The following is a 288,358-nucleotide window of genomic DNA, read 5'->3' as shown; positions in this document are numbered from 1 at the left end:
AGCTGATGGAATGAATTGTACTGTGGCAGCAAGAATAAAATGAAATCTTTTCTTATAAAGAATACCCCTAAGAAGGATGATAAAAGCAGAATTACAGACTTTTCAGAGCTGGAGTTGGATCTAGCTAATAATGAGAGAAATACATACAAAGAAATGGTGGAGATGGGGGCGGGAGAGAGAGAGAGAGAGAGGAAATGTCAGCTTCTCAAATACATGCTGGAGGGATAAAATACCCCACCAAAAAACCCCAAACCACACAAAATACCAAACATGGTAAGACCCAGACATGTGGGATATTATATTTAGCAAAAATTTTGACAAATAGTCAGTGAAACAGTGATAGTACTTTAGATTTGGATTACATGAGCAGCAAAAAACATAGAGTAAATAGTCATAGAAAATAATCCTGGATTGGATAGATGTGACAGATTTTGACTTTTTTAAAGTGAGAGATTGAAACATTAGGATAAAACACTGTATGACTTTCTAGGTATAAATGAAAAGAAACAGAGAAAGTTAGTTTGCAAAGCTAATGGGAATTAAACTCAGAGTTCTCATTAGGTATCGGTAGAACTGCTTTGGATCTGCAGTGCAATACTCTGGGTTTTTATTAAGAAGGATGAAATAGTAAAGAAGAAATACAGTTCCCCTGGAAAAATATAAAAGAGAAGTGGATTAGCAAGGAAATTGTATTTTTGTAGTAAAAAGTTTCTGTACATTTATGTACAGAAAAGAAAACATAAATGAAATTGAGGTGGGACTTAAAAAGAAAATTAAAATAAATTGCTATGAGTAAGAGAATATGGAACAAATTTCAGGCATTCACTTTTGCATTAAGCATCTTCTGTAAAGCAACTTTGGAGGCCAAGACTCTGAGCCAGATGGTCCCTTCAAACTCTCCCTCTCCTTTCCATTCAATTTCTACACTTTCTGTCTGGCAACATGAGGAGGAAAATAGTGGAAAATTAATTCTAACATTAGCTAGCTTTTGTCTCTGTGTCTGGCCCCATTAAGTCAGCCTGCAGACATGAATGTACCAACCTAGAATAATGTTGCTAGCAGCGTTTCCAGGAAATACTCTCACATTTAGGGCCATAGGGTTCATTCTGATGCTAATGCATCCACTCAGTATTCAGCAGAATTGTCTGCATGATACCAACAGCTCAGGTGTAGAGCCAAGCAGATGCATGATTGTTACCATCCCTTTCCTTATGACAGACTGAAAAAACCCATCCATGATGGGCCAAAGGCACATTTGAGGTGCTTCTGAGTGCACAAAAGTTTCACAAAGCTCAGCTCTATGTCTTTTCTTCTTCAGGATGCATAGTATCTCTGTCAGTGAAATGCACAATCCCTGCTTGTGTGTCCACCAAGTAGTGTCCATCCTCATGTCATCAAGTGACTGAGGGTCTTGCCCACCTGCTGCCATTCTAAAAAGAAATACTTTCTAACCAACACACAATTCAGCCCAGTGTATACCAAGATTTTCTCTGTAACAACTAACAGAGAGACTTTTAAAAGTTAGCAGTTTTGAGGGCTCCCACAGAATATTGAAACCAGGCGTAATTCTCTTTGATTTGTGATTGAGAATTAGCAAGTGGCCAGAAACATCCTGATTTCACTTTTGATTGACAAAAGGACTGTGCATGTTCCCCTTACTGAAATAAGCACATTTTAGCTCTTACTCATCTGCTGGGAAACCGTTCCCTACAGCTACTGTAAATTTATGCATGTATATATTATTTTTTCTTACAGTTACTGTGATCAGGAGCATAACATTGATTTTCTGGAATTAATACTGTTTCCACATACAATCTAGATGTACCATATGGTCATAATCCTCTTCATTAGTGGACAAAACCGTAGCTACTAGAATGGATTTATTTCAAGCACCCTTCTGTATTTCACCAAAGATACGGTGATCAGTAAGATGGGTACTTTTCAGAGAACTTTCAGTGGAATTAGTTTTAGGTGAGATAGGATTTTTTGAGTGGACGCAGGCCTCACACAGTCCCAAAACACACTAGGAGAAGTTCAATGAACAATATAGGTGGTAATTGAGGAAATGTGTCATTCTGCCTTGGAGAGTTTAAGGAAACACATTCTAATTGAACACACCCCCCTCCCCCAGCTTCTATTTTTGTAGCCTCAGCAAGTTTCCTGACTGTAATGGTGAATCCATTACTTTAATTATTGTGTCCATTTAAACATATGCTAGATAAAAACCTCTTGTAAAACTGTAATTCAAAAGCTGATGTTCTGTTGTGCTATTTATCCTCAACACAAAGTCTAAAACTAATACTGCATTTTGAGCTGTAATGTAACCAGACAGCGCAGATCAGCAAGATCATCTTCATTAGCGACTGTATCCTAGATTAGTCTCATCTGTGAAAAAATTGGTCATGACTGACATTTACAAGTGAATAAAGGCACTAGCTGGATAACAGAATAAATAAAAATAAAAACATTCTACTCTCCTTGTGCCTAGACAGACAACAAACAAATTTGGGATAAAAAGTCACTAACATTTTAAAAAATTGATTGACTTGCTTTAGGGAATAGCTGCAGTGACAATTGCTCCAGACAAAGAATATCACCTCAGCTGAAATCTGCCTCCTCCATACAAATTGGATAAGAAGTGAGACTATATACGGCAGAAAACACTCCCAATAAGTGGAAGTGTTTAAATTGCCCTTTGACCTTTATATGTGCCTTGGAGAAACTGAACTGAAGAACTCTGAGCAAGTGCACTCACTGCAAACTATTTTCCACTGTTTTACATAGCTTGGCCAGTTTATTTTAATGCATGAGCATTATAATAACGTTCATTTCTGGGCTGTCTCAGAGGCAATGGATAATGATGTACTGTGATGCCAAAAGTCATGCCTTAATGTTGACAGCTGATTTTTCCAATATCTTGCTTCCCAGAATACTTATCCAGTTATTCAAATCTCCTGGGTCAAGGTTTGCTCTGTTAGCATATGTGTCTCACTCATTTTCGGATTCTTTCCTCCACTAGGAAATTGAATTTTATTAATAATATTTTACAGGATTTCTGTGAGCTTCTATTTTAATTCACGGTTGAAAATGCTTAGAGTAGAAATGCTTGGAAAAAAAAATACTCCACCCTTAATAATTCCCCTCCATGTTTTGTCAACAGTTGAATGCAACTGAAATCTTTCTATGTTTGAAAATTTGGGATTAATTCTAATAATATTCTCTGGTGTAGTACTCTAGCAATCCTTTTGGTTTTTATTCTTTACAAGATATGAAGAAAAGTTTTCAGGAGAAAAATTTAGCATATTTCATTTATCCCCACACTTGTACATGTCTCACAATGTCAGGAAGAAAATGTTTTCTCTTCTCTCATACTATTGAGCAGGGTGACTTTTCTGATTTATTTTTCTCCTACCATTGAATAGTGCCCTTTGAAACCAAAACACAACATGGAATTTTGAATGTATGAATTCTGACATGTTAATTGTTTGCCATCAAATCCAGGCTTGCTGACAAAGGTTTGGTATTATTCATGTCTGGGATTCTGCACTAGAATAGTTATTTCATATTAAGTGGAAATTTCTGAATGGCTCTTCCCTGTAAACCTCTTGCTGCTGTGTTGCCAACGCTCACTAGAAGCCAGCTGAATTAATCTCAAGCACAGCAGAACCTTCTGTAAGCCACATGAAGAATTTGCCGCAGTGACATTCCTGATTCTTTCCGACAGTTGAATGACACACAGCATTGCTACTTCACAAAGTAATGCTGGGCACTTTTATGCAATGTGACTTTTCATCTTCCCCACAACTGCTTGCTCACATATTTTTTTCCATATTAAATTACTCATATGCATATCTGATATAATCTCTTTTCTGCATTCACATGTGTCTACAAGAATTAGTTATTATCCTGTCTGGAATTAAATCTGGACTCCTCTCTTACAATTAAATAATTATTCTTGCATTTTATATCTCCTTACATTAGCTGCAAAGGAACACATTATCAAAATTGCTCTAGCCTAAGTTAAGGCAGCTTTCCTAATTTCCATTCCACTACCCTTATATACTGGATGAAAGATGGATGTCTTGGTCTGCATCCAAGTGAAACTGTGGTGGCAATTACTGGCAGGTGCATATATATGACAGAATCAATATACTTTATCAAAGTTACCCTTAACTTGATTTTATGAAGGTAAAGTTTTAGCCATTTTTAGCATATGATGCAAGATCCATTTTGGTCCTTCTTTACTAAGCCTAGGGTCTGAGACCTCCCTGGTGACTAATCTTTAAATACTCACTCACTCACAACCCTAGTGGTGCAGCTTACTGGACAGCAGGGCAGGTGCATGACCCATGTGATATGGAGAGAAGGCTTACAGCCACATCTGAGTGGAAATTTGTGACACTTGAGATTTCACACTTCCCGTGAAGGTTTGCTTAGCTTTCAAGGCAGGTCCACTTCCATTATATTTGTAGGATGTGTTTGCATGCCTCTCAGCTATGACAGTGTCTAAGATTAATGACAGAAGTCAGTCCAGAACCATCATGTTGTAAGTGAATCTTGTAGACTAATAAAGGAAAAAGGCCTATATATGAAAAAATTCTGGTGCAGGCAAAGTGTTTGAAAGAGCCCTGCTTAACCAACCAAGGGTCAGAAGATATCAACCCATCGGTAGACCTAAATATGAAATAAAAAGGGGCTGGATTTAGACTGTTCCTTATGAACTTGTAAATCAGACACAGAGTGCTCACACAGATTGCCTCGCTGCTTTTCAGTGGCAGTGTACTGAGAAAAATCATAGTGTGTGCTTTCAGCAGCCTACAGCCTGCAGGGGAAGTATTTTCCAGGTACTTTCACAGCAAACATTTGAGACAAATGATGTGTCCATTTAAAATCCCTTGCTCATTGGGACAGTCAGGCACATGGAAAATTGTAGTTTTGATTGCAGAGCAGCAGGCTTGGTGCTGTGGGAGAGGGTCTTGTGTATAGACTGGAGGGTCTCTGCTGTAGTGGAATATAGGCTTGATTATGGCTATCAACATACTCTGGGACCAAGAAGCATTTTCCATCTCTCTTTCCATTTCTACCATGAAAAAAGAATCCTGGTGACCTGTCAGGAAAAACTCTTCATGTGTGCTATTTCTCCACCTACAACCTCTCTCCACACACCTACCACTCCTTTAGAGGGGGATATTTTAAAATGAACATTTCTATCAACTTCTTAATCAATTCCTGCCCCACAGTGAGTGAAGCAGTGCATAAGTTTTGTCTAATCAAGGTTTAAATTGAAGTTTTACAATGTACATTACTGTAATGTCTCCCTAATGCATTCATAGTGATGGTTTCTTTTAGTTAATAATTCTAATCCATCCCTCCTCTTGGAGAAAAAAGGCCAACAGAATCTAATACAAGACCTAAAATATCTGGTCACAGTGGAGAAGCAAAGGACGCTGATGCTGCCTGATAAATTCTTTAATAACTGGGCATTAGGAGTCCCAGCAAAGCGTGCTCCAGCTGCACCATATTACCCTCTGATGCAAGCCCCAGAGCTGCTGCCTGGTCTGTCCTGGCTGCCTCAGCGTTTGTACTTGACAGGGATTTCTGACTGACTGAAAATCAGCTATTGCAAAACACATGGGTCCCACAGATGGGTCTGTAAAGGCAAAGTATTTTCTTCCTTTTAGAGTTTCCATCAGTCCCACCAAGGCTGTGTGTGACATCTGCAGTTGCAGATGAGATACTTTTTAGTGGTTACTATATTTTCACTGTCAGCACCAGTCCCTACTGTGCTGCCACATGTAACTTTTCAGTGGCTCCCTTTGTGCAGTGTGGGGTTTATCAAAGGCAAAGCCATGTTGTCATGAATGAATGATGTCCTCATGGCACATGGTACTCTGTAATTTGTTTTGGTTCTCTATGAGTAACTCCTGTAAAGGGATTTTTGTAATGTTCTCTACTTGTACAATAGGTTTCTCATGGCAGTTTTGAACACATGTAGTCAATTTAATTGATTATGCCTCTATTAAAAATAGTCATACAGCAGTGACAGTCTTGACAGCCCATCTGTAAACAACAGAAGCTATTTAAACCCAGCACTGTAATGTTAATTAGTAAAACACTATTTGTGGCTGCATATAATCTCTTGAGTGAAAGCCTCATACTTTCACTATGGGATGTACTGGGGAATGGGCATGAGGTTCCCCTTTAGAGATCCTCCAGGCATAAGGAGCACCTTTGCAAGGCAGGAGCCTCTGGCAGAGGAGCTGTGATTTTGTTTTGTTGGCTGGAAGCCTTATGCTTATGGAAGCACAGGCTGGTGATTTCTGCAGCATATGCCCCATCCAAGCATTGGCCTCTCCCTTTGGCCATTTCCTACCCCAAATGCCAGTAGAGAGCAGAAGGGCAGGAATACAGGCACTTCCAATTCTGTTGAAATGCCACATTTCCCCTTTATATTATGGTGACATTTCTGGGCCAAATAAACTGATTTATATCGGAGATTTGACTGGGATGTAGCACAAAGTAGGTATGTAGTAACAGTAAAACACAACCATTATCCCTGCAGCTCTTTCAGATGCAGTATCATTCTTTTGAAGGAGAAAAGATGCTACAAAAAGAAAGGGTAGGACTGTGAACAGTCTTAATTTGACAGCTCCCTTGTCACTGGAACAACAATGATTTATGCTGGTTGAGAGTGTAGGCCACTGAATTCTTTCTTGCATAACTAACAAAAGATTTCCCTCTTAATCTAATTGCTTCTTCCCTCTTAACTCTCCCTTTGCTCTAGAGCTTCTGCTTTGAGTGGGTTTTAAGGCTTATTGCAGATAAAATGCAAGTGCACAGAGAGCATGTTAAAAAGAAAAGCTGATGTCAAGTACTGAGCACAAGAAAGCACTCCTGGAAAGCTCCTGCTTTGTTTCCTGAGCATAAGCTAAGGGACCAACCACACTTTTGGGCCCAAGCCTCAGAGGTGCTAATTATCTAGTGAAACCCACTGAAAAATGATAAGTCAACAGTAACTTTCAGGATCCAGACTCTATATCCAAAATAGCTGTTTGAGGGAATGCCTTCTTTTTTCTCCAAGATACTTTTCAGTGTTGAAGAAAGTCATAGTTCAGTGACATTCTCTAAATTACTAATTTTCTATTTAATTTTGGTTCTTTGAAAATATTTTTGACAGAATTCCTGTGCATGATTCATCTGAACTAGACGATGGGGGACATACCTCATATCTAAAGGAAATTTCCCTCAACCCTGCTGTGATGTACTGATTGATACTATAATATGGATAATACTTCTATTACCAGTACAGTATGAAGTGATCAGCAATTTTCTTACTATTTTTAGCATTTATCTTCCTTTTGAGTACTATGAAGCTGTCATATTACTATTAAAGTCACCAGTTATGATATATATTTGTGTAGATGCATTCTTGGGTATTTTGGTCACATACACAAGCCAGGATAATCCAGCAAAACCTTAATTTTTTTTCTTTTGTGTTTTTTTTTTTTTTTAATTGGAGCCTATCTTACTTCTTTTGACTTATTCATTTAAAAGCATCAGAAAATTTATCACAGATCACCTCTATGACATGCCATAACACTTAAATCCACTTTAGCCATCCCAGGGATTATTTGTCCATTAATGGCTGACAGCAATGAGTGTGCATCCGGCACTTACAGTTTCTGCTTGCTTCTCACTTTCAGCGATGACTTCATTCTGAACATTTTGACAGTGTAGAATTATTCAGTGTTAAAAACACTTTGCAGTACTTGTCCAGCAGTTGCTGCAGTCTATCATCACAGCATATGTGAACTATTGCATTTTAAAATGTTTATAGACACAAGTGTTCTAAATTTGTGCTTCCCAAGAGGTGCCTAAACAACAGTGAAACTTTGTGCCCTAAAATCCTTGTGGTTGCAACAAATTTCCAAAATGCAGTGTACATTTGGTATTATACCTATTGGTTTAACCATTTTGCTGAGACATGCCAAGAACTCTAATGCTTCTTCTTATTTTTTTTACTTCTTAGAAGCAAAACTAAGCAAAACTATTCTCTGTAACATTAGACTTTTACCACGTTTAACTGAATAACTGGCAGAATATTTTTTTGTTGATTGGTTGTTTTTTGTTTTGCCAATGGGCTCTCACTGCTATAATGCATTAGGTACACACTGACAGTGCAAAGAGTATTTTTACTTCATCCATCTAGAAGCCTTACTCAACACAACATTTGTTTAAACTTATATGTTACCCACATTTTGCCATTTAGATTTCAATTTATTTTTGGCACTTTGCTCCCACCCTTCCACTTTAGGCCCCTGTCACTTTTAATTACCCAGCTCATCTGTCAAAGGGCTGCAGTTTCTACTTTTTTAGTCAAAGGCTTTTTAACAACTTTTCTTGAGATCATGTGTATTTCAAACTAAGCCAGTATTTTATACAAACAGCTGTGGCAGAGGTGTTCCTTGAAGGTTGCTGCCCAAGAAGTGGAGCACCTGATCAGGCAGCTGGCCAGGGCTGGCTGCACTGTGGTGAAGGTTTTCAAAAGTACCCTAGAGCTGGACACTCAGATCCCAGTTAAAAGCAATGTTTGGGGCGTATATTTACTTTTTTTTCTCTTTTGAAACTCCAGTCTACCTCATGTATTAAGCCAAAATTAATTTTGAAGGCTTCTGTACACATAATATCAGCATATTTAAATCAATTTGTAAGGATGATAACTGGATGATATTTTTGTATATCCAGCCCCATCAACAGAGAGGGTTGTTCCTTATTACTCCTGTGTGCCAGTCAGGAAAGCTGTGTCTGTCCTGGCTGGTATTCCATGTTCCTATGTCAGAAGGATTCCTCTCCTCTCCTCTCCTCTCCTCTCCTCTCCTCTCCTCTCCTCTCCTCTCCTCTCCTCTCCTCTCCTCTCCTCTCCTCTCCTCTCCTCTCCTCTCCTCTCCTCTCCTCTCCTCTCCTCTCCTCTCCTCTCCTCTCCTCTCCTCTCCTCTCCTCTCCTCTCCTCTCCTCTCCTCTCCTCTCCTCTCCTCTCCTCTCCTCTCCTCTCCTCTCCTCTCCTCTCCTCTCCTCTCCTCTCCTCTCCTCTCCTCTCCTCTCCTCTCCTCTCCTCTCCTCTCCTCTCCTCTCCTCTCCTCTCCTCTCCTCTCCTCTCCTCTCCTCTCCTCTCCTCCCAAAAACACTTGAAGTGCCACCAGGCTTGTGTGATGCTGGGAAGACTTACAATGCAGAGGGTAGTTTTTTACAATATAAAAAAGCCTATTGTGGGCTCCAACAGACAATGGGCCACCGGGACAGCTGAGGCTGAGATGACAATTGGGGTCATCTCCCTGCAGGTTCCTGTCCTCTATTGAGGCATTAAAGTCAGAGCTACTAGTCACTGTCTCTATGCTCTAAGCTTGAGGTTTTCAAAAGCTGACTGACAAGCAGAGAAAGTGGGACAGGTAACTAGGTGTTGGTAACCTCAACAACTGAGAAACTGGCTACAATAGAGGGGCTGGAGCCAAAGCAAGCCAGCAGCAGTTAAACAGGGCAAACAAGCTCATTTCTGACTTGCCTCTCTGTTTAGTTGAGTCAAAGGCTGCATTCACCTCTAGCAAAGCAACAGCCCATTCCACAGCACACAGGAAGATCTCCTTGGGTTTCTGTGTGCTCCGTGGCAGGTGGGCAGGCGGTGCGAGAGGCTTTGCTGAATTGCCCTGAGAAGGGGGAAGAGAGCAGGAAGAGATAGGGGAGCTGTGAATAATCTCATCCATAGCTGCCCATGCCCAGGGGCACAGCTTTGTGTGCTTCTGCCCATATGCACAGGTTTTGCAATGCTAAGCTGCTTGTTTGGTGTGTCAGGCTTAGCAGAAAGCTGATTTGGATCCCAGAATCACTGTATAGGTCTCTTGGCTGAGGAGAAGCTGGGAAGGGAAAAACTGGAAGGGGTGATTTAGTCCAGATTAAGCTGCAGGCAGTGTGAGCAATGTATTTCTCCCTTTCACATTCAAAATCTTACTTCTTTGGCTAGCAAGTCTTCACTTCTCTATCTCCTGAATGGAGTAAAACTTCATTTGTTACCTGTCTCTGAAAAAGTGTGGTCTGTATGGGAAATTGATTCATGCAGGACATTGTTCCTGTGGGGACAGCTAATCCGTGCAGCAGGCAGGGTGGTCCAGGAGGGGTCTGTCATCCTGCCTGGATTGCAGGTTTGAGGCTTACACTCAGCATTTGCCATTGCATCATGGTATTATTCATACAAGGCAGTAATCCTCCTTAGAGTATAATTATGCACAGTCTGCTGAGCTCCCAAAACATAATTACCTCTCTATGGGGCTGGGTTATGTTCACAGGCTAAGCCAGGGCATAACTCTGCCTTTCAGGGCCTGGGTGCCACACACTCTCCCAATAATGTTTTTTCTGTTCTTTCTTGACAGGTAAATGGGAGGAGTGAAAAATAAGCATTTTCTTGACACAGGTGTCAGCTGTACCAGGATGACTGTGGTGTGGAGCTGAATAATGTGATCTTCTGCCCCTTACAGGCTCAATAAACTGCAAAAAATGTGTCATGGTCTAAAACACAGAAAAAAGATGCCTACATAAATTTCACTGGCCTCGTCAAGTTGAGAAATGGGGCTTGAACTGTTCCAGAGACCTGAGACAACTTTCCCTTTCCAAGGTATGGTGTGTAAAGAACTGTCTGCAGGGCCTAAGAAAAGCATTTTGGTAAATCTCATGGGGGCAATCTAGAAAGTGTCTGAAAAATAATAGGGATGCTCATCACTTGTTTTGTGACAAGTTTTTTTTCCTCCTGCTGCTTATCTGTGCCCCTGAACTCTGCCCATTATATTTAGCTAATAAAGAAAGCATATCTGTCAAGTTTCCAAAAGGACAGAGGTCATTGTGAGGGGGTTTTGCCAATATGTTCTAATAACTTGTCCCTCTGTGCATACACCATTCTTGACTATGGGCCAGGAAAACCCAGTGTGTTTCCAGGGAGATTTCAGCTCTGCTGAGTGCCACATATTACAGTAAGCTCACAAAGAGTGAATTACTATGGAACAGTTTAGATACGGGAACAGGCAAATTGCCACACTAACACATTCTATGTCTCTGAAGGGAGGCAAGAGAAATATTCCTACAGCCTTTCATGAGCTTCCTATTCTGCATCATTGTATAAACCTTTCAGTCAAAAAATCTTCATGGTACTGGATCTTAGCTGCCCACCTCTTTTGCTCCCCAGCAGGGAAGAGCAGACTCTGCTGGATGCATCCAGGGCTGTTTTAAGGCCATTTCCCTGAGCAGATTAGCCAAATGTCTTATCAGTTGCTTGACTGCTTTGGAGATGCAGCTTTGTGATACCATTATCCCTTGAGATGAGTGAACACCCTGGGCAGCGCTGAGCTGAGGAAGGCAGCTACCTCTTGTTACTCAGATTGATTGCTTCAGATGATGCAGAGGGCCTCACTTGCTTTAGGGGGAGATGACTGTTTTGGCAATAATTAGAGCATGAATTTTTGCCCCTCCACAAGACTGCTATAGATCAACATCTCATTAACACAAAGTTGGACTTTTGCATTTCACCTATGCTGGGAGAAACAGGATGCCTGTAGAAGAAAACTCCCACTTTTTTGTTCTATGTGATTTTGTTCCTTTTTTTCACCTCATATTGCAATCTCTATGGTGAAAGATCTGTTTTGGTAGTCAAAGTGTGACTTACCCAGCTAATGAGCACTCCACAGAAATGCAGCGGCTGCTGGCTCTCCTGGTGAAGCATTTCTGCTGTGTTACGCACCTGCATGCTCCCCAGTGCACAGCAGACACAACTGGTCTTCAAGGCCCCTTCCCAAAAGTCAACATGGACATGGTATACCAGCCTTGCACATTTCTCCTCCTTCAACCACCATTTCTACAACTTGTCTTGATGCCTTAAGGTTTAGCTTTTATATTTTCCAGATTCTGTATTGCGTTAATATATAACTCTGAACTTCATATAAAGTGTTAGCAAGTTCTCCTCACAGTTCAGTTAGACAAAACAATCTTTTTCCATCCCGAGAACCAGAGACATGTTGAAGCTTCAGGCCCAATAAGTATAAACAACAGCAAATTGAGGAGAGCAATCTGGGAGGATGGGGCTTCATAACCTGAAGCTGTAATTGGACAATTAACCCCAATATGTAATTGGACCAAAACTTATAGAAGTGTGAAAACTCGTGACTCATTGTCCATCTTGGGTGTCCATCTTAGCCTCTGCCAGGCTCTTGTACTGCCCAGGGTGTATCCTTTGAAGGCCTTTTTAATAAATACTTACTTTATTCCTTTAACAAGGTCTAACACAGTTCTAGGTGGCCTCTCAAGGCATCGCTCTTCCTCCAGGCAGCTGAGGCCAGACTGAGAACAGGGCAATTTTCTGCTGCTATGTTCCGTATAAGATTGTGTAAAAAAACTGTGGTTAAAATGAAATAATACTTGAAATGGAAAATTTTCAGGTCCTGTGTTTTAAAAGTTTGCAAAGCTCCAACTTTGAAGCTCAACCAAAATGCGGGGTTTTTTTTTAAGTCTTTGCTCCAGAAACATCTTTTGAGCAGTCCTGACAGCTTTCAGAAACAAAAGAGCCTTCCAAGAGAATTTTAAAGATTTTTTCAAAAACACTTTTGCCTTTGTATTTGAGAGAGGCTTTGGCAGCACAGTAAAACAGCATTACTTCTCTTCACTCCCTCTTCTCTTTGTCAATCATCTGAATTTACACTGCATTTAGAGTTTAGAATCACATAAAATACTGCAGACCTTAAAACCATTCCTTCTAAACTAGTAATTTTTTAATGGAAAATCTTGCAAGGCTATGTGAAATGGACTCAAACAAATGAATAATTAAAATAATGATGAAATTCCAAATGTAAATATGTTAAAGAGCAACCACTTTCCCTATTCTTCCTACAACAGACTTTTTGTTCTTTTACTAGGAGGAATACAATTGGTAGGCGTTCTGAAAGGAACTGCTGCTGGGCAACTCCACATGGTTTTTTTCAAAAATGGATTTTGCTGTAAAGGATCTGATTGAAACACCCACGTGAAAGCAAGAACAGAATTCCCGAATGATTTTTGTTTGTAACTGCACAAAGTAATTTGGAATGCACAAGAGTCAACATTATGTATGTATGAGAAGGTCAAAAGAAGCAATGCAATCTTAATGTGAGTGATGTATTAGTAATTTGTAATATATTAGTTAGAAAGCCTATTTTAAAGCCCAGTAATGAAAACACACCTCTTCCAGCAACAAATCAGTCCTTCCTTGTTTGCTTTCCTTCCTGCAAGTATGGAATATTTCTGTACCAACTCTGTAGAAAACAGAAGTGTGGTTCAGCTAGCCAAGCACAAGTCTACTGTGACTTCATATTTATTATGAAGCAAAGATTACCTTTCTGTCTTTATTCATCTTTACAGTTTTTATCCAGTATACATTTAGCAGAACTTTACAGTCCTTTACAACATAAAATGATTCATGAAGAAAGTACAGTTAACTAGGTCTATGAAACAGACATTCAAGATATGGCATGGAAAATGGAATAACTATGAATACACACCCTCAAATCAGCAATATGTTAATATTTCTAGTTTAGTGTTTACAGATATTCCCACAACTTTGAACAGTTCTGTGTTACTGTATTTGTTTGTTGAATGCACACTGTATGACCATATAATTATTGAACACAATTATGTATGCAGAGTTAGTAAAACACATGAAAAATTTTCCACGTTCTTTTAGTGATTAGCAAGATAAAATAAGAATATTGCGCCAAAAGATATGTATATGCCAAATAAAAAATATAAATTAGTTTGACCAGAATTTCCTTAACTGCATACTCACAGTAAGAACAAGGAAATGTATTGAGACAAGCACTCTGGGACTGGATTCATCTGGTTGCATGTAGATGTTAGGAATTTATATTCTTTTGATTGTAAGTGTGAAGAAATTGAAAAAAAAATCTGGGATATGATTAATCCTTTTTAAAGATAGTCATCTAAAAAATAGACATCTAAAATAGATCATATTGATTTCACCCTCAAAATGCTTACTTTTAAGAGTAGATGGAATTTTTCTCAAACATAAATATTGGTTAGGTAAGAAGATTCTCACCCTTTTAAAGCCTATGTGTTGCTGAAGAATAGAAAGGATGAAGTACTGCCTTCCTTGAAGTCAAAGGCAAAAATCCTTTCATTTTATGAAAGCAAATATTTCATCCAAAATTAATAAAGCTGCATCAATAAACCCTTACTCACGACTATTTTTCCCCTACTCTTCATACTTTCTTTAAAAGCGTTTTAGGATCAATACATGTATTTTCATTTTCTCTCTTTCTCTCTCTCCCAGGAATCTGTATCTTGTTGTTTTTTCAGAACTCAGTTCTTGAAGCCTGCTGACTTTTTGCTACCATGTTTAAAGACTCACTATAATGGGGCCAGCATGTTCACATTAGCTGGCTTCTGGAAGGGGAGAAGGGTAGGCAGAATAAGATTTGTAAAACCAACAAATTAATTCTGGCATCTTCACTGAAGCCCATACTCTTGCACTGGTTACTGTTTGATTTATTAGGTATCTGAAGAAAGTATTGCAGCGCAGGACTAAATGCAAGTTTTCTGGGATATTTCTTTTGAACCCCAGATTGGGATGTGCAGGAAGGCCTGGGTCCTCGTTTCTCTAGAGCTGGCTGGCCTCAGTCAACCACCTCACTGCATAATATTCAACCCTGCATCTCCTTCCATACTTTTATTTGCCATCAAAAAATAAATATATTACTCTTTCAGCCGGTAATGTGAGGAATGCATTGCAACATAACAGACAAGTAGGTTTTGGCATGAACCTGCTTTGCACGCTCAGATGTGACTGAGATAATGAAACACAGTTGATCAACGCCTGTCCTTTGGTGTGCACATGGTGAACTTTTCAAGTAGCCTTTAGTGTTGTCTGGGACAGCTTTGCTGTGCTGGAAAATACTACATTGGTTACTGGTGACCAGCTAGACTATCACAGAACAAAGGGAAGCTCAGCCCAGGTGTTCTGTGTTTCTGCAGTTTGTTCTTTCTCTTGTAGACTCCAGCTAAGCAAAAAGTGATGAAGGATTTGCAGGCGGGAGGGCTCCATTTTATTAAATGGCTTTATGTATATATCTTAGTTTTGTCTGTTTTTAAGTAACAGCATTAAAGGCTGTAAATGCCAAATTTCAGTATCATCTTTATTGCAGGAGATGCAATTTCTTTTCTTATTAAAATAATCTATTTTCCCAACAAACACCATATTCTTATGGTGTTAAGTGACAAATCAGAAACAGTACTTGTAAGGAACCCTTGAGTACTGGGAACAGGCAGGAGCGAGCTGGTTACTGATCCTTCTGTTTCTACTGCAGAGAGTGAAATCAGTTCTTAGAGAAGCAAACTGAGTGACTTGCCAGGAGAGTGAGACACAAAAGGCATCACCAAGACCAAGTAATTAGAGAGTGTTCCAATATGCAGAATTACTGCCACCATTAATCAGTACCCATTGCTTTTAATTATCACTGGGCTTAAACAGCATCCCCAAACAATGTCCCATTAAATGATTTTTCTGATTAAGCACATCCCAATTAAGTAGAGTGCACTGTTTGGCACTTGAAAAATGGCACCATTTACGTACAGATCGAATACAGATAGAGTGCTTATCAGATCACCATTAAGGAATCATTTGCTGACATCAGAATATTCTCCTACTGGCACTCGGCAGTGATATATATATAAAAGAAGAGAATGATCTGACTGAGATATTAAAGATGAGACAAAGCAGACTGTGTTTTTATTTCTCTTGTCACCTGCTATGGAACAGGATAATTTGCAAGGAGCTGGTATTCAGGGAGCCCTTTATGGCTCTTTCAGTTGATGAAACAGAGATTGAAAACACTAGATAATCACTCAGAGAGATGAGCTTGTGCAGAACACTAAAACTTTTACTTTTGATTGTTTAGTTTTAGGTATTTAGTAACACTTTATCAGAAACTTTCAAGTAAGTTGAAGATGCTTCTTAAAATGTTTGTCATATTTTCTTCTGCCTTTCTCACAGGTACTTTTAAAATGGCTGTACCAGCTAACCTGTTATTATTTTCATATTACATTAATAATGGCTGTAATAGGAGGTAGTGAGTTTTCTCCTAAAAGAGGTGCATTGATGCATAGTATCAGACTCTGCCTGTGAAGACTGTTCAAGTTCCACATTATTTCCTAAAAAAATTCTTGGAAACATGATTCAGATTTTGCACAAAACTATTTACAGAAATTTACTTACCTTTGTAAATGTAAATAAGGTGCAACTGGTGCAATACCACATGATTTCTTTACTAAAAAAAGTCCCAAGTGTATCTATATATGTGTATGTATGTATATATATATATATATATATGTATATATATATATATATATGTATGTATATTTTTTTTTTTTCCTGTGGCTAATTATATCAATGAAGAAATAATTAAAATGAAAGTTGACCCGCTTCCTAGATTTCTACATATATCCTATTCCATTCACCATTCAAAGTACTATTTCATTCTTGGAGCTTTTGAATTGCTGCACAACCTATAATGTTAATGTTTTGTTGTGTTGTGTTTTTTTTTCTTTGGGAAACTCTCTAACAGATGTGTTTTCAGTTAATTTTGGCTGTGGTCAATAGATTTGGAAAGACAGTAATGCCACAGTTCTGTGCAGATGTATCAGAGAGAGCCTTTGGCACAGAGTGCATTTGGCGTTTTCTAAGGGGAAAATATTTGTACATATGCAAAATCTGGAGTTTTAGCAAATCCTCTGAATGCTGCTGGTACGTGTGTTTTCAAAAGTAGGAAACTGAGGCCATGACTAAATTGGGGATCTCAGAGTGATATTTATATGAGAAACAAAGAGAAGAGCTCTCACTTTTTACTTTTTTTCCTTTTTTTTTTTGTCCTGAGTTACATTCTTCTTTGGCTTCTTCCAGTCAAAAGATGTGGATAAATACAGTGATATTTTTAAATCCTCCATTCAGCCATTTGTTTAGCTGCCCCATCACGGTGCTAACCACTGCTGTCTAATCACTCTGTGCTTTAGAGGAGAAAAGCCTTGCACTGCCTAGAACATAGTCCATCAGAAACTTTTAAAATGTCAAGTAAAAAAATTTGACCATTTCTTCTTGGAATTTGCAAATGCAGACCAAGTCTGTGTCTCTAAATCACTCCATTCCAGTGATTTTGGGAAGATATGAAATGGCTGAGGAAATCTGAGCAGAATGTAAAAGAAGAGGAAGAAATTAGGCAAATTTTACAAATCACATTGTTCCCTGAAAACTTTCCAGTCTGGTTTCCCAGACTTGAAAGATTAAGATGGTTTAAAAACAATTGGGATTTTTATCTGAATTTCCTAGTCTATCAAAACTTCTGAGTTGTAGCCATCATATCTTGAAGACACCATAATTGGAACTTAAGATCACAGGCCTGACTCTGCCCTTGCAGCATGAAATATGCAGTGCAGACAGTGAGTCTGTCACTGTGTAAAACTAGAGAAATTTAAGATATTGACAGAGCACTAACATAATGCAAAGTCATATGCAGAATATCTGCTCTTTGATTTATGGTTGCTATGGTAATGTACAGTATATTCTTGGCCAGAGTCAAGTGGCATGGCATGCAATGCAGTGTGGTGGTGTACCAGAAACTTAGAAATATTTCTAAATCTAGAAATAATATGATTGAGCCACAGTAATATCTATCACAGAATCACAGAATTAACCAGATTGGAAAAGACCTCTGAGATCATTGAGTCCAACCTATGACCTAACACCACTTTGTCAACTGGCCATGGCGCTGAGTGTCACATCCAGTCTGTTCTTAAACACCTCCAGGGGTGGCTCCACCACCTCTCTGGGCAGCTCTGTGAAGAATTTCTTCCTGATGTCCAGCCTAATCCTCCCCTAGCACAGCCCAAGACTACATCCTCTTGTCCTGTCACTTGTTGCCTGGGAGGAGAGGCTGACTCCCACCTGGCCACAGCCTCTTTTCAGGTGTTTGTAGGGAGTGAGAAGGTCCCCTCTGAGCCGCCTCCTCTCCAGGCTGAACAACCCCAGCTCCCTCAGCCACTCCCTATAGGAATTGTGCTCCCTTCACCAGCCTTGTTGCCCTTATCTGGGCACATTAGAGCTTGTGCAGAACCTTCTTGAACTGTCCGTAACACCTCAGTGCTCATAAGAATTGCTGCAAATTAATCTGTCTATATGAAAACATTTTACTGCTGTTGGGTTTTATTGCCACAGTTCTTATATTGAGAAATTAAAATGCATTCACACCTTTCTGCCCATTCTTTGACCTTGAACAGCCTATCAAAAATTCTAGATTTTCAATAGGAACTGTAAAATCTCAGATATCGCTCAGATCCGTGCTCGACCTGTGAAAGACCCACTCAATATTAGTTATTACAATGTTTGAATGGTGTGAAACAGAGTTAATAGCCATTATCCGGGTTTGATTTAAATATCCTTGAAATTTGCTCTGAATTCTAAAAAGAACAATTTAATACCAGCTAAAATACCCTAGGAGAGCTCCAAAAGAGAGGAAAACCATTCTGACAAAGCAATTATATCAGCCTTATTCTAACACACTATGATTCAAAAACTAGCAATGAACCAAATCTAATCTTTTCCCCAAGAAGGTATCATTATTTATCAGGCATGTTTTGTGAACCATTTCAAAGATCAGACCAGTAAACAATAAAAGATGTTTCATTCTTCAGTAGCAGAGAGTAGAACAACAGATGTCCTACAATTCAGCTTTTTGGCAGAAAAAATTCTAGCAAACCAATATTTCTTCCAAGACTAAGTTTTGATTAACTATTTATTCAAGAAAGTTGGGGGGTTTTTTTCCTTTTCTGCAGAGAAAAAGAAAAATCCACTGAGAAAGAAAGAGGATAGGAAATTGTAAAACTCTAATACTGATATATTGCCAAAAATATGTGTTCGGAGTCTTCTATTAATTATTTTACAAAATCAACCTATTATGTATGATCTCTCTCTCTCTCTCTTGTGCTTGTTTCTCCTCTAAGAAACAAAACCCTCTCTCTTTTATCGATGTGGTAAAAGACATTGTTTCTGTTAGAGAAGGTTATTTATTGATATATACTGGTGTCACAGAAAAATATGGAGAATATCAATAAAGGAAAATGCATGAAGTTCAATATATAAGGTGGGAAGTGCCACTTAGTTATAAAAAATAAAAATAGATCTCACAGAAAGGGGGGGTTTATTAACACTACATTTATAACAATGCACATCTCAGCCTTCCTGTCAAGGCTGCAAAGCACCCATGATCTTGTTTAATTCCCACTCACATCAGCAAAAAGAAATCCTGGTACTTTGTAGGCTAGTGTCTAGTGGTATGTCTTCTTATGTATCTGCTTTGATGTCACAATCACATGATGTTTTTACAAATACATTAATGGTAGAAGGAAAGGTAAGACCAGCCTTTGTTCTTTATTGGACAAAGGAGGGAACTTAGTATCTGAAGATGAGGAAAAGGCAGAAGTGCTTAATGCCTATTTTGCCTCAGTTTTTAGTGGGAAGATGACTTGCCCTCGAGACACCTGCCTGCCTGGGCTGGTTGATGGTGACAGGGAGCAGAATGGTCCCCCCATTATCCAAGAGGAGGCAGTAATAGAACTACTGAAATGCTTGGATATTCATAAATCTATGGGACCAGATGGGATCCACCCCAGGGTAATGAGAGAGCTGGCAAACGAGCTTGCAAAGCCACTCTCCATCATTTACCAACAGTCATGGCTCACTGGTGAGGTTCCGGATGACTGGAAGCTGGCCAATGTGATACCCATTCACAAAAAAGGTGCAAAGGAGGATCCTGGCAATTACCAGTCAGCCTGACCTCTGTACCTGGCAAAATAATGGAACAGTTTATATTATGCGCCATCATGCAAAATTTACAAGATGGCCAGGGTATCAGACCCAGCCAGCACGGATTTAGGAGGGGTAGGTCATGTTTGACCAACCTGGTCACCTTTTATGACCAGGTAACCCGCCTAGTAGATGCAGGGAAGGCTGTAGATGTTGTTTACTTGGATTTCAGCAACGCCTTTGACACTGTCTCCCACAGCATACTCCTAGACAAGCTGGCAGCCCATGGCTTGGACAGGAGCACTCTTTGCTGGGTTCAGAACTGGCTGCATGGCCGGGCCCAGAGAGTGGTGGTGAATGGTGCTGCATCCAGCTGGCGACCAGTCACCAGTGGTGTCCCTCAGGGGTCTGTGCTGGGGCCAGTTCTGTTTAATATTTTTATTGACAACATGGATGAGGGTTTAGAGTCTTTTATTAGCAAATTTGCAGATGACACTAAGCTGGGAACGTGTGTTGATCTGTTAGAGGGACAGAGGGCTTTGCAGAGGGACTTGGAACGGTTGGATGGATGGGCAGAATCCAATGGGATGAATTTTAATAAGTCCAAGTGCTGAGTCCTGCACTTTGGCCACAATAACCCCCTGCAACGATATAAGCTAGGGACGGTGTGGCTGGACAGTGCTCAGGTGGAAAGGGACCTGGGGGTGCTGGTTGACAGTCGGCTGAACACGAGCCAGCAGTGTGCCCAGGTGGCCAAGAAGGCCAATGGCATCCTGGCCAGTATCAGGAATGGTGTGGCCAGCAGGAGCAGGGAGGTCATTCTTCCCCTGTACTTGGCACTGGTGAGGCCTCACCTGGAGTATTGCATCTGGTTCTGGGCCCCTCACTTTAGGAGGGACGTTGAGATGCTTGAGCATGTCCAAAGGAGGGCAACGAGGCTGGTGGTGAGGGGCTTGGAACACAAGCCATATGAAGAATGACTGAGGGAGCTGGGGGTGTTCAGCCTGGAGAAAAGGAGACTCAGGGGTGACCTTATCACTCTCTACAACTTCCTGAAGGGTGGCTGTGGTGAGCTGGGGGTCGATCTCTTTCTCTGGGCAGCAACAGACAGAACAAGAGGACACAGTCTCAAGCTGTGCCAAGGGAGATACAGGCTAGAATTAAGGAGGAAGTATTTTACAGAAAGAGTGGTCAAATACTGGAATCATCTACCCAGGGAGGTGGTAGAGTCACCATCCCTCGAAGAGTTTAAAAAAAGACTGGATGTGGCACTTGGTGCCATGATCTAGTTGAGGTGTTAGAACATGGGTTGGACTCAATGATCTTAAAGGTCTCTTCCAACCTAGAATTTCTGTGATTCTGTGATTCTGTGATTTCTGGGGCTGGAAGACACTTCTGGAGATGTCCTAGTCCAGCCCACTGATGAAGGAACCAGCTAGAGCCAGTTACCCAGGGTTATTTACTGGCAGGATTTGAACATTTCCAGGCATGGCTGCTCCACTGGGCAGCTCCACACTGGGAAATATGCTCCAGTCACTCTTCACAGTAAACCACATTTTTGTTATGTTTAAATCCAGTTTCATCTATTTAGTATCTAACCAAAGCCCATACAAAACTCCTTCTAGTAATTATTGTTAGGTGTAGACGCAAGACAGTAAAACATGATGTAAAAATGCATAATAGAAGAGATTCACTGCTTGACAAAAAGCTATTTTACAGCTAATATAAAGATTAAAAAATAATCTCCTAAATAGCAAATTTAAAGTGTGCTGCATGTTTTTCTCTTTCTGTAAGGTAGAATGTGTTTTTTTTTTTAAATTTCTATTCACTACTCATGAAGAATTGAAAATACCAATAAATGCCATGGAAACAACTGTGCCGTCTCCATGGCGTTATTGGCTGTATCTGCACTGACTGTTCTGCAGCCTTCAGCCTGTGGCAGCTGAGGCTGCACATCTTGGTCCCAGACTGCACTGACCCTGGGGGAATTTGGTATGTGCTGTCTCTGGAAAGGAAAGGAAAGGAAAGGAAAGAAAAAAGAAAAGAAAAGAAAAGAAAAGAAAAGAAAAGAAAAGAAAAGAAAAGAAAAGAAAAGAAAAGAAAAGAAAAGAAAAGAAAAGAAAAGAAAAGAAAAGAAAAGAAAAGAAAAGAAAAGAAAAGAAAAGAAAAGAAAAGAAAAGAAAAGAAAAGAAAAGAAAAGAAAAGAAAGAAAAGAAAAGAAAAAAAAGAAAAGAAAAGAAAAGAAAAGAAAAGAAAAGAAAAGAAAAGAAAAGAAAAGAAAAGAAAAGAAAAGAAAAGAAAAGAAAAGAAAAGAAAAGAAAAGAAAAGAGAAAAAAGAAAAGAAAGGCTTGAAGAACTATGATGTGCTCTATTAACAAGACAAGAGGAAATGGTCTCCACATGCACCAGGAGATATTTGAATTGGCTATTAGGAAAAATTTCTTCACTTAAAGTGTAGTCAAGCATTGGAACAGGCTGCCCAGGGAAGTGGTGGAATTATCACATCTGAAAGTGTTCAAAAGGCATATGAATGTGATCCAGGCATTTGGTTTAAAGGTGAATATGGTGGTGCTGTATTAATGGTTGTGAATCAATGATCTTAGAGGTCTTTTCCAACCTCAATTATTCTGTGAATCTATGGTTAAGTCTCTTTATGAGAGGCTGACTGTGACATTGGGACAGATCTCATTATGCCTGGGCAAAATTTTGTCCCACAGTTTAACCACAGCCATAGAAACCCATATTGCAAGACAAAGCTAAGTAATAAGCTTCTTGCCTAAATTCTGTCAGTAACCATGATAACAAGCAAGTCAAGAGAAAACCTCATGCTGGAAAAGAGGATTGAATGATGATTTCCCTTTCTCTGCATTCACACCAGAACAAGAAGGGTCTTTATTACTCAGACCCTCTTTGCAGAGCTGATGGCACCTGAAGTGTCTATAATGAGTGATGTGCCTCTGCAACATGGGCTGAAAGGCATTTAATAAACCATTCAACAAGTTACAAACCATATCAATGGATCATCAAGAAAGACATAATAGTGCACACAGAGTTATAAGACACTCTGAAATTTCCTTCCCCTTTCCCACTTTGCAACAGGAACTACAAGCACAGAATAAAGGACTCATTATATTTTAGATATTAATGCGGCCACATGTCCTCAAATTTTCAAGGTCCAATTAGGAGAAGCCTAAGCAAGAAATACTCAAAAAGTCATTCAGGAAAATTGTAAAGAGAGATAACTATTGAAAGTGACAGAACTTAGATCTTACTTCTCCCATTGTCTCCTTTTCAGACTTTTTTTAGGACAATAATAAAGCTCTAATAACCTTTAATATAGATTTTTTTTTCAATCCTACATCTTTAGACAAAGAGGGATTCCATCAAAAGCAGTAATAATTCCCTGTCACAAAATTAGATTTGTTAAGAGAAAATGCAACCTACCTCCTGTCTTATTTTAACCTGAGAGTTTTAGACTTAGCATTTGCAATTTTGTACTGAATGTTCTGACCTAAAAGTGCTAAATGAGAAATGTCCTTTTGGGTAGAGACAGCTCCCATCTTAGGGCACTGCTCCTAAGAGCATGGGACGGGAAGGACCCTGTTTAATATCAGCACTGAGTCAGCAGTGGCCATGCAGTAGATAATGCCTCCATGGAGTAGTTATCTGGCTTTGTCCCATGAATTATTTGCCTCATTTACTGCTTTAGCTCTAGCTGGAAGCTTGTTCTAGAACAGCACTGAACTAGTGGTAGGAGACATACTATTTCCAGTCTAAAGTTATTCAGAGCCAGTTATTGTGCTTAGAGCTTTTCTTCTTCCCAAGGGAAAACTTATTCAAAAGTGATCTTTGCTTCCTTATTTACTCAAATATATTCACAAAGGAAATGGTCTCTCCTCAAAGCCTTCCCTGGCTGGCTTTGATGACCAAGATCTTTCTGTTACCTCTTCTTTGCCTTCTTCTATAAATCTCACTAGAAATTACTGAAACTACAGTTAATAAATGCCAACAATCAGCACTTCATTGTTTCTTTAAAGCAAAATTTGGGCACGTCTGGCAGTGGTTAGGAACTATTGAACGAGAGACCAGAGTCTTTGTGATTTCCTCTAATGGATGAAGAGAATTAATGTAAATTTTTAAATATGTCTATACTATTTTTAATGAAAAATTGTTCCTGGAATTCTGCCTGATCCAGATACTTCTTTGTAGGTGTCTTCATTGTGGTCTCAGGGATGCGGACAAGAAAAACTCTCAGAAGATGAAACTACATCCTGTATCAGGTAAAAGTTATAAAGCTGTAGGAAGGAGTCTCAAAAATGCGTCCTCCAGATTTCATTTAAAGGCTGGACCTCTGTGTCCCTGCCTATGGTAAGGGGCCCACCCTGAAGTAGTATCAAGGGGGAAATCCTGTAGGAAGGTAAGTCTGCATGGGAGTTAAGAGGGAACATTTACATTTAAAAAAAACCCAAAAACAAACAAACAAACAAAAAAACCCCTAAAAAAATATTTAAATTTCAGATTCTCACTCCACAGACCACCAGTGAGCGCTCCAGTTGCTCTTGTCTCTACATCACAGATACGAAATTAAACTTTTGCATTTACTTTAGTGAGGAAGAAAAGAGATAATTTTTCCTTGGGAATATAGTTTAAAGTGCATTAAAACACTGCTCAGTTTGTTGGTGTCCAGTTGAAAAAAATGGGATCCCTTCTAGAGACTGTTGCATAGCTCTGTACCCACATATCTTCCATGGGAATTGTGATCATCAACAGGAGAACACAGAAAGGCATTATGCACTTTTCCCTGCTCATGAGTTTCTGGGCTGTTTTAATTTGTTCTGTTCTGCTTTTATATTCTTTTAATAAATCTGAAGGCCTTTCATCACTAATGCAGCACTAGACAAAACAAGTGGGAAGGATTATATGAAATTTGATCAGCAGCAACAAAAAGCCAATTTAACTGGGGGGTTATTGCTCTGCTTGTGGTGTTTTAACTTTTGTGAGAGGCAGAGGCTTAGTTTACACTGGGATTTCCTGCATGATTTGCAAAGCAGGAGTGAAACCCCTCACATCCATTCTGATAGATCTCTCCCTTCATCCATCAGTGCTGACAGTGCTAATCTGTAAAGAATTAGTGAGCTAGAAGTTCAAATCAGCTCTTCCCTTCATCTGGCTATAACCCTATTCATGGAAGCTGCATATAAAAGGTACCAATAAGTGTCAGTGTGCAATGGAAACAGAAATGATTGATTGTACATTTTTGCATGAGAAAGTGTTTTATAACAAAAAGGCTGATTATCAAATCATTGACATAAAAATGGTAATGGAGACAATGGAGTCTTCTGTGAAGGACTTGATTTTTGCTAGATAAATTGTTTCTGTTCTCTTTTCAAAAGGCATAATTTGATCAGAATTAAGTGGCAGCACTGACATTGCACCAGAGTGTCTATCTACAAGTCAACTTCTCGTTTCATGTGGGAGAGCTGATGTCTCAGTGGACTAAAAGCATAGATAGTGTGGAGCTGGGCAGGATCATCTATGTCTAATTCATAAACGAAATGGCTTAGTGGCACAGCACAGAGGAAGTCACACTGACTTTAAAGACCCAAACTGGTTGTGATTGGGTCCTGTCTGACTGAACCTGGGAATATCTGCTGCCTCCAGCTGGGCATTTCCAACAGCTCCTGACTGATGCAGCTATTGAAGCCATGAGCTCAAATTGATGTGCACAGTTCAAAGTCAAGACATATAAATCTTTGGTCTTTCCATGAAGAACAGCAGCATATTTTCTCAGCAGGAAAGCATATGAAATATGGTTACTGTACTGCTACAGAAGAGATCAGAAACACAGGCTTTCCTTCTTCTGCCCTCTATGGTTGCAAAATATGCGGACTGAAGAGAAGAAACTTTTCCGGGGCCAAGAAGGCCAAGAGTTCCACACAATTTTTGTCCTCCTGCAGTCTTATGAAAAAACAGTACAGAGTCATAACAAAATAAGAGTGCTGACTAGACATCACAGTCATCCAACATTTCTCCCAACAAATTAGTTGACTAATACAACTGAAAGATGAGAGTTAAAATAATTGAAGGTAGCAGTAATTAGGGAATCCAGTATGGCAGTTGTCCTTTTCTAATTCTTCAGGTACCCTTTTAGGCTTCTGAGGACCTTTATTACCATTTGCACTCTAGAGCAAATCTCATGACTATCTAAGGCAAGTCAGGCTAATACTAGGCAGGGCAAATAGTGTGCTTGCTCTGGAGTACTGTATTTTACAGGATTTCACTGAAATCTCTTGGCTGCATTTCAGCCAACATCTCCTCCTCTACAGGCTTCTTTTCTGTGAGAAGTGGTACCAAGCAGAATGGGTTTGACTTTTATAGGAGGTCAGTACAGGCCTCTCCAACAGACACCTCTTCAAAAACCTGTCTGGATTAGAGATAAGAGAAATTGCTCCTGAATGCAGCTTAAATGTCAGTTTAAAGAGTTCAGAGCTTGATAAGGGGAAATACTTCACAGAACCATAGAGCTCCTGCAATGTTGGGCAGGTGGTCATGACAATTTCTTGGGGGTGGTTAAAGTACTTAAGCACGTTTCATGCTCAGGTGTGCTTGGGCTTGCAGGGTCTGGCAACCTCTTGTCATAGCACCAAATTTCACAAATATCCCTTGGAGGAAGTGAATTGATGCAGGTTGAAAAAATCACTTGGGACTTCTGCTGTGAACAGCTGCTTTCTTGTTCCCTCCAGTACTGCCTTGAATTACTGTAAGATTTTGGCTGTCTGGAAGATCGTAACACTTGGGTACTCATTTTCACAGCCTCCTTCAAATGCTAAAGCATTATTTCATGATGGAATAGAAAGATTGCAGAAAAATAAATGTCAAAAGAGTGCTGAAAATGAGCTTGAGAACAGCAGATGCATTTCGCATGAAGAAAGGCTGTGTGGGTTTGAGGTTCTTGAAAAACAGGAGAGAGGTTTTAGATGATATTCAATGGGTTTGTCATATTTCCCTTTTGATGCAAGATACATCACAAGACCCAGAAAGTTGTGTTTTAAAGGCAATAGGACAAGCCTTTCCCTTCCCTACAAATCCCAACTTGGAGCAAGGCAGAAGATGGGAAATAATTATCTACTGAGAGAAAATTATGTGACCAGCATATCCCAAAGCAATGCTCACATATCAAAAGAAGTCTTTAATGTGTTCACATATTGACCACCACTGTAAGGAAAAGCTCAAAGTGGACAGTGTCAGAGAGTAGCACTTCTCTGCAATGTGCCTTGAGTGTGTGTCTAGATAGTTTAGGTTGCAGGGAAAACAGGATTTCTGCTTGTCTGGGACAATGAAAGGTAGAAAAAAGGCCTCTTCTTTCTTAGAAATCTATGTACAGTTTGATTTAGACTTTATTCCTGAAATGACTTCAAAAACTGTTTTTAAATATATGGTGGGAATTGGCATGAGATAGCAGAAAGAAATGCAACAGAATTTATTTGTAATGCTTAACTTAAAGTTAGTCCCACAAGAATTATTGTGCTTTTTCAGCTCAGCCTGGAAAGATTATTTGTGAACATGAAGATTCCAAATTTAGCAAGTAGTAGATTTGTGTATATGCAAATGCATACACATACATTGCACTAACACATCGTTCATATTTCACAGGGCAACAGTTTGGCATCTGCAGCAATGATTTTATTTATCATAATTTTGAAACCAGGGCCTGAAAAATGAAATTTACATTCTCTTAATTGGGTCCCATGGGAACAGCAAGTGTTCAAACAATCTTTTAAGCATTTGTCTTTAAAGCTCTAAGCAGTAATTTGGGGTTAGTTTCATTGGATTGTAAAGCAACTTCAAAAAGGTTGATAGAAAGGTTATATAGAAAGCATAAAGACAAATCATGACAGGGAAGATAGTCTGTCATATTTCCTTCAGTCTTAAGAGCTGTGAGAAAATGGGATGAAAAGACATTTTTTTGTTGCAATCAAAACCTTTGGGGAAAAGGGTATTGAAAAATATTACTGTCTTGGAGAAATATATAAACTACAGTTATGCCTTAAAAACCAGCTAATGCCAATTCCCTCATCTCTCTGCAACTTAAATCAAAGTTCCTGAGTGACCAAACTGTATTGTCTGATAAGATGGGCATATTCTTGTCACCGAAGAATAATTTGCAGAATGTCCTTAAAAGCTTTTCTGCTGCAATTTATTTGATTTGGTAGTAATACACAGAATTTTCCTGCATCTACAGAGCATGATCATAACTTTTAGGTGTCTATGTCACCAACAGTATCTCTGGATTGTTTCTAATCAACACCAAAATCAGAATTTATTTATCTAAGAATAATATTATGCACAGAAAAATCATGTTTTTATTAACATTGACCATAAAGCTATTTGAATAGTAAATGAAGGTGGTACAAAGACACAACTGCTGCTCAAAGGGGCTGCCCAGTCCTTAACTGAACATATGTGGGTGAGGGTTTATGGTGAGAAACATATATTACCTAATGTTCTGTATTATTGTTGGAAACAAAAGACTAACACATATCAGCTGTACTTCCTTCTGGGAAGGCGTTCCTAGGATTTTTGTACAACATCTAATTTATTTCTTTCATGCAAATTCTCAAAGGTGGCATTGAAAATCTCAAGAAACACTTTTTACATCACCATAGTTTCAGACCATAATATTATTGGCAATTTCTTATTTCATGTACAGCAATGAAGCTGCCACAATGAAATGTATGTCTTTAAACTTTATCCACTGTCCAGCACCGCTTTCTAATCAGGTTGTTTCTTTTTTTTTTTTTTTTTTTTTTTTTTTTTTGCATATTTTTCTTTGAAACATTGACACAGGTAGCCCCTAAAAGAAAAAAGGAGAAAGCACTGCTATTTACACAGCAAATATTCAAATGTTGTATTTGCTATTTCAGCTTTCAGTCATTGCATTCTCATTTCTCTCCCTCTACATACAACATGCATACACACATGCAATGCACATAAGCATAAGCAGTTTGCTTTGGATTGTCATTCTCTTTCTCTTTATATGTATATATATAAAGACAAAGAGAATGACAATTATATATATATAGGTATAGGTGTATATATATATATATATATATATATATATGTATGTATAGGTATAGGTATAGGCATGAGTATGTATAAAATCATAATTTCATATAAATGTTCAAGATCAGAAGTAGACTTGGTTCTTTGACAGATTCCTTGTGATCTAAGCTTAAACACATTAATTTCTAAAAAGATATTCCAGAGGAGTCACGATGTAATTATATAGGCTTGTAGTAAGAAACACAGCCTGAGATATATATCTCTAATTTACCCTTATACCTTACATGGAAATTTTGAGAGAAAAAATTACTATTTCAAGCCAAGAAACAAACTGTTGGTGTTATTTCTTATGAAGGAAGATACATTTATTGAGTAGCTATACTTAAATGATGACAAGGAACAAGAGGTGGCACAATCTGTCAAGAGAACTTTAAAAATCTGAGTCAATTTAATTAGAATGAGCTATGGTACTGTGCAATAATTTTCTGGTATTTTAGTGTGTCAGCAGATAAGTTTTGCATTGAAGTTCTCTGGTATTTTTTCAGCAGAAATCATCCTGGAATATAGTGTTTATGTCTACACAAGCTTAAGTTAAATTCCCAGGAGAACTATTGAACACTTGCAACTGTGTCATTCATAACAGGACTTGCTTGTTTTCTTTTATTGTACAATAAATTAAGAGCCACTGGAGAGTGGATTCTCTGGCTTGCTCAGTTTGGAGGTTTTCATGACCTCTTGATTAGATGAGTTCCTTTAGATCCCAAGTCAACAGAGGAATCTTATACGACACCCTGGAGCGGTCAACTGCTTTGGACACAAATAAGGAGCAATGTGATGCGTTTGCTGACTGTCCTGTAACAGTTTTTCCAAGAGTCATATTGGAACATTTTGAAATATAGTTGAAGTAAGAACTCTTGTTTGGGACTATATTGCTCTTTCTCCAGGGTACTTATGCTCTTAATTTGGAATGGGAATCCAGAATACAGAGGTCTGGAGACAGTGATTGGTAGGAGATACGTTGCCAGGGAGAAGCCTTGATGCCACTTACATTTACAGAATTAAAATAAAATAAATGGAGCTTTATAGAAAAAACAGGTACTATTTACATGAATAACTTAAAGAATATGAATGCTTTGGTTGCTGTAAGGTTTAAGGTCTTCTGCAACAGTGGTAGACTACAAGGGAAAAATTAGACCTACAAAAATTTCCTTCATGAAAGTGGAACAGACCTTCCCATATTTTTATTTGATTCATTCATCTACAATTTCAGCTTAGACTTGACTCTACAGAGGTTTGTAGGACCTTTAATTTTGATTTCACTGGGCTTTTCCCTGGACAAGAACCACCGAAAGTCATTGCTCTGAAGGAAAAGAGGAAATGGAAATATAAGATCTTTCCAGTCAAGTCTGAGACTTCCAAAATTTGCTTTTGAGGAGTAATTAATATACATTATTACTTTGAAATTAGAAATTCTTGAATTGCAGGCCTGAAAAATACTGACATGACACCCTTTGTACAACCCAGAAAGAATGTGTTCCTTCAGAAAGCTTAGTCCTTCCTCTTGTTAGGTCTACAAAGCTAGGGAGATAGTTACTGTTTATCATTAAGAAATATGCCCAGAAGGTGTAACTTATTTGTCATTCAAACCAAAGAAGTGAGAAAGTCTAGACATCAGTTTTCTTGACAGTTGAAATATTGTACTATTAACAACATCTAAATAAATAATACATGCTGTGGAAATTATATTGGCAAGGGACTATTAAAACCATTTCAAACTGAGGTAGTTGGGGAAGAAATGAAAACATTACAGAAATGATAAAGGAAAAGCAATAACTCAAGGGGAAGTACTGAAAGTAAATATAGAGCATTTAAATATCCAAGGCATATGTATATACATCTGGTATACATGTATATATGTGGACATATCCTTTTTGTGCTCAAAACATATTCATTTATGGAAAGGACCATATATTTGAAAATTTCTTGATTTTACCTGATGGGCAATTGGGGCAAGGAGAAGGTTTTTATGAGCTTCCACTTTAGATGGAATATACATAAATCTGTATACATAAATTCTGTGGCAATGTCAAAATGTAATAATCTGAAATCCATTTTCTGGCAAGTCTATTATCCATAATTAATTGCACTAGTAAGTGGTCAATTCCACTTATAGTCCTGATAAATTTCACTGTTACTCCATATCTACTCCTCTCCTTGTAAATGACATGAAATTTCACTGTGCAACTGTGAATTTTAGGGAGGCTTGTATTCCCATTTTCTTGAACTCTTATTTTCATCTTTAATAGTGCCCTAGGTGAATAATACAGACAGTTGTTCCTTCAGTCCAGCCTGCAGACAAAAGCAAAACAACAATTCACCTGCAGACTGTGCTTAGAGAGAATGAATGAGGATCTCAGTTGGCAAAGAAACCAAATTACACCTCTTCCTGGGAACTAAGGTGGAGGTTGCCAGTGGGGCAAAGTGATTACTGTGACATAATTACAATAGTGAAAGATAAATTGATCTATTTAATTTCAAGTGATGGGAAGACCTTACTCTTTGTATCTACAAACAAATATACACAAAATTCAGTCAGAGGCAGGAGTGGAAAAACAGAATATATTGTTAGAAGGCAATTGCATTGATAAATGTTTCACAGATAGGGTCTAATTAAGTGACTCAGAGAAATTTTTGTCACAGCTTTGCAAATTTGACCAGGAAATGTCCTACTTTGGATATAAGTGTGTATTCAGGCATAACAATGCATTTTCTGTGAAACTAATTGCATTAAAAACCCCAAACCTCTCTGTTTAAGTAGGATGGGATAAATGTCATGAGACCATACTCTCTAAGCCAGTGTTTGGTTATCAATGGAAAAAATTACTCTCACTGAAGTATCTTAAGTCAATCTTGAAAAAGGGGGAAAAGCACACTAATTATGCCTTCACTAATATTTCTGCATCAGTTTGCTTGCTCAAATCAATGCTATCTTAAAAGCTCATGAAGTCATTTGACATGTTTAGAAAAAATCAATCAGGAAAGACCTTAATGTGGCATATTTTTCTTTAATGTTAATGACAGGAGGACAACCTTCAAGTTTAAATAGCCACATTTTTGGCTTATTACACCAGTCATCAGATGACCCAGTGAGGTACGCACTATGAGAAACAGGGTGGCAAAAGAAAATGTATTCTTCAAAACACGCTTCACTCTACAACTAAAAGTGACTGTAATTCATTATTAGTATCCACTGGAAGAACTAGGGTCCATTCCCAGAGAGTACTTTTCTGTACCACTAAATATTGATGCGCTGCACTGGTGGGATGTGTCTCTCTGTTTCTCTGCTCTTCCCAGCTGACAAAAACGTGGTGACCCTGGAGCATCCACGCTTGAGTGTGTGAGAGCCTGAAGAGCAACAGGTCAAGCACCAGTTTCCCCTCATACTGTGACAATTGTAGCCAGACAAAGGCTGTGAAAAGAGAATTTAAGGGGGAAAGGAAATTGGAAAAAGAAGGAGGGAAAGAGAGATATCTAGGAATGAAAACAGAGTTCGGGATTTGGGAACTTGGGCAAGGGCTGTGCAACAAAGAAGGGGAAGAGAACATCAAAACATGGGAAAGAGAGGAAAAAAAGAACTTATAGATGTAAAAAGAATAGTAAGAAAAGAGTGTTAGAGGTGTTATTTGAAAAATTTTGCTGAACTTTTGTTGAAAAATTATTAGGTTTTAGTTTACCTGCCAACAACAAAATCCAGACAAAAGGGTGAAAGTCAGAGGGACCACAAAGAAATGAACACCACCTCACATTACTGCAACCAATGGGAGAAAGAAAGAAAAAGAAAAAATATCTCCAGGACTGGTATCTTGGTTTGGAAATAGGCAAGAGAGATTCCTACAGGCAGGAAAGGCTTCTTTTAGCTTTAGATCCACACTGACCACATACCATAATTCACTATTCCTCATAAATCAAGCTAAGACAAATTCCTCTTTTGTACCTGAAGACAACATTGCCTTCAAGGCTCAACACTGTTTAGTTGCCCATCTGCTCATAAAACAAGCCCTGACACCTTATGCAAAGAGTCCCTTCAATGTCAGTTCCATCTCCAACACCTGTCAGTATTTTTAAAGGGCTGGCTAAGACATAAATCTGCCTACACACAGTTATACCTCATGTTTAGAGCAGTTTTCCTGTTGGCAACTCTGAAAATGAAAAGTAGGGTCTATCATGCACATATGTATGACCAGAACTAGAACTCTTATCCTCACAGTGTTTTGGCTTTTTTTTCCCTTGCCATTCTAGAAAACCTGGTTTTTGCTGTTGCTGGTATCTGTCCTTGTTTCCTTCAATCTGTTTAATCATTCCATTACCATTCTGGATATTTGATACCTGGTGAATGTGTCAGAACAATACACTGGTCCATTAATTTTAAATTGACCATGAGAAGCATGCAGAAGAAAACAATTCACCTGTATTTGAAATAACCAATTATGTTAGTATCACAATCATTTTAATATAGCATTAGTATTGCTCATTGCCTTCACAACTCACCAACCATAGAACCAAACCTAGGTAATCCTCAGACGTCAGAAAATTTTGGGGTTATAATTGGTATTTCCACTCCAATGGGGGCATCAAATCTTTTAAAAAGGTGAAAAGACCCTTCACCACTCACAGAAGTGAACCTGGAACCACATCTGGATGCTGGTCAAAATAGGCTGTTTAACAATTTATTCACAAGTTTTTCAGCTTCTTTAGGAACTGCATTCCAGCTTTCTTATACCAAGTCTTATCTCTATTGTGTAGATTCTACATTTGTGAAATTATCTATTTACTTAGTGAGGTTGTAACAAGGGAAAGTCTTGCTCCAAAGACAAAATATTGTAGAAAGAGCCAAACAGGTCATCAATAATTGTGTGTGTAGCGGTGGACAGGCAGGCATATTAATTAATATAAATATCTGTTGGGACAGAAAGTGTCAAAGTGATTTGGGAATCATGTATTTAGGAGGTTAAATCTTTTATGGATTTAGGTCTAAAACTTCTGTCAATATTAGCAACAGTCTGGATGACTCCTAATTTTGCCATAGACTGTATCTGTGAGATGCTGAGGGCTGCTTATGGTGACTTTTGTAAGGGCTGTGTATTCTGGGCATGTCCCAGGACCAGACCCACAATAATTTGACTCTAACTGCACAATAGATTCCGTACTCACAGCTGTCTGATCTTTCTAATATGTCCATTCCTTTCTCTGTTCCCAGGGAAAGTCTGCAAGAAAATTAGAGATACAGATAATGGCAAAGCAATTTAAGTGAAAAGAGCAAAAGTGTAAGGACCTTTTCCCCAGACGAACAGGGCTCAAGTTAGACAGCTACTGTCTTTCATTGGTTTGTTTGTACACCCAGCCTTCCCATTCTTTACCTCATTCATGTGAGCATATCTCAAAGCACAGCCAGTATGCCATGGCATTTAAAAAAATAGCCTATTTACCCAAAATGTCAGTGCCTGAATGGAATCCTGTGCCCATCCTTAAAGATCCAGCAGACACAGGGGCACCTGCCAGCATGAGGCAACTTAAAGAACTGGCATTTTAACGTTATGTCTTGCAAGAGTTTGCTAAATGCCATCACTCATTGGAATGAGCTCTCTCACCTGAACAATGAGTTAAGTCTGCACGTCTTTTAAGAAAACCCAACAGCCCTTTACTTTGCATACTCTTTTAATCATGTTTTACTGGGAAAGAGTAAAAACTTTCAGAATAACCAGAAATATCTCTACTCTCTCCCCATTCCCATTTTACCTCATTTTTCTTTATAAAGGCAGAGCGTTTCATTCCCTTGAAATTGTTCTCTTTAGAACTGTAGCACATTTCTTGGGAAATAAAAAAAATAAGGTTAGCTAAAGGAATAGCAATTTGTCTGTGGCGTTTCAGCAAATGTGGCAGTTTTCTCCTGTGCCACTGGTTTATTTCAGTTATGGGAATACAACCAACCAATAAGTTTCTGAAACATGAGTGAAAAAAAGCCCACAGAACAAAATCCATCTGTAAGCACAGAATCAATCAGTGTTGCTGTAGTCAAAAAGAAAGATTTTTTCTCATAGTTAAAAAAAGTGTATCAGATTATTACAGACACAGAAGTAAAGTGTGCTAAAGGCAAAATCCAAGATCAATGGAAGTATTTCTATAGGAATTTAACACATCCTATGAAAAAAGCTTTGAAATAAAAGGATTAACACTAGATGAAACTCAGGTACATACATGATGCTCTCATGTTAATGAATGAGACAGATCCTTTCCTTTTATCTGGAGTTGTGCTGAAGGGTGATGATAGCTGTGTGAGCTACCACCTCTTGTGAATGAGAGCAAATCATGAGGTGATTTCATAGGGTCATGTAAACCCTATCTCCTAGATCCTGTCTCAGAACAGAGACATGCCACCTCATGTGCTTAGTTGGTACAAGGCTGAGGATGGGTAGCCACTAAATGTCTTTGCCATTAACCTAGGAAGTGATTTCGTTGTAAAAAGGTATTTGCCTTACTTAAGGTGTTTTTCTTGAGTCTAAAACACTGAAGGTGTGAGACTCAGGTGCCTAAACACAGGTTTCTTCCACCATGTGAGGCACTCTGCTGTGTGCTCTGTGATCTGTGTGATTGATGTATCTTTCTCCTCCCATTTCATCCTTCTTATGTGCAGTGTCCTCTACAGAAGTGGCCCCAAGCTCTCTTTCAAAAAACACAGTACAAGAGACACTTTAGTGAAATTAATAAATACCGATAAAAAAATTGTTGTAGCCACACTAAACATGGTGTAGCTACTAGCCACACTAAACATGGTGTAGCTACTGGTTTTTTCTTTTGTCCTCTCTTCCATCTCTAAGTTGTCTAATTAACTTGCAATCTGTCACAACTGTAAACATGATTATGATGATAATTACTATCAATGGTGTGCTGGCTCTTTATTGAGACACAATGTCTCAGTAACCTGAATTAGTTGAAAATTCTCAAAAATAAAGGTATTTTGATTGCGTAACTTCAGTAGAGCTATTGACGGTGGAAACAACTTCCCTTGGTTTTCCTGACCTTACTCTAACCTCCTTCTGAGGCCCTTAGGAATAAACAAAAAAGGACAAACTACTGACTTCATTGGGAAATGTCACCATTAACATTGAACTACAATTTTTGTAAGTAAGGACTAGACTTTTCTCAAGTCCTGTGCTGAAATGATGATTTGCAAGACTGAGCATCTGGATTAGTGTGTCAAGAGGATGGAGCCAGGCTGTTATTGGCTGTGCTAAACAATAAGGCAAGCAGCAATGGACAGGAACTGATGCACAGGAAGTTTCATCTGAACATGAGGAAAAAATTCTTTACTATTCAAGTGATTGAGCCGTGGGAGAGATTGCCCAGAGAGGCTGTGAAGTCTCCCTCACTGGAGATATTCAAGAACAGTCTGGATGCAATTCCTGTGCAATGTGGTCTAGGATGTGCTTGAGCAGGGAGGCTGGGCCAGATGACAACTGTGGTCCATGCAGACCTTGTCCATTCTGTTTTCTGTAGCCAAACATTTAGAGTGTGCTGTTGGTGGGCCAGCCTTTGCATCTAGACAATAAAGAACAGAATGCCATGAGCCCTACCTCTATTTCATCACAGGCTCTGAACAGGTCTGGATGTCTCTCTAATCAAGCTGTTAATTATCTCATTGTTCAGGAAACCAGATTTTTCCTCTGAAAGAACTCATCTCACACCATTTAAATAAAATATTTCCAAGTAATACCTTGATGGTATTACTTGGAAATATTTTATTAACCAAAAGGTTAAAAAAAAATGGTGATCCCTAAAAGTGAAGCTACCTATTAATACACCACGATGTAACAGCCAGAGCCATATCCTTGATCAGCTTTCTCACTTGGAAATTGGCATTGTGGTCAAGCTGGGTGCAAATTGCCAAACAGAGTGTTGATGCTTATATTGAGTACAAAGTAACAAAGAATCTAGTCTAGTGTGCTTTAGGTAAATGACACATAATAATAAAACTGAAAATGTATCTCTATGTCTTGAAATCAAACAATTTTTGTTATATAATCAACAGTGCACTGAAGACAGAATTGCAATCAATCTTGGTAGCTGATATTCCTAAAGTTTTGTTCAGATGGATAATTCTCCAACGTTTCTACTCTTCTGTTAAAGCTGATGGGATGGTTTAACTGAGCAAAAGCTGGCAGGAACAGGCCTCTGGTTTTCATTTGGATTTTCTTCTGGGATGAAAATACAAGCAAAAAACAACAACACAACAAAAAAACCTCATTAAAAAAACATGAATTCTTTTCAGTTTACACTTAGTGCTGCTTAAAATGCCTTGCATTGGCTTAGTGAACAGCTTGATGCTTCTGTAACAACTGTATAATAACTTAACAAGTAAGTGCATCTAAAACTGATGCATTACATACATAAAGATGAAATAATTAATAGATGTTAGGTCTTGCTTTTCTTGCTCTTCTTTTCTTCCAAACCTCTTTATCTACTTTCTTTTGAAGCGCATTCAATTACTCCATTGGGCAATAAACACTCGAGAAATATAGTCAAGATGCATTCTGTGTTGAGAAAATTACTTTTGTAAATACAGAACCTAGTAAAGTCTTGCTAAATACAAGATAAAATAATTTTATAACGCTGGATTTTGATCTCTTTAAACAGGTGATTAGAGACTAACACGTTGTACCTTCTGAGAAGTAATACTTGATCTACTGACCAAGTTAATGTTTCGACACACCAAGATCTGTTGCAAAGTGGTTACAGCAGTTGTGCCAACAGCTTCTCTCTGACTCCAAAGTATAAAGATTAATCATAGGAAAACCTCATGGTCATTGCTAATAGCTGACTACTCTTTTCCTTGCAGGGAGGAAAGTTTGGTCAGTGTTGGCAGAACCACACATCTCAGTTTAGAGATGTCTTGATACAGCTGTCTTTTGACAGCTGCCTCCCCTTGGGCTGAGTCACCCAACTCTACACTCTTCTTTTCAGCAAGACCTCCACACATTAGCCACTGCTGACACTAGAGCAGCATGCATGTTGCTTGCCTGGGTACCTTTCAAAATTCCCCATCATCGTCAAGACCCATTTTGGCTGATACTGATAGGAAAAACGTGGAAAAGCCACAGGCTTAAGAGGCCAACTTCCCACATGGACACTTTCCATACTACTGCACTAAATCCCAATTTGCTAAGCTTTTAGTTTCTTAGGTTTTCCATAACTTGTTCACTGCTTTTTTACTTCCTATGGCACTTCCTCCCCACTCCTTCCCCACCCCTCTCATTCCTGGGCACAGACTGGCTTTTGGTTACTTCTCCAGCTAAATTAAATTCTGCGGGATGCAAGTTCCCTGCCTTAGGCCTAGCCCTTTTTCATTGCCATCTTCAAGTTCAATGTTACCTTCAACTCGGAGCAAGCTCTGTCCTTTGGGTACATCTTAAGAGGCACTAAAAATCTAGAGTCAATAACACACATGCACACACACAGGCAGTAGCCTGGAAAAAATAATTTGCTGGTAATGCTGTTTAAAGCCAGACAGTCTTCCCAGGCTTCAGACAGTCTGATGGCTTGTCTGGCTCAAATTATGAAGACTACATCTCTTTCTTGCTGATCACACATCCAGCAGAGGAGTCCAACCCCAGCTGCAGTGACCTTCTCAAAGCAACAACTTCAATGTGTCAGCCAGCATTCAGAAATTGCAGTAGTTGGATTACTGCAATGATCATATTTCATGGAAGATGCATATGGATACCAACCTTCCATGTCATGTCTGCTGCAGCAGATTCTGTGCTCCACCACAGGTCTTGGCCAGAGCACCCTTGTGCAGTACAAAAGGCAGTACAGACACATCCATTAGCTGCAGCAGGCAGGCATTTTCCGCTTTCCTATGTGGTTGCTTATCCTGAAGCAAAATCCTGGCCCTGTCTTTCCTCAGTGGGCTCACTGTGAAAAAGGTTAAGCAGAAGACTGAGATTGTGGAGTTTGAATTTGGCTTTCTGAAATCCTTATGTTAAGTCTTCTTGCACTTCTGGAGGTGCTGACCACCCACGAGATCCAGCCATATTCTTTCCTAGTAGCACAGGGTATTATTGCTTCTTCAGAACTGTGGGCTTGTATAGAGAAGGAGGAAAGTCTCAAGCATAAATTATATTTAAAAATTACAACACATTCAATTATGTTTCTGAGGATTTATCATTGCTTTCTAAATGCTCTTATTATTTGTTATTTCTACGCCTTTTGTTCCTCTGTGGACTTGCGTCTGGCGAAAACAACAACCCTACATATGAATTCTTTGAGTTAAAATATAAACTCACAGTTAAGTGCATAGCAACATGGTGAATTTAAACCAAATCTTTGCAAAAATGCCTAGAGCATGCACAGGCAGTGTTGGGGGAATTAACTGAAAATAAAAGGAGCAAACTGATTCAGCGGTATGTTGCTCCTCTGCTACATTTGTCTCAAGTTCCTAGATGCTCTACTGGTGTAAACTGCACTAATTCAGTTTTTAAAGTTTTTAGCTAAAAAGCTATACAAATATTTTGGCTACAGTGTATGGTCTTTTCATATAAGGAGCAACTTTGCACTATTTTACCTAGGACAGAATAAGAAATAAAAGAGGACTTTCCTACAATGCCCTATTTGTGTAGCTAGGATAATCTCAAGTCTTCTCAGGCTTTCAAGGTTTTCAGACACCAAGTAGAATGCATTTAGATTTGTTCATATTCAGAAATCAAAACCCCCTCAAGTACTAATGGCTTAATTTATATTTCATAGAATAAGAAATGTTAGAGTAGGATTTTCTGAGCTGAGTAAACCTTTATCAGCTGTTCTTATGCTTTTGGCATTCTTTGTTCTCATCTCTCTCCCTCAGGGATACAAGAAAAATAGCTAATGTTCATTTTCTTCCCCAGTTTGCATCCACTGCTTCCGTTCAGCTTTTATGTGACAATCCAGCTTCCATGGTAGCCAGCGTAGGATTTCAATTCCTGCTGCCTCTTTTTCTGGAGGTTGCTGATGATACTTTCTCCCTTGCTGTAGGTGTCATCAGATGGCCTTGTGCCACCAGTGGTTGTGTCCTCACTAACAATACAAGTCTTGGTTCAAAGGCAAAGCCTTCTCTTCCATTAGGGACAACTATTTACCAAGGCATGGCAAGGTGCAACTATCACTCCAGTGGTACTGAGACAGAGCCTGAGTCCCTCAGCCACTCCTCACCTCCTTGTCATATCCCCCCTCCAGGCTCCTTGCAGTGTGCCAGGGGGCAGAGGCAGTGCAGCTAAGCAGTTATGGCCCAGAAAAGTCTTTTATGCCTCAGGAGGAAGTGAGGAGTCATGGAAAATTAGCAGACAGCAGCCTGGACTTATGTCCTGCAAGAAAGTTAGCGTGGGATGTCAGATTAATAATAGGAAATTTATTTGTACTTTCCCTAAAAAGAATAGATGTTTTTTGATGTGATCCTGATCTTGTCTGTGTTGTCTCATGTTTTCAACCATCATTTTCTCAGCTGGATGCACATCCTTCTGTGTGTGGGAGCATCACTGTGTTTCTGGGCACAGGGACAAATCCAGGCAACGTCAGGGCAGGGCTCCTCTTCCTCCATGCTCTACTTTCTGCCCAAAGGTGGGATCTGGACAGAAGCTGCAGCATGCCTCAAGGGGGTGATGCCTCTGCCTCCAAACACAACCACTGCATGAACACACTGCATGAACACACACATGCTCTGCTCTCCTAGGTTTAACCACCTCCACCTGGATAGTATGGTGAGCAATGCTCTGTGCATAACCCAGGTTTTTGTGTTGTTTTCATGTCAGTTTAGGCTCAGAACGAAGTGAGGACTTCTGTCCATTTTCCCTTTCCATGTTATCTTTTCCCCTTCTTCATGCTGTTAACCCCACTGTCTTTGAAAAGACCTGGGTTAATCAGTAGCCCTTCACATTAAAGGGTCAACAGTGAAATCCTGTTTTTCCTTTCTCTAGGAAAAAGAGAAAAACAACTAGAAGGTTGTTGATTTTTTCTTTTCTCTCTGATAATCTAAAGGAATAGCCCTGGTCTGTTTCAAATCTGGTTTCTTGTAGAGGTGCTTAATTTTCTGGTGGTGCAGTACATTGTTCCTTGTTGATTAAACCTGCATAGCACAATGTTTAATGTAAAACCAGTCTTAAAGGAATCTGTGACTGCAGAGAGTTGCAATGCAGCACAGTAGCTCAGAGGTATGCTCCTGTATGATTTTGTGATAAGCTGTGCTCCCTATTGCTGAAAAGGAAGTGTGATAACCTCTGCTCCTCCCTTACCTGGTCCTGGGCTGTCGCTCTGTTTTTCTTGGAGTAAACTCATTCTAATCACTACCACAGAGATCCATCACCGGCTTTTATATGCTGGGTGAATTTTCTGCCTTTTAAATGTGTTGAACTTCTTGTTGTGCACTCAGATGAGAGACAGCTCTGGCTCAAAATATGACACAAAAATCACAGCTGGGTTGAGGAGAGGAGCTGGGAGGGGATAACAAGACTCTCCCTTTTGACAGAGGCAAGCTGATAATTAATCTTCTATTGTATCATGAAACCATGCACAATTAGGCACATCCCAGACACTTTAGTGATTGCCCCACAGTTATGGCACTCAGGTCTGGAAGACATCAACACAATGACTCATTTCAGCTCTTTCAAAGCAAATGGTACAATCCCTGTTTGCAGGTTTCTTTTCCTGTCACGCTTATGTGATTCTTCCTCATCAAGCACAGCAGCACACACACACACATGCTTGTTAGCCTCCACCACAGCCATCCAGAGCCAGGAGAAGGAAACAAGCTCCTTTAGATCACTCAGGGGTTACTGGAAGAGCACCTTTATGGTGATGGAGAGGCAGCCTAAACAGACCTGCAGCCAGATCAGTTAACTTGAGTGCTGGTACAAATGCTCTAATGGCCGGGACTGAAATTTTCTGACACGTTCAAAATGCAGAGAGTGATAAAGAAAGCCATGCTCCGTGATGACTTCCTGCTAGATCAAAACATGGGGAATTAAAAATTTGCTGGAAAAACACTGGACTCAGCAGCAACCACTTTTACACCCACCTCACCTGTTTGTGCTGCTGTTTCTCCATGTTTCATAGAGATGTTCTGCTAGCTGTCACCTTCCCAGGGCAAGTCTGCCCCTGGTATTAGTTTCCTAAAGTCCTTCTTTTCTACTTCTCAGGTCTTTCAATATGCCACACAATGGCAATTACTATGCAAACTGCTTTTTTGTTTCCTCAGATTCAATAGGTGGTGATGGTCATCAAAACTCCTCAAATGTAAATAAAAGCACAAAAATGCTGTTTAAAGTTACTTTAAGTTACTGGTGAGCTTTCAGTTGGGTTGCCCTAACTCAGCTTTGTGGCTTTGTAGCAGACACCAGCAGTTTTACATATGCTGAGGGCTTAACCAGTGTTGATATTTCATCTCTTTCAATCAGCAAGGGTAGAAAATGTAGGGATAGAAGCCCTCCACTACAGGATAGTGAGTGAGACTGAGCTTCTGCATGGATCTGCCTAGAACCTTCCTTACTATGAACACTCCATAAAGCCCTCAATAGAACATAACTTCAACTCAACATCTCAGGTTCTATAGAAGTAAATAAAAATTAATTTATTTGTTTTATTTTAAAAAGAGAAAAAACAGTCACAAAAGTTTTATAAACAGTTTTCTCCCCAGCTCATCCTGGATTACAAAACATTATGTAATCCTAATTAGTTAATAAACATTACTGTGAATTACCTTTCTCTTCAGCTGACACAAGCAATGCGTTATTGCTGATACACAATTCCAAAGAATTGTCACTCACTATCAACTACTTCTATTTAAGGAGAAACAGCCTCCTCAGAATAATGAATTCAAAATTTCAGTGGCTTAGAAACCCTGAGGGTTTTACAGCTTGACCTTGAGGTTTGGGTTCTGTAATGAAATTGCAGAAGTTCCTGCTGATTCTATGTAACTTTATAAAAGACACACATCAATATTCACAGGTGCTAAATCTCTATGTCAGAGAGAATCTCTATCTCAGATAGAATTTGCAGGCTTTTAACATGCTATAGTAGATTTAACAACACTACCTTGATTAATATTGTGTTGCAGATCACAGTTAGTATTGATGCAAAACATTGGAATTAGGTTTACCTGGATGTAAATGAGAACAGAATATAGGCTTTATCACAGAAATTTCACTCCTCCCATTCATGAATTTTCCATGAATCAAGGAATTGATTCTTTTAATCAATAGGGCGAAATCTTGCACCTGTGATATTAAGATGTACATGCTTAATTCTGGCAATCTAGCACACATAAAAATCACTGTCTGAAAGGCTGTGTCTGTATCTTTGCCCTGTAAAATGATTAGAATTTTGTGAGGGAGGAATGAAAGGGGATAGTTATGTCTTCAGAAATCAGTTTTATCTCAGCTAGTGTGGTGTCACTCATGAGGCAGAAGCTGCATGCATGCATGATTTATGTGCTTCCATATATCAGATCATCCAGATTTCTTTTCATTGTAAAACTGATATTGATTCTCCTGTATTAGTAGTACTGACACTGGGATAATTCTGACATCATTATAAAGTATGCACTAATACCTCCTTCCTTAGTGAAACCATTCTGCTCAATAAATCATGGAAAGGGTAAGAAGAAGAAGAGACAAAGAAAAAAATGTTATTAGAACTTGCTGGAATCACTCAGTGCCCAGTCCAAACTGACTGACAAAGTCTATTCTTTTCAGACAGTAAGCAGGATACCAGTGTGTAAAACTTGTAGTTGATACTGATGGAGAGCAGAATCCATGCAAGAAATAAAACAAACCCAGGTATCACCCTCATTCTCCAGTATATTAAATGCATATTTTAGTCCAGAGGTGTATTTCAAGCAAAATGTTGCACATCTCGGAGAAAATGAGAGATATTTCTTTAAGAACCTGCTTCTACTGGAGGTCAATGACTTTAGTATTACTCATTAAAAATTAAGGATATTTATTGACAAGCAAACCACAGAAATTGGTTTATGTCAAAGAAGAATGGCAAATAGATACATGTATCAGGGAAAGAGCCCTGAAGGAAACACTCTTTGCACAATACAATTAGATTCACAGGTCACAGAAGATTTGTTAGTTCTTTCCAAGTTGTAGAACTGTAATTTGTGGAAGAGTTCTCCCAGATTCTTGCACTGCAAAAAATAATCTTTTTTCATTAAAGTGTAAGTTGCATGCACTCACTAGTGATAACCCACAGATCTGATTAAATTAATCTAATCCCCTAAGAGCAGAACCCTCCTGTCATGATGGTAAGAGGTGTTTTTTGAACTCTGTTTCCATTCTTCTGTGAACCTTCTCATTAGCAAGCCCGGATGGAAGAATAGCTAAAGGGCTGGACAGTTTGTTTTTAATGCAGAAAGATCTCACATGTCAGCTATTGGGGTTGCCCTCCTAAAGTACGTTGCCACTGCCTGCTTGTAGTTTCTAGAAACAATCTTTTCAAAACCTGCACCTGCAGCTAGCGCAGCTCACAAGGCGGGGAGGCTCTGCCTACAGCAGATACCTGCAGCTCTTGCCCAAGCCACGCTCCATCCTGCTGCTGGAGCACGGACATGCCAGCTGTGGGAGTGCAGTGAGGGTGCCTCAGGCCCCCCAGGTCCTGCAGTAAGGGTGCTTGTGATGGGAGAGAGGATGCTGACAGGGATCAGGGATCCCCAACGGTACTGGGGCAAAACTGCTCTCACCTTGGCAGAAGTCCTCTGACATTTCAAACATGGTAGCTTGCCAATCTCCTGACTAACCTCTCCAGAGGATGAATAGACAGATGAAGAATGTGTTTTGTGAGGCTTTTTTGTGAACTTCCACAGCGAATGAACAACCAGTAGGATGTTGCAATGTATGGTCTATAGGTCACCAATAGTCCCTCCTTTTTATACCAAGAAAAACCAAGTCTTGAAAGTCATGGCTGCCTCTGTCTATGCCACTGATGATCCCACATGCCTTTGTGGCCATCTGCACTGGGGCTCCTTTAGGACCAAGAGGTGGCAGACAGTGTTAGTCTGCAGCTTAAACACAAGGTTGTATTTACCACCTGCTGCCTAATCCACTCTGAGCATCAGGGAGGCAGGAGCAACAAAGAACAGAAATTTCCATCTTTTCATCTTCTTCTACTGAGACAAGTCAAAGCCTTGGAAGAAGCTTCTCTCTGTACACTTCATGTTTTATGATTTCCTAATAAACTTACCAGGCCCGAAAATTATTTGTCTTTGATTAAAAGTAAATATTAAGTACATGTTTTGGAGATTAATAATGAGGCAGCTGTGTTTGAAAACATCCCCTGAAAAATGTTAGCAGGCTGAACAAGGCTTTCATGGAATGTTGCAGAGCACTAACATATTTTGGATAGAACTATCAATAAGGCAAATGTCAGTTGTGACTGATTTTTTTTAAATAGGTTTCTGTCAATTATTTTCTCTTCTTTTCTTCCCATTTCCATCCTTGTTTCAAGGTGCATCTGAATGGTGATACCAACTAATAGTCCTTAAAGTCATTGTCACACGGGGGCTCTGCCAAGCTGGCTCACTGGTGCTCCCTGTGTTGCTCATGGGGACAAAGTCAGATTCATACATCCTACTTATATTTTTTCACCCTTTTCTTCAACTGCTTTACAGATGACTCTGTAGTCATTTGAAATGTACCAAGACCTGGACAAAGCCACTGCTTTCTGGGGAATCAGGCTGCTGGTAGATTGAAGGAAGTGTAGGATTTCAGCTCCCCAGTTGTTACATTTGCTATTGTGTTGTGCATGTGTGTAGGTGAGTGTATGGGTGATCATGTGGGAGAAAGAGAGATGGATTGATGGTGGGAAATATTGAAGAACACTTCTCTCTTTTACTTAGGAAGAGGATATTTTTTATCTCATTTTATCAAAGGTGACATCAGGAGTAATGACAAGATAAATAATTTTAAGGCTTCAAAGAACAAGGATTCTAAAGAATAGGATTCTGAAGAACTTTAAAGAAAGAATCTGTCTTGGAGATTAAGCTTTTTTAAATCTTTCAGATCCCTTTGCCAAATGCAATAATATTCCATTGTAAATCCTTCCATGAATTTACATGTAGCATTGCATTTTTCCTTTAATGGTGTATGCAGGTACAAAAAGGCAAAGATGTGTATTTACTAAACTGTTACCTTTTCAGTTAGTGAATTGCTTAGCCTGGATGCTTTCTTTCATAAATACAGTCATTAAATTCATGAAATTATTGATCTAAACTGCTTTCCTGGGAGATTGTTCCTTATAAAGAGCAAAGTCAGGTCTCTTTTTGACTGCAAGCTAGGCTAGATTTTATAATAAAACTTTCATCATAAAAAAAATAAAAAAATAAAGCTCTGATCAACAATAACCTCTCTATGATACATCAATGACTAAATCTCTGTGAGAGCTGGCTTTAATTTTTCTTACAGTGAAAGAGAGTAGGAAGGATGCAATTTTTTGCAAGGGACTCCTTTTTAAAGAGATCATGCTGAAAAGGCTGCTGAAGGGATCTCTTGCTGCTACAATTTGTAGAAAGGAGCTCTCATCATTATAGTCAGAGTTTATTGTGCCTCTCCCTGTCTCCCCCCCTTCCCACTCCCTCCCCTCCCTACCCCCCCGCCCCGTGTGTGTATGCAGAGAGCTGGAGAAAGCTGGCAGCACTACCTGAATAGCTGCTGAAAGAGTGAGACTTCTCAGCTCCTGCTTCATTACTGGGTAGCAGCTATTCCAGTGTGTGTGAGCTCCAAACTGCTTCCTCCCAGCGGAAAGCCCTTGGTAAGTCCCCTCAGCCGACAGAGCTGCGGATTAACTCAGCAAAAGGCAGGATGGGGGGGGTGGCAGGGAGCTCTGGGGATACTCAGAACCCATGTGCAGCTTAAGATCCATTAGATTTCAAGGATTTTGTGTAATAAATGTGTAAAATCTTCTGTGGATTGCTGGGATGTGAAGGCAATCATGAGGAATGTTTTGCGTGCTCAAAAGCAATGCTAAGTGCATTCAGGAATGCCTGAAAGAGAGCAGAATTTTTCTACATAAGATAAGATTAGTAAATGCTTCTCAGAACTGCCAGAAAAGTGGTTGTGTGTTGCTTTGTTTTGTTTACCCCTACCATCTTTCTCTTGTTGTCCTTTCCCCCATCTCGTCTTTTTGATTGTGTTGAATGTGTTAATAGGCTCAGAAAGAAGAAACTGTATCTTCTTGCAGAGTGATGACATTTGAAATGTAGAACTTTTATCAGAAGAGGGATGAGAGCTGAAGCTAAAGAGGAGATAACGTGTGCTTTTTACTTGCATTTATATTCTTGTGCATGTTTCTGGTGTTGATTGTACAGACTTGCTATGCTCACAAAAAGTTCAAAAAGCTGGGAGATGCACATTTGCTGCTCAAGATGCTGATGTTTGCACTTGCATCACATGTTTTATTAGTAATCCACATGAAAAGTAGCACTCTTCAGGTAGGTCCTTTCAGTAGCAAAAAGCATTCCCCGACACTCTTCTTCTTTGCCTTGATCCTATGAGTCAAGCTCATTGAACTCCACAGAAAATTATAGAGGCCACTGGAGAGGTCAGGTCACAACTCTCCTTGCCCCAGCTGAGCAGTGGCATTTGAAACAAGAGACTGAAATAATGCTGTTATTTGAGAATCCCAGTACCTTGGACCTGGCTGTGTGTTGATTTGAAAAGTAGGAATGAGTTAAGCAGGGACAGGCTGAGGTTTTTGTCAGGCAGCACAGAGCATTAACAGAATGACTGCCTCTGAACTGAACCTCAGCTACTCAGTCCCCTGATGGATAAATCCAATCTACAAGAGATGACAGCCTGACTAGCTGGGCATGAGGCCACTGGCTCATTTGTTACTGTCTGTCCAGTCCACACCTCTGTTGGCTACAGCTGTCTGTCGGATCACACACAGGTGACACAGCTGTACTTGTAACTATGGGGGTAACCTGCTCCTTGTATTTAGAAAACATTTACCCATGATGTGAAACTGCCACTCAGTGTCCCTAGACATTATTTCCTTTGCTACTGAGCAAACATGATAGCTCAAAGGATTAGATTTCAGGTCTGCAGTGATGTCTTTCCAGTCTGTATGAGTAAATTTACATCTTTTCTATAGGTCAAAAGAGTGATACTGACAGATTTTCCCTTTCCAAAAGATTTCAATGTTTATTAAGGGACAACTTTCAAGCAAATATTAAAACTGAGATTAGCCAAGCACAGAATAGATGTTGCTTCCTGAAACTCAGTCATTTTATGTTATGGTGAAGGGGAATCATGGAAAGGGATGCGAAGGACTAGGGGATTGATAAGTGAGTTGATGTAACAAGTAGCAGTGGAAATTGCAAGTAGGAGAATGTCTCATGTTCCAGGTTGTCAGAGTCAACATTAGTTCATCAATAAATTAAAATGTTGTCAAAATTGCATAATCACCTGGGCTGCTTAGTACATTAAGTATGATACTGGAGTTCAATATTGAGAATAATAATTTCCAGGGGGAAGAAAGTGATAAGTGAAGAAGATGTTTGGGGTCTGGCTGTTGTTGGGGTTCTTTTGTGTTTTCATCCATTAACTACATAAATCTCTGCTGGAATACTCTTGAGTACAACTGAGTGTTCTCTTTTCTAAGTTTATTTTGCTTTCAACATCTGCTTGGATGTATGAAGGAGAAGAAACAGCTCAATTAGAAGAATTCCAGTCTGAAGAAGAGCAGGAACAGGTAGCTCTCCAGCTCAATGCCACATCCTTGTGTCAAATTCAGCCTTGATCACACTCATTTTAGTAAGTGAACTGTGCTGTCTGTTTGCTATCAGCATGGCAGGATGTTCTAAAAAACATCTTAATATCAGATCAGGATGGTGGAGAAATACTGGGGACATTTCACCAGGGACCAGATGCCATGACCTTTCTGCCTATTGGAAGTTTGCTCCGTGAGGGTGATGCAACTCAGCACAAGAAAAAAAATGAGGAAAGCATCTTTTCTGATAGGCAAAATCTGTGTTTATCATGGGCAGTGTATGCTCTGCAGACCCTCACTCATGTCACAAGAAATCTGCCTACCCCCTTCTCACAGAAATGTGGGAAGGCAGGAACTATTTGTGTCTTGCTGTAGAAGGGATGACCTGTCTCACAGACAAGGCCACCCTCCTTGTGGCTGTGTGCCCACACATCCATACAGGAGCAGATCCCTGGTCAGGGGTGGGCAGGAGGCCTTGCCTGTGCTCGGGCTGATCTGACTGTCACCCTGCAGCCATCATGTGTCACCTGGCAGAGCCTTACTCCATCCTCCCTAGCAGCCCTAGGGGAGTTGTTCCTGGAGGATCACCAGGAATGGTCTTAAGATCTTGCTGATAAAAAGATCTTCAGACCCTGACAGTATGAGCCAGGGAGATCTAAATGTGCCTTCAAGACAACCTGGGTTTTCATCAGAAATTCTCTCTGTTGCTTCTCTGAGTGAAAATGAGCTCTTCTCCCTGCCCCCCATCACAAAGATTACAATTCATGAAGCAGAAAATGCCAGACACTCAAGCACTGGCAGAGTTCTTTTAAATTATATTTCTGGTTTATCATCCTTTTATATGTCAAAGTTTTATATTTCCCCTATCTATTTTTATATATAGCAAAACTTATCAATCCAGGCATTTCAATATCCATCACTAAAGCATAAAGATCTATATATCATTGTCAACTGAACAAACAGGGATTTTCAAAGAGTATTCCCTGTGCCAGCTGTGACTTTTGTTTGCATTACTTGACTACAATTCTGTTTATAAGAATTGCAAAACCAAACCAAGGAAGCAGAGACTGGTGTCTCTGCTTTTAAGTTTATTACCCTAAAAGCCCTCACTGCTGTACTTAGACATCTTCCATCTTTCCCCTTTCCCTGGGAAATCTCCATGGCTCTGATTTAGACCAATGCTCTTTGAAACAAATATCACATCTCCACTCGTTGCACACATTTATGTCTATCAGGCTACATGGAAATATGAAATATTAAGTACAGCCAGATTATTTAGCATGTGTAAAAGCCTAGTGCAATCTTCTGATCATAACTATTCATTTTTTTGTAACTCCTTGCACTTTGGCAGGGTGAAAAGGAGAGAAAACTATTCAAAAGTTCTGTCACTGCCTTTTAGTTTCTGGGCCCAGAGAAACAACTCAAAATCCAAACAACTGTTATTTTCTTTTACTGCAGGGCAGTGGGAAGGGTGAAAGGACCTTGAAAAGCCATAATCTTGCAGTTATGAGGGGAATTATGTGTGGCCTTCTAGTGATTAGAATGAATCACAAATTGTTTTTGTCATTGCTAGGAAAAGACTGGAAGTGACATTTAGTAGTATATGAATTCCCCAGTAATTGGTACCCTGTAATATAAATTAGATTAGAGGCAGTTTACCAAGTCCCAGTACAGCAAGTTTTCCTTTCACTATTTTCTCAAAGGAAGATAATCTATAATGTATATTTTAGAAGATGACTGCAGCAAAGGAAAGCTACCATCCTAAAGGAAAAAAAAATTATTTGAATAGGACTTTGCAGTCAAAATTCCTTGCTAATTTAAAGAAGAAAAAATTCCTTGCTGGTCTATATCCAGAAATAATACTGAGATTGAGTGTTTCCTTTACTGCATTTCTGTGTTAACTCTGCTAAATATTTATAGAAATGAAGAAGAGCAGAACAGATAACTAGGTAATAGCAGGCATAATCACATCCCATTCCTTTAAACCTGGATCTGAGTTCTTTGACTTGCAATTGGTGTTTTTTACATGGAGAATCTGTGGCAGGATACGTTCCTAGCACTATAACAGATGCTATTAAAGCAGCTTCTTTTCATTATGAAAACAAAGCTGAAGCACTGTAACATATGTTGTGTTGATTCATGTCTCAGAAAACATAATTCCATGGAGATATATTTTATAAATGCAATAAGAAAGCAGCTGACTTCTTGAAAAAATGCATTCGACTGCAGCATTAGCCACTTGCATTTTGTACTTGACAAGTAGTCAAATGCAATGTGTTTTAATACATTGCCACAACACCTAGGAATTTCCATTCACATGCAACACTGTTCCTTTCTCTTCATGAACGTCTTAAACAATGCTACTGGAAAATGGGAAACATTGGGAAACAATTCCTTTTTTGGGACTCTGACCCTCATGTTCACTGGCTAGTGTTCAGACCTCCAGATTGGATGTCTCCTCATCTGCAAAAAAGAGAAAATATTTCTTCCTCTCCTTCTACCTATGCACCCTTTATCTGTCTTCTGTGCTTATGCAGCATACTGGGGAGAGAGGCTGTGCTTTATATGCACAATACCTACACAGGCAGCACCTACACAGGTCCTGCCTGCTGCCTTTAGGTGCTCCTTTGGAAGAATTCTCCCCACATACCACCAGCTGATATTCTTAGCATCAGCCTCAGACAGCTGGATGGTGCCAGTGGTACTGGGGAACATTTCCCTCAGAGTACAGGGCACAGAAGCACCTGCAGACTCCAGACACTTTCCAGGACTGGTGCAGCAGTCTCAGAAAACTTCTGTTCCCCCATCTACAGCTGATCCTCTCAATAAATACTATAATGTCTTCATCCAAGTGTTTGAAGAAAAGACTCAGCATATCATTTCTGGAATCGGTGTCTGGGAATGTATGTGGCAATTATATCAAGAATACTGAGAAATACCAATTTCTTTGACAGTTCTATCAGCTGCCCACAACTGACTGCAGTAAGTGTTTGGTTCTGACAGCTGACTCGATAAGGTGGATCTGTGATGAGCTGACAAGTGCCCTAACAAAGCATATTCTTGAAGAATTCTCTTTCTGTCCAGAAACCCACTCACATCTCTGACAGCTGGCACCTTCAGTGTAGAACAATCAAAACACCACTCCACAATCCTGCTGTGTTTGTGTCCCAAACAAAAGTTGATGCATTTGGCTGTAACAGGCTGTGTGAAACAGGAGCAGATTTTGGTGTACTGCATGCTCTTATCTTCTTATTTAGTATATTTATATTAAAATATATTTCAACAAAATTTAAAGGGTGTACTCTGCCCCCTTTAAAGAGCCAGAAACCATCTCTCAGCTGAAGTAAAAACGGTCAGTGAACTGATCTGTGATTAATTCCATCCACCCCAGAGGCATTAAACCTGGTTGTCGGGGCAGCACAGAGTAAACAAGCGCTGTTTCAGGGGACAGGGAACCTGTACAGAACAGCTGCTCTACATCCTTTCTTCTCTTGTTCTCTACTGGGAGCACAATGAGGGGACAATACAAGTTAAAATAGTCACAACACAGGACAGGGAGAAGAGTAAAAATATTAGTGTGAAAAAACAACACAGAAACTTTACTGGAAATCTTTTTTTATGCTGAGAAAGACAGAATAAAACTGACCACCTCTATAGCTCAACTAAAAGCCTAGTTTATGATGACGGTCCTAAAAAGAAAACTCAGATAGTGTGATGCAAAAGGTCTCCTTCAGTTAGTTCTAACAGAATTATATTTCTAACAGAATTGTTGTAAAATGCCTCAAGATAAATCCAGATCCCTCCATCTCATAACTCTTGTTGTCTTTTAGATGCATCCAATCAGAGGTCAATAAGGTGACTCAAGCCAAGGCTCAGCACAGAACATAACTCCCAAGAGGTTTTTTCCAAGCTGCTGTCTTCTTGCTAGAGATCAAAACAGCTCCCCAGAGCTTACTATCAGAGCAAGCACCCAGATTCTGGCATGTTACAAAGCACTCACGTCTTTTCCCTACATGCAGGAAATCTGGCAGTCCCATTTGCTGAAATTGCTGCTTCAGTCCTCTTTTGGGGGCACGTCTGGTGTCAGGTTGCTTCCTGTTGCAGGGTCCAAGTGTCCCTGTTGAGTGCTTCTAAGATCAGATCCCAGGAGGCATCAGCTCTTACCTCCAAGGTTATCCACAAAGCCACTGGTGAGTCTCCAGGGAAATAATTATAACCTGTCATTCTCCTTTCCCTATGCTTTGAGACAGCAAATTTCCTTTTCTCTTTAGTGTCACAGCATAGTTGACCACTTTCACAGCATTATACAAAGTCATTTGATGGTGAAAATGCTTGACAACAGAAGAGAGCTTATTTATTGATTAAACTCCCCACAGATGTTACCTGATGTTGCTGAAGCTTATAGGATCAGTATTTTTCTGCTAGCATATTGAAGAACATAACTTTAGAAATTATAAGTAGATGCAATGTTAGATTTAAAAATGACAATTTTATTTCTTTATGAGAATGGTGTGCAAAGCAGGCAAACATTTGTTCTGCTATGCTCATTGAGAAGTACCACTAAAATATGCTTTCCAAGGCACTATAGATGCAATGCAGATACAATGCACTGCTTTACTTTCACTAAAGATCCCCTTTGAATTTCCTGAGCATATTTTTCTAGCTCAATATCTCTCAATATCAATATAGACAAGATCCATTAGCCAGATGTGTTTGAGGAAAAAATTAAGGACCATCATATTTCCAGATAATGTATCTTAAAAGCTGATCTCATAATGCAAAGGTCAGATGAAACCAAAATACTGTTTACAGCAGTGCTCTTTCTTTTCAGCTCTGAAGTTATTAAAGGCATTTAGACTGAATTAATTAAAAAAAAAAAAAAGGAAACTGTTCTTGACTAGCTTAAGGAATACCATGTGGCATGTAATTTGGATTGCTGAGTGATTTAGACAAGTAAGCTGCATTACTCATCCATCTCATTTAAGATATGTCGATTTTGTAATCTTCCATCTGGATTTTCAGACAAACTTTGAGTTGCTTCTTGGTGGTTTGAAGAGGGCTGGAGAAGATGGCTCATCTTAGAATGAACAAAGAAGGGTGAAAGCTGTCCAACTGGAAAAAGAGCATATGACAGAAAGCAAAGCTGGTTACAGCAGTACATTTTCAACGTATTTTGAATATATTTTCAAATTATTTTCAGTGACAGAATGACTCTTTAGCTTTGTTTTCCACAGCAAACAATCCCTCTGTATTTAGTACAGACCCATTTAGAATCAGAGTGGTACATTGGTATCCAGCACTCACAAGCTTTGTCTACTCCTGCTGTTCTAGCTACAGCATCATCGTATCAACACATCTGAGGTCATGGACAAGATCCATTAGCAAGTATATCCAAGCCTTCTATTCTTGGGGTGGGGGAAAGGAGGGAAGAGGGAAAGTGTTTTTAAGGGAATTTAAGAGGAAAAACAATACTACCTTTAACCCATCATCCTGCAATGCCAGCACCATTCACTTAAATATGGAATGCAGATAATACAGATGCCCTGTTACTTGCAGAACAAATGGTATTAGTAGTTCAAATTCCTGTGTTTCCACTCATTAACGAGTGCATGGAGGCTGTTTCCAGGCACTCACTATCCATTACATGATGGAGGCCAATCTGTGTAACCAACTAACCAACAAGAAAACATTAGATATGCCTATCTCAGTAGAGGTGAGAAAAAACCTCCTATGGTAAGGCTGCAGATAACAAGGTTTGAACAATGAAATGAAATGAGGGACTGAAAAAAAACAACCCAAGCCCAAATCCCAAACCCAAACAAAATTAAAGAACTCTAATGTTCTTCAAAAAGATATTTACAAACTCAAGGAGCAAATACATCTAAGGCATTTGAGCCATGTTTGTGTGAAATTTATTAGAGGGAAAGGACCAAAATCTAATTTGTTAATTTTGGTTTTGGAAATCAGCTGCAAGAAATCCTTAGCCAAAACAATCTCTGGAAATAGATGCTCCACAGAGATAAAGAGAAGTGCCACAAACACCATTTCTCTCCCCCTGCCTCCTGAAAGAACAGTAAAATAGGAGTGGCAGCTTCTTGAAGCTCATTTTTTTCCCCGTGACAAATATTTCTAGCATCAGAAGCTCAGAAAGGTTCATTGAAGCATCCTGATAGACCTCATGGGAAGGCTAGGAATTCCTGCTACTTCAAGATGGAACTTGGTGTGGGATAATCTAGACAGATTATCATGAAGGGTGCTCAGAAGTAGGTCATTAAAGGCTCCATGGTAGGTACAGTTCCATAAAGCTCCACAATTGCTTTATAATTCAAAGGATCAAGGGACAGGCTTGAGCATTAAAACTAAATAAAAATAATGAGGTTCTTTTTGTTCTAATTGCTTGTTTGGCAGACTGGTTCACAGTGAGGTGAGATGAGCTTTGTTTAGTTGAACCACCAGCCTAATGTCTTGCTAAATCCTGGGTACTGTTTTAAATGTATCAGGCACCTGGAGGCTGCTGAAGCCAGAGAATCTGTGAAGGCTGGGTGTGTGGGACAGCACACCCAAACCAAGAGCCAGGGGCAGTGCCTCACTGAGAGCCCAGTGACTTCACAGGGGAACAGGACTGGCCCAGACAACAAGGATGCTGACACGTGCTGCTTTGGGCCAGAACACCTTGGTTCTGTGTCCCAGTGAGACACTTATCTGAGCCACAGGAAAGCTGAAGGCAGGTCCCACTCATATTCAGACTCCCTTTTGCAGCAGCAGAACCTGGGAGTTCCATGGAGCCAAGAGCAGCCTGTAGTGCAAAGCAAGAGGCAACAGTTCTGTGTCTCCCACCTTCCCCAGTGGGGCTTGGCAGTGTGGGTGAAACAAGGCACTGCTTTCCACAGGCTGGGATTTGCATTAAGCATAAGGTGAGAGCTGTGGGATCAGCTTATGTGGCAGACATGCCTCCAGAGACACAGAAACCATGTTTGATACCAGTGAGAGAACCAGACCTGCTGAAACACACAGAAGTTTGCAGGGGGGGTGGTGTGAAATTAAGATGATGGAGGTGATTTTCTTTGCCATCCCTGCCCTGAGCCATCAGACTGCAATAGATGCAGTGCTTTGGGCCAGGCAGCTAAGGGTAACTCTGAACTAAAGGAAATAGAATTTTTGTAGAAAGCATGAAAACTGTATACATGAAAAGGTGATATGGTGAAGTTAGCACTACTGTTGTTTGACAAAGAAAGAGCTGCCAAGAAGAAAGCATTTTTCTTTGGTGTCTCTGGTGGCATTTTGGTTTGCAGTGCCTAGAGTCCAGACAGCAGCAAGGCAGGGCCAGAAGCAAGAAGAGGGACTTTACTCACAGCACAGATTCTCAAGTCAAGTGGTTCAGAAATTGGTGGCCCAGTACAGGCAATAAACAGCAACATATCAGAATAAATTCAAAGCTCTTATTTCACAGATCCAGAAAAAACAAACAAACAAACAGCAACAAAAAAGGAGTTACCAGTGTGAACACAGGGTAATTTGTGTTTGACTTGGCTCCAAATTCATGCTGTGAGATTCTTAACCTGACAGCATCAGCTGTGATTTTTTATTGAGAACAGTTATAAAAGTGAAGATCTGTCAATTAACAGGAACATGATTGTTGACTGTGTTGCATTGTTCAGACATCGTAGAAAATTATGTACACATCATGTGAAAAAATTATACTGCTAGTGACAAGAGGGCACTCAGAAGATGTCACCATTAAAGTTGCTTCCATGAAATTTTCCGTTTTGGGGCTGATGTTTTCATTCCTAGGAAAGTACAAGCTTTGAATAATCACAGAAGAAGGAGATGCAGAAAGCAGAAGTGTGACGGAGCTCCATGCATAAGAATTTAGACAACATTTAACTTTCACTTTAATTTATTGCAGTTGCCTCGTGTTTTTGTAGAGTACGCCCCCCCTTTTATATAGGATGTAATCTGTTTGAAAACAGTGAGTTGCATGATGCCTTGCATATTTACAGGAGTAAGACTATTTTAACATGTTTAGATAGGATAGTTTGACTAGCATTCAATTTTTGGAGCAAAACCTTGCAGGCAAGGTTTTTAAAAACAGGAATCCAAACATAGGCATCTGAGACATATCTATATGGGTCTATATAAGTAAAAGTACTAAACTCTAAATATGGATTTCTAGGTTTAGCAATAAGGTGCAATACTGAGTTGCTGAAAGCAACATAGCTGCAATAGGAGGGTATGTTCACCTCGATGGAGACTTTCTGAACAGCACCATGCTGCTTCCAGAATCCACACTAGCCTGGATAACCTCACAAAACCCTGTGTTATGCCACACAAATGCATCCAAAAAGAACTCTGCTAGAAAATGTGACATCCAAGTTAGCAGATCATGTTTGGTTTTACCATTTTTGTTTCAGGACAGACACATTTCTTATTATCCTGAATTTGGCTGGGACAGTTTCTTTAATCTGTAGTAGCTGGTACTACTGTGCTGTGTTTTGGATTCAGTATGAGGATAGTGCTGATAACACACAGGTGCTCTGACAGTTGTAAAGTAGTGCTTATCCTTAGTCAAGGATTTTTCAGCATCTCATGCTCTGTCAATGAGGAGCTGCACAAAAAGCCAGGAGAGAGGATAGTTTGTCCTGCTGACCCAAACTGGCCAAAGGAGTATTTCACATCATAGAGCATCATGTCCAGCACCTAAAATGGAGGAATTACCCAGTAGGAGCCACCTCTGCTCAGGGATGGGATGGGTATTAGTCAGTGGAAGGTGAGCAATGGTATTGTGCATTGCTTTTGTCTCTTGTGTCCTGTTATTCTTTCTCCCTCTCCTTATTATTATAATTATTAATATTATTAACATATTTATAATTATAATTATGTTTCAATTATTAAGTTATTTTTATCTCATCCCATGAGGTTTACCTTTCTATTCCAGTTCTTCTCCCCCTGGGGGCAGGGAGGAGGCTGTGTCAGAGGCAGTAATGTGGTGCTTTGCTGCTGGCTGGGATTAAACCACAGCACTTATCGTCACTACAGTGGAAATTTAGGACACACAAATGTTTTGTTCTTCAAGGCTTGGCTCATAAGACTACTTTTTGACAAGCTGTGACACTGTTAATGCCTATGGAAGTGCTTACACTATGAGTAACAGCTAGTAGGAATAGTATGGATAATAGTTAACTGCAGAAGCAGCACTCTCTTTAATTAGTCCCTTGCCTGGGCTATTTTCAAACAACTGCTGTTTATTGTCATTATTGGGTTCAAGAACTGACTCTCTTTGTTCTCTTTCCAAAAAACAGAGTAAATCAGGTCTGACATTCCAAGCAGTGTATTTACAGCAGCACGGAGCATGTGTCTCTGGAGCGTGGCTGTAACAAAAAACAGAGAACAGCAAAAGCTCTGGTTATGTTTGTCACCCAGGGGAACAGGAGAGCAGGATGGCTTCCTCATCATCCTATTTTTCCTGCTTTTTTTTTGCAAAAACATTTTGAAATAGAATATTAAAGCAGGTTGTTCTTCTTTCAGATTTAGGCCTAAGGAATTTCACAAGGAGGTATTAGTAACTGAATTTTGCATCCACATTGGATGTGTTTTGTCCCTGTCTCCCCATGAAGGGAGGATGCACCAGTTGTCACTGCTTCATTAATTGTTCAATTTCTCCCAGTGGTAAAGGGACAAAATTCTGAATTCCAACTGGCAGGGTTTGCAGGGGTGTATAATTTATGAGCCGTGAGAAACTGGAAAGATAACTACAATCAGTATGAGCATAAGAAAAACATCCAGCATGCAATCTCTGCCACACAGCATAGCTGCCCATGCTTAGTTATCACACTGCACATATTTTTTACTTTCCCAAAACCTAATTCTCAAGGTTGTTGTTTTGTTTGTGTTTTGGATTTTTAAAGGACTACATTCCTTTTTATAGACTGGAAGACTTCTCAAGGGAAAGAGAGACAGTCTGGAAAGAACAGGATTTAAAAAGGTATAAAACAAAAATTACATCTTGCCAAAACCATATCAACACTATTGAATGTTGTGGACAGCAAAGGATATGTAAAAGCAGAGGTAGGATTTTCACACTAGACATCTTCTCACTAGAAATGGAAAAGATCTGAAGAAAGACAGGCAAGGCAGACAGTCTTTCACAAACAAGAGAGGAAAGAAAAGTAGAAATGTAGGGATTGTGGGTACACCAATCTATTGCTATTAGTTTTTAACTTTTCTAACCAAGCTTTCTGCATTACTGGCAATATCACCCGAACACAAGCCAGGTGTCTGCAGATTTGCATAGATCTACATATTTTTAGCGATATCTGAACCATTGAGCAAGAACAGATAGGATAATATACAAAGGGCAAATAGAAATACATAAATACTTCAGGATTTAAAATAATTTCTTATCCATATATATCCTCCTTCCTTATGCCTGTCAGTTCTGCTTCCTCCCTCCCAGCAGGAGACTTTCACTCTAGTGTCACATCCCCCTTAAAGGTTTCACTTGATGAACAACCTCACAGCCACATCTCCTCTCCTAAGTTAATTCTAGTCCCCCAACTTCATTTACTATCTGCTTCAGAAAATCAGGAATTTCAGCCCACTCCTAAAGGAAACCAGCCTTGAGTTCTGTACAGCTTGGCTAGATATGAGCACAGATACTATCAGTTTCTTAGTTATGTTATATGTTTCCAATAACTTTCTTAAATAAGAAGCATCTGGCTTAAACAGCACAAAGCACTGGTGCCAGCATTGCCAGGAGGGTTTGGCAGAAACCACGGTCTCTGTTCTTGGAGGTGTCGTGGGCTGCAGACAAGAATTTATATTGTCACGTAAGGAGCTCTAGCCTGGCACACAGACTGCTTGTGCAATTCTCTGTTACATACTTTTATTCATGCAGAACCTTCTTCTGGAGTCGGAGAACTGAGCAAAGGATGAAGCAGACTTCAGCCCAGCATCTCCAGTGTGTGTAGATAACTGAGAGGTGATACCTTAACCTGTGCAGCCCCATGTTCTCCGTGCTAACTTCACCTGAGATGATCCCCTCCCCAAATGAATGTGGGCTGCTCGGGAGAAAATGCTGTTGAAGGGGCCACAGGGCTCGAGTTTAGGGTAGACTTCACCCACCATCATCAGAGTTGAAGCACTCTCACAGACAATGAAGATTTGCTTTCCTCTCCACCACCTCTTGTGGGATAAAATGAAAATTCATTTAGCTTGACTTAGTGCATTTTTTCTGTGTGTCTGAATTTCACCCTTAAGTAAGAATAGTGTTCTTGAGTCTATCCATTTAAAACTATATACATATCTCTAAAACATAAAATATGCACTCAGAAGTGAGTCTGATGCTAGATTTGTTAGACTATCAGTCCTGCTGGAACTGTTTCTAATTGGTGTGGCAGGCTTAGGTTTCTCTATTGTAGTCCATGAATTATTCCTCTGTACTGTGCTGGAGTAGCAGGCAGGGTGGTAGCACACAGAATATTTATCAGGATGAATATAATGAAGTATTGAAGTGGAAAGTGCAAGAAAAGGAAATAAATATCCACTGGAGCAATATGGAATAGTTATTTACTGAAAACATATGAGAATTTACATATGAAAAAGCATGAAAGAAAAAATTATCTTTCCCCAGTGCAAGTAATAGTTTTAGCTGATCTGCTGTCAGAAAATGTTTCCTAAACTAGTTTTGTTTAAAGTACCTCTGAAATGGTAAACTGTCTAGCAATCAAGGAATCAGATTAGTTAATTTACCTTGATTAACATGGTACTTTTCAAGTGCTAATAAATTTTAACTTTTAATAAACTGGAAACAGCACATAAATTGCTAGTACCTAAACTTCTAATCAGTTCTGAAAATCCAAATCAGTGTGCATTTTTATACTATTCTCTTTCAGTCATTGCCTGAATGTCCTTCTTAGCCTTGAATTGTGAGAGAATTTCTGTGTAAAATAGGGGAAAAGATGACACACTTCAGGATTACAATTTTTTAGTTACAATATAAGTATGAAAGAGAAATGAAGAGCAAAAATGCTTTTAGTAAGTAAGGTGCTCATAAATGGCCTTTTTTTTCCATCCAAAGGGCATTCTTAACATGTTAAGATACAATGTTCTTCAAGCATACAGTGCAAACTGCTGGGTTTGCTACTGTAATAGGTTTACTGAAAAGTTGCAGCCAAAAAATTTCTTGCTCTGAAATCCTCATGTTTTGTAAGCTTAGAAATATTCAAAGAACACAATGAAATTATTGATAATACAATCACATATGAGTTTTCTACGTACGTCTTTCATTTTCCATGTTGTCACAAATAAGACAGTCATAGGTCTTTAGGAATATAACTCTGCCTGAAAATGATGAATTTGCAAATGTTAAAGGATAGACACTTTTTAGCAACCAAATCTAGTCATCAGCTATCTGGAGCTTCTTCCATTTAGACATATACTAGAAGAATAGAGAGGCCTGCTGTCTTCTGTAAAGAAGAAAAGTCCCATTCCTAAATTAATTGATGCATTTTGTTGTACTATACCTACACACACTTTTTTTCTCTGTTTGTTTCAAAAAGAAACCTATTAAACAAGCTAGCAGAAGGCAGACCACAGATACTGATTTAGCAAAAAAACAAAAAAAAACAAAAAAAAACAAAAAAAAACCAAAAAACAACCAAATCTTTATGCTGGAAAGAAATGTCACAAGATAGATAAGTTCTGTGAAAAAATGGCAAACAGCCTGGTGCAATGTGCAATAAGCAGCAGAGCAGTGCTGGCTTCCCCCAAAAGACACAGGTGCATGACAATATTTTCTGATTTAAGTAAGTTAAGTAGGGCAACCAGTGGCCGGACAGTTGTGCCCAATCTTCCCCAAATGGCACCCAGTAGGGCACAGACTGTGTTAAAACTGCTGGTAGTTACATAGATGCCTACATTGGTATTTAAGTTTTCCTGTTTTTCCTGGACAGCCCATGGAAAAATTCAGAATGTCCTTTTTAGGCTTTTTTTTTCAGGAGTAGCCCTCATTTGATTGCTTGTAGAGCATGGAAAGTCACCTCATGTAGGAGCTTTTACCTATGTAACATGCAGACTTCTCCCCTGAATGGTCCCGTGTTGTTTGAGCACCATTTGGATCCTGCTGGGATCTGTCTTGGCTTGTGGCCCTGAATGCCAGTGCTGCACATTTGGGGCCTGTGTACTGGGGAGCATTTCCCAGATATTCCCACTGCTCCCAGCTGTGGTGTCCCAGTAAAGCATGTTCAACTCCATTTCCTCAGACACTGGTTCATAGTAACCCACTTGACATGAATTAATCCATGACTTATGGCTGCCTTTCCCTTGGTTCTGCTGTTTCTATATGGACACATGATTTTCCCAATATCCTCACTCAACACAGAAATTCCTATTAATTTCTGTTTGGCTGGCCAGGGAGAGCCTGAGCTGTCTGCCACTGTGCCACTTCTATTTACTGGAGACATACACAGCCCAAGAAAATGCAAAGTGAAAAGCTTTCTTCTGATGCTATTTTTGTGCTCTTTTCCTTCCAGTCATGTGTTATTTTCTTTCCACAATCTGGATCCTTAGGTCAAGCTCCATTGTGGCTTGGACAGGAAAAGGCATAAGAACTTGTGGATCCTTCACATTCATCAAAACACGAAAGAAATTGTGTCCTTCATTTGCTAAAAGCAATGTGATTTTCAACTTCTCAGACTGAGGAGGGCTGGGATAAAGGCTGAGAAAATATAGTTTAGAAAACAATGTGTTTGTGTCCCAGAATAATCATCATTAGGGGAACTCAGTTGCTTGTCAGTAACTGGTATAGTAGATGTGCAAAAGGTATTGGTAATCTGAAATATCAGAATGCTGTTAGTAAACATTTTATGCCTAGAAAGTGAAAGTAAATATGCTAATAAGTTTTTCTGCAAAGGATGATACCCTCCTATCAGACAAATTTCAGGATGCCCTGAAAGCTGATAAACATGGGTTGTGGCAGGAAATGGATGTGTGGGGAAGTGCATGCCTGGGACAAGCATTGATTCCTGAAATGCTCTGCTCTGCTCTGCTCATGGACAGTGATTATGAGACTCAGTGCATTCACTTCTCTCAACAGCATAATGAAAATTACATCCAACAATGTAAAATTAAATACAAGTTAATCATCATTAGGCTATTGGTAATAGCAGCAAAAATATAACGATTGTGTGTATTTGAAAGATGGAATAGAGGAAAAGAAAATAGAAGTGAGAAATTAAACTGAACTGAGAGATTGAAAAAGGAGACAATTCAGAGAAGACTGAATGGGAGGAGACAGGAATTCAAGGAAATGGACAGTAAAGTAGCAAGAAGGCACAACCAATATAAAAATTGTCATACCTGATCTGTGCCACTGCCTTGGACACCTAGCATCCCTTTTCTGCTAGAAACTAGGATTAGGTGTGTCAGAGGATGGCACATGAAATCTGTTGAAAATCGGCAATGCAGTCATCCTATCAAGGAGCTCTCCTCTTAAAAGTGATTATTTGAAGTCTAGAAGCATGAAAGATGGGTAAATGATGAAAGATGGGTAAAGGATGAAAGATGAGGTGCAAATAAAAATATAAGGTGGAGATAATCGAGGGTGTGAAGAAAAAACAAACTGGGATATAAAAGGAGCCCAAAAGGTCATAATTTATTTTCCCCCGGTGTTGTGCTCTAGAGATGATCCAGCTCAAAGTCTTCATGCTCAGCTCCTGTACACTGTGCAGGAAGAGCACATTACCTTTTATGAGAATGTTTAATATAGTTTCATGTGGTGCTTGTCAATGTTATAGGATTTCCAAGTTACTAGGTTTGGTTCTCCTTGTAATTCGATTTTTTTAAACAAATCTAGGTATTTTTGAACCTAAATGACTCTATGATTCACTCCTTAATCCTCAAAAGATTTTTTTTTGAAAAATATCCCTGTCCCTTCCTTATATCTTCTCTGCTTATTAAAACTAATCTGAAACACATTGGCTTGACTATGGTGACGTTTCTCATTGCCCTTTAAAGCTCTTATTTAAAGTCTGTAATTTGCACAATTTATATTACATACTTACTCTAGTGCCTGCTGTCAGGGCAGGAAATTTTCTTGACTGATATGCACTCTGTATAGACAGCAATCAAGCAACCCCATCATGGGCAGCACTTGCCCCAAGGCAGTTCCAGGAGGAGACTTAGCTGGGGTAACCCCAAGCTTCCCTAAGGCTCTTTCCTAGAGAGGGAGCCTGTTCAGGCTACACCTCTCCAGAGAGCCCAGCAGATGCTGCACTTGGTGCTTACTTAGCCAGCTCTGCTTGTGGTACCTGAAATAAGATATATGGAGCTCAGAGAGACGACAGGAACAGCCTTATCCAAATATTTTTACCTTAGCAATTCAAAACAATGCAAAACACAGCAGCCCCTGAAGAGTAATTTCTTCCAGATGAGTTCCTCTCATGATGGCCCTAGCACCAGGATATGAGAAGTGACAACCAGACCAGGCCTTATGCACCTCTGCATGCCAGATATTCCTTGAGGAGGAGGGGGACTGGGGAAGAGAAGCTGCTGCCTAACAGCATCCAGCTTGTGCAGAAAGAAGGGAACATATTTGAATGGTTTTGTACAAATACATCAGCTCCTGGCAGGATATTGAAACTGATCAGTGGGCCCTGTGATCAGCATATCAGAGCTGACTGATGTGCCAGTAGTGTCAGCCTGTTGTCAGGGGTAATTTTTTTTTTTTTTGTTTATGGTTGTCACTTCAGCTGGAGATTAGATAGCATACCTACTAAATTTGCAGCATTGTTATCTTGCTGCGGACATAAGCTTTGAAACATGCCTTGGACAGAAAATGTTATTACACTGGAGGAAATAGTTCCTATATGCACCCTATATGGCCCAGATTTCTTCAGTTTCTACACTGTAATTGGCTTATGCTTTAGTACAAACTTTGCTTCAAGGATGTAACTGGAATAGCATCATAGCAAGGAATCCTATTCAAGAAAGCATGCAATTTCCTTGTATGCAGAGAAACAAAACCCTTTAAAGACAAAGAGAGAGCTAGAAAAGTTTCCCATGTTACCATAGCAGACTGCCCCTTTACATTGTTGATTTAAATGGCATTCCTGTTTTCATATTGTGTTAGTGTTTCAATTTCTGCCCCTCCTTGAGTTTAGCTTCTGGGATTTTGCCATTTATAACTCAGTGTTCTGCTTTTCTGTTCCTAGTCTTGCTTACTTTGCCCAAGCCTGTAAAACCAGATGTCCGTCTTGCCATGACAAGTTTGCTCAGGGTCAGCAGGATAAAAAGTCTGAGAGAGGAATCATAAAAAAAACCAAAAACACAAAGACATGAACATAGTCTCTCCTCAAGCACAGCTAAATCAGATCTAGGATCAGTCTATGTTTAAGCTACCACTGTTTGTGTTTTGGGGAAAGAAATGAAGTAGTACTGGAGGAATTTGAATATGCTGTACAGAAAACGCATTTGTTTGTCATGCACCTGATAGATCACCTCATCACATGAATGTCTGAATGTAACAGATTGCTTTTTCTCTGAAATTTAGATTAGAAATTCTTTGTAAATGAAATAAAGGAATGACTGTTTTCTAGAAATAGTAAATTTGTTTTTTCTGAGATAAACCAAGTTATGTGGACACAAATTAACAGCAATATGTTTCATATTTTCATTTCTTGCTGCTATGTGTATCTCATCAATTCATAGGACACAAAAAATTAAAGTGGAAGAGTAGCATTTTTCAGAGGATGAAAAAAAGAGGATGATGTTTCTAGAAAATAAGTTAGTTCTTTGCACAAAGTGGAGGAGCTGGGGGTCAGAATGAAGGATGCTGTGAACCAACTCTCTTCCTCCTAAAGTGAGTTGTGAACATTTATGTCTGGTTTAAGTCAAACACTAGCCTCTCATGAACTGGAGAAGAAAGGTACTTTTGTGGAACAGGTGATAAACTGGGACAAAATCCCCCCAGTCAGCCCTTGCCAGGTTTCCTGTGCGATACTGAATGTGTTGCTTTGAGACTCATCCCAGCTGCCTCCAGCCTCACAAAGTTAGTCTCCCTTAAACTACTTAAAAGGAGAGATATGGACATGTGCAGTAAGTAATTAATTCTACTGATCTGAGAAGCCTCCTCAAGTCAGGATGATCTGCCCAGCAGACAGTTTGGCAGCTGCAGCCTGGCATCCAGCCACGGCCCCTGTGCTCGGTCTGCTCCGGTGGGCAGCTGTCCAGAACCGTGTCCTGCCCGGGACAGCCTGGTCTGCTCAGCCTGGCAGCTCCTCAGGACAGGCTCTGTCCAGGCAGCCTGCTCACAGAGTGCTGGGTGTGACAGTGCCCTGCGTGTGCTGGGAGACTGCTTAGCAATTGTTATTAACTACAGAGTAATAAGTGAATAATAGCAGCAGAGTGTTGCTTCAGGCTTTGTAAAATTCAAGTTTTATAGCAGGAGGCATTTCAATGCAGAGAACTACAGAGGGTAAACAGCCACTTTAACATCCTCTGTTGTTTTGTGTCTCAGCTTCTGACATTTACAAACCCAGTGATAATAAAATGAAGAAAACTGGCCCCACTGAGTGAAATACGCATTGGCCTCTGTCTTTTTTACATTTCATGGTTGGAAGTTCAGTGTAATTAATCTGACAAGGTAAAGCTTTCCAGATCACTGTTATGCTGGTTTCTCTGGTAATCCTGATAGCATCCATGAAAGTGCACCAGGAGTACCATGTGACAGAGCACATCCAGAGGGCTTTCTTGGTTTGTTCAATCATACTGAAAAGCCCCACGGGGATGGTTTAAATAACCAGAAATGTATCTTTTCACTTAGTCACTTCTGCTCTCCACATGCACTTTACCCCTACTGTTGAACCTTGTGGGCACTCAAGCCAGGAAAAGTTGGTTTGAGACAAGAGGTGTGCTCCCAGGAGTGTGGCTAAGCCACAGCACTTCATCTGAGGGACAATGGTCAGTGCAGGCTGCCATGTGTCCTCTGTACTCTCGTACTTTTAACAACACACACATTCCCAGCTTGTCACAGGAGCTCAGAAAAACCAGCTCACAGTGAACACCATGGTGGTGGCCTCAGCCAGTGCCACTCAGCAGCTGGGGCGAGAGAGGAGCACTGGCATGGGAGTGGGTGGTAAAGGCTCAGCTGGCAAGTGGAGTGGACAGACCACTCCAGCTTGAGAGAACATTTCCAGGGATGTGATGCTCAGAACACAGCCTTAGCCTCTGCTCAGTCTTCCTGTGTGTCCTCAGATAAAGTTCACCCCATATCCCCACCTGCTAATGAGGAGGACATAAATTCCTTTCTTGCCTCTGTTCTCTGTTTGCATCAGTGGCCCACCCTCCTGTCATGGTGCAGTGCAGCACTGGTGGGGCCACTGCTGAAATGGAGAGAATTATGGTTTGTTACAGCCCCTGGGATTTAACCTGACTGGTTCCTGACTTCCAGAGGTCGGAATCGCCAAAACCCTATTCCCATCTCCTCTACAGGCTGATGTGGAGCAAGTGCAGCTCTCTCTATGATCTGACACAGATTACAAACCAGGTGGCTCTGACAGGCTCAGCCTAATCCCTCATGGGATCTGCTCTCAAGAAAGTCACAACACAACACAGTTTGGCTCTATCTGTACTAATAGTACTCGACACTTAGAAAACCCAAGGCATCAGAGCAGTAGCAGGTTTTCACATCAGGCTACTCCAGTGGCATACTGAGGGGAAATCTCTCTGCTTCTCTATGCTCAATTTTTGCTAGCACTGCCCCTTTCCACAGGCAAAAGTGAGGCACACAAATTGGCTGAGAAGTAGTGTTTGCCACTATCACAGAGGAAGATTTCTGATTCAATCATTGTTCTTGAGCTGGCCTTGAAATTTTGAAACCCTTCTCATGTAAGCTGACATTCACCCCATTTATTTCCTGCCTCAATTCTTAAAGAAATTAAATTTTACAGAAATAAAAGAAGCACATTGAGAATGGATGCACGTTTCATTTACTCTAATTATGCACAGTGAAAAGTTTCCATTTCAACAAACCTCATTGATATTCTGCTGTGAACTTGACTGAGGGGAAAAAAAAAGCACTAAAGGAGATTTTACCAGTCAATTAACTTTAACTTAAAAAAAACCCTTTTGTGGATTTAAGAATATTTCACTTTTCACTTTCATTTCCTTCCACTCTTTCTATGACTACTGTAATGATAAAACCTCTCCCTGGATCACCCTGAGATTCTGCAAGGGCTGTAGTACCTAATACTATGATACAGGAGCTGGTGTTATTTTATGGATTAATTCCAAATAGCAGGATATCATGTGTCAATATTGCACTGGGCTTTGTGCTATATGTGAACAGGCCACCTCTCAGGCCTTAGGGAGAAATACTTATTTCTCTCACATATGTGGTTAAATCTTTCAATATTTTGTGACCTCTGTCACTAATGCACTTAGACTCTACACGATCTTTACAAACAGTGTTCACAAAACTTACTTATTTGGGGATTTAATAGATCTGAGAGCAAGCTCAAGAGTCATAATGCGAAACAATGAATAATTTATTAGAAAATGTAGAAAACCTCAATGAGAAAATGAGACAAGAGTATTTTTTACTCACAAACCTTATGAACATTGTTCTCTTAGAGGTAGAAACCTAAAGTCGTCTGAGATTTTCTTTATCACTATCAGTAATACATAAATTGAAAATAATAAAATAATACTTTTTGCAACTGTTAGTATCCTTGCTTCCATCTCAAACAAGGAAGAAAACATTCTGAACTAAGCCTACTGTAGTAATTGTCTGTTCCATGACAAATACAGTGATTTCATTGTATTCTGCTTTCCCAAATATGAAAAATTCTTCATTTTAAGATTTAATTTGTATCAATGGCTTAAAGAATATAAGCACTCATAGTATTTTACTGCTTAAGAGCCTAAACATTAGAAATACAAAACTAACATGACACCAGAAAACATGGTAATCACTGTAAAATAGAGAGAAAAATGCGATGATTTGAGCTTGGTCCCTGTATGTATAATCATCATCCTCTGAAATTTTTTGTCTGCAGTCCTGATTAAGAAACTGAACAGAGTTTCCCTCAAAATATATGACAAAGATATGTCCCTGAATTGTGCAAGTACAAATCTGAGTTGAGTTTGGGAAACTTGTCTTTAATATGAGTAGATGCTCATCTTGGTTCTTTTGAGCTACAGTATGCTGTAAGATTCCCCTTTCTGTTCAGCACAGGCTCAAGGCACCTTCCCCAGTGTGCCAGCAATGAATTCACACCATCCTCACCTGTCCTGCAGCAAGCAGAACTCCATGGTGTGCTCCATGCTGAATTTGAATACTTTCATCTGCATTCCCATGTGTCTATGATGTCACAACCTTAATTTGTCTACAAGTTGCATCGACTAAGAACAGCTTTAGACCTAGGTTGCTTTATGTCTATTCCTTTCTTGCAGGATTGCAAGTTGCCCAAAATCCCCCCAGCTGCTCCTTCACCAGGCCACTGTCTCCAAGGAGGCATCTAGACAGAATTTGCTGCAGATTTCAGAGGTCAATATTGCAATATTAAAAGCACAGGCCTTGCAAACTCTAAAAAGAGACATCTTTCCATGCTTTACATACTTTTCAAAGGGGACACCTCCATCTAGTCTTGCCCTGAGTCAAGAATTGTTTTTCAGCCATCCCCTTTTTCTGATACTGCTAGCAAAATAGAGCCAATAAATTTAAACAGATTTACTAACTTGGAGTTATTGGGAGGGTTTAAGGGAAAATTTGAAATTGTATCGTATTGTTATAGCTTTTGTTTTGGTTTTTTTCAACTTTTTTTTTTTGGTGCTGGAATGCAACAGCACAGTACTGTCAATTGCCACTAATAGTTACTGAAGCAGCTACTAAAATATTCCACACTGAATTCCATATGAATTTGTCATTATGTTTCCCCTCACATCCAACAGAGGATGGAGATAGTCCTTGGCCCTCCTTTTGTTGCTGATGTGTTTGTTAATGAATGAGAAGAAGTGTTAAGAAACAGAAACAAAATAAATACTACAAGATCAACTCATGGAAAACCTTAAGTGAAACAGGGAAAGCCATTATGGCCAAGGGTAGGAAATAAAACATCTTTTAAGAATCTCTGCACTATTGATTTGTGCCAAACAAAGAACCACCCTGCTATTCTGGGTGTTGCATAGAAAAGTGTGGCATTTGAACCAAGAGGAGAAGTTTCATATGGTAAGGCTGTGTGACATCTGTCAGTTAAAACTTTTTGAGGGACAGAAATGCAGATTTATTTTTTCTGAAAGTTTGAATCAATTAATTTCCTTTTTATTGAAATGCTCTTTTCCACTGAAAGAAAATAAGAGAAAAAAAATATGTTCTGTTGTGGCGTTTTCCAAGTGAAATTATTCAATTTTTCCATCAAGATTTTCAATTTGAATTTCCCTTTCTCTTCACTCTTTTTGGGAGGAGGAAGGGAAGTTCATAGATTTCAAAATTATTGCAACTGAAAAGAGATATTTCAAGTTGAATATATTAATAATTGAAAAAGTAAATGAGAAACTGTTATTCAACTTAGCACAATTTTTTTTAAACGCAAATTTGGTTTTGATTTTTTCTGAGTTTATTTTTTATTTCTCTCTGGAACCGCCAACAACACTGTCAAGAAGACTATGTATTATTAATGTACTACAAAATGCTCTTGGAACAGAACTCCAGAGATTGTGTGAACTTTCTGCATATGGTTAGCAAGAGTGAGCAAAAACATTTACAATGACAATGCCCCAAATTATTCTGACTCCACAGTTACTGTAACCTAATAACATGTTTAAGATTAAAGAAAACATCCAGTTTTGCTGTACCTCATGAATAGCAGCACAAACCACTTACTGCCGTGCAACTAAGCATTTTTCCTTGTGTTTCATTCCTGCAAAAGGGACAAATGAGTCCCTGGACTTCATGAGATTTTTTTCTGTCTCAGATGAGAAATATAATGTTACGATGATGACCACGTTGTGTTCACAGTGAAAATCTTGCCAGCTTTGTTACATGAGAACAGTTGTCCAAGCACTATCCCAAGTCCTGAATATGTGCAAAGAATAGTTATAGCATCATTTTGTGTACTGCAACAGTAAGGATGTGTTAGTGCTTCAGTGTAAAATCTGTGAACCAAATCCTCGTGACACCATTGAGGAGCTCAGTGCTTTTTGTCCTCAATGAAATGCTGTCTCTGAATTTTATATCCTTGACTTCCTTCATCAGAAATTAAGGAATGATTGTCAGATTCAGACTTTTGTGCCTATTACTCATCCTGAACTTCAGTCAAGATATTTGAAGTATCTTAAAAAGCAGAGTACATTGGTCTCTAGCCACACATCACTCTCATTGAAGAAAAAATTATTTTGGATTTACACAGGTTTCCTTGGCCTTATTAGATGGGCACTTCCAGGAAAGAAGTGCCAGAAGGTTTATTCTGTAATTTAAAACACTAATTTATTTGTAGCACATGCTGGTAGCTCTAAGGTAAGTGTAAGAATTAAAAACCAAAACAAGTAAACAAATTATGCCACCTGTCAAAAAAAAGAAAGAAACGAACAAAAAAGCATAGACATGATTGAAGGGAAAGGAGAAGAGAGGTGAGAGTACTTGAAGGCAGGGGAGTGGAAAGAATTAGCAATGAACTAACAAAAATAATTGTAAAATATTTTTTAAATACGGAAGATGAAGTTAATTGCACCTCAGTGTCCTGCCTCTGAGTATGTGCAGAGCCCAACACACACAAAGCTTTGCACAAGCACTCCCCAGACTCCCAGACACCTGAGGCTGAAGGACTTTGGAGTGAGTCACACTTTCTGTTTGACCGTATCCCTCAATGGATTTCTGCTCCTGGTGTATTTTCCCCTTGAAACCATGCAAACTTTTGGAATCTGAAAAAAATTCTTTCAAGTCCCAGATTAACCACCCCAAATTAAAGAACTTTTTGCTTCTTTTGAGCTCTTTTCCCATTGACTTCATTGAATGCCCCTAATACAGGAATTCAAAGAGTTGGACATAATAGGTGACAATCCCTCTTTACTTGTGTCGTGTTATTTCATGCCATCAGAGACTGAAACTCAGATTTTAGCTTTCAAGTATGTAGGTGTTTATTTTGAATTTAGTACTTTTCAATACACTGGTGGTTTGCAAAGCTGGTGAGGTCTTGCAGCACCCATGGACTTCTCTGGAGCATGGTTACTCTGCATGTTGGAAAAATTTGGCTTGTGGTAGCATGTGAAGATGCCTGATCCATGATGCCAACAAGTTTTTACAAAACCATTGCAGGGATAGATTCTGGATGAATTCTACAGAACCATGTGAAAATCATGGTATGTCTAAATAGTTTCACCAATAATGTGTCGTAGATCCCAGTTTTAATCATAATCCTATGTAGTAACAATGGGTTTTGTATGCTTGTAAGAACAATAGAGAACCTAAAGGAAGGAGATCTGAAAGATCAAGAAAATAACACACACCAAGGAATTAATAAAGGGTTTTATTTCTATCTACATAAACAGGGAGATTTCAGAGCTAAACCTGCATTTCCTTTCTTAAGTCATCCTTCTTCTCTTCAGAATTTCAAAAGTTTTTCAAAATTCATAGCTTAACTTGCAATTACTGCCTTATACTTCATTCAGCCAGGTAAGGTAATACGGCACCATACAGAGGTTTACTTGTATGTAGAGATGAACTCAGACCCTTGGCAGAACTCTAACACAAGTTTCCAGGGGTTTTTGGCATGCAAGTAATTAGCTTGCGCAGACAGATGACAGTAGAGCCATGTAAATTGGCATTTCCTAGAGAATGGCAGGGTCAAAGGGAAAAGTTATCTTTTGACTTTATATAATTGCTCTCAATATTGATAGATCATTTGAACTGAAGGTTTAAGCCCTATCAAACCCTCATTTCCAAAGGCCAGTTTCAACTGAACATGGCCTTAGTAATCTTAACTAGCACCACTAGATCAGTAATAAGGCATTGGCAAATTCATTCTACTGTGCACAAATGCTTCAGTTTCTAACAGACAACTTTTCTGCACTCTTTATTGGGTTCTGACCTACTTTGGAAAAAAAAATATTCATAAAATGTCAGGGAAAATACAATTACTGGAGGAGGGGACTGCCAGGGAGTGTACCTCTGCTAAGTGCATTCATGCCCAAGAAATGATTAGATGAATCTTACAAGGTGGAGATTTAAATATTTTACAGATAATTCCCTCTGCCTCTCTTTGTTTGTTTGTGTTTTTGTTTGTTTGGCTTCTTTTTTCTCCTCCCATACCCAGAGAGGAGAGACTGCCGATTATTGTCTAAACTCTGGCTTTTCAACTGAAAGCTATTGACCTCTCCTTACAATTTCACCCAAGGTCCTACTGCAGGTTTTAATTTGTGGAGAGCTCTTGTCTGATAGGATTTTTGCTGGCCAGAATTTAAGGAGGACATTCAGCCAGGACATAATTATATTAAAAGAATTTTCACTGAGAAGTATTCCTGGCAAACATACTGACCCAAAAGGACTGTGTTGTGCTTTCAGGCCTTTAAAAGGGCACCTAAATGAGTTCAGTAGAATAAACTGAATTTCCAGAGGTGATGAAAAACCATCCTTTAGATGCTGCTGTGACTGCTCTTGGAGAGGAAGAACGTGTTGGTTTTGGTTGCTTTCGCTGTACGCAAATTCTGTACTCCCAGAGCTCAGTAAAATCAGAGAAGATCAGTACTTCCAGAAGAGAATGTAAAAGAGAAAATACATGATAATAATAAATTGAAAGATGGGGATAGCAAGAGTTCAGAGAAGAAAATAAGAAGTATTTTGTGATAGGGTGAAGAGAAAGAACTATGGAGCTACGTGAGGTATGAGCAGGAAAGAAGGAGGGCAGATGAAACTAGAAATTGTGGATCAGGGAGAAAAAAAGTCATGGAGGAGAGAACAGGAAATGATTCAAAATAGCATGTGGGAAAGTAAAAGTAACAAGAGAAGTCCTTATATAAGGCAAGTTTACTTGAGAAGACCTGATAAACAATAGAAATCTTGTGAGACTTGAGACATGCAATTACCAAGACCTTCAAAAGGCAGGTACATGGTATAAATAAAAAATGCTTTGATGTTGAAACCTCTGACAGAAATTATGCCTTTTTGTTTCACTCCTTTGTTTTTTTAATTTCATTTTGAAAGTACAAGATATTCTCCATTACACCATGTATTTTCTTAACTGTCAGAACAAAATACAAGCACAAGTCTACACAGACCAAGAAATGCAGTACAGAGCAATCCAGTGTTCCACAGTAGTTTTTATGGGTAATTTCTTTTATTTACCTAGGTGAAATTAACTGCCTGTAAAAATGTTTATTTTCATTAAAATGCAGATACATTCACCACTACAGTTGGTATAGAAGTAGCCTATAAACATGTATTCATGCAGCCATGCATAAACTTTAGAAATTCACTGGCAAATATTTACTGGAACTGTCATATTACTGTTCAAACCTGTTACTTTTTCCATTTCCATAACTAAGTTTTGGAACACTCAGGTATCTGCCTGCTTGATGACAACGGATTAATTAGCTCCTCAGAGAGTCAAAACAAACAAACAAACAAATGGCAAGAAAGCAGGAAAAAAGGAAAGGGAGAAAGAGAGAGAGAAAGAAAGAAAGAAAGAAAGAAAGAAAGAAAGAAGAAAGAAAGAAAGAAAGAAAGAAAGAAAGAAAGAAAGAAAGAAAGAAAGAAAGAAAGAAAGAAAGAAAGAAAGAAAGAAAGAAAGAAAGAAAGAAAGAAAGAAAGAAAGAAAGAAAGAAAGAAAGAAAGAAAGAAAGAAAGAAAGAAAGAAAGAAAGAAAGAAAGAAAGAAAGAAAGAAAGAAAGAAAGAAAGAAAGAAAGAAAGAAAGAAAGAAAGAAAGAAAGAAAGAAAGAAAGAAAGAAAGAAAGAAAGAAAGAAAGAAAGAAAGAAAGAAAGAAAGAAAGAAAGAAAGAAAGAAAGAAAGAAAGAAAGAAAGAAAGAAAGAAAGAAAAAGTATTTGATTAAATGTGCTGGGAACAACTAAGCAATTAAAGGAAGACAATGAATTTTCAGTAATTAGCTTACCTGTCTTCTATGTAGTGAATCTATGAGGGAGAAGATATTACATGGCATCCCTGAATAAATATTGTACCCTCCTGATGTGAGGACACCTAATTTTTTATTTTCTTCTAATTTTGCATACTTTTTCACCTCTATATTAGGTGTGACAGTTTTATTTGCTATAAGTCTTAGAAAAACATGATAGATTATTCTTAGTTATCACCAGAATAAACCAATAATGGGTTTTGTTTACCTACAGAAATAAGGATACTCTTGAACTGGATTTGTAATTTGATATATGGACTCCTTAACCACCACTCTCCCTGTCCAAAGACAATGATAACAAGATGCATCTTCTGGGGATTTTTTTATCTGTAGCAGCAATCAGTTAAAGTCTGAGGCAGGGATTTAATTTTGTTTGTGTTTGTGTTGCTATTAAAACAGCAGGATTACTTATGAAATTCTAAAGTACATTAAACTATTGCTATGGAGCACTATTTTAGGAGACTGATAAATTAGGAGGTGACATTTAAAAAAGCATTTCTCAATGCCACTCAATGTCACTCTCAGACAGATGTCAAGAATTAAAAAGGAACTTGCCATTATTTCCTTGATAAGTGACTAGTGACCAGAGTTGCTGAATCTCGTTCTTGTTTACAAACGTGTATTTGCACACAGCAGCTTTGCTAAAAACATTTTGTGATTTGGAATAATTATGGCATTTGAAGCACAAAGGTAGAATCCAGGTCTCCTTCAAAGACTAAATATTACTTGGAGGTTTTCACAAAGATACAGAGACAGCTGATTATTTGAAGTACTGTTCTAAATCTTCATGGTCTATCTACATCATCCCCATTGAGATGAAATTCCCCTCTAGAACTGCAGGGGCTTTTGTCTCTTCTCCCTTTGTCTTGTCTTTAATGTCAGAGTCTGCAATTCTTTTTTATCTTGATATACTTCTAGGTCTCCATTTCATGCCAACACTTAGAATGCTAAGCACTGCTGACATTATAAAGATCAACATCTTTTTCTAGTGATAACTCCACACTTAGAGAAGTGGGAGTTGGAGAATTATTTCAGGTGCTTTATATCTGACTTGAAGCATAATGTTAGCTTCCATTTGGAAGAGTGGCTTTTCCATTTGTTATGCATATTTATGGATGGGTAAATGAATGGACTTCACCCATAAATGAAGATAAATACAGACAACTTATATTCCACCACATGTGCCTATCAGTGTGATCTTAGTAGAAACTTGAGATACTGCAGAAGTTTGGGGTTTTTTTAATTTTCTCCAAAGAATGGGCAAAATTACACTGCATGATCTCTCAAATGGAATTAATTTTAACAACATATTTTACCAAGGTGAGATCAAAAATTGAGAAAAGTATTACTCCCTGAGAAGACAGACCTTTTTCCTGGGAAAGTGTAGTCATTTGTCTAGTATGTTCCCAGAACCTGAGGACCAACCTGAGGACAGATAATATGCCTGCACACTCATATCTCTTCAGCTGGAATTGAGAACAGGGCCTTCTTTGTACTAACACACAAGTACCAAAGCATCATGTGGGATTTTGAACCAAAAAATGCAGCACATGCTGCTTTATGCACAAATCAGCTGTCAAGATCTGAAATTTTGTCTCCAAGTATCCCTTGACACTACAATAAAGAATGATCCCTATGAAGACAGCTTGATGAACAATATGATTCTGCAAAACTTGATAACAAGAAGCAAAAATAAATTATCATTATTGGCACTGAATTAAACGAATTAGTCCTCTTGTGGGTCTTAATACTGCCAATAATGGAAATTATAAGCCTTGATCTCTATTGTGATATAGGTCAGATTGGTTTTGTTGTCATCTTCAAATATATTATCACATAATTTCAAATAAATAAACACAAGAAATAAATGACTGTCTTAACTGCTGATCTAAGCACGAGTCTGATTTTTCTTCCACTTCAAAGCACAGAGATCAGGCACACTCATTACCAGGAGAAAGCATGAGGACTGATAAGCCTGATGCAGTGAAAAGGAAGGATTGATGGGACCTAGACAAACAGCAATATGCAGTCTATGTAGATTTTCTTTAACATGACTAGAGAAGGAAAGCCATTCAGATTTATATATTTAGAGATTCATTAAATTTCAGAACAGGCAGTCCCTTCAGTGTACTTAGAGAGGCAATGTGACCTTTCCATTCCTGATTAATATTCTTCTATTTACACACGGAAGAACAGCATTAATCCTTTCAGCTCTCTTCTTTCTGTGTTTAATGTGTTTTACATCAGGTACTTCCTCAGCAGGGTGTTCAGGGTCATCAAACTACCAAAAATCATATAACCAATCATTTCCATTTTTCAATTCCTCCTAGCTCCTTGTTGGACAGACACTTTCTCCAGCAATGATTCTGTGCTTGTTTCTAGGTTTGTTGGGATGAGTCATACTGCAATCAACCTACACTTGGCTACCTCAGAGCCCTTCTCATCTGTCATTGCACTCAGATGTTAATGAATTCATCTGTTTTAAGCCTCTTACCACAGCCCACACCAAGTTTGTATTTGAGGGGCTGCCTTCAATCCACTCACCAACCAGTTTATCTACATATGCCTTTACTTGTGTCAAGGCCTTTTCCTACTGCCAGACTAATGTGTGGCTGGGAAGATGTTTGAAGCCAAAGACTGGTCATGGTGGGTGAAAGAAACAAAAAGACTGAATGAGCTCGGGCCCACAGTGAGAGTCAGTATCCTGGAGAGAGAAGATGAGAAGCCTGGCTGATGTTGAAGAGCCAAAATAGGTGTCTGGGCCTCAGCAGTAACCTGGTGGTGAGAGGAAAGGCTCCAATAGGTGCTGGGGAAGGATGAAAGGTTATGGGGAGACACCAGAGCATAAAATATCACAGTACAAATAAGAGACATCAGACTGTGATTAAATGGAGGAAGATTTTTTTGAATATGTTAGAGAAATAAAAGAATATTTTGATCATTGTCCTGGTTGGCCCAGGTGCTCGCTAAAGCTGCTTTGTCCCTCCCCTCCTCAGCTGGACAAGGGGAAAAAACACAACAAAAGGCTTTTGGGTCAGGACAAGGGCAAGGAGAGATCACTCAATAGTTACCACAATGGAAAACAGGCTTGATTTTTGGAATCTAGTTTAATTAATTACCAATCATATCAGAGTAGTATAATGAGAAGCAAATCCAGATCTTAAAAACACCCCTCATCCCTCCCTTCTTTCCAGGCTTAATTTTATTCCAAATTCTCTACTTCCTCCTGCCAACAGGTACAGGGGGGCAGGGAATGGGGGTTGCAGTCACTTTATCATGTTATCTCTGCCACTCCTTCCTCCTCAGAGGGAGGACTCTTCACACTTCTGCTCCATTGTGGGGTCTTTTCCATGGGAGACAGTCCTCCAACGTGAGCCCTTCCCAGCAGCTGCAGTTCTTCACAAACTGCTCCAGCGTGGGTTGCTTTCTGAGGGGTGAAGTCTTTCAGGAACAGCCTGCTCCAGTGTGAGTGCCCCACAGGGACTGCAGCGAGGCCTCCTCTCTCCAGGGATCCACAGGTCCTGCCAGAGGCCTGCTGCCATGTGAGCTTCCCACAGGGTCACAGCCTCCTTCAGACAACCACCAGCTGCACTGTGGACCCCCATGGGCTGCAGGGGAATCTCTGCTCCACCATGGACCCCCATGGGCTGCAGGGGAATCTCTGCTCCACCACGGACCCCTGTAGGCTGCAGGGGAATCTCTGCTCCACCATGGACCCCCATGGGCTTCAGGGGAATCTCTGCTCTGGTGCCTGGATCACCTCCTCCCCTTCCTTCATTGCTCACTGACATTGGTGTCTGCAGGGCTGCTGCTTTCACATATTCTCACTCCTCTCCTTGGCTGCTGTTGCTGCTGCACAGCAATTTTCCCACTTGTTAAATTTGTTGTCCCAGAGGTGCCAACACTGTCATTGATGAGCTTGGCCTTGGCCAGTGGTGCATCCATCTGTAAGCCAGCTGGCATTTGCTCTGTCGGACATGAAAGAAGTTTCTGGCAGCTTCTCACAGAAGCCACCCCTACAGTTCCCCCTGTTGCCAAAATGTGGCCATGTAAACCCTGTACAATCATGCAATCTGAGTTAAGTAGTGAGAAAAGCAGCTATCAGCTGTTATGGCTGAATGTTTTTGTTTAAGTAATTTAATATATTGACAACACAAACTTCTGATCATTCATTCAGGTACTAAGACAAGAAAAAAATAAAAGGGAACAGAGACATTTGGAGCACTTCTAATTCCACCTCCTCAAATTCCCCTATTTTCACCATGAGTTGTACTCACTTTGTCTCAGTTCTGCCTGCGAGGCACAGGAGGTTTGTGGTTGTGGGCATGATGATATTTTCTTTTACTCCATGTGCTTTGGGGGTCTTTTGTCTGCAGTTTTCTGCTTCTTGCTGATTTTCCTCTGCTGCTCTTTGTTTTGGGGTATCCCAGCTGCTGCATGGTCACTGTGGCTGCAGCGTCTTTGCTGGTGTCCCTGCTCTGGCATGGTCAGTCCTGGGGTGTCTCCCACAGTGGCACACCTCCAGCTCCCACTGTGCCCAGCCCAGATTCAAGGGTGACCCTGAGCCAGTCCTTGGGCACAGCCTGGAGTGCTGCAGCCTGCAGATCCTGGCTGGCTCCCAGCAGGCTCCGTCGGAGGCGTTGCACTGGACCAGGGCTGCCCCGAGCTGCTCTGCTGCCTCCTTGTCTCTGCACCGCTCTCCTCTGCACCCTGCCAGCATGCCCAGGCTTGTAAAAGCCTGTCAGAATAACCCTCTTAATCCTCAGAGGAAGGATTTAATTAAGTTATTCCACTCTGGCATACATGTTGAATGTTGGACTGTGTGTTGGATGACCTCATCGATGGCTTATGAGTGTCAGTGTTTTACTGAAGCATATTAACATTTCATTGAGAAAACCACATTAAACATAGCAGCAGGCACAAATACAAAATCAGTTTCCTGAATGGCAAAAAGGTTTATCAATGTAATTATAAATAGTTCCTTCTACTGTTGCCAGCTCTGAAGAACTGTATAGATTAGAAGCAGTCATATCTGGAGATGAGCTTGTGGTGAAGTGTTGAGGTGACATCTATTACTGAATAACATGGAATGCTGCCAAGATAAACTGACACACCATTGTTCTTTAAAAAAAAAAAAAAAAGGAAAAGGAAAAAAGAAAGCAAAGGAAAAAGAAAATGTTTTGCTATGCAGCTCAGATATTTGCTGGCCCACAGAATGATCAGACATAGCAATATCCCCAGTAGATCCTTTAAAATCCTTGCATATAATGATTTTTGTTACATGTAGCTAAATATGTTGACTGGATTTATTTACAATTTCATACTGTTTCCCTGACACAGATCTGTATAAAAAAATAAAAGGGCTAAAGGACACTGAGTCATTAACTGGAGCACTGAGGTCATAAAATTTGTGATGGCTTTTCCCTAAACCTCAATTAAAACACTTGAAAACTATAATTATACCTAATCCATGTTCTGGTAACCTACATGGTACACTGGTATTTTTTCCCACACAAGAAAGAAGATAATTTAAAAGTGGTTTTTGAGTGCTACATCCTGAGAATGTGCAGGCTGTGGTCCATTTGATGATGTGGCAATGGCTGGACCCCTCCATGCTTCAACACTGAGACAGAGCAGGGACTCTGCTTTTTGCTTGGTCCATGCCATGTCCTGATAATTTCTTTGCCTCATATAAAGCACAGTGATAACAGGCAGAGTTCTGTAGGTTTTGAAAAGCCTTCATGAGCATGTTTTAGAGGGTAAAACAAACAACCTCCCAATAACACCACTTCTAAATCTTTAATTTTTGCAATCTTTTGTGTGGATGTCAGCCCTAAGCCTACAAAACATGAATAAATGACTCATTTGCAGGAAAGAAAAGCAATGCCTGCATTTTATCAGCTCAGGTGAAAGTAGCACAGCCTTCAGACATATGCTGAATTCCATTACCTGTAAAGAGAGCATTGATTTAAAATTTTCCTGTTTTGAAAACCGTGACATGAGAAATGATAGCTTTCCATTTTATTTTTATTAATTGTATACATACAAGGAAGCTGATAGGGTAAGATTGACTTTAATTGAGCCATAAATTTAGCATTGAGAAATGCCATCCATTTAGCTGGACAGTTCTGTGATGAAATACATTTCTAAAGCAAGGATTGCTGGCAGAGTGACTGAGATAACAAATGACAAATGCTTTATGCCTATAGCTACAAAGAGACAGTCCTCAATAAAAAGTGGAAACTTCTCAAAGGGCTACCATAAGTGATTTTCCCTTGATTTTGCCCCACAAGATTTTTTTTTTTATTAAAATACTGTTGAATAAATTACTCCTTTTATTTGATAAAAACTTGTAGAAGATACATTCTGAAGTCCAAAATACCGGACCTCCTATCATTGCTTGATGCGTCACTAACCCTCTGCTCCGCAGGAAAATCCTTTTACTTTAATCTGATTAAATAAAACTCTTCATATCTGTACACACATGAAAAGGTAACCTCATGGATACTCCCATTCATGTCTCCAGGTGTTGTAGGCTGCTCTACTGCTATCAAAGTCAATAGAGTTTGAACTGTTTACACCAGACAAGGATCTGCTTCAAAGTGTGTATAAACCTATCTGGAAGCAAATTTCACAGAATCACAGAATCACAGAAATTCTAGGCTGGAAGAGATCTGTAAGATCATCAAGTCCAACCCATATTCTAACAGTTCAACTAGATCATGGCAGCAAGTGCCACATCCAGTCTTTTTTTAAACTCTTCGAGGGATGGTGACTCCACCACCTCCCTGGGTAGATGATTCCAGTATCTGACCACTCTTTCTGTAAAATACTTCCTCCTTAATTCTAGCCTGTATCTCCCTTGACACAGCTTGAGACTGTGTCCTCTTGTTCTGTCTGTTGCTGCCCAGAGAAAGAGACCGACCCCCAGCTCACCACAGCCACCCTTCAGGAAGTTGTAGAGAGTGATAAGGTCATCCCTGAGTCTCCTTTTCTCCAGGCTGAACACCCCCAGCTCCCTCAGTTGTTCTTCATATGGCTTGTGTTCCAGCCTCGTTGCCCTCCTTTGGACATGCTCAAGCATCTCAACGTCCCTCCTAAAGTGAGGGGCCCAGAACTGGATGCAATACTCCAGGTGAGGCCTCACCAGTGCTGAGTACAGGGGAAGAATGACCTCCCTGCTCCTGCTGGCCACACCATTCCTGATACTGGCCAGGATGCCATTGGCCTTCTTGGCCACCTGGGCACACTGCTGGCTCATGTTCAGCCGACTGTCAACCAGCACCCCCAGGTCCCTTTCCACCTGAGCACTGTCCAGCCACACCGTCCCTAGCTTATATCGTTGCAGGGGGTTATTGTGGCCAAAGTGCAGGACTCGGCACTTGGACTTATTAAAATTCATCCCATTGGATTCTGCCCATCCATCCAACCGTTCCAAATCTCTCTGCAGAGCCCTGCGTCCCTCTAGCAGATCTACACACGTTCCCAGCTTAGTGTCATCTGCAAATTTGCTAATAAAAGACTCTAAACCCTCATCCATGCCGTCAATAAAAATATTAAACAGAACTGGCCCCAGCACAGACCCCTGAGGGACACCACTGGTGACTGGTCGCCAGCTGGATGCAGCACCATTCACCACCACTCTCTGGGCCCGGCCATCCAGCCAGTTCTGAACCCAGCAAAGAGTGCTCCTGTCCAAGCCATGGGCTGCCAGTTTGTCTAGGAGTATGCTGTGGGAGACAGTGTCAAAGGCCTTGCTGAAATCCAAGTAAACAACATCTACAGCCTTCCCTGCATCTACTAGGCGGGTTACCTGGTCATAAAAGGTGACCAGATTAGTCACAAGTTATAACATATCTTGAAGGTGACTATGAAAAGCATAATTAACCTCCATGTATTTCTGTTATTTTCCCTATACTGAGTTTCATGAGGAAAAAATCCTGCCGTTTTGATTCCAAAGTCTCTTTGAGCAGCTGCAAGAGGATGATTTCTATATCAGAAAGATAAAAGTTGTGCCATGTGGATAAATGTGGATTTTTAATTTTCAGCCATATAATCAAAATCTTGTTCCTGAATTAATCCTTTTTTTCTAACTACTTAAATCAATCTCATCAGTCAGAGGCCTGAATGTCATTTTAAGTCAGATAGTTCTGCGTCCCTTTGGAAATGAGATGATTTGGCTTTGGGATGGAGAAAATGTAAATGGTCTTATGACAAAGAATGTCAGAAAATAAAATGGTCATAATTAAATGTGAAAACAGTGTAATGGCTGGCCTGACTTCAGCTGTCATGGATCTATGAATGCCTTTGCCTTCTACAGACATAATTATTTTTCATATTGATCACTGGTACATTTCTGTTCATACAATAAAATCTTAGAGGGGATGATAGCAAACAAATGTGGTGCTTAACCAGATAAAAAGCTCCTAATCAGTGCTGAGTTTTCTCATGTAGAATGATGCACATAACAAGTATTTTAATGCATGTCCACAAAGCATGACAGAGATATTTAAAGTTCTGTCTTCCTACTTCCTTTGAAGACATCCACTTACCATGTGGGTCAGCAGAGAGAAACAGCAGTGCTGAAACAAGATCACCTGATTCCTCCCTCCAGTTCACATCCATTGTTACAGCCTCAGTATGGAGACATACAGGGCTGCTATTTCTAGTGATTCCTGATACTCCAACTAGCAGGAAAACAACAGATTCTTATATATATATAAAAGTTGTTCTTATATATGAACAACTTGTAAGAGAATATAAACAATAATTTATTTGTAGCATAACCACTCATTATATGTCTGAAAGAAAAAGAATATAGTGTTTTGAGCAGGAGTCAAGTATATGGTTCAATCAGTATTTTAGGTCCTAATGTCTAGATGCTTGAGTCCTTTACAATGATTTACTTTCTTTGATGAACACTTTATTTGAAGCCAATTTAAAAAAAAAAAAAGTTGTATGAAGCAACAGAACAGCTTTATTCCTATGAAAACAGAAAAGAATTATGATCTGGTTTAAGTGATAGAGGGCTAAAATATAACCAAGGAGTTTCAGTGCTAAAGTGATACCACCTCATATGATAATAAGTGATCTTCATTCCAAAAAAAGTGTCCTAAAACTGATCACTGATATTTTTTTTCTTTAGGAAAAATAACTCTTTGAGGCATTAAGAACTGTTGTCATTTTTATGACAACTTTCTTGGAAGATACTTAGGTTTACATTTTAAAAGAAACCAAAAACAGAGCTCCCAAAATAAAAGGTATAGTGTGTTGGAGATGGAAACAAAACAAATTATTTTTTTTTTTATTCTTTAAAACAATGTAACAGAAAAATATTAAGTACATGTCCACTGAAGCTCTCTGTCTCTGGAGTTAAGCTCTCTCTCACTGGAGTTAAAGCCCAAAAAACCAACAAAACCCCCCAACAAATAAACAAGCAAACAAAAAACAACAACAACAACAAACCCTACGAAAAAGCCCCCAACAAACCAGACAAAAATTGCAAAAAAAACCCCTACCCAAACCCATAAAATCTCTGTATCTTTGATTCAACTCAAAGGCAAATAACATTGGAGAATTTCTCTTATCCCTTATCCATCCTGAGCAACATGGTTTAGGAAGTGGATTTGTGCAGATGCAAGGAAGTGCTCACCAGCGCAAACATTCTGCTCACATAAGATGCATACAGATCCAGCATTGTGGTTTACTCCTGACACCTAGAATAATAGCTCACATCTTCTGCCAGAGATGAATGACTGCAAATGAGTGTTTAAGACACTCAACTTCATCATTGATTCCACAGGCTTTTTTTGCCACTCAGTCTCCTCCGCCAAACTCAAACCGCTCACAAATTTCTGCCCCTTTTCATTTTGTTTTGCAACAGAAATACATCACCCAGTGTATGCTTTTGAATTTATAAAATACACAACAGATAGTGCGTTTTCAGCACTAGCATAACTCTGGGGAGCTCTGAAACACTAATATTGCTGCAGTATTACATCATGCTGTGGATTTGGAATTGTTGCCATTTTATTTTCTTTTGTAATCATAATATTAGTCAAAATCAGCAACACATTAATGCAGGCAATTATAACAGTGATTAAATGGAGGAATCTAGGAGATGGATAGCAAGATGTTACCTCCTGGTAACAAGAAGCACATTCTGCTTGTCATTTGGCATTTGTCCATAACTGTTATGTCTTGGACTTCAATGGTGTTTTGGGATAATAGCTGAAAGCTTTCCCCCTTCACCTCAGCAGCATGTCCTTCTGGTTTTTTCACCAGCTGCGTTGGGAGCACATTTAGGGATGTGCGGGTTTGCTTTCCAGGTGACAAAATGGTGTGTGTTACATCTCTCAGCACACAAGTAGTGTCAGCAATCTAAGGAAAAGAGATCTCCTGTCCTCCCATGCTTCCTTTATTGTCTCTCTTTCTGCTGTAGCACTGACAGGCAGGTGTGAATGTGACACATGTCTCTAGTGCAGGTGGGATAGCTTTGACTTTGGCAAGTGGCCAGTAACTCTCCTTCTTCATGTCTTTATGGAAGAGTTTGGTTTTCTTGTCTAATTTATTTCATCTGTTTCTGCCTCTGAGTTGGTGGTGCTGTAAAGTGCAGGAGTTTTGTTATATTCTTTTCCCACTTACTACATGTTTTTTGTGCTTGTGGAACCAACATGGAAACCAGAGGGCTCGTAAATCACATTTCCACACCCTTTTACCTATTGCAAGCTCAGTCATTACTTCAGAGGCCACACAAATAAGTCTAAAAGCCAATTTACAGTACTAAGGTAGGGACATGTCTGTTTTAAAGCATCGTATCTGAAGAATATGAACAGATAAGGTTTATGAAGCCATGTATGGAAAGGGGAACTGTGATGATCAGAGATTTGCAAGCTCTTTTATTACTGTTCAGTTCAATATTCTACCTGGCCATGCTTCTCTTCAGCAACTATTCATTCTTTACTCTTTCTATTTTTGTTTCATAGTTCATAAGTTCATCCTTTTCTTCTTGGGCCTCAGAGCATCCTGTGTCATCCTCTTATTCTGATGTCCTGCAAAAAAGAACTCAGTATGAATGAGAATAAAGCAGGTCTCACTCAGAAAGTGGGGGCAGAGAAGAGTTGAATCTAGAAAAATTAATATAAATAGTCTTAGAAATTATTATTACCAACTGTTTTAATAATCTGTCCTGTTGCTGCCTGCTAAGTAGAATGGAAATGGTGGAAGTTCACAGGTATTTTGACAGAGCAGGACGCTGAGGTTGTAGGAATACACATACTTCTGAAAACTTGCAAAGCATGACATGCTAAATTCTTTCCAAATTTTGTCAATACTTCCCTGACTGCACTAAGGCCAGGCTTCTACCCTAAATATCAGCATTCTGCTTTGAAATTATGTGCACTGGACTATCCCTTATCAATGTCTGTAAATTCTGGGCACAGAGTTCTTAGAGATACCACTTATAATAAATAGGGTGTGCACTTGTTTTCACTCAAGGTGCAATCCTCAAAACAAAGGTTTTTGGTATTGTTATATTCTTTTTCTAGTTTTAAATGAGTGCCAATTTTTACATTTATGTTTACAGCCTCAGAATATTAACAGAATATTTACAGGATGCATTTCCAGTGGTAGAATTTCAGGTTGTTGGACTTGAGTTTGCTCTGACTTATGGGAGGATTTTTTATAATTGCTGCATGTAGAAGATTTGAAACTTGGCATCCAAAGCCTGTCATTTTCTTTATGAATATTAATTCATAATTAGTTCCCAGTCTCTGCTATTTACAAAAGACAGTTTTGGTTCATTTTACTCCTTAAGCCTTTTTCCCCTCCAGCTGGAAAAAACCCAGACTGGCTGGATAACTAATTTTCAACAAGATTTTATTTTCCTTTTTATTATAAGAAGATATATGGTCATCTCTGTTTCTTGGGCATTCTCTGGTCTTACACAAGCTTTGAGTCTACAGATTCTAGAAAAGGCCTGCAATGGAATGATTAAAGGAAATTCCAGATGGTGTCTGTACACATGACAATTATACTTACATGTCTTTATTTCGGCTATTATCCCAACCAGCACAAGGGATAGCAAATCTCTGCACTAATGGGCAACTTTCAAAGCCTCTCACAGCAGGATTGTCTTGGCAGGGGAAAGGTCATGGTAATGGGTTTTGACAAAGAGTTCCTTAGAGTCTCTCTTTTCTTCCAAAAGTTTGGATTTTCCTTTCATCTTGTATCACTGTTCAAATACACTAACGATCATTGCTGTTCTGAAAAAAAAAAAAAAAAATCCTGAATAGGAGATGTGTCCAAATGGAGTAGTTATCATTCATTCAAGTTCATGACACAGCAAGTTCTGCAAACCAGAGTAGCTGATGAATTCATTGTGCACAGCTAGCCAGGAACTGAAAATGCTGTTTCCTTGCAAATGATGACAATTCCATGAGGAAAATGAGATTCATAATAAAAAAAGGCACTAAAAATATGACTTTCGGCTGGACTTGATGATCTTATAGGTCTCTTCCAGCCTTTAACTTCTGTGATTCTGTGATTCTGTGATTCTGCTCTAAAATGAAAATAGTCTGAAAGCATACTTATGGAATCAAAACATTTTAATTTGGAAGAGTTCAGAGGTTTTTATTTGAATTAAATACTTCTAGATTTTTCAATTCTTTATTTCACGAAAGCTTTAAATGTCAACAAAAACATGAACACATGAATGGTATTGAAATTAAAATCTAAACACATAATATACAACACATACAAAATAAATTATATAGACACATAAATACATAGTTATATACACTGTGCCAACCATTGTGCTTTCTGAAATGTTGTCTTCAAACTGCCACCCATGTTACTGTATTTTTAATATTACCATAGAAATGTAGAATCACAGAAGGGTTTTGATTGGAAGGAACCTTAAAGATCATCTGGTTCCAGCTCTGTTGCATAGCCAGACATGTCCCTCTAGACCAGGTTGCTTGTAGGCTCGTCCAATATGTCCTTGAAAAATTCCAGCAACAGGGAAGACACAACTTCCCTGAGCAACCTGTTCGATTGTCTCACCACCCTCAAAATACAGAATTTGTTTCTTCTATTTAATCTAAATCTACTCTCTTTCAATTAAAATTGCTGTCTTCGTAAAAATGTCCTTCCTTTTTTTCCTGCAGGTCCCCTTTACGTACTGGAAAGTGCTCTAAGGTTTCCCCAGAACCTTCTTTTCTCCAGGCAAAACAACCCCAACTTATTCAGCCTGTCTTCATAGGGCAGGTGCTCCATCTCTCTAATAATTTTCATCTTCATGGCCCTCATCTGGACAGGTCCATGTCTTTTTTGTGCTGAGGGCCCCAGATCTGGACATGGCATTCCAGGCAGGGAGAGAGAATCACAGAATCACATAATGGGTAAGACTGGAAGGGACCATGGTGGATCATCTGGTCCAGCCTCCCTGCTCAAGCAGTGTCACCCAGAGCACATTGCACAGAATTGCGTCCAGATGGTTCTTGAGTGTCTCCAGTGAGGGAGACTCTCCAGTCTCTCGGAGTAGTGTCTCTCTTCCAGTTCACAGTTACCTGCACACCAAAGTCCTTCTTCTTATTCAGGTGGAATTTCCTGTGCATCAGTGTCTACCTGTTGCCACTTGTCCAGTTCCTTGTCACCACTGAGAAGAGCCTGGTTCCACCCTCTTGACACCCTTCCTTCAGATATTTATAGACTTTGATGAAGTCCCCTCTCAGTTGTCTCATGTTGTATCTGGACAGTCTTGGTTCCCTGAACCTTTTCTCCTAAGAGAGGTGCTCCCATCCCCTCATCACTTTTGTCCCCCTCTGCTGGATCTTCTCCAGGAGCCCAGAACTGGGCACAGCACTCCAGATGTGACCTCAAAGGGCTGAGCCAAGGGGCTGGATCACCTCCCTCAGCTTGTTGGCAATGCTCTTCCTAATACTCCCCAGGACACCATGGCCTTCTTGGCCCCCAGGGCCCTGCTGGCACTGCTGGCTCATGGACAGTTTTTTGTTCACCAGGTCCTTCTCCTCAGAGCTGCTTCCCAGCAGGTCAGTCCCCAGCCTGTACACGGAGTTGATCCTCTCCAGGTGCAGGACCCTCCTCTTGCCTTTGTTGAATTTCAGGCAGCTCTCTGCCCATCTCTCCAACCTGCTGAGGTCCTTCTGAAGGGCAACACAACACTCTGGTGGACCAGCCACTCCTCCCAGCTTTGTGTTGTCAAATCAATTCCCTTGACCTTCTGACCATGCTTCATTTGATGCAGCCTGGGATAAAGTTGACTTTTTGGACTGTAAGAAAGCATTGCTGGGCCATATTCAGTTTTTTATCCACCAGTATACTTAAATCCTTCTCTCCAGTGGCATGCCAGTGGGTGTGAATAAATAAGCTGGAAACTGTGATGAAAGGATTTCAGACTGAGACTAAATGGTGCAGCACAGCGTGGGAGCATTGCAATCACTGCTCTTTCCCTTCCATGCCTGGGAAACCACATGCAAACAGACAGCCTTTGGCTTCCAACCCTACTTTCTGACCAGCCCAAAACTGTTCCTGCAGCATTGCCAAACATCCGACACCATGGACAGTCAAGGGACAGTACTTTGTCCTATGCTTCCATTCTTTTTAGCTTGCTCATGCAAATGTGGGCATAGATGCTGCTTCAGGAGAGAAAAGTCCAATTCTCCTTCCTGAGGGTTTGATTTCAGAAAGTGCAAACATATCTTGCAGCCGGAAAGCTGAGGAAAAAATAAATGAAATCTCTCTAGAAGAGACGTGTGGAAGGCCAGTGAAACCTCAAGGCCTGATGTGAGGTTATCCATATGACTCAGGAAAAATAATAATGAAATTCTTTGGATTTATTTGACATTAAAGAAGTGTGAGATAGCCACAGACAGCATCCAGATAGGGATACAGAACTAGATTCCCAGCCAAAACACTTGAAGGAAAAAAAATAGCCTTCAGACTACCTGCATATTCATCAATCTTTTAGACTTTAAGTCAACTTCTGTAAAATTTACTCCTTCAGCAATGTTTAATCATGGAGCAGTCTTACTCTTTCCAGACCATAAGGGTATGTATTAAAGCTACACGATTGGGCTTTTAGCTGCATTGTTATAACACATACATCAATTTTTAACATACCCATTATCACACGTATGCAGCACTCAACCAATGGTGATATATGCCTCCACTGTTGTTGTCAATCAGTGGTGACAAGTGTCCTTGCTTCATTCTTCAGGTTTATAGCATAGCAACCTTACTGAAAATTCCTGTTAATGGTGGTAAGGAAGAATGCATCAGCTGTATCCGATGGAAACTCTTATAGCAATGCTGCCCTGACATTATAAAAACCTCTGTAATTTTTTAAAGCAGCAGCCTTTTTTACTTCCTAAACCAGAGCAGAATTGATTCAAGCACAGACACTGCTGAAGTCCCAAATGTATGTAGAGATGTTAGCAGTGTAGATTTTCTTTTAGAAGAATCCTACAGGAGCTCAAATAATCTGAATGTGCTTTTAGGGTTGGTTTAGACAGTAGAGTTCATAAAGTATTCACGACAGATCAGATTTACCCTAACAATAGTTTGTATGGAAATCAACACATCATTAATGATCATTAAGTGCAAAACTTCTGTTCATACAGCATTTTGACTGAAAGAGGGTAGAAATATCACTTTTCATTTCTACATCATGTTTTCTTTCACTTATATTCACAGCTGGGTTTCCTCCTCACTTGCAGCAGCATGTCTCTGGGTTTGGCCTGGCGATGAGACTGTCCAAAATGGATATACAACATACAGACACCCTTGTCACATTTTTTCCCAGGTATTTCATTGCTGACATCAGAATGTTTGTCCATATGTAGAAACTGTTGTGGAAAGCGAAGCCTGTCCAGATGACAAAGAGGGCAGATAAGAGTGGGGGATTTTGACAGAATATGAAAATATTGCTGGTACATGTTTATCTGGTGAAAGATATTTCTTACATAGAACAGAAGGCAGATATGGATCAAGTAGCTGGTATAAATAAAATGATAAAAAAAGGAGAAAAGAGAAAATGAAGAGAACAGAAATTAGAAAGGCTAAGAAATGGGTCTGGGATCATATTTTCTATCTTCTTAAATGAGTCTTATTATGAAATACTAACACTCAAATTCTTTTCTTCTCCCTTCCTCATTTAAGACCTTTCAGATCCAAAGTTGAGAGCATAGTTACTTTCAATTCTCTGTGCAGCCTTAGGTACTTAGCTTAGTACCATTCAACAAGATGATCTTTCCTCTCTCTCACAACTATATGGATTAGTTAGGGCTTAAAGTTACAGGTGGGAGAAACCTGAGCAATGGGTTTAAAACAGACTCCTGTGTATCACTCTGAGGCTGGAGGACATATGCTGTGCAGCATTTAGCTTTTTTATTATGAAGCAGAGGACATTCAGCCCCTTAGGGAAGGAGCTACTTTGAAAACACAGCAGTGGGTCACAAATACTTCATATTCATCCATACAAATGTTGTTTAGAATTTTTCCCTTGCCTTAAGGATTCCCCTGTATGAGTTCAGTAAGGTGTAACTATACTTCTGATAATTATGTTTCTTTGATATTTATTGTCCTTTCAAAAATAGTTTTTAAATAGAGGCTAATAGAGTGGTTTGATGTTTGTGTCAATTATTATTGAAATGTAACTCTGCTGACACAGAAAGCTGCTCCAGTGGAGTCAGAGAATTGAAGGTGATCTGCTGGAAAAGCATTGCTTCCTAGGGTTTAGAGAGGATCCAGGCTGGTGGTTCATGCATAACACCACACAAGTGTCTGCACAGAGCTAATGCACCAGAACAGGGAATTTCTAGCACAGAGCAGTAGCAGAGCAGTAGTAAAGACTCCACATTATGAAATGTGGAGAAATGGAGAACATAGCTGAGAGAGAAAGAGGCCTTCCCAGTGATGTACTACTTGCAATCAGAGACATGTTGAGAACTCTACAGAAGAAACATACCTGCCACAGGTTCATTTTATAACCAACAGCTTAGGGAGAAACTTTGATAGGGTAGAAGAGAGTATTTGCCAGACAGTTGCAACCATCAGGCTTGATCTTGAAGAAAGAATTGTTCAAAGAGTTTATCTGAATCTTCTTCTGGTTTACCCTGAACCTATATTTGTGAGGGTGAGGGAGGGTAGGGAGAAGAGGAAAGAAAAAAAATCTGTCTTGATTTTAGAATCTTGGGTCCTTGTCATGATTGCTCAGTTGTCTCAAAGACTACACATCATCACAATATGAAATGTGCACCGTGCTTGTGTTCTGAGACTGTTGAACTTCAGCTTCCAGCCTTTGGCTCTTTTTATTTCACCTTCTGTTAGGTTGCAATCAAGCCTTCTTAAAGCTTCTTTTTTGAGAAATGGAACAGATTTTTCTCATGTCATGTTTCACTCCACAGGACAATTTCCAATTATTTGATCGTGCTGGCTGTCTTCTCTAACAACTACTGTTTCTGCCTTTGAACTCCAAGTCTTGCAACCACCTGCCATGTGCTACAAGCCATTTCCCCGCTACAGTTCAAAACAGCAGTAATAAAGCCTCTCTGCTTCCACTTCACATCCCTCAGTTTACACAGTCTTCAGTCTAAATCACCTCTGCTTCCTGTGTTGTTCTAAGATCTCAACCTGACTGCCAAGCAAATCTCTTCTAGAGTCCCTATTCCCAGAAGTGAAGCCTGTATTCACTCTTTGAAAGGTATTTAATTTAATGTTTTGTCTTAGATGTACTAGTTCCACTTCTCCTGTGATTAGAGAGATCCTGTTACATTTTCCCATCATAGCTGGAGACATTTGTTCTACTTCAAAAGGCAGCAGTTCTTATGAGCCATGACAAATTAATTTTCTGTGCTCTCTGGGATTTTTTGGGGAAAAAAGAAGGTCATGGAGGCAGCCAGGCCTCCCACAAAAGTCAAGAGTAGAGCACTTTAATCACACAATGATTTAAACTTTTCAAGTATATATGCTAAAGAGGAGCATTCTTCTGAAAAGGTTTGGGAAAGTGACTGCAAATTTCTTATCTCCTTCCTCATCTCCCTCCTCCCCCACCACCCAAATTCAGCAGACTCAGAGCTCTGGTCTGCTCCATGAATGTTGAGACTGCTTAAGCTGTATTCCATAGTCTATCAGTAGCAAAGGACTTCCAGACTTCCTTAGAAGATAAACAAACAAGCAAACAAACAAAAAACCCCACAAAGCTGATTACACTTTGAATATTAATCACTTCCTCCCCCATTCTGTATGATTCTTTCAAAGAAATCTGTGAGTGTATGTGTGTGTGTGTGATGTAAACGTTGCTTATTAAATGCCCTTATCTGGCAGATCAACCCCATCTCTTGTACAGTCATCTGATGTGTTAGCAGCAGCTGTGAGCAATGGGATCATAGGCCACAATCACTCCTTCAGATCTCCAGGGGTTCTGTAAACCCTCTCTCTCTGGAAGCAGATTTTGGCCCTATTGTATTCCTTGACAGAGTATGGACGACGGAAAGAAAATTTGAAAGGGTATATTTAAGTCATGCTGAGAAACACTGACTGAAACATTGAAAGTGTGCTATTTTCACATCCACCATGGGGTTTTTCTCCTTCTCCAGGAAGTCATGTGTTCCTTACTGAAGCAAACACAGGGCTGTATCTCAGTAAGAGAGCACCAAAATTGCATTAACAGCAGTTAACTACCTTGATTTAGCCCATCTGTAGATTTCCTCCATTATGACATGTTTGAGTATTTCCATTTCACTGAGAGTGGGTGTATTTTTGTGTTTGGGCATGTGGGCAACCATTAGGGTGTAAAGATGTGTACAGGTGTGTGTGTCCATGCTAGCATCCCAAAAGTAAAATATGTTAAATGGGTAAAATATGTTACAGTCATAAGTAGATAACTGAACTACCTAAGTAGATTTCCTTCAAGCCTATGTCCCCAAATTATATATGAGCAAAAACCACAAGTACTAAAACTGTCAGCACAAAGGTAATTTAGAGAAGAAAAAGTTATAAGCTACTGCAAATTAGATCATTGAAGGAGAGTAGCTCTTCTGTGAGAGAAGTTCAATTTCACCTGGTTTTGGCATTGAATTTTTCAGGGAGAAATCATCCTTAGAACTGACTTCAAATATTAAGGAAAGAAAAAGTGCACAAATGCTGATAATAATTGAAATGAGAAAGAACATCAATAATTTAGATTCTAATAATTTCAAATGTAGAATCTGTCAAGGAAACATCTGGGAAGAATGTTAACTAGAAGTCACATTTACAAGGATGGCCTTTAATCGCGAATCACACTGAATCAATTAGTGTTATATTTAACTACATATTTGTAAATCCAGAGGCAATTTTGGTTCGTGGATTGCACCCCATGAATAAGATGCCTTCATCTTTATTTTATATTATTGAAACGCAGCAGAACTATCACATGTGTCATGAAATCTGGTGATTTTTCTTAATGTACTAGATTCTGAATGCAATTATTATTTAAAAAACTGCACTGAATATTAAGGCTATGTTTAATTATAATCCCTGAATTGTAAGCAGTACTGATGCTTCTTCATAAAAAATTGCTATAAAGGAAAATTAATTTGTTTGATCATTTTCTGCTTCTCTTATTTATGTTTTGTCAACCCTACTATTGCTAAAACACAGTTTTGTTATTTTTATTTTGACAATGAATGTGTGTTAATAATCCATGATAATAATGCAGCAGACAAGATGGGAAATATTTTGTTGTTTTAGCATTGTATTTAAATAGTGGGATAGCCTAGTGTGTTAAACTGCAGTGCTGGGACACTGTAAAATTGGGGATAGAGCAAATTGCACGTGTATACTTCTTTGATCCAAGGTTTATAGAAATCTGTGCAAACTTTTTCACTGACTTTCACTGAATTTTGATTCATGGTTGCATTGCTAGTAAAGGTCTAATGTCAGATCTTTCAGAACTCATGGGGAATGTGATATATAGAACACAGAAAGAGCAGTCACAATTTAGGGCTTCCTGTCCCGTCATCTGACCTTCCACAGCTAATGATAGAAAAAGACAGAGCAAAGCAGAGCTCTAAACAGTGAGTCCTGGGCATGCAGCTCTTTGTGATCTCTCTTTGCATGGCTTCCTCTCCATGTGAGTCCTATTTATCCACATACAGTAAAACAGCTTTCACAAAACATGTCTTCTAGAACACAAAAAAGAAAACCCCTTTGCATCAGGTTCCAGACATTCTCTCAGCATAATCATCTCCATGATGTACCCACATATCCAAGATGAATGGTAGTTACAGATACCATTATTCAACTGCACATCACTGATCTTTATCAGCAAAGTGCATAATTTACAGCCAAGTCTCTATTGTGTTTATTGGGCTAGTACACAACCTATCACTCAGTCCTGGAGCTTCTACTTTCCCCCTTGCCTTTCCATTTTCCATTTTAAACTTTTAATTACAGAACAATCCAGGCATGGTGACAAACAGAATGAAATCTGAGGATGCTGGAGCAGGCAGAGTGGATAGCAACTGTCAGACACCACTCTTGGAGTTTGGCAATTGTTGGTGGCTGTATCACTGAGGTTTTATGAATATTAAGTTTGAGAAAGCATCAGCAAATACCATACAGGAAAACTAGTTAAGGTTTTGTGCACACTTGAGTTAAGCAGAAATGAAATATCTGAGCCCACAGGGGCACTAATGATTAGAAGAGCTAGGAGGACACAGCATAAAAATTCAAATGCCAAGTACATATTTGCCATAATAAATAAACATTCTGATTTCCCAATGGTTTCGAAAGATGCCTTTTTCAGGTCATTTACCTTTATATTAGCATCCTTCAGATTTGCTATAGTCATTGTTTTTTTTAAGATTTCCCTGAATGTTTTAGGCATGTTGATATCTCAGTTTAAAATGTTAGTCAGTACCTAATGCTAAGCAGAATATAGTATTTCTTACATAAACCCCATTGAAAATAGCTTTTATAAAGCGCTGGAGTTAATAGGCTCTTCTGATTAATATTAAATTACAAGAACAATTAATGAGGGCTTCTCTACAAAGCAAAACCATGGAATGCCAAATTCACAGCCTCTGCCCAAGGCTCTCTCAAATTATACTGGCTTTTCAACCTTCTGTGCCTTTCCTGTTCCCAGTTTCAGGCTGGACTCCTTGGGATATGCTTCCTCATGAATCCCTTTTGAGAGTGGTCTCACAAAATGAAGCTGGAAAAATCACCCAAAGGAGCCACATTTTCTGAGGAAAAATATCTGGTATCTTGGCTTTCCCTCTTCCTACTTCATCCTGCCAAGGACTCCTAAAAAGGTTGAAAGGACATAGTGAGCATTTCTGCAAGGCCCATGAGTTCCCTTTTTTGTGACTAGTTTCTGTCTTGTACTCAGGCAATTGAGAGAACAGATACCTGCTCATTTCCTCCTTTTTTTTTCCTTTTGGTATATCTGTCTGACCACAGCTCTGTGTGTTCTGTAATTGTCCAAAGTCAAGGGAAGAGCAGGTTTCATGAATCAGCTACCTCATAAAGTCTAGAGATAAATTTGTGTTCCAGTGCAGTAAGAAGAGAATATTATGTTTCAGGAATAATAATAAAAATTTCTCTGTTTCTTCTGTTGAGGATGGCAAGACAAATGCAAAGTTGAAATAAAACTGGAACTACCATGTCCCTGTTGAAATGCATTCATTTATGCATTTTATTTCTGCTTTATCTGTTCAACCAGTAAATCATGTGGGGGAGAAATGTCTTCTCAAATGAAGACATTGGCCAGAAGGCTCCCTTCTGTCTGCATGGCATGTTGCTTTCAGACCCCTGGTGTCTACCTTTAACTGCTCTTCGCAGCTGGCCTGGTGTATGAGGGAAATTAAAATGGAGAAAGCAGGGCTTGAGAAGTTTTATATACCAGTTCCAATCCTGAATAGCTTCTCTGACATCATTGAAGGACTGTTTTTCAAGCAGTAGAGACCAGAGTTGCCCTTGATGCTCCGTTGTCTGTGCTTAGCAATGTATAAATGCCCTAGAAATACTTCTCTGTGGCTCATGTATGTCTGTTATGGGAGGAAGATTAGGGGAAGGATGAATGAAGCTTTATACAGACGTTTGTTCTATATTTGTATTTCTATATTTTACTATTTTACTTTCAATAAGGCAGTGCTCTGTATTCGTGGTAGAAAAGATCTCATGCTTTAGAAGGCAAATAGCACTGTTTAGGCTTATTTGTTAAAATAAGTCAATTCCTGTCTGAGACAAGCCCTTTTTCCTGTACTTGAACTTGTTAGCATTTAACAGGGAAGGGAAAATGTCAGCTAGACAATAATAGCCTTCATTAGTAATTAATTATAAGTAATAGTTATGAATCTAAATCAGCATCAGAAACTAATGCATTCATCCATGTCACAAATGAAAATGACTAATGGATATGGTCTGTACATAGCTAAACAGTGTAAAGTAACTATAACTTATCAAGCAAAAAAATGAACACTGTGAGATCCTGGGTCTGACTCTGCTCCCACTGAAGTTAATCAAGAGGTTTCTAATTCCCTTCAGGAAGATGAAGTGTGGCAGTGTCTTTTATCACTGAAGAAACAGACATTTTTTTATAGCTTTGATACAGTTTTTTGTGGCAGATAAAAGACAAAGAGAGGAGTATTTATTGAGGGAATGCTGCCAAAATGCTGAGGTTAGACCATCAGAAATGTCTAAGAGGTTTAGATGCTGGACTCTAGACACTTCACTTTAGATACCATTGAAGGAGCATTACAGAGACAAAGAGTGAAGCATCCACCCAGTCAATAAGCTGTCAATGCTTAGGGTACCAATTAAGGGGTACCTGTAAAAGAATAATGCCCACTAGTTGGGAAAACAAGCACTAGTTTTTTTACATGGGTCTTTCTATAGCTGTATGAATTTCAATTTATTGTTTCCAACTGACAAATTTGTAAAGAGATTGTATAATAATAGCACAGTCAGTTACTGATGCTTTGGCACTGTGTCGCATCTCAGTACACAGATTCAGAAAGAACAAATTTTCTCCTTCTAACATTGTAGCAATTGGCAAACTAGGTATCATCTTACTCCTGAAGGGATTTTGAGGGAAGAGAGGTGGCCTAGGAATTAATATTCTCTTTCTACTTCTGAGGGGGTGAAAATGTCTTTTCTTTCATGTTTCTTTCATTTGCCATTTTATGCTGCGCACGTGCAGTTTGTAGGCATGCAAAGACTAGTGGCAAATCCCAGCTGTGGCTTAGCATCATATGCCTGGTCTGTTGTTGTGAAGATGCCATATGAAAGATCAGTCCTTCCAGGGAACAAATGTACAGCTATCCTCAGTGCTGTCTAACTGCTATGTTTTCACAGGATCAATCTTAGAGACTGCCTTGAACTTTTATCATGGAGCTGGAAGATGACACAGTGGGAGAAGTGACATTTACCGGCATTTTTGAAGTAGGGCTATTCATCTGCCCTCCTCTCATCTAATTGCAAAAGTGCTACCAGAACTCTGCTGTACCTTGCCCCAGGACCAACAAGAGCAAACCAGAATAAGGCAGCTTACATTTACTGATCAATAGTGATTTGCAGTGGCCCCAGAATAGAGCCTAAAGAGCCCATGTTTTTAGATGAAAACACACAAGAAGCACAGCACTAACTACAGGCTGAAATAGAGGCAGGAATGGCAGGTGCTGAGAAAGTCTGGTACTTGTTCAATCCTTTTGATCTGACATAAATAGCTTTTTTTTTGGACATAATCACTTTTGAATGACATTACATTTTCAATTCTATTTCAACTTCAGAAGCATTCACTCTGAGTTGGTGGAATTCTAGTCAGCTTCATTTCCATTCCCACTTTTCCTTTTCTGTTGCAGGAACCCCAGCCTTGGAAGTTTTGTCTTCTGCAGAGGCAAAAGGGGTCTTCCAGGCATACAGACTTCAGGCTAACTCCTTTCCAAGTTCTGCTCCTGGATTTTTGGGGTGCTCCTCCTAGTCTTGATTTTCTTTGGAAATAAAATGGCCCTGAGACGTCCCTATATCAAGGTCAGTCAGGAAACCGAAAGAAAATAATCTGGATTTGGTTTTAAGTAGAAACCCACTGCTGCAAAGAGGCAATAAATGTGGAATTTATTGCAGACAAACTCAGAAAGTTTGTACTGCTGACAAGAATGACATAAAAGAAAGCATGGCAGTGATAGTGCACCCTCTGCTTTAGCTATACAAACACTATACACTTGGACTATGAATAGTGTGAAACTCCTCAGTCTCTTGTAAAAGAGAAACTCATAAACTCACAAAGTTTCAGTCTGGCCCACCTCCAGAAGTGCCTGATCTCCTGTTATGCACCATGATCGAGCATCTCTTGGCTTTTCCAGTACAGGATCTTGAGCTTCTACAGAAAAAGTCTCTGCCTCTTTGTCCAATCTTCCACAACTCTGACAGTTAATGCTTCCTAGGTGGTTTTCTGCCCTCTTCTTCTCACTCCTCCTGGTTTTAGGAGACCTGATCCACATTGCTCTTTCGAAAACAAAAAACCAAAAAAACACCCAAACAAACAAAAAAAATACAAACCAAAACCCAAACAAAAATAAAACCAAACAAGAACATGAACAAGAAATCCTTCAAAATTTCTTCTGAAGTATTCATACTCTTTTCTCTTTTTTTGCTCTGCACCATATTTTGAGTTTATGCATTAAGGGGATTCTATTAACCACAGCTGTTTGTTTTGGTTGGTTGGTTTTTACCAAAATACTTTCATTTCAATTATTTGTTTAGCTGGCATTTTAATAGCCAGCAATTATATCTGAGGGAGTCTTAATGCTGAATTTATTGAAAAATGTGTGGTGGTAACAACGAGACACTTTAGGATTGCAAACATAAATAATTTTCTACATATTTTACATATTTTATATATATTTTCGATATTTTTTCATTCATATCATTAAAATAATTTCATTTTCTATATATTTTACATCAGGTAATGTCTGAAAATCTCCTTGAAAAAAAAAAAAAAGCAACATTTTTTGCATCGAGGACACTTATTCAGAATTTTGAAGCAGAAACATATTTATGAAGGACACAAGACTGTTAAATAGTCAACCCCTTTCCAAGGCAAAGCAGCCTAGTGAAAGTCTAATGCTTACTTTATATCTCAAGATAATCCACTGATCAGTGTGGATTTTAATTCCATTCTGTGTTAGAGATTGTGCATAAATTTCACTCAAATACAGATGAAAAAAACACCTGACATTGAAAAGAGTGTCTGCTCTTAAATCTATATGGGAAGCACAGAGGGATCAGGTTCCTTTAAAGACACTGTAAACTCGCAACAGGCTCAACAAATCCCAGTGCCAGATCCTTTATGTGGGTCACAACCACCCCAGGCAGTGCTCCAGGCTGGGGCTGAGTGCCTGGGAAGCTGCCCAGTGGAAAAGGACCTGGGGTGCTGGTGGCAGCAGCTGAACATGAGCCAGCAGTGCCCAGGTGCCCAAGAAGGCCAATGGCATCCTGGCCTGGATCAGCAATGGTGTGGCAGCAGGAGCAGGGCAGGGATTGTCCCCCTGTACTCAGCACTGGTGAGGCCACACCTCAAATCCTGTGCTCACTTTTGGTCCCTCACTTCAAGAAGGACATTGTGGGACTGAAGCCTTTCCAGAGCTGGGGAAGGGTCAGGAGCACAAATCTCATAAGGAGTGGCTGAGGGAGCTGGGATTGTTCAGCCTGGAGAAAAGGGGGCTCAGGGGGGACGTTACTGCTCTCTACAACTCCCTGAAGGGAGGTTTGTAGCCAAGTGGGGGTTGGCCTCTTCTTACAAATGTCAAGCATTAAGACAAGAGGAGATGGCCTCAAGTTACATCAGAGGAGCTTTAGATTGGATATTAGAAAACATTTATTCACTGAGAGGATTGTCAATCACTGGAACAGGCTGCCCAGGGAAGTGGTGCATTCACCACCCCAGGAGATAGTTAAAGATATGGATGTGGCACATGGGGACATGGTGAAAGGCTAGACCTGACAGTGCTGGCTTAATTTATTGGATTTGATGATCTTGAAGGTCTTTTCCAACCTAAACAATTCTAGGATTCTGTGGTGTTCTTTGTTGCAGTGTGATGTAATAGCCAACAGTTCTTGAAAGACTAAGTTCCTTTTTCCTGGGCATTCCAGCCACAGGGATTCTTTTACATTTCTCTGGGATCAGTAACATTTTAAAATCTTTAATGTGGCTTTTAGTATGCTGGAGGCATATTAATAACTCATAATATTTTCCTACCCGTCTGTAAGTTTTGAATTGAAGAGGCAGACTTAATTTCCTAAATGTACCAAGAATAGAAAGTTTGGATGGTTTCTTTTTGCCTTCACGAGCTCAACACCTTTTTGTTTCATACAAAATATGAGGAACTAATTTCACAGAATTAACTTGAAAATCCTTTTCTGAATAATTCATTCTGGAACATCTGGCTGACTCATAGAGACTTTGTTGCTGCAAGAAACTTCCAAGTAGAGATTGCTCTGATCATATCTGCATTTCTTTTGATTATCAATGTGATGGACAGGTTTCACACTGGCTTGTGCAAACATATAGTAGCTGTGCAAATGAAATTTACTCAGAATGTGCCTAATGTTGTGTGAACTACAAGACTTCTTCTACTGAAAGCTTGATTTTTGCTGTCATTGAACTCAGGGAGGAAGGAATAATTTTGTTCTTATGACTAAGGCTGCAAGCTTGACTTTCTATTATCCATATTAGGCCATTTATAAACCTCTTTTTAACATTTACTTGATTTAAAATATTTGTTTCTAATCTGATACAGCACAAGCATTTTGCAATTCCTGTGCCAAAGCAAAATAAATTTATAGTTCAAGTTAATTAAACAGAGAAAAGTAAAAGATGCTAAAAATACTGTTTGATGCAATTTTATAAGTAAATCAATTTACCATAGGAAGAGATGTCTCCCCAGATCCATGCTCGGAAGTTGTGTTATGTAATCTGTAAAAATGCCTACAGAGAAGAACCCAAATCAGCTTTACTGCTGACTTTTGAAATCTCACTCATTTCTTGATGTCATCTCCCAGCTGCAAATCAGTGCATTCTGCAATCAGTGTTTGCTGCTCTCTGATTGACCCCTCTGCCCCAAATCATACACAACATCCAGCTGTTCATGGCACTGCAGGAGTTACAATTCCAATTAAAGCTCTCTCATGTGACTTATGTGAAGTATGAAGGTGAGACAATATATATTAACATTGGCTTTTTATTTCCCTCATGAATTAATTGTTATTGGCTGCAGGATCAGCTCCTGAGTACCACGTTTGTTAGAGACACCATGGGCTAGAACGTGGTGCACATAGAGACACGACTTGTAAACTGGTTAAAGGGTGCACTGGTAAAAGAGCTTTTGTGTCCAGGCACTGGGCAGCTGATGGATGGACTCAAGTGCCCTGTGCAGTATGGGCTGGGCTGCACAAAGCTGTTGGGAACATGAGGGGTGCCCAGTAGGAGCTTCTGGTTGTCTCCTACCTTAAGCAGTCCACAGGCCAGGCAGCCTGCAGGATCTCACACCAAACCTGGCTGGGTCCCACATTCTCCTCCCTCCTGACCTCCAAGGGCACTGGTAAGCAGAGTGCCCACACTGCCTGCTCACCACCCTGTGCCAGGGCAGAGGCTGGGCCTGGATATCTCTGCTTTTCACAGCAATCCCCATTGTGGGAACTCAGCACATCACTCCTGATGTCCAGAGTTGCTGAGATAACCCTTGGGGGGGGGCTCAGAAATCCTGGAATGTTGCCAGAAGTGCTTGGTGGTTGGATTTTGACCCTGCATGGGATGTGCCACCTATATGAGGACGAGAGGATCACTTGGGGATAAGTGGTGAAGGAATTGATTATTCACAGGGTGAAAATACAGGTTTTGGGATTTTGGTACAGGGGGTTTTTAGGCGACAAGATGGAGGAATTAGGGTGTGCCTTGCCCTTCTCCTCTTCTTCTTGTCATCCATCTTTGGTGGTGATGCTGGCACTTTGGGATTGGTTCACATTAAATGTGCACTTGTTAAAAAGGGTAAAAGGTATTGGAAGGTAAAGGTAAATATCTTATACGTAGTTTTTAGTATAAAAATAGATGACTGCCCAGAGGGAGGTCAGAGTGCCCATGGCTGTCTTGCTGGTCAGACCTCTGTCAGGCTAGGAGACGACTTTGTAGATAAGAAATAATAAACAATATAGAAGACCAAAAAATCTGAAGAGTGCACTCGTCCTTTGGAGCGCGGGCTGTCCCAAGGCCATCCTACGCCTGACCTGGCAGAGACAACAGGCCGAGAACGGAGACCCCATAACCAAGCTAGTGTAAGTAACAGCTGTGTTAGGTCTAGACTATTCAGTCAGGTCTAACCTCTGCAGATGCCTTTCCTGCAGTAAGCTCTGCCTGTCACCCAGTGAACAAAAGGGGATCTCATGAGCAGGCCAGATGACAGGACTAAACTGAGTGCCTGTGGCTGAGTGGGAGTGAATTAAATTGACTACAAGAAAGATTCTGGAGACTTGAAAATAATGACTTTCATTAGAGCTATGACTGTTTCCTTCCTTGTAATTACAAAGTGAAGCAGCTCAATGCTGATCCAAACTAATCAAGGCACTCCCACCTTGAAAAACTGAAACCTTGAGAAGGCTAGACTGCCACAGGGACGCTGGGCAAGGTAAGGAGTGGGAGAAATCTTTAGCAACTGGCCAGGAGGTTAAACAACACATTGGAGGCAGTAGCAGCTGCCTCTTCCCCCTTATTGAGGCAAAAACCCCTCAAATCCAGCCTGTAGCAAACATATCCTGCCCTTCTGAGTGGCTATGTATTCTTCTGAAACACTAGCTGCAGCATAAAAAATAATTCTCATCCTGGAAAATATACACCAGCAAATGTTTTTGTTTGTGAGAAGTTGCATAAATGTTTATAAAGAGAAATAGGTCAGAGGAGATGCAGCCTATAAAACTTCAGAAGCCCTATTAGCGAAGTCATTGCGCAAAGAAGCACTACCTAGACTTCAGAAAATGATAATAAAATTGCAAAAATCCTCATTAAACTGAAATACTGTCCCAGTAAAGAGCTTTTTTTATCAGACATGCTTTTAAGAGTGCTGATAAACACTGAAAGGAAGAAGCTGCAGGAAGAAGGGTTTGAAGCAAATGTGATTCAAGTGCTACCTATTACTGTTATAACATTTGACAAGTTTGAGCAAGAAATGTAAAATGACCCAACTTCACAGCAGCTTGAAAGAATTATCTTAGACTGAGGCTAGCAAGAAATAGCCTCAGCACTATGGATAATACAAAAGGCATTGGGATTATGGAGATGAAATAGTTATGTGTGATAAGATTTTTTACCAGAAAAAAGACTGTCACAATAGGGTATCATAAAAGGTCAGCACTGTGACACAAAGTCCGCATGGGATGTTGAATAGAGCAGAGCTCACATTGTCTGCTGCTGGTCACAGAAAGGAGCCTGAAGAGAAGCTTGTCCTGGCACAAGCAGTAATGCTGGAGACAATGTACCAAAGGGGGAAATCTATAGTACACTCAGGGAAAACATGTCAGAGACCCAGCAGCTCCATGTTTAATTCCTGATTGCCCCAAGGCCATGATGGCACAGTCTGAATTAAAAAGACTTTGCATCTTGAATACTTGAATCCATGGTAAGTTTATCTAACAACATGCTTTACCTATTTTTTCCCCAGTTTCAGAAGTGAGCAGGAAAAGAAAAAAAACTTTTAACTCTTGAGCTAAATAAATTAAAGGTAAGCAGACCTGAAATCATGGCAGAAGAGCCCTATGCCATGCAGAAGGAATAAAGGATATAAATGATGAACACTCACATGCTAGAGGTAGAAGAGTTTTATATAATAGGACTCTTTTTTTTCTTTTTTTAAACACTGTTGCATTGGTATTAAGGCTATTGTATGCCAGTTTCTTTTCCTTTTTCTTTTTCTGATTTTTTGACATGGAAATATTTGCTCTGGTGCAAGACAGTTTCTGTATCATTGTACCTATGCCAATTCTAGGAAAAACCCCTGTTTCTGTTAATGCTGGTGCTCACACACTGTCTGTTACCAACCCAGTCCCTGATCACCACTGCAGATATTCATATTCTTCTTAATTCATTTTGAGGACTCAAAATCCTATTTTTATCCTCCCTTTTAGTTATATTAGGCATTTTAGGTTGGGCAAACTCAAAGAGAATCCCTAATCAACTCCTGTGTGAGGCACCACAGCATTTGTGAATTCTGTTTTGCAGCAAGAGGGGAAGTATAGGAATCCCTAATCACGTTAATAAGGTGCTAGAGACAGAGAAAATATTTCTAAAAACAACGACAAAGTCCCTCCCCCAAAGATACTCATGTAAATGTCAGAAGTTTCAAGCAAGCAGTCACAATGATGGATAACACTGCTCAAGTAATTGGAAGTGCTTTCAGCACTACATAAATAAACAATTTCCAGCACTGATATGTATTGGATTGGCAAAAGTTAAGCAGCTGTGTAAGACAGATCTGACAAAGATCTAGAGTGCAGAGCAGCCTGAATATGCAATCCTCATTATGTTTGATTCCAAGATTTAAGTATGTTATATATTTTGCCTACTGTTTCCATACTGTAGCTCAAAATGTCTTCTCTGCTTCTCCCCAGTCCTAGAAAGAAGGAACATAAAAAAGTAAAACTTCAAATAAATAAATAATTAGCAGTTATATTGTCATTACCACAAATATGAGTATTTATTAGGAAATTACCTGAGTTCATTGAAAATAACTTTTGGCATATCACTGCAGCTGCTCTTGTGGGGCAAGATACACTCCAAGTATAAATCAGTTTTGGAGAAAGCTGCCATGGAGTAGAGAACAAGTCAGGCCATTCATTGCCACTTTATATATTTATTTTATATTAATTTTGTCGCTTTTATTAATTTTTGTCACTTTATTATATTTATTTTATAGTAATATTTGGCACTACTCAGACTATTACATTATTTTGACAGGTGTATTGAAAAACATCCCACTTCATTTCAAACTAATTTCATTAATCACTTTTTTTTCTTTTAGTTTTGAAAATATACAGTAGCTGAACTATTTTAAAGTGCTATAGGACTTCATTACATTTTTCCTGATTACTACCATCTCCTCTACTATTGGGCTGCCATTGGAACCATTGTGACTTTAGTGGATTTCATTAAAGAATAAGGTCCAATTTTGTGTTACTGCTATGAAAAATACTTGAAACAAACAAGTATGAGGAATGGATAGATTTAGATATAAGTCAAATGATTTTATTAATTCTTATTCACTAGATCTGATTCATATTATTCACTTACATGAAATAAACTTCCCTACATTCTTGGCTTTGTTATCCCATTTATTAACATCCTGCCATTCGGCATTCCTTTTTGATAGAGTAAACCTTTTGAGATTTACTAGATTTTCCAAATTGATGTCCACATCTCTCACTCATGTAATTATACCAAGTGTACAACCCAGCAGCCAGTCCCAGTGGCTCAGGTGTCAAGCGGTCACCTCCAGTGCCCCTTACCTGACATTTGAGAACAGCAGCGTGTCATTTGTCATTCCCTCATCTCCTCCCTTCCCAAGGCCCTTCTAAAATTCTTCAAATCTGTTTCCAGTCTTGACTAATTAAAAATACTTTGTGTTCTCTGCAAATGTCATCACCTCAGGGTCCTGGTGCTTGGAAAAGAATCAGCTTATAGCCTATGTTCTTTCTAGGCATCCACTCCTGGCCACTATTGAAACACCAGGCTAAAAATATTTTTTTTCCAACAAGAACAGTTATTCTTACAGTCACCCATTGCCACCAATATCCTTGGTCATAACTTGTTTCACCAGATGAAGTAGGTGAGACCCTGATAGTGTGTGTCTGCAAAAGGCTGCTTGGCAATGTAAACAGGGAAGCTGTGATTCAGCAGAAGCTCCTTGTCTCAGCAAATGCATAGAAAACACAGGACCATCTCACCAAAACTCATAATGACCTTAGGCCATGCTCAGGAAATCATATTTACTGAATTCAAACTCCAAGACAAAACAGAGAATATGCAAAGGAGTATTTGAAAATAGGCAGAATACACCCACCATGAAAAAATGTCAGTCTCACACAGTTCCAGTTTAGGCAATATTTTGGTTGCAATATTACCAAGCAGACTGACTGTTGGAGGAATATATTCTTTGCAGAGTTGTTCAGATTGTTTCTGGAAACAAATTAAAGGGTAAGAAATGATGATTTGATGATTTGATTTTGAGTGGAAAGATTACATCTGATCTATATGCTCTCCATGCAGTCTTGTCTCTGCATTTCTGTATGTGCTATCTGCAGATGATCAGAAAATTGAGGGGATTGCTACATTCTACTAGTTAAAAAAGAGATATTCGGAGACTTTTAAAATTAAACTGTTCCTCACTCATAAGTAACTAATGTAAGTTATGTAGGAAACCTTTACCCTTCATCGATCTATCATATTAATGACTATGAAAATTATTAACATTCCACAAAGAGCTCTCATGCAGTTATTACTCAATTTATTTGTAAAACCTTATGCAATTCTTTGCTTGCAAATGTAATTGTTCTGTTGAGGTTCCAGACCTGAATTATCTGCAGTTTTTACAATAAGGTGATAGAAATACAATATTCCACACACTTGCCTTCCAGGAAGAGCTGAAAACACTTCATGCTAACAATAATCTTGGCTCACATTAATCATGATAGAAATCAAAAAGAGCACTGTGGTAATGGAAAATGAAGAAACACACCGGATAATTCCCTGCTTAGAGGGTTATTTCTCTAAACTAAGAGTGAGCTTTTTTGATGATTTATTAAAAACATGTCTTTGAGTCTTGAAAAATGGATAATCAGATTGTTCTGGTGCTAGGCATAAAATAGTAATTAATACTTTAGCTAAGCTGATGCATTTCTTTTTTAAAACACTATTTGTGTTGTACATTGTTTTATTGCAGTTGTGATAAATGATACAAAGTTATATGAATGGCAGCCTTACCTTGCAAACCAAATCTATTATCTGCAACAGTCACATTTTAATAAATCATGCCCTTTATTTTTTTAAAGCTGCACTACATATTTATAACTGTCATTATTCACCTAAATTAGCAATTCTTTCTGACCTCCTGTGAAATCTATGTTTGTGTTTTCCCAGATTTTTTGTCAGATAGGTGCTTACTTGTACATACAATGTCATATTTGTGTAGAAGCTCTCCATAGCAACAAATGAGCTCTTGAGGGTAAGAAAGCAGTGAAGTTCAACTTTGATTTACAAAAATGAATCAATCTTGTCCACTTTTTTGATAGTAACTTTGATAAGATTTATAGTTCAGCTCTGTTGTCATTCTCTTCTCCTACAATTGTCATAGAAAATTTATCCTTATCCTTCAGAGAAGTACTGCTGTCTGGAACTCCTATGCGTACCCAGGTACACCAGCCTCTGTGCTGGATGTCTTCTTCTTATCATCTGCCTGGGACAAACTTTGAAAATTCAGTGATCGGCCACCGAGGAGTGGCACCTATCAACTGAGCTGTAGTTGGGAGGTCTTTTTCTGCCAGCACTAGAGCTATTTCTCCTCTTCTAATGGGCACCACCTAATTTTCCTTCCATGCTGCTCCATTTGGATGGTGGAAGTTGTCTTGTCAGGTACTCCTCCCCTTGCTCCTCTGAATTCAGAACCTGTCAGAACATAATTCTCATCAGTGTGGAGGAGGAAAGTAACTTTGCCCAGGAAGGTCCCTATCTGAGAACTACTAGAACAACCCCAAATGATGTGCTATTTCACATTTAAAACTTGTCAATTTTAAAGATCTTTGCTGCTGCATTTCAGGATCAATTTTAGTAATTTCTTCATAAGAAAACATAGAGTAGGCATAAAAACTTTTTAATATAGTGAGGCAGAGTGAGTGAAGTTCCTAAATTTCACTGCTATCCATTTTATTCTGCAGACAGGTGCTCCTTTAGGTATGATCATCTTTGTTTTAGTCCCTTCAGGTGTGTCTCTGTGAAATAGCTATATGTCACACTTTCATCTTTCAGCCTGGTTGTAGACTTATTCACTTTCTCTATTTCCTCATCATCATCCCAAGAATTTCCTGGAATTTCCTTTTAGGACAATGGATTGTCCTAAAAGACCAACCCAACTAGTACTAGAGGAAATTATAAGCCTCCAATCTTCTTGGTGGTTAGCTCACTAACCAGTGAGCTTGTGTCCATTTTGGATTTCATTCTGAGACTGAGCCATCCTTTTGCTTCAAGTTAAGAAAAGAATTGTCACACTACAAAAATACTGGGAGCAAAAGAACTTGCTTGCACTAAGTGGTTGCCTCTAACTTTCATCCATACTCTCCCTGACAGATTTGTATTCCTGGTGTCTATTAATGGTGGGATAACTCACTGGAAGTTCAAATGCTCTGTCTCTGGCAATAGTTGGAATTCAATATATTTGATAATTCTACCTCTCTACCATTAAGTTAAAAGTAATCAACACATTCTAAAGTTATATGCCCAGCTCACAGACACAAAAGAGCACAGGCAGCATAGCAGGATAAGTCTTGTTTCCTTAGAAAAACAGGATATAGTTATCCATTCCCCTTTCTCTTGTACAAGATAAATTTCTTTCTCTTATTCCCCCTTGCTATAATATAGAGCAGATAACTTCTTGCTACAGGTCTTTAAACCTTCAGTTGAACATACACCAGAAAACCACAGAGAAATGCTCACTACTTTTAGTGACAAACTTGTTCAGATGTTATAGAAAAAAAAGGCGAGATTAAGCTAGTCAGGCTGTTCTTTTGGGGTTTTTTGAGATGCTTATAGGATAAGCAGTGTTTTTAAATTATTATCCATACCCTGTCTCTCTAAATCCTAAACTCTCTCAGCTGCAAAGAGCTATGACCCTTCATGTGACCTCTCAGAGTTTAACACCTATTGTTTTCTTTATGCAATTTTTTATCCTAGCACACTATTTTTTATAAACATTATTCATCATACCTCTGTTTTCAAGCATATCACGCAATCAAAATCCCCCAGAACATTTTTTCTATATCACAATTCATGAATAACAGTATTTTACCCTTTTGAAGCAAAAACACCTGCAAAAAATGAAAACAATTTTCCAGTATGTGAAAATATTGCAGCATTTTGTATTTCATTAAAATTATAGGCAGACAAGTAGTATTTTTTATAATTTTTGCATGATTTCACATAGTGGTTAAACTCAATTTTTTACCATTTTCCCTCAGGTCAGGTTCCAGTTACCTTTCAAATGGTACAGGGCACCTTGACTTCCCAGGACGCAGAGGAGCAGGGTAAGTGGGTGGCTGTGTAATCCTGCTGTTCTCTAACTAAGAGTGCAGTGTAGGGAATAGGAAACACAGTGGGATTTTTTCAGTGTGAAAAACCTGCTGGTGAAAGTGTTCTGCCAGACAACAGCAGCAGCACACACAGGGCTGAGTCTCTTAGAGGGTGAACTTGGCTTTGTTGTCTCCTCTGGACTTGAAAAATATCACTGGAATGAATGGAGTCTCCCAGGATCGAGACAGCAAAACTAAGGAGTGGGTGCTGGCCTCTGGGTTTTATCAGGGTTTTCAAACCTTCCTGTATTTTCCACAAAGTCCCCTAAACATGGACATTGTTCTTGCCAGTCTTGTTGGCTTTGGCAATGTTTGGCTGTTATGCCAAAGCAATGTCGAAGCATTCCAGAGAGGAACACTAAAACAAGCAAAATGCATGTCATTTCCTGGTAGTAAACCAGAGCTTTTTTGTATCTCTTTAGCTTTAACACTTTGATAATCTTTGATCAATTCTCTTCTTTTTTTCCTTTTGCAAGAGTAACATTCAGCTACTTCATTGTCAGAAAGTTTATGATCAGATAGGAAAAGGCAGTGCTAATGAATTGCTTACAACAAATATAATACTACTGAAACTATCAGCAACAAAAATAGTTTGTGATTTGAGGCACTTCTGCAAAATTACTATTAGATTCTCTTTACTGTAGGCCAAGTGAGAGAATGTCAGACTTCTCATTTCAAATATCTGATGCAGTTACATGCATTTTCTTCTTCCTGAAGCTTCCTCCTTGTGTGAATATTTGTACTGACTGTCTTTCAGAGTGGCTAACACAGAGTTTCTAGTTTTGCAGCTTTACATAAAAGTACGGTTAGGATTTAAGATATGCTATATTTGCCAAAAATCCAATAGTATTTTCCCATAAATACATGAAATCAAGCACTTCCTGAGCTGGATGTCTAGTATGTGTGTGCCATCATGCTATTTATATTACTGTGCTCCTGTTAATGAATACATAAGCATATGTTTTGTTTCAGATAAGAATCAAGCTGATAAATATTTATCTAACTATCCTTCATGCTTAGGCTGTCACTCCAGTAAAGAAAAGCAAAGCAAAGTTAAATATTGTGCATAAGGTGCCACCCTTTGCCTATTCAGCCCCTCCCCTGTTCAGGGCAAGGACTGGAGATGCAGTTATGACAATGCTTTGGAGCTCTGGTTTCTGACTGATATTACTATAGCAAAAATAGAGACACAGATATCAATTCTGCCAAACACAGACATGTAGCTGGTGACCTCATCTGCTGGCCACAACAACAGAAATGTCTGGCCACAGACTACAAAGATGGTAAGAATAAAATGAAGAAAGCACATGAGAAATCAAGTGGAAAATCCTAGAGATCACAGAGTGGGGGAATGGTGAAAAAACCAATAAATGTTTCAAGCATACCAGGAGCAAGAGGTCAGTGAGAGATATAGAAATGTTCTTTGAGAAGGAACAAGTAATTTATTGACACAAAAAAATATTTCCTAGGCAGCACACTATTTCCAAAAATTGGTCCTTTTATCTATGAAGTGGGATGGAGAGAAGTCAGAAACAGTCAATGACATTCTTGCAAGGATGAAAAGGGAGGAAAGTAAAAATTCAAGCTCTGCAAAAGAAGGGATTAAATATACATCTATTCCAAGAAAATCTAGTGTACAATAAAATATTAAGTATGATAGGAAATTAGTCACATCAGTTGGATGTGAAAGGATTTTTTTAGTATGTAAACCATGCATTTAGATTCTGAAGACCAAGAGCATGAAATGAAGAAGTACCACCTTTAGTTTCATCATCCAGTGTATTCATTGTTCTATGACTGTGAGCAAACTCTTCCTTGCTGGCATGGATTTAGGCCAAGGAAGATACTATAGCCTCCATTCTGCATAGTGAACAGCCTGCTTTTTATGAAATCTGATGTTACTGTTCGAATGAAGGATGTTGAGTGATTGACAGATGCCGAATGCTTTTCTTCCACATTTTGTGTCATCTTCAATGACATCAGATCTGTGTGTATGTGCATGTTGCATTCTTATGTGGGTGTGGGTGTGTCTTGGCATTACCATAAGGAACAGGAAAATTTCTCTTTGGAAACAGGAGATGCTCAGCAGTAACCTGATAGTCTAAACCATCAGTGAATATGTAGGACCCCTATTCTGCCTGACCACAAGTTTGGATATAGGCTTCCTATCTCCCACATGAGTGTCCTGGGCTATTAGTTCTGCTGTTGTAGACCTTTTTCATTCCCAGCTGATCGAGGTTGTATCCAACCTTTATTATATCTGAAGAAAAAGAGAAAAAGGTCTCCAAACTTCCCACTGTCAGCATGCACCAATAATGTGCCAAGGGGTCCAGGTTCATTCCTGTGTGTTTTAGTATGTGTGCACAGTGGTTTGTGTTCAATATGTTTAGAGCCATAAACAAACATACAGTGGATCACTGTTTCTAGCAGAGATGTGAAAGACTGGAGCATCCCAGGGAAGCAGTTCATACCTGCATCTCTCAGCTGCCACAGCCATGTTGTCACACAAGATCAAGCTGAAATGCCGCTTGCTTTGCATGGAACCCCTGCTGGAGACCTGAAAGATCCTCTCTAGCAGCAATTTAGCAAAGAAGCTGCACGTTCCAGCCTCTGAACTCAACAGGAACCATAGTCCCAAGCAGTTTGTTATTCATAGTCATATGTAACCAAGGGTTTCTTTGAAATGTGTGCCTACACCCTACAGTTTTTGGCATTTCTGGGACATTTTCACAGAAAGGTAGGCATCTGATGTTACATCTGCTTCCTCTGCACCTGTCTGTGCATCCTTTGATATCTATAACTGTCTGAAAATGAAGATTTTCTCTCCTCTCTTGGCACTGCAACAAATCCTGGTGCTGCAATTACTCCTCTGCGTGTCATGAGAGGTGCTCACTCATGCTCAGTGATAAGTTACCCTTGGTACTCAGTGAAAAGTTACTTGTGGTACTCAGTGCAAGGAACCTGGCAGACAAAGAAGAAAGAGGGTACTGAAAGCACTCTCAGGGGGAGGCAGCTTTGCCAGATCAGGGCAAGGTGGGTGCTAAAAATATTGGAATGGGCAGAACACATACACGTAGATGCGAAAATGCAGGTACCTCTAGACCAAAGGAAGGTATATGTTATAAATTTGACACATCAAATCCTCACCTAGCATGGTGTGCTTGATAATGGAAAGGAAATTTACAGTTAATTGTGAATCACAGCAGTCATGTCCCACTTTTGCTTCAACTATTAAAGATGGATGAGTTAATTACCACCTATTTATCCAGCAGAAATATTCACAATATAAAATACTCTCATGGAAAACAAAGTCAGCATGGTTTCCACCTCCTGTCCTTAATGCAAGAGAATCAGAGAATTGTAGGCTAGACCACGTGATCAATAATTGCCAAAGTGGAATAAAAATACAGCCAGAAAACATGACTATCTGCTTTGAAAGTTTCCATGAAAACATCTCTCACAGAACTGCAAAGAAAAAATATTCAGAGGTTTTTTGAGTGGGAGACAATTTTCCAAAAATACTGTAATTTTACAGTAATTTTGCTTGTGGAATAACAGAAATTTGGCAAAAAAAGTTTTTCACAAATTTCACTCCTTACTTCATCTCCATTGATTGCATAAATATGGTCTTTCAAGTACAAAATAGGCATGCAGCACCATTACCTGGTGGCCAAGTGATCTCACAGAGGCCACCACAACCCGGGGGTCACCAAGCAGTTGAAGGCAGGCACAGACTCAGCATCCCTGAGCCAGCTTTGAGTTCAGGCCTGATGTTGATACCTACATTACACTGCCACTCTTGCTGTTTCCCAGCCCTCAGACTCTATGTACCAAATATCTGGGCAATAAATTAATATTTTCACCTCCATGATTGCTATGATGAGGGAGCTTAAGGTTGGTGCAGATTTGATTCGACCAGACACCTTAGACCTGTGGTATTGTCTGATACCCTTGTCAAAGGGAGGAATGATGAATCTGACTCCATGTTCTTAGAAGACTAATTTATTATTTTATGATACTATATTATATAAAAGAATACTATACTAAGCTATACTAAGGAATACAGAAAGGATAGAGACAAAAGGCTAAAAGATAATAATGGAAACTCGTGACTCCTTCCAGACTCCCAACACAGCCTGACCGTGGTTGGTCATTATTTCAAAACAATTCACATGTTGGATAACCATCTCCAACCACATTCCAAAGCAGCAAAACACAGGAGAAGCAAATCAGATAATTATTGTTTCCTTTTTCTCTGAGGCTTCTCAGCTTCCCAGGGAAGAAATCCTGGGCAAAGAGATTTTTCAGAGAATATGATGGCGACACTGGACCCACCTTGGAGAGGAATTAATTTGTTAGCTCAACTCCTGTGCTGGGATAAATGGTTGAATCTCCAGTGATGCCAGGGGGATTCAGCCACTCACACCAGCTCAGGAGCTGCCTTGCTGGGAGCACACCAGTGTGCTCTAATGAGCTGCTTTGTAACAGCAGCTGCACTGAGATCCAGAGAAGAGCCTTCCATGGCCTGGGCACAGGACTTTCAGCTGAGTTCATCTCAGTGGGAAGTATTCCTCTGCATATCTTCTGGTACACATGAAAGAGCATAGCTACCTGTTGTTTTGTAGACTGAGCATGAAGAGAACTTTATATTGCCAACAGAAGGTGTGAGCATTATTCCCTTTGAAGTTGAAGGCAGAACTCTAGACTGCAGGAGCAGAAGTATCAGGAGCATCATTAGTAACTTTGCTGTTTCTTCAGCACATAGTTGAAAGGCTTCTGTCATGGCAATTTTAAAACATCCCCTTTGAAATTATTTTAGATATCTTTTTTGCACTTAACCTTACAGTTTTTCATCTGCCTTTTTTCCCAGTTCAAACTGTGAAGTATTCCCTTCATTTAAGTTCCTTATATTTATTTCCTAATATTTAATTTTGTAACACTGATCTGGGCTTGGTTTTACAAAGTAAAATCCAAATGTGTGAGAACTATGTGAGTGAGATGACTGGATAGATAGGCAGATAGACATATAGACACTGGGATTTTCTGTCCTTATAGCAAATCAAAACCTGGTTAACTTGTCCTATTTATTTCATACTGTTTGTATCTCCTTGTCAAGGAAGTAACCTTTTTTTCCTATTTGCTTTGAAGGTGATATCACAGAGCAGTCTAAATATCAGAAATAGAGCTGTACCCCAGCAAGTGCCAGCTGAGTAAAATCTTAGGCCATTTTGCACAAAACAAAGTAGAAATGTTGATAGCTTTAAAACACAGTGGAACTGATGAAGACACAGGATTCTAAGTGCAGATAAACCTTCTGGACTTGGGCCTATTTATGTATTAGTAGGAAATGAAGGCAGCCAAGAACCACTCTGACTTGTTCATTGCAAGGAAAAACTTCTGGTTTCAGGTATTCTCATGATAGGAAAAGACAGAGACATGCTTTTGAAACCACCACGTTGTCATCTCAAGTATGGGGGAGGGTTTGTGGGGAACAGGAGACATTTCTTGTAACCAGCGGTGCTTTTATTAAATACATGTTGTACATTCCAAATGGCTTCAATTACCTGTATGTCAGCAGTAATAAAGTATTTCTTTAGCACTTAATACAAGAAGTTCTTTGTAATTTTAAATCAGAACTGATTTCTGGAAAATACTTCATGGATAGGATAGGTCAATGTACAAAAGCATGCATCTCCCTGTGAATTATTTTAGTCCAAGGGTGGGTAGGAACAGAAATTTGCAGGAAAGCTCTGCTGTTCCATACCTGCCTCTCAACAACTCTGGCTTTTTTCTTGGCTTCTCTGCAGTCTGTGAGCAGTGGGTGATGCTGAAGGAGACATGAGAGCGGTCAAAACTCGTTCCACCTTGTTAATGCTGTGGCAGAGCCTATTTCAGACAAGGTAAAATCTGAGCTGACCTGCTGCTGCTCTCAGTTGCACCTGCACAGAGAAGGGAGCTGGTCTCAGCCTCTCTCATACACAGACACACATAAAACTTCATGGAATGGCAGTGGGAAGCACCTAGCTCTCATTAAAAATCCCCCTCCCAGCCAATTTTTCAATGGTCAGCAAAACCCTCCTTCTTCTCCTAAGAAAGAAGTTCACCTTCCAGCAGGAACAGCTTCCATCACAAGAGAATATTTGATTACACCTCTACCCTGGGCCTAACAAGAAAATAAAGAAATAATGACAGAAAGACTAAAAAGTACTAGGTCATGCAGCAAGGGCATGTGTTGACCACATAAATTAGGACTGAATGGCAGACCTTTGCCACTTCAGCAGAACTCTGCCAGAAAAATAAACCAAATTGCCTGTATTTCATAACAGCAACAGTAGTAAAATTCATGGCAGGGATTCTCATCCAGCTGTGCAGAGGCAGACCTAAACTCCCTGAAGCCATGGCAATGCCTCCACCAATACAGCTGGGTTTGAGTCTGCTCTAGGAGAAGCAGGAGAGGAAACAGAGCAGAGGTTGCCTCTGATGATCAGGAAAGGGCATGCAGGGCAAGGGCAGGATTGCTGTACTTCTGCCTAGAGCAACCTCTCCCATGTGTACCAGGACAGGAAAACCAGCATGGAAAATTAGGCACAGTGACATTAGGGGTTCATCACACACTGAATCTCTATCCCAGCTTCAGCCTAAGAAGCTGCTTCCCCATGGCTGTGTGGCCCCATGCAGGAGTCCCCCTCTTCCTGGGCTCAGAATGGACTGCCAAATGCAGGGGTCCAATGTGTTTTTTAATGAGAATTATAAAAGGGCTTTTCTTTAATTTACTACAGCATCTTGTTTTTCTAAATTCACAGTCCTGTAGGTTTCATGTTAGAAGAAATGAGGAAAAAAACCTAAATGAGTAATGCAGCTTTTAATACAAGCATCTGGTCCTGCAGACTTGCTGAGTGGGAGGAGGAGGATTTTTCCATTTTAAATAAAGCAATGATTATAAAAACATGACAGAAGTGTGTCTTCATATGGGAAAGCCTGTCACCTTTATTATTTCTGCTGGCAGCAGTGACTAGATGTATTTTCTGAAACATAAGCCTTTCACTCACAGACATAGCATGGAAGTATTTCTCTCATGAAATGAAAATAGAAAGCCAGAGGTAGATTCAGATTGTATTGGGAGAGGCTGTTAAAATAATCACTCATTTCCACCTTTATTGTTTGTCACAGCAACACACCTTGGGCCAGGCCCCTCTTTTACAGAGGAAGGCTATGATCTTTCAGAGCAAAGAAGATTATTTTTTTTTTATGGATAAGTACTTAGGTAAAGCCTTCAATAAGCCAGGTTTTGTGCCTTTGAAACTGATCTTTTTATTTAATGTTTTTTGCATCCAGAGGTCCTTGCTGATATTTCATTATTGAAGATGTGTGAGAAAAACTCTTCACTTTTTTTCACTCCATTTCCCTTTCAATAAGAATGTCTGAAAGTTCTTACTCTGGTCTACTGAAAAGAAGAAAAGAAGAAGTGAGGATAAACAACATAATACCCAAACAAAAAACCAAACATACAAAACCAGGAAAAAACACATCAAATCCCAGAAATTATTGCTGATAAAATGCAGGGATAGTGAAGGAGGCAGAGAAATTATAATATTCCCAAAAAGAAAACAGCTGGGTAAGGAGGAGAGACATGATTCCACCCAGGCCATAGTCCTACAAGATATCCAGGATGCAGAGAACAGAGTAATGCTACTGTCCAATCTGGAGGTTGGTTGGCTCAATTTGACCAATTAATTTGTGATAACTTCACTCAATAGCCAGAATTAGTTTATGATAGTACAGGTCATCAGGTTTCAGTGCAAAAAACACAGAAGAGGGTTTCCAAGCAGGGCCTGGAAGTCGTTTGCCCTTCTCACCAATGGCCGATCTAACTACAGAATGACAGAAATAATATTCAAGTATGGATGGTCTCAGGTGGAGAAGATAACTGGCCTGATTTTGTCACTGCTGGGCAAACATTCTGACCCAGGGGGATATACAAGATGGAAGAGGTGGAGGCTTCTAATTTTCCTGTTATGTTTAGGGGGAAAGTAGTAGCCATAACCACAGTTTGCACAGAAACTGATAGAATGGTGAATGTGAAAACAAGAGGAGACCCACGTGTTTGATACATCCCAGGAGGTACAGGCCTGAGGAGTGAAGGTGAAGATCAGCAGAGGTTCAGGGGCAGCTGCCTTAATTCCACCTACATTTCTTGGGTGCCCATCTCTATTATCAGGTTTGCCCCTGCCTGGCTTTGCCCACATTCCCACACCTGTGGAGCAGAGGAAAGAGAATGCCAAGGGCAATTCTGATGGTTGGCTCTAGCAGGGAAAGGGATAGGACTTACTGAGCTATAGTGAAAAAAAAAAAAAAAAAAAAAAAAAAAAAAAGAAAGGCATTTAAATGTAAAGATTCTAAGAAATCACTGAAATGAGTCATCAATTCTGAGGCCAACCCACCACTCAGCAGACAAATGCCAACTCACAAGCATGGAGATGGACAGCCAGGCAGACAGAGCCTGTGCACTTCCAATGCAAAATCTAACTCCCAGCCTTCAGAGAAGGGTCTAGCAGCCAGTTACAGCAGTAACTGAGTTTTGTCGTGCTCTGAATCCCACTAGGGTCTGAGGGCTGCTTTGCGCTGGTTATTGCCCAGCAGGTTTGATGGGAGACACAGCATGTCTCAGAACTCTGAGGATGCATACAAGAGGTGAGCAGAAAAAAGCTCCTTTGGTGTGGTAGGAAGAAGCATTGAAAAGAAAGTTTAAAATCAATATTTAAAGCAAAACAGATGCTGGAGGTCCTGAAGGGTAATCCATCCATTTTTCTTGAGGAAATGTGTTTTGAGAAGAATTTAAAAGGAATTAATTATGATCTTGCATGCATCTTGGTGGGAGAAATCCCTAAGCCAAATCACTTGGGTGCAGGCTAAGCTGCAAATTATGTTCATTCAGACCCATGTTTTAAGAAACAAAAGGGAATTTTGGGTGCCATTCTTTGTCCTTCTCTCTTTTTCTGCTGGTCTCAGGCATACATTGAACGTTCACTCTCCAAAACAAAAAAAAAAAAAAAATCAACTGTCTCTTGGTGGATAGTAAAACTCTCTAATCACTTATAGAAACACAGGTACAATGTGGCTGTGAGGGAATGCAGTGAGAAAAAGACTCAGTTTTTACTTCTTTTAGGGTTATTTCTGCATCCATTAGGAATCATCTGGAGTTAGCAAAACTCACTCAGGTCACAGAGAAGACATCATAAAATCACATTTTCTGTGTGTCATCATACTTTACTTTCAAGTTAGCCTGGTTTTGGCCACATTATGATTGGATAAAATATAGTTATTTTAATGATAATAGATAATATGCCTAATTCAGTAACACAGTCTTCCTGTGCAGGGTTTTCTTTAACCTTTGTAATTTGTTCTGTCACCATCACTTCCATTATCCCTACTGAGAATCATACCCTTTTCTAAGAATCTCTGTAACAGTAAGAGGTCTGTGGATATTACCATGAGACAGACAAAAGCAAATATGGAAAGACACTATAATGTCTCAGTATGCTTCCTACAATTCCATATTCTTGCAAGTCTCTGGTACTCAGAATCATACAATCGATCACAGAGCCCAGCCATTAACCCTTGCCAACCCCCATGTCCCTAAATGCTAAATCTACATGCCTTTTAAATACCACCAGGGATGGTGACTCCACCACTCCCCTGGGCAGCTTATTCTAACATTTAAAAACCCTTGCAGTGAAGAATGCTATCACAATTTCCAATCTGAACCTTTCCTGGCACATTCTAGGGCCATTTCCTCTTACCACTTGTTACCTGGGAGAAGAGACTGACCCCCACGCACCTGTCTTTCACTTCCTTTCAGGCAATTGTAGAGAGATATAAGGTCCTTCCTGAGCCTCCTTTTCTCCAGGCTAAACAACCTCAGGTCTCTCAGCTGCTCCTCACAGAACTTGTGCTCCAGACCTTTCCCCAGCTCTGAGGCCCTTCTCTGGACTTGCTCCAGCCCCTCAATGTCTTTCTTATAGTGACAGGCCCAGAACTGATGGATTTGATAGGGAAAAAAAAAAAGCTATATGTTTATCAACATCTTAACTTAATTGATAAGCAAAAGGTATGTTGTTCTGTGGGGTTTTTTAATCCATCCTCATGCAGGAGTGAACAAACTCCTGTACAAAGTACTTTGAACAAAGCACACAGAAGTGGCAGCATCCAGAAGGCCTTACCTCAAATCCAGGTTGTACAGCCATGCAAGCTCAGTCCTCCTGGAATTAATAAGGTGTTAGTGACAGTCTGGAGTGGAATATGAATTTTCAGTGTATTCACTTCCCTGAGCATTCCTGCACTTTACCCACCAAAGATGTCCTTACACTTTCAGCCCAAAGTGTGTCCCACAGCCTTCTGTTAACAGTTTTATAATATAACTGTTCACACATTATTTTCAGCTGCAGAAACAGGTACTTCTTCATGCTGAACTGTCAAGGAATAACCTCAAAGTTAACTTAAAATATAAGGGATGACTTGGAAAGGTTCTCTCCTAAGGCAATATCTCCTTAAATTAAAAATAAATAGGATTGTTAATGCACAGAAATTGCATGGCATTGTCTTCTCAGCAAACACTTTATTCCAAAATAAATCACAATATTTTGAAATGTTCAGCCCATCCTAAAATACTTCCTGGAAAAAAATACTAGAATAAAAGCATCACATTTCGGGATGCAGGCAGAGTAATTTGGGGTTATTCTTGACAATATTAATGTGGTTGCATCAGAAACATCATTTTGAAAGGGCAACAGAGTCTTCTCTCAGAAATTATATCTACAGGTTGCTGTAAATACAGGTTGCTATATATGAGGTAGTTTTGAGCTGGAACATCCTCAGATAAACTAGGAAGCTGGGCAAATATTATTTTGAACTCATTCAGCCCAATCTGCTTCTTGTAGGCTCCCACACCACAATCATCAGTAAGGCACCAAGGGCACACACTCAGATTTGCTCAGAGTTAAGGGACCAGTTTCAGAAGACTGAAATTTAATGTAATAGAGATGAAGACCTCAGAGGATTGCAAGGGCTGACTACCTAGAAACAAAAAACCCCAAAACAATGTGGCCTTAAGGTTTGTTTAAATTGACTTTAACGACTCTTGCTCTCAAACCAATAAGCCTGAATGAGCAGTTGCTAATTAGTGTGTCAGTGTCTTAGCTGATTGTCTTTCCTGGGGCCACAGTTCAAATAACCCTGTGACTTTTCTTGCACCAGGAGAATGGGTTTACAAAGTCTAATTAGGGCACTGAACAGCTGATTGTGACAAAGAGCCCAACATAGCCTGCTTGTTTTATAAATATCATGGGAGGGTTTCTAAAATTCTCCCTATTAGTACTTCTCTTTGGGAAAGTAGTTCCACCAAAAGGAGACAAACACAGAAAGAAGTGGGAAGTGTCAATGTCCAAGCAGTTTATGGTTTGGGAGCAGGCCTCTTCTCCATGTGTTATTTAATGAATGAATCAATTTGCTTTCCTCTTCAGAGAAAAATTAAAAAAGGATTTCATCCCACTTAATCAATATTAGTCAATAGTAGTCTTCCTTGGTGAAGCTAGAAGGCAGTTAACATTCACACACCTCCCACTATAATTTTATCTTCATACAGATAAAATAAATTATTTGTAATGATCAACTTTCCTCCCCCATTTGAACACCATGGTCTACCTTTGGCAGAAATGAGCTAATTCAAGCAACTAAATTGCTATCAGTAAAATAAAATTATGATCTCAACAGCAGAGGATGATGTCTGGTACATGCAGGATGATCTATCTGGTACATGCCCTCTGATGCAGCGGGGTGTGGCCTTAAAGTCAGGTGTCGGGCTGGCAGAAGGGCGGCCAACACCCAGCTGCAAATGTGTGAGCACCCCTCGGTGTCAGAAGGCTGCAGGCTGTGCTCACAGCAGACGGAATCGCTGCTGGCCCACGAGAGTAAAGAGTCCGGACGCTCACTGGGGACTTGTCAGATTTATTGTCAACCAGGGAGTGACAGACAGCCAGATGTTGAATCGAACATGTCTGCCAAAGAGTGACCTCGAAAAAAGGGGTGCAGTAGGATTATAAAGGGGGGAGGAATTCATGGGGGGGGTTTACAAGGAACCAATAGGGGAAGGCAAGGGAGTGGACTTAGGATAATGGGCATGAGAGAAAATCCAATAGAAACAATGTAAAGGAGGGGCCCTGGAGCCACAGCCAATCAAGTCTCCCTAAACACAGAAGATTCTGGCAAACTAGGAGGAGAGGGGAGTGATTGACTGGGCCCAGGGAGGAGAACAAATTCACATATAAGGGAACCCAGGGGAGGGGAAATTATATAACAGAGAGGATTGACATAAACTGAGGCAGGAGTAACCAAGGTAACCAAATGACAGACCATACTATGGCGGGAAGAACTGGTGAGGGCAGAACCATTGCAGAAAATGGGGGAACAATTACAGAAAATAGGGGAGCAACTAAATAACCTAGCAGAACACATTACAACACTCTGAGATTAGAAGGGCCATATATTTTTATGGAGTTTGCTTGGTCAAGTTTTGGTACTGGGAGTGGTGGCATCTGTGAGGTTGTTTGACACTTCTCCCTGTCCAGTGGAGCCAGTGCCAGCCAGCTCCAAGACAGACCCACAGCTGGCCAAGGTCAAGCCCAGCATCAACAGTGACAACAAATGTAAGAGGGAAAGTTACAGCACAACAGCAGCTGCAGGCAGAGACAGGAGTGAGAACACTTGAGAGCACCAGCCCTGCAGACACCAAGGTCAGTGAGGAAGAAGGGGAGGAGGTGCTCCAGGAGCTGGACCAGTGATTCCCCTGCAGCCTGTGGTGCAGATGCTGGTGAAGCAGCAGTGCCCCTGCTGCCCTTGAAAGTCCATGGTGGAGCAGAGATCCATTTGCAGTGCATGGAGGGCCCCCTAACAGAGCAGGGGGATGCCTGAAGGAAGCTGTGACCCTGTGGGAAACCCACACTGAAGCAGGATTCTGGCAGGACCTGTGGAGAGAGGAGACCACACTGGAGCAGTCTTGCTGGCAGGATGTGTCACCCCATGTCACCCCATGGGGGACCTGCACTGGAGCAGTTTCTGGAGGCCTGCACCCTGTGCAAGGGACTCATGATGGAAGAAGAAAGGCAGCCCATGGGAAACCCCTACATTGGCAAAGTTTGTGGAGGACCCTCTCCCATGGGAGAGAGAGGCAGCTAGAGAAATATGAGAGTGAATTTAGTTCTAGAAGAAGGGTGAGAGACAAGTATTTTAAGAATTGGTTTTACTTCTCACTACCCTACACTGATTTCATTGGTAACAAGTTTAATTAATTTGCCCAAGCTGAGACTGTTTTGCCCATGACAGTAACTGGTGAGTGATATCTCCCTGTTCTTGTCTCAATCCACAAGATTTTCATTGTATTTTCTCTCCCTTCTGCAGCTGAAGAGAGGAGTGATAGAGCAGCTTTGGTGGGCACCTGTTTTCCATGAGGGTCTACCTACCAATAAAGTTGTTTAAGGAATTGTATTTCAATAAATACAGGGGTTTTTTTTCTGTAATATCAGCAGAGCTCTTCACAACTGTGGAGCCTAATCCATCTACTTTTGTGCAAAGTGCCAAAAAGAGCATGACAGAAGAGACTGGGGGACAGAATAATTCAGATTCTTTGGCTGTCACACCTGTACTGCAGACCAGAATGAGATGTTTTGATATTTCATTGGTGTGGATAAAGACTGCCTAATCTCCTTTCACAGTGTGCAACTGTTTATACACATTCCGCTGACATTTCAGTGGTACTCTTTTTACTCTGCAGTCCCAAATGTCCAGATCTGTGAAAAGCACATTATCTCATTCTAAAGTGAAGTTTAACTTTGAGAAAAAAGGCATTCTAGAATAAAAACCAATAAATACCTAGAAGAAACACAGGGAAATCCAGCTATTAAGTTTGCTTTTGTATCCTATCGATGCATTTTTCTCTGGTAGGAGTATATTTCTGCTACTCATTTTATCAGTTTCTCTGCTCAGCTTTCAGGTTCTATAAAAATATTTATGACTTCTTTTTCTTCTACAGAATATTTTATTGATCTTATATTAAACATGATATAATTTAGAGCAGAGCTCAAGTTTACTCACATTCTCAGTATGCCACATCCTCATCGCTGTCCTATTTTCCTGCCCCTTCCCTCTCCCATCATAGACACAGCTTGTTAAGAGCTAGGGATTGATGTCACCCTCTGTTGGCATTTGCAGAGTAAAGTACCCAGGAATATAATGTTTTTTCACAGTGCCTTTTTCTCATCCTTATGGATCCAATCCGTGTGGTTTGCTACAATCCAGCTAAGCCTTTGTGCTAATCCCCCTTACAAGCATTAGCAGTGTCCAATATAATGAGATCATTTCACTAAGTGAGGTTTGGGGTCTTCACAGAAAAGCCAGAGATGAAGCTCATGGGCAATCTCTGTACAGATGAGATCTTTCTTTGATGGCACCACCTCTGATCCCAGAGAAACACTGTGGGCCTCCTGATCATTCTTCTTCCCAATCATATCTATATCCAACAGGGCAAGCTCAATTCTTAACATTACATTATAACTTCTCTGCTATAATTAATTTTTTTTGTTGCACTCCTGCCTGAGTGATTTCCTTTCTAACTAGATATTTCAAAAAGAGGAAGAAAAATGATCCTTGAATTGCAGCTACATTGCTGGCTTTATGAAGATACATGGTACAGCCAGAAAAACAATGACTCCCAACTTGAACAGCCTACTCTGAAACCACAGATATCAAGCAGACACTGTTCAAAATAAAATGATAAATTTTTAGCAAGGGGGAAAAAATCCCACCTCTTTTAAATCATAGAAATTAATTATTAATGGTCAACTACATCCTTTCATCCTATTCCTGTTTGCTCCTAGGAATGGAGAGGAAACAATTTTAAAAAAAGGCTGCTGAATTTCCTGTCAAGGGTAAATTGACTTTGTTTTCATGTCCTGAGGGCTGTTCATGGTGATATTGCACACTGCATGTCTGTCAGTGACACTTCAATTGTTGGGACTCCAGTAAGGCTTGACATTCTTTAAATGCCCTGGAAAATGCTCCAAAACTGCTCTAATCTTACATCTGCCCAACCTGCAGAATGACTTTGGAAGTACTTCACATGCATTTAAATTAATTAAGGGCCTTCGCAAAGGAACTTCAAGGAAATTTAACAGTGAAACCAACAAATATTTGGCTGAGCTACAGACCCAGAACCAGACCAGTCTTTGCTATTTTGGCTCACAAAGTTTTGCAGAGCCAGATAAAGCAGATATCCTCCACCTAGCATGGAATACATACTCGGGCCTTAATCCAACAGATTCACAAATTTAAACCTTTTTTAACACTGTCTCCTTCTGAGGGATCTGTATGTAGAGTTTCATTCTGTGGTTCTTGACTTCCTCTTCACCTTTTTCTGTATTCCTCTTATCCCTTGCTTGGGAAAGGATATGATGAGCAATGACATTTTAAACCCAGATTATTCACAGATGTTGATTTCTCAGGGACAGAAATGCTCTTGCTACTGCTACTGTTCCTCCAGTGGACATTGTTCTGATGATTCACAGGCTGTTTTAGTTCAAATTCAATCAGTGGGTGATCCTCTGTGTTTGGGATCCCTTGGTTTTAGTGGGGGCCAGGAAATCCCCATCAGCTGGCAACCCTTTGAGTTCCATCAAGAGTATGATCCCATTGTTGTTGAACACTTGTGAACAAGTAGACCAGATACTTTGCCTGCACTTTTTACATAGGTGACTTATATGATTTAACTTTGTCTACCCACACCTACCTGACTCACAACCAAAAAAAAAATTACTCCAAACTGAGATTGTCCTGTGCTCACAGTGAAAGGCCCTTTGAACTTGTTCAGAGCTTCATCCTTTGCTTCATTTCTGAATATATCTGCACCATTTATCAGCATTAAACCTGGAACATGGGACAAAGCTGCCACTTGTGTTTCAATTACATGTGCTTGAATATCTAATCTTTTACAAATACAGCTGCCTGTTCCTTTGAGAAAAACAACACTGTCTATGTCTGGCTTTCTTGCCAAAATGGAATAGTTGAGAGAAATGTTATGTTAAACATTTGTCAAACCAGGTATCACAGAGGAGGAGTACCAACTTGTGTGGGCTTTTTTACTCTGAAATTTCCTCAGGATGGCAAGCCTACAGTCCCAAGCAGGTGTGTTTACTACACCTATGCTAGGCCAGATAGATAAATCTACTCTACTCATGTGCTGTTGACTACTATTTTTTGTCTTTTGCCTACAAAAGTTTAGTTTATTCTTGCCCTCCAGAGACAAGTTTCTTTTGTTGCTTTCACAGTGTTAAAATCAGTATTCTTAGAGTATTTTCTCCCCTTATAACATTTCAGGTGTACAACTAGGAAAACATGCTATTCCAATTTTCTGTTGTTCAGCTCCTTGGCTACTGGGTGAAAGGGACAAAATCTGTTTTTATACTAACCAGACTAAGGGAGTTCATTTTCATCTCTCAAGACAATGGTTTTTTATTTCTTTCTTCCTTTTACTGTCTTACATAGATTGTGGGAGAGAATGAGAAGGAAATTTAATATGTTGGGTTTGTCACCTGAAGTAATTAATCATAACTCTACAAAGCCCAAGGGACTTACTCCAGTTTGCACCAACATTGCAGCCAGTGTGCTAGAACAGTTTTCTGATTGTTATCCTGTTTTTCCAGCATAACTGTCACATCTTTGTTTTATAATAGTTTGCTATTATCTTCTGGTAACATCCATTGTTCGTTACACATTCTTGAATACAAGCAGAGGAATGGGGTTTTCTTTGTCAAAAAAACCCTACTAAGCAGGTGCCAGTATATATAATTCAGAAACTCTGTAATTGCTTTTAAATAAAAAGTTATCACTAACTCATGCATACAAAACCATAATTTCCAAATAACTTTAATTGTATGTTATAAAAAAGACGAGGAATTACCATGTTGAGAATTTATTCTAGCCAGTGCTCAGGGCTTTGGAAACAGCTGGTTTAAGTTGTGTAAAGTAAGACTAATGTAATCTATACAGCAGCAATAAAAATTTTTTTGTGGGTTTGCTATTGACTTGCAATTATGATGTTTTTTGTTTTAATTATTGGTTATAACCCCAAACCTCAGACCTGTGCAGAAACGACTATTGATATGCAAAGGCATTTGCTGTCAGGAGATAAGCATAGTACCTAAACATGGAATAACTCTTCCTCACCTCTAGACTTTGGGTAAGTTTTACCCTAAAATTCATACAGACTGGCACTGCTGATGGAGGCCTAATCCTCTACTGACCTCAGTGCAGATATTTGTCTGAACTTTTTTCTCTGTCATGACAGAACTTGTCTTAAACTGGAGATGTGAAATGGGCTTGTGTATTGCAAGACAGAGAAAAGACCTGCTCGGGTAATTTCTTCCTGTTTGATATCTGCAGTTATTTCATCTATAAGAGACAGCAACCAGATTTTCAAATGGATCACTAGGAGGACACAAAACATTAATTTTAATTTTAACTTTAATTTTTAAATTTTATTTTATTTAGTTTTAGTTTATAGAATTATTATTTTCTCTCTGGAGCTCAAAAAATATTTCAATTAATATTGCCCAATGCACACATAGCAAGCTTTACATGACAAAATTTGCTGTGACTGATCTGACCCAGGAAGACACTATTCCAGGTGAGGAGAAAAGTCCAGTCCCAAATCACACTAATCCAGAGCAAACCCGTGCCCAGTGCAGAGCAGCAGCCCCGTGCTGGGATGCAGCGTGCAGGGGATGGCCCTCCCATTCTCTGCACTGCCTCAAGAGATGTGTGCCCTCACTTCCACCTGCACAGCTGCTGTTCCTCAGCACAGCAAGGGGAAAGGGATGGGTCCAGTCCAGGCTGCGCACCTCATTCCATGGACTCAGCTGTAAAGTTAATCTCCCAGGAAATTCCATTCCCTGTCACAGGAGTGATTCCCTCCTGTGCCCCTTGATCCTGCCCCCAAGATTCAGCTGGTGTTAATTTGGCAGCACAAGCCCAGGAAGAAATGGGAGAAAGAGAATCCAAGGAGCAATATTTGAAGAACATGGCCACTGTTACAGAGGGTACACCAAAAGGAGCTGAGTCTGAATTCACCTGAGCAAAATGCAGAGGGTGGCTCTGAGGCTGGTGCAGAGGCTGACGCAGTAGAGCAGGAGAGGAACAAAGGAATTGGCCAAGGAGAATTAGCTCCACATAAATGAAGGCATCAGAGTAAGGCCTTTCTCTGAGGTCCTCAAAGACTCTTACATCTCTCGACTGACAATGCAGCTAACTGAAGCACTTTCATCAGAGGACTTTTTCACCAGAAGCTTATAGATAAGTAATTTGCATTAATTAAGAGGATGAATCCTATGTAGTGACACTAAGGAAGTGACCTGCATCATTCTAATACTGTTACAAAAAGTAGACTATTCTGGCAACATAGCTGAAACTGTAAAATTTTAAGAACTTGATTTCTTTTTGATCTTCTCAGACTTCCTCAGAAAGCCTCCCTCTGGAGCAGCAAAGCAGAACAAGGATAAGTAGAGCTCTGCCTTGCCCCTCCATTCCCTACTTTTTCCTCCCTGCAGTTTTGGTAACCCTGATGGGAAAAGGAATCAGATGAGAAGATAGTCTAGCATCTCCTTTCTATTCCTTTCTTACAAGGGCCAGGGAAAAAGCTTTTACAGTGTGTGGACAGGGTCATGTCATTGCAATATTTCAGCACTGAATCTTAGTGGAGAGAATTTTACTCTGCTTGGAAGCATAGAAGAACATACAGCTAATTTCTCACTGAGATAACAAAATTGGAAACCAAAGTCTTAGATTTGTAAAAATAACAAATTCTTTTAGAAAGGAAAGGCAAGTCAGGTCAGGTCAGGTTGCTCTGAGTCAGTGCTCAGAAGACTGGGTCAGTCAAGAAAATTGGTGATGATATAATAAAAACTGGTAACTTCAGAGAAACTTGGGTCTGAAAGCAGTAGCTTTGTACTGCTAAGTGTCAGAAGAGAAGCAGACAGCTAATTTCCATGGCCCAGAATCAATAAAACCATTGCTTTGCTGAATTGATGTGCTGATGAATATTATCTGCCTCTTTTGAACTTTATCTGGTGGTTTGCCAGTAAATTTGCAAAATTTCTGCACAAACTGCAGACCCTGTCACTGAATGCAGATCAGTGTAAGAGCACAGCATGAGGAAACATGGTGGCTATGGGATAGAAATTGCAGTGAAAGTGCGTGAGAACTTTCACAATCAGTGTGCTCTCCAGGGCTGTAACATTTCTTGAAGAAACCACTTCCAGTGCTGAGTTGGGACCACAGCAGTGTGTACCTTTCTTCTTAGCAGCAATAAACTCAGCTCCAGCCTGGCCTGAAGGAAAGGACAGTGCTGCCTTGTGACTCCATGGCCACATTTCCTGCCTTGAAACAATTGGCAGTCATAGGGCAAAAACAACACCCTAAACCTTTCACCTCCTTTTGGGCCATCTCACCCCCCTGCCACTGGCAAGTCACATAAATAAATTCACACCTGAGCTTCACACTTGAAGATTACTAAGCAAACAACACAAATGGCCAGACATACTGAAAAAATCTTATAGAAATGGAAACATATAATAATACTCTGAACATCAGACAAAATATAGTCAGCCCCATGATTTCTGAAATCCACCCTTGGAACTGCTGCTGTTCACACAGCTCCCAAACCTGCACTGAAGGGATCACTCAGAAAGTCAGTACTACTTGTTATTTAGGGATCTGAGAAATACTTCTGTAGGAGCAATGTGAGTAGTAAATCTGAGTGTAACTCAAATGAGAGTTTAGATGAATATTATATGCATTGCATTGACATTAGTCTCCACTGTGGTGGTGTTAGTGCAGTGGGATGTCTCTTTGCTGTTCTTCTGATAAACATGTGTGTTGTTCTAGGTGTTTTTTGATGACTTCTCAGACTGATGAGCAGCTTTTTGTTTTTATGATAAGCTTAGAAATTCAACATGAAAGCAACAAAGCAGTGGATGGCAACAGAGATGTAATTATTTTGAACATGAAAATTGGTAGTTATCATGGGCCAGGTATTGTCAGGCAATAAAGAGTAAAGACATGCCACAAGTGACTGATAGATATGCAGGAAAAGGGAGGATTGCTGACAAGGTAAATGTGGTTAAAGCAAGAATGCCTGTCATAGCAGTATTTACATGCATATAGGTGGAGCAAAATGTCACAGGAAAAAAGCAGCACCCGTTGACACTATTCATTTCTTCCACAGATGCAAGTTACTTTTACATCTGAAAAAGAAAATTTTACTCCCACGAGAGCTGGGAAAATAGTTTCTTCATTTACAGAGAGCAATTTGAAAGATTTAGGAGTAGGTTCCAAACATAGCTGATGCAATATCGTCTTCTCTTTTAGTTAACATAGTTTTATTGATCTGAATATATCATTAACAGAAGTAATTGAGGGGCCAAGGAAATAGAATGTCTACTATAGTTTAATTTTCTGTCAAAATCTATATAGCTGCTCTACTCTTGGTTTCAAAATGTAGGTGTATTGCCACTGGCCCACTACTCATTGAGAAGATTCTGCTTTATTGAGAGCATAATGTTCATGACTTGTCCTCTCACAGTTGTGGAGACAAAAAAACATGGACTTGATTTTACTGACTGCAGCTTCAGTAGTAACACCAGAACTGACTAAAGACAGTGCAAGAGCAAATTAGGCCAACAAGTGCCTTTCAGGTATGCATGATCCTACAGCCATTCACCTATAAGTAATCTTTAAAGGTAATTTGCTTGTGTGAATGAGGATTTGGCACATCATTCAGTGAAAGCTGTGGGATTAGATTCTCTGCTCCCTGTGCTGTAAAATATGGGAAAATGGTCCCTTTTCTACAAATGGAATGAGTCTGTCTTTTATTATGTAAAATGACTGAAGCAGGACAATCACAAGTATCACAAAAATTAGAAATCACTTAACATGGAGCTGTAATGCAAGTACCAATGTAACTCTGATGTTTTTACTGTGCTTATTAAAGCATCAAATCCAGTTTCCCCCAAAGCTCCAGGGTGCTTCACAGCCTCAGCACAAACCCTGGGTCCTGCTCAGACCAGTGTGCCTACCTTAACCCAGATCTGCAGCCCTGCAGCAGGCTCATGTGCTTACCCTATCAGAAAGCAGGGTACTCAGTGAAAATGAGAGAAGGAGGAGAACAGGGCTAGCATCTGTATTTTTCAGCTGAGGAGCTGGCATCTGCAGCTTCAGAGCAGAAGCCATCCTGGCAGGGCCAGCTGCCAGGTGGATTCAGTGCTCAGAGCAAACTCTGGTTGATCAGAAGCCCTTGGCAGTGAGACTTTGAGAGCAAGTCCCACAACCAAAGCACTGCTAACAGAGACAAGTCCTGTTTTGGCACAGACCAGTCTGAAGTGGCTGATGTGCTGTGGTCTGGAAGCCCTTGCTAGAGGAAAGAGCTCATTTTTTATCCCCGAGAGGCTTTTGTGCACTATGGAGATCCAGGTATTATTTCCTTCAACTTGCCAGTTGTTATTACAACCAACATCTTGTTCTGTTTTCTATGAACCAGAGGGAATGTGTCTCATTTAGCCCAAGACCTTTGGGAAGGGCGGGGGGCAGCTATGCTCTGAGTCTGGTGCACAATTTGCAATACAGCTATGGTTGTAACGAGAAGTTTTCCCATTTTCAGGACTTGATAGCCTCTGCTGGTTCACACAGGTTACTTCATGCTTACCTGGGTCTTTTCCTAAAAATAAAGTGTGAGGGAGATTCTGGGGGCAGTAGTTGTCCTCTTAACCTTGCCAGTGAATCAGAAGGCCTGCTGACCACAGAGGGGCTTCTCCTGGCTACAGGATTTGGTTTGCAGTGATCTTTTCCCCAGATGAAAGCCATTTTTTTATTGATTTTTTTTGCTAAATCAGAAAACTCTTCCCAGAAGTATGAGATTCTGAGTGCTATAGCTCATCATGGCAGTTCCTGAGTTGTTGCAGACATCTTTTCATTAAAAAATCCTTCTTTAGGATTTTTCTTCCTGAGAAGCTGAGAGGCTTCAGGAACAAATGCAATCAATGGTTATCTGCTGCTGTGGAATGCAACAGGTGCATCTGTGATTGGCCCATCTTGGATGTTTACAATTAATGGCCAATCACAGCCCAGTTAGCTTGGACTCTCTGTCAGAGCCACAAACCTTTATTATTCATTCCTTTCTATTCTTAGCTTAGCTAGCCTTCTGAGGTGAAACTTTTCCTTCTATTCTTTTTAGTATAGTTATAATGTAATATATATAATAAAATAATAATTCAAGCCTTCTGAACATGGAGTCAACATGTCTCTTCCCTCACCTGAAACCCCTGTAAACACCATCACACTGAGTGCTCAAAGAACATTTCAGAAAAGCAAGAAAAGGGTTAAAACCTCTGCATCATCTCACAGTTCTTAGATGCTTATGGATATACACTTTAGTGGCTAAATCACAGCTTATTCTCTTGTTTTGCTGCTGCCTTGTAAGATCTTTACTGGCTGACTCTAGGTGGTGTAGAAAGAGTAGCACATCTACAATGCAATAAAATGTAAATTGCCCTTATGTGTGTCTGTTGCGATGGACACAAGACATGCTGAAGTGGCATAACTGCTCTTGGTGGCACTGAGCCCTGTGTGACTGCTGCTCCAGCAGAATTACCTGTGGACTGCAGCAGGGCACACAAAATCAGGTTCACTCCTGTGTCACATCTTCTTGCTTTTCCTTAACACTCAGAGGCAACTTCCTGCTTTTACTATTCATTCCTTGCTGAGAGGCAAAAGAGTGCACGGGTTCTCTCCTCAGCCTTTTAATATCACTTCAATCTCTATGGGGGCAGGACAGATTTTCCCCTCCAATAAGGGAAGGGATTAAGAAACTCAGATTTGGCAGAGTAATGGAAAGAGATTAGAGAATTCAAGTAATTGGTACAGGGATGACAGCTCAGTTCTCATAGCACATGAAAGCACTTTGGAAAGAATTTGAGAGGTCAAAACATGAAATTACTTTCTACCATATTGCTAGTTTTTCCTGGCTGATGTCAAAAAAAGCACACCAGAGGACCATTTTCCCCTTCTACTTCAAAAATTATTGTTTTTCTCATTACAAAACCACCACATAAAATTTTGTGGTATGCCATATCTGATTCTACGCTCTCTAGCATTTCTGTGAAGAGATCACTAACTACAAGTTCAATGTCTTTTTGAAGTTGCACTGCCATGGAATGCCTTGAGCGGGGAGAAAGGCACAGTCCAGTAGTTGAAGACTATTTTGGAATAGGAAATGTTCAACTTACTTCATTTCACCAGGCATTCAGAAACAAGTATTCTTCCTTTTTAACACAATAGTGCTGCAAAGAACAATTTTAAATTGATTTGACATTGTTATGCTGTAGTCTTCCAAAATCCATGCTGAATTAAATGCTTTCAGAGTATAACTTCTCATGGTCCCTTGCAGCTCAGTTTTCTATGGTTCTCCAACCACAGCAATTTCCCCATGTTTCTCTAGAGAGATTTCCTTCTATATTTCCATAGCATAGCCTACAATTACTTCGAAGTGCAGTAAAATCAAATAAGCATGGAAGCCTGTGCAAAGATCAAAGAAGACCTTATTAACAGTTGTTTTGTATGCGGTTAAATCTTGCAAGAATACAATTCCAGAAAGTCAGTGTTATAAAAAATGTGTCTCCACTGCAAGCCACTATTCCCAAAGCTGGGTGCTTGATCTGTGTGAAGGCTAAGGGGCTGCCCCTTGTGTGCTGGAGTTCAGAAGCAATCACATGCAGGAGACAGGCACAGGGCTAAAATCTTTTGCACTACTTTTGCACTACTTCCACTGCAGCAAGTGAGATTGGGTTACACTGACAGGCACCAACACAACAGCCCAGGAACTGAACCCCCTCTTGTTGCAAGCTGATGTGAAGAGCTGCATAGAGGAAACCATTTGCAGCACACAGTAACATGTTTTTATTGGCCCAAATAAAGCACAGGAAACATAGTAAATATTTTCAAGTGCCACCTCCTGGCATTTCATTTATTATTTACATAAATACAGCTATTTTCCATTTCATAGAGCAGATGAAGGGCTCTAGAAATTGCATAAATCTCATCAGCTGTCTGGCCAACAGTTGAGCAGAATTCAAAGCTAGATGTTACCACATTTTGTGCACAGCACAGATATTGCACCTTTCTCCTGGGAAGTTCAGAGACCTGCAAATGTGAATGAAGTCTCTGTAAATCCAAGTGATGTAAATGCAATCAGTGGAGAGAATTCCCTTATATGCAGGACCCACCAAGGACAATAGTTACCAATTCTTGGTTCCACTGCAGACCACATGATAAATATCTTGTGAACACTCCAGCTCATGGAGCCAAGAAATTGCAGGAGAATATTAGTTCTATTCAGGAATAAAACTGGTTATGTGTGCAGCTCTGGAAGGCAGTGGTGAGAACCTGAAAATGAGAACCCGTACCAGCCTAGAAAGCAAAGAAACAGGAGGTACTTTCAGAAATAATTTTTGAATCTCAGTGGCTGGTGAAGAGTTGGTTAATTAATTTGCATATTGGGGCTTGGCAGCATTGCAAGAGCTGAATGATGAGGCCAGCATCTGACAGGAACTCTGTGATGCAGCTGGCAGGAAATCCCAGGCTTTCTCACTCCTAACTCCTGCCTGCAAATTGCTTCACTCATCAGTACATCTGATTTTTACTGATGATACATACTAAATATGGCACTGGAGCCTCTGATTTGTTTTGGTTAGTTATTCCTGTTTTGGTTTTAATGTTGCTGTCACTTAATGTGAAATCCCTCTATATGGCTCTTTTCCATGCAGGGTTGAAATGTCTAGAATGTTGTGAGTAGGAATTTTATAGACTTTGAGAAAAAACAAAATTAATTTAATGATGTGAGAAAATGATTCAATATAACCATGAGTTTTTAGGACAAATTATTGGCCTTCTGCAAAAACTCCATCCAAGATTTATACTGCCTACAAAACCCATTAATGATATTGAGGCAATAGTCTTATGAACCAGGCTAAAAGAAATTATAAATCTAAATGAGCACATTTGAGCATGAGCCTGCCATTTTCCCCAGACAGAAACAAGATTTACTGTGAGAGTTATGAAACTTTGGACCCTATTATACATTAAAGAATCCTATTTATGACCATGCAGCTAGTTCTGAATTATTATGCTTATTTTAAACATTTATTTTGCAAGATTTATGTCTTGGTCATTTTACGACTTACAGGGATGAAACTTTCTATTCATGACCACAGCACAACAAAAATTTTTCAAATTTTTGTTTTAAATACAATCAGTCACACTTCAAAACTACAGAGGTGAAAAAATGTTATTCTTATTTTAGGGTATCCTCAGACCTATTAAAAGATGTTGTGACCATGCTTTGCTTTAAAAATTACTTAATTTTAGAAGCTATGATTGTATATCCTCAGTCCCTGAACTATTCAAGTTCACTATTTACAATACTGTTTTTCAAATATAAATGTCTTAGAATTATTTCATGTGAAAGGTAGTTGTTGTAAACCTAAGTAACATTCATTAAATAATTTTCTTGTTGGTGGAAAAAACCATTCCATTTGAATAAAAATAATTTCTAATTTTGCCAGAATTCTCTTGCAAATTAGTTAGAATTGGGAACAGAGTGTTGCTTAAGAGTGAGGTAAAGAGGGAGTGATTCTCATGTCCAGACATCTAATCTTTAAAGAATTAACTGGGAGAAGTGTTTTTGATATCTTGATACCCCCTGGACAAACCATAATTACTTGTCTCTATAGATGGACTAGATAGCCAGCATGTGGCACTGGATTATAGCTGGATCAATGTAGGTTTGGTTTAGAATTTTGTTTTTTAAACAAAAAGACTAACCAGCATTTACATGTGGGGGCTTTAGCTTGTCACAGCTCCTGTGGCTTGCAGACTCCCACCTACTTAGTGCCTGAAAATATGAAATGGAGTTCTTTCTCGGTGTTTCCAGATGATCAAGGGCAAGGAGGAACAAGAAGAAAACTTCCGGCCACTGTTTAAACTACAGCAAAGTCTCATAGCAGAATTCCAGGTGAGATGGTATGGACAAATTACTCTTAAACTTTGTCATGCAGAAGAGTCCAGTGACACCTCTGAGGTGTTGAAAAAATTTTGCTGTCTGGGCAGGACAATGCATGAAAGAAAATAGCAGAATGTTCCCTACATGCCACCTGTATATGGCCCAGTGTGTAGAGTCTCTGGTGGTGTCCCTGCCACACCGACAAGGAGAACCTCAGCACTCCAGCAGGGAGAAGGTCAGACTGAGCTTCATTTATTTAAGTTGGTCAAAGATTTTAATTTTTTTTTTTATTTATACAGAGTAATGCCACCATAATTCTTAACATAGGCATAATTGTGTTTGGACAAAAATACTTTAAAAATTGTGCGAGAAGAGACTGCCTTCAATCACAGGGAGCTGGAACCAGTTATTTGGTTCCCCCCTCTCATGAAATATTTCATGTGTCTGTATGTCTGCACCAGTAATTTAAAATAACCAAGCTTAAAGGTCTGCACAGTACCCCATTTGCTGTTGCAAAATCATAGCCAGCTCTCTTTTGGAAAGAAACTACAGCTGAATGAAAGTGATGTTGGTCTCAAATCATATTAACTTGTAGAGCCTTGTGCACAAAAGGACCACTCACACAGTTGTTCCTATGAGGCATAACACAGAGTTTGGCCCTTTTTAGGAAACTCATTACTTAACAATACATTGTTGTGCTTGATTGAATTGGCTCAGATAATCCTGCCAAGGCTTCAAGAAAAATCTGTGTTGTCATGCCAAATGTTTTTCAACCTGTGTGTGCCTGTGCTGAGGTCTGATAAGGTTATCCATGGTACATATGCTTGTCATCAAAAGGTTACATTCTTGTACTGTCCATACAGGCTTCAAGGTTGTGGCATTTAAAGCTGAAAAAACCCACCTGAAAGGAAATTCTGCCCTAGCACACGACTAGATCAGCACCCGTTGCCCTATTCTGCTTATGTGCCTGTGACTGGTTACACTGTCTCTCAAAAAGAGTGGGACAGCACCACTTTCAAATTCATCCTCTTTCTATTTTGTGCAGCACTTATGAAGACAAACGTGGGTTTGCACATTTTGGGGATTGATGGGGTGACAGAAGCAACTTCCCCTTACCTCATACATAAGCTTTAGTCACCATACCAGAAAAGAGGGCCTTGCCTTTCTCAAAGGTGTTTTGAAATGAGCCTGGACCTGCTGCTGTTCCTGTACATTGGGTACATGCTGAAAATGCTGCATTCCTGGAAGTGTATGAGGCCAGTTTGGATGGGGCTTCAAGAACCTTGGTCTAGTGGAAGGTGTCCATGCCCACAGGAACTAGAGTAAATTTAAGGATCCTTCCAACACAAACCATCCAATGAGTGCTGGCCATATCTGACCAGAGGACTTAAAGAGGAGGATATGCCTTTGGGTAGGGAAAATATATCCAGCTCACCAGTCTTTTGTCCAAACATGCACTGGCATTCATATTTAGGCATCTGCTAGATTTTGATGGCTTTTTAAAAGCTTATCCCAGACTGGGGACTTCTGGGCTGTGGATGGTTTTCAGCGCTGCCATATGAGCTCTTAGTTTAGGTGCCATTGCAGGTTCTTTGATTCTCTTGCCAAAGTAGGGGATGCTGGAAAGTTTTCCCTACCCAAAACATGGGTACACTGAAAAATTAAGGATATTGAGCTCCTTGTCAGTCCTGATTAAATCTAATTTGAACACAGGTATTTCATTGTCTTAAATTAGTTAAATTACTTATTTTCTTTTTTAAAATAGTAATAATGGTACAATTCTTACTGTGAACACAATTATGTCAGGCTAAAAAGTGCTTCATATTTGTATGTGTACACAGGAAGGGGTACTGGCAATTTTGTTCATACTGAGCTACTGTACCTCTTTATATTAGACTTATCTAAACAATTCATTCCTAACATCCTTTATAGACTTCTGAGTTGCCACTGCTCAGGTTTTTGTCTGGCTCTCTGATGTGCAGGTGTAGTGGGTTGCTAACCAGCATAGCAGGGTGTTGCATTTTTTAAGGACAAGTGCACGTTTCTGTTGCTAGAACAGGGGTCTGAAGTCTCACATGCTTGCAAAAGGTCAAGTTTGCTAACCTGGTATTCGTCAGCATCTGTTTTACACTGGTTTCTTCCTTTGGTCTAAAAATGTTCAGTTTTTTAGGCAGCTCCATTTCATGTGCTGCTGTTTCCATGAATCTTCTTTTCATCATTTTGTCTTTACTGTATACAGGTGTAGAAGTGCAGGAAGTGTCCTGGATCATCCTCATTTCTCTTTTTCCCATTCTCTATTTCTTTCTTCCTGTTCTCATTCCCTAGACAGCTATTAATTTGATACTTGGCAGATTTCCATGTTTTAAGATGCCTTCCCCAACTAATTTCTTAACACCCAGCTTCTGATTGCCTCTCTCTTGGCAAAATGCCTCTCTGATGTCAAGAAGAAATAAAATCTCTGAATCTATAGTATCAGTTCTTACCTGGAAGGTTTTGTTTGCCAGTCTGAGGACTCAATTTTTTTTTCCTGGTTTAATGTCCTGTAGAAAAAAAATAAATTGTTGAGACAGCTGGTTGTTTAGGAACAGATGCTCTTAGTGTCTAGCGATAAGAGCTTTCCTTCCTTGGCTGGGCAAGTCCTTTTTCCTCTGAAGGACAGAAACAGTACTGATTCAAGAAGCCCATTTCTGTAAAAAGTTTCAGATCAAGGTCCTTTGTGAGTTACTATCTCCAAAAGCAGGTGATGAAGAGGAAGCCATCTCTGAGTCTCATACTGGGCAAACACATGACATGGTTCATGGTGCCATCTCTGCTCAATCTGCGTAACCAGACATGGCTCAAAAGCACTTTTCTTGGCTTACCTTCATTTTTTTATTGGCTGAACACAAGTCTATTCGTCCTTCCTATTTAGACAACTGCAACTTGTTTGCCCAGGAAGAAAATTGCTTTGGTAGCCTTATCCTTGTTTGTGGCAAAAAGCTGTGGAGAGCATTGTGTCTGCTCTGCTGCAGCCTCCCATAACATCCCTGCATGTACTTCTGCTGTAATTCCTCACAAGTGAAAAAATGGGGTGGAGACAAGGACCCTTCTCTCTTCATCATTGCTGGCATTCAGACGTAGAGAGAAGCTTCATGCCACCCCCTGAGTGAGAGCTGAGCCACCAGTTTGTGTCAGTCATGTTCCCCATGTTTATACATGAGAGTAGCAGCAGTTGCTACTCTTTGAGCTCCCACAGATTTGGTAAAAATGCCTTCAGGAGTAGCTCCCTCTGCACCTTCCCCCCACTGCTGGATGTTGCTTAGAGCCGCAATCCAGCCCTTAGACTGCAAATGGCTTAGAGCAGGGATTATGTTTTTCTTTTATGTTAAACAAGAGCAACCCACACTGAGTGTGCTCATTAAAAAATCATGTTGTTCGACACTGTTCCCTTGGGCTATGGTTAGAGCTTTGCAATTTAACATGCAAAAGACAGGTTGGATTCTCAGGCCAGCCAAGCTCAGAAAGGGATGAGTGGATGGCAAAACAGCGTGATGGAAGAATAAACCTCATACCCACGGTGGGGCAACAAGCCTTCAACAGGAGATGTTCATAACAATGTGATTGCTTAAATTAATTTAGAAAAACTCGTAACAGGTGTCAAAGAAATGGCTGTTTCTTTCAGAAAGATAAGTTCATTAAAAACCAAGTTAAATAGTACCTTGTGCCATTACTAGAAGGTGCATTTCCCATCCTTCCCTATCAAGGAAGCTTACCCTTCTCTAAAGACCAAATGCATAGGTGGATAAATAACATAGGAAAGAGGAAAAATTACTAAGAAGTTAATAATGTTATACATTGTATTAACTTCATAAATGACCCTAATAATTTTGCTCTGGGTGAAGGGCAAGAGGGAACTAGGAGAGATAAAAGATGTTATATCTATAACAATTCAAGGGTTCCATAAAATAGATGCACCCCCTGAGCTGAACACAGAATGATGTTCTGAGAAAAACATTGAGACTTCAATTTTTTTCCATCCTAAATATCAGGAGCTTTAAATGAAGAGAACAGGCCTACACACACACAGTTTTTGCTTCAGATGTTTTGACCAGTTTCAGCCTCTCTGGGCAAACTCTTCCAGGCAAGGTCATCCTACCGTAGCCTCTTGTTTTGGCTGCCCCCACAATGCTCCTGCTCCAATAAAGTTTCACTGGGCTGTGTGCAGGAGAGATATCTCCAAAGAGAATTAAGGCACAAAGGAGGGAGAAGTGAAACCTCCTCCATTCTAATGGAGGCTGCAAAACCAATTGCATTAATACTCCCTCGATTCCTTAGTGCATCATTTGAAGATGAAATTTGTTAAGCAACTATCTCTGCATCATTATCATGATGAGGCAGTTCAATAGTTAGAGCCTCAACACTCTACCAGCCTGAACCTAGGGAGGCAGAATAAAAACTTCACTCTTAAAATTTCAATTGTGCTGTTCACTGCTGGGATAAAAAAAAGATTAAAACTTCTAAGTAGTTGGCAGAGACATAGACATCACAGAAAAGTGGTGTCTCTGTTAGTTTCAGGGTACAAGGTTAAAAGAATTTAAGTAACAGAAGAGTTGAGCATCATTTCTCTGCCTCGGTGGCATAACACCAACTATCTATGAGATATTCAGAGATGATCCTCAAAAAGATTCTACCTAGCTAATTTTCAAAAATAAAGACATTTCCCTACATTATTCCCACTCCTACAGGTAAGTATGCCAGAGAATTTGGGGAAGGAAGCCAAAGGTATTGAAACGACACAAAGTAAATCCTATAGGAATTCACTCAGAGTGAATCCTACTGAAATCATCCTTTGAGGACATCAGAAGAAAATGGGCTAAGAACCTCCAAGCCCTGGAAACATGTTGTCATCTAACTTGATCAACTTGTGAAATTTTCTTTCCTCCTTGTTGCTTTTTGCATTGATATTGTTGTACATTAAAGTCCAGGTCAGATATTAATGGGCTGATAGACTGTGTTTACAGCAAGCTGTAGCCTTTAAAGTACTTTCTTTTTTCCTTCTCCTCTGCAAGGTGGACACAAATCCTACTGCTTCCTGTAGGCTTGATCTGCAGGAAAGTAATTAGAAACTGTTTTGTCAGAAGGCAGGGAAAAAAAAGGTGAACAAAGGTTTCATTATTATCCTTTTGAACCTGAACAACTGCACTAAGGACACAATGGGCTGTCCTGGGGTCAGTATTGACAGAACCTACAAGCTTTGCTGTGTGCATGAGGGAACCATTTGCCTGCAGAAATCTTGCTGCTGGAAAAGAATGATGGACTAAACTAAGCTCTCTACTTTGTGCTGGCAAGCACAGTGTCCTCCTGCCTGGACAATTGTGACAGCTGGGTCATGCAAAACATATCATCCTAAAGAAACCTCTCATGCTGCTGAAGCACCCTGTGCAACCAGCACCAGTGGCCTGACTTTGGGAACAGCACAGGAGAGCTCCTTCCTGACTCCAAACAGGGGATCCCACCCCTTCCCTCCTGGGAAACCTCAGACACATTTTGAAACAATTCCTTGCTTGTGGCTGGGAAGAAAAACATTTGGATTTAAATTCTCCAACAGTTTGGCCTGTCATGACCCCATCCGAGATCATTTTGTAATCACTATATTTAGTGGGTTAGTGTACACCCTTCCAACAGCTGGAGAAGAACTGATGATAACTACCAAGAGTGTCTTGATTTATAGCGATACTAAGGAAAGTGTTTAATTGTTTACAAAGCTGTTAAACTGCTTTTCTTAATGTAGATGAGTTCAGCAATAAAAATTCGAGATTATCATCAGGAATCTGTTTTAGAGATACACTACTTTATTCTTCTGGAAGCAGAAAAGTTGCCTACTGGTGCATGCCAGGACAGTAGGGCAGTGTCCTTTCCATGGTGTTTTCTTTCCCAAGTGTTATTTTATGCCTCAAATGCTAAAAGATGTTTTGCTGCTGCTCCATGGGAGAAAGGTAGCCTGTAGAGCAGAGTATGCAGGCAGAAGTGGACCAGTATTTTCCAGCTGGAACTAGGTTGTTGCTATAGTAACACTCAAATGATAGACAGATTTTCTGAATGTGCAGTGGTCTACTGTGATAAGAGAGCTTCCAGGATTCCTACCAAATTGCTCCAAACTTGCTGGAGTGCAATACATGAAATGCCACATTTTTGAAATAGCACAAGCAAACAAAAACCAGCACAATAACCAAATAATATTTTTCCCCCCAGCTTTCAAATAAAAACTGCACTTAACACATGGCATTTATATTCCTAGACAATATCTTCCTGACAATCTCTTTTTAGTGCACTGGCATTCCAAATGACGGACCACACTCTAAGTTTAACACCACCTACAGATAGATTTAATACGCAGCATGCAAAGTCTTGCGTGCACACGTCACTAACTCTTTTGGAGTTTTATTTCTGGGTGAACGCAGCCTGTGCACTGGTGAGAATCCCGTTGAGTCAGTGGAGTCTTGCAAGAGCACACCACTCTGTTCAGGGCTATATTTTGCAGCATAGAGACCTTAGAGATAAGCACATGGCGGAACAAATATTACGTTCATAAAGCATCCAAAGAGAAGTTTCCCAGGGGCCACTTCCATAAAGCATAAAACTCACTGCCCTTGGTCATGTCCCCCTCGCACACACTGTGCATGTGGTTTTCATTCAAAGCAGTTTCCTCCTCTGCACTTCCTTCTTGCTCTGCTCCGGAGGAGGAGGGTTCAGGATTTTGGATTTCCAGGAAGAAATCTTTCTCTGAGCACAGCCAGGGCTCGTGAGCATTGCAGAGACATTTTGGCTGTGTCTCTTCATCATCCATTAGCTCTCAGTGGGAGTGCTACTGCACAGTCTGCAGTCTGCAGCTGACAGAGTGTGTTTAATATCCCTGTGCCCCAGTACCCAATCCCCCCAGCATTTCCTCTCCCTAGCAAGCTGCTGCCAATTATATTGGTGAAATCTTCCACTGAACTTAGCCTGATTTTTGTAAAGGAAATTTCATCCCCACTGAAATGTCCACGACAGAGGTTTTGACCTGTTTGTATGTGTGAAATACAGTGTGTACTTAGATTACCCTCCCTACCCTTAGACTTGTAACCTAGCTATGACTAGTGCCTTTATCCTCACAAGAGATGTGGGACATAGGAAAGTTTTAACAGCAGCTTTGATGTAAAGGTAGCTGTTAACTTGGAGACCTTTGCACAAAATATTAAATGAGAAGTCTTGAGCTGGAAACCAATTTTCCTCATTTCAGGGCTTAGGTCTTATGCACACAGTCCTTCTGCTATCAAACATTTCTAGATAATAAAGACAAAAATTTCCTACACCTGTATGACAAAATCTCATCGATTGCAAGAGGAATTTCATGTGCTGAAGGGTGTCAGAAGCACTAAATCACGTGCATGCCTCGATACAATAGCAGATATATAATTTAGGAATGGATTAATACATGAAAGAATAGCTTGGAATTTGATTAAATAGTTACATGTGTTTGCTTGTTATTTTGGGGGGTGTGGGGAGTTCAGTTGTCTTATTTCTTAAGATTGCTTTGGAACTTTTTTTTCTTGTTTACTTGGTTTATACAACTTTGATAATGTCCCACAACAGGGCTTAACTAAACAAAAAGATTAATTGCCTTTATGATTCACAAGGCACTCTGGATAATTAATTACTCAGCATTTATGGTTTGGCATGTGGTCATCAATCATTCAAAAAATTCATGTTTGTAAACATATCCTTTGCAGCTGGTCTTCTTATGTCAGACTTCAAAATGACTAGTGGAGATATGACAGAACTATAAATGTCTTCCTTTAAAATTTACTGCTTGTGCTCCAGTTTATTTCTTGGGGGAAAAAATTAAGCAACAGATGTGGCAGGGTAGGAGCTGTAAGGAAGAATAGTAAAGCATCTTAAATGGTTTTCAAATATATTTTCTTTTTCTCTTTCTGTTATTAGATGTTGGAATCCTTAACTGCTCTTTGTTATGGCTTCTGTCTGTGAGCATTAGTTCTGATTGTAAGGTGACTTGAAAGAATTCTGAAATGAGACCTGTGGCAGAACAAGAAGAAAAGCTAACCAACACAGTTAGTATCTACTCATCTCTGCCCAGCAGGGGAAGGCAGTGTAAGAACCACAAATCCTGAAAGAATAGGCTTTATTTTTTTATCAGAAAGATCAGCAGCTCTATGGCTTACAAAAAGAATTCTTAATACTCTCCATGGTAAGACTTAAGACTCTCTGGTCATTAGATAGCAGAAATCACAAGCATCTGAGCTAGAGTTTTTCATTGGCGTTGAAGTTGATGTACGAGACGTGTCCCACAGCTGACTGATTCTCCCACCGCACAGTCCTGATCATCACCACCCAGGCTCAATGCCCTGAAAGGGGCAGAAATTCTGTGAGGGAAATAAAATGCCTTCTTATTAAGTTAAGGATCAAATGATCTTTAAAACAGACTCATCTTCAGATTGCTTGGGTTATGTTATTTCTTCATTTCCTAAGTTGCAAATACTTCCATTTCAAGCTGTGCACTTTTTACCAAGTGATTGACAGCCACTATATGCATGCATATATGTATGCAAATACTGAGAGCGTATGCAGCGTCTATTTTTAGAAGTGATTTAGGAAAAGGCAACTGAACACCATTTCTATTTAAATTATAGTGTCAGTTCATTGCTTTTTTAAAGACTAACTTGTGCTTTTAAAATCAGATTCCAGCTACGATGCCACACAGTAAAACTTTGATCTGCCTTAAGTGTAGGCTTCAGCTTTAGTATAGACCTATTGAAGGACACATATTTAGAATTAGAAGGACCTTCCTGGTTGCCATGAGACTTCTCTACAGGCTATTCTGAAAGGGCTGACTTCTTCTGGGAGACCAGAACAAGGGCTTTTGAACAAGAGTAGGTACCATTTTAGTGACTGCAGAGACTCCACATGCAAATCAATGTAAATCTTATGCTTGTTTACTTTGACCTACTGTGTCAGAGAGATTTCTGTGCTGCAGTTGTCATTCCCTCAGGTATCTCTGTCCTAGAGTTTGTGGCCCTATCTCCATGTCTTTCCTCCTAATATCCTCCATGAACCCCCCAGACCTGGTATGTGCTTTCCAAGCCTGTTTTGGGGGGTGGAAGAAAAGGACTCTTTAGTATAAATAGTTTTTCAGCTTAATAATATATTAAAAGGTAAGCAAACTTGATTACCTGCTGCCTGTAAGACTTGGACATGCTCAGAGGTGGCAGTGTTAGCACTCTGTCTTGCATCATCTGAACCCCCAGTCTCTCACTGTCATATGTACAATCCACACCACTTTGAGGGGCAGAAGGAGACAAGAGGGGTTTAAGGCTTAAAGTGAAACAAATTCCAGAAACTGAAGAGTTACCTGCTGCATGCAAACAAGACAGGCCACACTCTCTAAGGCTGGGTTCATAGAATCCTATGCTAAAACAGCCTACAGTGTGCATAGTAGAAGCAGGGAAATTATCTATATTTGTCTTTGCTTGCCTCAGATCCTGGTATGCCATGTTATTACTGGTTAATTTTTGAGGCAGCTTAGGGAAGAGGAAGGCAGCTGGAAGATTGCCCTGACAGCTCCAAAATCTGGTTGGTAGTGTCAGTTCTTCCCTGGTGAACAGGTGAAGCAAGCAGCAGGCTCTGAGGAGCCTTGGGAAGCCTCATGCAAGGAAACACTTGAACTCATAAGAACAATAAAGAAACCCTTGAGTACCACTGTAGGGCATTTTTTACGTATGTGGAAGGAAGAAGTGGGTAGCTGGTGCTGACAAGACTCAAAGGCTTGGATGCTTGGCAGCAGTACTGAGGTTCACAGAAAGAATCCAGGGGGAATAAATCGACAGCACTGCATTATGTGTTATGAAGAATCTACAGAGAGGCTTAACACAGCTATCTCAATGAATGCTGTGAGCGAGTTTCAGCATAAATTACCCAGACAATTCCTTCTCTTGCTGATGCACATAATAGGGATGGAGATTTTGCATGGCTAAATATAGAAGGATTGTGGGGCAGAGATATTTTGTACACCTTGACTAGAGCTTGCAGTTTACACAAATCTCTATGTGTCAGAGAGAGTACTACTCAGAATACCATGGTTTTGCCTGCCATTTAGGGCTGGCCTGTGTTAGAGAGGCTTTATGCTGCTATTTTCACTAGCACTCAAAGATACAGACCCTTTTTTGAGTGTTTTACATCTGTTTCTGGAAGCTGCAGTTTATGTAGTTTGAAAGTACCATTTGTACTAGAGAAACTCATTTTGCAGCTGGAAGCAGAATAAGCTCTGCCACTAGATGAAGCACCTTTAACTGGTATGATTACATGGGGTCTCAGGAAAGTAAGAATGGCTCCTTTACTAGTGCAGCTAAAGCTGCAAGACTTGCTTGCCTAAACAAATCTTTAGATGCACTTTTCCCACTCCAGCTGTTTCCATCCATAACACTCCCAGAGCTCTCAGGTCCTTCACTGTAACATGGAGTGCAGTGGGGGAGATGGAATTGAAAACCACATCTGCTTTCTTTCTGAGTGCCAAACTAGGGGAGTGGGCATGGTATGCAACAATGGTTTATTTTCAACCAGTCTGGTTACAGTGACAAACCCTGATTAATCTGCATGTGTGAATAATGCCTTTGAATTCTGCCTGGAAATAAGCTCGTTCTGTAAGCATGGCCTGAGCTTGCCAGCCCTCCTTCAGCACACAGCTCCCTCCACAATCCCCCAGATCACTGCACACACTCTCTTGCTGTCTTATAACCACTGGGAAATTGTCTGCCTCCGTTCTGAAGGACACTGTTTCAGCTAGAGCCTTGCCAAGTGCGCAGTGCCTCTGCATAAAGAGAACAGACAGGGGAGAATTTACTTTAAATGGAGCAAACTTAATTACAAAAGAAGAACTTTTCTTGGGTAGAATGATGGCTTTCTCATGGCTTTTTCTGCTTCCAGGATTCTTTTTGCTTAATATATTTTTACTTTTTTTTTTTTTTAATATGGGTGTGGTGCCTGGGGGCTTGGCTTGGGACAGGCAAGTGCTTTATGCATGTGGCCAGCCCGAGCCACATTCTGACACATCCTTCACTTTCTCAGAGCTTGAGTTTGAGGATTTGTGTTCTGGGAGCCTCCCTGCTCAGTGGGGAGCTATTCAATACAGTGATAGAACATGGGGAGAGGTTTATCTCATCCTGAAATAAATGCCTATTAGCTGGTTACCTGAATCCCTTCCAGACTCCAGTGAGTACAGAGACAAAGAGAAGGGGGTAAGAACATGGTCAAATCAAACTGAATACAACAGCTATAGACATTTTTATTGATTCTCATCAGGGACAGCATTAATTAGCTAGGATTACCATAATTTTGTGGATGCCAGAGATTCAAAATTACTGCAAAACCAAGAAACCAACATTTGATGTGTGCACGTATTTAAGATACCTGAGGAAAGATAAGAGGACTGAGAAGCTCAGTTATATAGACAGTAACATTGTTTCTGAAGATTTTCAAGCATATGATCTCACTTTTTTTTTTTCTCAAAAGTGTCAGAGACCTGTTCCTAGCAGCAGAATTATAGACTCATAGTATCATAGAAGAGTTTGAGCTGAAAAGAACCTTTAAAACTCATCTAGTCTCATCACCTGGCAATGAGCAGGGACATCTTCAACTCAGTTGGGTTGTTTAGATCCCCATCTAAACTGATCTTCAATGTTTCCAGGGATGGGGCATCTACCACATCTCTGGGAAATATGCTTTGGTGCTTTACCACCCTCATTGTAAAATTCTTTCTTATTTCTAATCTAAATAATCTTATCTAAATCATAGCTAAATAATCAATGATCAGCTGATTTGTGAGTCCTTCAGTACTTAAATGAGTAGTAAAGTTTTGAGAATTTGGGGGAAGAGGGAAGGGGCTGTGCCTGGAATATTTGGAGATCAAGTCCAAATCTGAAATACTCCACATGATGTCCTGGAAGTCTCAGGACAGACCCTCCAGAGTGAAAGGAGGTGATGTGTCTTCCTTTTCCTTATTTCATTCATTACTGCAAGTTTTGTTCCATTATAATGAATACTCAGCTCCTGTATGAAAGTATATTTGTACATACATACTCATTTTCTGGTCCAGCTCTTTTGAATACATTAGGAATTGTATCCAGAAACATTATTATATGGAGGGGGATTCTATCTCTGAGGACTCTGAAAGTAATCAGAAACAGTAGATGAAGTGAGTACAGAGAACCTACTCCCAGCTGACTGCATACAACACTCCCTGAAATCCTATTCCATATGGAATATGTGTCTGTTCCCTATGGAACATATGTGGTGCCACTGAATTTGCTGCAAGTACAGACTAGTTCCATACAAATACCTACTATCTGATATTTAATCTTGCACATTCAGTAGTTTGTGCTCTAAAAGCAGGCAAAAAAAAATTAATTCCCTTTTTTGACTTGACCTTTAAGCACTGTAACCTGTACATGGCCCATATCCAGGTTTAACCCCTTCAGACATTTCACTATTTTTAAAAGCAAGGCTATCTTCTATTGTAAAAATGCAACATATACACAGACTGTCTCCTCATTCTTCCTTTGGGCAGAGACAGGAAAAAAACCCACCAGCTGTTCTAGGGGGTAGGGCAAGATATTTGCAAGGGATTATATTCTCTTGTATAAAGACACTGCTGATTTTCTGCCTAGATATAACTTCCCTGTCTACTGTGTGCTGCTTGTCCATTACAAAGGAATAGTGATGCTCAAATGCCCTGAAGTATGACAGAAATGAAGGTCATGGAACAGATATAGTTAACTCCTATTCTTTGATCCAGCTTTGAATAAAGACCCACCTAGAGGATTGCTGCATTGTGGCTGCATTCTTTGCCCACCAATAGGGATGGGAAAAACATGTGAGTTTTCAGAGATGTCAGAATGGGCATCCTTTCTTCAGATTAATGTGTTCATCTTGTTTTGAGGACAAATGCAAATAAAGCACCTGAAATGATTACACTGCAAGTGTAATTCACAGCTCTGCCTCTAAAATCATGTGACCATGCATGAAATAGGATGCTTGTGACTTCAAAACATATTTTCTCTTATGAAGATCAAACCCTTGTATTTTGACTTAGTGTATATAGTACCATAAATTGGTAAACATGTTTTATAGACAAAAAATAAAATTTTTTTACTCTATTGGAGAAAGTAACATGAGGGGGGTCTTGAATGTCTTCTGTCACCACAGTTGCTCTGTTTAAATACAACCCAAGTGGAAAATGCCTTGCAAAAGTACCTGCATCACCTCCATCTCTTACATCTCTGTGGAAGTTCCAGGGATGTGGCAAGTCACAGCTGCTGCCATAGACCTGCCAATTCCTTATGTGATACCCAACAGCTGTTGGAAGCTGTGTGTTAAAACTCATGCTGGGATTTGAATTTCTATATACTCTTCCTCAGGAAGTGAAAACTGCAAAGCAATCTTTATGTCCCTTAACTCCCAGCCTGTGCTTCCTTATTAATAGGGATTCCGCTTTGGCTGAGAATATGCACTACATCATGCTGTTATTCTTAATTTCTTAATTTTTTTTTTTTTTTCAAAAAACTACATTTTGGCATGCGACCACTGCCTCCATCTGCCTACTACACATGCATGTGCTCTCAGTTACAAAGCACTCTGATTTATATCTTATGTAAAAATGCAAAACTTTGGGAACACATCTCAGGAGGGCTGCAGCTTTCTCAGGACTGGCAGCATCTGTATTCCTCTGCCTCTGCCAAACACCATACAGAGGGCTCAGTTCCAACACCATTAGTGCTGCTGAAGCTGATTTCTGGCTACTGCTATGTTTTTCAAGGGCTGCTGAGGGCTGCATCCCCAGCTGGAGAGCTGAGAACCCAGACACAAGGTGCAGAGAGCAGCAAACAAGGAAGCTGCAGGTAGAGTATTGCTCACCAGTCTAAGCAAGTTTCTGCCAGACAGGGTCCAAAAAACTGCAGGAAATTCAGAAAAGGGCAACAAAAAATATTTAAAGGACTTGAGGGATTCATTTCCAGAGAAGATTAAAGAAATAAAAGTTTAGCTCAGTATCACTAACAGACTAAGGGGGAATAGAATAACTCCATAAAAGCCTCTGCAGGTGCAAAGAAATAGAGAAACCTTGTTTAAAATGATTTAAGGAATAGCTAGTAACAAAAGAGTGGCATTGATTAAAGGAAATGTAGTCAAAACTCCTGGAAGCTTTTTGTAACATTGTTGTAACCTAGAGATGGATCACTGAATTCTAGAATCCAATAGAAGTTCTCTTGCTTTGATAATTTGAAAAACAGACTGGACAAAGTTGCCAGTACTAATTGGGAATGAACAAGATAAATATTATATGGAAAAATATGTACTTCTTCTTTTTTAAGAGGTAGGAAAACACCACTAAGAAGAAGGTGAACCTGTGCAGCAGAGGTGCAAAGGAGACTTTAATGTTTCTCTCAGTGTATGGCACACCAGGAGCTGAGTAGTCTGACTCAGATACCCTCTGTCTGATCCACAGATGCGATCCACATGAGACAAAACCTTTCAGACTTGTTGGTCATGTAGCAATAAGCTGCTTTACCCAAGCAGATTTCTGGTGCTGGACTTAATGCCAGTCCCAGGGTTCACATTTCAGACAGGAACCATGTAGGAGGATGAATCCCATCCTGTCTACCACCCACTCAGACACTTTCTTTTTTTCCTCATGTGGTGCTGAAGTAACCCTGATGAGCAGAACTGCACTGAGAAGATCTGGTGCAGAAATATGCAAAAATGAAAAGTGCCCTCTGTTGTGGTGAAGAAGTCCAAGCTGCAATAAATAGAACTTGAGTCATCATTTGAGGATACATGCTGGGGAGGTTCAGCTCTGCTGAAAAGCTGCTGGGGGTTCTAGTGAGAAGCAGACCAAACATGATCCAGAGTCTGTCCTTAGAACAAGCCATGCCTGAGCCTGTACCAGCAAGAGCACAATCAGCACATCAAGGAAAGTGATTACCTCATAGTAATAGAGGTAATGGTACTTTTTAGGCCTCACACAGAAAGAACACTGTGCCCCAGTTTGACAGAAGCATTGAAAAACTGGATAGGACCCAGAGAAGGGTCATGAAGATGATGAGAGGATTGTAGAATATGCATGAAGAAATCTTGATGAAATTGGCTTTGCTTGTTCTGCATAATGAAAGGCTCCAGGGGGATGTAGTCAGAGTCTTTCAATACCTGAAATGCAGCTACAGAGTTGTTGGATGTCCTGACAATGATGCATAGAGTTTCATCAAGAGAAAGTCTGTCTGGATATAAGAAATAATTTTTTGTTGTGAAACAATTAAAACACTGGCTGAGGCTGACCTGAAGTGGTAGAATCTCCCTCATGGCAAACATTCAACACAGAGGTCCCTTTCCGATGAAACTTGCCAAGCTCACTTGGGTTACATGACAAACATAGAATACTTATGTCACAAAGCATATTCCTGCATTTCTTTCCTGCAGTTCCTTAGTTAGCTTTCTTTTAAAGGTTGCCTTAGAAAAGACCTTAGTTAACTTCTTCCTTTCCATAGGACAGGTGATTTTTTCTTTCTAAGTTCCAAAGGAATAGCTCTCCAGCATGATATCAAGCCACATCCCTTTGATTTCATTGTGCCCAATTTATTTGCTCAGATGATTCCATATGCATTTTGCCCTAAAAGAGATTTTAATATAAAGAGCACATTTCTATCCAAATCAGTTACTTCAAAATGCTACTTCAACCATCTCTTTTAAACAATAGCCCAAGAAAATTATCCAAAAGCTTTAGGCTAATAGTTATTTGTAATGTTTGGTTTCAGTTTTCACATTTTGTCTTTATTAAATCTTTTTCAAGCACATCTTCACCTTTCTTCATAAGATAGGAAAACTTTCTTTTGAAGCAACAAATTTCTATAAGTGATTTCAGCTACTTTGGTGTGAATCAGAAGATCTGGCAAAGCTGGCCCTCTTCTGTGAACTTTCCAATTCAATCAGACAATATCATTTTTCAATGTTGGACCAAGCTGCTTTTCTGGCATATTTCCCAGGCACTGAACTTTGGATACTGAGCAGAGTAATCCACAGAAGTTCAGTATATGTTAGCAAAATGTAAGAGTTATTTCTTTAAATGCTCCTGTGGAGCCCTTGCTGGCCAGGAGCACTGCATCCAAGATGTGAGCTCTGCTTATGAAGGAAGGCTGTGCCCTTTGAAAGAATGGAAGTGTGAGTGGTGAAAGAGGCAATGTACCCACTCTAAGTTGAACACTAATGAAGTTACCTAGCCTCAGAGGAAGAGAATGGATGCTCCATCTTCCTCTGTCAAGCCAACATTTCTATGGGCTTTTAAATCCCATACTTAATGCTGATATGCATCTCTGTAAGTGTGATATTTTTCCTCCTGAGCCAAGCATATTTATCAATCCCATGAGCTGCATTTTAAGTAGTTAGAGATTAGAATGTTTTAAAACAAACCAATGTGTTTTAGTGAGTTACTGAATAAATGGAACCCAGAATGGGCCCTACTTATAAAAAGTAGCTATATTAACTATGCAATCTTATTAATTAAATTGTACTTGAATATATATATAAATAAGGTAAAATTTGGTCCAACATTTTTAATTCTCATCTTGTCATGGTCATAAAGGTCAGGAGAGGGGAGGGAAAAAAGAAAAGGAAAAGGAAAAGGAAAAGGAAAAGGAAAAGGAAAAGGAAAAGGAAAAGGAAAAGGAAAAGGAAAAGGAAAAGGAAAAGGAAAAGGAAAAGGAAAAGGAAAAGGAAAAGAAAGAAAAAAGAAAAGAAAAGAAAAGAAAAGAAAAGAAAAGAAAAGAAAAGAAAAGAAAAGAAAAGAAAAGAAAAGAAAAGAAAAGAAAAGAAAAGAAAAGAAAAGAAAAGAAAAGAAAAGAAAAGAAAAGAAAAGAAAAGAAAAGAAAAGAAAAGAAAAGAAAAGAAAAGAAAAAGGTCTAAAAAAAAGCTGGAGAAATAGCCTACTAATCTAGGGAAAAAAAGAATCAAACACATTTTCCATAGGCTTATAAGCACACATGTATCATGGGGATTAGTGAGAAACTTAATTGTCAATGTACTGCCTTTGAGAGCTTTGCCAGATCTCATATCTTTGACGGTTCTGATTTTCTTCTAGCTGGTGTCCCTGCCTGAGTTTCTAATGCAGCTAATTCCTCAACTAAATCAAAATAAGAAAGCTTAATTTTAATGCCCCAGAGTCTTTGCAAGTGACTTTCACACTGGAACAAACTTGAAACTATTTTAATATGGAAGAAAAGCAATTAACTTTGTCAGTAACTTTTTCACTTGCATGTTTGGTATTATTTCAGCTGCGATTTTAAATGAGTTCTCTGCACCTCACTTTGCTTCTTACTTGATTTGCCAATGAAATCTGATCTCAGTGTTAGTCACATCACAGTCTGACATGAAACTAAGCTGAAGACAGGCTTTACTCCTAGCTGAACCTGCATAATTTTGATGGAATGTGATACTCAGCCACTTCACTTCTGACTTGGTCAATAAACTACAATCTCTATTGGGGTTGCAGATAAATTGAATGATTTTGAGAAAAACTAGTTGGTTTCAACACGGTATTTGTGTTTTACAGCAAATCTGTGTGCTTTGGGGCTCCACAGTTTGTCACACTTTAATCAGGTGGGCTCCATCCAGCAATAAACAGCGATGCCATTTCCCTGTTGGTGTGGTGTGAGCTCCCGTGTGCTCCTGCAGGACTGGCAAGTCTGTGCTGTGGGCACCCCGAAGCTCCCCGAGTGCTAATGAGGAGGAAAAACAATTCCTCACACATCCCAGACTTCAGAGTGTGTCCTCATCTCTGCTGCTGGCAGCTGGTGAGGAACATGGTTCTGCATCATGCCTTGGAAAAGCAGGCTGTCAGGACACAGCTAGCAGGCTCAAGTCATTACAGTCAAAGATAATGAGACACTTCAAGCTGGAGCCTCTGGCACAGCAAAAGGATGTTACTCATGGTAACATCAACTTCAGACATGAAAAAATCATAGAATGTTTTGGCCTGGGTTGGGAGGGACCTTAAAGATCATCTACTTTCAGTCCCCCTGCCATGGGCAGGGATACCTTGCACTAGACCAGGCTGTGTAGGGCTCCATCCAAACTGGCCTTGAATGCTTTCAGGGCTACCACAAGTGCTCTGGGCAACCTGTTCCAGTGCCTCACCAATCTCAGAGCCAAGAATTTCCTCTCAGTATCTAATCTAAACCTTTCAATTTAAGGTCATTCCCCCTTGTCCTGTCACTACCTGTCCTTGCAAATGATCTCTCTCCATCCTTCTTTTAGGCTCCCTTCAGGTACAGAAGGCTGCAGTTAGGTCACCCCAAAGCGTTCTCCTTTCCAGATGGAACAATCCCAGTTTTCTTAGCCTTTCCTCATAACTTGGAGAGAGGTGCTCCATCCCTCTAATCATCTTCATGGCCCTCCTCTGGACTTGCTTCAACAGGTTGATGTCCTTCTACATTGGGATCCCAGAGCTGGATGCAGTTCCATGTGGGGTCTCACCAGAGCAGAGCCGAGCAGAGGAGAGCAGCGGGGCAGAACCACCTCCCTCACCCTGCTGGCCACACTGCTTTGGATGCAGCCCAGGAAATTGCTTTTCTGAGCTGTGAGAACCCACTGTCAGCTCATGTTCAGCCTCTCATCCACTATCCAAAATGTCATGCTCAGAGAAAATCACTACTGTGTTAAAAGTACATTTCCTTCCAAGTTTTGTGCTTTCCATTTTCCTTCAGTTTTCAAGGTCCTGAAGGCATAGCAGCCTTCCTCTTTTCAAGAGGTTCTTTCTAGCTGCAGAGGCTAAGTCTTATTTTTGTGAAGATGGAAGTGAGGGGTGCTTGGAGAAAAGTGAAACTCCCTTGATACAGCCTCGTGTCATGCCTCCTTAGTGCAGCCCATGCCTCATGTTCCAGCAGCCCAATGCCACCAGCTATTTCCTGGCTGGCACATCTCTCCCTCTAAAGCTCAGTGCTGACAGTCAGTGGCTGTCGTGAGGCGCTCCATTATCCCTGTGTCCTGCCACCTACAGCAACCCACTCTCCCCTCTGATTTGCAAATTTCAGTTATCCATGCCCACACCACAGTGATTTGTTGCATCTTGTCCACTGCTCATTTTCACTTGGCTGGCAGACAGAGCCTGATTCTTCACCCTCTTGCCTGCTTGGTTTGTGATGTCCTTCCATTTCCTGAAATCTCTAGGCTGTCTCTCATATAACTGCAGAATTGAATTACCTTTCCTAGAAAGATCTTGGCCACAAGTCCTTTCTCAGATTTTTTCTCAGGAAAGAATGGCTGCTTGGGAGAAAGCTGATAGACTGACTGCTGCAGATCCTGTTTCTCATAACACTCACAGCCCAGGGCAGGAGGCACACAATGAACCCTTTACCACCCAGGAGCTCTTGGGCTGCACTCATGCCAAGTCTCAGTCCTGAGTTAGTAATGGTCCACATACATTATTTCTTTTGGTTGTTTCTTATGTGTGGCTGTCAGTCATGAACATGTGAAGACAATTAAGTTCTCAACTCAAAAAAAGAGGCTGTGCATTGAGGTCTGTACTCCACCGTAGTTCTCTAGGCAGCATTTCTCTCATAATGGATGAACAGCTTGTTTATAATTAATCTGAGCCCAGGGACATCCCTTAGCTTGATTTTCTGTATGCCTTCTTCCTATTCAAGCAGCAGCAAGGCAAGAACAGACAATGGTTGTGTGGAAAATGTGCTAAAGAGTATCTGTATCAAGTTCAAGCAGTACATACACAGCTTGGGTGAGGAAGGGGATATTTTAACTGAACAGAGCCCCTAAGAATCAGACACCTCTAGATGGAGATCCTTTTGGTGAGGGACATTCACTGGACCATGGCCCCATTTAAACATTGGTGGTCATCTTTAAGAGTTGTGAAAGCATCCCAGCAGCTGCAGGAGTGGGAAAGGATGTCCTGCAGCTGGGTTTGACTATAAAGTTTCCTTTTCTTTCTGTGCATCTTTCTAGAAATGCAGCAACTCCACCACTGTTTTTTGAAACATGGAAGTCAGTCTGTTTTTCCTTTTTCTTCATTTTCTCTGGTGATCAGGGTGATTTTAAGACATTTGGCAAACAACCGATGCTCCATTTCCCAATGAAACAATAAGCCATAAAACAACTTTACTAGAACATTCTTGCAATTCTCAGCATGTCCCTCAAGACTTGGGCAGCAACTGAGTGCTTCCATACTAAACAGTAGGGACCACTGTGAACTCTGGTCATGTAAGGCATCAGCTGACAGGGATGTTCTCTAGGGATCATTGCTAGCCAGTGCTCCTGGAGAGGGCTCTCCAGGGATCAGTGTTAGGGGTGTTTCTGGAATGTGCTACACAGCAATGGGAGGATATTCTGGCCTCTTGCAAGTTTGAAACAAGAGCCAAGAGGGAATATAATTTTCCAAGGCTGGGAGAGCACCATTTAAAAGTAAAGGCTAAATAACCGATGCTCCCATCTAGTGGTGAAACTGTACCCAATGGCTGAGACGTCAGACACCCACCTGAGCCTCCCAGGAGACATGGAACTGGAAGGGCCATGTCACAGGACAGTGCCACTCCTGGGAACTTCTGTAGGGCTTTGCAATCTGTGGGAGGCTCCCAAAACCGTTTAAAAGCTCATGAGAAACCAACTAATAAACTAATTTAAAACTACAAGAATAGTAATAGCAAATAAAATGATAACATCAGGATCAAAGGTGCTTTGAAGGCAAGGGAAGCATTCTCAGCAGCATTCTCAAAATGTCTTAAGTAACCTTCAGTGAGATGCAGGCACCCTCATTATCTTGGCATTGGTTCCTAAAGCATGAAGGCTGCTATCAAAATGCTACCCAAAGATAGTAACTAGGAACGCATTATGGTTGGGTTGTTGCTACAAGACTACCATATAATTAATATGCTAATGTTCTGCTGAACACTGTTGAACTTATAATTATTGGCCAGAAGAATATCATACTTTTGTTTATTTCATTCTTTTTAGTTTACACCTGAAAGCTTACAGTCAGATGTGAGCAATGACCATAGGCTCAATTTATTGGAAATCACCCTGTGACACTATTGTAAATAATTTCATGAGGTCTGCTTAGTTCTTTCTAATATGCTTATTTCCATTTGATATGCTTGGAAGCTGATCAGATCAGCAGGAAAGGGTTCTGTTCTTCTCACTATTTTTTTTTTTTTAAAGGCATAGCTGATGTCTACAGGATATCCCAAGAAGCAAAATTTGTTAATGATGCTGAGACTGTATTTTGTCACAAGAATGGTAAAAAGGGTTTTAGCATATTCTCTTGTTATACTGTAATTGTTACTGCTCTGTTTTGACTTCACTGCCCTTCTTTACTATACCTACATATGGTAAAGCAAATAGGAAAATAATTCTAACACTGCTCTTGTATGCACATATTTTCCAACATATTTTGGAGCACTTCACAATGCCATAATTCCCATTGTACAGAGTCCTAATTACCAAATCTCAGTACAATGCAACATAGGACAGGGCTTCACAAAAGCAAAGGGCAGGACACTCCTTGAGAGGACAGAATATTCTGGAGTGCACTCTTAATGTAGCTGAAGGACAGAAAGGCAGCTCTTCTGACAAGCAGTAGGGCTCCAAGCAACAGACAGAGATTGGCTGGCATTTTGCTGCAGGTCACAATAAAGAGGGAACTACACATTTTCTGTTTAACCTGAGTAGGAAGAAGAGGCAGCAACATGGATAGAGCTTGGCTAGATTTTAGCTGAATATCTAAACTGTTCTCTCCAAAAAGCTAATCCAGTATTGGCAAGCCATGAATTTAATGACTTGGAACAAGATCCAAAGGGAGCCCACAGAGTGGTTTATGACACGTTTGCTAATGAAGGATTCTGTGTTTATTTATAGGGAGGAAATTGATCCAATACTAAGTAATATATGAGAAAAAATCAGTAAGAATTCATTGAGGTTGACTGAAACTAAGCAAAAAGTACTGCTAAAACTATTGGGATGATGAAAGTGCTGATAAAATTCATTCCAAATCAAAACATAGCTGTCAGTGTTTGCATCCTGTGTGGAGGTTTTACACCTGCAAATGAAGGAAAAGTCTGTGGCAAATGAGTGAGAAGCCACAAACACAGTGGGTGGCTGTCACAAGAAATTATGCTGCCAGAGTAAAAGAAAAATCACTCTTCAAAATGAGAGCAATACATGGGTAGCAAATAGACCAAAGATGCTGCCTTAATGAAGAAGAAAGTTAAGGAAAGAAAAGATCACATCAGAACTAATGTCATCTTGTCAGTAAGAGACCAGGTGTCACTGACAGAGATGATTCCTAGGATGAATGCCACTGCAAAGCCCAAGCAAAATTCCAGCACACCAGTCAAAATAATGCTTGTAAAAGTCCATAAGCAGTCACAGCTCTCAAACCTTGCAAAATTGTCAGAGATTTTTTTATAAAGGACAGAACTGCTAATCATCATGTCAAGTGTGTCCACAAGCACACTGCATACTCAAGCACATATGGATCTGACATTCAGGTTGTGGAAAACTGCCATTCCTGTACTATAATCCTAAGAACTTCAGTCTAGGATACAACATGACACAAATCTGCATCATGTTCCAGACACCTAAGAAAGGAACAAGTGCATCATCAGAGTAAAATATTTTCATCCTTTTCTTTCAGCTTAGGGTAACCCTAAAATATTGGTAGAAAGATGTGCTACTGTTGTTGTGTATTTAACTTAAAAAGATATTAGAGGTTTCAAGTTATCTTGCCAAGCTTTTACCTTATTTTTCAGAAGTCTTGGTAACACTCAGATCTGTTAACGATTGCATTTCAATGGGATGCTGGCAGGAATGCACCTTCATCAAATGGTGTAAATAATAAAAATTCAGATGGATGCATCCAAGAGATGACTTGTGTCTCTGTTACTGCAGGTAGGGCAGTGAGCAGTTATGCATGCAGCTCTTTCAGCTCTACAGTAATAACATAAGCACAGATTGAAAAAAAAGACGTGTGCAATTGTGTTTGGCTGAGAGGGCTTCCATCAGGGTGTGTAGGAGAAATGTGATTGTGCAATCTCATCATATGTTACCCATGATGCCTCTATTGGAAACCCATATGAAAAACACAATCCATAAATATTTTTATTCCTATTTGAATAATGTGGTTTGTCATTAAATACCAGGGCTCTAAAAGACATACTCTAAGCAATTTTATGTTTATATTAATTGAACTTACCTTATTGCTATTTTACATCTGTTAGGAATGGAGAAAAAGTAAAGGATCTAGAGGCAAATGTAATAAATATATTTTGATTCGTTTTAGCACAACATTGGTATTGCTGGTGACAGAGAATCATCAGTAAATAAAGTGACCTTGAAACTACCAATTGTGTAAGGCATTAACAAGAGGGAAGACGTGACAAAAATGACAGAGCATTTTCACTCCTCCTGCATTCCCCTGTGAAAGAGGAAGCACAGAAAACCATAGCATCTGTGCTAAGGAAACATCTATGAGCATTAATTAATTATAACACTAGTCCTCTGTGTGCTGGATGCAGTGTCACTGTCTCATAAACAGTTTACTCGTTCCACTACCATCAACTCAATTATTTGAGATGCCTCTTGGCAGGTGCAAATGACGTGCTCTTTCCAAAGCTCCTTTGTGATTAAATATTCTCAATGGCTTAATGTATATTCCTGTATGCCACAGACTGTTAAAAGCACAGTCACATGCCTAGCTCAAAAACCCCTCAACAACATCCAAGCTGATAATGTAGCAAGAGCCAGTCACAATGACAATAAAATTTGTGACTTATCAATTGAGATCAAATAAACCACTCAAAAGCATACCACAGACTGAGTGGTTTGGAGTCTATCCTTGCCCCATCCTCTGGCATGAAGAAGTGTGAGGAGTAAGAGAGTGGGAGCACTTGGAAAAGAGCAGAGCAGCGTGACTTGAAGCCTCCTCTCTAGCCAGTCTGGATGTGGGAGAGAGCCCACACTTGGCACAGACTGGCAGCCTCTGAGACAGCACCACCAGCTTGTACAGACTCCTGAATAACAGCAACCACTCAGATCAACAGGAGAACATCACACCATGGGGTCCTATTTTCTCTTGTGTGTCAGAAGGAAATCTCTACACTTCGAGGGTTTCCCATGGTTCAGGTAAGATCTTTAGCTCCTGAAGAGATTTCTCTGTGACTGTCCTGGTGCTGCCAAAAATAAGACTTAAAGCAAGGGGCTCAGCAGACACCTAAATCAAACCATGGCTGACCATATACATACCAATCCAAAACTACAGGTGTAGCAACTCCATCCTTGGGACCTCCATGTTTTTTATTTGCTAAAATAGAAATACTCCTCATACCTAGTGTAAAAACAAACAAAAAAAAAAAAGATGCCATCGTAAGTGTTGGCCCATTGGGTGTATGTTCTCAAGCACCAGGTTCAACAGCTGACTTCCACGATAGTGGGTGATGGTACTGGGAGATGGACCTACTTCCATGTGCTTCATACTCATTCCTCATTAAAATCCTTCCCTTCCCCATCCACTGCTAGAGACCAATCTGCTCCCATTGTACCATGAGAAAACTCTAAATGAGAAGTCTGGCTACAGATATTCAGGAAATTCCCTGCCAAAGGCTGCGCTACTTATCCACAGTGCACTGTATATGCTTTACAGATGTGGAATATAATTAATGGATAATATTACCTGTCTCCACTTTTAAAGCTATTGTTTCAAGATGATGTCACACACAGACAATACTCTCTGGCTAAATTAAACTCCCATGGAAATAGGGAGGGAAGAAATTTAGGGCTATGCTACACAAGCCCAAATCCCATTGCTTCATTTTGCAATAGAAATGATGTACAAGTAGGCTAGCTTGTCTTATTTGCAGTTATTTTGTACTCTGATTTTCCTATATTATGGAGCAGTCAGACCAAAACCATGTTGTTGTTAGAGCCATGTACAATCTGTTCTTTCTACTTTGAGAATGCTTTGTTTATAAAGATATTTGTTGGAGAGACAGAGGACAAATAGGAGAGGCCCTTTCCATATTGCTAAAACTAAATTCAGATATGATAGAGACACAGAAATGGTGCCACAGTCCTTCCAGTTTCATCGTGTCTCTGCTTTTGATCCTACCTCTGTGGAAAATAACAGCAAATACCCATTGATCCCAAGGTTAGAGAGCAGGGCTTGACTTCAAAACATCTGCTGAACAGTTCTCTGGTGAGTGCTGACATTTTTGAGTCTCAAACCCTTCATTAGGGTTTGCTGGCTTGTTTCATACTTAATAAACTTGCTGTGCAGTCATGATGTTCCTGCTGCTATGGGAGACAGCCCATGGATTATATACACCCCCATGAATTCCCATCAGGAGGTGTAGATATTCCATTATAATGCATGTATATTTACAACTACTTCCATCCTGTTTGACATTCACTAGACTTCTTTGTTTGTAATCCATCCAGATTTACATGCTCCTACATTGCTGAAATCTCAGTGTGCTCCTGCATCATCTCTGGCACCAGGCACACTTTCTTGGTCTTCTTCACAGATATCAGGATTTCTCAGAACACAGAGTTTTTGAAACTCCACCTGCCGTAACTTTATTTTGGGTTTATGATTTTGTTTTTCTGGGACCAGGTGATAATTGGAGCAAAGGGTCTTTCTGGGGTTAAGAAAAACAGCACCTCTTTGCCTTAGCAAATACAAGAAGGATACAGATCTTATAGAGCTATAAGCTCAAACTCGCGTCCACCATACTATTTCCTTACCATGCTGAAAGTTTCTTTACCATAAGATCAAAGCCTTGCCAAGCCTTGCCTTGCCTTCCATCTTTCAGCTCTCATTTATATGTTTTTTCCTGTTCTCTCCAAACTGCTAGTGAATTATTAGAACCTTTGCTAGACTTCCCACCGACTTGACTGGTTCAGACTTTTGTAACAGATTTAAGTAATTGTTTGGTTATTTAAGATACAACCACTTATTAGTCCAAGAGGATTTCCATTTAATGGAGAAACACAGATGTTCTGCAGTTTTCTCTTAATAGGTGAATGTTCCTGCTTCTTTAGTTTTCCTCTGGTGGGCAGATGGGCCAAATGTTCCGAGAGCTGCAATCTGACACAGATATGTATTCATAGTCCCTGATGAGAAACAGAAAAAACTTTGTATGGAGGCCTCAAATTGATACCATTGTTTGTTGCAAATGTCCCAGATGTTATGATTCAAATGTTTTCATGATGCAGGGGAAAACAGCACTTTCCCTGCAGTCAGAGGAGCTCAAGGCTTTCCAATTATGGTCACACACTCAGACTTATTAGCACAAAATTTAATTTGAGTTAATCAGACTGAGGTGGGTAGAGCGCGAAATTAACTTGACTTCCATTTTGCATCATACAGTAAACCAGCTTGGTGAAATCAGTGTAGAAATCTGATCTGAGAATGATGGATGAGCTGAAAAAAACCCAGAGAATAAACAGAGTTGTGCAATCATCACTGCACTGAAAGGGACACAATATTCAATTCACTTGTTCAGAGAAATGCTTTACTTCCCTGGCAAACCAAAGGGTGTGTGCCCTCAGCTGCACCCATGTTTTGCCTCTGAAGCCAAGAACAGACTTTGGACCTAAAATAATTTTCTTCAGCATCCCCTCTGTTCTGAGAGTTGTATGTGCTCTGTCAGTCAATCTTGTCAGAATTTTCCAAACCGTTATTTTTGCCAGGAAATGACAATTTAATGAAAATAGAAACACATCAGTTTCAATGAAATTTCCATTTGCAGTTCAAGACTCTTGTTCAAAATCCAGAGGGAAAGAGAAGCATTCACTGGGGGCAAGCCAGAAGCCACAAGTTGTCCAAATGGAAGGGATACGGGTTTCAAGTGCCTGCTCCTTGTGAGGAAGAGTAAGAATATACACCTGAAATTTTCCACAGCTCAGAAAAGTGCAGTGATGACTGGCTCTTCTGGAAGCATGTGTTCCCTTGAACCTATTCAAAAAGCTTCTGTTTCACTTTGATTAAGAACAAAGTCTTGACATTTTCCTTTGATTTTTTTTCTCTTTTTTTCAAACCAAAATTCCATTTTCCAGCAAAGGGTAGCATTAATTTTCCTTTTCCAACTCTCTGCTAAATCTGTGGCTAAAATAAGTGTTTGGGAGATGGAAGAGGGCCCATACACTGGAACCATAAGTGCCTCTATCTGAGCCTTATAAACAGCTGGAAAAATAAAACAATGCTTCTCAAGCATTGATCTCCAACTTTTTCAGTAAGTTTTTAGCAAGTTGACCCACCTCCTTCTATAAACTGTCTTGGTTTTGGAACAGAGATATTTCTGTCTTGGAGAAAACTGTAAATTTGAGAGGATATCAGCCCAGCAAGAAAGCTTCAGAAAATTTTAGAACATCAAAGGCGTAGGTTTGGAGGGGAGAATCTAGAGAGAAAGGCTTCCATTCCTTTCAACAAGAGCATAGACAACAAAAATATTAAAGTTCAATTCTGTGCAGAAGAACTGGGTGAGACAGGGACTGAAGCAATGTCAGATGGGCAAAGGAATCAGGAAAAGGGACATGATCTTACAGCCATGGTGACAGGTGCCCGGATGCCACCTAGCTTCTAACAACAGAGCAAAGCTCCTCCTGTTTATACCTGGTACTATCTACAGGAGGAGAAGATTCCCTGCACTAAATGGCCATATTTTTTTTTCAGGAAAAGACTAAATTTTATCACCAAATGGGAAACAGTGCTTACTGTCTTTAAAATGTGAAATATGCTGGAAAATAAAGACTTCAATTAAAGTTGTCTTTTCAATGCCTATTCCTTGTAGTAAAGTGACACCATTTCAAAACTCAGCTTTTCTCATATGCCTCTATTTGCTTTCTCATTTTTCATACAATAGCTTCTATTTAACCAATTTCAGCAACATATTTAACATTGTTGCAAAAGTAACTGCAATACAAGTTAAAAGCCTGGTAAAGTCAAGAGCCCGGTAAAGTAGGATAAAATTCTATGGTATACTTGGTGTATCCAAAAAAGTGAGGAATACAAGATCAATTAGCCTAAGAGTTGTTTTCCCATATTGACGTCAGAACTCCTGCCTTTGTTATTTAAACAAACCAGATAATGTTTGCACTGTAAAGTTCTGAAGTGGAAAACACCAAAGCAAGGTAGGAACAGGTTTTGCCAACTCTTCCTATTAACTGTGGAGGCTAAAAGTTGCTGACTCACTTTGTGACACTAATTGGCTAAACCTCCCTGAACTTGAATTGTGGTTTTAACTGTCTTAAAAATGTATCTGCATATTTAATGTATGATACATAGCCTGTATGTACGCAAACCACCATTGAACCACAGCACTCTTCATGTTTCTTTACTTGTCTTAAAGCATTAGGAAAGTATGCACGATGAGAGCAGCTTTGCTCCACTGATCTATCTGCACTCCCTCGCAGCAGAGACAATGCCAGGGGCTTTTTTCAGGCTGTGTACAGCAGAAACCAAGGCAGCATTTCCCAGGCCAGATGCAAAGTTACATGAAACAGAGTAGTAACAATCTAGCAATAACCAGCTCTGGAGCAAAGAACGGCCAGCATCCAAGTTACTCCTGGGAAAGAGCCCTTGCATTTTAAATCAAGAAGAAAGTGATGACCCATTTTTAAAGCATAAAGTCATTCCTGTAAGAAAACTAACTTTCTTCAGCAGTTCCCACTCAGACAAAACCAGTGTATGGGACTTCTGCAAAGGCACAATTCCACTTGAGTCTGTGAATCCCATCTGCAGGAACATTGCACATTGCCCTGGAACTGCAAATGCTGTTGGCCAGACAACACTAGGAGGGACACTTGCAGGGGGAGCAGGCAGTAAGGATGAATTCATGAGTGCCTTCTGATCAAGTGGTATCAGGGTACTCTTTTCTGACTTTTTGGATATGTCTGATAAAGCCCTAGTTTAAGGAGAGGAAGGCCGGTCATGGTGATCAGGACAGATGGAAGGATCTTCTGGATTCCTTCAGGTACAAATGCCCTAAATCAGACTCCACAGGGGTCAGCAGGAGGTCAGAGAAGGGGAAGAGATGGCAGAACAGGAGAGAACTTCTCCTCCAGGCAGGTGCACACCCTGCTGTGCTGCCCTGCTGTGCCTGGAGCGCAGGGATAACTCCTGGCCTTGCCTGCTGCCCTGCCTCGCTCTGACAGCCTGGGCTGCCTCTGAGCCAGGGTCTGCTGCCCTGGCCAGGCTGGGCAGAGCAGCCTCTCTGCCCGCAAAAGTTTTGGGAAGTGAATATGTATCTGTCTCCCTCCTGATAACACCATCCAGGCAAATAGGTATTTCTTCTTTGGAAGGAGGTATTCCACTGTACATTGAGAAAACTCTGATTTCCAAACACATTTTTTTTCTCTATTCTCCCATCTTGATGATTCAGCAGATAAGACACATTATTTTTCTTCAAAAAGCTGCTACAAAAACCCATGTTTATTTCAGTTAACCTTTTCACCCAAAGAGCCAGCTCACTTCAGTAATGCCTCCATACATCACAACCACTCAGAGTGCAGGCAGAGATTAATTCAATGTAATTTTGCGTATAAAACTTGCTCCAAAACTCATCTGTCTCCAGATATTTATTTACCTATACAGAATATCCAGGGTTTGAATTCTAGCACTGACTGATTTTTAGTAAAAATTCCCCAAACACTACAAATTATTTTAGTGTCTTCAACTTCCACTAGAAGTTGACAAGGAGTCAAGGCACATAGTACGCAATGAGTGCTGCCCGTAGTAATAAATAACAGTGGGAAAAATGGACAGAAAGTTCCTGTGCTTCAGCAGAAAATTGGGTGAGAACATTGTTCTAGTTCATCAAAGCAGTCAGGTTTTAGGAACATTTTACTGCCCATGTCTTTAGGATGCTGCTTGTCTTTTGCTTGTGTAGGATTTGTGATCTTGTTGACATGACAAATTGAGATTTATGACATTTGTGATTTTAGCTGTGTGACTATGCCTATAATGCTTGTTCAGTGCCAGGAAAACACTGGCTGGAGGATGACTGTGAGGTCAGGGGACAGAGCACCACAGGCAACAGCAGGGAGCTCCTGGCCCTGCTGATTTTGATGTCCCAACCCTGTTACTCCCTTGTTTTACGAATGTGGCTGAAGTCCACCTTTTTCACAGCTTGGGGATGACTTCTGCAATGATGTGACAACTAGCAAAAATAAACACAAGCTGAAGGTAGCTCTGGTACCTTTGGCTTTTCATTTCAGCTCTTTACTGTTTCTTATAAAACTCACTTGATAAAAAGTCAGAGAGGTGACTTGCATGTATCACGGAGTAAATGGACAGGTGACCCTAGTGTTGTTAAAAGTTCATGGAAGTCCATGTTTCCTTCCTAAGGCAAATAGGAGGGAAAGCAAAGAATAGGCTCTGACTCGGCTTATTGGCTTCCACATCTGAGCCAGCACTGAAGGATAAGAATTAGTTATTAATACAGGTCAGGTCAGCAATAAGTTAGCACTTTCTTTCAAGACCAGGGAAAACTGGAAAGAAATTGTGTCCATTATATCTTTGAGTCCCAGGGCTGCTTCAGAGATGGTGTAGCTCACACTTGGTGGTCAGACTCTGGATTTGTAATTAATTCTGTTTCCTACTGCACCTTGCTCAGACACAAAAAACATTAACCAGCAACTGGGCTGGCTTTTCAGACACACATGCAACAGGACATACACAGAATTCTTCCTGACATCATCTATGCCATGCTGGCAAATGCTATTTCTTCCCTTCTTTTTTCCCCTGCCAGCTCTGTGCAAGCAAAAAGAGTCCTTGGAAAACTTTGTGCACACATAGAGCAAGGATGTAACTTTATGCAGACATCCATCAGCAAGGATGTAACAAGCCTTGTGAGCACAGCCAAATGTGCATACACCTCTGAAACTAAACCACCCTGCCAATGAGTCAGGGAGAATTTTGTCACGATGTTCCTGAAGGGCAGAGAAACAGCTTGCTTGGGAGAGGAGGCAATTCTGCCAATCATCTGCCATGAGACGATGAGAAAAAGAAACCAGGCCACTCTCTCTCCTAAGGGAGAGCTGTTAATTGAGGTCTGTGGGTTCCAATCCTAAATCCACATAGGCAACTGAACAACTGCAACGCTGAAATGCATCTGATGTGTGCAGAAACCAACAACAGGATCTTCTGCTTATTAAAAATCTGCTTGATGACTAGAAGCAAAATGCAAGTCTGCACTAACAAAAATCCTGGTGTGTGATAACTGCAGGTCCCTCCTGGTGCAGCAGGATACAATGCCAGGCCAAAAGAGCCTCACCCAGAGGCAGCACTGCTGGGATTCACCACCTCATTGCTAAAGGGACCAGTCTGAAGCAGGTTTCTTCCTTCCCACCCCATGGAGGGAAAGCACACCTCCCCAAGATGTTTGAGGGTTTGCAGAAGGCAGTGGGAGCCCACCTAACAAGTTCCTGCTGAAGTGAACAAGCCCCTTTGGAAGTGATAACAGAAAAATACCTCAGGGAACCATGAGAAGTGGGAGGTGCACAATCTGTGGACACCCAGAGCTTACTCATTCATGTGACCTTAATAGCAGTTATTTGTTCAATACCAAAAAAGTTCTGGAATAAAATTGCAATTACTTGGTGAAACTCAGATTTGGTAGACTCAAGAGAAAAATTCTCTTTTCCATCAGTGAAGTCATATTAGCTAAGAATATATTCTGAAAAGGTTAAATAAGCTTGTGCCTGGGCTTTAAGGATCTTTGTGTACTGTACCTGCCAGTTTAAATGATGACTGCAAAGATCTGTCATAAAACTTTTTCCAGGAGAGGAAAAAGCTCTCTCCATGCCACTGTTTTTAATATACTGAGACTCTTGCTTGTAGTAAATTAGGTTATTTATCCCTTTTATTTATATGCACTGCTCTAACACAGTAACAATCCAAAGTGATAGATACATCTATACCAGTCATCAAACTCAATAACAAAGCAACAGCAACTGTGTGTAACTTTACCCTATTGCTATCAATTAATATAAATGGCAAATTCTTCAAGCTGCAAACATGTGAAAGTAAATTCTTTACCATTCTGGACTTCCAGCTATTACTACATCCTCTGATCTAAAATCCTTCCCCAGGCAGTTCCCACCTCATGGAGACCTGATGTTGATCTCACAGACCTTATCCCAATTCACCTCTGGCTACCAGAGAAGCTGTTCTTTATTACTCTGCTGAAATTGAAGGCAGAATCAGGCCAGTGATCAGAAATACACAGGATGCAGAGTTCTTCCATTTTGGAGTTCAGAGTCTAAGCCAAAATCAGAATGTCAAAGGCTGAAGCAAACCTTATTGGATTGCAGAATAACTCCTTCTGCCTTCTGCAGATAAATTTTACATTTAGATGCATAGGGGAGACTCCCACTGCAGTCAATAAAAATTATGCTCATCCAGTGTTATTTATCACCAACCCAACTGCCCATTCTGCAAGTGCTTGGCTAAAAAACCGGGAGGCTTCAGGCAACAAGCATTCCTGATACTGTGTTTAAACTGCCTCAGATTCTCACGTAGAATCTCTTAGCTTTATCAGCTTCCCTGAAATACTCACCTAATTTATGCTATTCATTTACATTCTATTCCAAATTGAAGTTCTATTTCACTGGCATATTAAAATGAGCATACTAAAGAATGGTGCATTTTAAAATAGTAACAGATGGATACGTCTGTAGAGTTGTACAGATTTAGATTTCTACTTTAATTATATAATTTTAAAAAATTGAGTAAGCAGTATCCACCTTTCACTTTGTTTCTTGAAACACGTGCTTATAGTTTATTCTGTGAGCCAGCATGCAATATAATTTCATTTTGTAGACAGATGCAGCAAGTCTAGGCACAAAAAATAAAATTACTGGGAAAATATCCATCCCTTAACTGCTAACTATCTTTATAAATTTAGATTTTTGAATTAATGCTATGCAGGGCTATACCTCAAGCAGCACTGTTGCCCAAAAAAACCAGTTTGCGGATATGTCTACATCACAGTGCCCCTGAATAGAATTTTTGCTGTCTTTATGTATGTAAGACAAGCTCTCCTATCACACTGGTAAACAAGGATCTTTATTTTTTTGAATTCGCTCTAAGTTTGAAATTTGTTTTCAAAATGTCCTACACTGGGGGAAAATAAGATCTTTTTATTCATTAATTGCTTTGCTATTAATGAAATTCCTCAAAATGGAATAAGTAAGTGCATGAACTTACCTAGAATTTAGAAACATTATTTTCTTTTGGCATTAAGTGTTATCATTTCAATCAATCATATTGTTTAACCTGTTAACCTATTCTTGATTGTGCTTTGCCTTTCACATCCTTGTGATGCCACCTCTTAATTTAGGAAATGGCACCTTTTTTCCTTTAGTTCTAATGGCTTTTACTTCGACACTTGTTTCGCAGCTTAGAAGGCGTGCCTTTTGCAGGCATGCTGCTCCGATCAGCTTACACCTTACAAATACGGGCACAAAGAAGCTTCAGTCTCAGATGCATTTACACAGATGCTTATCTTGGAGCACAGACTCGGTACAAAAAAAAGGTTATCTGTCATTATCCTAATTATTTGTAAGTGACGACTTAGACTATTTGCAAAGTAAACTACTATTAAATTTGAACCAAAAGTAAAATATGCTTTAAGGTATTTCTAGCTTTCAGTAAGCTGAGAAAGCACACCAATGACTGCACGGAAAACATTTCCCTTTTCCTGTGCCGCTGGACAGACACTTGAAGTCCCAGCGGAGCGATCAGTACCGCGGGACCGCGCATTTACCGCGCTCCGGCAGCATCTCCCTGATCGGTCCTTTCCTTTGTGATCGCAGATCCAACAGCCTGTTTCGCATTGGTTTTGTACCCGCTTTATTAGCGAGTTAATGTGTTTCTTCTCAGGAGACCTTTAAGCTTAAAATATTTCTTTAATTAACGGAGCCTAATCTTAAAGAGCCAAAGCTGGCTGCGGCGCTTCCGCACCGCGTGAGTGAGGGAATCCCACCGCCCCGGCTCACGGGGGATGCTGAGGAAAGGACCGTGCCTTCAACTTGCCGGACCGGTCACGGAGAGACCCGGTGTCCCCGGAACGCCCCGGGGCTCTCCGCGCTCGGCAGCGGGGCTCACAGACACAAGGCGAGAAAGCTGCCGGCCCCTGGCCCGCGCCCCTCCCGCCCTTCCCATCCGCTTTGAACTTCTCCAGCGCGGACCCCGAAGGTGCAGCGCGGCCCCAGCACGCCGCGCCACGCCGGGGGGAGGCGCAGCGCCAGCGCCCCATCCCCGAGCATCCCCCGTCCCCGCCGGCGCGGAGGGAGCTGCCCCGCTGCCGCCGGCCCCACGCACTGCCCACCGCGGCGAGGATGCCGGGCTGACCCCAGCCCCCGCCCGGAAAGCGCGGCAGTGCCCCCGCCGCCGGGGAGACCCCCTCCCGCCGCAGCTCCCGCCCCTCCCGCCGCTGCCCTTCCCGAACAATGAGCCGGGACGGCGCGGCACGGCCCCGGGGCACCCCCGGCCTGTCCGCCCGGGCCCGCCGCCCGCCGCCGTAGCGCCCGGCTCCGCCCGCGAGGTACCGGGGCCGGGGGCACCCCCATCCCGGGAGGGGCGGGCGGCGGCGCGGGGGGCGCTCGGCCGCGTGCGGGGGGCGGCTCCCGGGGGCGGGGCGGTGCCGAGCCGCGCCGTGCCGAGCCGAGCCGAGCCGTGCCGAGCCGAGCCGCCCGTGCCGCCGCGATCCGGCCGCGCCGCGGTGCCGCCCGGGCCGGGCGCTGCCCTGCGCTTTGTGCGTGCGGCGGGCAGCAGCACCAGCAGCAGCACCAGCGGCAGCGGCGGCAGCGGCAGCATGCGGGGGGAGCGGCTCCGCGTGGGACGCGGCGAGGCGGAGCGCCCGCGCCGCCCCGGCTGCTGCACCTCGGGGGGCAGGGCCCCCAGAGAGCCCTGAGCGCCCGGCGGTACGTGGGGGCACCCCGGGCCGAAAGCTGCTCCCTTTTATTGCTATTCTTTTGGGGGGTATTTCTTTTTTTTTGTTTCTGGGAGGTGGGTGGTGATGGTGAAGGGGAGGATTTCTACTGTGCAGCGTTTGCTGGAAGGAAAACCCTGTAGGTGAAGCCATATGGGTTCTCAGTGGCATGGCTTAGTGGCTTCTTGGCTTAACAGTTTTCGGGCGGGGAGTGTGCAGGGTGTGTTTTAGGAGGGCTCGACTGCTCAAGAGAGCTTGAATAGATACGTTTAGAGAAGCAGCGCTTTCCAGGAATTTAAATGAGACCCTTTTTTTGTGGTTGCTTTTGGAGGCTCTTCTGTTAGTTCTATATTTGCTTTTGCAGATTGCCCTTATCAATAGTTAGGCAGCTGTGGTAGCGTATAAAAATCGATCTTCTCAAAGGAAAAAAGAAAGTCTCGGCGAATTCACCTCTGCTAAGCGGTGTGGATCACTTCTGTGGTCTGGTTTTATAATTTATCGGGAATGTTATAGTCTCTAATGCTCAACTCCGATTTCTAGTTTATTTTGTTATGGCAATGTGTTTCTTTTGGTACTAGAAAAAAATGGTTGGGTTACTCATTCAAGTAATTTAGTTGGTAACTTGGAGGAACGTTTAGTTATCTCAGATGTGGAGGGAAATGCTAAGAGAAAGGCAGAAGGCAGTGGCAAACCTCAAGGTTTAGGTTTTTGCGCATTTTTAAATTTGATTTTCCTTTTTCAGTCTTGCAAACTTTCTGAACTTTAACCCTTTTGCAATGAAACTTTCCAGGAGTGGCGTCTGCATCCAGGTAATGTTAATACATGTATATGTATTTATATATCTTTTTCTTGTTTGGAAAACTTAGGTGAAAATGATTCAATGATGGTTTGCATAGTGTGGGGCTGTTGGGTATAGGGAAAGAATTACCACATTTTTTCCATTTAAAGATGGAGCTCTTGCAGGTTTTTTTGGTTTTTTTTGGTTTTTTTTTTTTTTAAGGGGGTTTTATCATTTGTGTAAGTCTGAAGTATGGTTTGGAGGTGTTATTCTTTCATGGGCAGTTTCTGATTAAAATACTCTTTGATGAAAATCCTGCCATGGATACCTACTAATTTTGTGTGTATCTTGCTAAGACCAACTGCAGCAGTATTTGGAAAATATGTGCTATATTTGCTGAACAAGAAGCTGTGATAACGGGTCTGGAGGTAAAGTCCCATCCATGTACTCAAACCCAAGGACTCAACACTGATTTCTGCAGCTGACAACTTTGTGGACACCTGTGCTGTAGGAGGCAGGCTCCTCTTGCCATTTGCTGTGGAAGTGCTGGATTTGAGATCTTGTAAGAGAAGACTTCAAACTATTTGTAGGCAGAAGTCTTCTCTGACTGAGTTTAGGATGTCTAAAACTCCTGGTGTGGTAGTCAGAGAACTCTTTTCTATTCTACACTTCATCTGGGCAGAGGACAGGATTTCCCAGTATTGTCCACACTCACTGCACATTCAGAGTTGGAGGATGTATACAAAGTGTTAGAGGTTTCTTTCAAGGTTACAGAGTTCCACATCTATGGTTTGTTATGTCTTTTCTTACAAGGATATGAAAAGAAAGGCCAAACAATAGGGAAAATGTTACAAAAACTTTTTTAAGGGGAGCTTAAAGAGAGGCTAGGGATGCATATGTAAATGTCACAGTGGAAAGACATCATGGACGAAGTTGTGTGTTCATCTGATCTCTTGTTCTTTGGAATCTGCAAAATGATTGTTACATGCCTTCTTAGGTTTAATGTAGACTTGTGCATAAGTAAAATCAGAAAGCATAATTTGTGCATAATTTAAAATCAGAAAGCAAAATTAAAAAATAAATGTCATAGTACTGATTTTTTTTATAATTTTTTTTTAATGCAGTTTAGTTAAATAACGTAGAACAGCATCCTGGTGGTAGCATCCTAACAATTGCATTGTGAATTGGTGCTGTGTGTGCTGCTTACTGCATAAACTATTGGGGCATGCTGACTTTTACGTGAGTTGTTGGAATGCTACTGGACCATCAGAAATAATATGCAAATCTCTCTGCAGTAATTTTCAGACTGTGATTTGGAAACTTCTCTGTACTTGCTAGGGAATTGGCTAGCAGTCTGCAGAGAAATACTTGGGCATATGGTATAGGCTAATTTTTCATATATTTAGCTACTAATGGCATTAAAATAAGCCAAAATACATTAAATACCTCTCTAATATTAATTATCTTGTTAAGAATTTGCTGAAAATACTATTAAAATCACAGATGTGTACAAGGGCAGTGTGATCAGTGTGGCAGCAAATCCAGGGAATAGGGTCAGTGGGAAATCTGCTGATCTGCAAAGGTTTTCTAAGATGCTGCTGTTGCTACAAAAAATGTTTCTCCTGTGGCATTGTAGCTTTGGAGCAAAGACATAGGGACTTGCTTCAAGGAATGGAAAATCTGACTTTACTGCTACTTTTGTGGTGAAGGGATCATTTTTGTTGAGTAAGGCTGTTGGCTTCCTCAGCCTAAAGGTTTACAACCCTTAAATAGCTCTTCCTGACACTAAGCAGCATCCCTTTGATGTGTTTCAAGTGTGTTAGGAAGGCTGGCTGGCAACGTTGCTACTGATGAATGAAAAAGAGAGAAATTTACAACATCAGATAGTTTCTTTAAATTATTTCCCTTGTTGTTAGTTATTACCAAGCATTAGACTGCCACACTTGAATATAATTAATGTAGTAAATGGCTTATTAGGCGCCATCTGAACTTTTGCCTTGTTTAATTATAGAAGCTTAGTGCAGTGGTCTGTGTACAATATTCACCCCAAATAATTGCTTTCAGACTTTTATCTGACTATGGTTATTTTTGGAGCAGCTGCATACATGGCTTTTCCCTGAACTTTGCACTTCTTAGGCTCTCTGCAGTCCTGATACTACATTTTCATTTGCGTAACTAAAAGCAGTTGTGTTTTGATTTTGCTGGTAGCAATTCAGAGTAATTTTTCTGCATGCCATTCATATGTTAATGTGTTTTAAGCTTCCTTAAAATTCTCTAATTCATATTTAGGTATCAGTAAATCCATGACACAAATGGGAAAGTTGTAATAATTTTTTTTATAATTTTTAAATTGTGACTGAAGTTAAAAGTATTTCTTCCAGTGACATTGTATGTATTGAAAATTATGTTAAAAGTGTGAAAGGAGTGGCATGGGATGAAATCAGCACCAAAAAGGATTTACAATAAAGGGTTCAGATTCAGCAAGCCCTTCTTCATGTGCTTAATTATATATATTAATTTCACAATAAATGCCATCTTCCTCTAGTAGAACTCATGGTGACATATTTAGAATGCAAGATCATGTGAAAAGCTGAGTACAGCTACCATATTATACCTGTAAAAACCCCTGAGATTGTCTCTTTCCAGAAGGATAAACTCTTGACGAGTTAAATATCAGGGAGTGGTTCCCAGTGTTCATGATGAGGGTCCTTGACCTTGGAACTCACAGGGGACAGATGTTTTGGCAGACCTTATTGGTCTGCAGACCTTCAAAGCCCTCTTTGACACCAGTCACTTTGGAGAGGCCAGTTCTTCTTTCAGTGCTGCTGAAGATGGCCAGCGGTTTGGAGGAGCCGAGGAGGTAGAACAGAGTTTCCTGAGAGGTGTGGCAGCCTGGATTGCTGTTACATTTCACTGGAGATGCAGCCGTACAGCTGGTTGTGTGTGTGTTAGCACGCTGTGCTTTCTGGGAGGTGTGCTTAAGAAATCTAAATGTAAATTAAAAGTAAATGTTATTCATTGCATAGCTCTGTGGTTGTCATCAGAGCAGGATTCACCACAGGTTTTGTGCAGTCTGCTATTTATTGTATTAAATTGCACCAATGCTGTCCCAGAGCAGGGTGTTACATAGCTGGGGTTGTGAAATGACCGTGAGTGCTCTGAGGTATGATCACAAAATCTTTGTAATAACCAAATGGTTGTTAACTTAGGAAAGTTTCTTCTTCACATGTGATGTGTATTTGTCTGGCTGGAAGATGTGTGGCCAACCAGATACAGAGGGCTTAGCCAGATGGAGAGATTTGTTCTGTCTCTTTCTGAATCCCTTATGTCATTGATGGAGCCAGAGCTCTGGAGGGTGTAAAATTTGATTAAGTCTCTTTATAGCATCCTCAGTTTAAAGTAACTTGCTGAGTTCTGTATGTAATTTTGGTAGCGGAGTTGTCTTTCTGTCCATCACTGGGAGGACTACTTTTGGTCTAGTCACTGTGATAGTGGGGTCTCAGCAAAGGCTCTGATCCTGTCTCTGTGAAATACCAAGTCACATCTGCCCATGATGTTCTGAGTAAATACCTTCTTTGTATAAAAATGTAGTGATGTACTCTACAATCATAGTCCAAAATGCCCTCAAACTTTGCATAATTGAGTAGTGAAGAATTTGCCATTCTCTTATGAGGCTGATGCCTAGATGAGAAAATGCTAGTTAAGAGTGATGTTTCAAAACAATCTGGAAAATGCAGATATTTTATAATTCACTGTACAAAGCAGGAGTGTGTGGCTCTGGACTGACAATGGAATATCGGGCCATTCATGCTTTCGCTGTGTCAGGGAAGGGAGGTGGGTAACAAATGAAAGCTGTTACCATCCGATGGCTGCTCAGTCACCTGTGAAATGTGGTTTCTAATAGGCAGGTTTCCACATCATAGGAACAGCAACCGCAATTAGATGAGCAGAGCCAGCCCCCTTTTCAGAAGCCTTGTTCATCATGCCTCATCTTAGCCTCAGACCGATCCTGCCAGTTAAGTGTTTCCAAACACAGCCCAGGGACCCGGGATTGCTCTGTCTGCTGGTGGAGGAAGAGTGTGTTTATTGTCGAAGCTGTTGGCCTTTCTCTCCTAGAAAGGCTTAAGCTGTGAAAGCAGAAAAAAGTAGAGCCTACAGCAGCATCCATGAGGTCCTGGCTCCACGTGAATAAGTTCCTTGCAAAATGTTCAAAGGCTTTACTGAGTTTAGGATTTCATCCTGTGGAAGCATTATAGAGGGCACCCTGTATCTCCCAGTGAAGCTAGCTAATCATGTCCAGACGTGGTAGTAGTTAGCTGACAAATTGGCTGAGAAGTCAGTGATTAATTTTAACAAATGAGTTTTCTTTGAATGCAAGCTCATGCATGACAATTATAACAGTATGCCTATGATAAAAATAGAGATTTTTATTCTTTAAGCTTCAAACCTAATTGTGTATGATTACTTTTTCCAGTGTCTTAAAACATCTGCCTTTTGTGGGGAGTATCACTGGGGGAAGGGGACAAACACACATAGAAAAGAAGTGTTCTTTCTTTCCCCAAATATCCTAAATACCAATGAAATGGTCAAAGCGATTGCAAAATTCCTTTTTAGTTTGAAGGAGTATTTAATATATGGTATCATACATTCTGTAAGGCTTCTGGTGTCTTCAGTGAACCACAGGTCTAATATCCACTCCCATAAAACTAGTGAAAGGTTTGGTATCACCTTTAGGTGAGCTCAGGGTCTAGACCCCAGTGAATCCTAGTTTGTGTTCTAGCTGCAGGCTCCTCTTAACAGGACACTCTGAACTTGGGTGGTAGGAAACAAAGCTGCTAGCAAACATACCTGAGTTGGGTCATATTTTGATGTATTGAGGGAGGTGCTTTTAAAATCAAGCATGCTCGGGCTAAATATATTGTGAGATGTTAGGGAAAAAGCATTAAGAATAAGAGGAGTGTGGGATTTTTTTGAATAAAGCAGTGTAAACTTATGTGGCTTTTTTTTCTCTCCCTAAAGAGTGTGGTGCTAGCGCAGGAATTGCATTATAGCTGCACAGACAAGAAGCCTTCTTTCTTAAGAACACAAATGCATCCTATAGGAAAATCAAGCTGGGACCTGTTTTTAGGCATTTAACTTGGATCCAGTCTTACAGATGGATGGAAGTTTGTGATCAAACCACCTTGACTCCACGCTCAGATCTTTATTAGCACAGCTGAAGGGCACAGAGTATCAAGGGTGGCTTTGCAGCAATGAATTTGTGTGATTAGCAGTGTGGTGTTGACATTTTCTTTGTGATAGGCCACCCAATTTTCAGAATCTCATCATTCACCCATAAACCACACATTCTGATATAAAGCGTAGTTAAAAGCTCTATTTAGTGGAAGGAGAAGTTTTAGTAAGTATAAAAATGATAGCTTTGACAAAATAGAGAAGAATGTGGCATTAACAAAGAGAACTCATTTTTCTTTTTCTTTCTTTTGTTTTTTTAAACATGCATAACTCTCAGGCACCCTTGGATTTAAAAGGCATTTAGAGAAAGACCTTTAGAAAAATGGAAATCTCTTTAAACATTGTTTCTTTCATTGTCTTGACAAACCTTGAAAAGTAGTTTCTGTGCCTGCACATTTCAGAAACAGTTCTTAGGGGTTTTATTATGTGCTGAAACATATGTTTATAAAAAAGACTATAACCTGGTGGAAAAAGTGTCTTATAATAATAAACCTGTCGATGGGCCATATGCTGCCATCAGTATGTTTGAAAAAAAATAAATTCTTCTACAAGTGTTAAGTAAGTTTACAGCCTGAGTGTTAAGTTAGGGTCAGACTGTGAGTCACCCTTTGTGGGCTGAGGGGGGGAGGGAAGTGCCTGCGGATCCTCCTCATGCTCTGTTCACTAGCTCACAGGGCGGCAGGCGGGCTGGGGCTGGGAAGCACCCTTCCCAAAGGCCAGTGGAGCCTGGAGCTTTGGGAGGGACTGCGAGAAGTTCTCCTCCTGTAGCCTTTCCTTGGTGCTCTGCAGGTTTGTGCCGGCCCAGCACAGGCCTGTGTATTTTGTGAAACTTGATCGAGCATTGTGTGGTCTCTGCTGAGAAGAGCGCACCTCTGAGTTAGATTATCTGCATTTTCAAGGTGAAAGAGGAGATATGTGAAGTTGGTACAAATAAAAGAGCTCTGATAAATCTCCAGCTGGATAAGAAATGTGAAAAAGCCTTCTTTTCTTACTGTCTATTAGGTGGATAATTCTTATTTTATGGGTGTTTTTGGTGATTATAGTACTGGTTTAGGTTTTTAATGTAGGGGTCGTGGTCATTGCAAAGTCTTTTGTTTTTGAAGAGCAAAAGTAAGATGCAGAAGGTCAAAGGAAATGTCATTCTTAAAAGGCGCTTTCTGTGTGGGATCAGTGTTTGGTAGATGTAGACACTTTTGAGCCTATTTTACTCTGGATTCGCTGGCGTAGCTCCTGTGAATGGGAGTCATGCATGTGTGCATCTCAAAAAGAATGGGTCTCTTTGTAACACTGTGTGCATGTAGAAACATACTTCACCGGGAAGTGTTTTAATAGCCTAATGTTTCCCAGCACCAGTCAGCTGTGCACTGCTTGTTTTCCTGGCAAGGTAGCAGGTGATAGTCATTGTCAAAGGAAATATCAAACACTGAGGAGAATTGTTGAAAGTAGTTGACCATGCTGAAAGCTGTGTCAAGTGGTACATGTGGTTGCCATAGTATCTGTTATCAGAATCAAGATTGTGAACAGAACAGTCCCCATCAGGAGTGAATTCCTTACCCACAGTCTCTCCAGGGTTCATCAAGCAAATTAGAAGTTTGTTCAGGGGAGCAAATTTGCTTCTTGAGGGCTGAAATGTTCCCCCTGGGTGTTCCTGTCCAGAAGTCTAATTCCCTATGTTGTGTCTATGTGTACAAGGCTCTTAGTCTAGAAGAGAGAGATCAAGAGAGTGGAGCAGAGAGGGGAAATCTGCTGCAGAAGAAGCACCCAGACTCCAGCACAGATTCTGCAGTCAGCATGGAAATGGGAAATAGATTGGATCAGTAATCCATGGAGGAAAGGGTTGGGAGCTATGTGGATGTTCACTGAGAAAATTTTTTGAGTTCATCAGAGAGTAACGCTGAGTATGGATTTAAGGAGTAGGAAAAGGACAACACTAAGTCAGGGGAGGAAACCATCTGTGTCTGGTGTTTGCTCACCTTTCCAAGAGAGGCACTTTGGTGCTGGCAAGGATGGGAAGCACCCCAGGACCGTTTCTCTCCACCTTGACAGAATGCCTCCCCATGGAATCTGTAAACTCCAGCCAAGTTCTTACACCCAGCTGGACCTGAGGGAAGGGTCCTGGGTTTCTGGGCTGCCTCCTGAGCACAGCTGATGAGGTGATGGAGGAGCCTGCAGCGGGCCAGGCTGGCTTGCCTGCGGCACGCACAAGCCAACATATTGTGTTAACAACTGCAGCACTCAGAGTTTGCACAAACCCACATTCAGTAATAAAATAGCCTGCAACTAGTCAAAGGCACCAGTAGTAGCCAAGCAAATTTGGAATGTGTAAGCCAACCATTTTTAAGTTATGGTGGGCCAAAAAAAATTAGGGAATGGTCCAAGAAATGGAGAACACCTCACTTTTCAGGAACTCTCATATCTTCAAGATGCCTTGGCTGATCTACCTCAAACTTTCCAGAGGAGCTTTTCTTGGCAGGAGACCACGACTGAAATTTCATGTGACTGGTTTTACTTTGTTGAAGTTATGAAGGTTAAAACCAGAGTTTGTTATAGAAAGCTAATCTCTCCATTAGAAATATTTGTGTATATTTAATATTCATTCCATTGTCATTGTTCACTGCTTGTTCAGACTGATTCTATTTTTGCTATTTATGGCATGGTTGTTTCTTTTGGGGGATTTTTTTTCAAGGGTAAATTCAGACCAGTGTAGGTTGGAGCCAAAGTGTGCATGGCTGGCTAAAGGCACATGTGGTAAGGCAGAAGCATTAGCCCTGTACCTGCTGGAGAAGGATTTGCACTTGGAGTCCTACTGCCACTGTACTGTCACTGAGAGCTTTTTGGAGTGTCTGGTTTGAGAGATCACTATTTAGTACAGCTTTTCCCTCTCTGCTTAGTCGAAGAGAGTATCTCTGTTGGCCTAGTTATACTCTGACCTCGAGGCAAAAAGTGTTTCTGATTGATGGCCGGCTTGGCATTTAGGGTTTCCCTAGTGGCAGCTCCTGCTGTGGAAAGCTGTGAGGGTGGCAGTGGCCTAAGATGGGGATCAGTATTCTCCATGTGTGCTTTTGAGCTGCTCCTCTTTGTGTCTAAAAATCTGTAGGCTGAAATGTCTAGCTTTCAAAATTGCAAGATTTCAGACAGGCATTAGAAAACAGAGAGAAAATGTTTGTGGGCCTGGAACTGCCTTTTAGTTTTCAACTTAGAGGCACCTTAGTAGTGACTTCTGTTCCAGGGTGAGACCTGGTTGTGCACCAGCCCTTTCCTCTGCTCTGACTGCTGTTTTCTGAATGATGAGAAGACCACAGCATGCTATTGCAGATACTTGTTATTGCTGGATGGAGCCAAATGAGCAAAGGTCTCTAAATATGCTGTATTTCAAGACATTGAATTAGTTTGATTGAGCCACTGTATGGACAGAGCAAGCACGGCTGGAACAGATGTCAGGCTGGAACGAGCCCTCACCCTGAGGCACAGGCTGAGACTGTTTGAAGTCACTGCTTGTCTGTATTTTTCTTTCTGGGGCTTAAGTTATAAAGCTCCAGGAGAGACTTTGCAGAAGTCAGGAGGTGCTGCTGCTGATGAGACAGGGTGCTGTACATGACTCTTGGCTCGGGCTGCCTTTTAGGCTGGATCACTCGGCACCTGCCCAGCTCTGCAGTCGATGGGGCCAGGAGTTTCTCTGTTGTCTGTGCAAGGCCAGGCTTTGTCCTGTTTGCCATCTGTGCTCATACTGGCTGGCAGCTGTAGCAGAGGGGCATTCCTGCTTCTTGCCTAATGCACCCCACACCAAAAATACAATTCCTACATTAGTTTACAATGGGTTAATTCCTGTAAAAGGGTATCTGCATAAAATAGTGATCAGTAGGTTTTCTATTTGCTCAGGCCTTTTATGATTAGGAGCACTAAAAAGACCAACAGAATCAGCTAAAAATCAATGTGCTTCTATATGGGCAGCCGCTGAGAAGGGTGCACGTAATGTGATCACAGCTACTTAAACCAGTGATACCACTATTGCCTGCAAAAGTTTCAAGCACGAGAGAAACCCTATGGAAAACTCCTGGACCACAGAATTAAAATAATTGTCTTGCAGTCTCTGAAATATATATTGCCCTTGCAAGGTCATCATGAGATAAATAGGGACACTAGCACTGGGTTGAGCACACTGTGTATGTGGAACTTTGCTTCTGTCCTGTGTGACATTAGGCTCTTTATTTTTGTGAAACAATAACTAGTTGCAGTTGAAAGTACCCTGAGAGTTCTTCAGGTGATGATAGCACCAAAACCAGAGCCATCAAAGGGGAAATGCAAAGAAAAATATGTGGATATGAGGATGCATCTTTTGGTTCCTAAGTTAGCTCAGATACATATCACTGCATGGCATTGGAGTGCCTGCATAGTGACTGTCTGCATGATTTCTTCACTAAGCAGGACCTCGAAGGAGGAGATCACCCCAAAGAATTTTTGTCTTCTTGGTGTTTCTAGAAATAGTGTATCTGCACTCTTCAGTCTGCAGGGCTGCAGAGCTTTGAGTTACTACTGGTGCTGCTCCATCCTGTGCTCCCAGATGAGAGTTTCCGAGGAATGTCATAAACCCGTTGCACAAGCTGAGAGAAGGAACAGAAAACTGCAAAGCCTGTAATGCTGCAATATTATAGTATTGTCTACTGCTGCAATAACCCTGCTGTGCTTGGAAGGTCTCAGGCATACCAGCACCATGGTTAATCAGTCAAGCAGCCAATAGTAATTCATAGCCTTGACTGCTGAGAAATTCAGCACGGCTAAGATAGACATCTGATCTAGCTCAAGAAAGTAAAGGCGTCTTCCCACAGCAGTTTTCTGTTTGGCTGAGTTGCTTTAACCCTCTTTCCGATTTTTCTTACTTATTTTCTAAATACTTTTCATGTTTCTTTCATTTAGAGTTCCTAAACAAAATGTTCTTTGAAATGTAATATCTTTTAGAGCAAAAGGTTCCCCTCATTTATTTTCTGCCAATCTGAAGTGAGTTACAAAAGAAGACAGTTGCAAGTCCCATGTATGCAAAGTACATATGGAAAATGTCAAGTGACTTGGAAACAGTCATGCTAAATTAAAGTGTCATCAAGAGAAAGAGAAATTGGGTCAAGACTTATAGCAGTGTGACTGGTTTGTAGGTCTTGGAGTTCAAAATAGAGGCACTACTTCTGAATTTTGGAAATCAAGGTGATTATAGTGATATGGTGATGCTGGAGAAGACACACTGCTGTAATCTGGTGCTTTCAGTCACTGGCTGAAATGCTGGAGAAATAGTAGCAGTAAATGAAGTACATAGAGTACATAAAGTGTTTATTATATTAACAATATTTTTCAAAGAAAGATAATGCTTTTAGAGAGCTAATATTGTAAAAGTCTATTTTTCCCCCTGATTCTCTGATGCCCAAGCCAAGTGAATTGATTTTAAACTGAAGTGTGCCTGTTTTGTACAAGTGTACTTGGCAGAAAAGTGATGCATTAGAATTCACATAAACTTGGATTCTTCAGCTCCTGGAAAAGAGACTGTATATGTTACCCACTGATGGAAACATGGGCTCCTCTACACTGTGCCCTTGGGCATGTTCTGTTTAAGTGTCTTGAAAATACGTGGTTATTCCTCATGTGCTTGTCCACGCTCAGTTTGTTTATGGAGACTGTGACATTTACAGTATCTGCAGTCTGGAATATTGCTTTTGCCATAGCTTTTAATGATTATCTCCTTTTACTAAATAAAACCCTAGGAGATCTAGGCAAGGCAGTTGCATAGAAGACTTGGCAAATACAAATTGTTAACTGCATGTGGTGATAAAGTTAGAAAACACTTTAAAGAAATCAAACTTGCCATTAGCCTGATCTGAACCATACAAATTCTTCTCCTTTAATTTCTCTTCCCTCATGGTATGAAAGTCTGCTCATTCTTTCATCAGAAATGATTCAGACCTGAGGGACACTTGTAATTTGGAAGTAATTAGTAAATAAGTCAGATAAATATTATCCATTGAGATTTGTGAAAGCACATTGGATAGAATTCTTAAAGAGCTGTATCAAATCTGAACAATTAAAGTTTAAAAAATTATCTCTAGTTAGTATGATAAGTCCATTTCATCATAAATTAATTTACTGTTAATAGTTTCTGCTGCTTTTGGAGCAATCTGAAAGGGTTTGGGAATCTGAAAAAGTAGCTAAAATAGAAGAAAATCTGTAATAGCACAGCATATTTAGATAAAATTTTGACAGTATCCAGATTGTGAGATCTTGCTTGTGTGCAAATGTCGTTAGTGGGGTTCTGGGTCCAGAGCTGAACCTCAGATTTGTGGGTGTGAGTACTCACTCCTCACTCCCTATCTAGCTTCAAACAATATTTCTCTTGGTTCTTGTTGGGCATAACATATTGTCTGCCTTCTTGTTTGAGAAAAGCTCAGTGGTACTCATTTTCTTATGCTGAATCAAAAATCCCAGGTTATGTGGCTGTTACTGTTCACAGCTTTGGGCTCTTTAAGTAAAAAACCAGAATTTTAGGTACAAGAAATGTTTGAATAAATGTGGTTTGTAAGTAGACTGGCCAACAGCTGCTCCTAAATTTGTCTTAAAATCTTTGTATGCCTCTACCTGAATATACCACTACTTCTACCCTTCTGAATTGTGAGGTGCTCTAGAATTCTCCTGTAGCTTTGCATCAATGCCCTGGTGGGGTACTGGGAGCACACAGAGTTCTGCCATTACCCCCTGGGAATGACCTGGTGACTCTCATGACCCTCCAGGGTGTATTGGATCTATTTTCAGGTTTCACATTTGAAGGGTTTATATAATAAGAATCACTACAGTTACTGGAAATACTATGAAATTATACAATGCATTAAAATGGATTAAAACATTACTGTTCCCATATAGATTTCCTTCTGCTTTATTGGAATGGTAAATTTGGTTTAATCAATTCACCAAACCAGGTTTGGTGACTGATAGGTTTACTACTGGTGGCAGGTGTCTGGCCTGATTGCCAGCACCTTGCTGTACTGCTACATGTCCAAATACTGATTTGTAAGAATTCTACTCTTTTCCTGGAACAGAGCAAGCACAACAGACTGTTTTTGCATAGATACTGAAAATTTTGAAAGAGTTTGGAGCAGATTGAACACAGCTGAACACCAGAACAAGAGTCTTGTCACTGCTTGACATCATTCATGATTGCTACTAATATATCTATTTGCATCTTTATATTCATGTTTAGTATGAGCTTCAATGTGTTTTTCTCCAACATTTAAAAGGACCTAACAATCCAGTGTGATGAAAGTAGGAAAATTTTGCTTTGCTTGCAGTCATCCTGTGTAGTATAGTCTATATCTGCTATAGTAGTTTTAACTGTTAGTAAAGCATCTCTACTAACATGCTGACTAGAAGCATAGATATAAATCAGAAAATAAAAGCAAAAATCCTGAAAATTTTAGAAATCTTAAGAATTAGTTTTTAGATCGGACTAATTTTTCCCCCATTTATTTACTGTCTGAATGGGACTGAAGGAAGACTAAACCCCATTAGCAGAATATGTTTGACAGGATTGGATGTTGCTGAGGAATCAATCTATGTTAAAACAAGGATTTCTTTTTCACAAGACTCTTCATGTTGGTAGAGAAAACCTTCTTCTGATTGATTTAGGGCAGTGAATTGGCTTTACTGTATTGCTTACCTCATGTCTTTAGCACTTAAGAGCTGCAGGCAAGGGTTGAGGTTGTATTATCCTAGGCAAGGGTCAAAATCACATAAATGTTTCATCTCCACCATTGCAAACCTTTTTCCTAATTCTCCCAGTGGCTGGTTTGAGTGTTGCCAGCAGGTTTCCTAAATGGCAAATGGTGCCATGGTGAGGGAAAACTCCTGTTTCCTGGGAAGGGCACGAGCCAGAAGAGAAGCAAGCGCTGTCTCAGAAGAGTTCCCTGGGAAGGGAAGCAGGTGGGTTTGCTAGGGCAGGGTGGGCACACAGGTCTGGTTCTGTGTGTCTGTTCCCATGGATGCTGAGTTGTCAGTGCGCAGCAGGAGAGGAGAGGAGGGAGAGTTTGAGATGTTTCTGACATCTTGATGAGAGGATGGCTGTGCTCTGTGCTGGGCAAGAGGATGCACTTCATCAGCACCTTCTCAGCAGATGCATCTACGTCATCTAAACAGAGTGTGCAAAAGGCTGGCAGGGCTTTGCATGTCTTGGATGCTTAAAGGCAGTGTTAGAAGGAGGGCTTTTTAATTGAAATTGGTGGTAACAGGCCTTCCTGTTTGCTGAAAATCAAGAAATGCATATCCAGTATTTGAAATACTAAGAAATATTTTAATGAAAATTTTGATTGTGCCACCTGTTGAACAATCAAAGGGACTGTATTGCATATATACTGGTTAGCTTCAGGTTTTAAAGTCAGTATTTAAATTGGGACTTTACTCTAGAGATAAAGGCACCAATAAAAACTCTACCAAGTATCTTGGAAAGTAAAGTATTTACTTTTTCACAGATTCATCTGTAGGAGCCTGTAGGTCTCAAAATAAAAGGTTTTAGGGTTTGCTGTCTCTTTTGATGGTGAAAATTACCATCAAATGGTAACTCCAGTTATATCCAGTGAGGGTGGTCTCAATCTTATCCCATCCTTCTAACTTTTATAACAAAAACAACTACTATAAATAATCTTGGGAACTAGCCAGCTCTGTATTGCTTCTCACTTACCTCTGTGTCTCATTGTTTTAATGGTGCCAGAGCTTTCAGAGAACCTCATCCTTTTTATGCTACCTTCCATCTTGTAAAAGTCAGTTGTATTTGTAGGGAATGGATGGCAAGTGCTGGGGGAAAAGACATCTTGTGTGCTGCACATGGGCATCAATGATTGACAAAGGGGATGAAGCACCCAGCCAGCAACCTTGGTTTGTCACAATTGCTCATGCTAGTTTCATGCTGGTAGTTGTTAGAGATCCTGTTTCTCTTTCAATCTGTAAAATTTCCAGGCAGATAGGATTCAGGTTCCAGTGGTTCATGTCAGGTTAGAAACAGCTGTATCCCCCACAGAAGAGATTTCTGTTGAGCTAGTCATAGTTTAAACTAATTTTGCCCACAGCCATGCATAAAACAGTGCCAGAATGGAGAGAGAAAGAAAGAGGTGGGGGGGGAAATACTAATACCACTTCATTTTGTTTTAGGAAGCCAACCAAAATATCCCAGCTAGTGTAGGTTGGCTTATTATCAGCATAATCATGTTAAGTATTAAAATATACAAAAAAGAAGGGAAAATTGTTTCAGTCCAGGAAATTTCATTTTTAGATTGTAATGTAACAAAGGGCTTAACTGACTTCATCCTTCAATTTGGCAAGCCTTCTTCCAGGGTGAAATTTTTTACTCAAGCTTTTAGACTAAGGCAAACAAGCACATAGAAAGAATGTTGTTTGTATGTATATATATGAATATACAGAAATGAGATGTAAACAATGATAATTTTCTAAATATTCTCCTACAATTATTTTGCTAACATAAACAAAATGGGAACTGGCGCTGAGATAGAGCTGAGAAACAGGGAACAATTTGTTTAACATTGTTCTATATTAGAGTTTTTAAACAAGGGCTGAATTGCTTGCTTTCTGGAACAAATGTAAAAAGACAAACTACAGTCCAATAAAGAAGTTAGTAATTAAAGGGAAAGTGAAACGGTGCCTACAGTGTTAGAAACATACAGTAAGAGCATACTTGGCAGATGAAAAATACACTGGTACACAGAGATGTGGATAATAGTATATCTCAGAAATGTTGCTTTAGAGTGAAAAATCAAAATTCTCCAATCACTTCTGCCTGGAAGAATGAGTGAATTTGGTCAAGTTTTTGTGATGAGATTGAAACAGGTCTTTTGTAACTGTACTCTCTGTTCATGTGTGTGTTATTATAAATGTTTCCTTCTTTAAGGAAGCAATTCAGATTGCCCTTTTTCAGGGCAATTACTGCTGTGTTAAGTTCAAGTAATATAGCATCTAAAAACATTTATGGAGCAAAGAAAAGAAGCCTTTTATTCTAACCTTGCCAAGAGCAGAAATAAAACGAGCTGTTGTGCTGGAAGTGTAGAACTGCATGAGGATTTGTAACGTCCTATTTCTCGTGGTTTAGTCTTGTGTGCAGCCTGAGATTTGTGTGATTTAATGAGACTGTGATTCGTTTATCCTGTCAAGCTTTAAATAAAAACCCTCAAAGCACTTCCTTCCTTTTTTGAATTATGTGTTTTTGCAAGTATGGTATCAAAAGCTGTCCCTTAAAAAGAGGGAAGGGAACCCAATACAGTTATGTATGTTGGCTGGATTTTTTTTCTTCTGTTTTATTAGACACTGAGTGGTATTATCCATTTCTCTGTGCCTCTCTGTCTTGTTTTGGTGCATTAAGAGGTTCCTGGCATTCTGTTCAGTTACACATGAAAGCAAAACATAAGCACAGGTTGCTCCTAAACTCTGCTTTTGCAGGGGGGGATTGGGATTAAAACCTTATTCTGTGGGTGGGAATAAGTCCCACAGAAAGCCAGGCTGTGCCAAAGATGGGCATAAACTCCTGCTCATGTTGTGTGTCCTCAGGCACCATCTGTTGGAGCATCCCTGCATGGGCTGTGAAGTAGCCTTCACAGGGGAAATATGTGCAACCTTCACACGGGAAATGTGTGCAACTCTTTTGGGTGCTGATCCATTGCAAAGCTCAGTCTGAAAGTGCCCTGGTGCAAGGGTTGTGCTCCACCTGCAAGGACCAGGCTCAGTGCTCCAGGGTCCCCTTTCGCAGTCACAGGGGTGGCAGGAAGCAGCACACTGACCTGGGAGTGGCCATCCAGAATAAGGGGAAAGACACAGCGTGGGCCCTGCCACTCACCCAGGCTTCCCATCTGCTGAAGGAACGTGGCAGCCTCTTCCCCATCTTGGGGGGAATAGGGTAGGATGCTCGAGTCCAGGGCCTTCCTGGGCTCTCATGCTGCTTCCCCAAAGGGAAGGATGTGATCATTCTGGTGGGAGGAAGTTTTCACTTCCAGTTCTCCTCCCTGAGGTGTCACTGCCTCTCTGGCAGGTGTTGTTTTGCTCCTCCACCAGCACTATGGGTGTAGTTTATTTTCAGTCTCTCTGCCTTCCTGGCCTCTCTGCTGCCCTGCAGCCAGGCTTCCTTCTTTCCTAGCTCAGTGCCACAGCCTCCCCCAGCCCCTGCTTCTTCCTCCCTGTGTTGGTGTACAACTCACTTCCTCCTCATTGGCTTCACTGCAGCAATAAAACTAAATACTTTAATAAAGCAGTTATGTGTGAGTGGAGGATGCGCAAGTAAGTGATGGCCATCAGTCTGGTCACCTTGTTTCCACACATGGCTTTTATCTCCTGCCAGCTTGATCTTTCAGTCTGCACAGCATTCAGCTTCCTAGGACCTTCATGGTGGTCAGGTGCCCTGGGAACAACTGCAGTTCCTCTGCAACCTGCAGTTTGTGAGAGGGAGGAGAGCTGTACAAAGGTGGCACAGAAAAACTTCATGCAGCTCTGTGGTTGGATCTGCAGAGGAGCTACTGGGGTGGAAGAGTGGAGCCTGCTGGGATGGTGTTTGTGCAAACCTAGATCCCTCCATGACTGTGCAGCGCCATACTGAATTTCACTTTGGAAAAGTGACTTGCATTGGTTTGGATATTTGCAGTGGTTTTATATTGGTGTAGGTACAAGTGGATTTTTTCCCCTGCCATCTGGATCAAGAGACAGTGCTGTGGCAGCTGAAATATGACCAAAACCCATCCAAAGCACCCAGCTGGTAGATCTGCAAGGGCAGTGAAAATACTTCATCTGCTTCTTTACTGTGTGTGAGGGCATGCCAGGGACTGTGGCCAAAGTGGTGGTTTCTGCACCTGGTTGCTGTGGTGGAACCAAGCTCTGTTGGCAATTGCAGCAACTTCAGCAGCCTTGAACCTTTTCACCTTGCTGTGAGCAGGACCAGGAAACAGCAAAGCTGTGGCAAGAGCAAAGGGCAAAAAAGGGTCAGAAGTAGATAAGGCTGAGTACAGGTAGTACAGGGCTCTCTGAGACACTCCTTGAGAGGCTCTGGGGGGTGATTTGAGTTATGTTGTTGTGAAACTGCTTGTCTGCACACAACCCTGTAACGCTTCTTCCCCTTTGTAGTTTTGATTAAAGAGCCTGGAAGTGATTTACACTAAAGTTGTACTGAATCCCACATGAAGTGGTATGTACTACATTTCTATAGAAACCCTCACCTAGAATAACAAGACTGTGGTCAGCTCATACCTCTCTGGAAAAGACAGAGGTCCAGTTGTCTCCCCTGACCTGAAATCTGTGAGGAAATCCTGGCTGGAGTGGTGAATCTCAGGGCATGTCAGAGTGAGAGCTGCTCTCATGGCTCCTGAGAAAAGCTGCTGCAGGTTGGGTAGGTGGAGGTTCACCTGCAAGGTGCAGTCAGTCACTGGGAAACCAGGTTCTCCCTGACAATTGTCGCTCTGTTAAACATTTCCACTGGTGGTGGGAAGGTCTGTCTGCCTGTGAAGGATCAGAGCTGGTGCAGCTTTTCTTTTCTATTTTTACTTCCCTCCTGTCAGCCCACACTCGGACAACCTGTATGTGGTCTGTGGGCTGTGGGAAAGTGATAGCTGGCTTCAATGCCAGGAAGCTTGAACTTGATGATGGAGCATGGAGACTAGATATCAGATGCATAGAAGATAACTTTGACCTTCCACTAAGCCCCAGAGACTGATGCATCTAAGCCTCCGTGCTCCTACAGAATAATCTAGGACGCGTTCCTTGGCAGAAACCCCACTGAGCATTTCTCCAGCTGCCGGGTTGCCAGCTTGAGTGAGTTTTACTGCAAGTTTCACTATATTTGGCAATTTTCTTACAGCCTAAGCTCCTGGAAATGGGTCATTAGTAAAAATAAATAAAAAAGTTGCTTCACTCCCACCCCCTTTAACTTGAAATCCTAGGTTTTATCCGAGGACTGAAGAACAGGCACACTGCCTGCCTGCATCCTCAGAAGTAAGAACCTGAGACTGGTCTTTCCAAATGCTCTGACTTGGGACACTCAGATTCAGTAGGTGGTTCAGGTTAGCAATACCATTATTTGAATACCTCTCAAGGAATTTTCTCTAGGTAAATAATTAAATATAGGTTTAAAAGGCAATATTGGAAAAAAAATCCTACTTCAGATTTCTTTGGGTGTTTTTTCTTTACTTCAGAAGACAGTGTCTTAGGTTGCCACAAAAAATACTGAATGCAGCTTGACTCCTCTGAAGGGAAGAGCCAGATTTATTGGGACTAACAAGGAAGTTGTCCAAAAGAGATTCATTAATTAGGAGACCTAATCAGAGCCAATAAGGCAAATGCACAGGCCATCCACACACTAATATACATCTTTTGGCAGCCACCACTCCCCACAGGCTTGTCTGTCTGTTGCTGCCTAGTGTATGGCTTCCACCATGGCAGAAATGATGTGATAACACTAAAACCAATTTGGCACTTTCTGCATGAGAGGACGAGTGTATTCCCCACCCTGGAAATGCAGCCTCCAGCTGTCTTGCCCTATGCCAGAGGTTTCTTAATACTCTGGAATTAGCTGACTAAGAGATGCAGCAAACTAACAGAGCATTTGCTATCTGTTCAGGCTGCCTAAGCTTTCCATCAAATAAACTTTGGTTTGATTCTCAGCCCTTTGGGAATGGTTGCCCACAGCTAACATTTGCTACCCCAAATAACCCTGTGGTGACCTTTGCTGCAAAGCTGCAGCCAAGAAAAACCCTGTTTAACATAACAGTGCACATCTTAGCCCATCAACTTGAACCATCCTGACCTCTGAGCTGCCAGGGTCTGTACAAATTAATTTTAACAATAGACAGTGTTGAAAGGAAGGAATGTTTCAAAGGAATTAAAAAAATCTCCCTTATCCATCTCTTCTCATTTAAGAAATAGTCAGGAGGCCTACTTTAGAAAAATGAAAAGTGCTCCTTGTTGCAAAACAATGGGCTTTATAAAGGGAGGGGGAACTCTTTGGTTTCTTGCATCTGAGCTTGGCAAGATGAAATTTCCCACAAGTGGGTGCTGCTTCTGGAAAATCAGCCTTTAATTTCCACTGGGGAATTGCCTTTATTTCCTGAGATGCCTCAAAGATACCATTGGGGTTTGCCTTTCTTTTACATAGCTGCTGCTAAGACTTCTGTTAAGCAAATAAGAAAGTCTTCCCTTTTTGCCCACTTCCCTGGTTTGTACCTTGCCTCATGTTTTCCAGGGCTTTTGTGTGAATGGCCAGACTGGGAAAGGAAAAAAGCCATTCTCCATATGGTAGTTGGAACTTAAATCAGTTAATGATTGAAGGAGCCATCGGAAGGGAGATACATAGGAAAATGAGGTCTTCAGCCTCTGGGGCAAAACAGGCTTATCACTTCTGCTGGAGAGGAAGCTGGGTTGGGTTAAGTCTCCAGTGTTTCCCCCAGGGGTAGACTTATTCCTCTGCTCCTCCTCTGCAGCAGCTTTGACTCCAGCAGCCTGTAAGTAAGGAGATTATTACAGCGGGGGGGGGGGTGAATTTGGAGACAATAAGAAATGCTAATGATAATTTTAAAACTTGTGCAGAATTGCTTTAACAGTTTAAAAGCTGTATGGTGAGCATAGGTAAAAAAGATGGAAGCTTATCCTGAAGCATCCAGTGGACTTCAGTAATTGCACCCATGAAACCACCTGTTTTTATTTATTTAGCCGGTGTAATTCAGCTAAACAAAAAAGTTGCAATTGTCATTTCTGGTTTCCTACACAAATGCTTTTCTCTTTGCAATTGAGATGTGCTGCTGAAGGCAGCACAGGGCAGGAATCCAGGGGCATCCCCTGATGGTGCTGAGGAAGATCCCCCTTGAGCAGCAGAGGGGTCTGCTGCCAGCAGGAGGATGGTGGGGAGCTTGTGGAAGGGCTCCCCTCTCCTCCCAAACATTTTCAAAGCCAGGGACTGTGAGGTGTGAGAAGCTGCAAGGGCTGAGGGGGAGAGGACTGGATGTTTAGTGTAGAGGGAGATAAGATAAACTGATATTTCTCTGAACTTCGTGCAGCTTTGGACACACAGGCTTCAAGATCCTGTGAAGTTGTAGAGGTCCTCTTGCAACTAATACAGTAATGACCTTGAATTTGCTTCCAGCTCAGCTGTACTGCTGGAGCACAAGGCATTTCTTGTGAGCAAAAAACATTAAAGCAGCACAGAGCTCCAGTTTTCAAGAGATTTGGGTATCATTTCTGAGGCCCCACTTGTAACAAGGAATTGCAGATAAGCTTCTGCAGTAGTTAATGTGTAAAGTTTTTGGATTTATTCTCACTGGTGCCTCATCTTTTGCTTGTGGTGTTAAATACAAATATATTGTTGGGTGCTGTTTTTTTGTTTCATGTGGGTATTTTTTTGCTGCACAAAGAAGCTAATCATATGCATGCTAATATGTGCATGCTGACCAAGATGAGTGTGCTTTCATGACATAAGTGTTGTGGAGGGCTTGGGGGGCAGATTTTTGTTTGCTTTAATTTAAAAATAATTAATAATGCATCTCAGTCCTTTTTCTTATTTTAGGCTGAATACTGAGTCTTGACTTATTATGTTGTGGCAATCTACTGTGCCAAACATTTGATCACAGACAATTAGAAATTTGTAGTCTCACACCTGATTTAGGACTAAACCTTTCTATTTCTTAGCAACTTCTGGTTATAGGATATAACAAAGCTGGTTGGGGAATGAGTAAATTGTAACATTTATAGATTAAATTGTGTCTGGACTTGCTACGTGACTCAGTGCAAAATATTAGTGACCTCTTCCTTTATGAGTTTGACTTCCTGCAAGCTTATCTGTTAAAAAGATCATGATAGATGCTTCCATTGCAGATCTTGTAAGAAATGTATATTCAGCAGGAGAAACATCTGACTGAGCAAAGACTAACTTACATAGTGGTTTGGAAGCCACATGTTGAAAAGTGCTGGGGAAACACATCAGGGAAAATGATAAAAAGAGATGAAAGCAGTTCAGATGGGTGAAGAATGCTGATTTTAAAATGCGAACCATCTGAACACTGATGAGTGGGCAGGTTGCAATAACTTCAGGGCAGACCTAACTGGCACAACAGCCATATACTGTAAGGCAACTCCCACAGGACATCACCTGCAGTGATTTAAAATTGGAAGGTGTGGGAGTGTCGAGGTACTGCAGAGAGCAATCTTGCAGCAGCAGAGTGCAAGTAGGAAATGGGTCAGTTGGAGTAATAGCTTTCTTCCGTGTGGTTTCTGTGAGCTGAGCCAAGCCAAACATATGTGGAGCACTGGGTTATCACAATCATGATTTTTTTTTCTGTGTATTAGAAATTGCAATGAAATTTGGTCATCCAAGCGTAACTTTATGAATCCTCCCTCTGGCTGGACACTGCCTTGAGCCCCAAAGTCAGTTGTCTTTGTCGAGATCGTTAAAATAGACGGTTTGGAAACGTTATAGTGCAGTCTCACATTCTCTGGAGGTCAGCAGAAACATCTCTCAGTTATCTCTGCTAATACCACCTGCGGTTTGTTCTCCCTCTACATTGTGGTAGGTGATTTACCCATTTGTGCTGAAACAACTGGATGTGTGACCACACTGAAGTGGATAAAGGGGCTGACCCAGTTAAAAAAAAAAAAACAAAAAACAAACAAACAAACAAAAAAAACAAACCAAAAACCCAAGAAAACCCTCTAACCTGTATTTCCCTCCTATATCAGTTCCACACATGGGGGTGTTGGCAGCAGCAGAGGCACAATGCAGGAATGAAGGACAGAAAGAGAACGTCTTACACTGCTGTTACTGCTGGCTTCTTTTTCATGTGAAAACACAGTCTTAGTTACAGCCTCAGTTTAAACTTTGCACTCAGCTTTGATGTACTTTAGCAGCTTGCAGAAAGGTGATAGCGTGTGGTAACTGTGGTTTTGGTCCCTCCTGATGGCCAGGGGGAGCAGGCAGTGTGTTATCACAGGCCTGTAAGCTGTTTGGATGTGATGTGATGAGATGGTGGCTCCTGAGGCGCAGGCTGGTAATGAAATCCAAGCTTGCCCCTGCTCCCACTCCCCTTTGCTGATCACAGCTGGCTGGTACAAGTGGCTCTTAAGTCCCACCATTAAGTTGTTATCGACACAAATGGGTTAGAAAGAAAACTCCAGAAAATAGGGCTTGGTTTATTTTTAATTTGGATCAGGTGAGTGGTCTGTCACTAATTAGTACACTGAGTTACACTGATGATGACTGTGGTGCAGGGAGGTGAATGGTAAGGCTTATGGTGGGGATTTGCTTCAGTCAGGCTTGTAACTGATAGTCACACCACTTGATTAAGCAAGTGAGGTCGTGTAAGGGCATAGTGTGCTCGATGGTCTAGCAACGTGGTATGTATTTTCCTTGGAACACAGCCCCCTCAGTCAAACTTTGTTTCATTTGGACCATGCATCCCTCCACTAATGCACAAGCTGTCCAAAACCCCCAGGTATTAATAGGGCACATATTTCCAGGACTAGGTCTGACATTCTCTACCCACTCCCTTTTTGTAAATCTCAATCTTATCCTAAAGGAATGTATTTAGATAGTTGTGCCACCCATTCTCCTTTTTGGGAAATATAAACCCCCTGGCACCTTGATGTGCACAACTCCTTCATGCCACTTCAGTGTGCGTGCAGCATCCGTAGCAGAGGTGCAGGAGTTGCTCTTACTCAGGTCTGATATCAGGCAAGAAATGATGCAGCCACTGGGGCTGTGCCAGCTCATACCTGCTGAGGAGGAGGCTCCCCTCTGACCTGTTTGTGTGATGCTCTACCCTTCACCCCCTGATGATATGCACAGAAAACCATAATTTCCAGGCTGTGGGCAGAGGAGGGCTGCAATGTAGAGCTTGTGCTCCCTGCCTGGTCCCTCTGGAGACAGGCTTGCTCACAGTTCCCCTGCGTGAGGACTTTGAGTGGTAAAGAGAAGACAGCTTCTGTGCATGCAGCCAGGCAGGGGCTTTGCTTTTGCTCTCCCAGTGCTACGCTGGGTATAGCAGAAGCAGGCAGGCACATGATCTCCCCGAAGGCAGGATCCAGAGTTACTGTAGAAACTGGCCACCAGCTTCTTTTGCAGCTAGCAGCTGTCACGGTGTGGTTACAGCCAAAGCGTGTCACTCCTACAGTGTCTGCAGGCTCTGGAGTGTGTTTCTGCTACTGAATCCTTTGTGCTACTGCTTGGAGTTTAATTCTGCAGCATCTATCAATATGTGTTAAGATATTTCGAAGTTGTATTTGTTTTTTGAATGATTTTTAATAGCATTTGATGTTCTCTACAGGTTTCATTTTCCTTCACCAATACTTCAAGGCACAGAGGAGGTGGTAAAGGCATTGCCATGAAACCTAACTTGAAGCAATGGAAACAACTCATGCTTTTTGGTATCTTTGCATGGGGCCTGCTTTTCTTGGTGATATTCATCTATTTTACAGATAGCAACACTGCTGAACCAGTTCCAAGTTCCTTTTCTTACATTGAAACCAAGAGACTTCTGCCCCTTCAGGGCAAGCAGAGAGTCATCATGGGAGCCATTCATGACCCATCATTCTCTGAAACCATTGATGGGAACGAGGTACTTCTTAATGAAGATCTCCTAGGTACTTTTAAATCTGGGACTGCAAATTCTAAGAAATGGACTGTATTGGAAGAGGACTTTAGAAATGAAGATGAGTTTTTTCCACCCCAGTTAGGAAGAAAATCAAAAAGTGCTTTCTATCAAGTGAATGATGATTATTTATTTGCTGCTGGTCAGCCTCAGTCACACAACCGCCTTCAAGAGGTAGAAAAATTCATTTCGGCTGATGTGAATAATCCAAAAGGAAATGTTTTACAGAGCAACTGGAGCCATCAGAGAAGAACGAGGAGAAGGAGCACAAAGCATAGGAGAGGCCAGATGCTTAATGAATCTGATGACTGGGATGGGTTGTATTCCACAATGTCGAAATCCTTTCTTTACAAGCTTTGGAAAGGGGATGTTTCTTCCAAGATGCTAAACCCTCGACTGCAGAAGGCGATGAAAGATTATTTGAGTACCAATAAGCATGGGGTGCGGTTCAAGGGGAAGCGAAACTCCAAGTTGACAGGAGACCAGCTATTCTGTGAGCTAAAAGAAAGAGTGAATGTGAAAACAATAGATGGCAAGGAGGCTCCCTTCTCCACTCTTGGATGGGAAAAGCACGTTCCCCAAATTCCACTGGTCAAATTATATGCACATGGCTTTGGGAGTTGTGCAGTAGTTATGTCTGCTGGTGCAATACTGAACTCCTCTCTGGGGGACGAAATAGGTGGGTGAAATGTATCTATTTGTGTGTGTGTGTATGTATATGCATGTTCATATTTAAATTTCAAAAGTTTCATGCTTCTCAAGCACAGATCTGTAAAGTCTGGTTGCTCTCTCTTACTACAGTTGCATGAATGTAAACTAATGGACTTCAGTGAGGCCGTTCCCTTTCAGAACAATATAACTGAAAGGAAAATCAGGCCTGAAGTCATAATCTAATTTAAAGAAAACAATGATGCTTTCTTATCATATTACATCTTGTAGTAGGGAGGCAGAACTGGTTACATCAGATCTGTGATATTCAACATTTGTGTGCAACATGCATTTATTTCTTCAGCAGATTAGAACTGTGTTCAGATTTTATTCTGCAAAGCTGTGTTACACTGGTCTTTATTTTGCAGTAGCTCACAACTGCTGTTGTGTGGCTGGCCGAGACATTTGTCTCCATGTCAAGAAGCAGTAGAGTGTCCTCTTCCTCTCTTGCTGGTTTAGAGTTCACAGATATAAGGAATTCAGACCCTTGAGTAGCTTCATGCACTGACATCAAGTCCCCTGGCCTCTTTTCCGAGACTGAATTTCAGTGAGTTCAAGTGTGTTCACCCATTGTTTTCCCATTGCCACACTGAGTCAGTGAGGTTACAGGTGTGCTGAGATGTCAGTGTCACTCAGACTCCCCCACCTCAAGGTGGGAGTTTTGTAGTAGCTATTCAGAAAAGGATGGTGGGACCATAAAACTAGTCCAGGTCACTTCTATTTTTTTTTTTTCTTTTTAAATATTGCTACTACCCGTGTTAATATCTCAGTAGTTCTTCATTTTAGTAGTACATGTGCAGTATGCTAAGAGTGTTGAAAGAAGGATGAAAGGTTTCAGAACTTGTTACTGAAACAAGAAGAGTTATCTCCTTCAGCACTCCATAAAAAACCTTTTGATGTTCACTCATTAATCCTCCCATCTTCCAGGACTTCACATCCCAATACTTGCCTCATCACTCTGTGTCATCTCTTTGACACCGATAGGTTTTCTTTAAATCTCTGGGATATGTTGGAGCTTCTAGGATTATCAAACTCTTGCAATGGGCTTCCAGCACAGCAAAGGTGCCCAGCTAGCCTGCAGCTAAAATCACACCAGGGTAACCCCTAATTCCATAGGAAGCCTTGCTGGTGTAGAAATCTTTGGGGTGAAAAAGCTTAGCAGTTCCTACCTTCTCCAGCATGTTATCTTTGACTGAAACAGAATCTTCTGTCAGTGCTCCCCAGTACAACCAGTTTACACCAGTATGGATTAGTGCTGTACTGTAGAATCCATAGCACATTGTGACATATTTACATAATCACGTATTACAGCATGTTTCAAGTCATATTTGCACACTCAGGTGCAGCCCAGACATGGACTTGGGTGCTTGACATGGTACCTGGGGCCTGCTTGCTCCTGAGTGCGCCCATTTGCTTAGGAAGCTTCTGGGCACCGAACCTTATGTCATTTTCTACAGAAGAACTTTGGATTTAAATGGGAAATTGTCATCTGATGCCAACTAAAGAGAGGAAGATTGGGTTTGAAAAAGCCCACATAGAATTTTTAGATCTCATACGTGTTGTGCAAGGAGATGTTGGGGCACCAGCAGTCACAGAAGGTTTTTTATAAAACTCTCTCAGGGCAGATACCAGTGACTGAGGAGAGGATTTGGCCCAGACTGTGGGGGGCCAAGTGACTGCTTACAGCAATGGTAGACAAGGGAGAGCAATTTTAAGGTAAAAGAGAAGAGGCTTAAATTAGATGTTAGGAAGAAATTCTTTACAGTGAGGGTGGTGAAGCCCTGGAACAGATTGTCCAGAGAAATTGTGGATGCCCTACCCCTGGAAATGTTCAAGGCCAGGTTGGATGGAGCTCTGAGCAGCCTGGTCTAGTGGAAGTGTCCCTGTCTATGGCAGGATGGTTGGAACTAGATGGTCTTAAAGGTCCCTCCCCACCCAAACCATTCTGTGATTCCATGGTTTATTCTCCCAAGAGAGGAAAAAAAATACCCATGAAAGAAGTAGTGAAGGACATTTCCCTTCACAGGCCTTTAGCTCCCTCTTCTGTGTTCCTATTAGAAACACAAGCAAAAATGTTAATTTGTGTTCTGCCTTTTGCCCTCCTCTCCCCCACCCCTCTGACTGTTTTTAAATGAAAGTAGGCATGGAAATACTGTACAAGTATAGCAAACACTCCCATTGTGATCATGATATTAACTGAGAGAGCCAATTATTTTGGCATCATAGGAAGTAACAGGGATCTGTGATCAAACCCCAAAGGTTTTTGATCTTTAAAATGCTTATCTACAAACACATACTAAGATTAAAATCAGTTTATTTAAAACCAGCTATTTTTGGCAAAGAAGAAGTTTTTCATCTGTCTATGAAGAATCAGCATGAGTGTTGTTGGAAATGCATCAAGCTGTCTCACAATTAAGCTGCAAATCATACAATTCCCATTTCATAATCCAGTTCTCAGTCAACAGATTGTCTAAAAGTTGTCAATCATGGGTCCAAATTTATGTTCTTACATTCATTACAACAAACTTGTGTTTTTCTTTTCCTTCTCCAAATATGTGAAGTACCTGCAGATTCTTCATTTCCTTTAGTTCCTGCACAATCAAGATGCTTGGTAGATGAAGTCTGGGTGTTGAGGCTAGGGCTGTCCCTGCATGGGACACAGAATAAATTTCCACTCATAAGGTTCTGAAGAGTTGGGTTTGGTGGGCATCTGGCAAAATCCCTCTTTTCAGACATGACATATTAATGCTAACATGTATGTCTGAGATCAGACTGCTGGCTGCATGCCACACCGTGTTTCCCTGTATGGAGTACAAGAAGTGCAGAGTAAAGGAGGGAAAAGATGAAAGATCCCAGTTTGATAGGAGCAAGCCAAGTCTCCATTGGCACATTGGTTATCTTTGGAGACTTTTGTCTCTTCCAGTTTTTGAGCTAGAGATAACACATTTTAAATGACTAGAGATGAGCAGCAATACAGACTACCTGTCGGTTGAGGCATTTCATATTCTCAGCTTCCATGGACAGAAGGGATAAAAACAGACCAAATACCACCTACCAGCAGGGGCCGTTGTTTCTAGACAGTGGATAATATGTCTTGCTCTCTTTCACACCTTTTGGGCTTTGAGATCCCCTTGAAAGAAGCACTGGGAGGGTGATTAGCTCTTATCCAATGGAGGCTTGCATGTGGTGTCTACCCTTGACCCATACTTGACCTAGAGCTGCTTTCTCTTCTCCATGACTCCAAGGTCAACTGCTTGTGCAGTAACTTTGACAGTTCAGCTCTGTTAGATCTTTGCTACCAAGGGATCCTGAGGTTTCTTTGTGTGAGCAGATGTGTGGGCTGGCTGCCATACAGAGGCTCTTTAAGATTTGTACTGAGCTTGAGAATATGTACACAGTATGATTAATAGATTTGGGGTAGTCTGAGATTTTCACGTATTATAAAATACTGTGAAACACAATCTTGTAGTGAAGGATTGTTGTTCATTCAAATGTGCAATTAGATATCCTTGCAGTTTACATGCTTTTCCATGGAGTAATTCTCTGTAAATTTTGTGATAGAAGTAGTGAGCAATTGTGTGTACTGGGTGTGCTAGTAGTCTTCCCACAGTAAGTCTATCCAATTAAGAGAAGTATTTTAGTATTGCATGCTAAATTAATAGATTAATCTGAATTTTTTTCCTAGTGGGCTTTTATGTTAATAACATATGGCAGATGCAAGAGGATTTTTGTTTGTGCATAGCAGAAAATTCATCATCCTTAGAATATCCAGATTAGGACAAATGTGTAAGCTTTTATTAGTTTAGATAACTGGTTTTATCTTACTGTTCAGCATGCTAAGAAAAAAGAATTACCCCCTCATTTGTGCTTCTAGATTCTCATGATGCTGTTTTAAGATTTAATTCTGCTCCAACACGTGGCTATGAAAAAGATGTTGGCAATAAAACAACCATGCGGATCATTAATTCTCAGGTAAGATCTTCCTTTTCAGAGTTCAAGTCAATGTCTCTTCTGCACAATAGGACAGGAAGTTAATAACCTCTGAAAAAGTGTTGGGTAATATGGGAAGCAGGTAGTGATTAAACAGTTGTGATGCAGAGAAGGTGAAAGTTTTCCCTTACAGGGATGTTTGCACTGCTGTCAGTGTAGAGTGGCTCGATAGCCTCGTTTCAGAGAACCAGTTTGTAAAGTTTCTCGTGTGAACTGATCTGTGGAGGCTCTGCAGGATGCCAGAGAGCTGTCAGCACAGAAGACCTTGACCTCCTGGAGAAGCCATTGCCTCCAGGATTTTCATGGAGCTCAGGCTGTGGTGATTCCAAAGCTATTTTCTCATATTTTCCAGTTCCCCAATTATTTCCTTGCTGGAAGGCAAAAGAAATGGGAACTGAGTTTGTGTAACACTAGGCAAGTCATCATGGTTTAAAATTTTGGAAAGAACTAGTAAAAAACTTTAGTGTGTGCAGGGTATTACACATCAGGTGAGTTTGTTCATCTGAATGGAAACAAGAGAAAATGGGATTTTCTGTGTATGGGTGTAAATAAATGATTGTGACGAGCTACAGTGACACCTTATGGTTGAGAGTAGTTTTTCAAGTTCAAAAATGCTGTTGCCTGAATTCCTGTCTTGGGCAAATCAAACCTCCTTGCTTTTTATGAAATGCAGATAAAAATCAACAAGAGAATTTCAGTGAAATTTTATGACACACTGAAATAAGTTTATTTAGTCAACTCCAGGAGTATGGTTGGCCGTGCAGTAGGCTCTGCACGTATTGATTCATGTTGAAGGACAGCAAAATTTTCAGTTACTGTAATTAATTTTTTTTAGTTCATTTTTTCTTTTGCTTTGAGTGGCTGCCCAAGCTAAGCCTGTTCTTGTTGGGTGTGGTTTTTATGTGAATAAGTTCATGTTATTTGCCATCAAAAAGAGGACTGTTTGCTGTCATTCACTTCACTTCTTTTGTAGGTATTTGTGAGGCTGCAGGACAGACTAGATCTTTGAAGTGATTTGGGTTAAATATGCCCCCTTTTGTTCACAAGAAGAAAGCAGAAATATCTTATTCTGCCTTAAGTGCTGTAATCAGTGTATCAGGGAACATGGATTTTCATGTATTTTATTTTACTTTTTTTTATTTTGTTGGGTTTTTTCCCTTTTCTTTCATGATTCTCTGTTTTACTGTTAGCCAAAATGTCCTGGCATTGACCATGCCTGAACTCCTGAACTGGGCAAGGATAAAGGTTTAGAAACTCTTTACAGTTTACTAGATTCAGTAGGCTTCCTGTAGAAGAGAGAAATGTTCTCAGGGAGTGATCTGAGCTTTTTAGCTCCCCAGAAAATTCAGAGAGATTGTGGTTATATTGCCTACTCCCCATGCAGGGCAGACTGGGGGCTTCTGGCTCCCAGAGCTGCTGCAGTACATTCCCACTGGGATGGCAGTGGAGGGTCCCATGGTCTTCTCTTCTGCACTGTGCAAGGCTTGCTCCCCATAAGACCTCTCAAGAAAACAGAGAGCAAAGTTCTGACCAGGTCAGCTCCCATGGCTTCCTCACAAGTGTTTGCATTCCCACCAGCTTTGTGCTTCTCCGAAGAGGTTAGAAGCCATCCACGGTGGTCTGTGCATCTGGTGAGAAGTTAGCCTTGCCCTCTCTGAGACTGAAATCTGCACAAGCCACTTGATGGAAGTTGCTTTCCCTACCTGTGCTGTTGCTGGGTTACCTGTACAGGTTTACTGACCCTCCTCTTCTCCTCACTGCTGGAAACTCCTGCATTCATTTAATTAAAAGGCTGCAGTGGCCCCTTCTTCCTTCATATTCTCCACTGTGAAAGCCCAAAGGATATGAAGGAAACCTGTGCACTGGCTGCAATAACAGTACTAATAGATGCTGTTATTGCAGCAAAAACTCATAGGTATGAATGCAGACTCACTGAAAGTGAAATTTGTGTGGACAGCACCTCCAGAGGACTCTTGTTTACTGAAAGGCAAGTAAGAGCTCCTTTGTGTGCTAAGTGTGGAACCAAGCTTTTAAAATCTTGGCCTTTTGGTCAATTTGCTCTGTATACTCAAAAAAGGTGTTTACATTCTGAGGTGAAAATTGTTCTGAGGAAAATTAAGTTGGGGATGCTTGCTGATAGCAGCATGACTAATTCTGTTCTTACTGTAGAAGGCTGATGGAAATCATTAAACTCAAAGTTTATGGTAGGAAGAATATTGCTATGGCAACAATATTATTTTTCTGAAGAAAAATATGCATAATTAAATATGGCTCATTGGATCCTAAAGGGAAATTAAAATTATTATGAATTTATTTGTCTGGAATGTTGATTATTTTAACAGCTGGAAGAAAATTCATGCTGTTTTGACCAATGCTGAACTGCCTGGCATTGGATGCACCAGGAATCAAAGAGATCTAGTTGGACCTGGAGGGTTCTGGAAGGGGTGAGCCAGCAGGAGTGAAGAGTAGACTTCCACTGTGGTGGGATGATCAGGCAAAGTACTGGGAGATGCAGGAAGGAGTTATATGAGAGCAGGTGATTAGAGCAAAATGACAATTCCTTCAAAAATAGCCCTGTAACATGCCTGTTGTTGGAATTGTTTCTTTAGGTATTCCAATTTGTACAGTCATGGTCTAATTTGCATTTTTTTCATTGATGATTTTCTGTTAAAATGAGAAAACCTTGAAAAAGGTGGCTGGAGATGGGTGACATTAGAGAAAGACATTACCCTTGGGGGCTGTAGCCCTTCAAAGAAAGCTGCTCCGTGTCCAAGAGGATCCCACAGGTGATCTGACATACTGTTTCATTTTCGAGTTCCAGAGTACACGGTAATGTTGATACACGATAACACAGCATCTCAAGTGGTACCATCACATCCCTCACAGATGGAGAGTAATTCAGCATGCTGCTACTTCAGACTGTCATGAGTGCTGTTTATGGCTAACCTTTTTTTGTATATTTTTTTAACAAAACAAGATGCTTAAAATCACCAGAACTGAAGCATAACAAACAGCAGCGTGGGTAAGACTGTTCACTTGAGAGAAGGATTTTGCCATTTTCCTGGATCCTGCTTGCTTTTAATGCAGTGGAATTCTTTGCATTTGTGTTTGCAGATTCTCACCAATCCCAACCATCACTTTGTCGACAGCTCCTTGTATAAAGATGTTATTTTAGTAGCCTGGGATCCTGCTCCCTACTCTGCAAATCTGAATGTGGTAAGATATCCACTTGGACCTTTTTTCCCAATTATTTGAAAGTACTGGAGAAAATTAATTTACTACTTTAGTCTCCTGATTCTCCCTTTTCACCATCAGCCCCAGGTTCTGTCTGTATCTGAGTGGAGAATGCTATGTCTATAGGACTTGGTCAAAATTGGTTAATTGGTCACAAACTTTTTAGTAGCCAGCATTTATACTGGAAGGGACTGTTCTGACATGCGAGGATAGATGAATAGTGGCATTTGTTTGATAACACATTCCTGTTTTCACATAACAGTGAGTTTTCTGTGTGTTTGCCAAGGAGGGAGCATTGCTAGATTTCTGGAGTAGGTTTTATCAGGAAAGGTGAAAAACTGCATCAATTTTTCCCCATCTTCCCCTCTGCCTTCCCAAACAAAATATAACATCCAAGTGAAAATCTCTCTGGGTGCCTTCCCCATTTCTCAGGCCTCCTCCCCACCAGCATTCCCTTTATGTCCACTGTCCCACTGCCATCTGTGCCCTGCCGTCCACCCCCTCACTGAGAGCAGCAGATGTCCATCTGCTTGTCACTGGGGGAGTCTCCACTTTGGCTGTTGCTGCAGCCCCAGCAGACAAGTTGATCTGATGGCTTTTGGCACAGGGAGCTCGGAGCTGAGCAGGCTGCAGAGTAGAAAGTAAACCTTCATCTGCTGCACTCCCTTAGCAACAGATGCCAGGGGCTGCCTGCTCCCACGCAGGCTCCATCAGCCTGCGTCACGGCTCTGCTGCCTCCGTCAGGGACGGGCACGCTTGCAGAGGAACACTCACCCCCAGGCCCAGATAGCATGCTAAAGCTCTTTGAACCTCTTCTTTAATGTGGATCTGTGGGGGAAAAATGGTCTTGGCTCATCCCACAGCAGTCAATTACTTATTGGGAGTTTCTGTATGAAGGGAAGAAACAGAATAGCCCAGAGTGAGTAATGTCTTTCTAGCAGAAGCATCCACCAGTGCAGGCTGCTTTGCTACCTTTGCTTCTGTTCTGTAGAACCCAAATGAAGGCAGTTTATGCTATTGTACATGTAGTGTTCAAAAATGTTTCTTACTATTAAAAACCATGTGACTTTTTTCCTCCAGTGGTATAAGAAACCAGACTATGATCTGTTCACTCCCTACGTACAGCATCGCAGGAAGAATCCAACCCAGCCGTTCTACATCCTCCATCCAAAGTTTATATGGCAGCTCTGGGACATAATTCAGGAGAACACTAAAGAGAAGATACAGCCCAACCCTCCTTCTTCAGGGTTTATTGGTAGGTGTACCAAAGATGGTCCCAGTAGACATGTTAGATTAAAAAATTAATTTCAAACGTATACATTGCGTGAGGATCAAGTCCATACATGTGTACTGTGTGCTTTATACAGAATCAATGACTAGCAAAAACACACAGTATGAGAACTAGAAAACAGCTGGGTGAATTTGATGTTCTGCTTTCTTGCCCTTTGCATCCATAGTATGTCTATCATATCCATAAAACATGCATATATCTATGAGAAATTCGTATTATTCCATATTAATGTATCTTTTGAGGACCTAGTCAGTTCTGAAGTTCCTCATTGGGATCATAGAGCAGAGAATCCTCAGATGGCAGATCATGTAGGCAGGATGAAATCAATGGCAGGCTGAGCTGTATTCTCGACATAGGCCAAGGGCTTCTAGTGCTCAGTCTGAGCACTTCTCTTCTTCACTGGAAGCAATAGAGTTCCACTGTATTTTTTTTTGGTCCTTCCTTAGTATTTCTGAGGGCACAATTTGGCACTCTGCCCACAGCAGGTTCTGTGTGTGGACAGGTCTAAGGGATGCAAGTAGGCAGAGTGGCAAGGCTGAGTCAGGGTCATCCTGGCTTATGCTTCTAGACTCACAGGGCAGTAGAGCTTCAAATACCATCTTCTGCTTTGGAAACTCCATCCTTTCCTCACTGACATTGTGAAATTGATCTGATAGGTATTTGCTGCGGTCAGAAAATGGTTTGGTTTTTTTTCTTTGTATTTGAATCTGAAAGCAAAGACACCTGAGATTGCATCTGATATGGGAAAGTCAGTTTTGAACATTTATCTTGGGTTCTGTATGCAGTAGTGGCATCCTAGGTCACCTTGGAGCACACCAAAGGCCTTAGAGAGGATTCAGAAGCTCCCAGAGGGAGAATACAAAGGTTTCTGGGAGATGCCCATCTTTGATCTTTGCCTTGAGTGGGTTGTGCATACTTGGAACATGAGTGGAAGGTAAAGGAGGCCTGGTGTGTTGTTGGCAGTTGGTTACTTCTTGAAGTGAGGTTTTTTTGGAACCTGCTTGTAAAAATTCACAGGGAGAAGACAGTTCATGCGAAATGATCTCACCAGCTGCGTTTTGCAAAAGTGTTTCTTGTAGCAATGAAGCTGTTGATAAAAATAGGTTAACAGCTGCTGATTGTAAGAATATTGAAGAGGATCATTGTGCTGTCAATCTGTAATTCCACTATACATAAAAAACACTTCAAAAGCTTTCTTTGAAGAAATGGAATTAATTTCACTATGAGACTAGAACAGCAATCTTCAATCCCAAATCTAAATGTTAGTGACAAAAAATATCCTTCAAGCAGAGAAAGCTTTGAAAATATAAACCATTAAACAAGCAAAATTTTAACAACAAAAGCTATGCAGATAAATATACTCTGTGTACAGAGGCAAATTTGCCTTCTTCTCTAGTGGGAATTTTATTTATATTGTTCTTTTCCAAGGAGCAGTGCTTTTTGGTAGGCTGTTACTAACTTTAAAGAAACAAGGTATTAAGATGAGCTTATTGGATGTCATTTCCACCCCATTTCATAACCAGCTACTGTTCTGATAGATGTATTTTACATATTTTATTAGGGAGAGTCTTCCTGTTTTGATGACCTTATTGAATTAATTGTATTGCACAAGTAACATAATCTAAGAAAGAGCAAATGCATATTGTCAGGGACATAAAGGGTAAGGTAAAGCATAAAAAATAGAATGCAGCTTGGCAGAAAGCTGAAAAGTCCTGTTGGTCTTCAGTTCAGGTATCTCTCAATCACTCATGCAGCAAATAATCCTGTTGGAACTGAGGCTGGCAGACACAAATAGTGTACTTGTATGAAAGGGGAATGCTGAATATTGAGCTTCTACCTGATCTTATAAAATCTATAAAATTATTTCCTATAGAATTAGTAGAAAGATTGAGTAAGTGATACAAGAGAAAACAATTTATTAAATTACCACACTACTAAATGCCACTGTACTTAAAACAGCTAAATTAAGGAAATAGACTGTTGTTAAATAGGGATATGAATTTTTACAGAGATATACATTCCTGAATCTGAGCAATTTCCAGCAAGGACTATGATGATTTTAATCATATAGAAAAGGTTACAAAAATGGTTCTGAGTCAAGTGAGGCACTTTTGTTCCAAGCTTTTTTGTTGTTGTTATCTTATTGTATTTCATATTTCTGGAGTCCCATCTTAACAGCTCCTCTCTGCAGCACAGTTCCTCATGGTTTCCATAGGGGCTCCTCCTGGGCTCTCGACCCAACCCCCTTTTATCCCAGAGCCCTTCATGAGCTACAGCTGCTACCCAACCAAGGATCCCACAGCTGTAGCTCATCCAGAGCAACAGGACCCACCTATCTAATACATAGGACTCTCACTACATATATATATTCACAAGGACTCCTTTATAACAATACATATATTCAGGCCCCTACACTTTTTAGCTTCCATTAGACCCAATTTACAAAACTGGACAAATGTACAAATTCAAACATGGAAACATCAGAATGTCTCTTCACAAGTGTCAAGAATGTTTCAGCATGGTCTTACACTGTTTCTTCAGTAATTACATTTTTCTCCTGACAATTGTATATATTCCTGCTGCTTGGCACTATTTATAAGAAACTGAATCTTGCCAAAGGGAGGATATTGGTGGAATGTGTCCTCAAGGTGTTCTTCTGCAGCAATGAGTCAGCATCCTTCCACAGTGACTTATGTCAGGGGACTCTTTTAACATGGTTAATAACTGTATTACAGTACTTAAGTCACAATATTATTAAATCTCTCAGAAAGGGAGCCAGTGGGGAAGAGGAAGTCTCTCACGTGCTTTGATTTTAGAGGAAAGAGAGAGAGAGAGAAGAGGTAGAACTTCTCCCCTGGTTTTTCACTGCCTGGGAGCTAGGGAAAAGAATGGGTTTCGCACTTGCTGGCCCCCCTGCCTCCCTCAAACCTTGCTAGGTCAGCTCTGCACAGGCTCAGTGTTGCTGAGGAGAGGCAGCAGCATTTGATAGCTGTGGATGGGTGAGGGAAGCACAGGGCATGTCCCAGCTGTGGAGGGGAAATGAGAGGATGGGAAGAGCAGGATTGGTTTGGGGAGGGATGGTTTGTGGGTAAATGTCCAACAGGGTAAACCAACCTTTTGATTTTAATCTGGGAGTCTCTTTTGGTTTGTTTCCTGAGACACCAGCATGGACTTTAGCTGGCTTATAACTTTGCCTTTTGTGACATGTCATAGCTTAACTAATGCCACTCCTCACAATAAACCATTTCTTTGTCTTCCTAGTCTAATCCTTATAAGAGCTTTGAGAAGCCATTTCTTCATATTTTTGCATTGCTTTTGCAGCTGCTGCCTTCACGCTTCTAAACAAATTTCTGCACAGTATTCTCATCATCTTGCATTAGCATTAGGCAATTGCCATGGTGGCTTTTCACAGTTAAAGTTGTTGGTTCACATTTGGCTGAAAATAAGTTTGCTAAATGAGTATTGATATGTTTACATCTCATCTTGGACTTGGATCTATGCCATTTTTCTCAGAAGATAGATAAGCTTCCAACCATCAAACCTCAGACTTGGATTCCACTGGCAAATCCTAAATTAACTCTCTTACTAGGGAAGGATTTGCCCTACCTTTTGGCAGAAGTAAGTCACCTCTCACTTCCTGTTAATAAGTCTTTCATTGTGAAATGTGAACTCAGTCTTCCTCCCTTCTTTCTGCACATATCAAAGCTCAGTTTTTAATTGAATCTGATAGTATATAAAGTGTCAGTCACTAATGTTGCCATTCTGCTGTAAGAACTGACTGTTCCTGTACTGTCTTTGGTAGCCAATGCAAACAGCCTATTCTGACCTTAAATTTTTGTCATCTGAAGACCAGGAGTAAAACTGCAGAGTTTCCCAAGGGCAGCATTCTGTGCTTATTGGATGGGATGGAACATTAGCATTTGGAAATTCTGAGAGCTTTTTAATAATGTTGAGATCATATAAAGGCTTTTCTTTGGACATTTTGCTCCTGTCCGCTGTTTACTTAGTGGATTTTCTATAAATTCCTACTTACCATAGTCCATCGGTACACTTTCCTGATTTACCTCTTCAGAGGTGACTTTAATTGAAATTCACATTTTTGTACTGTTAGAGAGCAGTGACTTTTATCTTTTTAAAAGCTAGCTGAAAGCTGTGACTGCAGTATTTTGGTTTGTTTTCAATCAAAACATGACCTGTGTAGATTCTTACATTTTAGGCTGTCACTGTAGGTGGTAGTTTTGATATGTGCTAGAAATTTTAGCATAACATACAGTCCACTGAACACAAAATAACTAAGCCCAGGTTACTTTATTGTTGGGAGAAGGGAAATGTTGCTTGAGGCTTTACAGTTGACATTCCAGCTTTAACAGTTATGCATCAGTAATAGTCAATAACATTATTTTAATCTTCATTTGCATGCATCAAGACAATAGTACAAGCAAGGCTATCATTGCACTGCAACATTAGCAGGTTGTTGTATGACTAAGAACTTAAATTTAAATCAGCTTTGGAGAGCATGTTGCATAGCAGTATACAGCTGACCTCCAGCTCTGCCTAGAAAAAATGCACTTTCATGAACTGAAAGAAACAAATGGACATATTAAGAGTTGCCTTTGTTGCTGTAATTCAGTTGCTTTAACAGCAGTTGGTGCAGGAGCAGAGTAATGCTCACTCTTGCCAGCTCAGTGTTGTTCAAGTATTAGCTCACAAATAAATAATACCTCCAATACATAAGCTTCAAATTATTCTTACTCTAACAAAAAGGATGCTGAAATTTGAGTGTCTCCTCCCACTTCTCAAAATGGAGACATAAAAGAGCAAACTGTCCTCTTAAATCACATTTAAAAATTTATTATTCTAGTGTGCTACCCAAAATTAAACAATACATTTAGAATTACATTATATTACTGGTCAGTATTTTCCAGTCTATGCTCATATTATAGAATGTATTATTGTGATTAATGTAGAGCTTTTTGCATTCACGAAGTTATAAACATGTAATTTTCAAGGTCTACTATGTAATGCTAGTATCTATACATCAAAGATGACAAGTATTGCACAAATTATTAAGCTTAGGCACAGGGCCATTTGGTGACAATTCTTTGATAAATAATTTGTTTTTCTTGTGGTTTATATTTTTCACATAGTTCATGAACTAACCAGAGGCGAGAGAACCCTCTTTAAGAAACAAAGTGTTTAAAAAAGCCAGAGCTATTTTTACTGCATGTACCAAAGAATAACTGAGGCACATTTGGCCCAGTTTCAAGGAGTTTCCCGTGGTATCTGCAATCCAGTCAAGACAGACTATAGTAGTAGACTATCACATAGAATATTGTAACTTCTAAATGCTTTATGCTTATTTGTAATGCTTTCAAATACACAAACTTACTAGTATATACAGCTAAATTATTTTCTGTAACTGAATTTACAATGTGTGTGAAATGATACATTATGGGAATGAATCAGATTATGTATATTTAAATGTTTTCAACAGCTCTTTCATGATGTTATAATGATTCTGTGTTCTTGATGTTTGAGTTACACTTGTAATTCTAGATGCTTTCATACAGCATCTTTTGATTAAGATATATTAAACTATATTTTATTTATTTGTAAACTAGAAAATATTCTTTTTTAAATTAGAGTGCTAACCACAATGCTTTATTGTACCATTCAATATTCATGTTGGAAAATCAAAATCTTTGGAATTATTCAAATTGCCAAGAACAAATAACAAAAAACATTTTCTCCTTATGATTAGAATCCATAGACCATGTTCATTTGTAAAAACCATCCATGCAAGGAATTTAATCTTCATATAATTCTGGTTTAAATGTCCTCAGTGCAGATTGTATAAGCTATGTTTATTTGTGCCATTTGGACTGAGTTTAAACTATACCCAACACTTTCTAACATCAAGGGCATCTTCCTAATAGGAAAAAATAAAATTACTACACTACACTTGATCTTAACCAAAATGCCAAGAAGAGAAAACACACTTTTCTAAGATTTTTGAAATACTGATGTATAATATTTCAAAATACGTGATACTCTTTTGGCAATCTACAATTGCCCTGTTATAGCAAAGTTGCATTTGACTGTTTCTCTGACAACCACATCATTTCTTTGGAATAATAAATTTTATAGTATTTCTAAAAGAGTATTCTATGCTCACAATTCTTTTTTTTTCTTTTTTTAAAATGTTCAGTTGGGTGTTCATGAACATTGCCATTCAATTATAAAGCATTCACAAAGCACACCTTTGAATGTTCTACCACAAAACAGGCAAAATTATTTTGCATTTTTCCATTTTTACAATTGTAATCCAAATGGGACTTAAAAAAATCAAGCAAGGGTATTAGAATTAGATTAGAGTGGCCTATGCAGAATTATCTTCAGTTGTGATTTTGAATGTCTGGTAGCACCAGTTACGTTTGTCAAAACTAAAATCAGGCTGGATAACCCTGACCTTTTCTTTAATGTGAAACATGGATTGGATATTTAAGATCTGAAAAGCTTTTTTATATTTAGATGCTACAGACAGCCTATAGACTTTCAGGTTTTGCATTTTCTGAAGTTGTGCATGTCTACTGGCCTTCCCTAAATACTTTGTAATTCTGTTTCTACTCCCATTCCCGTACCTTAGTATTTATGAGTAGTAGAAAAAAACCCCATATCTCCCATCAGCTTAATCCTTGCACCTAAATTTGCCATATCTGTATGGTCCATGTCTGGGTCAGTCAGAGAGCGGGATTTGTGCTTCCTGACTTCAGCTGGTTCCAGTGCAGGTCTGTACTTGTGTTAGTCACCCTCAGAATGATTAGAGAAAAAAATACCTCTTAAATATTGCTGTGAGCCCCAAATTGTCCTCAACCTGTGAAATTTTCATCCCATACTGGGAGTACAGCTATCCATGCTGCTGCTCAGGCTTCTCCTATAGCCAACAGAAAAAGAAAACCCCAGGAGCTTCTGGGGAATGGCTTGTATGATCCATTAGACATGCACTGCTTCCTAAAAGTGCCTGCTTTCTTGTGCTGACAGCAAGGGAGCCGGTGATACTGCACCAGGGGCACATTTGATCATGCCTATTTCTTCTCATTGTGCTTCTGGAAAAGAAGCACAGATTATATTATTTTTCATGTTGCTTCAAAAGCTACTTACACAGGAGACTAGAGGAGAAGGTTCTTGATAGCCAAGTACCAGACTCTTATTTTTGGTTTCAAGTCAATGGAGAGAAACACACGAAAAGGACAGTTCTCTATAAGTGAACTATTCAACACATCCTAAAGGAGATATCTAAAATAAGTCAGATGAGTTTGCCCTAGAAATACCTGTCTCCAGCATTGTCTGTAAAGAATACTTTAAACCAGCAAGGTCAGAGATGGGCATGAACAACTCAGTAAGATTAATTCTGTCCAGACTCTGTATTGTGTTGGGACAATGACTGTCTCATCCTGTTTATTAATAGCTCCTTAGGTCACATGTAAGACAGTCTGTGCTGTTTTATATATATAATGATTGTACATTGACCTGAAAATTGTTTTAAGGACTGTTAGCAAAGACAAATATTGAAGTGTATCATATGGAAATTCTTCACCTTACAGGCTATCAAACAATGAGGTTTTCATTCATACTTATAATCCTGGAGGAGTGTTGAGATATGGAACAAAGTCGATGCAGATTGAATTGGTTGTGTTGAATTGGGCAGTGATGTGAAAAGTACAGACAAAAGAAATAAGTGCAAAGACCTACTCAGAGGGTGGTACAGGGATAGGACATAAACAAGGCACACTTTGGCACTACAAGTGTGGGAGAAAATGCCGAGAAATTCAGCCACAAAAGAGAAACTTAGAAAGCAGTAATACAGACAGAAATGTGTAAAGATAACAATTGGGAAGCAACTTTGGACTTCTCAGAATACACAGGCAAGCAAAATGAGTTAATGGAGCCCAGATTAAGTCTGAAAGCAGTTAGGCACATTCCTCTTCTTTAGCTTTGAGACTGCAACCAAAACATTAAAGTTCAAACACAATGTAAAAAATATTTTGGGGGTCATGTAAGTGGCACAAAGCAATTGGTGATTTAAAAAATTTACATCCCTGAAGCTAAATGGAGGAGAGAAGGGAAGGTAGATGAAAATATAGACAGCTTGGCACACTTATATCTGCTGGATAAAGATGTCAGTAGCCCCCTGCACTGTTAAAACCAAGCAAAGAGAGGAGTTAAAGAGTGGTATGAAAACATATGGGATTGAATGTGAGACCTGTAGTCCAGGGAGCTTTGTTGGCAGTGCTGTTTTAGGGACGTAGGTAAAACAACCTAGACACATGGCATTACGAAAAATATAGAATAAAACCTGAATATATCTTAGTACATGGGCTGATGTAAATGTCCTAGTGGTCTAAATTGCTGCTATTCTTTTAAAGATGCTCAATTAACATTTTTTGTAAATTGAGTTTGCAGCAATGGCTCTACAACACTAGGGCTGTCCCCTGTGGAGGGGTTTCAAATACTCCAAGGCATGAGACAGAAATTAAACCATTTCTTGTCTATTTTAGAGAGGACTTTATTTGTACAAAAAAGATGGCTTCCTTTCCAAAAAGAACATTTTTTTTATTCTTCTCCATCCCTTTGTTTTCTTGTTTTGGTTTTTTTTGAAAGCAGTGCAGAACAGCAGGAGCAGATCATTTCAAGGGAGAATCTGGGGGCTCTGCCAGCTAAGTAGAGGGCCCTACCTCCTCAGGTTCATGTGTTATCCTGCATCTCACCCACAGACGGCTTGGATGGAAATCCTGGTTGTACCACACTGTTGGTCCCATGGGCTGGACGTCTGTAGTGTTAGAGGTGCTAAAGGAAGAACAGCCTGGCACTGACCATTGATTTTGCCCAGACTAGAGCTTGAGTATTTGATATGTTCCAACACAAAGCCTGTTGGAAGTGCCAGGTGTGCTCCTGATTCCACCAGGACAGATAAGCCTCTAGCACAGGGACAGTTCTGTGTGTGGTAATCTCTAGTAGTTGTTGTAGCTCATCTTTCAGACTTCAACACAAGAATATGCTATAACTTAGTGGATACCACTCAAAAATAGTCTGCCAAGTCAATGTCTTTCCTCCTGCCAAACATCATTGTCCAGCACAAGCAAAAATGTAAGCAGAAGTTATGGTTATTTATCAACAACCTAGACTGAAGTCCCAAGACAGAGTCTGAGTGGAACCAGGCAGGAAAAGTAAGGAGCTAAATTAGATAGTCCAGTGTGCCTTTTTGGTTGATTCTGGAGAACACTGAACCACTAGAAGGTAAAACTCTTCCACTTCTAAGTCCTCCATTAACTAATTTACAGGAAAGTCAATGATACTGCTTAAAATTTTGTCATTGTTGAATCATGTCTGGGGCTAAGTGATTAATTTTCTGTTTTTAAGAAGTCACAATTTTTGTTCTTGGCAGTTTTTCAATCCCACAAATGTCAACTTCCTTTATTACTTGTAGAGCTAGCTTGGTAATGTGGCAGTGAAATAATAAAACATACTTTGGTTAAGGCTTTTACTTTCCATCAGAGCCAGTTTTTCTAAGATGTTGGTGGTATAGCTTTTGAAGTTGTCTCTGGGCACAGGAGAGAAGTCATTTTACTGTCTGTTTCTGGATGTGGTTCATTATTGCACACGTTTCCACCATCTGCCTTCTGATCCAGCTGGATAACAGTTACCTTGGAATGGTAGGTGGGCTCTCCATCAGTGGAGGAAGGAGGTTGGCAGTGGAAAAGCTGGCGAAAGCATTTGTAAAACTAAAACAACAAAAAACCAAACAATTCTAGATATAGCTGCTTGGCAGGTCACGGTTCAGAGCATCTCTATAATATCTTCAATGCAAGGAAACTTGGTTTATTAGGATTGTACCTTTTTTTCACATAGGGATTAAATACTTTTTCACCATAAATATGTGTTTCTTGCTGCTTAAGACTAAAGTACACTCAAATTTGAGAACTTCAGAATCTATATGCTTAGTTTTACTAACACTGTAGATTCTGTAGAGTGTAAAGCTGTAAACAATTATAAAATATTTTCAGAACCTTTAATTTTTGTTAAAATATTTAATCACAGAAGTAATTGGTTTTCAGTTACTTCACACATCAGGCAGGGAAAAGTCATTTTGATAATCTAATGATACACAGCAGGGAGAACATAGGGTTCTTTTCATTAGGAAGCATTGAAATCCCTGCATTCCCAAACTGCAAAATGAACTTCAGAAAATGGCTTTGCTTAATTAAGAAACAAAAGTAATTTTTTATCTTCATTCATTTCACTTCTGAGATCTACCCAAAACACCTTTGATGATGCCAAAGCTGTTGTGTAGACAAAAGCCCCAAACAACAGTTACATTAATTCTCATCTGCAAGTGCCAAGTGAGCAGAGTTACACCCCTACCTCCCCTGAGAGCTGACAATCCTATTCCACAGATAGAGATACCAGTAATGCTACAAGTGCCTCAATACATTTTCTACACAAATTTATTTTCTAAGTGAAATCTTAAAAAAAAAAGAATGGCGTCCAAAACTTACTTCATGTCACTTTCCTTTTGCATGGCTTTATGAAACAGAAAAATCTTCCAGGAGCTGTGATTGATGTGAAAGTATTATAGTTTAGGCAATGTTGTTGGTCATTATCTGGTACTAGTCCATCTGAAAAAGTGCAGCTACAACAGCAATATTTCTCTTGTTTCAAGGCTATAAAGACTGCAATTGATGGTGCTGATGATAGTGTGCCATTGGCATGTGGCAGAAAAAAATGAGTTGGCATTTTGTGGATTTCTCCTTGCTGGAACAAGGAAGTGGTGAGGGGCTTTTCCTTATGGCAGCACTGCTTTAAGTAGGAATTCATCTCTGGTGCCTCTCCATGAGACTTGTCTGAAGCTGTGGGCTTCTGTGCCACCACTTCATGGCTGATGTTTCTTTGTATGCCCTTCTGCATGTGTTGCTGCTTAGAGAGAAGCAAGTGGATGGGAAAAGTGGAATTTGTTCAATTTCAGACTAAGAAAGACCAACATTGCAGTAAGGTGGAGATGTTTCAAGGATTCTTGTGAGGAACGTTTTGTGGGCAGTCCATAGAGTAAATGGTGGGAAGTGGGAAAGAGCAGTCTTCTCACTCAGGAGGCTGGTGGTGACATGCAAGTTCTTTACAGGCTTTTCTCTCTTTATGACTGTTATCCTACTCTGTTGACTCTACAGGGACCACAATCTTTATGTATCAGGGACAAGTGAAAGCTGCTCAAATAAAAGGAACAATTGCTTCACTTAATGATTTTACAGAATGCTTGAGGTGTGTGGCAGCAAAGAAAAGAAAGAAAGAAAAAATAGATTGGATGACTGCAGGGAAATTTCTGCAAGAGAAGTGGAAGCTGGTGTTCACTTTTGTTTTCACTTCTTGTGGCAGGTATCCTCATCATGATGTCCATGTGCAATGAAGTGCATGTGTACGAGTACATCCCTTCGGTGCGACAGACCGACCTGTGCCACTACCATGAACTCTACTACGATGCAGCTTGCACCTTAGGGGCCTACCATCCCCTGCTCTACGAGAAGCTCCTGGTGCAGAGGATGAACAAAGGTTTGCAGGATGATCTGTATCGGAAGGGGAAAGTCATTTTGCCAGGGTTCAAAGCTGTCAAGTGCCCCAAACGAAATAATTTCCCACACTTCTGGAAGTAATTATTACAGAAACAATGTGCAATAAGGTACTACTGCCGTACTATAAACAAGAAGAGAATACTTGAAAAAATATATCTTAGACCAATCTAGTCTTGAGTCTATAAATTGTAATTAAGTAGCAGGCGTGAGAAATTCTTCTTTTCTGAGCCTGAGTATTTATTACTGCTTTGCAAATAGTTACAGAATAAAAGCAAAAGCTTAGTTCATGAAGGTGCAAAGGACATATTTAGGCAGAAATATAATGTATCATTGTTGGTGTGACTGTCAGAATTTGTCGGTGGTCTCATGCCACATATGCTAGACTGTAAGTTTTTTTAAATGAATTTATTTAATTGTCAAACCTGGCAACCTGAAACAGCCTCCATTGTTCATGTATGTACAGAGCGGCCAGTTGAACAATGCAGCATTTCCTGTGACTCCATGGGATTTTCACACTGTCCCAGAATGAAGCAATTGCTACTCCAAGCTGTGCAGTCGTTCACTAGAGCAGACTTTAGTGCCCGTTCCTACACAGGCTCAGTTCCAGGCCTCCAGCTGAACAGGGGTTTAGGGTAGCCCTGAAGTGTGTGCAGTCAGAGATGGCTGCACACAGCTAAACCAGCTAAACTACCGATATGGTTTTGGATGCCAGTCTCCCATGCTCACACTGACTGAAGAGGGAAGAGAGAAACCATTTCTTTAGAGAAAAAAGAACATATTTGTAACCCAATTAGGAAGAAAAACTCTCCCTGAAAGGACTATCAGGAAGGTGTGAGATGGAAATGGCGCCTTCCCCCGGTCTGTAAAGATACAAAAGATCCAAAGAAAGCCAAGGGAGGCTGTGCAGCATTCACTGATTACACTGAAAAGCAAGCATAGAGGGGCTCACCACTTGTCAACAAAGATAGCATTCAGGAATGCAGACATTATTTTTACGTGTTTCATTGGTATCTGAATCAAAGTCACTTGTTCACAAGTTCTTGCTGTTCAGAAAGGCAAAGTTTTCTGACAAAAGAAGATGATATCAACATTTTTTACTTAATGCTTGAAAGACTATAACCCAGAAAAGCTGTAATGCCTGCAAAAAAACCTGACAACAGATTGCATATGGAGATGGTTTGATATTTTCATTCATAACACACAAGGACAATATTCTTTAAGGCAATTCTAAAAGTTAATGCTCTAGAGTGGTTTTCTCTCTTTTTTGGTTTGGTTTGGTTTTTTCCCACCTGACTGTACATTTTCTTTTAGAGTAAGTTCAGCAGGAATATGTGGACACAAAAGTACAGGTATATCCTACTCTTATCCATCCAGTAAAGAAAGCAGACGGCTGAAAGGGACATTGAAAAGAATAGCTGACTGGTTGTAGTAGAAAGTGTTTTTTGTGTTTTGATTTAAGCAAAAAGCCTTTTGCCAGAAAGGCAAAGAAAAGTAAATAATTTTAATGACTATTTCACCTTCAATTGTAATGTAAGGATAATCATAAAATCCTTTTTCTCTTGCTCAGCTCTTTGGGAAGCGGTATTGGAAGGATCTTTTGGAAGGATTATTTTCCTTCCTTGAAATGAGGAATAAATATCTTACATAGGACTTAGCCTTCTTTTTGGGCTTTATGATGATCTTAAGATTCTTCTTGTTGACAGAAATCATGTAGATGATCTAATAACTGTACTTCTGTGTTGTATGGAAAGTTATGTCCATAAGGCATTTTGGTACATATCAAAATTAATAAGTTTTACTCATACTGGGCTTGGACTCTGGATGTATTACACACCAATTTCTTTTTAATGTTATGTGTGGTGGCAAATTTCATTCTTGAAGTTAATAACATTCTTATTTAAATGCATGGAGGATAGATAGCCTACATGGAACTAATCTATTTTTCCATATACTTCATACCCTGTTTGCAAATCATAAGCAGTCTAAACAGTGCAATTAAATATGTGTCTCTCTGCTGTACCCTGGGTTAGCTATGACATAACTCTAAAGGAAGAGATTTTAGCTTTCTAAGACTAGTGAAGATGCTACTTTTCAATAAGCAGGAACTTCTAGAGTTCCAAAAAGAAAAAAAAATCCCTTTGACTGGCCTGCAACCACTAACTTTTAATTTCGATTTTCACAAAGAAGAAAAATGCTAATTGCATTGCTCAACCACCCACAGCAAGATTATGTAGTATTATTTATTCTCTCAATAATTTTTCAGAATAATCAACATAGCTGTTGCTTACACAGAACAAGGCAAATGATAACGTTTCATGTAACAAGTGCTAAGCATACCTACTCCATACGTCATTTATATACCAATGCAGAATCAGGTCTGTTATATAAGGAACTGTATGTTTTTTAATTTACTGGACTGCACACTCAAGCCCTTGCAGCCAAAACTTTTTCTTTGCCATATCCTTCTTTATATGGCAGTCAGCCCTCCTTCCATAAGTGCAAATGCAGTTGTCGTAGCACCATCACCTCAGAAGATGCTGCAGAGCTGTGCTGCAAACGTTTGCTCACAGAGGAGGAAGACCAACCTGTGATGCCAACCTTTAAAAAATGAGCCTGGAATGGCTTTCTAACACTGGTATCCACTGTGATGTTTTACTGGTCTGCCTGCTCAAACACATTGTGGCTGTTTAAAGAGCATTTTCTCTCCTACCTTGTCTTGTCCTCCTTCGGATTCTGGCACAAGTGCGAGTGTGTTTAATCTGCTAATTGAGGGCTCCCCTCCACTTGCTGCAAGGGGTGAAGGGGCAGAAATAAAGGGGAAACATAGAGGACCTGCAGAGCTGCTTCTCTCACCTCTTCTTACTCTCTGTGGCATTGGCATTCTGGCTTTTATAAGAGCCCTCAGAGTGTTTTTGAATTCATGGGCATTCCCCCCTCTCTTATGAGAGCTGAGAAATGTTTGCAAAGAACCACATTCAGTAAATTTAAAACAGTCAACGTGTAACAACACTGAACCACAGCTCTTCTAAAAATAATGGGTGAGAGTGCTGGGTTTAGATGCATGGTAAATGCAGCAATGTGAAAGGAGGTGTATTTTCTCACCAAGATCATGGGACTTTTGGGGGAAAAGATACAGGCTTGGCTTCATAGCTCTCCCATGTGGCTGTCCCACACTAACAGAGTGGGACAGCACCTAGACAAGAGAGGTTTGCACAAACCTGGTGCATCTCAAGGTGCATCATCAGCCAAGCAATTGCCTCTGCTATTGGGCCCCTGAGCTCCCTTTGCACTTGTAGGCTTTAAATTTATGGAATTTTACTGACAAGTAGGAACAAGTTGCCTTCAAACACTATTGAGCCTCATTTCTGTGCCCTGGTGCTGTGGACAACAGTTAAAGTTAACTGGAACAAACCAGAAACACAGCAGCCGTTTAAGGAAATGCACTGAGTTTATGCTGAATTTATTTATGCTCCTCTTTCCCCACTGTGAATTCTGTAACTTTTCTGACTTGCGGTGCTCTATTATTTTATGCATTCAGTTTTGAATGGTTAAATCAAGGTATTCTTTTGTTAAATTAGAAAAAATTATGAAATATTTTGCCTCATTTGGAGCCAAAATCTTTTTACTAGAAAATAATCATTATTTTGTTCAATTTCTCTACAGTTTTAAAGGTTACCTCAGCATAAACTCATAGCTCAGTCCGTCCTTGGATTAAACTACTACATCTTTTTTTTACCTTGTTGTGCAATTTTATGCTGTAGAAACTCTGGTAAATTCAGTGAAATTACCATGATGTACCTTTGGAGAGAGAGAAGGGTGATATAAACACTAATGTATTCTGTACAAATTTAATTTAAGCATTTCTTGTCTTTGGTAAAGACGTTTTCTTTGGTGAAGACATCCGAATTCTGAACTTGTTGCTGTAGATCTCTTGCCAAAGTCAGAAAAACCAAAAGAGCTGTTTTTTTTAAATGAAGACAAGTGTCTACACTCACTGGTTGCACAGACTGAGCACAGTCATTTAAGAGACTGATTGAATTGAACAGGAGTTCAAAACACATGTGGAGCAATCCCTAGTGGGGTTTTTTATTTCTTTTTTCTTCAGAAGTTTTTAAGGATGGAAAATGCCATTTGGACGGTGACACAGATGTACTATGAAAGGAGTATTAAATGCATTGGCTGCAACAATAAATGGTTACTATTTTTCCCTTCACGCTTTCTAAAGTTGATGCATATTTAAATGAAATCCTGCTTTGAAGTAGGCAATTCAGAAGCCTGCTGTTAAAATTATTTGAATCTTTCCCAGCATCTGTCCTCTCACACACAAGGAGGATACCTGATTTAAAAATGTTTGAAATTAAAGTAGCCCATGTCAGGGGTACGTGAATCACTTAATGAATTTTGACTGTCTTCTTTCTGGCTTAGCAATCAGATTCAGAATTTTGTCCTTGAAATAAGAGTTGTGTGTAAAAGCCTTACTTTTTCTCATACCATCTCATCACTCTTTAAAATATGTAGTCATTGAACTATTCAAATATAGACTGTGTACTTTTTTAATAGCTTTGAGAATTATTTTGTATGATGATTTTTTTAAATGAATGTGTACTCTAATAACAAACCTTAAGATTTTACAGGAGTCACATTTTTAAGCAGTGTTTGTATACATTTTAACACTTTTTATATTTTCTATTATGATTTTGTATATTTTTATGTATACACAGTGTACAGATTTTTTCCTGTAAATAAAACATTTGTTTTCATTTGTTTAGGAGTGCTGGTCTTTTCATATTGCCTTAAATGAATGACACTGAAATACAGGTGGAACAAAACAGGGAAGGTGCCTGTCAGTTCTGCCCACAATTTCAATGAGATCTGAAATGGAAATGGACAGCTAATCTGACAAAGAGGTATCACAGTAAACTACATAAAAAAGGCAAATATTGTAAAGCCAGTTTTATCCTAAAGTGAACATGTGCACCCGAGCAGATGTGCTAGGATTCCCTGGGACAATGTATTCACCATACTGCTCAGTCAATTTATGAGCAGTAAATTTCTGGTGATTGTCAAGCAAGGAGGTCATGGATTGTCAGGTATGGAGGTCGTGCTCTGATGACTTGGTGATGTACCTGAAATGCTGATACACTTCAGCTAAATGGCTGTGCTACACATTCAAGGAATCCAGTGTTGTCTTTAAGGGAGAACGGGCTTTTAAATAAATTATTAATTAAAATTAAAAACAACTTACCAAAGGGAAAATGTAACTTGCCCTTCAGTCTGTGATAAGTACTGTATAATTCAACCACAACAAGCCAGCTCACATCCATTAAATGTGGGGCATACTGCTGCTCTTTGGTAGTGCTTGAACTACACAGGGGCCTGAGTTGGGCCAGTGGAGGTGCTAATCAGTGTTTTCATCCCAGGGACTCATCTTGAGTCCTTGCCAACGAGACAGCTGGCTACACATTAGTGGAATGATAACAGTTGGATTGCCATCATGTACTCTCCTGGCAGACAGCAATCACACAGCTCATCCTGTGTATTGCACCAGCTCCTGACAGGCTGTGTTGAGGGGCTAGTTGCTGCCATGATACGCCAGTAACACCTCTCAGAAAGCTCACATCAGTGAGACACTCTAGAGTATAAACTGAATGCTGGGACCTATGCATGAAGCAACTAATTGATACCTTTTACATCCAGCAACTTTCCTTTTTTTATTTAAAAAACTAGCAAGAAAACATGATCACTGTGTTCACCATCTATTAAATGCTCAGTCACCTTCACTGTCTGTGACATCAGAGAGGACATTCTTGTCTCACTGCATTCAAACTGTACCTCAGCAGGAGGTGCAAATCCATTAACTATATTGTGTGGGGTACAGAGGACATCTTGCTTACACACTATTCTTCAGCAGGGACAGCTAGAGATTACCTTTCTGATAGTATCTCAGGGAGCCTTGGAGGCAACTCATTTTCAGGTTTATTCCCAAAGTTGCACTGCCCTTTTTTGAACAACATACCTTTATTGGAAGTATCTTTTGTTGTTTTAATCATAGAAGCAAGCTGTGTTTCGCTTCAGTAGTTCTTAGGGAAACTTCATACAGACATTTTGGTCTGTTTATTTGCATTATTAGCTTGCCTGTTCTGATCTGGCTGGAAGACATATCTCAGGGTTTTTAACTCAGCTTGCTGTCTTGACTGCAGCACAAACTTGTGGAAGTTATTCTCCCCCTCTCCTCTGCTCTGGTGAGACCCCAGCTAGAGTGCTGCATCCAGACCTGGTACCTCCAGCATAAGAAGGACATGGACTTGTTGGAGCAAATCCAGAGGAGGCCCACAAAGAGTTCAGAGGTCTTGAGCACCTCTTTTATGAGGAAAGGCTGAGACAGTTAGGGTTGTTCAGCCTGGAGAAGGCTCTGGGGAGACCTTATTGTGGCCTTTCAGTATTTGAAGTGAACTTATAAGAGAGATGGTACAGGCTTTTTAGTAGGGCCTGTAGCAGTAGGACAAGGAGTAATGGTTTTAATCAAAAATAATGTAGATTTTAACTAGATACAAGAAAGAAATTTTTTATGATAAGCACGGTGAAACACTGGAACAGGTTGTCCAGAGAGGTGGTAGGTGCCCCATCCCTGGAAATAGTCAAGGTCAGATTGGATGAAACTTTGAACAACCTGTCTGAGTTGAAGAAGGTCCTGATCATTGCAGGGGAGTAGGACTAGATGAGCTTTAAAAGTGACCTTCCAACCCAAACTGTTCTGTGATACTGTGATAAGAACAGCTAGTCAAGCAAGGGAGGACTCAGTCTTTTACTATAATCACATCCACCATCTTCTGCAGGTAACTGCACCTGCACATCCCCCATCTTATTGTGGGACTGCATCAATCAGTGTGAACAGAGCACTAGCACCTGTGGGGTTTTTTCCAGGACTTACGTTCTAGCTTTCCTGGTATCTTGGTCTTTCCAGGGTCACAAATTTGATTGCTTCATCAGAATAGCATGGATTTATCGCTGTACCCCAAAATTTACCAATGTCTACTCCATATAGGTATCCTTCCTTGTTTTTTTAGATTCTACTTTCTTACACAGTAAGTTACTCCAAAGACTGCACTTCAAGGAAATGGCAGTACTGTTATGGAAGTATAGTCTGACCCCAAGCCTTATGCCTTAATAACCAAGGCAAATAAGCCCTGTTATTGCCTTTTCCTAAAATACAGCTAAGTAAATGTGTATTTAGTTTGATAAAAATATTAACTGATTATATTAAGCTAACTGAGAAGAAATATAGTGTTGTTTTTTTTTTTTTTTAACTGGTGGCAGAATAGCCAGCAGAAGACTGGCAGCACAAGTAGGTTGTGACAGATCACAGGGGGAATCATTGCTGGTCTGATTGCTGGGTTCTTAGAGATTATTAAATAGAGGTCCAGTAAAAGGAAGGGAGAGAGACAAAGAATTATGAAAGACACCAAGAAAACAGAAAGAAACAGTTAGAAGATGTACCATAACAGATAGGCAGGACTGTGGCTTTTTCCTAATACTCACTTGGGTTTGGCATTTTGTTTTCTTACAGTTTTTTCTGCACTTCTGAAAGAAACCCAACTCATCTGTTGGTGCTTATATTGCTGCTGTCAGGTTTAGTGTGCTGGGATGTGATCTTAAAATGAAGAACTATAGCAGAGCTAACAACAGACTTCTGCTGGAGTTCAGCTTCTTTGTAAACAAATTAATCCTACAAATTTAACTGAGAAAAGACTAACAGGGTTACACTGCTACATTCTGAACAACCTCCTCCCTGTGCTTATAGTCATCTGTATGATAACTGAAATAAGACAACTAATTTCCTCTGGTGACCTGTTTCTGCACATAGACAAATACAAATCAAATTTCTACTTGGTTCCAAGATGCTGACAGGCAGGGGATAATTATTGTAGCAATAATTCCTTATAAGCTTGTGAGAGGACTCCAGAACCCTGAGGGTTACTGAAGGCAGGCAATAGGCATCACAGGTGCCTTGGTTTTATGGAAGCAGCCAGAGGGGAAAACTACTGCCAGTGCTGACTCCAGGCTGTGTCAGCTGCTGTTAATTACCTTGCTCCCAGTCAGTTGTCTGACTGCAACTGAGCTGTCTGATTAAAATATTTTACTGCCCCACCTTCTAAACAGTAGCTGTTTTCCACCCTCATTCCTGGAGCACTGATGGAGAGGTTGTACTGGCTGCGTCCTGCGCTGCTGCTACTGTGTGCAGCAGGTTTGTCTCCTGTGGAAGTGAGGCCCTCGGGGTGGAGGAGGTGGGAATGTTGGTAATGGAAGAGGTTTGGGCAAATCTGGATTGGTTTGGTTTGCATAAATCTAAAAGGCTTTGTTTTATCTTTTAAGATAAAAATTTTTATCTTTATCTTCTTATTTGGTGATAGCAGTTATAGGAAGCATAACGTGAATGCACCTCAAGTTAGAGTTCATGACTTGTGAGTTATCTGATGTTCTGCTAACTAGGAAGCATTCTCAGTCTAAAATATCTACACTTTGGATTAAGACAAGCAAAATGTAAATTTTTCATTTGCCAAATTAAAATTTTTGGGGAAATTAAGGCAAGAAACATGCAACATGTGTCTTGGGCAAGCTAGATGTGCCAGAGGTCTACCCCCAGGCCCAGCCCATGAGGCACATGAGCCAGGAGGTTTATACAAAGTGCTGTGTCCTGAGCATGAAGAAGAAAGTTGACCAGAAAAGAAAAGTGGGGAAGGTTTGGTTCTGGACCTCTTTCTGAGCCTGCTCTTTCAGGAGTCTTAGCTGATGCTTCCAACTGGATCAAGCACCATTACTTTTCTCCCCTAGCAATATTCCTCTTTGGAAGTGTTGGCTTGTTTTTCAGTTATTTCCAGTGCTTGCTTTTTTCTATATAAATGAAATTATAAGCTATCTGATGGGCCTAATTTAGATTTTACAAATGTATGGGGCTGAATGTAGCTGTCAGGACATTAGGCATTTTAATGAGCTACAACCCAAGTAGAGATAAGAAGAAAATGTGTAAGCTGTTACCAAAATAATATTAACAGAGTTGTTCCATGGTAGAAAAGCAAGGAAGGCAGAAACAACAGGGCATATCACATGTCTGAGAAATATTGCCTCATTTTCATGGTTATAACATGCTATTCACATAATTATCTTAAAATACTCCTTTTAGGTAAGTCCCCATGAAACATGTGCTCTCTTATAAAGCTAACAAAGTGAGAGATCAAAGCTAAAGGGATCATAAAGCAGGGATAGTTATTTTGTCAGAGGAAACAGAGAGAAACTTTCTTTGCCCATACTTCAGTGTAGTCAGCATGGCTGCTGAACTTCAAAGGGATTGATTATGCACATGAAAGCAAATATGAACAATACTCCTGTGTCTTCAATGCACACTGGTTTAAGACAGCACATGGTTGCTTTCAATGGGTTTATCACTGCAGGAAAACCAGACCAGTTGTCATATTTATCTCATAAATGCTCTTCCCTGGCCTTAAACAGAGTTACTAAACCCCATACAGTATACAATACAAGTAACATGTGAAGTTAATTCCTCCTACCTAAAAGAAACTTAAGAATTTCCTAAAGAAAGATGAAGAACTTCAGTGAATAGCAAAAAAAAAAAAAAAAAAAAAAAAAAAAAAAAAAAAAGGATCCTCCCTCTGTTTTCTATTCCCATTTCATAAGTTACATAAGTTAGACTGTTTAGGGTTTTGCAGTGTGATTGATGGATCCTGACTAACAGCTAACAGAGGCAGCAGCAAATTTACCAGTCCCTACAATAACATTCTACTTTGTAAGGAGAAATGAAGGGTCTATTACCACCATAATATGGGATGAGTGATTCCCAGATAATTTTAAAATAACTCTCATTTTGCTGAAAGTTCAAAGCATAACAATGAGAAGTATTTTGACGCTTGAAAAATCTATGTGTTTGTTTAGTTACAGTTAATATGCTGTTCTGCTGACCTAGTTTTTTCTTTTATTTTCAATTCTTCAGCTATAGACTCTAGATCAGCCCAAATGGATTAAAATGAAGACTATGGCTGACTGTGATGGGTTTATGCTGGTATATTCCTGCCCCAATCTTGCTATGAATATAGTACATTATGAAATATTTGTAAAAATGTGATCTTATTGTGTTGGGGGGGGGTGTGTTTGTGATTGGGTGGATTTATTTTTGGGGGGAGTAGGTTATGAACTGCCTGTCTCTGGCTATGTAACACATTTAGGGAAAGCAGATCTTCCAGATGTTCCTTACAGAGTTTCATTAAGGCTGAAGCCCAGAACACTGCACAAGGAAATCCAAAGTGCTCTTTCCATGAGGTTATTTTTGTAGTAAAATACCAATGGCTATCTTCCCTTGTGAATTTCTCAGGGTCTTTTTGCTTGAGTGTTGGTCACTCTTGCATTCTTTTAAATCACACACACCTAGAAACTTCAGCAGCTCTTGAACATTTTACCTACTGATTCTTCTTTCTTGGCACTAATTAATTCTACCTTTGGCTAAAACATAGGTTCTTACAAGCCTCCTCCTCCCCTTGATATACTGACTACCTGCCCTGTTGCTTCTGTTGCCCAAAATTACATTTCCATCAGTTTCTATGAATGAAATACAGGAAGTTCTTTGATATGGAAATGCTGGAAGAACCTTTTAATTGCCAGATAAGCATTCTACTGCTGGATGAGGGCACTTAACACTTTATCAAGAAATGAGAGGTGCAGTACAGTAAGCGGTGGGTATAAAGGACGAGGACTGAGTCTTCCCTGGGTTTTACTTTTATCTTGGCTTGCAGGCAATTAGGTATTGATTTTAATCGAGGCAGAATTAGAAATTACCTAGAGGGGGTTGATTTGTGACTGTGTTTTTGTAGCACTCATTTGGTTTTATGTGTGAGTAATGCAATAACAGAACCCTTTGGGCTGAGAAATCAGATTTTCTCTTCTGACAAAATTTTTAATTCTTCTCTAATTTCTTTCTCATATTGAACAAAACCAAAACAAATTATCAAAAAATTCCAGACAAAACTGCAGACTGTTAAAATATCCAGTTACAGGTAGATGTTTTGATGGATTTATAGTTCAACTTCATTCTGACTGTCCCCCTATAAATTAGATCACTGGGCTGGGCTCCATTTCACTGCATGACCTACCCCTCACTGAGCCACTGCTGAGCCACGTGAGGGATGCATTCTGGTAAGAGAGCTTGATCTGCTGGGTGAAAGATACTGTCCTTCTTCAAAAGAAGATACTTTTGACAAGATCCAAGGTGTAGAAGCTTAAGCATGGAGATCTGAGCTGAAATGTCCTTTTTTTTTCCCCACTGAAAATAAAATTGGCCAAATTAACAGCTTCTCTAATATTGAAGAAGCCACATTTCGTGCTGAAAAAATGCTTTACTATGAAATTGACTAACAAGTGACACACATGCCTGGTTTTTGTTTTCTAATTCACATAGAAATTCCTTGATTCCAAGCTGGTGCTTGCTGTGAGAGAGGTGAAGAGTTGTGAAGGTGAAAAGGAAGACAAGTGATATAAGTTTTTGGATGACCTTTTAATCCTGCTTGTAGTGAATTTCTATTGGCCTAAAGCCAGCAAACACAGAAGTCCTGTAAAGCCTTGGGTGAGTTGTAAGGTCTTGAGTAAGTGTTTTCCCTGCAGGGTTTGAACATTTCTTCTGAAGCAAGGTCATCCATAAAGCACTCAGCATGCAATGGTTGTTCCTTATGTAGCAGACCTCTTGTGTATATTTCAATGCACCCATTTCTGAAAATCTGATTCTAATTTAGATAAAGGGATTTAAGAGGCCACTGTAGAGCTGATGTTCTTGTTTTCAGTTCAGATTCTGAAGATGATAATAATAATCAAGAGAGTTAGATACTGCAAACAAGACAGAAACAAGATAACTCCTACTACATTGAGGTGTTCTTTCTCTATTAACACCCAGTGAATGCCTAAAAAGTTTCCCAAATTAAATACCCAGTTCCAAGCATGACTACCAACATTATAATTTGAATATTGGTTTTGAACATGAAATTATGAAAAGAACTAAACTAGTTTGCACTAGCAATGTAGGGGTAGAAAGTGATCTGTTTATGGTATCTCAGCATGAGGAAAAGACAACTACCAAAGAAGAAGGGCTTTTTGAGAAATGCAGATTTATAAACTAGATACAAATACATTTAGTTTGAGAGCAGTTATTATACTAAACATCAGGGGAACAAAGCTCTGTAATAGCTTCTACTTCAAAAGACAATGATCCTTCAAATTTATTTTCATTTGGACACAGTCAGATTTCTGAATTGCATTAAATTATGCCATTTATAATGAAAAGGAAGTTATTCTAATGAATTACAGGCCCAGTACAGTTTTATATTGTATTTTCCATACTGTGGCAATGATTATTTCTTTGAGTACAGCAGATTTTTTGCCCTGGAGGAAGAAGGACATCAGGATAAAATCATAAAATAAAGTTTTACAGATTTGAATTAGAATTGTCCAGCAAGTTCATGAGGGTATTAGCATTAATCTACCTTTTAATCCTCAAATTTCTCCTCCTGTAGGACTAGGATGATGATAATCATATGCTTCACAAGGATACCAAGATTAACTCAATTAAAAATATTTATTTAGCGGAGGTTACATAAATGCTGAAAAATATTCTCTGTCTAGGAAAACCCATTTTGTTTTTTCTCCATCCATCTGAAACAATTGTTGCTTCAATTCTTAGTAAGAGACGTGACTGCAAAGATATGCCTGGTACACACAGTAAAACTCTGAGAAGTAATCTCAATTGACACAATATGTAGAAAAAATGTCCTGCTCTGAATAAAATTTTAGTATTATGCCACTACCATATGACAAAAGATTACTCAGTTATTGAACAGGAGAGGCAAATTAGAGACTCTGTCACTGCCATGGTTGCGCTTACTTTTCCAATACTTTTTCATCTGTTGAATTTGATTGTTGTCATAAAGCAACTAAAATCTTTGTTTATCTAATATGCTGTATTGCACTGCATTACAGAATGTTGCATTCTGTTTTCTTCACCCAAACTGTGCTTATATTTAGCTTTGAAGTGGTAAGTAGTACCAAATGCTTAACTGCAGTCCTACTTATAAAACATAACATTAGACATGTTATAGAAAACCAGAAATATTAGTATTGAAATGGGGAATCCTGAGGCTAAATAAATGTGTGACCTTAATCAAACCAAGGTGTGGGCTAAAATTGATTCTGATTCCTGATCTGCCATTGCAGTTTACACCACTGCAACAGAACATCCTGTGACATCCATCCATTCAGTGTGGCTTGGCAATGCCATTTTGAAGCATAGCTCAAGTTTAGATTATCTGTGGATCACATATGCCTTTGTAGGACTTTAACTGCCCACACCAAACTTTGAAATCAGTTCAGAAAAAAAACTTAACTGCCAAGTGCTCTCACCCAACTTCTAGATCACGCTGAAGTAATGGAAAGTGAGAAACAGCACAATTGCTTGTGTTTCATCCTTTCCCTCCCCTGTATTTCTCTTAGGACTGGATGAGCTCTTGACCCTCTAGACTCCCCCTTGAGGACAGATGTACCTGTGAAGCCAGCAAAGAAACACCACTGTGGCTGAGCTTCCTATGATGTCCACTTGCAAGAGCAATGAGACTACCAAGGGACCTTGCTTACAAAAAAATCCTAACACGTCTCTTTTAGCTATGAACATACCACATTTCTTGCTCTACAGTAAGCTCTGAATACTGGAAGCTTCCATTTATCTATCAATCTATCCTTCAGGTTTAATGTTAAAGGTGGAACTCTTCTCCTTTCAGAAATGCCTGTCTTCTTTTGCAGAGTGGATATGGACCACAGAGGATCCCATCATTTGCTACAAACCCTGCTCACTGCATTTTCCCCTTGATTTCCGACCCATTTATTTTCCTTGTGTAATGTGGAGGTCTCTTCCCACTTCTGTGAAGCCTCATGTATCTCTCTTGCTATGAAAGGAGCTATACAGGAAGGAACATTAACATATTAGGTCCTGTTTAAAATAAGATTTAAAGAGATATTGCTCTCCTTCACTTTCTGTGCCTTCCAGAAGAAGTATCTTTTAACTGGTTTTCATTTCCATTAATGCATTCCCTAGCCATAAAGTGAAAATCATCACATAGTTAAAAACATGCGCCTATCCAGTGTTTCTCTTCATCATTCATCTGCATTAGTTTTCAACTTTATTCAGTATTTTGCTTGCCTAAGAGGTGGTCTGGCTTCCTGCTCCTAGTTTTGCCATGGGTCTAAAAGAAGAAAGTTCTAAACCCTTCTGTGATATTGAAGCCAGTCCAGGACAGGCAGAACATGTCAACATAGACAGGATGTATCAAAGGATATAGCCTGGCGCAGCATGAAGTCTGCTGGGGTTGCTTGGAGCCCTAGTCAAATGCCCAAGTTATTTACCTGAACTGATTTTTTTGTCATGAGCTGCAAGAGAAAATCCTAAAGTAATTTAAAACTTACTGTGTGAAATGCAATTATACCTTATGACAGCAGCAAAGGTGCCCTTGAGACCTTTTTTCTCTTTGCCCCTCTGCTTTAGAAAGTCATAACACTACATGTTGGCAGAGAAGTAAAGTCAAAACATTTCTGAGCTGTACTATGGTAGAGTATTCTGCAGGAAGAGATCATTTTGACTTGACCTATTTTCAACTGAAGAGCTTGGGTGTGCCATTCTATTCCAACTATTAATTACTCAAAGACAGCTTAGCTACCAGTGAAAGAGGGAATAAAAAAAACAGATCATGAGTGTTGAAATCTAAGTGAATTTTAATGAAAAATTATAACAAGATAATAAATTCTATGGTAACCCCACAAACCTCTGAAAGGTTTGAACCAAGCAAACAAGGACTCTTTTCAGGACTTAATAGAAGTGTCCCAATTTATGTATAAAATGAAATTTGGCACAACTGTGCCTGAATTGCACACTGTCTTTGTGGATCTGTAGTTCTGTGTTCACACACAGCTAAAATATCTTATCTTTCCAAATGTGAAAATGAGCAACTTATAAAATACGCTGTTCATTACACATGCATTCCCCCAGCCTTAAAAGTTAGCCATTACCTTTGTTGGAAATACTGAAAACTGCAAAATACCCCATGAAAAATGACTGAAAACACATCTGTTATAACAGCCAGTGGAGGAATGTTAAGGTTATTTAATTTTTTTTATCAGGATCATGTATATCTCCCTTTCCCAAAGCACATCTGCATTTCTCCCTGTTCAGTACTAAAAGTAAGATCAAGAAGGATTGAAAAGGAGTGCTAGAAAACTGCATATAGAGAGAACAAATGGATTATTATTATGGACAGAAAAACTATTTATTCATCTGGCAGCTGGGAAGTTCCATGAAGGCCCTGGAAGAGGGGGCTGGCCTGAGCAACAAGGCAGTCATTAGGTAAGAGGAGGTGGCACAGCTTCCTGGGGACTGTCAGAGTCACAACAGAGGTGCCTGGGAGGTGAATGATGGATCTTGAGCTCAGGTCCCATTGAGGAACACTCCCTAAGTACATCATTATCATTATTATTCAAATTTCTTCAGGGAAAAAAAATGTCTTAGTTTTATCATTATTTCTCCTTAATTTCTCCCTTGCCCATCATGCTCCATTTCATGATTAATTTGGAAAGGCCACAGACTTTCAAGTAAGTGTGTATATTCTTTTGAGCATCACTTCTCAAGATCCTTGGGGAAAATGAAAGGGTCACCTATTTTTTAAAATTGCAATGATTTTAATACAAGAAGACAGACACAAGAAATCAAATCACTAATCAGGAACATATATTCACATCTAATACATCCCTTTCCTCACACTGTCCCTCCTTATTTTGCTCAGAGGCACTTTCTGACACCAGAAATAGCACATTACTGATCACATGGTGTGAGTGGAACTTTTATCCAATTGTAATATGCAACAGAGTATTAGATATGCTAGCCTGAGTTTCAGCAGTCCAGGGAGATTTAGGTGCACTATCTGAGAAACAAAAAATGTGAAAGAAAGTAGAGTAAAGCTCATGAGCTGCAGGGAAGCGAGGATATTTTGCTTCAGCAAAGATTGTGACTTGTAATCTCATCTATGGTTTTCAAACAATTGATTCTCTAGATCTATAAGTGATACAGGTTTAAACTTGACTAAAATTTGGCTGTCAGTAGCAATGCAGCAAATTTCTATTTTCCCTGAGCTCCATCTTCAAATTTTGTGAAATAAGTGGAGATTCACTCAATCTCACTGTGATCTCATCCATGACCACACCTTCTTGAACACTTGTTATTCGTATCTTGACTATAAAATTTTTCAATAAAAAATGAATTTCTGGTATGTAAAAACAAGGTTTTTGAAGCTGCCACATTTCCAGCTAATAATCTCTGTTTCTTAGTGCAGTATGTCCCCATGCACAGTTATACCAGCCAGAAAGCACTTCCATGTTGGGGTTCCCATGCTGTTCTGTGGAGGACACAACAGCAGGATTCATCCAGTGATCACCTCCTCAGCAGCAAACCCATGGCTACAGAGAAACTCCGTATCTCCTGAGTGAATGCATAATACCTGCTTGCATGTAACATGGAAAGAGCAGGGTGTCGCAGAGATCTTTTTGTGAAAATCTTTTCTTTAGGATTTTCTTGCTGAAGCTGAGAAGTTTCAGCAACAAATATAAACAATTATTATCTGCTGCTGTGGAATGCAACAAGTCCACCTGTGATTGGCCCCTCTTGGATGTTTATAATTGATGGCCAATCAAGACGGAGCTATCTCGGACAAAGTCTGAGAGAGCTGCCTTTGTTATCATTCTTTTCTATTCTTAGCTTAGCTAGCCTTCTGAGGAAACCTTTCCTTTCTATTTCTTTATAGTATAGTTATAATGTAATATATATGTATCATAAAATAATAAATCAAGCCTTCTGAACATGGAGTCAACATTCTCGCCTGTCCTCTCCTCCTGAAAACCCCTGTGACCACAGTCACAGCGGAGTCTGTCACACCATCATGGTGAAAGGAAGGCAGTCAGAGCTGCCATTAAAAATCTGTTTGGGGTGGCTGCATGGGTGGAAGTTTGAACAATGGGAACTTAACAGGGATGTGTGATGGGAATAAAAGACACTGAGAGATGTAGGAGAAGATGAAACAAAATCTGCACAACTACATTAACTGTATAATTATAAAGAACTGATGCACTGAAAGTGCAGGCTGACCTTGCCCAGCTGCTTGGCTGTGTGCTGCCTTTTTGGGACCTGACCCTTGGGGAAGCTGCTCCAGGCACAAACAGTAATACTGCCAAGGGCCAAAAGAGCCTTCCATAAAGAAAAAACAGGGAAAATGGGATCTCCTCTACCTGTCTCCTCCAGCTTCACCCCAGTTTCATTTGGTCTCAGGCAGTTTAGTGCTTTAGTTTTGTCAGTGAATCTTGATGTCTTCCTGGCATGTTATGAGCCCAGAAACACTTCAGCTTAAACAGTACATCTCTCCCCTCCTGGGGCACAGCACAGGAAGAAGGACAGCAGCATTCCTCATGCCATCCCATCTGAGGCAGTTCCTGCAGCTGGAAAGAAATTCACTATTTTCCTCAGTGATTTACCGCCTCAGGTCAGTGCAGTAGGCAATGCCAAAGACAAAACTATTTTTCTAGATTTCCAGGATCATGAATGTGACTCAGGGACTGCTTGAGAGTTAATTTAAAGATGTGCTCAGTAGGATGAGTTTTAAAGCTGACTCAGAGGCTGATGGTTCCACAATACTCTGCAGAGATTTATGACAGCTGGAAGCTAACACCACAACTGCAGTCAACCAACAACATTTTCCAATCTTCGGGGCATTTCCTAGAGCAGAAAGACTTATATATAGAGGGTTAAAAATTATCCCATATGTTCTGTGTATTTTTAAGGGTTTAAGGGGCAGGAGTAAATACTGTACTGTGGTACCTCACATCTGCAAACAGAGAACTGTGAAAAATGCAGACCAGATAATTTCTGTGTTGGCAGGCACCAGCCTTCCGTGACAATTCTCAGCTAAGCATGAAGACCAGGAAAGATGAGTGCCAGGAAGATGAACAACTTCTTTTCCTGAGGTGTTAAATTTACAAGAAAGCATGAGAACAACTACAGAGGTGCCAAGAACACCAGTGATGCATTGTATGGGGGTGTTACTATTGTTCCTGTTCTGAAAGGAGGAACAGACAAAAGGATGGGTTTCACCTTCTTGAGCAAAGCACATTTCTCAGGGTCAGTTAAAAACAATTATTTTCACTGCTAATACACAGTAGCACAGCAGAGGAGAGCTGCAGGTTAAAGCTGCACATTAGCTGTCATTTTGGTTTGATTAGTAAAAAGTATCTATCCCAAATCTGACCAAGCACCTCCCTTTCAGGGGGGCTCATCACATCTCCATGTGTTATGACAGTGCCAAAATGTATCTGTTATCAATATTATATAACCTGCTCCAGTGATCATAGCACAATCAGATTATCTCTCAGTTAAGGACCTCAGTCAAAGTGCTCAGAGAATTACAAAGCAAGACAGATGCTGCTGTTGAGAAGTTTTCATAAGAATTGTAAAAGGTAAGGGGGAAAAGTTACTGCTTTTCTTCAGCATTAACACTTTTCAAATGGAATGTTCTATTTACTTCAATGTCAGCTCAAACTAGACATTGGAAATGAAGCTCGGGTCCTGGGGAAGGCAACAGAACTTTTTCCTTCTGATTTCAAGGAGGTTTCACAATTTGCTTGAGATTTCCCCCTCAAACTTCAAGAGTAGATTCTTTCATTGTTTAAGAAATTTAGGTTAGATGAAGCAGGACAAGAATGATCTCAGGCTGTGGCAAAACTTGAATATATTTGGCTGTTACATTTAACTCTTCCCTTGTCTCAGCTCCATGATAATATATTGGTGCTGTTGATAAATATTAAGGGTGGACTCCAGCATGCACTGAGCAAGAAAAGATGAAGGGTGTTTCTCTGCTTTGTAGTGGACACAATGAGGAAAGAATACAGAACAACCTCCAACACATAATCCAATTTAAAAAGTTTTCATAAACTATGCATATTTTTTTCAGATTTCCTACTGCAAAACAATTTAAAACTTCCAGATCTGCCATTATCGGACTTTAGAGTCAGAATTGTCAATGCAGAAACATTAGGAGGCTCACTTTTGAGTACTGACAATGGCATTTACAGGAATGAGAGACCTGAACTGGATGTAGGTACTTTAGAATATGCCTTGGTGCTCATGAGACAAAATTCATTATGCATTTTGGCATGTAGCTGAACTGTGAATTTAACAGTAAGGATGTAGATGTCCAAAAAATAGTAATTGCAATGATATTAAGTTTCAAGGGGATCTACCATGAAAATGGTATTTAAAAATGGTCTCCTTTATTTTGTTTTCAAGGTCATGAAATCCCTTTGTCTCCTTGTCCATTTTTCCCCCCACTCCTTAACCTCAACAAATGTTTGAGTATTCCTCTTGTAAAGCTTTTTGGCAACTAACTCTGAAGGATACACACTAATACCCAGTGTGCCCTCAGAAGAACAAGCAATTTCAGTAAGCAAACATTTTACCATTTTCCTGTTCTTCCTATCTAGCAATACGCTGTTTGCAAACAGTAGTATTGTTTGGACAAGCTTTCAGGGTCCTTAAAGATACATCTATAAGACAGGTAGTCACAACGGTCAAGAATATCTGATGGACCCTGAAGAAAATACACCTTAAAAATAATGTATGTCTTACCTGCTTATTCATAAGTATGTAGATAATGGGATTGCAAACAGTGCTGCTTTTTGCTAGGATGGAAGGTATGACACTTGTAACTGGAGTCACAGCACCTGGCTTGCCAAATGTTGCAAGTAATGCTATAACCCCATACGGAATCCAGCACACCAGGAAACAGATAACTGTAGTGATCACCATGAACAGGACGTGGTATTCTCTTTTGCGGGCAGCATTCTTGTGGATTCTCCCAACCTAAGGAGAGGTTTAAAAAGAGAGAAAATTTAACAAGCAGAGCTGTTGGATTGACTGCATGAGTAAGCTCGGACTATTGGTATTGGATCAGCAATAACAATCAACACTGTAGTTCCAGAAGCAAAACAAATGCAAACCCAAAACTATTTGAATGCAGTGGAAAGACTTTCACCATCTCCATCAGACACTAGGGGAAGTTCTGCAGAGACGACACTGCATGCCAGCACAAACTAGAGTCCCAGTGGAGGCTGGAGCAAATACAGAAAGGTGTCAAAGCATTTAGTCCTAAAGAGATGTTAAGTCATCTGCAGTTGCTTTTAAGGTACAGAATTTTGTATAAATGTACCATGTTTTCATTCAAATTATGCTGGTACACAGAACTTGCTTGAGATGAAGGAGCTTTACATAGCACATCTGAACCACCAGAAGTATTTTCTGTAAAGGGTGTGGAAATACCAGAGCAACACTGGGACTGTGCTTGGTATCTCTGTCCTTGGATCTTTTCAACCCTAGATAAAACCTCAGCTGGCCTGGCATAGTCAGCTGGCCATGGTCATACTTGGAGCGGGAGACCAGAGAAGCCTTGCTGAATCACTTGATCAAGTTTTAAATTGTAGGATTCATTCCTTCTAGACTATTTATTACAGGTACTTAACCATTTTGGTAAATGGGTTTCACTCCTGATAATGATCAGGAACAGATTTTTGTACTCATAAAAAAAGTGTGCTGAATGCTGATTCATTGTGGTTCATTGGTTTTTTGGGGGAAATGGAGCAGAATTGGCTAAACAAGAAAAGCAGATGTAAATGGGCAGTTTCAAAGTGATGGTACAAGAATCTATCTTGTAACCAGGAATTTGCTAGTAGTTACAGTGTGTGGGCAAATCTGCTGTGGAAGTATTTATAATCTGTGCTTCAAAATTTATTCTCCTTTAACCGATTCTGGGTTGAAGCATCATGCCCTTTAGGAGTCTAGAGATTTAAGATAAAGCTTTAACATTAAAATAACAGCCAACTTTTATTTTTAAGCCTTAGTGTGAATACATTTTTCTGTATTCCCTAAAAATCAAAACCAAATTCTGCAAGGAGATTAATTTTGGAGACTCTCTCTCCACTGACTCTAGAGGGAAACTCAGCTCACTGGTCTCCTGAAGTTATAGTTGATTCCTCAGCTTTACCCCAGCGTGTGTTTAGCAAACCCAGATATGCCAGCAGGACTTGAGGAACTATTCAAATGTTTAAACTATATTGATTGAGTCTTGTACTCAGCCAAATCTAATTTATGTCCACTTGAAGGTCTTTTTGCCTCTTGAGCGCAGCACTTGAGAGTAAATTGCACCCACGGGAATTAAGCCCATGTGAAACTACAAACACAAATAAGTAAAAAAGCTGCTCTGTGTAATGGAACACATCCAAACTTCACTTAATCTAGTAATAAAAATAAAAGTTTTAAATCAATAGGTTTAAACTGATTCAGGTAAATGAATAGAGCACAGTTAAAGGTGGAAGTCACCAACCATCCCAGTCAAATGTCATTTGCTGTTGCCTGACACATACCTTGTGCATGCCAAGAAAATAGAGCTTTCTCTTCCTCTTTGAAGTGTGGGTCTTTTTGCGTAATGTATGTGTTTATGTATCAGATTGTGAGTTAAACATATATATAGTGCTTGTATAAGGCAAAGTAATATAGTTACAGTTTCTTTTAGTTCATTATGACTCCAGGCTTCTAGAGGGCTTGGTTCTATCTGGATTTTCAGTGGAAATATTCCTGTAAATGAAACACACACTAACTTTGCCTGCCCAAAACAAATAAGTTTTTCCTGACTCTTTTTTAATGATTTTCCACAAAAAGGCAACAACAAAATGAAGTCTCTCCTTTCTGAGAAGACTTAGGACTACATTTTTTATAAGACTTCAAGGTCATGTTTATTTTATAATTACTTTAGCTTGAAAAAAGGATTAATAATAGATAATGGTTCAATCCTGTATCACTTATTTGAACTAAATTTTTAATGACTAATGGGACATGTCTCTGACTGATGAATCTAGGATCCCATGTGAGCTACAGCTATGCTACAAATTAAATATTAACCCAGGAATGCAAAGCCCCAGTTAGCCATGGCATCCACAGCTGAAGATCTTCAATAAACACAGAAGGATCAGGCAGCACATTTTTGCTCTGTGTTTAGATGCATATCTTGAAGAGTTTGTAAGAGTTTACTGTCTGCACAGACAAAACAGAGACCATAAATGAAGGAAGGAAAGATGTCTAAAAGTAAAGTGGTTATGGATGTGATTTTGGCATGTATCCTTCCACTTTCACATCTTTAGGTCATTTCCATAGGAAGGGAAGTTTTGAAATCTTGTACCCTATTTGTCCTCACACTTTTGGTTTTGTTGTCTTCGCAGTTTTGCAGCCTACCTTTAGAAGGTGTTACCTTTAAAATTTGTCTGTTTATAGGTACTGGAAGGCCTCCAGCAAGATGTAACTTGGGTTCATGTAACCTACAGAGAGATTACACTTCTGCAGGTGAAAAAGCAGTAGACATTTTAAAATGAAAATAATTCTATTTTTTATTTTAAAACTACTGGAAAATTTACGCAATTGCTACACTGTATTTTCAGTAGTCAAATGGAAATGCCTCCCTGGATATCCAGCTGATAGAAGAGCATCAGATAGTGATGACAAAAAAATAGATTTGAATAATATTCTAGAATAGCTGAGCTTGTGAATCTCTGTCTAAATGCGAACATACAGGGTATATATATGAATTTAAAATACTTAGAAGATCTAACCCACATTTTAAAGTGGCACAAGAAAGACTAGCCAAAAATTAGGATCTGATTGTATTTATGTAGGATTTGCTATAAATTCAGCTGTTTTCTCCAGAACAAAGATCATCTCCGGCCATATTTAGCAATATAAAGGTTGGGAAACCACTATATTTAAAGAAAAGAAGATTGGGGGATTGGTTGTAGAGGGGTTTTTAATGATGAAATTGTGTTTCTCCCCTGGTTTCATCCTGGGAAGTAACAGAAATGTTTTGGTTTTTCAGAACTCAGCTGGAGGCAGCGAGAGACCAGCTTGTTTAATCTCAGGCACTGAGCGTAACAGCGACACAATTAGCTCTGGTCTGGATTTGCCCTGCAGCCATGCTGCATCTCACATATACCCAACACTTTTTTCAAGTCAATCTGACACAAAAAATACCACTACTTAGATCACTAGGGCAGCATGCTGAGCACAAACATTAGATGTGACAGGCCACAGGGTGAGGGAGAAGCCAGGGTGGCATCAGTGAGGAGGCTGGCATGGTAGAAGTGTCCTCAGAAGGAGGACAAGTGACACATTGATTGGTTGACCTCAAAAGCTGCATCTGCAGCTGGCAAGATGTAGCAGATACATTACTCACCAAGTGATGGGCTGCATTGCTATTCCATGTTTTGGAAAAGATGAAATTGGGGAGATCTGAGAAGAGCATAGAAAATTTCAATAGCACTGGTGAAAGTCTGGAAAGGTCGTAAACCAAAGACAAAGGGACCTTACAATGTGGAGATGCAAAGAGCTTTTGCTGTAACTGTGGAGATTGTTAGGTTGGAGATTAAAGAAAAGGATTCAAAATATCTGTTATGACAGGTACTTTGCCAGGAGACAGAAAAGCCTTTAAACTGGATGCAGGCAAATGTGTGGGCCTGTCATCACAAGGACCCACAGAAAAGGTGTGACCTAGAGGAAGCTTGGCTTCCTCTTAGGAGAACAAGTCTGTCTTTTCCTTAAAGAGAAAAGAGAATGGATCTGTCCTTCCAGAAAACAAGTAAACCTTCCAAACACATAAACACTGTTGTACAGTGGTATGGGAGATGATAATAGGACTGTGGGTCATAGGAAATGATTTTAAGGTAACAGGTTCTGGTTACCCAATTTAGACATTGTGGCTGTCAGTCGAGACCTCATCACTGTCCAAGTCAGTGGGTTCAGTCAGCCTGTTCCTGGAGGGAGCAGCCATTTGGCAACCACAGCTGACTCCATGGGTTTTGGCAGGCCAAACACTGCAGCTTTCATGCCCAGACTAATGAAAACAGCAGCTACCTGCCTCTGGTTAGGGATTTTCTGCTTTAAATATTTTTTTCAACCATCAAACAGCTTCATATGGAGAAAAGCCCTGAGCAGCTCCTTACCCAAGGGGACAGCCTGCCCCTTCCTGTGCTCCAAAGCCAAAAGTTTAACCTACTGCAGCCCCTTGCTCAGCTCTCTCTGGATTTATCTGGGCATGACTTATGGGACCAAGGGCATACTGGTCACACTTACACCCACTCAGAAGAAGGTGCCAGGAAAGATCTGAATGTTTGTTCACAGAGACTGGGGGCAGCTGCAAGGCCAACAGTGCCAGAGGCACATATATAGTCAGTCCATCATACTCCCATCACCCATAGGCAAGCTGGAGTTTTTTACACATGTAAGGCAAGGGAGCTGGGCCAAAGTTAGCTGTTAAGAAGGGGAAGCTTCAGTGATGAAGATCTAACCTGACTGTTTTGAATTCCCTTGTATTTTCTTTGTCATATTTACCCTAGTCTCTCCTCCTTACTTAATGTAGCTATGTGCTTTTCCTCATAAAGTATTTCCTTCATATTTTAATTGCACCCATTTTCAGCTGGGAACATCTTGAAAGGTTGTGAAGAATATATGGCACCCCATCCATCTAACCACTAGATTGAGAGAATATGCACCATCCAGAGCCACTTCAAGCAGGGGACATGTACGTCATAACATCTTAGAAACCGGGGATCCTGTTTGAATGTTTTGTTCTTCAAGTCACTTTCTCTTTCTCCAGCTATTTATTAAGACAGAAAATAGTATCAGTTACTATACTCTGTGTACCTAAATAGTGGGTGCTGTAAACATCCTTTATGTAGCTCACTCTAAACAAGCAATATGGAAACAGGGCACAAAGTGCTTTTTTCATCACGGATGATACATTATTCCTGGATCTGTATTTGTGCATCTTGCACTCATATAACCATGTTTACTTCACTACTTCAGAAGTGCACCGTGAAGAAAAGGCTATTTATGAGCAGCAGTGTTTGTTGCCACCAGCATCTTTCAGTATCAGCTTTAAGTGCTTGTTTTGACATGATCAAGTATTCGACAGTACAACCAAAACCAGACAAAAGTAAAAGATTCATTACCATCTCAGGGAAGTCTGCCAATCTTTGAACATTTAGTCTGCTATGGCTTCTTGAAATGAGCAGTAGGAATCTAGACTTTTTATGCAAAGGCTGCAGTAGAGGAAAAAGCTGGAAAAAGATCATCTTCTTCCAACCAGTCAAGTAAGACAACAAAAAGAAAAGAAAATCAGATATGGCCTCCATTAACTAGTATGAACAAACCTCTACTAAACCTTGCAGTCAAACACAGCAGTGACTGAAATGTCAGTAGTGATGACCTTTCTTCTCTCCCATCTCTGTGGATTCTGTCCTCAGGCAAAACAAGGAAAAAAGGAGAAAAAAACCAACCACACCTCCAAAGCATGTAAATAGCTGTAGGAAACACACTCTCCAAGTAATCTATTTCTCAGTGTGAGCTACCCCAGATCCAGTACTGTACAGATTAATAACAAGGGGCATTAAATACTTTGTTGTTTAAAATAGGCAATCCTGGAAAAAGAGGGTTCACTGGCTTAAAAATAAATGCCTCCTTTGTTAGCAGTTAGGTGGCTCAGTTCAAAATAAGTGAACACTGAAGAGATGTATTGTCCTGTGGAAATGGAGAGTGAACAGAAACATCTGTTTTGGGTCATCTTAGAACTCAATGGGCCTTGACTCTGCAAAGCATTTACACTTATATATTCAGTGAGCAAACTGAGATTTAAACATGCACATGAGCATTTTGCTCAGCTGGGGCCACATAATGAGGTAATAGCAACAAATACAGAAGGCAGAAGCCATAAAACCACACAAGGGGCCATATAGCTAATTATTTTATGTCACTGTTAAGTGTAGGAATTTAAGTCCACAGGAAAGATATTTTATCAGCTGAAAACTGGTTTTATTGTAAATTTTTGTTATTGAAATGGGAATTAGCTGCCTTAATGCCTCAAGGTGAAGTGATGCTTTAAATACAAAATTTACAGCTTTGTACAGTGCCCTTAAAGCATAACTGCTATTGATGCTAAAATCATGCCAAGTTCTATGGCTGACTTAAGGAACACCATAATCCTCTTAGATGCAGGATTTTTTTTCTATTGCTAAAGGGCTTTTAGCAGCAATTTGACTATCACAGTGAACACATTCCCATATATTAAACAAGGAGCTCATGGTGTTGCTCTCATCATTGATAATTCATGTTTTATCCTGACCTTCTTTATTCATTGTGGATTTTCTAGCACCAGTGCGCATGAGAAGATTAAAGGTGTAAAGGCTTGCTATCATTTGGATTGCATTAACAGCTTGGTTTTAGAAAGAGAAGTGCATGAGATACTCTTAAAAGGATCATCAAAGTCCAACTCCAGCTCTTGCACAGGGCAGCTCCAATAATCACACCATATGACTGACAGCATTGTCCAAACACTAAGTTTTGGAAATTCAGCAAGTCCAAATGCCAGATGCTGCACACAGGTTGGAGAAATCCCAAAAATTAATGCAGACTGAGAAAAGTCCTTGTGACTGTCCCTGCAGAAAAGGAATTCAGGGTTCTCATTGATGCAAATCTGGATGTAAGCTGGCAATGTGCACTCTCAGCCCAGAAAGCCCAAATACATCGTGGGCTGCACCAAGAGAGGACTGGACAGCAGCTTGGGGGAGGTGATTTTCCTCCTCTACTGCCCTCAGGAGAGCCCACGTGGAGTGCTGCATCCAGCCCTGGAGTCCTTAACACAAGGAAGATGTGAAATCTGTCTTACAATATTCCTACACGTGTTGCTGCTCTGCAACACAACTTGCCATTATAAAGGTGGAAAGTGATGAGATGCTTTCAGAAAATCAAGGCAGTAATTTAGTTTAAAATTCCTCTTCTTGAAAAGCTTGCCAACAAATTATATTTTTAACCAATAATTTAATAACCAACTTCTGGTTTGGGTTAATGTTTTTGTTGTTGTTGTTGTTTTAAAAACATTTGTGATGGCTTTGACTGACTGAACAGCCCAGCTGACAATAAAGGAAAGGAAAAATGAAAGGGAAATTAAAGCTGACTTTGATGTATTTTGCATTGCAGAATTTCTGAAGCAGGAAGGGAAAATGTCAGACTTTAATTCCTTCTTGGTTTCTGTGTTCTTTGTTCCAGAGACAGCAAAATGTTAAATGTGTAAATGCAACATCGCTAATAAAGCTGAACTCTTCAACAACAGATGAACTGGCAGGTGTAAAATTTCTTTCCAGGTCTCTTTCTATGTTACTTTATGCTAAACAACAATGTTCTACCATCTACATATTAAATGGACTGCACACTTTCCTGCACCTAAAGAAAAAATGTTTTCAATCAATGACAAAAAAATAACACTTTGAAATATGCATATACATATATTTGTATTTATGCAAAAACGTATACACACCACACATTATGTATCTTACAAATATATATATACACACATTTTATACACACCGACCCACATATATATTTCCATAATTATGTGAAAACTTTTACACCAGAGTCATCCAAGTTTGGAGAAGAAAGTTAGGAAAAAGCAAGTTGTGATGAAAGTATTACTCACTGCCCTCTTTACCTCATGAATTAAATTAACCACAACCTTTTCTACTCTAACTATCAATACTTTGAATCTGGGGCATGAATTTAAAAAAAAAAAAGGTGTCAGGGTAATGTTTTCCCTGAAAATGGAGCTTGGCTATTCCCCTGGGTACATTTTTGCAGATATGTAAGCTCCCACTCACATTTAATGCTACTTTTCACCAGGCTAGCATATGTGGGTGAGAACTCGAGCTTTGCTTTCCTCTGGATTGGTAGCTGCACTCCTAATTGCAACCACAGTTACCCTTTCTCCTGGGAAGAGGGTGGACTTTCCACACTTTACTGACTTTCCCTCCCACTTTCCTGAAAATTTCTGCTGACATAAAGCAAGGAATCATTAAGGACGTGTGAGTATGCTTTTGACATATAGCTCTTTATATTTAAATAGGCCTAATAGATAGGCTTGGATCTGCTTGTAAAATCCTATAGACCCTACAAAGAATATAAATATAAAGTGTTCTCAAAGCTCTCATCTAATTGGCATCTTGAAAAATACAGGAATCATGCCAAAAATACCCTGAAAATGTTCTCCTCCAGATGCTTTCCCTCAAATTCTAATATACTTGCCATGGCACAGGTGAATTCAGAAAAAAACAAAACAGAACCAACCCAACTCTGAGAAGTCTGTAAGTCTTCAATTCTTCTCCTCTCAGGACCCTTAACACCCTCCTGGTTTTAAATCCCACTCTACAGCATATAATCCTTTTTTCAACACAGAATGACAAACTGGACATAGAAATTAATGTAAATGGCTAGCAGGCAAATTAAATTTAATCAGTGAGACTGAAGCTCAGGTGTACACAGTTTTTTTCCTTGGGAGAGGGGTACTCAGGACTGTGTTGCACCTGAAGAAGTCAGGTGTCTCTAGCTCTCACTCTGACAGGTGACAGGGTAAGCAAGGGAAGTTGGCTTAGTGAGTTGTGCCTAGACTGGTGTGCATAAAATTTTATTTATCTCCACACACAGAAAAGGAAGATAAATTCATTTTCTGTAGCTTGTGGATTACAGATAGTCCTTTATAAATTATGTAAAGTCAGCAGCTACTGGAAATAACCAGAGCATGAAGTATTTTGGCTGATTTTTACATCTATCTAGAATAAGTACAGTTAATAAAAACCAAACAAAAAAAATTCCTTTTTATTTTTTTTAAGTTTCATTCCTACCCCCACAAAAACAATTTTAAAAAAAATTCCATTGGAGCTGGGCTATTCATAACATTAGACCAAAATTTGACATTACAAGGTGAAGGCAGCATAAAAGAATCTAAGAAAAAGATCAGGAAATAGGTAAGGAACTACTAGACATCTTCCCTGCAGAGTCAGGAGCATCATTAGAAAATAGAGCACAAAACCAGATACATGAACGGGGCTTTTTTAGTAAAATGTCTCTGAATTATACTTTTACCAGCATACGTGATTGTTCAACTCCAGATCACAGCATTTTTTTTCCTTTGTGTATTTTCAGAAGTTGGACATAATATTTGAAAAGAAAACGAAGTGCATGTTCTCTAATGCAAGAGAAACACTGGAATATGCATCCCAAAGTACAATAAACATGCCATAAAGTATTCTCTAAGTGAAAACAAATGCCAAACGTGACAGAGTCAGCAAAGTTTTGCGTTATAGTTGTTGTTACATATTCACAAATCTGACATTCTGAAAGTTTATATTTCTTTGTCAGATGCACATTGAAATAAATAGCAGCTGGTGGAGACAAAGGACTGAATTTCTCCGCTTTCCTACCATTTCATTTTCATGTTGTCATAAACTACTCTAGTACCATCCATTTCCTGTTACTGTGATGAAGTGATTTTACTATCTTTGCAAATAAACATTAGGAATTCCATGAATTTTATGCATTTAAAATCTTACAGCCAGAGGGCTAGAAGGATTCTCAAGGGATTTGGTGGCATCCTTAATTCCCCTTTCCCCACATGCACTAAATGCAGGATAAATACTCCTCAATCAGCCTGAAATTTACTGTCTAATAGAAAGATATTTCATAACCTGAATAACCTTCTCCATGATTTCAACATTTTAGTAACATCTTTTCTAAACTTTAATTTCTAGATAATTTTTCTTTGTGTCTTTCCATTAGTGTCAGGGTATGCAAACACAAGTCACAACTGCTTCTCTTTAGTAGCAGTGTTTTTACATTTGAAAACTGTTCACATATCAAAATGTGCATATCCTGGTTTAGCAAAACCAAGCAGACAGAACAGAGCACAACCAAGGTCAGGTGTTCCACACCTCTGCTCACCTGTCCCACAATTCTGTTTGCAAAGGTATCATATTCCCAAAATCACACATTGTTTGGGACTCACTATTCAAATTAGATCCTTTAGACTTTACTGATTGATTCCCAGCCTGTATTTTTTCATCTTGCATGATTTCTCATTGTGCAAAACCCTGCACTTGCATTGACCAATCCTGACGTTTACTGAGTTTTAATTATAGACCAATCTCATTAATGAAGGTGCTGAAAGCACTTGACAGATCTCTATGAAATGGGCACCTTAAAGGGAGTTCTCCAGGACAGTATTTACCTAGTTGCTGAGGGCATGTCATGTGCAAAGAATTTGAGCTGTACCAGAACTCGCTTCCCTTTTGTCCTCTAGACCAGGTTACCTGTCAAAATGTGAGTACAGTTGATTCTGGCCAACTTTTGAGCAACTTATATTGGCAGCTCCAATTCAGAATATTTAACTACAAAGACATCAAAGCCTATTTAGAGTAGTGAGAAGAAGAAAACACTTTAAAAAACACCTTCTACCTCCTGTTTGGTGTTGCCAAACTGCAACTTAGTGGGGCATCCATAGAAAAGGAGGTAATTGGAAATGTCCAGGTAGTGGATTGTTACAAACCAAAATTCTTTGGCTGATGTTTCTGCAGTAAATTGCCAGACTGATGGATAAAAAACAAGGCTTTTCTCTTATGAATCCTACTAAGGATTAGTAGGCCACTACTAAGCCTGTTAATGCTGAGTAAGTGTTAAAATTGCCCATAGCACAGAGCATTCATCTCAGAAGTGGGGATCCACTGAGTATTTCCTGCTGACTTTGCAGCAGGCTACCAATGGTCCTCACTGAAATGAAGTTCACCAAGCTTGCTTAAAGGCAGGTCAGTGATTTTTATAGAGTCACCATCACCACTTGAGGAAGAAGTGGCAGCTTTATAGCACTAAAAGCCCAGCTGGCAGCTTACTGGCATTTCTAGGAGAAAACCAGGCATTTGTAAAAGTGATGAGCTGTGTTAACTTTACCAGACTTAGACAAATCCCTGTCATTTCTCTGTGCTCTGAAAGAGCACAATAAGATTATGCTGACACATGATTGTAAAGTATACTGATGCTGAATTGTACTGCTGATAGGGAAGAGAAATAGATTATACATTAAAAATAGGATGTGCAACTTTGCAAAACTTGGTCAGTTGGCAAGCTCCATTTCATTTTTATATGTACTGTAATCATGGATAAAGTAAAACACATCTTCCTGATGGGCATACTTACTTGGGAAGAAAACTGTGAAAAACATCAGTAGCCCATCAGGTTATATTGGCTTTGATACAACAAATTCTTTTCAATCCTGACAGGTCTGAGCCTGTAAAAGAGTATTATTATAGCAATGAAAAAATTTCAGTAAGAAAAAGTCCAAAATAACCTCTTAGAAGATGACTGGAATACAAGATATCTTTGGTTTGGAACTTTACTTCTAAATAAGATTAGTTTTCCCTGAAATTTGTTTCTTATTTGTTGAAGGGGAGCAGTATAGCAAACAGAGCTATATTGCTATTACTCTGCTGCTGTACAAAAGGTAGCATTTTTATAAATGATTTCTTCAGGTAGCACAGATTTCTGGGTTATAGGGGAACACAATGAATAACACAGTACTGATGACAACTGAAAACAATCAATACAGATTCCAAATTTTGTATCCAAGCAGAATAATTGCTATCACTCTGTAATGGTTCGTTTCAGCTACTTGCCATGCATTCTCACGTACTCCCAGGGGACAGACAAAGGTGCAGTACAAGAATGCTAAGAATTATGAATTATGGTAGCTATTCCTTAGTATGTTTTGATTTTTTTTTTTTTTTGGTGGTGATTAGAGTCCTGAAAGAGTAAAGTAGCAGTTGAACAGATAGCAAACTGGTCTTTTGCCAGTGAGACCACTGACTGTGTCCCAGAAGGTTTCAGTTCATACAGCTGCAGGTTTTTTTCAGGAGCAATCTAAGAGTAATCTAATACAGGGGTTCCATTAGAATGGTTCAGTCAGCAGACATGATCAGGTAGCTACACCTTAATGTGTGCTTTAATTTAGATGAAAACAATTGTTGTCAGCAAGCTTCTTGCTGAGACTAACAGGAATGGGGAGGAGAGAAAAGGACAGGAGAGGATGGAAGAGGAGGAAGAGGAGGGAAAATGGTGGAGAGGGGAGGGAAAGGAGGAGCAAAGGAAAGGAAAATGCTAAGTGAATGGAGAAGGAAGGAATTGGTGTGATACTGTCAATTCTTGCTCACTTATGGAGTTGTACTTGGAAATTCAGAGTTCATGTTCTTCTGAAATGCTACCTATATACACAGGGTTCTCTGTGGTACTCTATATGGGCCAGGATGCTTTCCAGCTTGGATCATTTATATTAATCATATGATATTAATCTTGGAATCTGGGATTTCACCTTGAGTGTCTGAACTGTAGTACCATACTTGAAAGATGATATCTGATTGTTGCTTGCTGAGGATATTTCCCTCACTTTTGATCTCTCCATGAACACTACTTCTGTAGCTCTGATAGCATTTTTTACCCTTTTTGCACTTTTTCCATTTTTCTTATATTCTTTTCAAATGGATGACCAGTATTCCTTGCAATATTCAAGTTTATACAATGGTATAACAACATTGGGCATGTTTCTTTCAATCCCTTTCCCAGCAATTTCTAAGTCTCGTAAAGGGGGCTGTAACTACTGAGGATGTTACACACTAAGGATGGACATTTGGCACATGGCAAGCAGTCATATCTGTGTTTCACTCTCTCAATCTGCAAACTAATACTACTTCCATTTGTATAATATATCCTTTATTTTGCAAAGTAGGGATTGACACTACAGCAATTTTTTTTACAGCCTAATTTTGTTTTGGATATGCTTTTTTTTTAAAAAAATTACAGCCATGAAAAATCAACAGAGATGTTTTTAATAATGCTCTAGAATTCCTTCTAATTCTAATTTCAATAGGGTCAATATATCTGGGACAATTAGTGCCCTGATATATATATTATTTTAGCAATGGTTCGAGTCCAACACTCTTCAAGTCAGTATTTATTAAATAAGGATATTGAAAGTTCAGCTCACTTGTGAGCAACACTTTCATTTCTGAGTTTTGGGACAGAAAAAATCTTCACAGTGCAATGAGTAAGTAGGGATAGATATAGTTAGAGCCAGTAAAAACCTGTCCAGTGTGAATTTAATGACCTCAGAGCTGGTGTAGTCATATAAAATTCCACTACTCTTCTGGAAAGGTTGAAACTAATCAAGCAATACCTGTACCTCCCTAAGGAAAGGTCAAAGTAAAAAGAAGAATGAGTTAACAAGATGATTCAGCAGGCTGGAATTGTATTACTTTTAACTTGACATTTAGACTGAATTAACATCCTGAACTTACTTGGCAAGCAATGGAGACCAAAGCAAATCCATTTAATTATATATTGAGAAAATCCAAAATGTTCCAGGCTGACATGGCTAAGCACCTACTGAGCCTTGACCATCCTGGAGCACAGAAGCATAAGCAGGACAGAAGAGCGTTTCGCTGCTGAATAGTGAAAGAAAATACACAAAAAGAAAATTCTCCCAGGAGTAGCATGCAATTAACAAAAGGCCAAGGCAGATTACCAACCAAAGTTACAAATTTTCTTCAGAAAAGATTAAAGATTGATGTAGAAAGGCCAGGTTAGAGCAACGTGAAAGTCAATTCTTTCAACTGGCATTTTAACTGAACTGAACATTTATCCTGAAGTTGCTCAGGGATCAGGTAAAGCTTTTAAGGATTTTTATTGAGTTCTTGCAAGCCATAACAATAGAGAAAGTACAAAAATTATTCAAGGTGAATTTGTTAAATGAACTTTCCCAGAGACAGGTGTTTTTAAATGCCCAGGTGCACGTTGAGGGCATCAGAGCAGAGTGCTGCTGACATTTAACCAGGGACAGCTGCAACCAGGAACCAGTGGCAATATTAATTCTATGTTCTGTGTAAGGCAGGAGCTTGTATGCAGTGTTTTACAGACATATAACCAAATTTTAAAGTATGTTAATGGGAATAAAAAGTGTGTATACTTCAGTGCGCTCTAGGTAAGGGAAGTTTCATTCTTTATTGGTTGTGTTTACAAGATTTTTGTTTGTCTGATTGTTTTTCATTTAGTCTCAGAATATGTATTAATGTCTTCCTTTTTAATTTCTGTACAGGTTGGTTTTATTAAAACTTTGTTTTTATTTAATCTTTAATAGGCCAGATATAAATAGCAAGATTTCAGGTAAATGGAAATCTATCCTGCCATGTTTGGGGCTGTTTCAAGTGAAATATTACCAGATAAAATTAATATTACAGCCTTCTGAAACTGCAATGTTGTGCTTCTTCTGCCATGTAAGTGACCAGAAACAAAACAAATATTGCTGAGATTCCCCTTAGAAAATACCTACCATGCTTTTTATTACCTTGGAAGCTTTTTAGTTGACATGTCTCCTATTTAAATTCCAGTTACCACTCCCAAGTACAGGAGATCTGGAATATACCCTAAGGCAACCCTAGCACCTACTCATCTTTGATTAATTTAGCTGCTTAGCAGATGTCAGTTGTACTACTAAAAGCCAGAGACCACTGTTTGTTGTTTTAAGATGCATATGGTGTAGACATTTTAAAAGAAGAACCATTGAAAAAATAAGGTGCTTAATTAACAGGGAAGTGAAATCTCAGGACCCTAAACACTATAAATTAAGAGTGAATACTCACATCCTTAATTTTATACATTGCAATAACAAGGGAAGAATTAATAAAGACCACAAAGGGGACACTGGTTACTAAAACTGTACGAAATAGAAAAGCAGGAGAGTCAACAGATCAAAAATAACTTGAGAAGTAGAGTAAAGCACATTATACATATTCCTCTGGAAGAAACACTGGCTAAATAAGATCTTATCTTTTTCTTTCCTATCCTTTACTTGTGCACAGGGGTATCGATTTACTGCACAAGGATTCCTGAGCTTTTAAATATGAAGATCTTTATAAAAGATCTTTACAATTCAGCAGCTGAAGAATTCATCCAACAACTGCATTACCAATGAAGTGAAATAAAAAGAACACATCTGCCTAATAAGAAGAAACGGTCTACATGATGTTACAGATGGGTATCAATTCTCCTGGGAAGGTTTGGACAACGCTCCTTCACTAAAGGAAGCTCCCCATAAAGCAAGTGTCAGAGGCAAACTGGAAAGTGCCTGAACTGTATCACTTTTCTTCCAGCAGGAGCAGAAATTTTGAAAAGTTATATGTTAGTACTTAATTTTAAAAAGCCTCAGAAGCCTCTGTACTACATATTTCACAAGGATGGGTTTCACCCTGCTGGAAGCTGCAGTGCCTTTTCCCAGACCTGCCCAGGAGCAGCCACCTGGCCCCCACAAACTGCACCAATTCTCTGCTGTGGCCAAGGCACTGGCCTTGGTCTGCAGACAGACCTTCAGAAGTGTTCCTCTAGGGGACAATGCCACATCGCTGCTACACGTGGGACAATTCATTTTCCTCCTAGTCTTCAGTCAGGGAGTTTGCCTGAGGCCACAAGTTAGTCTCTGAAGTGGAGTTAAACTACAGAAGGGTAAGTAAGTGTAGCTAAGTTCTTGCATGCTGAAATGTAAGTACAAAACTGCATGTTTTACAGTGCAAAACACCCTTTTGTATATTTAACCTTTCCAGTTTTATAAGGGGTGAGCAAAAAAAAAGAAAACAACAAAAATCCCCCACCAAACAAAAAAACCTCATGCTTTTTCTTATCAGGAAAAAGCTTTACTATATCATACCCTGAACTGAGTTGTTATGAGTGCGTGGTATTGAAATACACCATTTGCTGTAAACTGAAAGACTCATTAAACCACAAGCTATTTTTTTGTGGACATAATGCATCCAGAGATTAATGGATCAGGTCTTAAATTTCTATTAGCTTACTATTAAAGATTATGACAGACTTATTTTCTCCTTAGTTTATCTAAAGTATGAAAAGTGGCAAACATAATGAATTCCTATTTTCTGACCAGCCATTAATTTGATTTACAATGAATTTGTACAGTGCCTGATTTACACTTAAGTTTTACCACTGCTTCTCTGCAAAATGCAATTAAGTAATGATTTATACTCCTGCAAGCACAGGGGAAAGAAGATCATAATCTTTTCTCATGTCTGCTTCCCTTCCAGCATGATCAGGCCTCAAAGACGAATCTGATTACATGCTGTAACATTCGGTTGACACTTTTTAATCAGAAATGCTGAGAACAGCCCCGAGTGAGTGTCCCTGTCACTCGTGAGCTAGAGGTGTCTGTGCAAGCGCAGCTGCTGATGCCCTTAAAGACTTTGAAAGGTATTTTAGGTAGGATTGATTCACCATACCTTTCCTCTCCTAAAAGCTGAGATGGTGAACTTATAAGCCTTTCAGCTATACACAAAGAAAATAAAATGTGAGTTTTCTCCTTTATTTCTCAGGATTTGACATTTTTCTCCACTGTTACAGCAAACGCTGAGCTTTATTCCATTGAGACAGAATCCTTTAATAAAAACTGGTATAAATGTAGTGCACAAAACTGAAATATTTTTTGCAGTTGAAAGCAGAAAACCCCAAAAATCAATACTATATTTACAGTGTTTTCATGATAGCTACCTAATAATCACTCCAACTCCTGGGAAAACCTTAATAGTTAGAAAAAAGTACAAGACTAATTAACCACTTTAAAAATTAAGTATGCTAGTAAATCTTTTTCCTAGCTAATGAAAGCAACTTTTTATTCAAACAGGTTTCCCATGAAAATAAAACGAAAAAAATATCAGCTAAAAGGAATAATTAACACTTTCACCACTGAAATATTCTTGAACAAAAATGTTAGGCTATAACTGTCTGAAACCTGAATTACTGGCATCTGAAAATTGCTGTTTATAAAAGTATAAATGTCAGAAGTTAGTGTCAGAATGCTACAGATTTTTCTTCAAGTTATGTTTATGTTTGTACTTTATGTTATGACCTGGCATTAAATACCAATGACATAATGACATAATAATTCAACTATTTTAGCATTTTTTTGAAAATAATTGAAAACATGTACCATTAAAAATATAATAATTATTGATATGCCATATCCTCTTTTTAAGATGAAACTATTTCCTTGTTTTGTTATAATATAATTTGCTTCTTTTAATGCTACTCATCTTATGTACCAGCAGCTGAAAAAAATTTGCTGGTTTTGAGAATAATCTCCTTGATGTGATTTTCTTTCTCTACTCAGTACAGAGGGAACAAAAAAATAGGATAGATTCTTAAAATGCCTTGAATTCCCACAGGTAATTCCTCGAAACCATGTGCTTTCCTTCAGTACGACAGGAATAGTAGGATCAGCTTTGCAAAGCCTTGGAAAATCAGTGTATATTCACAGCATCTTCAAACCATCAAAGGACAAAAATGTATCGAAATCAGGAAGGAAGGAAGGAAGGAGGAGAATGCTGTACAGGTAAAGGAGAAAAGAAGCAATGGGACTCATGGGCTGTGAAGATGAGAATGCTTACAGAAACTATCAAAAAATTTTTAAACAGAAAGACTTGATATGCAAGGATTTCTTATGTATGTAATACCATCTGCAGATTGCAATCTGAGTCTAAATAAATTATTCAACAGAATTTAATAACTTACTAAGAAATAGTGAGACACAGCTTTTTTTTTTCCAAGTATTCCATGGCTTTTTTATTCCAGATATCAGTTCGCCCACAGAGTTCTAATAATTTTAATCATGTTTAGAAGCCAAGAAGACTTGAAAATAATCAGAACTTCAAAGAACTGATCACAGATACATACTATATGCAGTCTAATGTCTTTCAGTGCTCCTCTGCAACTGTGTTCACAGGGGTCCGAGGATGAGGGAAGAGACAAGGATTTGACTCCATGTTTCAGAAGACTTGATTTACATTTTATTATATATATTATATTAAAACTATACTAAAAGAATAGAAGAAAGGATTTCATCAGAAGGCTAGCTAAGAATAGAAAGAAAAGGAATCAATTACAAAGGCTGGTGTCTCGGACAGAGAGCCCAAGCCAGCTGACTGTGATTGGCCATTAATTAGAAACAACCACATGAGACCAATCACAGATGCACCTGTTGCATTCCACAGCAGCAGATAACTAATGTTTACATTTTGTTCCTGAGGCCTCTCAGCTTCTCAGGAGAAAAAACTCTAAGGAAAGGATTTTTCATAAAACATGTCTGACACTCCCCTACATTGAAACAACAAAAAGCAGTCAGTTCTTCTACTGGAGATATGATCTAGAAATTATGAAAAAAATATGTTACACAGCAATGCAAATTGCTCTCTTAAGGCCCATTCTGATGGCAAATACCATAGAATCAAACAATAAAAAAAAAAAAACAGTGTCTGTTATCACAAAATATTCCTGTTATCACAGAATCCAAAAAATGGCCTGTTGCCAGCTTTGAGTTCTGGCTGTAGAGTGGCTTGCACATGAGGAATTTGGCAAAAGTCAAACGACTGCCTGGTAAGCAGATGTTGAAAATTTACTGCTAGATGCTTGCTGAATCCTGTGCAGAAAATTTGGAAGCATTTATTTTTGTTATTTTTTTACAATAGGTTGTATTGCTTTATAGCAGTTGATAATCCAGCCAATGCCTTTCATTGTATTTTGTAAATTTATTACAATTCTCTCAACCTGAGACTTCTATTTTAATAATAGAAGTTATTAAAATAATGAAGTTCCATTTTATTCATGATGATATGACAGAAGACGTCAATTAATTTGCAAACTAAATCTCTTTTTCATTTGAATGAGATGTAATTGCTATATATTTACGGCAAGGTTTAAAAAAAAAGGCAAAACAATTTATCATTTTTCCTCTACACCACCAGAAACTAAGAGGCAAAGGGTATATGAAGATCCAAAGGAAAGAAATAAAATTTATGGGTATGTGGTAAAAAAAAAAACCAAAAAAAAAACCAAAAACAAAAACAAAAAAAAAAAACCAGATATGGCTTTCTAATGAGTCTATCTGTCTGTTTAGGCTTAGATGCGGCAAAGGTCAAAATCAAAGGTCAAATCACCTGAAATCAAGTCAAATCCCAAATGTACTTAATCACATTTGAAAGGGACCATCTACAGGAACTCTACAACCAGGTCTAGATCATCTTCACCTAAATTACTTTTCTTAGGACTTATTTTTTTTAATTAAACAAGTAGAAAAATTTTGAACTCTGCTTCTATGACTGGTTTTATTTAGGGTTCCAAGAAGTTAAGATTTAATGTTGCCTAATTGCTTTATCAGTTTTCTCAACATAAATTGTAACTTCAGTGCCATGAAATATGAACTTTCAGAAAATCAAGTTTCTCTATAGATAGGCATATGAAGCACATGAAGCAATGATGGAACAATAATTACGTTCCCATCCTGTTCTTTGTGTTAGGTGAAGATTTTTTTATCAGTTTAAATCACTAAGCGTTCAGCCCTAATGTGCTCTCTTCCTCCAAATGATCATTTCCAAAAGAGATGGAAAACTGGAAACATTCACAGGCATGGCCCTTCTACTTTGCTGTCCTTTCCTGACTACTTTAATGAATAACGATACAATAAATGCTTTTACAGATATTGTTTAACTGTTCCAAATAGTACAGATATAAAACAAGATTAAGGAATCAGAAATGATAAAAATTTATCTCTCTTCATTCCTTTTTCTCTTAAATTTCCTGTGGGCACAGGAGATTTCAAAACCACCACTGCTGTTTATACCAAATCTTAAAAAATAACCTAGAGTCAAAATCTCACCATACAGATTTAAAAATTAGTTTCCTTTATAACCAAGTGATAATTTCACTCTGGGCCATTACTTTTGGTATAAGAGATGGAAGCACTTTTCCTCTGTTAAATTTGGTACTTTGAAATCTGGAAGAAGAGTAAGAAAGAGGAATAGACAGCTCTCTACTGTGTAAGTCTGACTTTCCCAGTTCCCCAACAAGATGACAAGACTTATAAAAGTCAGGAGATGGGACAATAAAAGGTTATCTGGGTCTCCTATATTATCTGGAAGTCAGAAATCACATGGCACTTCTCAAAAGAAACAAAAAAATTGCTGTAAAGGGAAATAGTTGGGTAATTTCACTACCTGGACTCACATTTTGGTCACTAGTTAAAGCTAGATGTTTTTGAGGAATTAAGCAAGAACAGGTGCATCACAGGATGGAGGACCAGACATACTGGTAAGGCAAACTTCTGCCTCATATAGTCTGTAAGTTTTCCCTAAATATTTTTTCTGTTTTCTTTCTTCCTTTTTTTCAAAGACAAACACAAAGTAGAACAGGAATAGTGACAGGAAAAATAAACAAAACAAAAAACCATCACACTGTAGGACTATCAGGTCACGTTGTAAGTCCATCTACTCCAGAACTCCATAAAACATTGGCCCTTTGCCCACTTCAACACACAGTTTCTTGCAGAGTAAAAATTGCATGTTTAAGTCTTTGTGCTCTGCTTACAGTCCTTTTTCTTGTTTTCCATATCCTAGCTACATTTCACAAAAAGTTCCAAGATTTGTTCAAGCACGGCTTTCAATGAAAGAAGACTGACAATGAGATGAGAGTCTTTCATAAAACCAAACTGAAAACTTTTCTTGAAACATCCTTCTGGGACCCTTCTTGTCCTTGGGCAGGATTTTTGCGTGTAAGTAGGAGATAATGCAGGCTGAAGAGATCCCTTTTTAAAAGTTTTTCTTATTTTCATTAGGCTGGTTCACATGAGTTCTCTGGGTCCCTCAGTGGAGGATTTTAATCACATTGTGTCTTTTGTGCTACAGTGATCACAATGCTAATCTCTGTAATTCCACATTTGGGAGCACACTTTTCAAAGTGTAAACAACTGACAGTGACTTCAGAAAGAACATTTTTCCAGAGGGAATCAAAGAGTAGAGTCACAGAGAAGCATCATAAGCCAAAAACTGAAAAAAAAATTCCCATGATTGTACAAAGAAAAGTAAACCATCCTCAATTTCCTTCCCTTGTGCTGTAGAATGTGCATAAATAAAATACATGTGAATAAAATTTGTGAGGGAGAAAACTTTACCCCCGTGATCAGACTCAACCATCCAGATAAAGCCAGCCTGGGGAAAAAAAACCCATAACTTTAAAGAAAAATGTAATTCCTAAGGATCTTCAAGCATGATAAATGGCAAGAGCTCTGAGATAGTGGTGGAGTTGTGTTTTAATGCTGTTTAATAGCATTTGCTAATAACATAATTTATACAAGGATGTCATTGACTTTTAATTCCTTGAAAAGATGATCTTTCATAAAACCAGTATTAATGAAATCCTTTATACCATTATGTCAGCTTGCAGCTGACTTTATGGGATCTATTGATGCTTCAAGTGACAAAATGCTACAGCATCTGACTAAATTTAGGAAGAAAAAGAGAAAGGCAGACCTATAATCATTGCCCACACAAAGAAAAAATGGAGGCATCGTGCCAGTTCTTGCATTAGCTATCCTAAATATCTTAAGATATTTCTTCCACATCAATAAATTTACACTGCACTATTAAACAATGGCATAACTACTCCACTCTTGATTTCAGGATGCAATACAATTGTTGCTTCAATGCTCTAACATAAAAAAATTCTATAGATCTGGAAAAATTATGAAATGCAGTCTGAAAATGTAGCAAGGAGCTGAATTTGGGACAATGCATCTACTATGCTTGCCATGCTCCCATAATTCTTCAAATACATACCACAGAGGGTCACAGAAGGACTTTAATCTACAAGGCCAGAAAATTGCAAGATAATTCTTTTTTTTTGTCCACACCAGAAAGGCACAGCATTACAAAGAATGCAACTCTCTTGACCTTTTTTAAATTATCCTACCTACTCTTTGTACTTTTATATAAGAACTACTATGTTCACTTGCATATTGCTCATCTCTTCCTCTAGTTTGAAACATGACATACTTTAGCATTTCATGAACTATCCCATTTATTACAGAACAGTAAAAGGACCTCAGATCAAAAGGAAAGTACTGCACTTCAGTGAGTGTGCAATGGTATGGACTGGGCTCCCCAGTGACTGTGTCATGGCATGTTCATTAGAAATTTATATATATGTCACAAAAAAATTATGAAATGTAAGGTTTGAGGATTAAGGTGGTGAAAATAGTTCCTGGAACCTCACAGAAAGCTAAGGACTGGTAAGATTTTTGATTGAGAGTTTATTTGGTGATTATAACTTATCCAGAAAATCTTTTATAAGCACCAGGAAAGCATTAGATATGTTGTGTAAAAATTTAGGGTTTAGCTATTCAAGACTTCACAAATACTCAGGCAGCTGTTAGGACCCCTAGTCATAACAACTTTAAAGATATTATCTAATCCTCACTGAAGTGCCTTTACATTTAACAAGTGTTGGTTCCTTGCCTGTCCCTCCAACAGGTTATGCAAGATTGGGTTCAATTTTCTTTCACTTCCACCATTTACAAAATTTCTCAGGATCCTCTGACCTCAACACCCCACAGGCTCACGAATCACTCTGGAAGGCATGAGGAGAATGTAGGAGAGGGGATTGTGGAAAATGCTCTTCCTCCCCTCTTTTTTTTTCCCCTCTGGACAGCTCTTTAATCAATCAACCTCATCTGCCCAGTCTACCCAGTCTTCATGACCAAACAGAAAATGGTGCACATATCATTTCTATAATGCTTTGTTCCCTCAGTATGTTTGCCACAACTCCTTGAGACCAATCAGGCAGATCAGCGAGATGATGAATGCCTTTGATATAATTGAATATAAAATATAATTGAATTTTTTTAAAAAAAGTGATTGGAATAACAGAAGTCTACATTTAGCACTAGAGGCTAAAGTATGTGCTACAGAAGCTTCATCCATGCAGGTATTTGTATTCTGTGGAAGATGGCTGTTGTCAGCAAGGGCAGTGAGGGCTGAAGGAATGAGCAGCCAACATTTTAACAAACAAGTATCTTCTGCATGGTTTTAGTACCACACATTCCAAGATCCTGCTTTTTACTTTGAGGTGATGGCAAAAGAAACTGCTGTCCAGAGATCAGATACGGACTGATATTTCAATTGAACGGTTTACAATGACAGGAATTTTTTTCTATATTAATATTGCACAACTTTTAAGAAGAGTACTAATGTGTGATTCATAAAAGGGATTTTATTGGCCTGCTCATTACTCAAAGAGGAGAAGATTTCCCATTTGGGCTTAAAGTGTTCTCAAGGTTTTGACAAATTGTGTAAAATAATCAAACTTAATTCCTTATGACTAATCAAATCAAACTACATTCACTTTAATTCTGTAGGAGTGCCTCAATTCATGGGTTTACTGCTTTATTTCCCTTTTAACACCCTTAGTTAATTCATATGAACATTTTAGAGAATTGCTTTATAGAGAACGCCTATACATTAATTTCTCTCTCATTATTAATCATTAAACCTTTTCATTACTGTCCCAAGAGTATTCAAACTTCACAACACCACACCCTTTTCAGGGTCTTTTGCTTCATTTTGGAATATCTGCAGTGCACCTTAAACCACTGAGAGAAGTATCATTGTAGTAGTAAAAGTAGTAGTAGTAGTAGGTAGTAGTGGTAATGGTGGTTGTAGTTAGAAGGAAAATTTAAATGTGGCCTAGAATTACAAGGAGAAATGATCCTTGGGATAATTCAAAAAATCACAGTAGAATTACATTACTGTAGAGTTGAGATTCCAGAGATTAAGGTGTTGTGGTTGCTGCCTCTGGTCAAGCAGCAAGGGCAAGATGAGCCCAGGCATGTCCCACCCGGTAATATTGGGATCATATTCCAATATTAAGGAGCAGAAATTAAGTTTTATACTCCAAAACCAGGAAGTATTTGCATGGGTGTCTAATTCCTAAACAGGTAAACTTGTATTTTTACTTCATTACAAATGCAAGCTTCACTCTGATATGTTGTTTTTCCCGTTTACTGTTTTCCACAGTATTACCAATCACAAAATCAGTATCTGCATGATACTGATCAGTATCTGTTATCTGTTTCTGTATAATCTGTATAATCAGTATCTGTTATCTCTTTGACTGGAGCTTCAGGAGAATTAAGATTATTGAAGACCTCATGCTCCTTCCTTGAGGATTTCTGCCATCTTTTCAATTTCATTTTGGCTTGCTGATTTGCTCTCTACCACCAGAACTTCCAAGTTAGATAAAAACAGATAAACAGATAAAACAGAAATGCAGCACCTGCCTGAGAGCAGTCTGCGCTGCTTACCTGTTTGACCGCGCACAGGAGGCGCCCGTAGCAGTACATCATGACCAGCACGGGCACAGCCAAGCAGAAGATGAACAGACAGATGATGTAGGACGTGGCCTCGGCCGACTCTGAGGACCAGCGTACTGAACAGCTCGTGCCTGCACCTTCTACCCCATAACTGCTCCAACCAAGCAGAGGTGGCACGGTCCAGACCAAGGAATAAATCCAAGAACCACCAACAGCCAGCAGAGCCTTGCGGAAATCATCGCTGCGCTTGTGGCACAGGGTGAGAGTGCTGTAGCGCTCGTAGGACAGCACGGCCAGGGAGATCAGCGACACCACACCTGCAATGAACCCAGCAATAGAAATGCTCACTTCCATTATTTTACATGTATCCATTCCAAGTCCCAAGAAAGCAGATGGTTTTTTCGGTTATTATGCATTTGAAGCAACAGTGAAAACTATTTCCATTATTCTCTATATGTTAATCCTCACTGCTCCTGGTGGCTCTGTCCATCCTGTCAAATTTTGTTTAACTCAGATTTATCTTACATTGGAAGACTTTTATACTTGACAGATATTCATCTTCTAGTCAGGTTTTCAGCTTTATCTGCTTTAGTATTACTCAGGAGAAATCCATTTTCTATCTGAGCGAATAAAACGGTGAAAGATTCCCTTGATAAAAACTATTCAACTTTTTAAATCCATGAGCATTTTAAAATAGTGTATTGACTTTTACAGGGAAAAAAAATGCCATATATTTAAGACTGGGAGTCCGAAAGTGAAAGAAGCTTTTGCTTCTTTTGCTCTCCCCATCAGCTAGATGAACCTTCAGTTTTGACCACTGATATATGGAAAAAACAGACGACCACATCATGACTGAGATATGGCAAGCTGCAACATTATTTACATACATATTACACAATCAATTGTAAAAGTGATTTAGGTCAATATTAAGCCCTAGGTGTCATAAACCCATTATATCTTGCAGAGGAAGACTTTAAAATTCTGGTTGTAGGATATTTCCATTCTCTTTTTCAAGTTTTAGCAGCCAAGCCCCTCGTCAAAACTCTGTGGTTTTCCATGGTAGGTTCTTAGCCACAGCTCAATGGAGAGGGGTTTTTTCTTTCCTATGGTTTTCTTCTCCTTGCAGCTTCCTTGAAATTCTGTGTGACAAAACACTGGGTACCACTCCCAGGACTTATGACAGAAGGAACTTGTTTGAAGAGATTTAAAACCATATTTTAAAACCATATTTTCCAATATGCTTTCCAGGCCCCTTCCTTTTGCTCCTGTAAGAAGAAAAACCTGAATAGATCAATGTCAGTCCAGCTCTTTGTGAGTTTTTTCTTGATCTTTGCTATTAGCAGCAGCCAACTATACAGCAGCACTGAGATATATAGCCTGCCAAAATTCTCTGCTTTTGAGTGGTACCCACTTCCAGAAAATGGGTTAAAAGGAAAGGTGTTCTTCAGGGCAATCCATAGCTGTAATCCATTTTCCCCATTTAACTGTCAGCTTCTGCTATAGCTGTTTCCCAGGCATGGAATAGAGGTGAGTCAGAGACTTCCCTTGGGAATAGCACTACTCCATCCTTTACCTGGGAATGAAACCCACACACAGACCCACACAGGGCACAGTGGGATATTTTCCCCAGGCACAGCATTTTGCTCTACTTTTCCTTACAATTCAGTGACTCATTTCTGAGTTAACTGGATGCAGGCACAGCTATTTCTGTCATGCTGACAATTTGTAGTTACTTAATGCAGAGCTGGGTAGGCAACGGACCCATGGGAAATGCAAGCACTGCTTGTTGCAATAGGATGCTTTATTTCTCAGGGAGAAAGAAAGCAAAAGGGTGTGAGGAGAAGGCAACTTTTGAAGAAGAAATGTCTTTCTTGTTACAAGAGTCTACTAAATTATTTTCTGTACATTACTAGGAAGTCAGTCCTAAAGAGTAGATACATTTACAGCTGTAATAGCTCCACTAAATTCAGGTGACTCATAAACTTGCTTAAAAGCTAGGCTGCTTTAGAGACAGGGAGACTTTCTCACCATCCCTCACCTAATCTGATTTCCTACATAACACCACTCTTGAAAGCCCTTGGACTCAAAAGCAAAGAATCTACTACTGTCTTCATGCTCCCAGCCCACACTTAATTATCTTCACTTTCTTAGCATTGCTGCTTTCCATATTTTTATCTGCTTGACTAAAGAGCTCCTCTCTATCAAAAACATTTAGCTCATGTAGGCATCTAAGGCAAAAATCCAGATTTTATATTTGAAACCTAGGCCTCTGTCAGGTGTTACAGATCTATTTCTGTTCTTTAGATTAGACAATCATGGACTAACAGAAAACTGTCTCAGGAACAAGAAATCTCTCCCTTCCCAGCTGGGTGCTGTACAGCAAGGATCTATTGTTCTCACTGTACCTCTGATGGCAATTGAGACTGCATTTTCCCTACTTTGATGAGATAGCAAGTGAGCTGTACTTTTGTGGAGCATATCCTACATTCCTGCATGTGTGGGGCTGCCTAGAAAACCCAGACAGGATGTTCAGATTTCCCTAGCTTGGGGCCCTGCTTCCTGGATTTCTGCTTTCACCGCTGGGCTCTCAGGTCCAGCCTGGCTGCCAGCTCTGCCTGCTCATCCCTGTGGCTGTGCCACTGCCCAGCAGCTTCTTCTGGTGTGTATTGTCATGATTTATGGCATCATTTACACCACAAATGCAGGATTACTTGTTTTCCGATGCAGAAAAGTTTTGTCTTACACCAGCATAGAATTAATGTTCAGATATTAAATTAGGATCGTGGTGATGTCAGTCAAGAATAAATCAAATATTAGCTATCAGACAAACACACAAAAGTTGCCTTTAAATTATAGAAAATAATTTTCTTCTCTATACCTCTATATATCTTTCTCTAAGAAGAAAATTAATGACATTTGATTGCATATCTTGGCAGGACCCGATTCATCTTTGCTCACCTTATTATTGAGTCCCACTGACATGACACCAACTACACTTTTCTCTGGAGGACAAAAATTGTAATTTATGGAATCCCAGACTGCAAAAGCTCATGAAAAAATTCCATTATTTTCAAGTTCAGCACAGTAAGACTTCAAGGTTTGAACTTTTTAATAACACTACAATTAATACCACTACACACTGACTTCTATTACTTTCAAGACAAGGGAAAATGAGGAGTACGCTGAAGAGGTAGTTCATAAGAGATAAAAGAATTCAACATTCTTTATGTGGTTCAAACTTAGTAAGTCCAACTAACTTTTCAGAAAAATTAGAATTACTTTGAAAGAACCGGTGCTTTGAAAGACAAAAATATGAATTCAAATCCAAAATCCAAATAAAAAATTAACAAGTACAAGTAGCTTTTTCCAAAAGTGAGATACATTTGGTTCAACTGGCTGCGAGTAATTAAAGCACCTATTACCCAGATGAGGAAGAAACAGGAACAACAGAGGCCACTGTAACCCCCTCTGTTTACTTTGTGTGACATTGGGCAGTGAACACAAAGTCACAAGACATGCCCCAACAATGCAGCTCCATCCAGCCTTATTGATGGAGGGCATTTCACCTTAACACAGAAGCCAAGACCGATCAAAACAATACTACATCAAGAGTAACCTTGTTGCAATGTTGGGACAGAGCAGCTCCAGTGTCCCTGGTTGCTAAGAATATTTTCAGTTTTTTAATTAACAAAAAAACCCAACCAAACAGTTGGGTTTTTTTTTAAATCTCACTCTTTTATTAGTTCAATAACTGAATCCTAGAAATACACCACTATCCTTTCATCAATTATAACAGATACTCGTGTGTTGGACTGAAACAACATTATTTCATAAAAAAAGGCAAAACCAGGTTTTGTGTTCAAAACTTAATTTAACAATGGCTGGAAATAAAATATGAGGATCAGGTGTACATGACCTGTCAGTTTGCAGTGAACGAGCTGCCAGCAAAAAACCTGATGATTGCCTTGTCCTTTGCATGCTTTTCTTGAGCACCCAGTGTCATCCTCTCCATAATTTTTCCAGGTACTGACTTTAGACTAACAGGCTTATAGTTTCCTCAGCCCTTCCTCATGACCTTCTTGTAATCTGTTTTGGCTAAAGTGGAATAAAGCCTCCCAGTTTTCATTATGCCTCCTAGCTTTGCATACAGAGTTTTCTTAGTGCCAGGTGCACTTAACAGTTGTGACCTTTGTTAGAAATCCTGCAGCTATCTGGTAGTCTATTTCATGCACTATCTGTTGCGGTTGGAGGAAGTAGCGAGAATCTCAGCTTAAAAACAAAACGCAATCAAATACTTTAGGATTGTCTCTAAAGAAAATACTTGAGTGCAATCTCCACAGCACTAACAACCAAAAAACAAATTAAAAAAATTAATGCAAGCTATAAAAAGAAGAAAATAATTGTAATTTTTTTATGCCAATGTTTTATTTATTGAGTAGTAACATTTATGACTGTGTAGACTGTGTATATTAATTTCAAAGGAATAATTTTTTCTAGAATTGCAACAAAATTAGGTTCACAAATTGCAAATCTAAATGAAATTTGCTTCCAACAAACATTTAGAGCCTCAAGCTGATACCTAGACAAATAACTCCGCAGGAGTCAATCATACTGAGAAATGGAATTTGCTGCCCCAACATTTCATGTACACATAGGAACAAAAATGAGATTCTCACTGAACAGTACTGAAAAATGTCAAAAATTCCTATATGCAGATTGCATTACAGGAATAGATAATTATTCAAAAGTTAACCATGGAAATAAGTGACTTTGATACTAGCTGGGTGTGGAGCATAAACGTTTCTACATGGCAATTAGGTGCAGTGAGCAGAGTGCATGGAATTAAATTTCAAGTCATAAACCAGGACAGACATCTATTTATAGGGCTATCATCTGAGACATTATCTATTATTTACTTTTATTTAAGGATCTGTACATTTCTCCCTGGCAGCACAGCAGAGAGTATGCTGTAAAAGGCACAGCAAATCATTACACTTTGTTCCCATGGGTTCTAGCTAAAAGTGTTACATTTTCTTATTCATTTTTGATGGTTTATGCTGCTCACTGATGTAGTAACTGGAAAGGAGATGCAGCTCACCCATGGTCTGGAGGCTATGAAAAACTGAGAATCCCAGAAATTCAGCCTACACTGGATCAACGTTTTGACTTCTAATTTAGACATATATGCCTCCTCAAATGGCCTCTAGGTCATTAGACTACATCATGGTTTGAGTCCTGGGACTTCCTGGAGCAGTCCTGATTACATGTGGAAAGGGATACCCTGCACTGTGGCCCAGTTATCAACACTGGCTGCCAGGACAAGGTCAGGGTGGTGGCCATTCCCATGCCCAGCACCACCTGGTTTCCCCAGATGAAGAAAAGCTGTTGGGCACTTTCTGCAGTCAGCACTCCTGTTCCCAAACCTGAGACACTGAAAACCATGATGGACAAATCCCCCAAAAGCTGGATAATCTGTGCTGTGATGCCTGGTTTTTTCCCAGATCGCTGTGCTCCACTGGTTCAGTTCCATGCGACACGGGCGCTTTGAACTGTTCCGCCCTGCTCTGCCCGGGTCCACTCTGCTCCTTTTGGCTCAGCTTGGCTGGAACCAGGCTGCCCTCCACCCCTCTGTTTCCTGCAGTTGCTTCCTGCCCCGCTGCTGCTTTTCAGCCCAGTGTCTTGGAGACAAGGCTGTTACTTTTTCAGAACCATGTCTCCAAGCATTGTCTTGGAGGAACTGGGAAGGGGACAGGCAGTGGCAACAGAGGACAGGGTCCACACAGCTGATCCCAGCAATCCCCCCAGTGAAGAGTGAGACAAAATGACACACTTCCAGGGGGGCATTCACCTTTTCTTTCCCCCAAAACCATACCTGCAGTGATGATGCAAGTGTTATGGAATAGCAACCTGGACACATCCAAACAGGGCGGAGCTGCACCCCCTCTCCACAGCCAGGACACCTGGGAAGGACAACATGCAGCTGGAAGTGCAAGAGGTACGTGAACCAGCAGCTGGCAGCAGCTGGGACCCACCAAAAGTTGTGCCTTTCCTTTTGAAGTCAGGCCACCATGGACAGTGAACTCGGAGACACAGCAAGCAAGGAAGAGCACTGTGCTGGAATGACATTGGTAGAGGTGGAAGAGGAATGCTCTGGTCTCCACTTACAAATGCTGTGCTAGTAAATACTTAACAGGAGAAACAGGTAGGTCTCTCAGAAATGTTATGCATCACAACATAGCTATGTTCCCTTTTTTCTAGTCCCTCACTTTTCAGCTGCTAAATCTGCTGTTCCATTAGCTGGAGAATATGCTAAAAAGCTCTGTGGCACAATAAGATGGAGGAAGTAAGATGGAGATACACCCCAAGTTGAGAATATTGGGGAATCCTGTGCTGAAGTATTTTTCTGCTGTTTTTTCTGGATGATACTTTTCATTGTGCTTGCCCATGGACAGAAGAATAGCACTAAGAAACATCTCTCTTCAAATGAAGCCTCTTAATACCTCAAATCTCACGTTCTGAGCTTAATTAGAAGTTGTTCTACTGAATGGTGTTACATAAATATGTTATTGAGTTATACAAAGCTCATTTGATCAGTGACTCAGTACTGTTTTCAAGGGAAATAACTTTTCTGAATATAAATGAAAGCCTTTCTGATAGTTCTCTACAGAAATAAAATACTCCACACGTGAAAATGAAACATAAAAAATTTAAGCAACTTAAAAGTCATGACATTTCCAACATATTTGTACTTCTGTATCTCCTTAGAAGTCTTTCTGAAAACATATCTCAGTATCATCTGCCAGGGACTATGCATGAAATACAATTTGTAGGTCTAGTATTCACAAGAGAGGTTTAGAAGCAGCGAGATGTAAAAAGAAAAGAAACAGTGTTTTTCTAATCGTTGCTTATTCTTCAGTTGCAATTCTGTTGCTCTGGGCCAAAGTATCTTACCTAACAATTGCCACAGCATCAGAGACTTTGTAGGAGCAATCCATTCCATCATCACCTTTGTTTCCATTTTCTATATACCACTCAACGTTAATACTTATAAGTAAAACTCTTGGGCTCTGCTTCCATTAAAATCAATACATTTCTTCCACAAAACCACAGTGGTACTTACTCCAGTAGCTGCTCCCATCAGAGATGTCTTTGCAAGCAAGGAGGTAAGAATATTATAATGATAAAAGCAGAAAGTTTCAAAAGTTGACTGATTGACTTGGTTTTCTCATAGCATATTTTCCTGGGGTGACTTCAAGATGCTGAATTGTATCCCCATTCATCTGTTTAGCCCAGTAAAAAGTTCTCCATCTTTAAAACTAGATCTGAGAGCAAAGGGAATGAGAAGGAAAAGCAGTGGAATTTTTTTCGCAGCTGTATTCAAAACACAGAGATAAACAGTGCTCTCGGAGTTCTCTGCTCTGCAGATGGACAGGGAGTTTGCCCCTGCTGTTTTTCCTGGTTTTTCTCTCATTAGCTTAGGCCAGAAGGTTTTTTTGGAACTGTTCAGCCATTGTTCATCCAGGGAACACCAGGATTATCATCTGGGCCCCCCTCCAAGCTGCACTGGGCCTGGGTCACTGGAGAGACCCGAGCCCAGAGAGACTGAGAGAAAGGCAAGGACACCCCCACAACAAGGACTCTGAACTGCAGAAGGACTCTCTTTGAATTTGCCATCTCTTCAGGACAACGAGAGGTTCCACTATTTAATATTACTCACTTTCTCATGTTTGTGAATACTTTGCTTGTTGAATCAACAGGTTTTTTCCACTTTTCTTGAAGGAGATTTATGTCTCCTGAACCAGTGTGGGAAGGATTTGCTTGAATTTGCTTTCTAGAGGGACCCCTTTGGAGTTTTCCTCCCAAATTTGCCCTAAACCATGACACATATGCACTTTAGTAAAATATTAAAAACTTGTAAATCACAGCACCACAGAGGAAAAAAGAACAAAACCTTTTAATTGTTTGAATAAAAATTAAAATTCCATTTTGCCTTCTAACTCTGAGTCTCACGGTAGACATTTCATTGTTAGGGAAAAATATATATAGTCTCTAGTGAGGTTCTGCAGGTTACACTTCTTTTCCCATTATAGTGGAATTGCCAAAAAGTGGCAGCGAGAATGTTGATTGGTCTGGGAAATCTGGGATAGGCAGCCTGGAATGAAACAAATGCAGTTAAATTGATAGAACACAGTTAAGTTAGATAGCAACTTTCATTGACAGTATGGCTAGTGGGAAGGTACCATAAAATGAGCAAATCTGAGAAACACATGAGAGATTGTAAATATGGGATTTCACAAAATATTATTATCAAAGGTTCTAGTTTTTGTTGAGGGGGTTTGGTGCTTGGGTTTTGGGGTTTTTTTTTTTTTTTTTTTGTGATGAAAAACACAAATGAATATTCATAAGGGATTCAAACAGGTCTGGAGAGTGGCAGACATAAATGGATACTGCTCCTTCTTCACTAAACCTCCAGAACTTTGTCCACTTTTTCCTTTTCTGTACCAAACAGAGTTAAGATGAATGGACTCAAAGAGAGGTCTGGGCTTGGAGGACAACCACCCAGTAGTAGTCTGACTTGCCTGAAGTTCAGTGAATAAAGAAATCACAGCAGAACTTTTATGATATAGCAAAACCACAATGTGAATATAACTGATAAGTTCAGGGCTAATATAAAGGATATGAACTTCAGAGGAGTGGATGGATGCCTCAAAAACCGACAGAGGCAGCTGAGAATGGGGTGTGCTTCAAAACACCATTGTCTTTATTTGGATATGCCCATTAAATATTTGTATGATAAACATAGAATAAATGGTCAAAAAATTAAATATTCTTTAATAGACTCTTATTCTAGTTGCTGCCACACACTAGTCATCAGAGCACAATTTCCTTTTGATTTTCAATGCATTAAAAGAATTTCTGTTTATTTGAAATTGAGAAAATATGTCCCACAATAATTTGTTGAAGGTTAGCAGTTACAAGCATTTTCCAAATACAGGCTACCTCAGATATCAACTATTCAATTTGAATATAAATAAATCCACCAATTACCCTTTATCTAATGCCTGCAATTATCTGTTCTCTTTTGCTAAGATGACTTGGAATCATGAGTCCATTAGAACAGACAATCATTCCCTTCTCCAAAGAAATATCTTCCTGCTTAACTCTAATGGGAGTCACAGTTTAAGATTGCACTTGAAAGAAATTACTGAAAAATCTCTGTTGGATCCAACCCTGCTGGGAGAAATATGACAATGAGTATTACTGGTCCTATTCAATAAATCTTTCTTGTTCTTTTCTCAATGGCCATTTCTCTGTTTCATCCTTTGTACAACATACCCTTTCCTTTGTGTTTGGTGGTGTCTTCAATACAGACAGCACGTATTACTTTTAATAGGAAAAAAAATATCTTGGGTTTTTCCTCTTTCTTTCCCCCTCCTTTTCTGAATTTTTAAAGGTGTTTATTTTGTGCTTTAAAGGTTTTCTTCATTTCTAAATGTATCTGGTGACTTAATGTGCATCACTGAGTACTAATATATTTTTCTGCAATGTTATTAATATGCCTATCCATCCAAACAACAAATTCCCGGCGGCATAAACAGTGCAAAGAATTCCCTTTTGCATCTCAATGATACCAGCATAGTACAGAAACATCCCTGAACGTTCACTTCTGTCTCACTTTCCATATGTTGGGCAGGACCCCTCTGCATTCTGGAAAGCAGGCTGGCCCTGGCAAATTCAGCTTCCTGACTCGGCTGCCTCTATACCAGTGTATTTATTCTGCTGCCTTAAGGAATGGGAATAAGAAATGTCAGCACTAGATGGAGCTCCTGTACAGCAACATCTCGGGAAAAATCTTTGGGGCTTGCGTGCACGAGAAAAGCAGGAATGGATGTGCAGCCCTGATGCAGCAGCAGGACGCTCTCAGGGCAGTCAGGTTCACTGCTGCACCCCCATGCCCACACCATCCTGGAGGGACCCCATCTCCTGCCAGGACTGCTCCTTTTGAAACCTGGGGGCATCCCCAGGACCTTCCTTCATGCCGAGGATGTGCACAGCAGTAATACATCACATGCAGTCTCAGGGGGTTTCTGTATGTGGGACATGGCACCGAATCAGCTAAGAGGTGAAATGACAGGGTTAGCATCTGCTAGCCAGTGAGCCAAGTGTCCACCAGAGCACACAACCAACGTCTTTCCAATGAGCTCCTCCTTTTGCACTAACCCAACTGCTTATTTTTAATAATAAAGGTATATTTATAAAGATTTTCTATAATCTAGGGGATTTCTTTGGCAGTCACCATTCCTAGGGGTGGAGCACACCACAAATACTAACTCTTCTGAGTCAGGTTTTTCAAAACGTCTGGCGGTGAAACTGGTTTTTATTCTAATTAGATATTAACTGGTTAATAAATAGTCATATCTGATACTTTGAATGCAGTCTCAAAATATGATGACCAGGCTTTGAGCTGGCATTTTCTTGTGCAGCTTTACATCCCCACAATCTCACATGGTGTGGAGGTGAGCTGAAACACCAGAGAAGGCTGCTCCTGCCTCTATCCAAGATCACTGTGATGGCTGAAGGATGTGCAAAGAGGAAAAGCAGTATTCCCCACTCCTTAACCCCTCAAAAGGACCTCAAGGAGGAGATCTTTTCCTACATCCATTAAAAAATTAAATATAACCAATGCAGACAAAAATCCTTTGCAGTTCATTTTCACCCAACCAATAAGTCTAATCTTCAGCACTGGATAGATGGGTGGAAATTGCACTAGAAAGTGTAGCAGTGGAGGTGTGACGTACTGGGACAAGTGTGGCTGTCATGGAGGGAAGCCATACCGTACTTAATACATACATACTTAATTCATCAGAGGTCCTTGACAGCGCCGTGCAGACAGGGCTGATGCCTTCTTGGATAAAACCTACCTGGATTTTCAAACAACTTTGACTAGCCCAAAGGCTTTTAAGGATAGTAAGCTGCCATTCAATAACAGAAGTCTTCATGTGAATGAATAATTAAACAGAGGTAGGAAATAAAAAACAGGAGAAAAAAATTAGTTTTCTTAGTGACAACTGTGGACAGCGAAGTTCCCCATGGATCTGTCCTAGGCCCTGGGCTATTCATCACATTAATAAATGATCTGGAAAAGATGGAGAAAAGTGACAAGTTTTCTGATCATACTACACAGAATAACTCAAAATCAACAAAAACTGACTGTGAAGTACTGCAGCACAGCCACGTGAAACAGAGCAATCGAGCAGATGAGATGCAGTACTGATGTGAACTGCCACATGTGGAAGAAAACAGACCTGGTTTTAAATACACAGCAATTGTTTCTGACTTACTGTTCTGCAAAGAGAGTTATGATAGAGAACTTTACACAAACCACTTCCACTAAGCAGTAATGCTCAGCAACTTTTAGAAAAGCAAACATCAGGACTTATTAGAACAGGAAAAAGAGAGAAAAGAAAGAAAAGGTGAGCAGGGAAAGATTATTTAGTGTTTCCTAAAATAAGTAGGTTTTCAAATTAAATCATCATGTTGCAGACTCAGAATAAACAAACTAGAGAAGATACTTCTCTTTGCATAGTGCATAGTTAGTGCGCAGTTAATAAGTAGAATTTCTTTATATGTTATATTGTGCATACCAAAATTTTGCAGGTTTCCTGAGAGCAAGGGAATGGGAGATAAACACAGGAAGACCTATTAGATTCAAAAGTACTGCTTCAGGAAAGATAGGTGTCCCTACACCACAAATCACAGGCTGTGGTACTACATATTGGAAAAATATCATTGGATGCTGAAAATTATCCCAGCTTTAAGTTTAGTATTCTAGAAGAATAGCTAGGCAAAATACCTTGAATGGCATATACTTGATATCTATACAAAAAACACTTTGCAAGGCATAACTTATTGAAATGATAAGAAAAAACAATTACAGCACAGTAAAAGGCTAATACCTATTGTATCTGATATCAGTATTTCTTTTCCAAAGGTCTGAGTGCGCACAACCCTAGAAAAGATATTAACTTGTAAAATTCTTACTCATTCTCAAATTCCTTGTTGAACAGCACTTGGTGCACTGACCTGTAGAGAGAAACTGCTCCATGAAGCAAACCAGATGGTGATATGCTACTACCTACTGCTCTTATCTCAGTGTATATTAAGCTAAGGCTTTATCTTGCCTCATAACCTGCTTCCTACCCATTAGAAAAAGTCTATTTAAATTCTGACTGACATATTTATCTGGCAGCCTTTCATCCTACTCCTGTGATGTGGTCTTTGCCTCTCTCAAGGATACTAAATAGAAATACATTTTCAATTTTGAGACATAGTAAAGCAATCCTCAGAAAAATCATGCAGCCTCTGCTGGACCTTGGCCCTCTTGCACTGACACATATTTTTTCTCTGAAAATTGAACAATTTAAAAACAGTGCAAAATTTTAAAGTTTGGATAAATTAGGGCAAACTGCTGTGATTTGTTATAAATTTGTTACATGGAGAAGAGTTACTTGGTGCACCATAGTCAGTGTACAGAACATATTGAAAACATATACACAAATGCCACGTACATACTCCACGCTTTCACTGAGAGGCAGGATCTGTAACTTGTCCTCACTGCCATATTAACTCCTACCCTAGAGCTGTTTCTAATTAACTCCTGCTGGGCTCACGCTGAGGCAGACAGGGATGGGGATGGCCACCAGCTTCCCATGCAGTGCCTGCTCTGCTGCCAGCAGTGCAGGGGAGAGCAGCGCCCACCCCGCTCTGCCTTGGGCTGCCTGCTGGGCACTGCCCAAACAGCTCGCCTAATTTCATTAGGGTGATTAAACACTCACTCTCAAGAGGTCCCCTGGTAACCCCACAAACTGCCTGAACACAGAACACAACCCCCAAACTGTAAATCTGGCAAACAATAATGCTTCAGTGTGCACATGCACATAAGGATTAAGTCTAACCGTTGTGTGTCCTAAAATTCTCATAAGGGCAAGTTCAACGGGATTATCTATGGTTTTGTAAAATTCATACCATTTCTCAGCTGAAAGCAAATCTTGCCAGATGTTAATGTGCTATTCCAGTACTCAGAGGTCTGTACTAGACTCAGACAACTCTTAGATATTGAGCAATAAAATGCCATATATTGGAATTGACTAATGGTTTTGAATTTTAGAAATCACCAAAGTCCTAATCTAAGCAAAGTTTTACATGGCTTTTGATTTGTAAAGATGATTGATCTATTCCTTATGAAATTTTTTACAATCAAGTCTTCTTTTTGTTACCTTGCGTTCTGATAGCCACTTGGTCCTGAACAAATTTCTACTGTTATAAATCTCTATTAAAATAATTAAACATAAAGAAGTCTCCTTCTTTTGATTCATCTGAAGCCTGTTGACTTTGATTCCTTTGACTTTGATTCTTGCCATAGTTATCTACTATTTCTGCTCTTAACTGCATTAGTGAAACCAATAGAAACAAATAATAGGAGTAGGGGAAAGAAACAATAGAAGACATAATTGAAAAACAACACTAGAAGATTAGAATGTCTGCCTCCAATAAAACACTGAGAAATAGATGTAGAGATTGCCAGCTTAGCCCAGTGAGTCTCTATCTTCCTGCTTTGTGGCTGCTATACTTTCTTAAGGAACAGCTGAAGTTTGTATCTGACCACAGGACAAGATTGTACTTCATCACATTGGAATCTTTGAAATAGGCTTAAGAAACTGCAAATAGGAGAAGTAACATAATTTTACAACATGCTGGGAAGACTTGTTGGTGGAAATAGCCCAGAGCAATTGAGCCTGATGCTGATAGCTGGCACAAGAAACCTTCAGGTGAAGCAGGTGAAGTCAGGTGTAATGGTAGAAAAGATGGTACCCAGGTGACCTTGATAGAAGCATTACCATCCAGAGCATGGAGGGATGACTGGGGAGTCAGCAGCCCCAGGAACCTGAGGTTTCATCCTTGCATGGGGTGATCCCCTGACTGCATCCCTTGATCCTCGCTGGGCCAGCACAGCATGGAGGGGAGAGAGGGGCAAACAGGTCCCACACTGCTCAGGAGGGAAAGCACAGGGACATCTCATAGAAATGGGATGGGGACATGTCATGGGGGTGAAATGCCTACTCAGAGTGGTACTCTGCATTTGCTGTCTGCAGATTCCAAATGTTCCTCCCGCCTGTATCAATTATGGGAAAATCTATAGCAGACAGAGGTAATTTTGAGTTAGTTTTAAAAAAACCCAAACAACCCATAACAAAACCAAATCCACAAATCTCCCAGTATTGGGAGGCATTTGGATTATTTAAGAAGTGAATCATGTTAGCTGAGAAATCCACAGAAGCAATTAAGTGGTCTGTGACTCAGTAGAGACCGAGTTTATTGACATTACTGAATCTTTAATTTCAGAAGCAGTTTCTCAGCTAGTGTGGATATGTAGAAAATCACAAATGTAAACAGAATACTTTCAGATTTCAAATAAACTTATTTTTCTTTTTTAGTGTCAGCACACTAATTTAACACAATTATTTTCTCACTTAATGCACTTTTAAAATTAGAAACATAGCAGCAACACTAACATAAAAAAGCCCCAAGCAATAGGAAAAAGAATACAAACCCTAATAATTACTTTTAAGTATGAAGTATTTGCCACAGATGAGGGGAAAAAAAGAACTTTATGGTTATCACCTATTATTATGTCATTATTTGGAACTGTGCCAATGGTTCTGCAGCCTTTTTATCACTGAAAGACTGTAAATTTTATTTGCTTACTGGACTGGAAGATTCTCCTTAAATGCTTCCTGAAATGAAAAAGATACAGAAAATTAATGTCTTGAGTTAGGAAATGGTCACTAGGTGTATAACTTGGATGTGAACAGCCAAAGATAATACCCTTTCTCTGGCATACTTCAGGGGCTACAAAAGAAGCCTAAAAGTTTTCCAAAAAATAACTAATTCTGTTCAGATGTGTCATCATGTGGATGGTCTTAAAGTTCCTAGAGATTATTCAACACTATTAAACACTAGAGATTATTCAACACTATTAAACACTATTAAACACAATTAAACACTAGAGATTATTAAACACTATTAAACACAGAGTTAAAAAATATGATTTAATAGCCCTTCACAAGCAAAGTCCATTGCTCTCTAACGTGGTTTTGACTGAATATTGCTTATTTACTGGCCTGTATTTTATTTCATTATACCCACCGAGGGACCAAAAAGCTACATTTTAATGACGTATTTTTTCACATGTGTGTGACCTGACTACCAACAGAGCTGGCTTCTGCCTTTTCCTAAATTAAAAGAAAACCAACATCAGACATTGCCTTGTCTGGGTTAATGCCATGACCCAGGATTAGGGAAAAGGGCCTGGAAATATCAACAATTAAACTCGAACTCTGGCAGAAATGCTGTTTCACCATCTCCAGCAGTGCTTATAGCCATGACCTTTTAGACTCAATTCACCATCAGGATAATTCTGCAAGAAATCCAACATAATCTTTGCCTTTAAACTCTTGTTTGAGGTGTCCATGTGAACTGATGCTGTTTGTATTTTTCTTTGCATAAAGTCTTCAGCATTCTGCAACCTGTGGCCATAACATAGAACCAAAAGTATGCAACTGTGCTGCAGGATGGCTGCCCAACTGGAAAGGATCAAACACTGGCAGAAATCTGTAGTCACTTGCACAGAAACAGACCTTGGGCACAAGCAGAACACTTTTTTGCACTGACAGCTGACATCTGTACACAAAAAATGCCAAAGGGGTGATCAGTTTCCTTACAGAATTCTTCTGTTCTTGTGTCCTTCTTTTCAGGGACACACACACACACAAACTGTTGTCTAGCCTTCACTGTTATTATTTCTGCATGTTTTTTGCTGTTTTCTTTTGTACGGGCATTAGGAAAACGGACTCTAATTCTTGATCACACAACAGAACATGTCAGAAAACATTAAGGATAGCAGCTGAGGGAAAAAATGTTTCCATCTACACGTGGCTGCTGGTGCAAACTGAGGGTACCTGAGGATGTTTTCAGAGCATTCTCCAGCTCCTGTTTGAGCCATTGCTTGAATTTCTGCAGTGGTGAAAGATGAGAGAGGGGAAGAGGAGGGAAGTCTGGGGGTTTTTAACCACAGGATCTTAATGCTGTTAGCATCAACAATTACAGTCTGCAACACCTAGTAAGTGAGTATATTGAATGACACTGTCCTGCTTTCCAGCTAAGGTAGAGTTAATTTCTTCTCAGTAGCTCTCACAGTACTATGTTTTCTATTCAGAATGAGAATGGTGTTGATAACACACCGATATTTTGGGGGTTTTTGCTAAATCATGTTTATCCTAGGTTTTTTTTCCTTGTCTCATGGTGTGCCAGTGAGGAGGTGCACAAATGAAACTGTGAGGGAGCATAGCTGGAACAGGTGACCAAACCAAAGGGATATTTCAGACCACAGAACAACATGCCCAATATATTAAGCTGAGAGGATTTATCCAGAAAGGCAGCTGGTAAGGGTCTGACATTGATCAGCAGGTGGTGAGAAACTGCACTGTGCACCAATTTTTTCCCCTCTTATATTGTCATAGCTGTTATTGTTTACCATTATTATTATTTATCTTCAATTATTAAACTGTTCTTATGTCAACAAAATTTTTTGGTTTGATTCTCCTCCCCATTTCCCAGGGAGAAGAGAGGAGAGCTTGAGCAAGGGGCTGCACAGTGCTTCACCTCCAGCCCAGCACACATCTTGGGTGATACTCTGCTGTAACCAAGGCAAAATCTTCTCTTATCTCAAGAAGGTGTTAAAGTGCCTTCCAGAGTGAAGTCTCTGATTTCAGGAATAACACTCAAAGTAGGACATTAGGTCTTCCCTTTTCACTTTCTTTTTCAAGGCATGATTCCTTCTTTATCATGTTGTCCAAAAGTTTTGCCCAAGTTGTCTCCCTGCTTTAAGAATATAAATTGAATGCAGAACTCCAGTACTCACGCTCTACAAATTACCTGCAGAAAGGGCTGACAGCATTTTCCCTACATTATGAATTTGAGATTGTAAAATTGGTAAGAGGACTAGGACAACTCTTCATGGAAACACATCAAACATCTTAACAACGCTCATTCTAGCACAATTATTCTAGGCAATTTCAACTCTGTACAGTGTTTAATGCATATAGGAAACAGAAATTCCTGAAAACATCCTGGAAGAGGATACTGAAGTGGGGAGGGAACTATAAGCAAAAGTAGGAAAATTAGAAAAAGAAAAAAGAAGTAATAAACACCCCATTTTTGAGGATCATCTCATGACTTCAGAGAGGTACAGAGCAGGTATCCACCCCTGAGCTTGGGTTCCTTTCATAGTCCATGGAGATAATGGGTGCATGGAGGACACATATCTCCCTGAAGAGAACATCTCAAATGTATTGAACAGTGTGCATGCTGGCAGTACAGATCTGGTTTTCTATTGCTTATAAAAAAGCCTTGGGGATTGGAAAATGTCTGGTTTTAGTCAGACGATTCCCATCTGTCTCTAAGCGGTTAAGCATTTCATTTTTTCCAAGTAAGTATGGCCCTGAGAAGTGTATTTAATAATATACACTTTCCTCATTGATTAGTTATTTAAATAAAAAGTATAGCAGGCTAACTTTGGTTTCTCTAAAGAGGAGATGCCGAAAGAGGAATTCAGATTACATATCTTCCTAATAACTACTTTTGTATTTTTGTTTACTATAAAAATCTAATACATATCAAGTGCTGGAAATTACATAGAAAAATTCAGGATAAATTGTCAACTGTTACACTGTATTAAAATAACTAAATCCCTCTAGGTCATGACAGCATTTCTCCTTATTTTTTTTTTTTTTAGCTAAAGAGACCGTAAACACTTTACACTTTTGACTCATTCCCATGAGTCAGGCACTGGTTTTCTCCTCTCTCTGTTTGAACCCGCAGATTATTTCTGATACTGACCAACTACTGAGGAAAGCTTGCATGGGTCACAATGACTGCAGGCATAACAGTCTGTGCACTTCAAACAGAGAATGTTTTAAGGATCTGTTGCAGAACTGTTTTCCTAAGCAATACTGATTAGCTGTGTTTGCTACCAGCTTTATGTATAGAAGTATCACCTTTAATGCCATCCCAAGCCCACCGGGAAAGGAGCAATCAATGATGAGTGGGCAGGTAAGGAGCTGCTAAGAGTGGTTTTTCACTGGGAGATGAGTACTTGCTGCATCAAAGTTCAAAAACCATCAGATGAGCTCTTGCAGGATCAAGCCAAGTGAGATGGTGTCTTTTATGTGGAAAAAACCATATCTTTTCACAGAAGAGTTGTTTATTACATCTGAGATCTCAGCTGCATCCCATAAACAGAGAGTTTCCAGTATGTCAGAAGTTTATGCTCTAAATGAAACTACCTTAGTTTAATGCAGTGAGTCTAAGACACAGCATATAAAACCAAGGTAAAATACTAAGAAGAAAAATTATTTGTTTATGATCACGAGGCAGCTGAACTTTAAAGCAAAACCATGAGCAGGCCCATTTCTCATTCATTGTGCTCTCTGTCAGTTTACAAGGGAATAAATCAATAATAGCTTTAATATGACTGAAAAGATTATCTACCCACTGAGTTGAGTACAGGGTTTCTAAAAAGGCTGAAGTCCTCATTTAGGTATGACCTTGAATTCTCAATGGACATTAGGACACATCTACATGCCTTAGTTCAAACAGGACTGCAGCTCTCTGCTGCACCCAGGACTGACAGGACGCTGTGTGGGAAGACACAGACACCAAGTCACACAGCTTTTGCATGACACAGGCATCTCTGGCTCCTCTAGAATGGTCATGTTCTTTTACACAACACTAATCAGAATTCATTTTTTACAATGAAATATTGGAAACAACTTCTTGGCCAAGCTGCCACGTATTTTAAGCACCATTAAGGTTAAGAAAGAGAAAAATAACCAGCTGAAAACAACAGCTGAGTTCAACAGGCACAAAAATTTCCCTGCTAGTAATGTGCCTTGGAACTTTTCCAGCATTAGAATCTAGTGTTGGATTTCTGTAGCCAGAGACAGCTTTGTCTTTCTCATGTGTATCAATCTACTTAATATTTAATCCTAATATGACATGGCATAGAGTAGTGGTTCTAAAAATGAACTCCAGGAGTTCAAATTGTCAAATTCTGCCTGTCCTACATGTTTGGGAAGTTTACATTAGTCCAAGTATCTTGAGAAAAGAAAATTTTTTTTTGAAAGTTTGCATCTGTCCAGAGACTTGAAATGTTTAATAAGGCACTGTGCAGATATTACATGTGAGATGGTCAAAACTGCAAGACAAACCTAATCTTAGGATGGCATGTCACTTCCTGTGTATGTGGTCTCTATGGGAGTGCCTTAAAAATATACATTTTTCCTAAATTAAAATCTAATGCTTAGTAATTTCATGATATATTTAACCATCCTTTTTTTCACCTTGCCTGCAAAGTTTACTGAGAGTTCAGCTGTGAAAATAGATCCTGTCCCTGTGTCACTTTCCGTGTTTGCTTAAATGTATAACCACGAGCCTGTCGAACCATGATGAAGTGGTGTGTAATGGCAGCAAATTTTAAAAATCCATCCATTTCCCCAAGTCAGTGACATGTGCAATTTCCACTGCAGTGACCTACTTAAAAGAGCTGCAATCAAGGACGAGCACCAGGGCAAAATCATTTACTCTGGGAACAGACCATGCTGTTTCTCCTCTAGCTCCATTCCTGGTGCTTCCCCATATCAAGACCCAATAGCTTATACTTCCAAAGCAGATCTCACAGTATTTAATTTTATCCTTAATATCCCCATTACATGCTTATTGATCAGCATCTGCACTTCCCATTGGCTTCCAAACCTTGTGCTTTCCACATATGGTTTGAAACCACAAAGCAGGTATAGGGATAGCAGCAAGTAATTAAACCAAAAAACTACACTTTGTCCATCATTTTCCTCCCCTGGTGGTCATTCTTGGGTCATGTTTTTTCAGTGCCTGGGATAGGAAATGGATTGCCTGGTAAACAGCTTACTCAATTTCCCACTAGGTGATATCAACGTACATGGCACTGTCAATACCGCTGGGAGAGGAATCAGAAGTGTTCTCCAGATCACCTCCCAGGCATGTGATTTTTTAAAAAGTGATCTCTCACCTGGTGTTCACATTTGAAACAAATCCCAGCTTTCTACTTTCACTCCCTCAGGTTTCATCCAAGCCACAGACCTGAAGGATAACACCTTCACTCTCCATGTGATTTAAAACACAAAGGAGGCTTTCACCTTATCATAAAACAAGTGGGAGGGGTGGGAAATGACCTTAAAATTACAGTCCTGCTAGAAGATTTGCAAGAATGAAGTGCATTTATAAATATTTTAACAATTTGAATCTGGCTTATGTGTGTCTTAGAGATCATGAAATAATCACCAAGTCATGAAGATTAGTTGCCTGCTTAAAGTTTCTTCATGATTTAGAAAAATACTGCAGTTAGAAAAAGAAACAAAAAAAAAAAACAACAGCGCATATCTTCATTATCTTCATTTAGTACAAGAAAGTGCAATTCTAGCGGGGCCACTGAGCTTAGAGCATCACAGAACCATCAAGCTTGTAAGGGATCTTCAAGATTATCTAGTCCAACCAGCAACCCAGCACCACCATCATTACCCCAAAACCATATCCCTAAACACTTAACATCATTAACACTTAACATCATTAACAGTATGTTCCTACACTGTTATTTGTCCTAGAAGGATCATCTACCCCATTACAAAAATAACCCCAAACAGATAAGAATGTTGAAGCATTTCCTCTTACCAGCCTTGATGCTGAACTTCCGTTCATCTTAATTACCTTTCCTATTACACATCTCTTTTCTGAATCTTAGTGCCCTTTCTCTTATCTTTGGTGGGCCAAAATCAGACATGAGGTTCCATCAAGGATGGAAAGCTAATTTTTTAGCTAATAAATGTATGAGATTTTTTTAGGAACAGCTAAAGAATGAATAATTATATTTATCAGAAAATAAAATTTGTTTGTAAGGACACATAAATATTAGGCAATCTTCTACTGGTATTTGCTTTTACTCATGCTATATCCTAATCAATATTGTTTATTTATAACTCTGCAAGCAAACTTTTTCATTATGCCCTTTATACACTCTAATGAAAGAACACATATGAGTGTTGCAAGACTTTCACATGAACTATGCACAGTTTAATAACTTCCTGCATTTAGGTAGTTATTAAATATCAGCTTCCCAGGATACCCCATTGACAGTACCAACATCACTCAGAGGAGCTGAGGTCACTTTTGTCATTCTGGGTTTTGCTGTTTTGTTTGCTTGTGTGTTCCTTGATGATCTAATCAATTTTAAGAATCACAGCAGAAACTATCACATGAAAACAGGTATCACAATAGCACAGAAATCTGCACTCCTGCCATGCATCCAATTCATGTAGATCTGACTTTGAAGAATTGTTCCACAAACAGAACACCCTGGCAGAAACTAACCCATTTGCAGGTTTAATTCCACGGTCAGTGAAATGGTAACTCACATGTATTCAGACAGAAGCCAGCAGGCTCAAAAGGGCACCTTTGACATACCTTTTTTTCTAAGCCCTTGAACACCTACCTCTTTTTAGCCCTCTCTTCAAATATTATTCCTCCCTCCCATTAGTAAATAATAAGAAGAAAGCTCAAAGTATGGAGAAAAGAAACAGTCCTGGCTTCTTTCTGTCTGAGAAAACTACTTACAGAAATACTGGAATATATAAAACACACAAAAATGGAAATGAAACCTGGAAGGAGACATGTCATTCTGCTCAGCACAGACCAAACTGAAAACAACCTACCAAAACAAGGTACTCTTGACCATAAAGTCTATTTTTGGATGGCCAAAGTACTCATATGTTACAAGCATTCTTAACTCCTGAGACTTCACTTTGTGCAAAGCAGCAGTTTCCCAGAGGAAGCTGCCAGGATGAGTCAATGGTCATGAGTGGAGCACACATATGAGGAAAGGACAGGTACCAGAGACACACCATTGGAAGTAGCAAAGAGTTTATAATTCAGGTTGAGAACATGTGTTTGCATTCAGCACCTGATTTCACATCAATAGCTGTTGGGAGCACTTCTTGGGTCAAGGGGCCTACACAAGACATGCTGCCATCCAGGGTTGGAGAAGAGCCAGGAATGCCTTTGTCCTGTCCTTGTGGCCTGGAGGCACCAAAGCAAGGATGAAGAGCAAGAGGGAGCTGTGCCAAGTCCCCTGGTCTGGGTTAGATAAGGATCACACCTAGACATGCACCCACAGGCCAGTTCATGCTTTAGTGGATCTTTTTATGAATGTAGGAATAAATGAAGAAAGGGTCATTGCTTGGTGATGCCACAGGCCTCATCCTTGGAGGGATGAAGGCTGCCCTCTGACTGTTCATTGTCCTTTATCTTCTTTTAATTAAAAAAATCCAGTTACAACACTTGCATCTAGCAGTGCAAAAGATAGTGGCAAAAATATTTTGTCTGGACAGGAGAAAAACACTGAATACTTTTCCCATCACTTCTGGCAAATCTATTCCTGCAACTTAATTTTCTACTAAAGCTGCAAGCCAAATATTTTGCTTTGCAAAACAGAAATCATCTGATAAGAACTCACTATCTGGGACATGAGTAATTCATATTATAGATTGAGAGATAATTAAACATGGTAAATATAGTACTTTCAGGAGACTTTGCTCATAACAGAAACCACACTGAGGGACCTGCAGTTCAGCAATGGCACAGATTTTCTTGAAAAAGAGGGAAGTATTATATATGTTCATACACTTAAACTCTCTCCAGTGGCTTGCTTTTTTTTAGATTCCATTTTTAGCTCTTAAGAAATAAGTAATTTTGAAGAATGAAATATGTTAGGAAATATTTATTAGACCTAAGCTACTCTTTCATAAAGTCTTTTTCTAAAATGTTTTAAATTGTGCAGATCACTTGTGCTTGACCATAACAAGGCAACAAGACGATCCTTCTGTTCACCACAGAAGAGCATTTAGCTCCCTAATCATGTTGCTTAGTGCATCAGTGCTAAAAAGAATAGCAAAGAATCATCATTGAACTCTTACCAAAGCAGGAATTGACAAAGCCATACCACCTACAAGCATGGTCCCCTCCGATCCATTTGCCACGGATGTTGGATGCAAAACTGAGGGTAGTGCCCGAGATGCACACTAACATGTCACTGACACTGATGTTCAGGAGAAGCATGTTGACTGGGTTACGCAGGGTTTTAAACTTGCAGAAGAGGATGAGGACAATCAAGTTATTCAAGAAACCAAAAAACAAGATTAATCCAAGAAAAACAGCCACTACTGTGTGCCCACTTCGTGAGAGTCCAGCCCTTGGCTCAAGAGGATGTGCAGGTGCACCAAAGCTCAGGTTATACATCCAAGTGTGGTTCATTTCGGACTCTGTCATGGATCAGTGAGGGCAGAGATGCTGGGTGCCCTTTGCTGAAGCAGTTTCCCAGAAGTCATTCCATCACAGATTAAATCCTCTCAGGAGCCTTGTCATCTTCGCTCAGATGAGGCATCTCTTAGATGGTTATGCAGGTGTGAAACACTGTATTACAGCACAGGACTATTTTCCTGCACTGTGTCTTTCCAGGGCTCTGCTCTGCAGTAACTTCACAGCAAGAGAACCAAGTGAAAAATCACCTCAAATTCATCTTTCTTGCCTAAACCTAGGATAATAGTAGGTGATCTTATTTAATGTTCAAAATGGAAGATATCTTAAAAAGATGCTTCAGCATGGTCTCCTCCTTCAGAGCAAAGGACAGCCCTATCAAAGGCAGCTACCCTCCTTTCCTCTGACAATGGGTGTCCTTCTGAAAACACAGAAAAAACAAATAGTTAAAACCAAACAACTTTTTCCACACAAAAACCAAAAAATAAGTGCATCATTTATTAACAGCTCCTCCTGTTTTGAACTGTAACAAATATCTCTCATTTTCAGTTTTTACTCTGATTTTTAACAGAAACTTCAGTTTGTTTACATTTCCTTGGATGTTTTAAGCAATTTTTCCCTAGCTCACACTTTAGCATGGAGAAGGTTGTTTGCACCTTCCTAGCAAAGTTCCTCATGTGAGAAAATGCATGCTGAAACTTATCTTTTGCATCAGCTTCCCAGAGGAAGAACTCTATCTTCCTTCACATTAAGTCAATCTACACCAAATGAAGTTTCATTCTTGGCTTGACCTTAATTAAAATGATGACACATTTAGGAGGAGAAGGTATTTCTTTACCCAGAAAGAAAAATATCAAATGCAGTCCCTCAAGCTCTCATGTGCACGCAAAGGTTTGCAGATCTGTGATAACAATATTTCTCCTCCCACATTTACCAGTAAACAGATGTCTTCCTTTATTATTTACAAAACAGCCAGACACACATCTCTCCTATCACAGGCATAAATTTTATCCACATGGAGTGAACACATTGCTTGTGTGCTTTGTGAAACAATAGTGTTTAGTGTGGATTCACAATTACATTACCTACCTTCTCTGTGGTTGCACGCAGATCCTGCACAGAATTTTCCATAAAAATGGAGATATGTGTATATGTGTATATGTGTATATATATATATATATATATATATATATATATATATATATATATATATGAATTTCCACTCCTCAGTGCAAAATGCATGATACCCATAGCTTGCTGGACTAAAAAAATTTGAAAGCTTCTCTTTCATGTGTCATGATTGCACACATGTTAAAATGGAGCATCTCCTATATTACTCCTAACTGTTGTTTCCTGGAAATTGTGTTGTAGAAAAATATGTATTTAGCAACTGGAAAATTGCGAGTTCAGTTTACTGAAGATTCAGAGGTTGCTTGCTTTTTTCTTTTATATCTTGGTGTCATGATAAGAATTTAGAATAAGTATTTTGTCTTTTTATTTCTCTACTTTCACAAATTCACTGTGCTAAATGTTACAGTGATTTTAAAGTCTAACATATACAAATTGTCTTAAGGATTTTTTCTTGTGAGTAAATTATGTACACTTCACAGATCTTCTACTGTTTGGTCATTGAGAATCTGAAACACTGATGCTTTCTGATTTTTGCCTCCCCTACTTTAGGAGGTACTTGATAATTTATGTTGGAAAGGGTCCCAGGTAGCATATCTAAGAGAAAGAACTTTTTAAGTCCTCTTCCTTCAATTTTGAAAAAAAAAAATTGCCTACCCAATTCTGGTTGCAGGTAATAGAAGGAAACTAACTGGGCCTAACCATCAATATACCTAAAATTGTATATAGCGTTTAAAAGAATAGAGTAAAAATTTAGTGGAACAAAAACCAAATCTTAAAAATACTCTTCTGAGCATTTCTCACATGCAAACAGGCTGAGATAGTTGGGACTGTTCAGCCTGGAGAAAGCTCTGGAGAGACCTTGTTGCAGCCTTTCGGTACTTAAAGAGGACTTTAGAAAAATGGGGAGAAACTTCTTGGCAGATCCTGTAGCAAAGGGGTAAGGGTTTAAAACTGGTTAATTCAGGGTCAATAATGAACAAGTTTTTTTGACAAGGTGAGGTGAAACACTGGAACAGGTTGCGCAGAGAAATGCTAGATGCTCATCCCTGGAAGTGTTGAAGGTGAGGTTGGACAGGGCTCTGAACAACCTGATTGACTTGAAGATGTCCTTGCTTATTGTAGGAGGGTTATACTAGATGACCTTTAAATGTCTGTTCCAACACAAATTACCCCATGATTAAAAATTCAGCTCAAAATATAAATAATAAATAGGTCTATTATACAGTCATCCTGCATTCTTAAAAACATATCAAGAGTTCATATTTTTAGTGCTTACAAAAGGACATTTACTCTAGGATGGGACTCAGCTGATTACAATTTAGCAGTGTGACACCAGGTGTGCAGGTCCAGCCCAGTGTCCAGGTCATTTCCCCACTGGCCACCACTCACACAGCTTCAGCTGGCCAAGTTCTGCCCTGGTGTGTTGGGAAATTATATTCTAATGCACAGGCAAGATGAGCAGGTCCTGAAAGTTCAGTGTAAGACACATTTAAAAACAATATTACTTCATATCAAAAGATGACAAACATGATGCACAAAGATGAGCTTCAAAAAGTTTTGGGTCAATTAAAGAGACAAAGGTCTGCAGAGGAAGACATCTGAAGATCTGGGCTATGTATGAGTAAGTCTCTTTTTAGTAGCTCATGTATAAAGTGCTACGTTTTTTACACTTATGGATGAGGTAAAAACTAAATTCAGATTTCAAAAAAGCTTCTAATCTCCCATAACTAATCCCTTGAAGAATGGGTCCAAGTTTACTTAATGTTAGCATTTAACTGAAAAATACACATTATTGTTGAAAAACACTTGTAGATGAGCTTTGTGCTCAAAGCTTTTGTGTTCATTTGATTTTCTTTTTTTTTTTTCTCCTCCAGAGAGATAGCTTGGTTTAATAGAGGTTACTCTGGAACTCCATAAACTCTGTCTTACAGGTGACACTCTGCATTCCCTAGGGCTCCATGACCTAGGACAGCCTGAACCCTCCCAGTTCTTAGCAGGAAGCTAGGAGCTTGCAGAATTGCCAATTCTGCTTCTCAAAAAATGTTTAAAAATCCCAAAACAATAAAACCTACAATACCATCCAAGGCAAGCAAATGAGCATCCAGTTTGTCTCCTTGAATTTGTCAGAGTTGACAGGGAATGGAAAACATACCCAAAGTGATACAAAACATATGGCCAGGTGAAATGGGCCAAAAGTTTGTTTAATGTCACCACTGATTAAATCCTGCATCTGTTGACTGGCTCTGACAGTAAAAGTCTAAAGATACAGCAAAACAGACACCCATCACTGCTTGTATTTTCTCTGAAGTAGTCTGTTGGAAAAAAATAAGGTTTCAGAAGATGTTAGATCAGCTTCTGGGAGCACAGGCTTTAATACTGAGAATGAGAGGCTTCTTTTCACACTTGACACCATGCATTAGTTTGAGCAGTGAAGCTGGTTTGTTTCCTTTCTCACTTTTCTACCAAATAACTTATTGAACACATTAGCTTCATGGGTTTCCAGCTGGGAGATTCTTTACCATCTTCTCTTGCAACATTGTGCAACATGCCAAAGATCGTGCTTAATTCACTTTAAATATTTAAAA

The 288,358-nt window shown here is 39.8% G+C and overlaps 2 protein-coding genes and 1 long non-coding RNA gene across 4 annotated transcripts; 2 read left to right on the top strand and 1 right to left on the bottom strand.

Annotated features, from left to right (window-relative positions):
* Positions 1-48,755: 48,755 nt before the first annotated feature.
* ST6GAL2 (ST6 beta-galactoside alpha-2,6-sialyltransferase 2) lies at positions 48,756-221,540 on the top strand. Its single transcript, XM_059466902.1, has 7 exons — positions 48,756-48,774; positions 110,125-110,190; positions 195,724-196,726; positions 200,630-200,727; positions 203,860-203,961; positions 205,060-205,234; positions 216,698-221,540. The coding sequence occupies exons 3-7, from the start codon at positions 195,781-195,783 to the stop codon at positions 216,970-216,972; spliced, it is 1,596 nt and encodes a 531-aa protein (XP_059322885.1). The 5' UTR covers positions 48,756-48,774; positions 110,125-110,190; positions 195,724-195,780; the 3' UTR covers positions 216,973-221,540.
* LOC132070245 (pinopsin-like) lies at positions 214,837-284,654 on the bottom strand. Its single transcript, XM_059466903.1, has 4 exons — positions 284,303-284,654; positions 261,174-261,499; positions 236,654-236,887; positions 214,837-215,052 (listed from the first exon to the last, which is right to left on the bottom strand). The coding sequence occupies exons 1-4, from the start codon at positions 284,652-284,654 to the stop codon at positions 214,837-214,839; spliced, it is 1,128 nt and encodes a 375-aa protein (XP_059322886.1).
* LOC132070246 (uncharacterized) lies at positions 250,855-254,564 on the top strand. 2 transcript variants are annotated; one of them, XR_009417918.1, is made up of 5 exons: positions 250,857-250,967; positions 251,124-251,259; positions 251,845-252,484; positions 253,078-253,249; positions 254,212-254,564. It is a non-coding gene; the product is annotated as an uncharacterized LOC132070246 (long non-coding RNA). The 2 variants fall into 2 exon arrangements; XR_009417919.1 differs by lacking the exon at positions 251,124-251,259 and having other exon boundaries at positions 250,855-250,967.
* Positions 284,655-288,358: the final 3,704 nt, after the last annotated feature.

The sequence above is a fragment of the Ammospiza nelsoni genome, chromosome 2 (assembly GCF_027579445.1).
Source record: "Ammospiza nelsoni isolate bAmmNel1 chromosome 2, bAmmNel1.pri, whole genome shotgun sequence".
NCBI classification, from domain to species: domain Eukaryota; kingdom Metazoa; phylum Chordata; class Aves; order Passeriformes; family Passerellidae; genus Ammospiza; species Ammospiza nelsoni.
This window is presented reverse-complemented; position numbering and strand designations above follow the sequence as displayed.

What these genes read in the sequence shown, in the direction of transcription:
- ST6GAL2 (XM_059466902.1), top strand. Translation starts at nt 195,781, where the DNA reads ATGAAACCTAACTTGAAGCAATGGAAACAACTCATGCTTTTTGGTATC. An exon ending in ACTCTGCAAATCTGAATGTG is followed by an intron (nt 203,962 to 205,059) that starts GTAAGATATCCA and finishes TTTTTCCTCCAG; the next exon opens with TGGTATAAGAAACCAGACTA. An exon ending in TCCTTCTTCAGGGTTTATTG is followed by an intron (nt 205,235 to 216,697) that starts GTAGGTGTACCA and finishes TTCTTGTGGCAG; the next exon opens with GTATCCTCATCATGATGTCC.
- LOC132070245 (XM_059466903.1), bottom strand. Translation starts at nt 284,654, where the DNA reads ATGACAGAGTCCGAAATGAACCACACTTGGATGTATAACCTGAGCTTT. An exon ending in CTTTGTCAATTCCTGCTTTG is followed by an intron (nt 261,500 to 284,302) that starts GTAAGAGTTCAA and finishes GGTTCATTGCAG; the next exon opens with GTGTGGTGTCGCTGATCTCC. An exon ending in TCCTGTGCGCGGTCAAACAG is followed by an intron (nt 236,888 to 261,173) that starts GTAAGCAGCGCA and finishes ACCTCTCCTTAG; the next exon opens with GTTGGGAGAATCCACAAGAA.